Source organism: Rousettus aegyptiacus, unplaced genomic scaffold, assembly GCF_014176215.1.
Source record: "Rousettus aegyptiacus isolate mRouAeg1 unplaced genomic scaffold, mRouAeg1.p scaffold_m13_p_3, whole genome shotgun sequence".
NCBI lineage: Eukaryota > Metazoa > Chordata > Mammalia > Chiroptera > Pteropodidae > Rousettus > Rousettus aegyptiacus.
In genome coordinates, this window is record NW_023416306.1 from 47,601,144 (window position 1) to 47,889,501 (window position 288,358).

The following is a 288,358-nucleotide window of genomic DNA, read 5'->3' on the forward strand; positions in this document are numbered from 1 at the left end:
AAGGCACCATGCCATACTTTAGGGAGAGCTCTCCTGCCTGGTGACTCTGCCCCTTGGGGACAGGAAGTTTCTTGTGTGTGTCAGTGACAGTTATTTTTGTTGAACTAGAGGTGTTCTAGGTAGTCCCCGATGACATGAAATCAATGTATTCCAAGATTTAGGGCAGTCTCTTGGGCTTGCCACCTCACAGGAAAACACTGATTAAGGATTTTAATGTGATCTGGGAACACCCAAGACCAAACAATGGCATTGACCCAGTGCTGATATGTGGCTGGGTTAACTCAGCAGCATCTGGGATCTACTGAGAGCTGGGGCTCTTTGATGCCTAACCTTTGAACAGAAGGGGAAAAAAGACTTGCTGGAAAGCCTTGATTCATGCTGTGGTGGTGATAGTAAGTTCAGGATCAAATGGCCACTTCATCTTCAAAGACTCCTGAGGCCTTGCAGCACTGAAGACTAGGGTAGGAAGTGTTATTTTAACAGTCATTTGATCAAAGGCTCAAGTAACTTTTTCTAAGTGCCTTGTGCCAAGTAGATAGTGCACCTGTTTTCTCTGTGTAGACCCCCTCGAAATTGTCCTTTTAGAGAAACTCCAACTTGGTTGATCAAGGAATTGCTCTTGGACTCAGAAGTGACCATCCTTGTATAGAAGCCAGGTAGCATGTGTTCAAAGATCTGTTATCCACACCAAAGATGCATGCTCACAGAGCAGGTGTCTTTGTTTCTTCCTTCAGGTGCTCTTGAAATGACACAAGACCCACTGAAATTCTATGGTTTTCTCTGACTTCTGAGAAGCTGCAAATGAACCACAGAGATTTTGAAAACGGTCCTGAAGGGGTGTCCAGGACACCCTTTCATACTGAGGAGGTATGTCAGGGCCTTCACGGGAAGATGATTTTATTGATGTAACATTCCTCAGATAAGCTGCCCGCATTCTTTCTAGAAATCTCCTAGTAATTTTGTAATTCTTGATAATATGTCAAGAAGAGAACATCAGATAGACGCTTATGACTTTTAACATCTCTCTTTGATCACCTGCTAATCTCCTTGCTCAGCTCAGGACTGTCTGTGCACATCAAAAACAAGAAATCATAAAAACTGGCATCTGGTAATCCTGATTCCCATGCACCGGGAGACTATGCGGAATTTAAAGCAGGTTTGGAGGATCTTTTTTTCTCTTGCTTTTTCTAATTTCATTACTTTGGGAAGGTAGCTTTACTTCTTTGGCTCTTTTTCAGTTTTCTCATCTGAAAACTAAATGGGTTAGGCTAAAAGGCTCCTAAATATCCTCCCAGTTCTAAACATTCTTAGCATTTTCCCATGCATTACTCATCACCTGTCATATTTTACAATATTTGCAGTGTTCTTAAGGTAAATAAAAATTGAGATTGTTTTCAAGATTCTTCCATTTAAGAAGCACATTTATGTGCGTTATTTTATTTGATGTCCCCCTAAAATTGTATAAAGTAGGTTGGATTGGGATGACTCTCTTTCTTGCTTACAGATGGAAAATCTGAAGTTCAGAGAGGTTAAGTGACTAGTCTATGATCTGCCTCCATGAAGCAGAATGAGGACTGAAATCAAGCTATATAACTGCAAAACCCAAGCTTTTTGTTCTCTGCCCAGCAACTTTCTTGGTTGTTTTGGACATCACTAAAACTTGATTGTGAAGTGTCTGGGAAATTTAAAAGGCTGCTAAAATGTCACATACCACAATAGTGCTGTATAGTCTGTAAATCAAGCCCATATTTCACATTCCATGCCAGCTTTTTGGTTTTGTTGGAAGAGGGGAGGAAGGTGGTGAGAAAACTAAAGCTTTTTCCCTCCCTGTTAGTAACTCCTTGCAGCCCAGAAGGTTCTCCCTCTAAAAACAAAATCATCTATGAGGCAGAAGCAGTTTGCCATCAAAACACTTTTGGAAGACTTACTGGGAAAATGAACCCTGACGGTTCCGAAGACACACTCCTAGAACAGGCTGTTACACCGTTCTCCTGTATCTATCTACCTTGCATTCTTCCAGGACAAAGCCTCAACAGTTTGAGAAAAGAACGGTTTGAGCCAACACAAATAACCGTGACAAAAACCCAGGCTTCGGAAGTCACTAAGTTTCTCAATGCTATGTAGGGAAGAAGATGGGAAAGTGGTTATATACCAGGCTCAGATTAGAGTCAGCCACGGTGGGTAAGCTTGCAGAGAACTGGCCTGGTGTCAGAGTCTTGTAGTGGGGCGCAAAGTTATTTATTTATTTATTTACTATTTGTTTGTTTGTTTGTTTGTTTTTTTCCTTCCACAAGCACACTTTTTGAATGTAAAGGAGTCCAAAGTTTCACCAGTCTTGAAATCAGTGCTGAAGCAAGAATGCTAGTCTGCGAAAAAGATCTGGTGTGCTGGCTGGGCAAAGCTCTGCTGGTGAATTTATTTATCTGGTCTTCCCTTTTCTTCCTCACCTGTAAAAGGGAGGTTTTAAAGGAGCATTCGACCAGCACCTACATGGTGCTAACTGTATGCCCTCCACTGTGCCAGGACGATGGATGGTACAGAGATAGACAAGATGAAATGAAGGCATTTAATTTGTACAACTGTTGCCATGCACTTTGATTCTGTTTTAAACTACCACTATTATTGTTTTAAACAGTCTATATTAATGTAAAATTATCTACATAGTCTTTTTATTGCTTTTCATTCTAGCCTACATTTCTGTAATTCCTTTTGAGCTCATCTTTCTCCTTCCTGAAGAAACCTCTCTTCTTTCTTCCCCTGTTCCTTTCTTTCCTTTTGTAAATGTAATTCTGCAATGAATGAAATTCTCTTGGTTTTTGTTTGACTGAAAAGGTCTTTATTTTACTTTCATTTCTGAAGGCTAGTCTTTCTGATTACAAATTCCAGAGTGGCAGGATTTCTCTCTCTGAACTTTAACAATGTCATTCTTTTGTCTTTTAGCTTCTATTGTTTCTTTTGGGAAGTCTTCCATCTGTCTAATTTTTGCTCCTATGAAGGTAATGTGTCTTTTGAACTGAGAGCTTTTAAAATTTCTCCTTGCCCTTTGAGTTTGGTGGTCATATTATGATCTGTCTAGGTGTGGTTTGTCTTTGGCCTGTTTGTATTGAGTTTATAGAAATTCTTAAATCTGTGGCTTTATATTTTTCAAAAGTTTTGGAAAGTTAGCAGACGGTGTCTCTTTAAATATTGCTCTTTCCCACTCTCTCGCCTTCTCTAGGATACCAATGACAAGAGTGTATAGACCCTACCCGGGTGTTTTATTTGTCTCATGCTTTCTTCTATTTCTAGGTCTCTTTTCCAGTCTGTGATTTAGCTTTGATATTTTCTGATGATTTAACTTTCAGTTAACTAACGTTTGGTTAATCAGTTCTAATAAATATACTTACTCATATTTTGATATCAGTTATAGAATTCTCATTTGATCTTTTTAAAAGTAGATCTCCACTCTTGGTAAAATTCTTTATCTTGTTGTCTGCTTTCCTGAACATGGTCAAGCCAATGTATGATATTTCTAGCATATGATTCATTTATGGATCTGTTTCTTTTTTCTGTTTTCATCTCTTTGTCCTTTTTTGTCTCCTTAACACATTTCAGTTACTCGATAGACTCACCCTGTATGAAGAGGCTCTGCATGGGGTTATCTTCTTCCTCTGCAGGCAGCTGGACTAGGAACAGTTCACCTCAATCCAATTGGTGACTAAGAAAACCTCAGTTTACTTCTGATTTTCCATCTGCTCCTAGCGTAATGTTTTTTAAGGTTCTTAGATGAGATCCTGGGGTGTTTAATATTGCCTATCCTAAACTCTAGTTTTTGTCTCCCTTAGACTAAGAGACTCCTACAAACTCTACCCTGATTTTTAAATGGTATTAATTTGGATTTTAAGCCTTTCTTCCAATCATCAGAGACCTTGATGGGGAAAAAGCCTCCAACTGTCAGCTCACTTCTCTGCTTATCCCTTCCTTCAGAGCTAAGGACCACACGAAGTCTTGGATGCATGGGCAGCCCCAAACTTGAATTTTTTCCCCTTAGTTCCAGAATATTGCTAAAAGCCCATCTAGCTTCTCTACCTCTTAGATGTCACCCTTTTCTTGGGTTCTCAGGCTCTCAAATCAGGCCAAAAAATTGGCATATACTCTGAGGAGAAATGCACAATGTAGAATGTTGTGGGAGCATTAATGAGTTTGCCTTCTTTCTGGGATCTTGGCTCCTCGAATTTTGATTTTTTAAGTTGTTCTCTAATACCTTGAAGTAGATGGATTTTTTTAATACGACCATTTTTGGCCTACTACAAGATATTCATTGTAGTAAAATAGCATCTAAAAGCTTCTAACGGAAATAATCAAGAGTGTGTTTGTGAGAAATAAGTATTTCAGTACATTTTTCTCAAAGTTTTAGCTGGATTTTAAAGGAGATAATGAAACAAAAGTCAGGAAAGTATATATGCACATTAACAAATCCTTTTCGTTCATTCATATCTTAGAAGAAATATTTGTCATGACTTTGCCATATGCCCTCCACTGGAATAGGTGCTTTTGATGAAACAATAAATCCCTTAAACTGTATAGGCTATGGGAATGCACTAATAATATATTATGATTAAATTAAAAGACAAGAATCTGGTTGGAGCAATGGGTCTAGGTAGAGAACAATATAAAAACGAGAAACAACGTTGATAAAATGTTAGAGAGAGATAGCAAGAAATGAGATAAGATGTTAGAAATAAATAATAGAAAACTATGCTTGGGGTGGAGGTTTAGATTTGCATTCACTACATGTTGAGTTGGGCAGTATCATAGCATCACTGTGTATAAGGAAGACTATCCCAGAAATGCAATATTCGGATGGATTGAAAACCAACCATAAAACCACAGAGACCTTTGGATTATCAGATTATAGCAAAGGCACATCTAGGATCAGAACTTCCCCTAACTAGATTTGTAGGAACCTAATACTGTGGGTCATAATCTATTTTCAAATGATGCTAAAAGATCCAGGTCCCATTTGGATATCAACTGTGACCTTCCGATTTTTCTCCTCCCTTTTCTCTTTCACTCGTTATCTTATTTCTTTCCCTTTTCCAACTGTCCTCACTCTTTCCTCCTTCTTTCTTATTTCTCCTTTATTTACACTTTTTTCTTGCTTCATTTCTTTCATTACAAGCATTGTTGTTTGAATAGTTTGGAATGCTCTAAGAAAACTAATTCTGGGAAACCTCATGTCATCTCGAGATCATTACAAACCAACACAGGTGTGTAATTTGCAGCCCTCAGGATTTGACTACCTTTTGCACTCCATTGTGGTGGTTGGCTAAAAGAACAATTATTTTTGTGCTGGATATTTTCCCAAGTTTCTTTATTTTGTGTCTCTAAAGAGACAGAAAATTGGAGAATCAAGGTCGTACTGTGATCTCCTCCAAGGACTGTGACTAGAGCTGGCTTTTGAGAACACATCCTCTTGGATCTGTGTCAGCAGCTCAGTCAGCTCTGCAGAGAGAGCACCCCAGGGTCACTCTCTGTGCATTAACCTCAGTGGCTTGCTCTCTCCATCTCTCATCGGCTGTCGCTTTACCATCGAAAGTACACACAGTTCAGATAATTAAACACTTGTGAGGCATTTTACATTTTCATGAATCAATCAGCAATGAATTATTTTTGAATATGCTCATGCAATATATTCCAAGTTTCTTACGTGTATTTGCAGATGGGCAGGGGCGGGTTTATTATGAGATAAACAAGGCTAGAGCTGGCCTCTGACTTGCAGGATCCCCTTCCAAGGCCCCAGGAGAAGCCCTGGCAATTTGTAGTTTATATTATTTTTCTAATGGCAGTCTCCCCCGGGCTCAACATCCAATTTTATAAGCTTAAGAACCCACAATAACTGGATCTACCCCCTGGAGAAACTATAATATCCTTATCTAGAGATTTATAAAATGAGAAGTAGCGAGACTTTTTTTTTTTGAATTGCCAGCTGAATCTATGGCCATTTGCATCAGATATTGTCCTGCCTTTATCCTTCCTTTCGGATGTGTAACTTTGGGTTCCTAGGCAGTTTGTTCCTCATATGTAGGTTAGTTCACTTTCTATAAAGATCTGTTTCTTGAGTGTGGTGGTCATAAGAACATCCTATAGAATTCCAGCTACAGGGAGCTTAGCTGATCCAGGGGCCAGCAACTGAGCTCTGAAACCCAGCTCCATATCTGCATCAAGCCCATGCTTCCCTATGCTGCTTTCAGCCAAAAACTAAGTGCAGCAGGAATAATACCTGGGCAGAGCTAGTTTTGGGAGACATAGCACTCTTCTGATGCCCTTGGACATGAGGACTCCATGACAGTATTTCTGAACCTTCCTGAGACTTCGCAGTGGTTAAAGATAATTCTACCCACCTTCCCTTCCCTGTAACCTTCACTTGGGGTCAGACTCAAATAATGATCTCATGGATTTCCCAGCTTTCCCTGGTTTCTCCCCAACTTCTGTCCCATGGGCATTCCCTTTAATAAAATCCTTCCACATTGTTTTAGTATCTGCTTCAAAGGATGCAAACTAACATGATCAATTAATAGGAAAAATAGAATCAGCAATTAGAACCATTCATTAAGTTTTGAAAATAAAAACTCATTGTTGCTCACTTCCCTGTCTTTAACTATTGCTCCCACTTGACATTTCCTTTTCTTTTCCCCTATTCAAATCTGGTTTATCACTTGAAGACCAGCTCCATCCTTCCTTTCATGAAACCTCTGTCCTTTCTCTCATGAATTTTTATGGTCCTGGTTGTGTGAACTTACACATCATGATAATCCCTTATCAACTGGTGGTAATCAACCAGCCAATCTTTAAACCCCCAAAGGCCTAGCTCGAGCTAACTACCTCCATGTGCCCTTTTCCTGCAAAGCCTGTAGACCAGTGTTTCCCAAGGTATGTTTCAGTGACATCAAGAGATAACGTATAGTTTAGGAGAGAAATTTTCCATAGTCAAATAACTTTGGGGAAAATACTATGTACGATGGCTCTTTCTCAGATATTCAAATGCACATCAGTAAACTGAAGGCTTAGAGACAATCTATGGGAATGGCTTTAACTGTAGTCCCCACACCTATTTGACTGGGGAAATATTTTTCCATAAAATTTCTATTAACGGCCACAAGATTTATTTTTTTGCGACACAAATTGAGAATTATGGTTGGAGGTATCTCTTTTTTCTATTGAGCCACCCTCTAAACATGTTTAATAGGGATAGGAAAGGGGCAAACCAGTTGGAACATTGGCAGGTAGGGGAGCCTGTGGACCTCAGCCATGAGATCAAAAGGAAGGGGGTCAAGAACAGAGGAAGAGAGTGTGCAAGGCAGGACTTGAAAAAGTAGGCCCAAGGGTAATACGAGCTTATATCTCCTGGTTAATATTTAAAGGGATAGCAACAGATTCTTTTCTCTTCTGCACATAGTCATCACTTGTAGGGAATACCCTTCAAAGAAGAACCAAGAGTTCTGATGCACTGCTTGCTCTTCAGGCTCCCTGGGCATTCATACACTCTGCTTTCAGCTAGATTATAAAACAAGATCAGGGAAAATATCTTATCATTCTTTAATCTACCTCAGCATTTAGTGTGCCCTCATTTATTTATTCTAATGAATATTTATTTGCCCCTACTATGTGCCAGGTACTCTTCTTGGTGCTGGGGATGTAGCAATGAACAAAACCCAACAAGGTTTCTGTCCTCATGGAACTTACATTCTAATTGAGTAAACAGATAACAAACCAAATAAATAAACTGAAATATAACAATATTAATAGCAAGTGCTATGAAGAAAATAAATCAGGATAAAGGATTAGAGAATACATTACGCAGAGTAGATCCCTAATAATATTGACTGATTGGTTATGACCTTTTGATTGCTTCAGTGACTCTGCTGCCTTCAAGAAGAATGTAACAAGAGGGAAATGCAATCCTGGCTTGCACAGGGGTTACTTTCTAAAATATGAGAAAACCTCAGGGTGGGCAATACTTCAACGTCCTATGTAACCCAGTTCCTGCTTTTCATCAGCCAGCAGAGATTCAAATGTTGCATCTCAGCTGTCAGAGTGACATATTTAGCACCATTCCTCTTGGTTTGAGCATCCTGAAAATGCTTCTAGCTTTCCCACCTCCTCCTACCCATTACCCCCTTGTAATTACTGCAATGATTTCAGATTAAGATGTTAAAGTCAAAAATGTTTGCGAAAAAAATTGGCAAGCTGTCATTTCTGAATACCCAGCTGAATTGCCGAATGAATAATAATTCAAAAATGCTTACTGAAAGAATAAATAAAAGCTCATTGTTGTGCAATAAATCCTTTTCTGTAAAACACCGCTGAGGAAACTGGCTCTGGGTTTATCGCATTTCACTCCAAGTGTTTAGGCCATTTTATTTAATTCTTTTCTGTGCTTCATTCTTTTCCAGAAGCTGGTGTACAGTCCTACCCTATTGTTCTTCATGAAATATTAACGCTACAGGTGTATATGGGGTAGAGATGCCAGCTACATGGCTTTTGATAAGAACTGCCAGTGACTGGAATAAGTGATTAGTTTTGAAGGTGTCAGTCAAAGAGAAGTGTGTACTCTGGGCAGAGTTATTTCATTATCTTTTAGCCAAAAGAGAAGGCTTTTATTTATTTATTTTAAACCTGAACACCTAGATTTAAGGGTATTTATCTTGCCCATAGCAGGACTGATCTGCTTCTGTAAAAGGGGATGGATACTGAAGGTGATCTCTTTACCACACAATTCACTAAGGACATAAACGTATTTGGATCTCTCTGGAAGGCTCCGCATAGGCCCTTATGTTTGGGGCAGATCTTGAGCTATACTGTAAACCAGAGGTCATAGTTGCACCTGAGGAATTGGCAAGGCACATCTGATAATTAGGTAATTAGGAAACTGATACGTAGATTTTAATCTCATTTGATTCCCCCAAATAATCCTTGGAAGTAGGATTATTTCGCCTGTTTTAAAAATGAGGCAGTTGAAATTCAGAGAAGTAATTTCCCCCAGGTCACATAGCCAGCAAGGGGCAGATCTCAAATTCACATCTACGTCTCCCTGACTCCGTAAGTTTGGGCTTTAGCCACTCTTTTATATGATCCCCATTTCTTACCCAGGCTCAGAGAAGAAGAGACAATAGACATCTTCCTTTCTTTCCACGCCTCATCCCCTACCAATGGCTCATTACTATTTCTTATGTGAACCTTCCCAATGACTTCATTTTTTAAAATAGATGCTTGTCAAATCAAAGGTGTGCCTTCCTAACGGCAGGATTATAGAAGTTTTTTGTTTTTTTTTTTTTTTTGACAGTGTGGTGGTAGAGCAGGAACTATCATGTAAATGTAGTTCCCTGAGCTGCCTAGTCTGCTTGTTCAGATTTAGATTCAGCTTATATTTATCAAGCTTTAATAAGAACCAAACCCCATGCTGCTCATCTCTTTCCCCTACCACAATCAAGGTCTGAAGGATAAAGGCAGCCATTTGAAAGTGCAAAAATGTTTAGTTCATACTACTCTTAACAAGACCAAGTTAGGGGGAAAAGTCTTTATATTCTGTTTAGTGATTTTTACAGTGTTGAAATTCCACATTATTTAAGTCCTTGGCTGCTGTGGAAATTGCCTACTCATTCCGGTTGCCTGGTATTTACTCATTAAGCATCTTTAAAGAAAAGCAATTAATTCTTTTGCTAAAAGTAACCAGAGTTCTTTGTATATATCCAGAAAAAGCATTAAATTCAAACCTGAGACCATAATTTCAACCCAATGCAAACTCTTATTAGCCTTTGGGATTAATCAGCGTGTCTCCAGTTTGTTAATATTAATAACATTGATGACAATAACAACAATGGCTATGACAAAAAAGATGATCGTGATGCTAAAAGCTTGTTTGTATTGCACCTTCTGAGGTTGTGCCATCATTTTGAAACCACTAAAATTTTCGAAATTTTTAGAACTCTAAATGAATGATCTGAAGCAGCATAATTTCTGATCAAATAGCACCACTGCTGAAATGTGCATGCATTGCTCACTGTGCAAGACAGAGAAGCAGGAAAAATAAATGAATATAAAAAAGAACCTAATAAATTACAGAGATGACACTTTTTAATTGAGAAAAGAATTGGAAAGCCTTTCATTTGACACAGATCTGTTATCAAATCTATTTACCATATTCATCACCTCCCTTTCTTCTTTCATTTATTTCTCCTATTGTTCTATTGTTATTATTATTGGTCTCTTATTTTTCAGTCTCCTTTTCAGTGGAAGAAATAGCCCGCTAGGTAATTAATTGCATTATTAATTTGTTTTTTGTTTTCAGGGATTCTCGTTCTGACTTAACATATTACATAAAGTTCTAGGATTTAATCAAGGAATGGAAGCTGTCAGAAAAAAGAAAATCAACTCTGCGGTGGGTAAGCCGAAAATAACTGGCAGTTAGAGCTGTGCTTTAGGGATGTTTGGTCCAAGCGCTTTCAAAAGGCGACAAAATAAAAATGATGTTCTTGGACAGTTCAAAAGTCAGATCCTTATAATAACAGTAGGAAGTGTTTGATTTATTTTGTTGAACCATCAATATCTGGAGTCATTTGTACCATTGGGAGAACATTAATTGACTAAAAGAGGCTGCAGTTATTGTCCAGGCAGCATTGCGCATCCTTCTGAAATGGTTTATCCTGACCTGGGTTTTTCTTCTTGTCCCCTCCCACCTCTAGCTTTTATGAGACAGGATGGATCTAACTGCCTGCTAGAGGTCAAATGGTGCCAGAATGAAGAGTTTTACCAATTTCTGAACCTCAATGACTACCTCCTACTAGAAAATTTGAATGTGAGCACCTTAGCTAGCATCTCAGAAGCATATTTGTAAGATTTTTGCCTATAATTCAAAGCAAACAGAAGGAAAAAAAATATTCCTACTGTTTTGCAAAAATGGAAAAAGAACTGTTGATTCTAATTCCTCAACCCAGGAATGCCAATCATGACTGTCAGGAATAAGCACCCACTGAGCACATCCCAGAAACTTAATTGTTTTCTTGTTATTTAATATTTACAGTCTTCAATGTGTGCCAGGTGCTGCTGGGGTCATTTAAAGAGCCATGCCTCGAGTCCTCAGTGTACCAAATGTAATGAAAGTTTAGGAAGTCCACAAATGCTAATATGGAGAGTAAATTGATTTTTCCTTTTCTTCTTTCCCGTGCTACCCTAGAAAGATGTAAGCATTTCTGGACTTCAAGGTGAGGGCACTAGATCCATTCTTTGGGGTTCCATATCTATTGGGCCATCAACATCTACTGTGAGAAAAAAAAAAGAAGGGATATTGAGGATGAGGTATAAAGGAGGAGAGGGATATTCAAAGGAGGAAGTGTACCAAGAGAACTGGAGATTTCTTTAAAAAGTGGGCAGAATGGTAGACCTTTGATGGGCTGCTGGAGAACTTTGGAGCATCAGAAGCTACCTGGGTGCTGAATCATTGCTCTCCTCACTTCACTTCTGCAAGAACAAACACATACATGTTTGCCCCCTTGTCTGTGCCTAGGAACCATGTAACAGCATGGATCACACCTGAGATTTCATAGCAGCACTGACACTGTGCTTGGGACATCCACTGGATCCCCACCTAACGTATCCTTCGTGGATAGTACCTACTCTACCTACACCCTTGGTATAAAGCCCAAAAAAGGAGACGGGTTCTAAGTATTAGAGGTCTGTGTTGTATTTGAGGTGCATTGAGAGCGGAGAGAAGCTCTGCTTTATCTCTACTTGGGGGCTGCCGAATGTTCATCACACCCACAGAGAAGGGTCAGGAGTTAATGTTACCCTTGATAAAGCGACAACGAGGGCAATGACAAAACAAACCCTAGATGGTCAGCTTATGACTTGCTCTATCTGCCCCTTCTATTCAGAAGGGACTTAATTCTGCCTGAATAAGCAAATGACAACCACACAACCCACCATGTATCTTTTGGTCAGCTCGCCATCTTATATGGATTCACGATTTACTTCAACCATCAGTCCTCATGGCAGGAGGCCAGACGGAAGGAGTCACAAGGGCTGGTATGACAGTATGGAAACCAATAGTGAAATGTGTGTTTTGGGGGAGACTTCAAATGTGTGTTTTGGTTGAGATCCTTAGCATCTTAGAAAGTTATAGGACTAATGATTTGTTTTCTGCAGGTTAGTTTGAAAGTGAGGAGTCTATAAATGAAAAAATCAATAAAGTGCTTTTTTTAATAGAAAGATTTGCTGACCATTTGTAGGTTTTTAGGTTTTGCTGACCATTTTTAGGCTAGGTAGGGTTCATGAGATTTTTTATTTCCTCCTACATACTCTGCCTTTAATGGTACCTGGGGTATGGCCTCATCTTCAGAGGCAGATTAACCCTGAATGCAGTCTGAGACAAGATGAATTTTCAATGACTGTTTTCACCCCACTACCGTCAGCCCTCAGCCTACAGGTGACATTTGTCAATTATCCAAATAGTCACTTGCGAATGTACTTGCTAAGGTCATGGAGACAGGGAAAGCAGGGTCTGCCCTGCATGTGAACCCCCGCAAGCATCCCCAGGCAACTGGGAATGTGTGTGTGAGGGATAAATGTTTTGACTCTTTTAATTATATCAATCAGAGCAGAAACTAAGGACCCAAGGCAACAACCAGTCATAAATATCTGTTATTATATTTGCAGCTGTTTGTCATGCTTCTTCTTAATCTTTTATAAAAAAAATTATTTCAAAGAGAAAACACACAAAATTCTCAGAGAGCTTTAACGAAGAATCTTCAGAAATAGTATAATTATCCGAAAGAAACTTTCATCACAGGAACTTTAAACACAGCAGATAAACACGGTAATACCTAAGAGCTCATAGCCTCATCATTCTTTGCTTATGGAGAAGAGACAGAAGGCGCTCCCTGTTGATGCCAGCTGCTTCCATTGGAAGAGTAAAATTCTTACATGTGGTGTCAGAAGCATGAACTTAGGGGTCCCTCTAACTTCTAACCTGGGGACAGTTCACTTGGTGCTAAAGGAACCCTTTGCATTGCCACCTCTGCACGCAGGGCTCAGGACGTAAAGTCTCTCATAAGGTTACCAGGATACATGCCGATTCACTGATAATTTAAGTCATACAGCTAAATCTAATGTAAGGATTCAAGTCTGTCATTGCCAGAGTTCAAATGTTAAAGTCACATTCTAATTTTCTGTTCATTTGGAGGAAAAAAAAAAAAGGACCCTGGGATTTTCTAAAAGAGTGGAAGGAAATATTAGATATGGCTTGAGGCATTTTTATCAAATATGAGTAGGTTCAGCTGCATACAGTAGAAAATATAGAGTAGCAATTTAATAAGGTAAGGGTTTTATTTTTCTCTCAGGAAAAGAAAATCTGGTCAGGTAGGCTGGCTCTAAGTTAGAAGGGGTCTGTACCCAATTCCGTCATGTAGGAGGCCAGTTCTCCCCACACCAAGTTCTCAGACAGCAGATGGGGCCTTACAATTCAATTCCATTCTGACACTGTCTACTGAGGGATGGTGTCAGATCCCACAGGTTCAGGGTTCTGTCCTACAAGATTGCTCCCCCTTCCCCGCCCTATTTCAGAACCACTTGCAAGTCCAGGTTGTCATCTACCAGCTTTCTATGTAGCGAGGTTCCGACAACCCCTCCTTGAGTTAGATTAATTTGCTAGAGTGGCTCATGGAACTCAGAGAAACATTATTCTCACCAGACCACTGGTTTATTACAAAAAATATTAAAGGATACAAATCACCAGCCAAAGGAAGAGATGCAAAGGGCATGGTCTGGGGAAAGGGCATGAAGCTTCCACTTCCTCCCAATGTCTCGATATGTTCAACTCAGAACCCGTCCTTTTGGGTTTTTATGGCGGCTTCATTACATAGGCATGCTTGATTCAGTCATCGGACATTGGCTATGATTCAACCTCCAGCCCTTTGCCCACCCATTCCGGTCTCCTCCAGCCCCAGAATTTGAGGCTGAAAGTTCCGCCCTTTGAATCACATGGTTGTTTCCCCTGGCAACCAGCCCTCCTCTTTAGGTGACCTCACTACTTTTCAAAAGTCACTTCATTAACATAACAAAAGACATCTTTATCTCTTTCCACTTAGGAAATTCCTAGGGTTTTGGAAACAGGACAAAGAACAAATATATATATTTCTTAATATAAATCACACTATCACAACGTTAAGGTCAGAAACCCAGATTCCTTCTATGTTTATGTTTCACAGTCCTCAGGACTTGGCTTCTATCCTCAAGGTCATATTTTGTTCTCTAAATGGCCACTGCAACTGCAGCTACAGGTCAATATTTCTCAAAATGTGATCTCCAGAGCTGCTGCCTCACCTGGGAACTTGTCAGAAATGCAGATCCTTAAGCCCATCCATTCCATCTGTGTCAGAAACTCCGGGGGTGGGGTTCGGAGATTGGTTTTAACAAGCCCTCCAGGTGATCCTGATACACCTCAGATTTGAGATCCACAGATCCAGTTATCAAGGAGAAAGACTAGGTGGAGGGCACAAGGATGCCACCAGCTTAATCAGGTCCTGATCAAGAAGTTTTCCAGAAATCCCACAAAATGACTTCTGGCTATTTCTTCCTGCACCTACTAACCTCCCCCTTGGAAAGGGACCAATAGATACCAGAAGGAAAACAGTCCCAGTAAAGCACAAGGGCTGAGTACATTCTGATTATTGTTTTGAGCCAGGCATGTTGTTGGTCGAACTATTGTTTCAGTAGGTAAATGATCTGCTTTCCATTTTTAATTTTGTACTGCAGTAATATCAAACACCTGTATAGATTATCTAGACAACATTCAGCCTAGCAGAGTGCACGAGACAATTTATTAGTAACAGGAATTTTTTTTTTTTTAAAGTTTAGCAGCATTTTCTCTATTTTGAGCCCCCAGGTAGGAAAAGTGGGTAGCCAACCTGACAGGAATGTCCAAAAGTTACTTTTGTACATCTATTCACACTTAATTAAATATTGTTAACATTTTCCATATCCTTGAATGAAGTAATTGGTCGGCTCATGAGAACAAAAGATAATCAAAACAGAGTAAAACCCATTCCAACCCATCAGAATACTCTCCACCTCTTCATTCCTTCTTATCAGTCAGTATTCCACCTTAAGAGAAAAGAGCCAAATGACAAAAGGTGGCCCGTTTAATAGGGAATCAAATAAAAAATATTAACTCACCAGTTACGTCAGTCAACAGGTCAGGGTAAATTTGTTGTCATCTTTCACTTTTCCGTCTACAGCTACAGCTCTTTATAACGTAGTTCATTGTTCAAAGTTGCTTTTGTTTGAGTTCACCAGCAGAAAGACTCACAGATTCTGAGGTTTGCGTGCCAGAGGTTGATTGGGTAATGTTCTCAGGATCAACGACTGTGCCGTGTGAGACAAGCAGAATTGACTAGAAAGACATACTGGACTGTAGCACGATTGCAGTGGAGGCCTCAGCCTAGCCTACAGGGCGCTCAGAAGCTAGTCTGACCCTTGGTGTTACCCCAATCGAGGCAAGAGGGCGGAGCCTCTGTACTCGCATGCTGACCGGTCATTGGCTGCCGCTAGCTGAAGGGAGTGTAAGCTTGGGTGAGGCGGCTCCCTTAAACAGGCAATTCCTGGAGAAAGATTTGGCCTGAGCCAACACTCCCCATAGCTGGGGTGGGGTGTGGCGGCAGTGGGATGACTACATAGGTCCTGAAGGGGGATCAGAGTGTCTGGTTGGTTCAGCATAGAGTCCAATACAGAAATAATCAGAATAGTTTTGGATTTCAGTGTCAGAAAATATCTAAACATCAGAGACACTGAGTAAAATCTAAGTCCTCACCATGACCTACCTACCTTACACCACACCACTTTTTGGCATCGCTTCCCAAATTCTCATTCTTCCCACCCCTACTTTCTGCTCTTCAACCATGTCAAGCACCTCAGGGCCTTTGCACTTGCTGTTCCTCCCATCTGGACCACGCTGCTCTGTAGATAATCATACAACATGTTGCCATTTTAATCATACATCTGTTCAGATGTCACCTCTAAAGAGAGGCTGTTTTGATTCTATTTAAAGCAGTGGTCCCCAACTCTTCTGGCACCAGGGACTGGTACTCCTATGCAAATCTAATGTCTGATGATCTGAGTCGGAGCTGAGGTGGTGATGCTAGTGCTGGGGAGCGGCTGCAAATATAGATGAAGCTTCGTTCCCTTTCCCGCCGCTCACTTGCTGTGAGACCGAGTTTCTAAAAGGCCATGGACTGGTACCGATCTGTGGCCCAGGCGTTGGGGACCTATGATCTAAAGTTTTTCTGTTGCCCTAAAATTCTTTACTTTATCTCCGCAATGCATACCACTACCTGACATTATTTTATATATGTCTTTTCAGTTTGTATGTTTTTGTGTCTTCCAAATATGTAAGGAAGGAAAATCCATGAAGTCAGAGCCTGTTACTTAGTCAATCATGTGTGATACCCCTAACATAGTGCCTGGAACACTGTAGAAATACAGTAATATGTGGTGAATGAGTAAATGAATTCATTCAAATTCTTTCCGATGAATCTACTGAAGTAGAAGAAGGTATTTTTAGGCAGAAATGAAAAGAGGTTAATAATGGTCTTTAGATAATCAAAAAATTTTAATCATTGCATTGTAGCCCTCACTGACTAGATCTTTGAAGGAATTGTTACTATGATGACTTGCTATCCTGCAGCAGCTTGTGATGAATATTTATAATATTAATTTATCAGCAATAAACCATCTTCTGCATTTCTCATTTGATATATTTATGTCTTTCTTTGCTTTTACATCTTTCATCATTTTTCTCTATGCCCCAGTCACCTTAACCAGGTCTTGTAGGGAGGAACAATTGTGATCCAAACTTGGAACAAAAGCAGGGTGACATTTGAAGGTGTGTTTTTTTCTCACTTGATAATTAAAACCTTATTTTAGGTTTATGAACCACTAAGGCCAAGCAAACGACTTCAGCAGCCCTGGTAATAGTATCACAGGGCCTTCAGCTGATGCATGTTCCCACCTCCATTGTGGACTTGTTTGCTGATGCCCTGGAGGCTCTTTTCAGAACTTGGCTCATAGGGAAGAGTCCTTGGAGCTGGTGCAGCTGAGGAGCAGGGAGATGAGGACCTTGCAGGGGATGGTCTGGTTCCTATTCCTCGTCAGGTCAGCTAAGTACCTCAGTAGCATTGCCAGCCAAGGCCAGAAGGTGACAGAAGTGATTTCATGAGGGACTCTGTGGGACTCTGATTACACAGAGTGGCTACTGGGCCCACAGCACAAAGCATGCCTCCAGGATTGGGGACCCATTCATAACACTATGGCCATTTTGGCTCCCCAACAGCTGACAACTTTGGGGTCACTGGAGACAGAACACTGGCATGGACAGGGCATCTCATGATGGGCAGGAGGACCAGTAGGGGCACTAGTGAGTTTTCTTTATAGGCAGCCATCCTGGGTAAGTGGATGAGGCTGGAGAGAGAAAAAGGAAGAGGGATGTATGGCCGTCCTTGTTCCCAGTCCCCATGGACACGTGGAGATATCCCTCGAGCCTTCCAGCAAAGGGCAAAGGGCATTGAAGATCTGTTTGAGCGTCTGTTAGATTCAGATGCACTGGAATTATGGCATTAATTTACATGTGACCTCATTTGAATCTACAGCTAGGTGACATTTGTGTTAAAGAGTGGCTGGCCTAGTGTCCTTGCAATACAATTATCCGGGAAGAGCTACCTCTTTAAATGCCTCTTAAAAGGTTTAATTTGTATCAATAGAATGCATTGTTTTTTAGATACTGATTTTTTTTTTTTACTTTGTTTCTGCAAAGGGTGATTTCCATAACTTGAATGCTTGAAAAATTCAAGTTCTAACCCTGTATAATTGAGCCAATATTAAAGGAACCCAAAATTCATTTGCTTCTGAGGCACTGCCCTCAGGTGGCCTGTATTGTTAGAATTTGCACTGTCCTTATTCTACAAATGCCTGTTTCCTGAGGTCTCAGTTATAAAAAGATGCCTGACAGTCTAACTCTTTGCCCTTGCAATAATGGGCGATTTTTTTTGAGCTAAGTGCCTCAAACTTATCTCTTTTAATTATTTCTCATGTAATCTTAACTACTCAATGAAGTAGGAGATAGTATTTACTCCATTTTACATAAGAGAAAGTTGAGGTGCAGGGACCAAAGTCATCCAACTGCTGAGTAGTAGGGTAGATTCAAACTCAGCTGTGTGACTTCTAGGACTCACCCTAACCACCGCACCACATCGCCTCTGATTAAGAGCTTGGCAGTCTAGCATTCTTTATAGTCCAATACCTGGCGGTTCCTCTTTCCCATTCCATCCCTGGCTTCTAACCCTAAAGACACACAATAGCTGGTCGATGAGCTTCTGAATTGTGAGTGCTTAATAATTTACTTAAATGAATGGCCATCTCCTTTACTGAGTAGCATCAGCAAATGTTTTATGAACAAACTGAAACCGGAGGGCAGCTGTGTCTGGGGCTCGTGCTGCTTGTGCCGCTCAGCAAGCAGACCGACACAGGAGTTGAAATATTTAGAATAAATGTTTATTGTCAGAGCACCGGTGATCTGAGAAGGTAGCAGGTTAACACCTTCAAAACTGCTTTGCCTTCTCAATCCAGCTTAGGGTTTTGAAGGGAAGATCTGGTCATTGTTCTAGGGGCTATTATGGTTCCAGGGGGTCTGGTATACTTCATTTACAGAGCTGTTCCTCTGGCAACGTGGTCCTCTGGTGCATCAGAAATCCAGGAACAAAGATGGAAGTAGTCTGGAAAGAATGCTAGACTTGAAGGCTTGTGATCAGTAAATAAAAGGGCATTAATCATAAGTTTTGGTGCAAATTTCTATGGCAGGGAATGTTCTTAATCTGTCGTTAAGCTATAGGGCAAGGAAAAGTGAAGCCAGGGATGCTGTGAGGCCTCTACTACGGGGGTCCCGACTAGGCCCTTCAAAACCACTTGCAAACTTAACCAGGAGCCAGGACAGGATGCTACCTGCAGAGTACCCAGCTGGGCCCTTCAAGAATCATTTCTCACAGTCATACTCTCACCAAGGCAAGAGCCATTGAAGTCCACAGCAGGCTCCTTTTTTCCCAGTAGTCACAGCCTACCTATGTTCTGACAGGTAATTTATCTCTAGGCTTTCATGTCGGCCTTGTCTGGAGAAAAAGTGGCAAGGCATTTGAAAGAAAGTTAAGAGTTTGCAATTGCTTTTATTGAGCATTTGAAGAGCCATTGGAACTGATTTTTAAATTAAAATTGCAAAGGCTGGCCAGGGAGGTAGAGGGTGCAAGCAGCCTGGTTTGGGGAAACCTATTCCTGACTTTCAACGTGGTTCTGTCCCCTCTGAGCACATCGGGCTTTGTCCAGCTGCCCGTGTTTGGAAGTGAAAAACACCAGGACCCTCTCTCTTATTCAACCTTCCCTTTGCCAGAAATTTGGTTTCCAACACAAACCACTTGACTGCATTTCTGCTTTTTCATTAGCAAGCATCGAAATCCTTCAGAATGATGCTGCTGTGCTTTGTAAAATCCCACTAGCATCCTACAGGGGCTCTAATTCACTTCCTTATCACTACATGTAAAGTTACTTCCTTTACTTCTTTTTTCCTTCTGTGAGGACAGGGGAGTATGAGTTGCAGCTTACGTTTTTCCTTTTGCTTGTAGTGTGCTTGCTTGATTTCCCCATCATCCTACTCATGCCTTTCACTCCCACACCCAAATGTTTGCCGGGAGAATCTAGACTTACTCCACTTTTCTTCAGGTTACTTTCTCAAAGCCTTTGAAACTCTCCACCTTTGAAAATCAGGTGCGCCGTAGTGCTGGTATACATGCAGTTGGTGCTAAATAAATGTGATTGGATGGGTGGATGGTTGGATGGTAGGAGACCAAGCAAGGCGGTAGGATCCTACTCTGTGAAAGTTCAGGAAATAAATAAAAACTTAAACTCGCAAAGAGAAAACAGAAATATTTTCGTTTCTAGGGAAGAAGCAAGAATGTTCTGTGTGCATTTGATTTTTTTTTTTTTTTCCCCACAGTCTGCTTAATTCCTCACTTCCTACCAGGAGGTGACTAAGATAAACTTTGAGGTCTCAGCTGGTTCTATGACTCTGTGGTGTGAGGAAGTTCACAGCTTGGTGCGGCCCAGAGAGAGCACCCTGGCCCAGGGTGCTTGTAGTGTGCTAGTTAGGTTAAAGGAGATAAAGGAGGAGAGGAGAAACCATCCAATCCCCTAAATTCCCAGCTATGGAAAGGCTTGGCTCTTGGTACAATTACCAGGTAGGCAAGTCTGTCTCAGATGACTCCAATTTCCTCTCCCTCCACAACTTCCCTCCTTTGTCCCTCCCTTCTCTTTCCCTCCAGCAACATTCCCTCTTCCCCCGCTCCATCTCATAGGGCATCAGAGAGGGAAGGAGGAGGAAGGCAGGGCCATTGTGGCCACCGCCTTTTATCAGCCCCTGGGAGACTGCCTCTGCTCCTCATCCCTCAGAGTAGAGCAGCTCCTCCAAGCAGTCCTGCGCTGCTGTGCTCGGCTGCTCACAGCAGAGAGTGTGCTCCCGTAGCTGCTGCCTGAATTTATGCCTCAACCTGAGCATCCATTGGCTAGGCTTCCCTTTGATTTATTTAAAAATTTTCAATTACACAAATAGTACAACTTTTGGTTGTAAAATTTAAAATCTAAGCATAAACATACAGCTAAAGTCTACCCTCCCTCCCCCACTGTATCCCCTTCCCGCGGGTAACCGCCGTTACCTTTTCCTCCGCATTTAGGCTCATACAAGAAAATACAGGAGAAAAAATGGCTTGTTTTATACTTTAAAGACTTAAACATGATCCTATTATGTATAGTGTTCAGTAAATTGCTTTCTTGTCTCACTAATATTTCTTTCCTTCTTAGTATATACAAATCAACCTCATTCTTCCTAACTGCTGCATACAGAATAGCTGTGGGTACAGCAGTAGTTTTTACAACTCATTCCTTACAGTTTACAGTTTTGCCACTAGAAATGACACAGCCATGAACATCCTCATGAACTCCAGTTAGTGCCCGAGTGTGAGGTCTCTGAAGCCAGAAGCAGGAGAGAGACCTACATGGTAGGCATATATTAAATTTTAATATGCGCCAGTGCAAACTGTCTTTTAAAGGAGCTAAAGCGATTTACATTCTACCGACAAGATACTCGAGTACTATTCACTACATCCTACACAATACTTGATAATTTTACATAGTAAGATTTTCATATCTGCCATATTTTCATTATTGTTCGCTTATTTATTGGCTTATTCAAAAAGCAAGTACTAAGTCTTGGCCATTGTTACCCGCCTGGCAATAGGATCCACAGGCAGGAAGGATTTGTAAAGCTGGCAGCTCAGCTTTGCAAGCAGCAACCTGTGTGGGTGATTTTGGTGTCAGGGAAAGCTCCTGCCCTACTCAGACACCTTCTGTTGCCTGAGGCAGACACCGGACACCCGGAAATGCCTCAAATGAGGACCCCAGCTCCCAGTGCCTAGTGAGCTGTCAGGCTGTTCGTGCAAAGCTACTCATGGATGGGTCACAGTCACTGGAGTGACTCACGTATGCCAAGGGTTCCATGGATCATTCTTGACAGGGGCTGGGCTGAAGGATTTGTGGAGAGAGAACAGTGCTGAGAGGAGAGAGAGCTGCCCGTTGTATGCAAGGATAAAGATGGAGAGGTTTTGTCTGCTTCGAAGGCTCCCCTAGAGTCTGCTGGCTGCTACTCTAGGTTCGGTGGAAATTTGGTGCTGATAACAACAACAACAACAACAATAATGTTTCATTGACACTTAACATTCTATTGATTCTAACATGAGCCATTATGTTGTGAGCCACTGAGGAAAAATGCTGCCAATTATAATTGTAAGATGCTATTGATTGTCAGTCACATCCTAATTTCGTAGATGTAAAAATGTAAGAAAAAGTCCTAGTGTCTATGAAACACGGTACTATTTCCAAATGTCAAGCATCTTCTGTGTGCAAAACACTGTGAAGCTCTTTAACATGAATTACCTTATTTATTCCCCACAAAATCTTTTACAGCTGGCTCTCCAAAAAGAAAACGCTCTGGTTTGTAGCATTTCTGATTTCCATGGGTGTAAATACTTCCACCTAGCCACTTTCAACTTATCAATGTGAATGAAGTCACTGAACTCAGAGCTGAGAGGAAAGGCACAAAGTCACCTCTTGCGAGCCAGTGGGAGCCGGCCTCAGCACACCGCTGCAGAGATTCTATTCTTACTTCCATTTCACAGATGAAATGAGGTGAATTGAGGCTACAGAAGTTGGGTAATTTGCTCAGGGCCATGTTGCTGCTACTAGATAGTCAAAGGATATCACTTCACTGCCATATCCTTATGAACCCAAAGTAATAGGGATTTAAGCATTTGGGTAAAGCTGTCTGCTTCAGCTGACCTCTCATTTCCACCATGTGGGGCTGGAGCATTCCCAAGAGTGACGGAAAAAATCTAAGTGTAATCCCCACATAGCCCCTGTCATTCTCCTCAGTGAACATATTTATTCTTTGTTTAGATTCAATGCAGCAAGTATTTATTGAGCACTTACTATAAGGAAAGCACTGTCCTGAGCACTATCCACTTGGCATCCAAAGCTCACAGGAAGGCACTTGATTCCCCTCTCCCTTCTAGCTTCCTGGTGGAAGAAGGGGAATTGCTGCCTAATATATATTGGAAGTGTCAAAAGTACAGGAAATCACCTATAAAAATTGTGAAACATAAATCAGGATTGTATTTGTGTTGAGATAGAATAATAAATCATTTTTAGCTACAAGAGAAAATTAAAACCTACTTCTCTACCTTATACCCTCTTTCCTTCCCCTGAACATTTCAATTAAGCTATCCAGCAGAGGTCATCAGGATAAAGACAGAGCAGCTCTGACTTTTCTCCTTATCCATTTCCTAAAGCATACAGTGCGGCAGTTAAATTGGTTACTCTTTCAAGTCCATAAGGGTGTCGGGAAATTTGTGGTGTCACTGGAAAGATGTTTTCATTAGCTAGGTGAATATCCTCAGTGTGGAGTACTACAGGCAAACCTTGGAGATATTGTGGGTTCAGTTCCAGACCACTGAAATAAAAAGAGTATTGCAGTAAAGCGAGTTGTAATCTCTTTGCTGGTGGAGGATCTTGCCTTCAATTTGTAAAAAGTACAACATCTGTGAAGCGCAATAAAGCAAAGCACAATAAAACAAGGTAAGCCTGTGGAGAGAATCCAAACTTTGCAAGTTCACTAATGTGGAATAAAAATTTCTACATGTGCATCTGTCACTTCTTGAATCTCTAACTCTGTTTCTAAGGAGTGGATTGTATCCAGATGGGCTTTCTGTCACCTGGTTACACCAACAGCAAGCACCATATTTAATTTATTTCTTTGCAGCCATGGCCTGTCACCTTTTGCTCTGCCTGACTATTTCCCCGCGTAGCCTACAGGCAGGTGTCACATTCTCAGTGGCCTGAACCCTGTGTAAGGACACCACCAAGCAGACCAGGGCATGACTGCCTGGGCAGCTGCCAGGTGGGGAAATCTTCAATGGAAATATTCACACGCTGAAACAGCGCCAAGCAGCAGGCAGTCTTGCGAAACCAACATGGCTTTGGAGACACAGCGCCACTGCTGAGTAAGAGGCATGGTGGAATTTGTGGAAATCCAGCTGTCGCAGATAGTGGCATTTACTTGCCCAGCTCTGGAGACAGTCATCTGAGTTTGGGAATCACTAAACCCTAAATGAGAAGTTTTTTTGGCCCTAATATTTTTTGCTGATAAACCATGGTCTTGGGTCTCAGCTGTAGCTGTATATTTCTGAAGACAGACTTTTTCAATTCTAGTAGCTAAATCATATTAAATCACGTGGCCCTGTGTTTACTTCCAAACTGGAAATTCAACTTTAGTTGGGAACTAGCCCAGCAGAAGAACAAAGTCCATATAAAAGTTTTAAGGAAGAGGAACATGTTCTCTCTTGTGGCTATGGGTGGTTGGGTACATATTCAATGATTTGGCCCAGAGGGTGAATGAAAACAGAACCCCTGGGCTGCCCTTGTGGTCACTTAGAACAGAGAGCCATAAAGCCTGGGTAGGAGGAAGCCTGAGATTTGATCTTCCGAAACACTGTTATACCCACTCAATGTAACGAAGGCTGATGATCTGTTCCTTTCCTTGGTATATCTTCTCTCTGGAAAAATGAGCGAGTTTCTCTCTCAACTCTCTTCCAGCCATACAATTTTACACGTCCTTATCCCCAGCAATGTGCCAGGAGTCGTGAGTGATAGAACTACAGGACTTGATGACGATAAAACGTGAATTTTGTCCAGAGCCAATGATGAAGGAGGAGAGAGGGGAGCACACTGGATTGTAATGTAGTTTTCTCTCTGAAGGAGGTGGCAGGCTCTGGCCAGCATCCTTTTCTTCTTTCACCCATCTTCTGCTGCTCGTCCTCTCTGTAGGAGAGGAAGGAGAATAAGATGAGTGACACTGGGTGGGATCTGGAGAACTCCAGGCAACGGAATGGTCTGTGAGGCAGTGGCTTGACTGGCTAAAGCTGGTCCAAACTGGTCCTGCAGTCCTAGACCAGGCATTGGTAGACTTTGCCAGGTTAGCCTGAAGTTTCATTCTCAGGTTTCATCTACCTCCAAACTTCCAGGCCCTTTTCCCTAAATGTCTAGTGTCCACATATTGCTCTCTGGATTTCCATGTGCTATAATGGGTGCTCCATGATTTTCCGGGGAGGAAGCGTTACACACCATTTCAAAAGGGAGGAAAATACTCTGCCTATCAGTAAGTGATAAAGTTTCAATACAAACTCAGGGTGGTCTGTTCTCAGAGCCTGTGGGTTTTTTTCCTTGAAGTATATACAAAGTGGGTTTTTGTGACATAGGGAATGACTGATGCTGAAATACCCACATGGTACATCTGGGACTTTGCCTGGTAACTTATTAAGATTGTAAAGTTCATTTGTTGCAATTTCTGTAGATCTCAGATTCTCAGTTTCTGAAACAAGTGGGGTTGGACTAGATGACCCCATTCTAGCCTCTGTTAGAGTCTGTGAGGACTTAGGACAAAGCAGTCATGTCTCCAAAGATTCTGGGAACTCTGTTTCTTCTGCTATAGTCCTGAGGATTGCACCGTTGGAGTGTAACCCGGTCTGGACACTGAGCCCTATAAATGAGATTGCCTGAGACTATGTCACAGTACTTCAGCCCTTTGTCCCTGTGAACACATGCATCTTTAGAGGTCCAGGAGACCTGATCTTCGGAAGGTACAATGTCCCTTATCCATGTAAGCAATTCTGACACTTGGAAAGGTAAAAAGTCCAATTTGGGGTATATCCTGGGGAAAAAATGTATTTGAAGATGTAAGTTTATTACAAAGCTTTATAGAAGGAATGAAATTTAAGTGGTACATGTAGATGAGTTCTGAGGTACTGCTGAAATAGAAGCCTAGGGAAGAAAAAGTGATTTTACCTAATCATATGGAACAGAGGTAAAAGTAGCAGCACTTTTATTGTCAAGACAGATGACAGAAATGATGAGAAAAAGCTGAGGGCATATTATAGCAGGCTTGATGAATGTCATCCTGAAATCTAACTCAATATTCGAATGCTATAAATTGTGTTAAGAAATATAAGGCCGAGTAAACCTTTGGGACTGTTTATAACTGATTCAAAGCGACTGAGCTTAAACTGCTGCTGGTAAAACATATGGGGGTAGAATAATGGTTTTAACAATTTGTGAAAATCCTAATATATCAGAGATGAAACTTGATTTAAGTTACACAGAAAGTCTTGCCAGAGCACATGGTGGGCTCAGCTTAGCTAAAGTCTGTGGTAAAGATAGGAGCCAAAGTTGAAGGATAGACTCACTGCTCATCCATCCAATTCTAAGTCCTAAAGAGGTTCAGTCAAGTGATACAGGAAAGCATCTGCTCTGATTACTCTCACCACATTGGCAAGCTTTGTATTTTGAGAAGAACAAGGCTTAGCATGTTCATCTCACCTGTGTACCCCTTTTTATCAACGCTCTTGGTTTGAAATCATCTCATCTACCCCTCAGTTACTACTACCTCAGGTACAGAGATTTCATCCCCAATTAAGAGTAGATAAGGACATTCATGTATATTCAGCCTTCAAAAGGTTCATGGAATTATCCTGTATTTAGAAATTTAATTCTAAGGCAAAAACCCAATAAAAAGTATGTTCACCAAAGATCAGTACAAAAATAATAATATTTGAAGTCATCAAAAACTTAAAACAATTTAATTGTCAACAACAGTGGAATGGATACATATATTACGATATATTCATGTGATGAAATGCTATACAGCAATGAAGATGAATAAACTATAGGTGGGTGAGAAAAAAAGTATGATTCTTGTAAAACTAATTTTGACCGAAGAAGGTACAAGTGAAAACATACTATAAAATTCCATTTTTATAAAATCGGGCAAAACGAATCTGTTTTGCTAGTCATAGGAGAGTGCTAAACTTTAGGTAACAGAGAGGGGTGATGCTGGGGGGGGGCATGAAGAGGCTTCTGGGAAGACAGGCGTGTTCTATTTTTTCGCCTGAGGAGTATACACAAGTACGCTTTTTTTTGTGACAGTTCTTTGAACCAGATACTTATGAATTGTGTGCTTTTCTGTCTATACCTTATATTTACATTTAAAAAGTTAGAAAATAATAGCAAAGTCATCATACCTACAGGTATAAGGTGGATCCTGCCCAGGTATGGGCAGCAACAGTTTGTGGGGGGACCCATCGACATCGACTGAGTTTTCAGGACCCAGTTCAGATGTCATGTTATTTCTAAGCTGTCCCTGTTAAGACAAAATTCTCTAAATTCATCTCTCCTCTCTGCTCCTGTCCCTCTTTGCTTGTACTCCCATTTTCATATCTGTCCTAATATGGCATAGCTAGCTGTTTGCAAATAGTCTCTTCTCCCACTGAATTCAACTTCATGATGCAGAAATTGTGATGTATTTATCTGTACAGTTCATCCTTGAACAATGCAGGAGTTTGGGGTGCTGATCTCCTGCAGAGTCAAAAATCCACATGTAACTTTTCACTTTCTCCAAACTTAAGTACTAACAGCCTACTGTTGACCAAAAACCTTACTGATAACATAAACAGTTGATTAACACGTACTTTGTATGGTATATGTAATATATACTGTATCCTTATGCTATAGTAAGCTGGAAAAAAATTTTATTTCAAAAATCATAAAGAGAAAATACGTTTACAGTATTTATTGAAAATAATCCACATATAAGTGGGCCAACGTAGTGCAAATCTGTGTTGTTGAAGGTTCAACCGTATGTCCCATAGAGCACCTAAAACACTGACCAGTACATGTTCAATAACCATTTGTGGATTCAAATCGACCTCTCCATAACACAGATGCTAAAGCCATAAGTTGTCCTAATTAAATAGTTGACATTTTATTAATACGGGCACATGGCTTTAAAAGCAGAAACCATTAAGCACAGAAAATATTAGATGTGTTTGCATTGCTACCTTTATCTTGGAAAATCCATTTCTCCCACAAACGTATTTTGAACATCTGCTACGTACCAGACCCTTGGTTTAAGAAAAAGATAATATTTATCCTCAAAAAGCCCTAGTTAGGAGACCAAAGAATAAAAAAAGAAGATACCAGTGTGACTCAATTTTCCTTAGAAATAAAACAAAAAAAGAGGGACTGCAGGAAAAAAAATAGTGAAGGGAGAAAAAAGTTATTTTCCAAGAACAAAAGAATTTAGCTGAGCAGGAAAAAAACCACATTAGCTTGTTAATACACCAACTCTCTGGAGTCACAGTCTTATTGGAGACCAGGTGTGGCGGCCAAGGCAGTCTAATGTGGTAGTTCAGGGACCGGGCTGAGGCAGGACCTCCCTGTGTTTCTCAGATCCCGGCTCAGGACATGGTGCCTGCACCTCCCTCCCGGGGTGATGGGCGTTGTCCACCCTGCGCTCCGGCGGGCTTGCTTGCTCATCTGGGTGTGCTTATACCACTGATTCAGCCTGGGCCTCGGCATTTACTTTCTTGCTGGAGGCCAGCTACCTCCGCATTTGCTGGACTATCTCACTCACCATTTCCCTTCTGAGAACAAGGCTCCCACGATCTATCTACTTGTTCGAGAAGCAAATACAAAAGGGGAGGTGAGCTCAACATTATTCTTCCCTGGAGGCAAATCAATCGGGTGATTCATTAATGTGAGGGTCTCAGGACCAGTCTCATAACTAGGTATAGAGAGTGACAACTGCTGTGTTTTGATTAGAGCCACATTTGGAGCCAGATAATTCTTCGCTGTTGGGGGCTATCATGTATATTGTGGGGTAACCAGCAGCATCCTTGGCCCTTCCCCATTAGATGCCAATAGCACCCCCTCAAGATGTGACAACCACAAGTGTCTCCAGATAATGACAAATGTCCTTGTTTGGGGGTGGAGGGCAGTAAAATTTCCCCCTAGTTGAGAACCAGTGACTTAGAAGAACCATAGCCATAGGTTTCCATCCAATGAATCAATTCAATTGCCCAGCCACAACTTGATTAATAGGTATTAATTATTAATAGATATTTAATATCTATTGGTACCAATAATTTAATGTTAGTATTAATTCTTAATACGTTATTAAGAATTAGCGGCATATTGCTATGTCCTGGGGACAATGGAATGGCGAGGAAGGCTAACAGAGAGAGAGGGGAGAGGAGCGGGGCCTGTGGGGCGCGTGCAGCACACGCGGACCCCCTCAGGACGCGGCCTGGGCTGCCCGCTGAATCTGAGAAGCCCACTGACAGCAGCTACTTTAAACAAAATCATTTTAGGCTGTAAACGTAAAGGCTTAACTTTTTATGTCACCCTTTAATTAGCGAGAAGAGGGGCTGGCACGACACAGCAGTTAGGAAAGCAGATTAAGATTTAGAAAGACTCGAATTAAAAGATGTGAATTAAAGCCTCCTGCTCAATGTGTACGTTCACACAAATTATCTTCTCTGAACCTCATCTTTCTCATTGACCAAATGGGGCTCGTAACACAGACCTCATTATGCAGTTGTGAGCATTCCCTGAGTCAGCGGAGGCCTGGCTCATGCAAAGCACTCGACAATGGCCGATGTTACACATAAGGTGCTGAGATGCTCAACACTGGGCTCCTTGGTCCCACCACTGTAATAGACCCTGGGGATGGGTGGGGCGGGGGCAGGGCTAGGAGTCACCACTGTCCACATACACATTTCTCTAGTTTTCTGGAAGGATTAAGCCAGGTCTGTATCAAGGGCTTAAACATGAGACCTTTAAAAAAAAAAAATTAGAGAGACTCTTTCATGCTTTGTAAGTTGCAAAATGATATCATCTCCTGTCGACAGGCACTCTGGAAACAACCTATTTTGGTTATTTTTTCATCTATGAAGAGTGGAAAAAAGCCGTGACCCAAGAGCTACCTTCCATTTCCTTAAGCTTATTTTCTGTTCACTTCCTTTCCTGCCCCTTCATGTAACATTCTTCATCCTAAGAAGAATTCTTCTTCATCTGGAGGGTTTTTCCCTTTGAATAGTGTAGCAAATCCCTGGGAGATGAACGTGCAGAGCAAGGAACACAGGGAATGGCTGGTGAGTTGGTAAGACATATGGCAGAATTGCTTGCACCTCCCAGGGGCCAACACAGTGGGAAACATCTCACATCTCCAGCCCTTGAACTTCACTGAGAGCACTGACAGATCTCTGGCAAGTTTGATAATGTCCTTGTTTAACAGGAGGTTAGGGGTGCCTACACAAGGAGTCAATATGGTTGCCATTTGAACTAACCCTCTGGTACCCCTGAAATAAACACGATTTGATGAAAAGAAATAAGAAATTCCTAAGACTCCTTGGAATGTCACATTTATCCACAAACAATAAACTTGGAGAAGTCTTAGCTTTCAGGAGGTCTCTGATGTTCTGGAAAACTCCAGTTTCACAGGATCAAATAAGGACCCGAGAGTTGAGATTATCCATGTGTCCAGGTGATGAGAACAGAACAAAAAAGTAAAAGAATTACCAGCTGGATTTTCAAAGCGATCATGAGACATGGAGAAGCTGCCCAGGTTTTAATTATACTGGATGCGAAAGCTACGTATTTGCCAATAAGCCAGGCAAAGGAAGCTTGACACTGGCCAGGTTGAATTTCCAGCAAGGTACATGCAGATTTTGCCTTTACCCTCCAGTCTTAGAGATTGAAGCCTAGCCTATCATTATGTTTCATCAAACTATAAGGCATTTGTTCTTTTATGCAAAAACTATAAAAATATAAAATTAATATTCTTCCTTTTTTTTTTTTCCTGCCAAGAATGGCTCTGTGTCCCCAGGATGAGTCTTTTCAAAGAAGTCTTAAATACTCACTTGTTCCAAGGCAAGCTGCGCTAGTCACCCCTGGGCCTCAGCATGATCCCAGCAGCCTCTTAGAGATTAAAGGTGTATGCAGAAATAACTATCACAGATTGGTATAAAATAATTAATTTGTTAAATATTTATTGAAACCAGATACTATGCTAGATTCTTGGGTTATAGAGATATTTTTAATAATCCAGTCTTTTCTAAACAGATCATTATTATATTGTGTGAAGAGTGCATAATAAACTCTGTTATACATATAAGAAGTTTTAGTATCTAAAAAGAAGCTCTGTTAACTGAGTCTGGGAGCCAAGGAGCGTGTTGAGGAAGAAGACTGAGAAGATTTCCAGGGGAAGGCGACCAGGAGTTGAGTTTGAAAGAATGAGGAGGCATAAACGATTAAGGTGGAAACTGTATGAATCAAATGCAACTACAAACAGTTCGTGTTAAGTCGATAGCCAGAGGTCCACTGAGGTCACTAACCCTCTCACTTCACAGATGAAGAAACTGAACTCCATAAAAGCAAAGTGACATTCTAAATCAAACAGCTCCTTTATTGTACAGCTAAGACCAGACAGAATGTAGGATGTTTTCCTGAAGGGCGAAAATATGAGGCATAGTATTTCAGTTCTTTTACCTCAAAATCTACAGTGAGTGAAGCATAATCAAAAACATGCAGCCAGCTCATAACAGAAATAATCATTTCTGTGATAAGAACATACCCCTTCTTTATAAGAATGTTAAGAAAACCCAAAGGTTGGGAAAATGGACCCTGGAAGAAGGTTCATAGGAAGTTAATCTTGTATAAGCATAAGAAAGAGAAGTGTTCACCGTATTTCTTAACCCCTGAGAGCTCTGTAATGCCACTATCTATAAAAATGTAAAAACCATGTTTGCAACATATATGCATATGGGGGGGGGTGATCATTTAAAACATATTTTCTGTGGTATTTTGATCTCTTAGAATGGTTGTTGCCCCAGGCTCCAAGAGCCTCAGGGAAAGGGTGCAGACCAACTCTAATCATAAAGTTATTTTCATCTTTGAGGACCAAGACAATGGTCCTGGAAACCAAGGTTAAGGGAAGAGAAGTGAGTTTCTATATTCTTCGAGCTCCCATTAGCAAATCAGGAGCCAGGGCTGCTGGGCTAGCTCCTAAGTTTCTGTGAAACTTAAGTAGAGAAAACTCAGGACTTAATGTAAGGAGAGTCTTGGTTACATGGGATGCTCAGGGAGAAATCTGATTTCTAGGTTTGGGGGATCGGGGGGAGAAGAAAGTGGGGACAGGGAAGAGCCAAAAAGTCAAACATATTTGTTGATGATTTCTCCTTTTGGGAGTCATCTAAAGTGACTCCAATACTGAGGCTGGTGGCCTGTTTTTCATAGTGGAACCTGTGTGTTTTGTAGCTCCGGAGACACCCATTACACTGTATTCTTTGAGAGTGCTCCCCTCCCCGGAGTTGTGCAATGTTGTTGCTCTGTCCCAGGCGTGGCCTGGTGAACACTTCAGGTCTCCAAGAGAACTGGTAGAGGGAAGTGGCTAGAGAGGTGAGCCCAAGGATGAGCCTCTGAACCTTGGTGTGTTGGTCAAAGGGTCCGAAACTTGCTGCACAGCCTGGTGAAAAAACACAGAGATGCTCAGAAGAGGGCCAGGCCAGCAGCAGCCTGGGGCAGAAATAGGCAACTGCCAAGGGCATGGAATTATGGCAAAGGTCAGTCATGAGCATGGGGGACACCATTTCTTGCCATAAGGCTAGACAAGACCATCTTTAGGGGAGGCCAATTCTGAGGTTAGATTACCATGACCACCCCATCCCAGGTCTGCAGAGAGAGACAGTGCCTGGGCTAGCTGCCTCCCACGGCCTCGGTTCCCTCCTGCCTCCCCGCTGATCAGAAATACTCTCGAGCTTTCACCATCACTCAGAAACGTTCTTGAGAAAAGAGGGAGAAAAGGAGAGAAACAACTCTGTGTAAAGAGTTTATATTTAAGTGAATATTCGTCCAAAAGAGTCATTTTAATATGGAGACATTGCTGATTATTAAGCTAAGTTCTGTTCCTTTCTCTATTGCACATGACTGCTGTCTAGCAGGGTTGGAAGAGAAGCTGCTTATGAGGAAGATTAAATCGGTTAAGGAGTACAAAGAAGTTTCTTTTGTTTTTGTTTTTGCTAGTGTAGTGATGTATGTCTACATTTGCAATCCTGTTCTACCAGGTTAGTTTGTAACTCTTATCCCTTTTGATGAACAGCTCTTAAAATATTCTATTATAATTTGTCTGTTGCTCCTAAAAGTCTTCTGCTTTCCGAGTAAAGCAGAATTAGTTGCTGAGCACAGAAACTCTGAAACAGGGTTAAAGTGTGAGACTCTTGGGGCTGGAGGCAATTTGGGAGACCATCTCATGAATACAACATTTTTATTTTCAAAGAGGAAACTTCCGCCCAAGAAGCTTCCTGGAAGACTCTCTCTGGGGACTCTGAGTTGCTACAGAAGAAGTCTCACTGCCCACCTGCACATGCTAGAGGCCATGTCCCTGCTAAGCCCAGCTTTGCACCATCCCCAGCGATGTGCCAAACATTGAGTGAGCTGTCTTGAAACAGAACTACTCATTTAGCCGACGAATTTTACCCAATGACTTCAAGTTTACATTAGATGGAACAGAAAATCCACCAAGCTGAGCTCTGCCCAAATTCCTGATCCACAAAGTCATGAGACAAAAAAAAATGGTGTTTGTTGTGCAGTGACAGGCAACTAGTAAAGTAGAAAGTGCAACAGAATGTCAGGGAAGAAATATTTAATGCAGACTTTAGGGATCTCTGGGATGGGGGTGGTGGGACTTAAGGATAGGCAAGTGGAGATGGTGAGAGGCTTGGGAGGGTGTTCCCCTTGTAGGGAAGCAGTGCAGGTGGGGGCAGGTAGGGAATGTGCTGAGCTTGTCTTGGATGACTGGAGTGAGCCTGGTAGGGTAGAAATAGAAGCAGGAAGAGATTTTTGAAAAACATCACTGGTTAATGTCAGTACAATGCCTGAAATTGCAGAAGAAGGTTTTAAGGTGAAGGCCTTGCCTCTGGTTAATGCTTCAGTGTCAGAGGCTGTTAATTGCAATGTGATCAACAAATAGGTTCACCCGTCCAGGCTGAACTCTAACATGAGTTTTCTTTCTTTAGCGAGAGTATAAAAGGTGGGGCTTTCATTAAATCCATCTCAGCTATGGGTGGTTTTCTGGTCATGGATTAAACCTGAAACCTGCATTCAGAGGCTACCAGAAGGAGAATACATTGACCCTCTGGGTGGTCTTCCTACAATGTAACCACACGGCTATGTGTGCAGTTCTGAAATTCCTCTATTAAAGGTTATTCCTTTTCACCTTTCAGAATCCCCTTATTAAGGCATGACAGTTCTGTTCATTCATTTGTTCAAGAAATATTTCTTGGGAACCCGTTATGTGAGAGCCACCATTCCAGGCACTTTCCAACTCTGGGTAAGACAGACAAGTCCTGGTCCCGGGAAGCTTACATTCTAATGCGGGGAATCAATGGTAAACAAGTAAACAAACTAGATGATTGCAAGAGCTATATAAAAAGAAACCAGGGCACATAACCGAAAGTGACTGAAGCTAGGGGACAATATTTTGTAAATGGTCATGGAAGGCCTCTCTAGGGAGACAATGTTTGAATTGAGACCCAAATCTTAAGAACCAGCCATGTGACATCTGAGGGAAGGGCTCCTAGGATGAATGAAGTACAGAGACCTAGAGCTTGGAAGCCATTTAGTGTGTCCGAAGAACAGGAAGTGAGATTGGCATGGGGAGTGAAAGGGTGAGAGGCAGGGGAATAGATCAGGCGACACTGATCATGTAAAGTCTTGCGGGGCCTGGTGAGATGTTGGATTTCGTTTTAAGTTTTATGGCAAGAAAATGAAAGAGCATGACTAGGTTTACTTCTTAAACAGATTATTGGCTGATGGAATGAGTTATCAATATCAGTTATGAAGTTACCAGGATTAAGACTCGAGGTTGGCAGACATTTTCTGTACACGGCCAGAAGAGTAAATATTTTAGGCTCTAGGACAGTTTGGTCTCTGTTGCACAACTCAATTCTGCCTCATGAAAGCAGCCTTAATAAATAACACATGAATGAAATAAGTGTTGCTGTATTCCAGTAGAGCTTTATTTACAAAAACCAAAGGTGGGCTGGATTTGACCCACAGTCTGTATTATGCAGACCGCTAGATTAGATAATGGGGTGTGGAAAGGCAGATGAGCGCACCGAGCAGGGTAGTGGTGTCTGTTCAGAGGGAGCACGGAGAATGCTAATATTGAGATCCAAGACCACAGACTCTGAAACAGGGAGGGTTGGGAGGAGGTCAGCCTCAAAGCTTTCGTGTTTCTTTATGTTTCTTTTTTTTTTTATTTATTTCTTTTTTTATTTCTTTATTTATTTTTTTTTTTTTTTTTTTTAGGTGAGGCAATCCTTTGGTTGACCTCACAGATTGCAAGGCCCTTGTCAGTTTACGATCCCTTATTTTTAAAAATTTTTAAGCCTACAGCACCTGGTCTTCCTAGGGGGTCTCCCATCCAAGTACTAACCAGGCCCGACCCTGCTTAGCTTCCAAGATCAGATGGGATCCAGCTTGTTCAGGGTAGCATGGTTGTAGACAGCTTTCATGTTTCTTAATTTTCCAAGGGGCTTGTCCAGTGAGAGCACCCGTGTGCATGTGTCTGTGTGCAGGTGGTGGTATCCTGGGTGGTTGATTTCATGAGACCTGAAACTTAACAACTTGGAAAATCTTCTTTAAGAAAACGAATATAAATTATAAATACAAAATTAGGGACGGGGCCTTGAGAAAAACCTGCACAAAGTGACAGGCCCTGAAGCTTGAGCTTCATTAGCTGCAGGGTAAATCCGCCTCTGCTTGTGTATGTTTTCTCCCTGAGCTCATAGCAACAATCTGAGCCTCATTATTTTAAGTCACATTGTTTCAAAAAAGCCTCCTTTAGTGACATCTGGTGCATGACTGATACTTTGAAACACTCAGAATCCTAGAAAATGAAAGAGGCATCTTCTCTAGTGCCCTGCTATGTCTGATTTGTCCTTATAGGGTGCAGGTGCTCAGTCTCAACCCCGTCCCACAGTCCTTAATGATACAAACAGCAGCAGCTTGACATCACACTGCTGGCTTGTAAGGCTGACATTTGACTTGTGTCCTCACATCTCTGTCACCAAAAAATGATACAGGAACCGGAAAGAGGAGGTTTGGAGCCAGTGGCTGGTGAAAGGACGTCCGTTTGTGATGTCCCTTTGAATTCCTGCTCTGCCCTTTCCTTGTCATACAAATTGTCAATTAAATTTGCAAAAGGGAGAGAATGAGGGAGTAAAAATACGAAGTGCTTGACGTACATGGATTTCTTTGGAAACAGAAGTAGCTGAGTTCTGAAGCAAGAATGTGGAGGAGGATGTTGGAAGTGGGCGGGTGGTAAACAAAGCAGGTAAGGAGGTGGAAGCCATGGAAACTCGCAGAAATTGGGAGAAAGGTTTAAGCTTCTACAAGCGCTGGAATGAAAAGTTGGCTCCGACCTTAACTACTTTAATAAAACACAGAAGGGCCCCACCTGGCAGCTGTGATGGCAGCAGGAACAGCGTGTGCCCGGTGGAGTCCCTGTAGGAAGTGGCAGTAGCCAGCAGGCCCGGAATGTTGGTGGGCACCTGTGAGATAATCCCTGGAGACCCCTAGAAATATTGGGGGTTTTACCAAGGAGTTGAATTTCTGTGCAAGTAGATGTATCCTTGGAAATCAAGGAGATGTAGGTATAAAAGTAATATGAAATCACTAGAAACCACAGGACGGTGAAGCCTAGGGACATTGGGCTGTTGTGGGTGGCATATTTGTTTCTCCCATTTGATCATATAGCCACTGAGATCATGAACTTTGTCTTAATTCATTTTCATAACTCTCCTTGTTCCCCAGTTACTCATTCTATGTAACCCAGTGCCGAGCATAGCCCCAGACATATACTGTATTCATGCAGTCATTATATGTATATGTACATATACTCGGAAGTCTGTACACTGGTCCACACCATCCTTCATTCTTGACCAACTCTAGCTAGTTTCCTGGGTTTTTGGTCCCTATCTATCTGCCAGGAGAGAATTAATTAATGGTGCTATCATAGCATCATCCATGCTGACATTTAGAATTATAGAACGGCAGGGCTGGAAGGAAACTTTGAGATGGAGTCCCAAGCTTTTTTGATGACATCTGAGCTCCTTAAAAGAAAACCTGAGGCAGATTTCAATAACTCCCATTTATCTGAAATCTGAAAAAACAGCAAATGCAATTGACTGGAATTTTTCATACATTCTATGACATAGTTTTATATGTAAGAATATCTCATAGAGGGTAAAGGTCTTTATGGGATATCAAATTCTTTCACTTACATTATCTCATTGAATTGCAATATATGTATATTTTTTAGATAGCTAACAAGTTCTATTTTACAAAGGTTAAGTTACTTGCCCTGAATCATTCAGTTAGCAAATGCCAGCTGGTGTTGAAAGTGGTCTACCAGTTTTAGATTTAGTGTGTATCTACCACGTGATGAGAAGCTTACGATTCCATGAACAAGTGGGCAAACTGATTCCAAGCATCTATTTGGTAAGAAACATAGCTTCTAGGTTCTTTCAAACTCCTATTGCTTCTATAGTTCCAGAGCTATATGGTAAAATTCCAGATATAAGTTAGCACTGCTATTTCACTAAATCTCCTGGGATATGATAGGGTCTGAGCTTAGTGTTACCTTGAGTAAGGAGGATGTATTAGTTAACTGTTGCCGCTGTAACAAATTCTCACAAGCTTAGTGTTTTGAAAGTCTTATAGTTCTAAAAGTCAAAAGTCTCAAATAAGTCTTGCAGAGCTAAAATTAAGGTGTCAACAAAGCTGATTTCTCTTAGAGACTCCATGGGGTTGCTCTCTTTTTTGCTTCCAGCTCTGAAAGCTGATGGCTTTCTTGGACTTGTGGATCCACCACTCCAGTCTCTGTTTCTATCTTCACCTTGCCTTCTCTTCTGACTCTGATTCCTCCTGCATCCTTTTATAAAGACCCTTGTGATTAAATCAGGCCCACTGGATAATCCAGGATCACCTCCCTATCTCAAGATTCTTAATTTAATCACTCCACAAAGTCCCTTTTGCCATTTTACAGGTTCTGGGGGTTAGGGCGCGGCCATTATAGGGGCCATTATTTAGCTTACCAGAGAGGAGAATGTTATTGTCTTAATGTATCAGGCTAAGAGATTTTTAAAGAGAGATTTAAATTTTTTACTTGCCAAGGGATTTATCTAAGAAGAGAATGGGAAGGCTATAGTGCAAAAGACCACTTCATTCCCAGTGCAGGGGAAGAAGGTATCCAGTCTCTCTCTAGGGCATGAACCGTTGTCACAGGTGTTATCCCTCACCCCGCCCTTAGCCTCTGAGTTCAGAGTAGAGGTGGAGGTAGCTAGACTGGTATCTGTGAACAAAATTCCAGTTCTGGCCTTTTAGCCAATAAACGGAAGGAATGCCAAATGCCAGTATTTATGTGTATATTGGTCAGTCTTTGGGATCATTATTTTTGGAGGGTGGGGAAAGGCGAGAGTCTTAGCTTGAAAATCCCGGCTTTCTCTGTCCTAGGATTCAAGGTCTAAGCACATCCAGGGCCCATGGGGCTGACCCGCTAGACAACTTATTGCCTGCAGGATCAGGAGCCTGCTAGATAAGACTCATTTCTCTGGGAGGAAAAGGTAGAAGTCACATGGTCGAGGCACAAGAATTTGAATGGTATTAGGGGGTAGGGGCCATGTCTGTCACTCAGAGCATCCCCTGCACCAGCTCTATAAGCTCATGGCCAAGGATATTAAACAATGAGTACAATCCAAAAGAGGTACTTCTTTAAAATCCCCGGGAAACTTTAAGAATGCAGGAAAGCCTTCACTGTCTTGGCAGCCTGATGCCATGGGTTTGAGCAGCCACAGGAAGTGGCATAGGAGGCTTTTGTAGTACCCTCCTGGGTTCCTGGGCATTAGCTGGCAGTTAGCAGGAGAAGAGGACCACAGTAAAAGCATATTCCTAGGATTCTCCCAGGAGTAGTCAAAGGATGAAGAGATTCAAAGGTGAGCTGAAGCTCTTGAAATTTGCCAAGTTGCAATGAAACCAGAGAATACTTGTGGTGGAATGATAACTTAAAATATTAATAGCAGTCTTAATTTTTCCTGTGATTTTCTGTTACCCCACAACCCCCGGACCCTTCCTTGTTTCGAGCCCAGACTTTAAAGTTGTTCATTGCCATGGAGAATTGATGCTATGGCAAAAATAGAAAAAAAAGCTTTGAGTTTCAAAAGCCTAGCCTTGAGGATTCTTAAGGCATAAACAGTAGGTTTATACTAATACATGGTGAGTTAGGGGAAGGTATCTTACCTTGAGACTAGCTCAAATTTCTGGAATTTGGGTCAATGGGGGGTGGGGTAGAGAAAGATAGAAGGGAAGCCAGAGAGTGGGTTTATTGTGAATTGGTGGGAGGATGGGTTGTGTTTTTTCTACCTACTCTGATGGGAAACTGAAGCATGCAGTTTAAAACAAGTGAAATGCTAATAAAATGCGGGTACCATTTAAATATTGATTAGCTGTGTTCAAATGCAGAAAAAAAATCTGATTATTTGTACCCATGAAAAAAAATTTCCTGGTAACATTAGTATGTCATATGATTTCTCGATTGCAACAGAGATCAAAATACATAAAGAGAAAGTTAACAGCATAATCTCATCAGATCGGAAAGCAACTTGATTATTTTAAATTTTTTTCTTTAAGAAATATAGTATATTTTCAATTAGTCAAGATGCACTATGGGGAGGAAGAGACCTCAGGGGCTTAACACAGAGAAGTTTATTTCTCTCTCATGTTATATATCCAACACAGCTCTGGATCATACTGACTCCAAGACCCAAACCAATAGAGCGGCCATAATCTGGAAGTTTTCTGGCTGTCCTGACAAAGGGAAAGAAAGCCCCAGAAGTCTCAGATCAAGAGTTGAATGCTCTGGTTTAGGAGTGAAGGCTCATATTTACAACTCCTTAGCCAGAGCGAGTCACATGGCCTCTTCCAACACACAGAAGACAGGAAGTGACAGAAATGGGGTATTAGAAAAAGTCGATGAGCTGCACTAATGACCACCGCAGTTACCTAGGAATAGGACCATGGATACATCAATACATGACTAGGTTAGTTATTGGATATGTGAACTTTGAACTCAATCAATAAGCACGTGTTCCAAAGTCAAACAATCAAAGCAGATTTTGGTTGGAAATTAGATAGGATATAAAAGAAAGCATGACAAATGTTAACACACATGTAGCCTGCAGCACATTATTTAAAAAAAAGAATCAAAGCTAATTGTAGGATTACTAAAGTATCAAAACATTTTATTCAATGTTATATATTTCTATAGTGATACATACAAACACACACATTTATATAATTTGTTTATTTACTGCAATTTACATGAGAATTGATGCAATTACCCAGATAATTTAAAAGTAAAGGCATCCTGTGTCCTTTATTTGCGCATCTGAGATAAACAGTTTTATTGTTTGTCTTTTTTTTTTTTTAAAGACAATTTTTAGAGCAGTTTTAGGTTTACAACAAAATTAGGAGGGAGGTACAGAGATTTCCCACATGTCTTCTGGCCCTAAACGTGCTTAGCTTCCCCCATTATCAACATCACTTGCAAAGTGGCACATTTTTTTTACTAAAGCATGCCTCAGTTTCCCAGGTAAGGGTGAGAGATTACAAAAGGTATTATGGGCAATGGCAGATCATTTTGAATCTGGGTCCCTCCACTGTAACCAGAGGAACAAGTCAACCATCGCTGCATAAACTTTGGTTGAGGAGATTTACTGCATGAAATAATTTCATGATATAAAACGAAGTTTGAGGTCTTTCTTAAAGCTGATGGCTTTAATAGTCATAATTCTTAATCTGCTTATAGAATATTCTAAGGAGCACATTATGAATAAGGAAGAAAGAGAGAATAGGGAATCAACAGACCTGGGATCAAATCCCAGCTACTAAACTGATTAGTTGTGTGATCTTGGGCAAAAAGCTTAATTCTTCTATCCTTACTCTGACAACTATAAAAATGGGAATAATAAGATGTTGTTGTGGTGATTAAATGAGATAATGCATGTAAAGTGCTTAGCACACAGGGTGTTTAGCACATTGGGTGTTTAATGAGTGGTGGTAGTTGCTTTTGTCATTACTATTATTTGGCAGATTTATGAAATGGAAACAACTCTAAGGTAGAAAAATTATTTTAAGAGAAGAAAGGAATAGACCCTGGGTGGAACCTGAACCTACTAGCTATGGAGTGATTGAGATATCCAGTATCAGCATCGGGTAACACAGCAATACAATTTTCTGCAACGAAATTGCTTGTTTCAGCCAGAGGGTAGGGAAAAAATAGAATTAAGCCGTGTTTGCTCTTCTGTTGCATCCAATGCAACACATATTTGTTGAGCACAAAGAAGTAAGAGGTAGTATGACTGAGAGAGGAAAGTGTACAGAATTCAAAAACAGGTGAGGCTAGTTTGAACCTAGCCTTCCCTCTTCCCAATGTTATAAAGTGGAAGAAGATAGTTGTTCTCTCTTCCCCTCAGTAACTCACATCTGTAAGAAGGTTTTGGCAGTCAAACTGGGTACACTTCCCTGCAGTTTAACTAACACGGGACTGTTGTGTGTAACAAAAATAGTCAACACACAGTAAGTACTTACAAAGTACTTATATGTATTAATGCATTCACTGTGAAACTATAGTGGTTGCTATGACTACCTTAATTAGACAGATGAAACATTTCAGTCACAGAGAAGGTAAAGTCCCACATTTAATATGCAGCAGAGCTATGCTTTGAGACTGGGAAGTTTCCAGAAGCTGTGCTCTTAACCAATAGCCTACATTGCCTCTTGTGATAGTGAGTGCAAAGCCAAGCATCATGTACACAGGAGCTCTTCCAAAGTTATTACATCTCTTCTATATCATGGGAAATTCACTTTGCCTTTCCTGCGCAAATTCTACACATCGATCAGGATGCAGCCAAAGGCCACTTCCATTAAAAAGCTTTCTTGTATCACTCAGTCCACTCAGTTCTCTTTTCCTCTTGAACCCCTGAGATGTTAACTAAAACCCTAAGGAGATCTATTGGTCAGATCAATTTCCAATGTAAGAAGGCCCATGGTCTTAGAGTCTAAATATTCAACCATTCTAAATATTCAACGCGGAACACAAGTTTGCTATTATAAATTACCCCACCCTGTGTAGAGAGAAACAGTCTTATCCCCAACGACTGATGATAAGTTTCCAGTCTGACATGGCATCCGGAAGAAAGCTCTGTGACCTCTGAAATGAGTAAATACTCATGGTGTTTCAGGAGCCTCTTGCCTGTTCATGAAGGCTGAGTTACTTTTGCTATATACAAACTATGGTGCAATTGCACCTGTTATACATATTAAATATTTGCACATAGAGGTGATTATTTCTTTCTACAGAATGGAATCCTGAAGTAGAATTGTGGGGTCAAAAGGCATATACATTTAAAAACACAACAGATTTACCAATCTTTACTTGCTCCCTGACAGTGCTACCCAAGAGCGCCAGTTTTCTTAAATTCCCATCAGTAGTGTTATATTGCCAAGCTTTTAAATTTTTGCAAATGTGGTGGGGATAGAAAAAGATAGCTCGTTATAGTTTTAATTTGCATTTCTCTAATTGCTAGTAAGGTTGAACATCTTTTTATATGTTTATTGGATCTTTGCTTTTCTTCTATGAATTGCTTGTTTATATCTCAAGCCCATTGCTCTGTTGGGATATTTGTCTTTTTCATATCAATTTGTAGGAGCTCTTTATAGATTCTGGATATAAATTCTTTGTTTGTTATGTATGTTGCAAATACCTCTGTTTGTCACTTGCCTTTTTAACTTAGTTTATGGTGTCTTCCATCACTCAGAAGTTATGAATTTTTATGTGGTAAAATCTGTCAGCTGTTTCCTTGTCAGCTGTGGAGTTATTGGGCCTGACTTTGAGAAGGCTGGAATGTTATATCTAAAGTATCTTCAAGTCAGAGTTCTGGGTGTTGTCTTGAACTGAGATATCTATGGTCTATTTTTTTACCCTCCCTATTAATGGTGGTGTCTTTTTGCTTGGGGCGGAGTGGGGGTGGGGCGGAAACACTACACACATGAAAACTAAAACCCAAGACACAAATACTTGCTGACACCAATTCAAAAATAAAAAGAAAAGAATGGAGGTTTCTAGTCTCATAGCAGATAGTCTCATTACACACACACACACACACACACACACACACACACACGAATCCTCTGTGAATATACAAATTTTCATAAGAAAGAATGAAAGGCCAGCGTAAATGGAGTGTGTGTGTTTTTGTGGACATCTATTCCTTAAAAAGCAAATACTTAATACTTACTGTGTGCTCCATAGTAATCTATCAATAATAATTGTTTAAGAACTGTCGGTCTATGGGTAGGATATTATTTATTTATTTTTATTTTAAGACATGAAATTGTAGCTCAGTGATAATAGATAACTTTCCGAAGGTTATATAACTGGTAGGTGGCAAAGCCAGAATTGGAACCCGGGTATTCTGGCACCAAGTCTAGTGCCCTTCTCGTTATTCTGTAGACTATTGTTTAAACAGAGTCGGGATATGCGTATAATGTAGATGTGGATGCAATTTTTTGGTCTCTTTGTCTATATATGTGGTATATTTGTGTGTCTCTGTATGTGTTCGTCTATATGCATACTGTGTGGGTAGAGAAAAAGAGATTTATTTTAAGAATTTGGCTCTTGTGATTATGGAGGCTGACGAGTGTAAAATCTGCAGGGTAAGCTGGCAGGCTAGGGACCCAGGGATGCTGCAGTTCCAATGCAAAGGCAGTCTGCTGGCAGAGCCTCCTCTGAGGAGGAGGTCAAACTTTTTTCTCTTAAGTCCTTCAACTAATTAAATGAAATGCACTCACACGATGAAGGGTAATCTGCTCTACTCAAAGTCTACTGTTTAAATGTTTATCTCATCTAAAAAGAAATACCTTCACAGAGACATCTAGAATAGTGTTTGATCAAATATCTGAATACTCTGCTCTAACAAAATTAACCATTGCAGAGAGAGGTTTGGGTCTTATCAAATGCCTTTTCAGTATGTGTAGTATGATTTTCTCCGCTATCAATATAGATTATTTTATTAATAGATTTTTGAGTATTAGACTTTCCTTGCATTCCTAAGAGAACTCATACCAGTTTTCACCCATTTGATTTCCAATACTTTAAAAGATTCAACATAACAAGTGTTATGGCCTGAATATAGGGACACAGGTGTAAAGTGGTGAAGTCTTTTTGGAGAGCAATTTGAGAGGATCTATAAAAATTTATTTAAAATACATACCTTACGACCTATCAGTTCTATTTTTTTTTTGTATCCTTGAAAATATCTTTGCCTGTAAACAAAGAAGCATGAGCAAAGCTGTATATTATTGAATTGTATGTAGAGCGACAAATTGGAAATAACCAAAATGTCATTAGGAGGGAGATAAATGGACAAACAATGAAACATCTAAGAAAGACTGGCAGCAGTTGAAAAGAACATGTTCGATCTATGCATACACACCTGTCAAAGCAAGTATGTACGACACTGACAGTTTAAAATTAAAGTACATTTCAGAACAATAAGCATAAAATAACACCTCTTATATTTTTAAAAATTCCCACATGTACATTATGATATAAATGCAAATAAAATAATTTAAATTATACCTATCATAGTGATTATAATTGTTACCTCTGGAGGAGTATCATCAGAAAGAACTGCCTTATCTGTATCGTTTGCATTTTCTACAGTGAGAAAGTACTAATAAATTACTTGTATAATTTAAACTTAATATTAAAAGTTATACATTTACAAAACATACCTGCATCTCAAACATTAGAATTCAGTTTTGAACCCTGATACATCAACTGAGTATATTAATAGATACATTGGCGAGTATTTGATATAATATTTTAAATTTATATTGAAAAATTAAATACTGAATTCTTACGTTATTTTAATCTATAATGTATAACATCTAATCTCTAGATAAAAGTAAATATATTTTATACAAAGTCTGATAATGGCAATTTGATAAGACTTTTCTCCTACTTTGGATAACACAAGCAGATATGAGGCCTAATTTTAGCTCACATGAGAGTAATTTGAAAGCAAAGATATATTACTCTTTCATAAACTATTAGCTGGGTTACAAAACAATCCCCAGCATGCTGGGCGTTGCGCCTCAGTATTTCATGGTAATAACCGAGGGGAGAGAGAAAGTAATAACAATATGATTTAATAAACATGGTGTCATATAAAAAACTAACAAACAAGTGGAAATATTTCTTTATAATGTTATTTAAAAAACCAAAATGTCTTCTAGGCAATCAAAAACTGAAAATTATCTTCTTATACTTCTATTACACTGATCAATAACATATATAGCTTTCATGAGGTTTCTTGCTTTTGAGAGAAAATATGACATAAAAATAAAATAATTTCACATTTATTTTTATTCTTATGTTTGAAAAAAAAAGTGAACAATTTCCGTTGCTCGCCATTGAGGACAGCTTTCTCAAGAGAATGCTCTATTCCCAGTCAGCTAGATCCCGGGCCCATTGACAGTGACCTAGGTCCAAAAGGAAGGAGGTCTCTCTTGAGATAGAATATGATTTCCCCTATGTTTTTATGGCACTGAATGTGTGCCTTCTTCTGTTCACCCCACCTGATTCTCTTGAATGGGAATTCTCTTCTTAACCTCCTATTTTATGCCTCATCATTCAAATACCAAATTAGAGCCAGCTTTGTGGTATCCTGTGCAGGTTTAGAAGAGACTCATGCTTGTTTTTTTCCCAATTATAGTTGATATTCAATATTATTTTATTTTAGTTTCGGGTGTACAGCACAGTGGTTATACATTTTTATAATTTGCGAAGTGATCCCTCTGATTGGTCTAGTACCTACTTGGCACTACAGTTATTACAATATTATTGACTGTATTCCTGTTGCTGTCCTGAGATATTTAACAATTTTACCCTTGAACTTGTGTTTTGTAAGTGAAGACTGATGGAAATGGAGTATACACAGGTGCAGAAGAGACGCATGCAAAACATGCATGCCTCTGTTCCTTGTCGCTCCATTCACACAGAGTTTCAAGATGTCTTGTGAGCACAGAATTCTGATGGACTCACTATGTCTGAGAGTTCAAGGTGAGTACAAGGTAAGTGTGTTACCTCTACAACTAAGCGGGGGCGCTGCTAGCCTGGAGAAGCTACACTTTCTGCTCTAACAAGAACTTAACTTTCAACAGAAAGAAGGCAGCTGTGGTCCAAGAAACAAGAATGAAAAAGGAATCCCATCAGATCCTTTCTTACGCATGTTACTTCACTGGAATTAGCCAACCACTTGAGCTGGAAATGATGACAAAAGGAAAAGGAAAGATAGAGAATTCCAAGACTTCAGTTAGTTCCGTGCAGCATTTCCACTGTTCTGGTAGGAATGAAATATGTATGAGCTCCAAAATCTGAATTGTGTACTGTTAGCAATTCTGCATATTAATTAACTGCATTTAAAATTGACATTGCACAATACAAAAATGAAAGATAAAATTCATGCAAATAATTAGAATTTTTATTTTTCTTTACTCTGAATATTATTAAATAGCAAATAATAATAATAAAAAAGCCCCCACTATGACAAGTTAAGAGACTGAGAAAGAAAAGAAACAGCTTTATATTTCAGTTTTATTAATGACACACTTTTCCTGCCTTTGAGACAAAGGAAACCAGATTTTCATTTAGCACTGGACCTTGTAAATTATACAGCTAGCTCTGACTCAGATGCCTCCTTCCCATTAAATTGTCTTTGGATCCTACCACTGCCCATTCAAAATTAATTGTCCCCCTACCTTTCATGTCTAATTATTTTAAAACTTGTATTTAGCACTGTATTTTGCCCATGCTGTTTGGAATTATAGTTACTATGGACTTCCCAGTAGCTTCTGCTAGCAAGTTGTACTTTTTTCCACAAGTACAACCTGTGGATCACCGACATCAGAATCACCTGGAAGTGGTGTTTGGGGCTCTTCAGGGTGGGGGACCACTGATACAGAGGGTCTTCAGGTGTGGCCTGAGGACCAGCAGCACCAGTGTCACAGGATCTTATTAGAAATGCAAATTTGTGGCTTCCCACCGACCTCTGGGGATGGGGCCCAGCTGGAAAAACAAGAGCTCTAGTATCAGCTAGACTTGGGTTTGAATCCTGGTAGAATCATTTACTATGACTTTTGGGTAAGCTCTCACTCTTCAAAATAAGCCGAGAGCCTGTAACCAGGGAAGAAAACTTGTAATACCTGCAAATGCCCTATAAAAAGTCTCGTCTTGTTTATCAACTATACCTTTTTTGCCTTTTATGTTACTGTTGAAGAATGGGAAAAAACCAAATCTGAATGCATTGAAAGAATTCTAATTAGATATTTGTCAGGAGCCATTTTGAGGCACTGAAGAAGTCACGTAGCTGATAGCCATGAGGCAGCTGCTGAGACTGCTTAACAACGGTTCAAGGAAGCAAGATGTTAACTTAAACATTACTGACCCTGGTGGGGAGACTTGCATCATAAAGAAACCCTTTTAAGAGAGTGGAATGCTTTACAGCCCAGAAAAGGATGTTCTACCCTGAGGGAAGGATATATAGGAACTTATGTAAATGTCAGCATTCCTATGGTAATGTACTCTGTGCTTTGCTATCCTGCTCTGCTATTGTATCCGAAAACTTATATAAAGGCTGTGTTAAATAAAGACGGGGCTGCAATAGTGACTGTATGCCCTCCCGAAGCTCTTTCCTATCTTCTTCTTTTTTCTTAGGCTTCACCCCCCCCCCCCCCTTTCAGGTACTGTTCCATCTCTGCGGCGGGCTCCGGCAGATATTCATGAGATCCTGAGAGTCCTCCAGGAAAGCAGGAGACAGGATCCCAACACATGGCCCTTTTGGAATGGGGGCCTGAGTCAGGTTGCAGGGGTTGGCAGTGGTAAGTGAAACCCTTTCAGAAGTCAGCACTCAATAAACTATTAAGTGAGTTGATCCAGATCAAAGGCACTGACCTGGGGATAGTAGAAAAACCCCCTCTCAGACAGAGGTGGGGACAAAATTCATCATGTCTGAATACTGCTTGAAGCTCATTTATTAAGAGAATACAAACAATAAAATTCTTCAGCCAGCTTCTGTTTCCTGGTGACTGACAATTTCTATTTCATTGTGATACCCAGATTGGGGTGATAGCCCTAATTACAATAAAACTGAAGAACCTTGTTCAGCATTCAATTTAATCAAATGGCTGAAACCAAAATATAAGGAAGAAACAGAAACCTGAAGCCCTATATGGTCCCTGTATGATGTGTGTGTGCGTGCATGCATGTGAGAGAACAGAGGGGAGAGAGATTATGGGCTTTTATTTTTATATTATTTGTTAATTAAATAACAAAACAAAATACTGATATGGTATTTATTTAGCACAACATTGCAATACTAGTATTGATGCTGGCATTTTATGTTTTATAATGTATTCAGAATTCATGAAATAAACCAAGTATTTAATATGAACGATTAAAAAATTAAATATACTCTAAAACAAGTAAAAATCTAAATTTTAAAAAGTATGCATATTAAGCATACATTATTATTCCAAAATCATTTATTAGCAACAAAATTGATAAAATAGAGTAATCAAAAACTCTATATAAAAGGAAAACCTTAACTGACCATGGAAAGTTGAAAATTAAATATTACTCAAAATTTCATTTTACATAAAACAACTATTTTTCAATTTTTTTTTTTATTTTCTACTTAGATGCAAATTATTCCAGCTGTTGATAAATCTTTGCTACTTTATAAGAGAGACAATGGTAAAACTTGTGATAAACTGACTCTAAATATTTTTCTCTAACTTATAATCTCATTCCTGGTTTGAAGACTTTGAGGAGGTATTTAATTAATTTATTTATATTAAGTTTATTGGGGTAACATTGGTTAATACAATTATATAATTTTCAGGTGTACATTATAGTTCGACATCTATATATTCTATTTTGTGATTACCACCCAAATCCAGTTTCCTTTAACTACCATGTATTTGATCCCCTTTACCCACTTCACCCTCCCCTTACCCCCTGTATTTGACTCACTTTATCTCATCTACCTCTCCCCCTGAGGAGGTATTTTTGAAAAGCTTTTTCTTCTGCATGGCCCACAATCTTTTGTCAATGGCCAGCTATAGCTTTATTTCAAAGAGAGCATTCATTCCCAGCTTGTCTTTGACTCTTTTAGCATCATCAGGTTGTAGATGGAGTATCGATGCTGTGTTACCTGCATTGATTTCGATTCTATCGTGTTTACATTCCACTTTTTCAAAAAGCCTTTGATCTAGAGAAAGAAATATCCTTTGGAATAGAAGCTTGGCTTCATCCATTGTCATTTTCATTCTCTTCTTGAGGATCACTGAGACATAGATTAATGCAGTTTTTGTTGGATTTGAAATTTTAATGCAGAGAATCACACTCTCTGAGTATATTTCATGTTGTAAAAAAAAAATCAGATTTCAGAATTTAAAAATATAGAAAAAGAATTGCTCCAGGAAAAATACAAGTATTTCAATACTTAAAAATCTCGCGCTGCAGTTATTTACATTGATGACAAAGATAAACAATGGACTTGTTCACATGAACACATCCAACTAATTTTTAGCAAAGTTATTGTCCATTTCACAGAGTCATCTCTTGATGATATGAGCTCACCATGAAGTGTGTTTCTTCTGAGAGCAGAGAAGTTCCCATGTCTGGCTGCAAGAAAGAGTTGATTGGAGCATCAAAAAGTACATCCAAAATGTACCCATTTTGGACTCCGATGCATGCCAAGATGCTCACTGCTGTTCCCTACTCCCCATTGGCCTTTGGGGCAGCTGTGGAGTGTACTGAAGACCTCTCGTGAGTGAAACAGGATGGGCCATTCTCCCACTGACTCACTGGGAGCCCCTGAGCCAGCTGAGAAGCCGGTTCAACCCTAGCAGAATTCAAGCCAGATCGGAGCCCTCAGCGTTTGCAGTTCTGCTCACAGCATAGCTCCAGAAACCTTGACTGAATGCAGATAAGGAACCATACACATGAAATTTGGAGGTCACCTGAGGGCACAATATAGAGACTGAGAGACTGAAGTGGGATTTTGTAAGGTGCTTCCCCAAAAGCCTACCTGTTTCTCTGCTCAATAAAGTAAGTGTGAAGTTTTAAGGGAAAACCATCTAGGTTCTCTAGGCTTCTATTCCTTTATTCAATGCCCCCAAACTCTGAGGCCTGACTGCTGCCCAATCTAACTTACCCTAATTTTCAGCAAATGTCTGGCCAGCAGGGAAGGGGCCCGTATTTCCTCTGTCGTAATAGTCACATTACCCCGGGTAATTTCTGGCAGCCGAGGAGCCAGAGGAGTTGCTTTTTCAGCAGATCAAATCCAAAGCAGCTGGGGAGAGGAAGGTCAGGGCTGAGGCCTGGCGAGTCTCCATGACCCGTTTTCCCCTGGGAGACTGGTGTCCAACCAGAATTGCACACCTCCCTGAAGCCATGGCATGCTTTCCAGCGGTCGTGCCTCTGTACATGACTCTTTTCAGACTGAATTGTTAGCATCTTATGAATCTAAAACCAAAATATGAAACAAACTGAAAAAAAAAATAACCTGGTGTTCATTTGAAATGTATTTAATAAGCGCTTGTATACCTTTAGGTGTCAGGCATTCTATTAAAAGTTGTGATATAAAGACAAATACAATAAAAATCCAAGCATCCAAGAAGCTCACACTGTGGGAGTATATTTACATGACAATGAATGAAATGGGGTGGTGAGGCAAGGCTTTAAGCCCCACCAGAAATGGTGACCTGAGCTGGGGCTCGAAAGGCTAGCAGGACTTCTTTGTGTACTGAAAGGGAAAAGTCGTCAACAATGAGGAATTGACATGGACATAGGTAGGGAGCAAGAAAAGCCATGATTGTGTTTAAAAATTCTTAGGAAGGACCGTGTGGTTGGATGTATGATTTGAGCAGGGAAGAAATGACTTGAAATGAGGTTGGTAATTGGGCCTGAGACTCAGCTGCAAAGAACAATGTCTGCCTTGATTTTCATCTGGAGTTAATGGAAGAAAAACACTAAATTTCAAGCTGCTGTGTGCAGTAACAGTTTACGTTTTAGAAAGTTCACGTAGGAGGCCGTACCAAAAAAAAAAAAAAAAAGAAGAAGAAGAAGGGGAGGTACAGAAGATATTTAAGGGCATCAAAAGGAAGAAAGGAGATGGGGTGGCATGTTTAAAGGAGAACAGTATGGAGGAAGTTTTTTGTTTTTTGTTTTTTTTTAAGTTGGAGGAGACTTGAATATATTGTAGGCTGAAGGTCAGTTGCCACTGGAGATAGAAAGGTTGCCAATGCAGGAGAGAGCAGAGATAATCGATGAGGCAAGATTTTTGCCCATGCCTAGCCTAGCATGCTGAATTCCTTTGAAGTAACTATATTCGGCGTGTCGGTGTTGGTCACATCGTAAAAGAACACACTAACTCTCAGTGTCATTGTTTAACAATATAATAATACATTCAAAAGATAGCAACAGTCATTAGAGAAATGCCTTCATCTCACGGTCGATGAAATGACATAGACTAAAATAATCTACTTAGAAAAGGTAAAATGATGGGTTAGACAAATCATATCACACGGTAGTCAAGTAACCAGTAAACCAAAGTGATGTGAAGAGTGCTGAGGGAAAGCAGGGAGGAGGGGAAAGATGAAACTAAGACGAAACACAGTAAAAACAAAAACCGAAAAACCAAAAAACAAAAACAACAACTGATAGTCAGATAAGAAGATAAACAAGGACAGAAGAGTTCCTGTATTTGTGGAAGGGAGAATAAATGACTTGGGAAGTTCTAACCAGACCACAAATCCCACTGCTCCCCTGCCTGTCATGACCCTCCCTTAGGGTGAAGGCTGTGAATGAGCTGCCAACTGTAGCTCATAGTATGAGGCTAGAAGCCCCTTGAGCCTTCGGAAATGGCTTTGCAGCATCTCCGGGTCTCTTGTGTCACCTCTGCCCCAGTTAATTGGCTGTCCATCTTTTCTTTTACAAAGAGAGCTATCCATAGGAGGACTTGGGCCTGAGATCCTTGGATGATTTCCCTTCACCTTCAATCTTCTCTTGTCTTCTGAACGACTTAGTCCGCCCTGACTAAAATCGTGCTCTGCTGTGTTTCACAGGACAAGGAGTGTTCACCTTTCCCGAAGTGACAGATGGAGGCAGTGGTGGGCACAGCTATCCTTACGCTTAATCAGCCACTTCCATAAAGTGTTCAGAGCCCAGCTCAGTGCTTCTTGAAACTGAAGATACACGAGTCACCTGGGAATCCCACTGATCCAGCAGGTGTGCAGCGGGAGTTGCGATTCCGAAGTTCTAACGAGTTTCCAGGTGCTACCAATGCTGCTGGGCCATGAACCACCCACCCCTTGCATAAAATATCCGGGAACTGCTCCTTGGTCTCCTTGGAGAAAACCTGTGCAGGAGTGCGCCAGGACAGCGTCTCTGGTAACTATCAGCCAAATCTATCCGCTGTCCTTGGCTCTGTTCAACCCCGCAGTGGACCTGGCCTACGTTTTTCTGACCATCATCGAATGAGCCTGGGCTTGAGAAAATGTGTAAGTACGATTTCCTTTTTTTTCTTAATGGCACTGAAAAGGCAGGACTGGAGCTCGTGGGACTCACCCACTTAGCGGAGCAGAATAGATGAGCCCACAGAGAAATCAGATTTCCAAATGACTTTTGCTTTTGACCTGATTCATGTCTCTGCAAAGAGCTAGGGAAATGAATCACTTTCCCAATCCAGGCTGTACGCCTTGCTGTATAAACACTGCTTACAAAACAACAACAACAAAAAAACCCCCCAAAAACGAGGATTCGTGCAAGGTTCGCTTGACTAGCAACACAGACGAAGGCAAAAGTTTTCTAGAGTGTTTATATTTAGGTTCTGTTGTAGGGGAGTTCTTTTTATCACCTGAATGTGTCACTTCAATTTGATAAACAGGAGAAGAGAGACTGGCCTTAAAAAATGCTTAACACTGCGCGATGCTTCACTTTGTTCTGGCACAATGGAGTCTTACAAGAAGGAAGTTCTATTTTTGGTGCTGTCGCGTCCGTTTTGTTCAGTTCAACAAACATGCATTGAGTATGTTATATAGCACGTGTGGTGCTGCTGGGTGCTGAGTACACAGTGGTAAATGAGAAATGGTAACTGTCTTTAGGAGCACTCAGTACTGTGTGAGAGACAGACAGGCAGAGAGATAATGCCTATGCAGTATTGTTGGTGCTGTGGTTAAGGTAAATACATAGTGTCAGGAGTGCAGATGAAATCTCCTCCTCAGCCTGGAGGTGGAGGAAATGGAGGTTTTTCCGAATGGATAACATCTGGTCTGAATCTAGATGCTTGAGTAGGAATTAGGCAGATAAAGAAGTTTTAAAAAGGAGAGTCATTAATATTGTTCATTGATCGTTCCTGCTTTTTCTTTCTTTGGCACCAAGAGCCTGTCCTTATCCTCTTCAATTTAAGTGTGTTGTGGTTAAGCCAAAGAAATGTGAGTGAAAGCGACATGTGTCACTTGTAGGTAGAAGCTTTAAATGCAAGCATATGACTTACCATTTTCCCTTCTCACTGCTACAGAAACTGTGAACACATCTTAAGATGAAGCTTTTATCAGCCTAGGTTCTTGAGTGACTACAATGAGCAGAAGTAAACCTTTGTTGCTTAAAGCAACAGAGTGGTCAGTACAGCAACGTAAGTTAGTCTGCCCTGACTGACACAGAGGGGCATTGTGGGTAAGGAGTTTTATTTACAAAAGGCTCAGGGACATGTAATGTCATCCATCTGGAACGTGCAAATGGTTAATAACACCAGAACATGTAGTGCAAACCGGGGTGGGGGGGTGGGGATTGGGCCGGTGCTTGCCTACTCTGGGTCTCAGAATAACGAAAGCTTGGGTGATTGGAGTAAAAGCTTTGCCGGTTGATCCCTTGAGTTCTTTTCTAACTAAAGACTTTGATTTTTACAAAATTTAATGCAGTTTATGATTTCTTCTGGGAACACCATTCCACAAATTCCCAGACATGATTGAATTTCCTCTTCTGGAAAACTGCAGCATTTTAAAACCCATATTATAGTACTAAATATTGTGTAAAGTGTTTATTTTTGTTATCTTCGTTAGACAAAGGTTTCTTGATGGCAGGAAATATGTCTATTCTAAGAACCAGTAGAGTGTCTAGAAGTGTAATAATGAAATCACCTACCTTCTTTAAGGGGTATATCTATGCACCTCCTTAGATTCTTTTGGCCTCACCTGATTTCCAGTCCACAGGCCACATATCTTCACATAAGCCACTCCTATGGCTGAAGGACTGACTCCCTGTGAGCTCATTTGACTCTACTGCCTGAGGAAAACCAATTACAGAGCCCTTAGCTACTACTGTCACTTCCAGGCAGAAGTACAGGCTGCAAGGTTTCCCAAGTACCTGCTGAAAAGGCAAAGACAGTTTCAGTAAGTCTTTGGGCAAATTTTTACCAGTGGGGGATGTGAAGGAGCCATCAGATAAATCCTCTTTTCCTCCCTACAATGGACTTTTCCAAGAATTGCCCGTATGTGGAGGAGTCCAACATGACTGAGCAGGTGAACCTGCTGAGAGATTGGCTGAATCTCCTGACGGCTCATTGTGAACTAGCGTCCAGGTAGTAACATATCACTTTTAATTGCTTTCCATCCTCTGTGCCTTAACTATTTTCCACTCTAATTGCCCTGGGCTCCAAAAATGCATTGGCACATTATCTTTGGCTCAGACTCTGTTTTTTAAGGAACTGAGGATAAAATAGTTAATTTCAGAAGTGGTTCTAAAGAGTAGACCCTCAGAATAAGATTTAGAGTTTGCCCATTGATCAGAAGGCAATAGGGAGTGCTTTGCTGGTAATTAATAGATTATTAATAACCCTTGATATGTAATGATATCACAGGTAGTTAAGTTTTTACCTGTGGTTGATTGAGATGAGGTACATGTGGAGGGCCAGGTGATGAGAGATCAAATAACTGGTATTTCATTAGTATGATGGCAATGATAATTATGTATATATTGGAGTAACATGGTTGTTTTTGGCTTCACTGGACTGAAAAAAATTGATAGTTCCAGGGCACATAATTGTACAACTAAAGTTTCAGGGCAGAAAGTGCCAGAAATCAGGCCTGGGATTTAATTATAAAATGTAGTCTCTAGAAAGCAGAACTTCTATATGTGGACAGGCATCTTTGTGATAGAGTATTATTGAGATCTGTAATGGAGACATCTGTATGGGTGGACCTGAGAATTTTAACCCCCCAGATTCCTTTTGCCCTTCTCATTTGCCAGAGAGCAGCCCACCTTGCCTGAGTACCACGTATGATTTCACCTGAAGCAAGTGCCTTAAATGGTGCTGATTCTTGTCAGTGTTTGCCCCTATGACCTCTCACTGCTTTTAGACCAGTAAACAGGAGTCAGCACAACCCAAGTGGGAACATGTAAGCTCTGCTGTTAGAAAAACATGCAAAGGGAATTGTTCGATTTGGCTGATATATACTAACAGGATTCAGAAGAACTTATATGGGAATTGATTCTGAGCATGTTAAACTGGGGAGGGGAGGGAAGGCATGGAATATATATGCTGGATAGGGAAGAATTTGAGATTCCGTATCCTTTCAGGGATACCTGAAACTTGTTCTAATATGCTGCAGAAATGGATCCTGGAATATTGAACACAATGATCACTTATATTAAAAGTGAATTGAGATGCTTGAACTTCCTTGACATAGAACTGAGGAACAGATAAGAATACTTAGGGAAGCGGAGTGCTGTAGACTCAACCCAGCAGTAGTCTGAATCACAACTCTTAGGCCACATGTAATATATTTAAGGGAGAATTTCAACATAGCCTTTGGTCCATAGTCTACTATGCATTTAGTGAATTCTTCCTTCTTGATACACAGCAATAGAGAGAATCAAAAGCAGAATATCGTTATATGAAGAGGATAGCAATGTACGTTTACTGTCCTGCCATGAGGCTATAATGCAGACTTCATAGGCCTTGACTCTTGACGTGGCATAGTACACAACACACACTGATCCACTGTATTGATGCCATCATGCTGTATGGACTGGGTGAACTAGAAGTGGAATGTTCCCTAGCTGCCTTAATAAATATTCATGCCATAGGCTGGGAGAAAAAAAAATTAAGATCTGCTTCATTAGTGAAGTTTTCGGGGGTCCAGTAGTTAAGGATATGCCAGGACATTCCTTCTAATTTAAAAGAAATTATTGCACCTCTTACTTCCTGCCATTAAGGAAGAGGCACAATGCCTTTACATCTTTTTGGATTTTGGAGATACCAGATACTATGGCTGGGAATATTTATGCAACCAAATTACTGGTTGACTCAGAGGCTTTGAGCAGGGCCTAGGGCAAAAGAATGTTCAGTAGCAGGTCCAGGCTCTACAAGCTGCAGTTTTAGTGGTTGCTAGTGGTATCTGGTTAGATAAAAATAATGTATGAAGTCTCTAAAAAGCCAAAGTAAGAGAACTGAGAACAGATCCATGGGGATCTGTAGCAAAACCAGGACTTCTGCAGCAGAGAACTTCAGTGTTTGAAAAACAGCCTCTGGTGTTTAAATAACTCTTAGTAGTGACTGAGCACTTAACCGTGGAATACCAAGTGACTTTAAACTGTGATGCCCTTTATGAGTGGGATGTCAACAGATGCACTGAATTAAACAGTAGAGTAGAGACAATAGTAAATCATTATAAAATAGTAGTGGCTTATTGAGGATTAGGGTCAAATATTTTCCAAAACAACAAAAAAGGTAAATTACATAATTGGGTGTCCCAGACCTCTATTACCTACTGACATTGCATTGATGCATCTCCCTCATTTATACTTTTGGCCAATGATAGCTTTTCCACTAATGGGGAAAAGGACTCTGGTTGGTTCAATGATGGGTCCAAGCAATATGTTGACACTAGCTGAAAATGAACAGCTGCTACATTATAGTCTCATTTATGTGTGACTCTGAAGGATAATGGTGAAGGGAAATCCTCCCAGTGGGCAGAACTGTGAACAATATACTCATAGTTACAACATATGGAGGAAGAGGTGGCTTCAGAAATGGCCGTACACTGACTCACAAGCAATGGTGAATACATGGTTGGTCAGGGGCTTGAAAGAATAAGACTACAAATCAATGACTAGGCTATCTGAGACAGAGCTATGTGGATGGATCCATGAGAATGAATACACATTGTGTACATCTTTGGGTTTTAGTGTGCACCAAAAAACATCAACCGCAGATAAGTATCAACTTCTCTAGACCAGAATGATCCATCCTGTAGATGCCAATCAGCCTCTTGTTGGATCCCCCAGTGCCACGATAACAGGAAGCTTTGTTTTGACGCAACATGAGCTTCCCCTCATCAAGGTTTGTGTAGCTACTTCTGCTGAAGGTAGCCTACCACCAGAAGTGATCAACACAGAGCCCTCAATATGACACCATACTTGGGGAGACCATTCAGGTACCTGGTGGCAGGTTGATTATTTTGTATTTCTTTCATTCTGAAAAAGGCAATGACTTAGCTTTACTGGTACTACTATCTACTCCAGACATGGATTTTCCCTGCTTATCCTCTATGCCTCAACCATATGAGGGTTCACAGAATTCCTTATCTGTTGGCATTGTATCCTACACAATTGTCTCAGATTGATGCACACAATTTATGGCAAAGGAGTTTCAAAAATGGACTCACAATCATAGGTTCCTTGGTTTTCTCATGTACCCCATCATCCTGGACTCTCTGAATCCTCGTTACTTATGGATTTGAATGTAGAGTTATGCTATAGGACATAGGTCAACAAATGAGGATCTTTGGCCCAAATCTAACCTGCTGCCTTTTCTCTTTCTCTTCTTTATTTTGGTCAAGTTGAAAGAAACCTAGTCATGCTATATCTTTATATATTGTGTACGATTGCAATGGCGCTATAATGGCAGACTCAAGTAGTTGTGAAAGAGACCATATTGCCCATGAACTCTAAAATTTACTATTCAGTCCTTTATAAAAAATTTTTTTCTAACTTCTGTAAGACATGATCCCTTCCTTGCCAAGGGGCTGCCAAAGGGGTGGGTTATACCAAAAAAAAAAAAAAAAAAAAAAAAAAATTCCTTGTAAGGCAAACATTGACCAAGAAGATATAGGAAAAAAGAGGGAGCAGGCAGTTAAATTTCCTGTCCTTTCTCTCTGCTCTGAAACATGTTTTACCTAATGAAGAACGGTTATTAGAGCTGCTTTAAAGTTTTTCTGATAATTCCAAAATCTGGGCCATCTCAGAGTCGGTATTTATCTTTTACTGAAGAATAAGTCTGATTTTCCTTGTTGTTGGTATGTCAAATAATTTTGAATTGTACCCTGGAAATTTTGTATATTATGCTGTGAAGCTCCAGGTCTTATAACATTCTGGAGAAAACAGATTTTTCTGTGTCCAGGTAATCAATGTGACTTGCCTTCTGCGGGCAGTGGTTCCAATGCGAGTTCAATTTTCAAAGCTTTTGCTGTGCTGTGTAGCTGTGTTCCTTGTATACACCACTAAGGAAAGTCTGGGATATGAGCAGTGGCTTATATGGTAGTTTGGTTCTCAGAACTTAAGCTTTTTTGATTGTTCTGCAAATTTATAGCTTGAGGTGAACCTGGGATTTGTATCAATTTGTCTATGGAATTGGGGAGTTCCTTTTTTCCCATTCTCTCCTCTTCAGTATTTCTTCCACCCATTGTTGGTTCCCTAAGGCCTCTTTTCTTCCTCCTCTAGCTAGGAAGATGGATTTCTCTTGAAATTGTGATCACTGTCACTATTGCTCTGAGGGAGAAATGAAGAGGGAAAAAGAAAAATAACAGGAATTTTCTCCATACTCTGCACAAGAGAGACCCATTTTCTTAATTCATCCGCTCAGAAAGATGGGTTTTATCTCGGAGTTTTTGAGATGTTTATGCTGCTGTGGCAATTATGTGCCTGGCCTTGGGGCAGGTTGGTAGAGGGGAAAAAAAGAGAAAAAAATTCCAAGAATTCTGCCTATACTCTACAACATTTAAAGGGCTCCAAATGCCAATCTTATGGTCAGAAAGATGGTGCGTGTGTATGTGTGTGTGTGTGTGTGTGTGTGTGTGTGTGTGTGTGTGTATGTTTTCATTGTCTAGTCCTGCTGTGCAGTTTCCATATTTGGCTTGCCCTTAGGGCAAAGCCAGGAGGTAAAAGAAGGAAAAAATAAATAAATAAAAACATAAGACCAGGAAATACACTGTCACAAACATTAGCCATTTTTCAAATTTTCATTTCTCTCCTCAATTCACTCACCTGCTGCCATTTATTTTCCAGAGTCTTTAAAGTAGTCATTTAAACAGTTTTTTTTCTAGAGTTTTACTTCTTATTAGTCAGAAAAATAGAGCTCTCTCTATCTCGGCGAGATCTGGAAGAATCTACTTAAAGTATCAGGCCATATCTGTATCCTCTACCCCAGCCTTCTCCCTATTTTTCATGCCAGATTAATTATAGACTCCTTTGCTTTTTGGAGGAGAGACCATACAGGTCATGGAAGAATGTACAGGAAGTCTGTGGTCTCGGTCATGGGCTGAAATAGATAAAATACTGTCTTGAGGAATTCAACCTGAAAATTCCCAGTTGTCCTGGAATTTCTAACATGATTAGTGTCTAAAGGAAAAATGAGTCAGGATATGAAACAGAGGTCCACAGCAAAAATATTATTGACACAACCTTGTTAGAAGAAATAACTGATGAGAGATTTCAGAAAGGTAGCTTTGTTTGCACACACCACGGGTAGGGCTCAGATGGGGTGTGGAGGATGCAGCACCCTGAACTTGGGGTAGGAAATGCAATTAAATAAGGACAGTTCCCAATTCTTAAAAGTACCCAATAGTTGAGTGATCCTTTACAGAGGCCTAAAAGGTAGATTCCCTCCCCTCGTCTACATCATCTCCTTCTAAGGACTTAGAATCTAAAATCATGGCCTGTTTTCAGTTCTTTGCACAAAGCAGGCCATGGCAGTTGTTGATACTGATCCTCTGTAATCAGTCACCAAGCTATGAGCATGGTCATGCTCACCTTGGCCTTCTGTCTCACTAATGACTAGTGAAGTGCAAGGGAAACAAAGCATTGGGGTGAAGAGGAGAAAGAGCATGTGCCCTATAGGAGGCAGATCTGGGATGTGGCTGTCTACTGTTCAAGGAGACATCAGCTGGTCCCCTCTCTGCCTAAGCCGCTGCTACACTGTCTATCATGTGGGAATAATGGTGCCTATGCTGAAGGGTTGTGAGAGTAAAAGAAATAGTGAACACAACTGTTCCTCACTTCTGACTGCTCTCCCCCTCCAGGCTCCAAAAGAGACTGTAACAGATTATATTATATGAAAGAGATTTATATCTTCAAATATTAATTAAATTCTGCCTATAAAGTATTGCATAGTAAACACTCATAGAAGCTCCCTTATTGAACAGATAAGAATGATTAAAAATCAACATGCATTACTTACATGAAACTAGTGTTTTAAAAATTTTGAAGCACACTTTCTAAAGTAGGTTAGCATTCTGTCTCTATTTTTTATAAATTGTTGGTTTTATCTTTTTGGAGAAAAACTTTAATAACACTGTAATAAATGGCATTTTATTCTCCTACCCCAAAGTACTACTTTTACTTTGCGTTATTCAGCTTTTGAAGAAACATTATAACTTATTTTCTTCAGATCATGCAGAGACCAATATCATGCTTTGCACTTTGCACGATATTAATATTAATAAATATTGGTTAAACTAATTAGTAACCAATCTCGCTTTGAATTATGACCTCTTAGATTTAATCTTGAAAATCTATTCAACTCAAATATTAACATCAAGAAAGGAAAGGGGAGGCTGAAAAGCATAAGTTAATTAATTTTGCATGTCTGGTAAATTTTGGTCACTTGGAAATTCAAAATTTCTCAGCATAATTGCTAATTTGCATCAAGCTTTGATCACTGAGATTCCTTGCTGTGTTTTAATTCCTCTTTTTTTTCCAGCCCAGCAGCTCAAAACCAGGTCTTGCAGTTTACAATTATTGGGGAAGTTCAGTATGAGAAGGGTAGATGGCCTCTGAAACAAGTCATTAATCACTATGCCCAGGGTTCAGGTTTTTCTTTCCTTTATGGTGGCGCACTGTCAAGAAAGATGATTCTGGAATTTTGTCGAGAAGAAGGGGGCCATTGCCAGCACTGAGGCCTATCATTAAGCGTGCTATGGAGGAATCAGAAGAGAAGGGCAAGGGCACGAATGTTCACTGAATGCCTGCTCTGCATCAGTAGTTTTAGGTCTGTTATTCCACGGACAACCCAGGGTGGAGGTGGGGGGTGAGAATAATAGGTGGTATTTACTGAGGGCTTACTCTGGGCCCAATCTTTTACAGTCATTATCATAGTGAATCCTCAAAACAACCTATGAGGTGCTATTATATTGCATTTTAGAGGTAAAGCTTCAAGGGTTAAATATCTTGCCCAAAGCCATAGAGTTACTCAGACATGAAAGGAGAACTTAAAAGCACTTAATCTAACTTCAAACTTTGGACTTCGAAGTTCCTTTTTTCTTAAAATACCTTTCATTGCTAAAGTAAAGTATGCTGATGACAAAAAATACAGAAAAACTCAAATATTTAATTTTTCAACAAGTAATGCATTTGTGTACTTTGAAAAGCAAAACTTTTTTTTAAAGGTAAGCACTATTAATCTGTTGTGACTCTGGAGGGTTTTTATGTGTGTATGGATATATTTCTCCCTTTTTACACTCATGGCAGCATACACATGTTACTTCATATCTTTTTCCTTCACTTAACTACATCTTAGAGATCTTTATCAATCAAAGTATGAAGAGTTCAAGGCTTTTTAAATAGCTGTACCATTTTGTATTTTATTAATCTATAAAAGTGAATTCCGAATTTATTTAACCAGCTTTCGATTGATTGGCACTGAGGCTGTTCTCAAATTTTGCTCTTATGGACAATGCTGAAACAACTCCTCAGGTGTGTCAGGTGTCTTTACCTCTAAGTGCTAGTGTATCTGCAGGATGTATTGCTGAATCAAAAGTAAAAGAAAACTTTTGTACTTATGGTAGGTACTGCCCAATTGTCCTCCATGGGGTTGCACCAATTTGTCCCCTTATTAGAAGAGTTTAAGCATCTGTTTCCCCCACAGCCTTGCCAGCAGTTTGTTATAAAACTCTTGGAATTTTGCCAGTCAGATAGATAAAAAATGTCAAGAGTAGTTTGAATTATTTCTGTCATGGTAAATGAAGTTGAGCATCTTTTCATGTTTGAGAAACATATTTTCAGCACATTATTTATTTATAGCCTTGGTCCATTTTTCTTTTGGATATGCTTTTATATATTAGGGAGTTAGCCTTTTGGAATATGAGTTACAAATAGCTTTTCTTAGTTTCACTCTTGTCTTTTGGCTGTAAATAGGGTGTTTTTTCCATAGAAAAACTTCCATTTTTTTAGTTTACCAGTGTTTTATCACTTCTAAATTTGAGTTATAGAGATCATGACCAATCCAAGGTTATGTGTTTTTTGTCTAGAATTTTATGGTTTCAGGGTTTGCATTTAATCTTTTCGCTCTATTTGGAAACAATCCCAGTTTCAGTTGAAGTATGCATCCAAGTCTACATATTTCTAGAGAGTCCTTCAGTTATTCCAATACTATCTATTGAATCATTTCATGACTGATTTGAAATGTACTGAATTCAAGTCTCTATAGATACATCTTTTTTTGGTTTTGTTATTCTCTTCTGTCCATCTATGTATTCATATGTTATTAACATAATGTCCTAATAATTTAAGGTTTTAAATGTTTTAACATCTTCTATGACTCACTCTTTCTGTCTTCTACCCTGACCATTGTTCTTTTTCAGAGTTTTACTGGTAATTCCAATTTATGTTTCCATGTGAGCTTCAGAATGACATTATTGAGTTCTTTTTTTTTTAAACACCTTTAGGGTATTTTTATTAGAATGTGTTAAACTTATAATTTAGGTTATAGAATATTCACATCTTTGTCATAATGTGTTTCCATTTCTAAAGAGTGTTTTTTTTTTTTTTAGGTCTTTAAGAGTATTGTAAACATTTTTTTCTTATGGGACTTACATATTCTTATTAATTCCAGTCTTGGTACCTATATTCATATAATCTTTTTTACATTATATCATCTATGGGATTCTAATGAGAGCATGTGTGTGTGCGTGTGAAAGCTAATGTTTCTATTTTTATACCCTTAACATCTTTCTAAATTTTTATTGGTTATGGTAGCTTTTCAGTTGGTTTTCTTTTTTCCAAGTATATGGTCATAGCATCTGCAAATAATTTTTCATCCTCCTTTCCAATTTTTAGAATTATGATTCCTTTCTCTTTCCCAATTGTGTTGGCTAATACTCCTAGCACAACATCAAGTTCTGTTTCTTTGTTGAGCATAAAGCTTTGGGGTTACGATAGAAGTGTTTTTTCTTGTTAAAGACTTATTCATCTAACACTATTTTATTGCAAATGCACTTTTTAAAGATTAATAATGGATATTGAATTTTGTATGGTATCATTTGATACTTTTTTCCCTTTGTCAAGGTAAGAAATGTATAAACCTGTAGAGAATTTATTGATTTTTTTTTTTGAGCCAAACTGACAATTGTCGGGAAGCAAAATATCAACAGATTAGGAAAATGCTTCAGGGAATGGCAGTTTTGTGACTTACTTTATACATTAGAATCAAATGAGGAGGTGTAAGGAGGATTACATGACATTCATTGGTGATAGATTAAAGAGGCAGGAGAAAGCAAAGCAGGGAAATCTCCGGATTGGATGAAATGTAAAATGGAGGGACACATACTTCTTTGCATTGGCGGGTACAGGAGAGTTAATAATTCACATTTACAGCACATAGAGATGGTTAGGGTTGGGGCAGGGGACAAGATAACAATGAAGGATTCTGTGGTCTTGTGATCTGGCACACTGGATTGTGCTCTGAGGGGTCTGGAAGAAGATTACTGACTTTAGAAGGGTATGTTATCTTAGATGCAAACAGACAATAGACAGGCTCACTTATGGTAAAGATATACCTTTGTCAAGAAAGCTACAAGCACAGGATATGACTACCCACCATGACCTGTTTTTAGTTAGGAATTTATATGTTCAGACCATCCTATGCAGTTAATTTTGGTCTCTGAGTTTGTAGGGCCCATCTTGTTGGCCTTTCCTGAGCTGGTCAGTTTTAGTATGTGGCCTCTTTTTTTGCCTACACCTTATGTAATTTCAGACATACGAAGTTTTGTTATTGACCTATAAAAATGGATTTATGTTCTACAGACTGATCTGTGTCTTGTAGTTCTCACTATACAATAAATAGTTTGTGGGATTCTTCCCAAGCCGCCTTGTGCAGATCTAGCTCATTGTTTTAATGGCTGTGTAATACCCCCTGGTTTGGACACGTCCCGTTTATTTACTCATTCTCCTGTAATAGGCATTCCCTTTCTCCTTTGATTTTTCCTGCTATAAACAAATCCACAGTAATCATCCTTGTAAGTGTAGTTTTATGTAATATGTAGTTTTATGTAATTTTATTTTTAAGGACTCTATTCCCAGGGACGGGAGTGCCGAGTTGAAGATTGCATATAATTTCATTTTAATAGCCACTCTGCTATATTGTTCAAGCTCTCACAGCAAGAACTGGGATTCAGTGAGGGTTCTCTGGCTTCAAATCAGATTGCTGCCTAGGTCAGAGCCAGGTATAAGGCAAGCCATATGAAATTCCTGTGGCCACAGTAAGATTCCTGCTATGCTTTATCTAGTGGACAGTGTGTAAACAGAGAGAAATCTTACTCCACAAGCATTTGTCATTGTGAACCTTCGGAATTTCTGCAAACTTTGAGTTATGTGGTCTTTCTGTGTATCTGTTTTCTCATCTGGGAAATAAGAATAACAATACTTGTGTCACAGAGTTGTAAGGTTAGAATAGCATCCAAAGCCCATAGCAAGGTGTTTGGCTTTTCTTGAAATACCTACAACAGTAATTTATTTGAAGGTATCAGGCCCAAGCCAAATTTTTGCTGTATGCTTTGAAGTGGCCCAGGCTGATGGGACTTGTGAAGTAGAAAGTATAGTTGTTCCTTGACACTTGGACTCAGGTCAGGAGAGGCCTTCAGAGCTGCGACAAGGGTGAGAATTCACAAGCTAAATGGACTATGCAGCCCTCCCCTCAGGACAGCCTCTGCTGATTCACTATCGATAGAAAACCAATATGGAGGATTGAAAAGGAGAAAGAAATGGGCAAAGAAAGGGAAGGGAAGATAGGCTAAAGATTTTCTGGTTGCTGTAACAAATTACCTCAAACTTAGTGGCTTAAACTACACAAATTTATTATCTTACACTTCTGGAAGTCGGAAGTACAAAAGAAATCTCATTAGACTAAAGTAAGACGTAGACAGGGCTGGTTCCTTCTGGAGGCTGTAGAGGAAAATCTATTTCCTTGATTTTTTTTCACCTTCTAGAAGCTGCCTGCCTTCATTGGCTCATGACACCTGTCTCTATCTTCAAAGTGCCTCACTCCAACCTTTGGCTCCAATGTCATATCACTTTTTCCTTCTGTGAAATTATAAGGACTCTTAAGATTTCATTGAGTCTAATCCAGGGTAATCTCTCCATCTCAAGATTCGTTACCTTAATCGCATCTATAAAGTCCCATTGGCCATGTAAGGTAACTAAGGCGCAAGGTTTTGGGGACTGGGATGTGGGCATCTTTGGAAGGGTGCATTGCTCTGCCTACAACAGGTGTGATATATGTAATCTGTGGCATCAGTACAACCACTTTCTGCTCCTTGGAGTTTCATCCTAACACTGGAGAGCACCTGTTTTATTCACCTGTCTTCTCTCTGCTTCCCTAAGAATTTTCTTTTTGTTTGACTAAATTTTCTCATGTTCAGAGAAAAGATAGTACCCATTCTGTTGTCCATGAGATGAGCAAAACGTGCGTTAGACTTCATAGTGGTTTTTGTGTGTGTGTGTGTGTGTGTGTGTGTGGAAGAGCCTGCTCTATAAGCAGAGGGCTGAAGAAATGTGGTAGGCACTTTCTACCTGCCTCCCTTCAGGGCTGTGGCCTGGGTTGCATCTGACTGTTCCTCAGATGTTGGACTTCCTATCTCACTCAGCTCCCACTATCTGTTTATTCACTTGATTCTTTCCTTACCTTTACCTCTCTGTAAGTTTGCTAGGGCTGCTATAACAAAGTATCACAGACTGGATGGCTTAAATCACAGAAATTAATTTTTTTTCACAGTTCCAGAAGTTAGAAGTTCAAGATCAAGGTGTCAGCAGGTTTAGTTTTGATGCAAGACAGAACAAGTCCCCTTGAGTGGGGACTCAAGTCTAACAAGGGAAGAGAGAGGGTCCTTGACTATACAGAATTCAAGTGGTGTCAGAGAGCAGAAGGAAAGTTTAGTAGGGGAGAAAATAACACTTCATAGACAGAGACATGGTCTCCTCTCAAAGACAGAATGAGAGAGACCCCAGTGAATTGGGTTTATATCTGTTTTCCTTTCCGGGTGTGGGTTTGCAGCATTAAAGACATGGGGAAGTGATTGAGAGCAATCTCAGCAGGCAGTCTCAGCAGGAATCTTCCTGTAGGTTCCCTGTGGTCTGGCCACATGCTGATGCAGGTTCCAATGTCTGGCAGCAGGTAGCAGGCTCAATACACCTGCTATAATAGTCAGTTTGTATAGTTCTCATGACTCTTTCCTGTATTAGTTTCTCCTGAGACCTCTTTTCTTGGCTTATAGATATCCACCTTCTTGATATGTCCTCAAATGACCTTTTTTAAGTGCTTCCACATTACCGGTATTTTTATTTTTATGTCCTAATTTCTCCTTATGAAGACACCAATCAGATTGGACTAGGGCCCACCTAAAGGCCTTATTTTAATTTAATTACCTCTCTGATGCCAGAGAGCTCGACAGGGTGAGAGTCCAGAGAAGACTCCAATCATGGAGCTCCAGTGACCAGGTTCTTATGCTGCAAGAAAGAATTCAAGGACAGGAAAAACAGCAAGCAGGAAAGCAGAAGTTGTATTAAAGCAAAAGTACACACTTAAACGTGCAGGCAGCTCAGAAAGAGAGATTGCCCCAAGCTGTCTGAGCAGCTGGACTTTTTGTTTTCTTGGGTGAGGGGTGTGCCAAGGCTATCTAGCCTGCCTCCACACCTTTGCTTGTTTCCTATGCCCCCCGGAGGGGAGGAGGTGGCTCAAGGCCATTGATCTTATCTCCTGGCCTTGGTTTGTTCCTCATACTGGGGCCTCATGCTTGAAATCCAAAGAGATAGGGTTGAGTAAGCGACAAAAGAGAAATTGCAGAGCCACATGGGTGGGTGGGGGCGGGATGCTGGGGAGGTCTTCCTTAGCTAACTATCCTGCCTCGTTTTAAATACAGTCACATTTGAAATTACTGGGAGTTAGGCCTTCAACATATGGATTTTAGGGGGGCTATAATTCAGTTTGTAATAACCTCTATGTGCCCTGCCCCTCAACCCCCCCCCCCCCACCACCACCACTTAAACTTGGGCTATATACCATGCCAGCCCTGATCTCCTTCACCACCTCCTGCCTCCATCCCTTCTGGTTCCCTGATAACCTATGCAAAACATGATGACCTACTAAAAATCAGATTAGGTAAACCCAGAAACCCATTCATTAAGTAAGATAAGCCATTACGGGTCTAGACAAAGGGTCCCCAATCCCCGGGCCTTGGACAAGTACTGGACCATGGCCTGTTAGGAACTGTGTCGCACAGCAGGAGGTGAGCAGCAGGCCAGTAAATGAAGCTTCATCTGTATTTGTGGCCGCTCCCCAGTGCTAACATCACTGCCTCAGCTCCGCCTCAGATTGTCAGGCGCCTCAGATCATCAGGCATTAGATTCTCATAGGAGCATCAGTCCCTGATGCCAAAAAGGGTAGGAACCACTGGTCTAGAGTACTGCAGCTTGGCATTTCTTAGATTAACATTTTATTCCCATAAAGATAAGCACCACCTTCATTAAGTATGGAGCCACAAACACAAGTAGTAACCTGAGATATGAAAGATACATAATGAAATAATAGTAGAAGTTTCCATTATTTCGCTTCCCATAGGGCAGCTTCTGGTAAACTGTTCTGGGGCAGCAGGACCCATCCTGAGTTCCAGCCTTGGTTCCTGTCACTAGTAACATAGAAGAGAGGACTCTCAGAAGCTCCTTGTACTTCAAGTTGTCCATTAGTGAACAAGGTGATAACACTTTGCTGACAGCACAAAGTAAAAACTCTGGAAGTTGTTGGGTTCTGAAGTAAATGTGTAACCACAAAACTTTGGTTAAAAGCACGTTATTGTGCCTCAGATTTCATCCTGTGTCAAATGTCTCGGGAGTATTCAGCACAGAGTGTCTTATAATTATGAGGGAAAGTCCGAAAAAATGATCTTTCTCCTCAGCCCCTATTGCCAGAAGTGGCCAAATTTAAGTCCTGGGTAGTAGAAATATTTTCATTTTTATTTCCATAAAACAAAGCTTAAGGAGTGAGTGAAAAGGGAGAGAGAAATGAAACAAAGCTTTTTTTAAGTCATAAAAAATGAAACAAAGCTTCATTTGTTTAAATCATATTTTTTTAAAAACTTGGGTTTCAAGAGCATCTCTAGAAAAACAAAAACAAAGCATAGGGTCATTGATTCTTCCTCCGGCGTTTTCTGTATTGCAATAAAATGACCCCAGGTGTGCCTCCTAGAGGCAGCCACGACCTGCGGGCTGGGAGGCTCACAGGCCGGGTGGGGGTAGGGGGCGGTGCTCCCAGAACCACTCTGCGGACTTAGTGCCTTCGTCCTTGCCTTCAGCCCAAGGGCAGGTGGCTCCTGTTTCTCTCCAGGCCTTGGTGCTTATTTGCTAGGTCAAGATCACCTGGGGCACAGTGAGTGAATTTCTGGGAACACAAGATTAGAGAGTGGGGGGAGAGGAAGGAGTGCAGGAGATAAGTCTCTTGGCCCTCGCCCCTGGCACATGTCAGAAACGTCTTATAGGCCGATCTTAATTAGAACACGCTATCTTGAAGAAAGTAAATACAATTTTTCAAAAACCATAACAAAATGACTTTCTTTTCGTGGGCCTTCCCTAAACAAGTGTCTATGCATTTACTATCGAAGTGAAAAATTTCTTATTTTTCCCTTCTCAGTGTCATTCTGGCTTTTTCACATTATCTTTGTTTCCCATGGCCCTTTACCCTGCTGAAGGCTGTGTACCTGTGCATATGTGTAAGAAATGAAGAAAAATTAATGAACTAGCAAGAGGATTGGAGGGCAAGTTGGGAAAGGAGGGTGAAGAGCTAAATTTATATAACCTAGAAAAAGAGAAGGCTCTGGAGGACCACGATGAAGTTATACTTCACAGAAGCAATATAAACGAAGGGAGATTATTCATAGTCTAGAAGATGGCAGGACATAAGGGCTGGCCCTAAGCCAAGGCCAAGAAAGGGAGTCATGATGGATGATATAGCCAGAAGACCAGAGGAAGCTCCTGGTGTGAAGACTACAGCCCTGCCCTTCTAGTTCATGTCTGATGGACATGGGGGTCCAGTAATATCAGTCAGCTGAGCGGGTCCACAATGAGCTTTCCCACCCATAGCTCCGTTCTGGGCTGGGAAAGACTTCTTCTCTGCTAGGGACAGTGGGATCGGAAAGAGAGAGATTTTTTTTTTGTCTCCAATGTGAACAAATTTTCTCTGAAAGTGATTTTAAAGAACCAAACTCCTTTCCCCAAACACAGATATAATTGCAGACATAACACTCTGATGACTTGTGTTCATTTTTATATTTGCGGACGAAAAGAGAGCCACATACTAAATCTGACAAGCTCAGAGGAGACCAGCATGATGAGCCCCACAAACTCAGAGTCCAGGAATTCACTAACTTAAGATGGTCTGAACATAAAATTCCCTAACTAAAAATGTGTCCTGGAGGGTAGTCACATCCTGGGCCTGAAGCTTTTTTAACAAAGGTCAGTGTCTACCTTAAGTGAGCCTATCTATTGTCTTTATGCATCTAAGATAACATATCTTTGAAATGTCAGGATAATATTCTTTATCTGGATCCCTCAGGGCACAATCCACATGACTCAAACCACAGAACTCTCATTGTTTTGTTCCCCCAATATCACGGCTTTGTGCTATAAATGTTAATGATTAACTCTCATGTCCCCTTCAATATAAAAAAAGTGTGTGTCACTTCATTTTTTATTTTAATGCAATCGCAGAGATTCCCTGGTTTGCTTTCTCCAGTCGCTCGCCCCCCACCCAAACTGTCACAAATAGATTTTGTGTGACCCTCATTACGTCTCCTCCTTTATTCTAATGTCTAAAATGAGCTGCAAAACTGCCATTCTCTATAGCGTTTTCTAAATCTGTTGAGAGTTTGCTTCCTGGCAATTGTCATCAGTTTGGCTCCAGTAAACTCATTAAAATTCTCTACAGGTTTGGACATTTCTCACGTCAACATATTCTATCTTGCTCCATTTAATTTTTGATCAATTGCAGCTATTTTAATGCTTGTGAAGTTTTTTTTTGTCTAGCCAAAAAAGGAGGACAACCGTTTTTATTCTGACCGTGATAGCGCATACTCTGCTGTCTCATTAAAGGGGCTCGGTGCGTCTAATGCATTGAGTGATGAGTAGAAGGCAGGAAGTCAGAGTTCTACTTCTCGCTCTGCCATTATATCTGTTACTTATAGCTGCTGTGATACTGTGATTTATAAAAAATACATATTTGGTTTTCGTTCTATTTCTGGCATTCAGCTCCTAAAACCCTTGAATTTCCTAAGTAATTCCTAAATCATAAAGGTGTTTATGTTAATGAGGTGACTTTTGGATTGCACCTAAAGATGGGGTCTGGTTCCAAGAGACAGAACCATGTGATTAGCAGGTTGGAACTTTCAATACTCCCCCACCCCCTTTGGAAATAGGAGAACGGCTGCAGGCTGAATCAAGTGCCAATGGCCAATGATTTAATCAATCATGACTATAATGAAAGCTCCATAAAAACCCAGGAGGATGGGGTTTGAAGAGCTTCCAAGCTGGTGATCACATGGAGATATGCAGGGTAAATGACAAACCTGAAGAGGACATGGAAACTCCGTGTCCCCTCCCACATGCTTTGCCCTATGGATCTCTTCCATCTGGCTGTTGCTGAGTTATATCCTTTTATAATAAACTCATGATCTAGTAGATAATGTTTCTCTTAGTTCTGTGAGCTGCTCTAGCAAACTAATAGAACCCAAGGAGGAGGTCATGGAGTCTCTGACTTATAGCCATTTGATCCCAAGTACAAATAACAAGCCGGACTTAGTGATTGGCATCCTGAGTTTGAGAACTCCAGTCTAGCTGGTTGGTCAGACACACAGGTAACACCTTGGATGGTGACAGAACCGAGCTGAATTGAGTTAAATTCTAGGACACCCGGTATGTGTCCTAGAGAATTACTTGATGTTGTGTGGGGAAAATGCTCTCGGAGAATTGCTTGTCGGTGTGCCCCCCCTGCCCCCCCCCCCAAACACACACACTGGAATTGTTACCAGAAGACTTTTAGCTGCATAACAAATTACTACAAACTTAATGGTTAAAACAACTTTTATCTCACAGTTTCTATGGGACAGGAATCTGGGTGTGGCTTTGGGCTGCAGGGCATTTCTCTGTTTAATATCATAATAAAAGAAAAATTTTAAAGGTTGTTGCACCAAATCAAGGTGGTAAATTCAACTGCCCACCAGAGCCTGGTAGGTCATATTAATCTGTGAAACAGGTCACGTGATATGATATGAGGACTCTTGACAAGCTATACTTGGTCTGCTAGACCTGTAGTATTCAAAATCAAATCCCTTAAAAAGATGTATACCACAGGGAAGGCACGTCTTGTCCACATCTAGTCCTAGTCGTATTCTTTTTATCAAATTAATTGGCAGGGCCATGGTCTAAAAGAAAGTTATGTTGAGTTGAGGCAATACTTTTGGATAATAGGAATGTCGGCTGTGTATTATCACTTCTGCAATAAATACTAATTGAGTACCTGCTGTGCCTGGAGCTGCATTAGCTCTGAGGATACCCAAATGACTAAGACTCAGTTCCTCAAGGCCTCCCAGCCTATGGAGGATGCATTGACAATACAGTGTGATGTGTGCCATTGAGAGGGGCATACTGGGTAGCAAGACAACAGGAAAGAGGACGACCAGGTGTGTGAGGGGTTAGTGACTTCTGAAGGGCCAGTGGTGGGCCTCTCCCCTTCCCAGAGTCATAGTCCACCACTCCCATTTTTGCTTTTGATGTCAAACTGTTTTACAATGAGAAGATCTCATTAATCCTCCCAACACTTTGGGATTTCAAGAAGGACACAGGTCTTACTCTGCCTGATAGAGCTAGCCATGTGGGGATCCTACAATATAAAATAGAAGTACCCCCTAGAGACCACTCCAGAGTCTAACAAGATCCCTCAGTAGGGGGGTAATCCAGTCTCTGACAGCAGTTGGTTTGCCCAGCTGTGCCGGGCTCCAGAGAGGTGTTGGTTTGAAATTTTATTTTTCATGGCATTTATACACTCGTGCTTTGAGATTAACTATGTGAAGGGGCTAGTATTAAAAACAATTATAATAGCATTGTACTTTGCCTTTATGTGGTGTTATAAAATTTTCTTATTTGGCAGCAATGTAGAGGTCTGAATTTAGAAAGAATGCATTCTATTCTTTCATCAAGCCTTAAATGCCCTCAAATTCAAATTTTTTACAGGGATCACCTAAATATTATTGAAGTACCAAATCCAGAACATATAGTGCTAATATGGAATGTATTATTACTTAATTTTAGATCTGAGATTCACCCTTTTTTTCTTTCAATGCGTTATTTGAAAAATGTTCTTTTCCTTTCCTATCCTAAACTGTTCCTAACCCAGCCGTTATTTGCAAAGCTGTTGCTTTGTCATGAAATACTTGACTATTTCCAAACAAATACACAAAGTCTACATTTGCATATTGAAAGTTATGCAGGAAATCTCAATTATTTATCTTGTGTCCATCAATAAACCCAAGTGTTGCTTTTCTATCAGGGAAAGACAAAAGTTCTGAGTATTTATTCCTACCAACCCTGAAAAGCAGTTCAAAAAGCATCTGTTTATATTGGAGACCAATTAAATAATTATCAAAAGCATCAGGAAGACAGTAAGGATAAGACTCAGAGGAGCACATGAAATCTGGTAGGAAAATATAATTGCTGTTTTAAATTTTTCCCTCACTCCGCCAGGCCCGTATTAAACCATGCGCTTCCATTGACCTCTGCATATTAAACAGGAACTTGGGCAGTTCCTTTTAAATGCATCAACCTTGCTCACAAAGGAGTTTCCTGGTGTTTTGCAGGCTTAGGAGGAGATGGTCCCCCCCCCACCCCCCCAGCTAAGCTCCCAGGCCATTTGGACTTGAAAAAATGAGCACTTGGTTCAGGATGGGTGAACCCTGCATTCTGGCCACCTGTGCATCAGAGTCTTGCGCCTTTGAACTCTGCTCAGCACACCCACGTGGCCAGCCTGCTGTGGCTGCAATCTCCAGGACGCTCAGCTAGAACAGTAAATTTGGTCCTTGTTTTCCATGGATAGATTTGTATCTTCCCTTGGATTCCTTTTCATTCTGTATCTGCCCTGCTTGAAAAAGCAAACCCAGGAATATCTAAACCAGCGCCTTCTGAAAATGAACACAAACCAGCCTCATCCATCCTGTTCACCTGGCTGGGGATCTTTACAGGGGTGCCCCTGGGAGCTAGCTAGTCATTATCTTGCCGCCTCCCCATGCAGAAGTCAGTCAGTCTGCAGCCAATCCTGCTGCAAACAAGCCCCACGCATTCACCCTTGCGAGAGGAACAAATGGTCAACAAATGGCTTATTGAGAGTGGATTTGGAACTCATCATCTGTCTCAGAAAATGGGAAATCTGAGGTGGCCCAGCACAAAAGGATGCAAATGACGAAGGGTCAACAGCAGATGCTGAATAATGGAGTGGGAACAAATAGTATTCATGGGCTTCGTGTTTTTTGTCTCCCACAAATGGTGCCTCATTCTTCCCACGTCATTTTCAATTTCAGCCATTCCTGTTTTCATGTCCAAGAGAAGCATGAGAGGAGCATCTGGTTTGATTTCCGCTTGAGGTTTTCTGCCCTTGGATTGAAGTGGGCCTCTTCTTTTTCTTTGCAGAATGGTGACATGTGTCTGCAAAGCTTTGTAATAGCCGCCCCATCCCGCCCCTTGTCCCAGAGATGGTTATATTTTCATGCTGAGTGGAAGTGATTGCATTAATGTAACATTCGCAGAACAATTTAAAATCCTAAATGAAGAAAATGTGGGCTTGCCAAAGCTGTCACTGACCTTGAGCTTGAAAACAAAGTACTGGATCTATGATTTTTATTAAAATGATACCATCCTCTAAAGTCAGACTGAGGAGAAAACATTGGTAAAATACCCACACCTCTCACCTCTCCGCGTATGAGAGGGAAGCAAAGGCTACCAGGGGAGTGACACTTGTGCATTGAATTGAAACTGCAGACACAACATCAAACCAAGTCCATATAGGGACAGACTATTCTTTCACGTGAAATAATAACAAATAGCATTTAATGAAGACTGTGTTCCAAGGACTCTTGTAAGGACTTCAGAGTATTATTTGATTCTTTTAATTACTATGAGATATGTGACACTCTAATTATTCCATTCCTCACGTGAGAAAACGGAGCAGGCACAAGGAGCAGGAATAAATTGTTCAAGGACACAGAGATAAGTGTGGGGGAGCTGGCACAGGATCCCGGGAAAAATTGCTCCAATCCTAGCTCGCAACCAGAGGACCTCATCAGTTAAGACTAGGAAGAGTTGCATATTAACAGAAAACTGAAACTAAGAGCCAGTACACACATAGGTTTATTTTCTCTTTCTCTGGAAATAGCCGATCCCAGGGTTAGTGTAACAACTCCTGTCACTGGAGATCAGGTTCTTTCTCACCACCATCCTTACTTCATGCCTACCTTCGATTCTTAAGTTCGCTTCATGGCACAAAATATGTTTTTAGAACCTCAGCCATCACAATAAATTCTAGGAAGCAAATAAGAAGGGAAAAGGGCAAAAATGTACCCACCTAGCTGTCTGTTCCCCTTTTAAGGACAGGTTTCTGAACCCCCATCCACCCACTTCAGCTTGTGTCTCATTGGCTGGAGCTCTGTCCTGTGGACACCCCTGTCCATGAGAGAATAGGGGTGATATAACTTTCAAGCAGAGTCCATTGATACCTTGAGTAAAATTAAAATTTCATTTTCAAAGAATGGGAGAATGGCCTGTTGGTAAGTAGCCTTCAGGATATTCCAGTGATCCCAGTTGGGATACTTTAGATTAAGTTACAATAGCCATATAGATTTGCCATCATCCCCATTGCTGGCTTGTCTGCTTGATCCTTTGCCTATTGTAGGCACTGAGGAGTCTGTTGACAATACTTTATCCATGTCCAAAACTGAGCCCCAGACATCTACCACCTCGCAGGCCCAATAGCCTGAGCAAACTTGAGAGTAGAGGACCTTAGACATCTCTCAGAAAATGGTCAGGTCCCTGAGAGAGAATTCACCAAGAGGAAGGAAACTTCCAGTAGAGTGTGAGGTGAGCACGACTCTGAGTAAAGCTGGGCAGCTGGTACCTATCTCCTCTCTGACTCATACACTCTGTGGGTTTGTTCACCTCGGAGACAAAGAGTTCTTTGTGTATAAATTCAAGTGACTATAATACTAAACTCCATAACGTGACTTAAACAGCTCCACTGTGAAGTTCTCTCTGGGTATGACATGGGGGAAGCCATTTCTCTTTATTGTGGGTTCTCAAGTCACTGCTGGATTGTTGAGATGACTTGAGGATTAAGCATATGGCAGCCAGGGGGACCTACAGGGATATGTACCCACAGTGCAGACACAGAAGGCAGCATGATAGAGATCAGAGGAGCAGAGGGCAATGTCAAGTGATGCTCCTAGATGCTCTTCCAAGTTACTGGCAGGGGGTTCTCTTCATGTGGCTGGAAATTACATAGTGGTAGGGGTATTAGAGTTAGTAACATTCAGAATTAATTATTGATATGATGTCATTTATTCATAAACATACTGAGACCTGGGGATATTTGTGCTACACTAAGATCACATAGGTTTTGACTGAGTTTTAGTTTTTCTTCAAACACCAAATCCTGAGCCTGAAAAACACAACTCAGGTAGAATTAATTTTACTTCCCCACTTCCCTGCTCCTAAATATCCCTCCTCAATTTCATCCAAACTCAAATGGAAAACTTTTCATAGAGGAAAAAAATAAAGGGCAGAAAGGAGAGAGAGAGAGGAAGGAAGGAAAGATAAAAGGGAGAAAGAGCTGAACTCTTAAAATTGTAATCATCAGTGGAATCAGTGATAAGGGAAACAGCAATAAAGGTAATGGTGTTTATTTTTATTTTTGGGATGGGCAATTATATAACTTGTGTGGGGAAAAAAATGGGCTGTTGTCAAGTGTTAGCGCACTTCCATTTTTCGCAGCTTAGTAACATTGGAATTAGGCAGTACAGCTTTCAAATTTTCATTTTGAGACTATTATAGAGTTATGACGACGCTAAGCATTGCGGTTGAAGAGCACTACTTAGGGAGGACAAAGGCCTGATTCTTAGGTCCCACTCTAATACCTTAAGACCCATGTAATCTCCTCTGTGAAAGAGCAAAAGCCATTTCTGCCCTGTGTAGCTCACAACAGATGTTGTGAGGGTCAAATGAGAAGATAATAGTTAAAGTGCTTTATAAAATTAGAAGTTTCAGGAAGATATAAGTCATATTTATCAGAGACTTGAAGATCCAGGGTAAGAGCAATAACCCAAATTCCTTAGAGTGAGTTAGAACTCACTGATGATCATTTTCACTTAAGGATTTTGTAGATATTGATGAGCTCTACCAAAATAGGACAAAATGTGATTTCCAACAATGCCACATTCCATGAGAAACACAGCCTTGGGGATGAAGAAGGTCACCCTATGGTCTTTAGGTCTGAAAAATGGATCCCAAAATAATATCCTCTGGCCATTTTAGGATATATCTTATCAAAGACTCTCTCCTAATAGTATTGTATGGGGCATGCACACATGCATGTACACACATACATAGATTCATTTTCAAGAATGGGAAATTAAGTTATCTCAATCAAAACTTTAGATGGAAACAATTGAAATTAAAAAATCAACTTTTGTGAAACATCAAACAGCTCTAAAGAAAGTACCAGGACATGATTTAAGTAAAAATGAAACTTAAAAAATTTAGAAGAGCCTGAGCATCGAAACCACTCTTATCTTCTGGGCATTTGACAATTCTGGCCATTTCAAAAAACAGTCTTCCAAATCAAATGGGACAGAAGTTAAGGTGGCCACATCTCTTTTGGAATTCAAAGGGAGACTCTCAGGGTAAGTGTGAACCAGAAATAAACTCTACCCATCACCACCACCACCTGCCGGAGGATTGAAGAAAATAATGCCTCGATGCTACTAGAGCAGGAGAAAAAAAAAGTGTGTGCAGGGAATGACCATGAAAAGTTGTGGCCACAGCACAGATTTGCAACCCGGGTTTAGGTTTCCAGTTTGATCCCTGGAACCTCAAGTCATAAACTCGTCTTAACGTGATTGATGACTGATAGTGCTCCCAGCCAGGAGTAAAACCAAATTCTTTTTAAAAGAAGGCACATTTATTCCAGGCTTCAAGAAATCCTCATAGAAAAAAAAAAATTAAGGGAAACATTACACAGTTAAAAATAACTAAATACCAAGGAAGTAAAGATTTTACATATTGTAATTATGAAGCACTGATTATAAAGTAACTATGATTACAATGTATAAATTATAAGATAATCTTAGAAATGTGTACAAAGAACATTGAACTATAAAAAAGGGACCTGCTATGTTAGGGGAAATAAAAAAACAAATAGGCCCTCTATAAAGAATTGTTGATACAATAAACAAAAATAAAATCTCAACTTATGAGTGAGAATTAGAGAACTGAAAAATAGATGTGAAGAAATTCAGAATGCAATACAGAAAAGAAAAAATAGAAAATAAGGAAGAAAGTCAAAGGAAAATATGAAGAATAAAGTGATGAAGTTTAACCTATGTTTAATTAGGACAGAAAGGAGATAATGCAGAGACAATATTTAGACCGAATCATGGAGAATTTCCTCCAATGATGACACCATTTCACAATTTCAAAAAACCCAGCAAATCCAAGAATGATAATAAAAGAGCTCTTTACTTAAGAACATCATGGAGCAACGTCAGAAAACGAAAGACAAGGTGAAGCTGTTAAATCAGCCAGAGTTGTAAAAAGAAAAATCAGCTCCGAGTAATGCTTAATAGCAACAAGGGAAGCAAAGTCAGTGCAACACTATTTTTAATGAACAGAAAAAAAAAAAAAATGTAACCTGGAACAGAAAACAACCTTGTCAAAAATCTTTGAAGAATAAATAAGAGTAATGAAACTTTTTAGACAAATAAAATAGTTCACTATTCAAAGACTTTAATTTTTATTGAAATATAATTCACATATAATATTGGTGAGTTTAAGGTATACAATGTATTGGTTCGATACATTTATATATTTCAATATGTTTACCACTATAGCATTGGCTAACACCTCTATCATATCCCATAATTATCATTTTTATTCTTGTGGCAAGAACAATTAAGGATCTAGTCTCTGAGCAACTTTGAAGTTAATAATATCATTGACTTTATTCACTCTGCTGTGCATTAGATCTTCAAAATTTTTAAGCTACTAGTTGCAAGTTTGTACTCTTAAAATTTCTCCTATTCTCTATCCACAACCCCCAAACCCCTACCAGGCTCTGATAACCACCATTCTACTGTTTTTATGAGTTTGCCTTTTTTTAGATTCCTCATATATGAGTGAAATCACAGTAGTTATCTTTCTATAACTTATCTCACTTAGCGTAATACCCTCAAGATCCGTGCATGTTGTTGCAGATGGCGGGATTTTCTTCTTTCTCATGGCTGGATTCCATTGTGTGTGTATGTGTGTATCTCCTTCACTTATTCATCTGGTGACAGAGTCTTTAGTCATTTCCATATTTTGACTATTATGAATTATGCTATAATGAACATGGATGTGCAGATATCTCTTTGAGATACTGATTTCAATTTGTTTGGATATACATCCAATAGTGGAATTGCTACCTCATATCATAGTCCAGGTTTTAATTTTTGGAGGAACCACTACTGTTTTTTGATAATGGCTGTGCCACTTCACTATGTCCCAGCCGATATTTATCTCTTGTCTTTTTGATAAGAGCCTTCCTAACAGGTGTGAGGTAACAGCTCACTGTGGTTTTGAATTGCATTTTCCTGATGAGTGATGTCGAGCCTCTTTTCATATACCTACTGGCAATTGGTAGATATATCTTTGGAAAAATGTCTGTTCAGGTCCTTGGCCCATTTTAAATTAGATAATTTTTTTGCTATTGAATTGTATGAGTTCTTTATACATTTAAATATTAACCCCCTTATCTGATACATAGTTTGTGAATATTTCCCTCCCACTCTGTAGGCTGCCTTTTTAATTTATTGTTTTCTTTGTTGTAGAGAGGTTCTTTAGTTTAACATAGTCCCTTTTGTTTATCTTAGTTTTTGATAACTGTGTTTTTGGTGTTGTATCCAAGAAACCATTGCCCAAGCCAATGCCAAAGATATTTTCTCCTATGTTTTTTTCTAGAAGTTTTATAGTTTCAGGTCTTACATTTAAGTATGTGATTTATGTCAAGTTAATTTTTCTGACTGGTGTAAGATGGGGTAAAGTTTCATTCTTTTACGTTTGAATATACAATTTTCCCAACACCATTTACTGAAGAGACTATTCTTTCCCCATTGTGTGTTCTGGGAACCGTGTCAAAAATTAGTTGACCATATATGCATGGATTTATATCTGGGCTTTCTGTTTTGTTCCCTTGGTCTATGTGCCTGTTTTTAGGCCAGTGTCATACTGTTTTGATTACTACAGCCTTGTAATATAGCTTAAAATCAGGTGGTTTAATGTCTCCAGCTTTGTTCTTCTTTCTCCAGATTAGTTTGGGTATCTGGGATCTTTTTTGGTTTCAAAAATTTTAGGATAGTATATATATATTTTTTTATTTCTGTGAAAAATGTCATGAGGATTTTGATTGGGATTGCATTGAATCTGTAGATGACTTTTGGTAATATGGATATTGTCACAATATTCTTTCAATCCAAGAATATGAGATATTTTTTCATTTATGTCTTTTTCAAGCTGTTCCATCAATATCTGATAGTTTTCTTGGTTATATTTATTCCTAAGTGTTTTATCGATTTTAATGTTATTGTAAATAGGAGTGCTTTACTAATTTCTCTTTCAGATGCCTCATTGTTAGTGTATAGAAATGCAAATGATTTCTGTATGTTGATTCTCTATTCTGCAACTTTACTGAATTCATTTGCCACTGGTCTGGGAACAACACTTTTAGAACCACTGTGTATTTTTTTTTTTTAAATCCATACAAAAGAGCCATTGATTTCTGCAGCAGTACAAAGAACCTACAAAAGCCCTGAGGTGCAGGTCTTTCCCTTACCTTGATCTGCCTACTTTATAAGGCAGTATAATTCTGCATAGCATTCCCTATTCTCAGTTACACACAAAAGAGTAGTTTGGGCTTAGAGAGGTTAAGTAACTAGGAGACTATGACCCAGAGCCCAGATCTGTCTGATTCTGAAGTTTCTGCCTGTGTAAATGGTGTACATTGAGAAGTGAGCAGCAGAGCCCAATTTATGATCAGGCACACTTTGCTTAATGGTATGAGGCGGGCTTTAAATGTACTCAGGAGTACATTTAAAAATAGCTTACATACCAGGTTTCATTTTAAGTAATTCCCTAGGACAAGTATGATAACAATGGCATCAAAGGGCTGGTACTTGAAAAAACCCCTGAGGTGGTTCTTAATGACAGACAGTAGATCTATATACTATATATGCTAGTGTTTTGTGTAGGAGGGACCTGGCTTGAAATGGTTAAAATCTCTACAAAACCTTTGGGAATTGAGCATAAATGACCTTCAGAATGAAGAATGGACAAATCGCAGGATGTCAGGACTACATAATTTTCAAAGAGAATAACCCATTGATGTTCCTTCCTGTTATTCCCCAAAGAAAACAAAGTTAATTTTATCATCTAGGTCACTGGAGTAGTGCAGTCTAATCCTTGCTGGGAATTTGGCTTTTAAGATCTAAGATTGATAACTCTAGGACATAGTACTTCTTGGAAAGTACTGCTTCCTAGGTTGTCTGATATGTTGCTTTGGGTTTCTTTTATCTATGTTCTTGACAGGTTTCTACATCAAAGCAATTTCATACACAATTATATTACTGCTAAGTAATATAATCAATCTTGTCATTGCAAAAAAGTCTATTTAATTATTAAGTGAGAAGAAGGTAAATCAAACAACATGGAAGTGCTTGGTTATCATAGACAATGGCTAATAACTGATAATTATGTATGGAGTACAGAATTCAAGTCTATTTGATGAAACAATGTCCTGTATGCTTCTGGTTCTTATTTAGAAGGTACTGTCCAGGTATGACTTTGGTTGATACTATATGGAGTCAAAACTTTAGAAATAGAATAGATGCACTAGCTCTGGTAATGCTTGAAGTATAAATCATCCCAAAACACAATGACTAATGCAGGGGCCCCCTAAACACACTTTTCTCTCCTTTGAAGCTTCCTTGAGGTCTGGCTTATTTCAGTGAATACACTGACCAGATGTTTGACTAACAAATGCAACCAAAGCAGAAGAGTTAAATAAAGATCTTTCCTGGGACAAGACAGGTCAGAGAAAGGAAGGGAATAAAAAGACATAGAGTAAGAGAAATTAAGACTTTGGTGTAGGGTGGGATATATGAGTTTCCCAGAGCTGTCAAAACAAAATACCACAAACTTGATGTCTTAACTAATAGAAACTTATTGTCTAATGGTTCTGGGTGCTAGAAGTCTGACATTAAGGTATAGTAGGGTTGATTCCTTCTGAGGGAAAGATCTGTTACACCTCTCTCTCCTAGCTCTGATAGCCTCAGGCATTCCTTGGCTTGTAGATGGCTCCTTGTATCTTCACATTATTATCTTTGTGTTCAAATATATGTAAAGAGGTGTGGGAGATAGAACTGTAAGTAGGAGAAATGAAAATGGGAAAGTGGAACTAGATAGGGAAAGAAATTTAAAAATGAGCAAAACAAATGGGTGAAATAATAAAGACGAGAGAATGAGAAGAGTGATTTCATTATCTATTTTAGGACTTCAGGAGCTTTGACCCCTGGCCAGCTGTTGACACTCAGGTCTGTTGGTAACCCATATCCAGTCATTGTGTAAATTTGAGGTGGGCAAACCCTTGGAGTCAATGTAAGACTGCAGGTATATGGCACCTTGTGCACTGCCCGATCTAAAAAGCTGAACATTACAACTCCACCAAGATAGTACTGTGAACTCCTTTTCCTTAGTGAATTAAAGGACAAAATCTCAGTTTTAAAAGTCAGTAAATGGAAATGCTATGGAGAATTTGCTAGGGCTTAGATTATAAAATTATCGAATTCTGTAGATTTTTATTTTGCTCTTCATGTAGGACATAAGGAGACAAAACTGGATGAGATAATAAACAGTGCTATTCATCCATTAGTTTAGTTTTCAAAAATAAGATTATAAGCCAAACTGATAGTTTTTAAATATTAATAGGTCCTATTACCTCCAATATGATAGATATATAAATTGAAGAGAAATCTAAAGTTCCAAATCAACTCGTCCTGGCTCCCTAATTTTCAAATACAATGCAAAAGTGGGAGAATTCTATATAAAAACAAATATTTTAAAAATGCATTTAAAACTGTTTAAAGGGCTAAGAACCTGAGTGTAAGCCAAAGCTGACACAGTGGAGGTATGTGACTGGGGAGACTTCCTCTGCAGGTCACATACCAAACACATGTGAAAAGATGCAAAGAAGCCAGTGAGACTAATCTAGGCTTGTCAAACTTTTTTTGTGCGTTTTTCTAATTTCTTCTGTTTTTGATAAAATTACAAAAGTAATACACATTTGTTGCAAAGAAGATCAAACAGCGTATTGATGCCGCCAACAGAAGCAGCTTTTCTTCCTCTCCCATCTTTAATCCATCTTTCCACGAAATTTCCCTACTTTTAATATGTGTACTTCTAAACATTTCCCTACCATCACCAGCCTCTCCCCACCTAAGAGCCTTTCAGAGAATGGGACATTTGCTGCCTCTTCGTTCCTTAGGGTTGTTTTTTAGGCATTTCGTTTATCTTTTAATTGGATGAAAGCAAAAAAGTAATTACACTTCCAGAGCAGAAGTAGAATTTCTTACCTGAGAGCAAGGTGTTTGTTTTTGCTGACATTTAGGAAGCCTCTTTTGAAGTCTCTTCTAATACTCAGTATTATCTTGAATGTTTCACATTCATTTTACAGGAGGTACCCACATAACTCCATATGCCTTGACACTAAATGTTTAAGATACATTAAATAATTATTACTTTTTTAAAACAAAATTTTTCTGGCAGTAAATATTAATTATTTAAACATTATTAAATAGTTAATTGTTTTAAATAAATTTTAAAATTCATTATTTAAACATTCATTATTATTTAAAATAATTAGTCACCCATAATCCTACCTCCTAACAAAGGTGTGACCATTGTTAGTGACATTTTGTTATATTTTCTTCTAAATGATTCTATGTACATATATACTTTAAATCATATACATGATTTCAATTGCTGCATGGTTTTTCATATAGTAACTATTGTGAATGCTAATATTTTAATAAAACACCCAAAGTTAGCCGTACTTTAAAAAATGTCTCACTAAACATTAATATTTCTTTCATTGATTTATTTCCATCCTGATGACCTTGATTTGGTTGTTTTAGTCTCCTCATCTTGGCTTGTAGCCAAAACTCTAGAGCTTCTAGTTAGGGTTTCAGAGACCTCAATAGACTTTCCTTTCCATCTCCCAGGTACAGGCTTTGATTTTTTGCTTTTGTCTTACTCATAGTGAATTTCTTTATTTCTGCTTTTTCACAACACCAGGCAATCAAAGATGTATTTGCCTTTATAGGGGTCCTGTTAAACATCCAGTTCTAAAATAGACTCTTCCCCACTCCCTCCCCGTAAGGTTGCAGAATAACCAGCAGCCTCACTACCTTTGGTCTCTTCTCAGTTATCTATTTAGTCTCTCAATAAATCTTATCGAGCACCTGCGAAGGGTAAGCTTTCCTCTAGATGCTGGTCTACAGCAGTAACTGAGACCCCTGCTAGCCTGGTACCTTCACTTTGAAAGGCCGTACAAGTTATTCAACTGTAAGGTGCTGAAAAACAGAATCTACACTTTGTTCTATCTGGGTCTACATCAGTTCTTAGCAAAGTGCCTTTGTCCCAGTGGTAACTTAATACTGTAGCTATTTGCCAAATGAAGGAATGAAAGGAAATTCTTTCAGAATATAAATCAGTTTTGCCACAATCTTTGCAGCTTATTTATTTGAATGAAGGCAATTCGGTCCTAGTAAAAATACAAACATCTCTAGAAGGAAAAATATAAAACACCTCTAGCCATTAATAGGTTAGTGGGAATAAATTTTCCAACCAACTGACCTCTCAGTTTGAGTTGGGAGAGGAAAAGGAGAGAACACCTGCTTTGGATCCTCAAGGATTGTTTAGGACAGAAATGAAAGTAGTTTGGAGCGACCAGGGAGCAAAAGGTGATATCTATGAGGGCCCAAGGGAAGGGCAGGAAAACTCAGAGGACAAACTTAGACAATCTCACAGTTATATTCTAATCAAAATCTTTCCAAAGAGAAAGGTACCCAACACAGAAAACATTAAGATGTTTGCAAAGAGCCTCTGGCAGTAACTATGGAAGTGACAAAGAAAAAATGAGACCCCATTTGGCAGTAACTATGGAAGTGACAAAGAAAAAATGAGACCCCATTTGGACAAAGAAAAATGAGGTCTCCTCTCCTACTATCCCACTGCAGAGAAAGATCCGGACTACAGACACACATTCTCATGCAGATTTATGATCAGATTTACAGAGAGCAGCCTAGTAGGAAATTCTCTCTTATGCAACATTTAGCTGCTTAAATTCTTGGTTTTGTGAATGCCAGAATGTCAGCAAACTCAGACAAATGAACAGTGGAGGCAGTGAAAGCCGCAGCTTGGAGGTAAACTAAAATGTGACCTTTTTGTGTATAAGCCCTGAAACTGCTCCTCATTGAGATACTATTTGTGAATCATTCATGTACACCTTAATGGAAAACAGATGCAGAATCAATTTGTAAGAACTAACATTCATTAAAACTATAAATTTACTTTAGCGACAAAAATATACAATTACCCTGAATCTTTTTATAAATTTGAAGCTGAATTGCCATGAGAACTAATGTATGAAAAGAACTGGGTAGAACAAATTCCAGGTAGCATCTGGTCGATTCCCTAGGACTTACTGACTTGCCAGCTTGAAACTTAGGTGTCTTAGGTTTTATTTTCCTTTTGGAAGCTTCTGATTGTCTTTGGCCAAGTGGCTTTATCTCAGTGTCTGGAGCACAGAAGCAAATGAAATAATAGGAATAAAAGAACATCTAGAATTTTCTAAAAGCACACATTAATGCACATTTACACAAGCACTAACAAACACTTAAAAATACTTCATCTTACATTTATTAAAATATCTTAGTACAATTTAAGTAGGGTATTTAGAGAAACAGACTAACTCTTCAAGATTCAAATTTAATTAAACTCACTTCCTTACTTAAAAAAGCTTCTAGGGATTCCCATTGACTTTGGATTAAAGTTTAGATTCTTGGCATGTTATATCCTTTATAATCTATTCTTTAGCCTTTTCTCCTAGGCAACCCCCACCCACCGTGGGCCCTTGCTGCTTTTCTTTTCCTGGCATAAAGAATACATCCTCTGGAAAGTCTACCCTGAATTTCCATATTGGGCTAAGTGCCTCTCCTCTAAATATACACATCACCCTCTGCATAGTTCTATCTTATTATCCAATAGTGATCTGTCCACATGTCAGTCTTTAGAAAACTGTGTGTTCCGGAAGGTTACAGACTTTGTCTACATCATTCCTCTAGCTCTAGAATATAGTCCAACACAGTACAAGTTCAAAATAATTACTTGTTAAGTTAAAAAGAATTTCATTTATTAAACACTGTATGTAGGTGGCTAAAAGCCACTCAAGTGAAATGGAAGCTGAGATGACTCTCCCAATGCTGGACAAATTTGTATTTGGACAGGAAACATGTCAACATGATGCACACCTGTGCTAGAATAAAAGGTTGCTACAAGGTGGAAGCAGAAATGACAGGTTCTGTTTTTGTTCATTTGCTGCTTCTCTTGTGTCTTGCCCTTCCCTCTACTCCCTGCACCATTTTCCATCTGAACACACGGGCACCCACCACAGTACAGTGTTCAGCTGCCCACTAGACTAACTCTTGGCTAAAGAGTGGGAAGAATTTAGAGACTGACTGGTTTGAATGAGGAGCTGGCATAGATTAGGGAAGACAGATTCAAGTGGCTTTAAGAGCCAAGCAAAAATGCAGCTATGTGACGAGCTTTCAAACCCATATTAAAAACAAACAAACAAACAAATTGCTGAGCAACAAAAACATAACTGACTGACATATTTCACTGTCTGGTTTGCAGGTTTGAGACCTCTGGCCTAGATACTTGGTGGAATTTCCAATAGTTGTTCCAGGAATCAATGGCTTGAAGCTCAAATCACAAATGCAAAGTCTTTTAAGGATGTATTGGGCAAAAAAAAAAAAAAAAAAAAAAAAAAAAAAGGCCCCTGGCATAAACATGGTTGGAACGATGTGCCTCTCACATATAAAATAACCCCACACTGAAGATGGTGACTCCATGCACACAGACACAAAATATCTCATAGATCAAGGCCTCTATGACTACATTGTAGGTCCAACCATGCTGATTCTATTTTGTTCATTTTGTTTATTTTTGGTTCTCTATTTGTGTTATTTATGGAGCACCATCCATAAGCCAAACATGGGCTAGATATCGGGATGGAGAAATGGATAGACTTGATTATTTTTCTCAGGATTTATAGAGTAGTAGAGTAAGGCAGTCATTTATATTAAAAAGTAAAATGAAATGTTAGAGAATATGGGATTTATAGAAGAGAGAGGTTTTTCCTATGTGAGGAAGTTAGCACAAGTCTCTCCTTAAGGATAATACTTGCATAGAATCTTTACAGGCAAATAAATAGTTATTTCCTAGAGAGATAGGGGCCCAGAAAGAGAAGCTTGAACACAGTCACTTAAACATGAAAATAATTTATTTAGAAGAGCATGGGTAAAGAAGATTATCAGTAGTTCTGCAGGGCTTGAGAGATGTAAAGGAAGAAAAAGACTAGAAAAATGCAGTCCAGATCAATGAAGGCTTTAGAGATCCAACTAAGAATTTTGAACTCTGTAAGAAAAAAAAAAAGTATTTGAGGATATGGCAGGGTGATTTTTGTGAGTATTAACTTGCATTTTGCATTTATAACTACTCGGCTCATATCATTCTTCTTTCATATCATTCTTCTTTCGAGAAGGTAGCCTGGTCTTTTCTCTTGCCTTGCCTTTGGCAGAGCCCAAAGGAGAAGCTGTTGGAAAAACAACATTCTCTCTTTTCTGTTCAAAGACTCATGTCTTGGAGGCAATTATGCTCAGCATCCTGAGGGGGGGAGGGGGGCAGCGGGGGGGGGGGGGGCGGTTAGAGAGGAGCGTGACCAGAAGAGAGAGGTGGGAGAGGAAGAGAGATTCCTTCTGGTAGGTCACCAAAGAGTCAGATACACAAATCTGGGGACTTGGATGGCAAGCACTCAGATGCCTCAGAGAAGTCATACCTGGGCTGGCTGTACTGCTCTCTCCTAAGCAAGGAACTCAATAGCTCAGTTGGCCATGTATGTTTGGAAAATGATATCAGTGGCAGCCATGAGAGAATAAATATTAGAAGCTACTTGCCATTTTTTCTGGACATTGCGTAAGCTTCCCGGTTCCCTGGACTAGTCAAGGAAAAGAGAAGGACCTCCATTAAGTACTGTGATTGAATTTCCCACCAGCTGTTTTATGAGGAAAACAACATGATTAGACTTTTGTTATAGAAGGACAGTGTTGGGGAGAATTTATTTGACATCCATGAACTTTGTTACCATTGGGGAATTAGATCTTTGCATAAACTAATAATAAAAGACAAGGGAACAGAAGGAAGGTCCACAAAGGAAACAGGACATTAGTCTTCTAGAAAGATCAACCTTCCCCGGATAGAAGGAGCATAACCTAAATTCTGTGCCCAAGGAATGAGAGATCAGAGATGGTGGCTAGCATGGGGCACACTCTCAACAGCTCAGGAAATGAGAAGGCAATACGGCCTGCCCAATCCTGTTCAATCTCAAAGATAACCGTGTCCAGTAAAATATATTTTTAATGTTGTCCAAAAGGTATACACTTTTAGCTACGAGTTCATTCTGAGGATCTAATGTACAGCTTGGTGACTACAGTTAATAATACTGTATTGTGTACTCAAAAGTTGCTAAGAGAGTAGATCTTAAGTGTTCTTACCACGCATACACAAAATAAGGTGAGGGATACATATTAATTAACTTGATTGTGGTAATCATTTCACAATATATACATATATTAAATCATACTGTATACCTTAACTATATATAATTTTTGTCAATTACGCCTCTCAAAAAGCTGGAAAAAATGTTGTTTTAAATAAACTAATAAAAATAAGTTTTTATTCTTAAAAATATATAAAAAATATTTTTTAAAGTCTCACATGTGATCATAGATCTAAAAAAAAGAACCTTCAGTATCATTGGGTTCAAGCGTGTGCCTTCAGGCATAAAGTATTGCTATTCCTATTTTAGGGATAAAAAGTCTCAATTTAAAAGAGATTAAACCCAATTGTTAAAGCATTTATTCAATGAACCTGGACTGAGTCTTATATTCCAGACACATGGCCAAAAACAGTGAAGTCTAGTGATGGGAAACAAACATATAAGTAAAAATTGATTAGATAGATGATAGATAGATAGATAGATAGATAGATAGAAAGATGCTATGCACTTGTACATTTCTTTTGGAGTGTATGACCTGCAACAAGGACCCCATTTCTCTGAGAACTCTCCTCTCTCCCCTCAGTACTGCCCCCTAGCAGATGTGTTTTGCAATTTAATCCAACACCCTGGCTTTAATTGCTTATATCTGGTGTGGTCACCAGACTAAAGAAAGTACAATTAAATTCTAACTTCAGGGAATTTAAAACTGGCTTTGAGAAATAGTTTCAGTTTGAGCTTGTCTCTCAGGTCAAAGACAGTTTTAGTAAATTATATATTTCTCTGAATTTCATTTAAAAATTCTAAATTATTCACAAAGTTGTTCAGAATAACTTATCTTTTTAATATCTGCAGTGGTAGCCTTTTTTATTCCAGATATTGGTTATTTGTGCCTTATCTCTTTTTTTCTAGATTGACCTTGCCAGAGGTTTGCCACTTATACTAGCTTTGTTAATCCTTTCTAATTTACACTTGTTTGTATTTCATTAAATTCTCTTTATTATTTTTTTTCTCTACTTTCTTTGGTTTTATTTTATGATTTTTTTTTCTAACATCTTGAGATGGATGCTTTGCTCATAAATTTTTAACCTATCTTCTCTAATTCAAGGCTATAAATTTCTAAATGGTGTTGGAATTGCATCCCATGTGGTTTGAAACTATTTTGTTATAGTTAAGCTGAAAATGTTTCTAATTTCTATTATGGTTTCTACTTTGACCCCTGGGCTTGAGAACGGTATTTCTTAATTTCCAAATACATAGGAAAGCTTTTAGGTATCTTGTTGTTATTGACTTCCAGCTTTATTGCACTGTGGTCAGAGAATAGTTTCAATCCTTTGAAATTTTTAGAGATGCCCAGAATGTGGCCAACTCTGAATGTTTCATGTTTGACTGGGATAAATGTATATTCTGCAAATCTTGAATGTAATAGTCTATAATAAGTGTCTATTAAGTCAAATTTGCTAATCATGTTATTCAAATCTTATATAAACTCACTGTTTTGCTTTTTTTCTTCCTTTTTTGATTCTCTTGTACTCTGCTAGTTCCCAATAGGTGTGTGTTACTATCTCTCAATATGATTGTGGATTTGCTTAGTTCTTCTTGGTATTCTTTTGCTTCTTACTTTATATATTTTGAGGCTCTATTATTATGTTCATATACATTTTAAAGTGTTATATCTTGATATTTAAATTTTTATTACAAAGTGATTAAAGTAATTCTTTTTGCCTTAAAGTTTATATTGTCTGATATTAATCTACTTACACACTTCTGCTTTCTGCTAGTGTGATGTCTTTTCTATTTTTTAACTTTCTAGCCTTTCTGTATCTTTATATTTTAGGGGTATCTCATAAATAACATGCAGTTGGATTTTTAAAAAATAATGCAGTATGGTTATCTTCTAACTAGCACACTTGGTTCATTTATAATTAATGTAGTTATTCATATTTTGGGTTTATTACATACTATAATTATTTTGTGTTGTCTCATCTGTTTAATTTTTTTTTTCCATTCCTGTTTTCTTATGCATCAAGTAAGCATTTTTTCTTACTGCCTTTGTCCCTGTTCTTGTTTGAAAGTTATATACTCTGTTTATATCCATTTAATGGTTAACCTACAGATTACAACATACATATTTGTTTAACTTATCAAATCTGTATTTTATCAACACCTTTACATTTCCCTTGCAATACCGTTCTTAGACTTCATATTAACTACCACCATCCCCCAATGCACTGTCATTTATAGTTAATATTTGTTTAGATTTCACACATATCACTTGTCTCGTTTCTATTCCTCTCTTGCACATCAGACTTTCCATTTTAGATCATATTTTTAATGCAATGAATATCTTTTAAAATTTTCTTTAATGAAAATATGGTAATGGCACACTTTTTCAGTTCTTGTTTCTTTCAATATGGCTCTTACTTTAGAAAGATATTTTGGATTGGTATAGAATTCAGGGTGGACATTATTATTGCTAAGCACTTTAAAGATGTCACTCCAGTGTATTCTAGCTTTCACTTTTACTGTTGAGATGTCGTTGTCAGTCTTCACTCTTAGAGAGTAATATATAATTACTCTCTGCCTGTTTTCAGATTTTCCCTTTGTCTTTAGTGTCTTACACTATTTTTATTCTTTGTGTAGATTTCTTTTGTGTTTCCTGCTTGGGTTCACTGGGCCTCTTGGGAAAACAATCTGTGCACTGGGCACTGAATCAGTTACAGAAAGTTGTTATACCTTTAAATATTCGTGCTATCAGATTCTCTTTTCCTTCTCTCTATGAAATCTAATTAGAAATATATTAAAACTTATTATTTTTTTCTTCAAGTCTTTTAAGCTCACTTACATTTTCCAATTTATATTCATTTTATGCTGCATTGTGGATAATATTTTGAGACTTATTTTCCAGTTTATTAATTTACTCCAGCAAAACTAATTTGTTAAACCTGGTAAGTTTTTAAATTTTAAGTATATTTTTCATTTCTAGAATATCTGTGCTATAAAAAAATATATTCTTTATAGTTTCTTGTTCCCTATATGTATATTTAACTTTGTCTTTTATAATGTCAACATAGTAGGCATAGTCATTTATATTCTGTGTCTAATAATGCCAGTGTCTGAAATTTTTGATGGTCTTTTGCTTCAGTTGTTGCCACTCTTCATGTTTGTGAAGCATTACTTCTTCATGTGCTTAAAAATGTTTTTTTGCTTGTTGCATATTTTCTTTGGAAAAATTATTTCTGTGAATCTTTGGAAGATTGTGATAAAAGTGCATTCCTCCAGAAAGAATTTGCTTTCCTCTACCATAAAGCCATGAGTACTAGCAGTTTGAGATCCTTTAATTAAAAAAGCAAAGCAAAACAAAACAAAAAAAACAGCTAATAGTTTGTGATCTTTTTAGACTGCCTAGGTGATTTCGGCTGCAAATGCACATGTAGTAGTTTACTTGCCTGCTCTTATAGTGACCGTATAGGTGTTTGGGGTGGTCCAGCCTTATGTGAGATTATCTATTAGATTCCCTACCTTGGAAAGGTGTGGGTTCTATCTTCTAAGATATGTATGCATATCTTATGCATGTGATCCCATGAATACTTAGACTCAAGTTTATCAGATTTAATAAATGCCCTCAAGGCAGAAACAACTTTCATATTCCTCTTGTATCTCTGGGTTCCCACCATCATTTAGATTCAGTACTAATAAAATCTTTTTTTCCTCTTAGATAATTTTCAAAAGGTATTTTCTATATTTTATCATTTCCTCTAGTTCTCAACATTACAAAAGTTAGTCCAAATAAATACAAAACCAAATGTATTACTAGAAAGAAAGTTCCACTTCTACCTTTGAATAGTAACTTAGCTGTTTATTCCTTGAAAGCAATTTTTCATTTTCTTTAGAATTCTGGGACAACTGTTATTTCTTCTCAAAATTTCAGATATTTACTATTATTTATTTCTTGGACTCTTTGTTGGCAATGTTTAGTATATAATAGTTTAAGGTTAATTAATACATTATGTACCTGGTTATTTTTACGGTTTTTATCTTTGCGAAATTATATCACAGCCCAGTTTTAGCTATATCCTACAAGTTTCGATATATCTTTTTACCATCTTGACCCAGTTAATATATTTCCTAAAGTTCATTGCATTTATTTCTTTAACCTATGCAATATTTAAACATATGTTACCGGATTCCAAAACATTTGGGGATATTCAAGTTATCTTTCGTTATTGCCTTCCACTATGATAAGAAAATATATTCTGTTTTTCAATTGTTAAAATATGTCAACACTGGCTTATAGCTAGGCATAAGGTTAAATTTAGTAAATAGTCCACATGTGTTTAAAAAGAATGCATTCTGCAGTTGCCCTGTTCTGAAGAAGTAGGTTACTATGCGGTGAGCTGCCCTATGGATCGGTCCTTGTGGCAAAGAGCTGAAAAAAGTGTCTGGTCAACAGCCATAGATAGACTAAGACCCTAAATCCCACAGTTGATGAGAAGCCGAATCCTCCTAATGACCAGGTTGGAAGTAAATCATCCCGCAGGAGAATCTTCAGGTAAGATTGCCCTTTGAGAGATCTGAAGTCAGAGGATCCAACTAAGACACATCTAGATTCATGATCTACTGAAACTGAGATGATAAATGTTTATTATTGCAAGCAGCTAAATCTTGGGACAACTTGTTATGCAGCAATGGATAATTAACACAAGAGAGATATCACTGTAGAGTTGTCTATTTCTTCTTTTAATTCTGTTATTTAAAAATTTTAAATTTCACTGTGGTAAAATATATGTAACATAAATTTCCCACCTTAACCATTTTAAAGTATACAGTTTAATAATGTAAAGTAAATCTACGTGTTGTGCAATTAATCTCTAGAGCTCTTTTTCATCTTACAAAACTGAAACTCTTATACCTGTTAAACAATAACTCCTGATTTCCCCCTGCCTCTATCCCTTGGCAACCACAGTTCTACTTTCTGTTTCTCTGGATTTGACTACGTTAAGTACCTCATATAAGTGGAATCATATATATTTGTCATCTTGTGAATGACTTACTTCACTTGGCATAGTATTTTCAAGGTTCATCTATGTTGTAGCATGTGTCAGAATTTTCTTTGTTTCCTTATACATGCATATCTCATTTTGTTTTCCCATTTATCTGTTGATGGACAGTTGAGTTGCTTCCACCTTTTGGCTATTGTGAGTAATGCTACAGTGAACATGTCTTTACAAATATCTCTTTGAGACACTGCTTTCAATTCTTCTGAGTATATACCCAGAAGAGGAATTTCTAGATTTTATGGTAATTTTATCTTTAATTTTTTGAAGAACTATTATACTTTTTCCATAGTAGCTGTACTATTTTACATTCTCATCAACAATGCACAGGAGTTCAAATTTCTCTACATCTTTGCCAACACTCGTTCTTGCCTTTTTTGTTTGTTTGTTTTTGATAGCAATTCTTGTAGGTATGAGGTGAATTCTGTTACTTTTCTGTTACTTTTTTTGGCTTATATATTTTGAAATTGCATTAAAAAGTGCACAAACATTTAAATTTTTAGTAAGGCTTGATTGATCCTTTATAATTACAAACCGTTTATCTTTGATACCATTTCTTGCTATGGAATGTATTTTGTCTGATAGTAATACTACATTGGACTTATTTTCATTGGTGTTTGCATGTGTATATTTCTCTTTTCTTTTACTTTCAAACTCTGTATTTTCAATGTGCAGCAGATAATCAGGTTACGATTTTTAAAAATCTAACATGATAATTTTAGCCTTTTATAATTGGAGTATTTTGTCCACTTATATTTAATGCAGTTACTGATGTTTTGAATTTATCGTTTCTTCTTTTCAATTTGTTCATTTAGTTTTTAATTTCTGGGTTCTTCATATTATTTTCACAAGTTCTATTCAATTCCTTTCAAATTTGTTTTGTCTCTTTTTTAGTGTTCTCTTTCATTCCCCCCTCCCCCCCCCCCTTTAACTTTCTGGTTATCTCAGGAGCATATTTATTTTATAATTTCTTAAATGCTTATTGCTTCAATTTGGGGGAGGGGAGAGTACCAATTCCCCCCCTTTTTTTTTTTGTCATCGATTTTGCCTTATGGTAAGTAGGGTTTTTTTGTTTATTTTTTATTTTTTAAATCACATATATTCTAAATTCTAGGTTGAGCTTATTATCAGCTTTTTCTTCTTTTTTCCCTAAGAAAATCAATATGCACTGAGTTGGAAATATTTCTTTCAAATGAAATATTCTTCAACTAGAATTCTCTGTCAAGTGTTATTATGCTAGGACCAATTTACACATTGATTTATTTGCTTAGGATTTCCATACCACATGGACAATCTAAATTAAGTTATCACCCTTGTATATTATGCTAATTTTGTTGTTGTTGTTGTTTAAGAGGAAACATTTTGCTAACCCTAGGGTCAAGAGGAGAGACGATTTCCCGTCACTTCTCTAGGCCAGAATATAGAGCATTTCTAAATCTTCTCTCTGTGAAGGGGATAACCATTTGGGATTTTGGCTTTATACAGAGTTTCGGTGCATGTTTCGTACCCTATTTGGGCCATAAATCATGTTTCCTATCCTTACATATATGTTAAAACTCTAGTTTCTTTCCAGTAGAATCCATTTCCTAATTTAATGTCATCTTGGACTGTCCAAACATTAGCTTCTGTGGTCATCATTCTGCTGATATACCATTTTATTGGAATCTAAAAAATTTGTCATTTTTAAATTAAGCTCAGTTTTATTTGTAATAAATTTTTTTTTATCTTGCATTCATATATATTTTTATCAGGAAGGGAGATGGAGAAATCCATATTCAGTTCACAATGATGCTAGAACTGTCTCATGCCAAAGTGATCCAGATGATATCTGATGTCCCTAACATATTTGAAATTCTATTATTTTCAGTGCTAATAATGACTAACGCATAAAAATTGATATTAAATTTCTGTAGTCCTTACCTGCTACCAATTCCTTAAATACCAGAGAATTTTATTATAAGAATTTCCACCAGAGATAATTTTATGATTGTACATTAATAAAATGCTAGACTCAAGATTTTTATACTAGCCTCTTAGTTAACTTATGATAATGTGACTGAGTTTTTGTCTGTGTTCCTGTCCAAATAGTAATCTCTATGTTGGCTATCATAATCATTAAATCTTTTCACAATTATTTCATCTCTTCTTCTTCAAAACTTAAGGTAGGATTGTCATTCTCCTCCCTCTTAAATTTAGGTGTAGCAATATGATTAGCTTTGGCCAATGGTATGTGAGTAGATGACATCACTTTCTGTTGGAAACTTTGTGCTTCACCACATTCTTTTTCCCTTCTCCCATAGACTCTGATATTATTCCAGATAGTGTTGCTTCTCCAGCCTAGGTCCCAGAATGAGAACTGTGTAGACTAGAGTCTCTAGCTGACTTATAGTTGACACGTCGTCTGAGATTTTAGGTTTTTTTGCCACTGCAGCATAACTTAGCTTTTCCTGATTGATACAAGAATAAGTGGGGTAGCTTATTTTTCACTGAATTTCCCATATCTTAGCACACTGCCTGGCACAGTAAGTGTTTATAAATTGTCGAATCAGATTTTAGAATCAGAGCTCTCTAATCTCTGTGGCAACAGTGCAAAGATGGGGACTCTCATTTTCTGTGACATTTAGTCCTGAATCCTCAATACATATCACCCAACTTTTCAGCTTGAGGGAGGGAGAAACACATTTGACTTAATCATAAACAGAAATAATTTTGTTTGGTACAAAGCCCTTTGGGAAAAGAAATACAAAAATACTTTATTTTTTTCTCCAGTGGGTAACTTACTCCATTTTCTCTTAACACTAAATATTCTGTTGTGAGAAATGGTGTGAGGTAGGAGAAAAGGCAAAGTTTTTAGGTTTTTGTTTTTTACTTCTAAAGAATTGGGAAAGAAACATCTCTGATTGCAGAACTGTGTACTTGGGAAAGATTTTGGCATTCATTTAGTCTACTCCATATCCTGCAAGTAACCTATCTGAAAAAAAGTTTTATTCTTAGAGGCTCTGAGGTCATTCTTATTCTATAAAGTAAGAAGATTAGATCTACCATGAGAAAACTATATTCTCTTGGTCAGATAAGTATTTTATAGATTTCTTTTTTAAAATAGGAGAAGGCACTATATTATTTATTGTCCAAACATAGAAGCATTTGGAAATGAAGGAGGACATTATTACCAATTATACCAGGACAACTAGCATAAACTGATTTTTGCCTGGGCTAAGGGTGAACAACTTACAAATGAACAACTTACTTACTTATGAATGTGGATTTCTCAATATACATGAAGACATTAAGTCCTTTGTTCTGAGAGGAGCCAATTGATTGAGGGACCAAAAAGCCAAGGGAAGGACATTTCATTTCCAATTAGCATTTCAATAGGTACACCATTTCTGCATTAGTTGATTATCCTTAAATTTTCTTTAGATATACCTAGGGAGGTCTTCGACACTTTTGTACGAAAGCATGAAGTATTTACCTGGCCTTGAAGGTCTAGTCCTCCCTAGCAATCCCTCATCCCCAAACCCAGATTAAATATTATTTCCTTTGGAAAGGCTTCTCTAACCTCCCTAGTCTGGCAATTGGGTTCCCCAGCACGATGTAGACGCTGCTACGGTGGACTTAGTACACTATGTTCTAAGTCTCTATTTATGTCTGCCTCACCTCATAGGCTGCTCGGGAGTTAAAAAAAATAAGTTTTATTTTTTATTGTGTCTTTCTAAGAAAAACTTTTTTTCTGAGTGGAAAGCAAAAGTAGCTGTTCAGTAAATTATTAAAAGAATGAACCCAGAGAAGTATTTATTTAGAAAAAGATTATATTTACAAAGTATTGTCTTTTCCATCTCGAGCATGAAATTTAAAAACTGAACTAGTTTTTAAATTTGATTCGTAAGGGAAGAAATATAGAGTGATTCTGAGGTGGGGGCAAGGAGAAAAACAAAGCATAGTTTCTTCATTTTAATTATATTTGGCAAGGGTGCCATTTCTGGATGGAACTCACAAAGCTGTAACTGCTAGAAGCTGTGTGTTTATTACTTAAGGGAAAGCAAAGTAATATAGTAATCTTAAAGAAATTTTTAAAAGATTTTTGTGGTATAACTTCTAGGAATGAAGCTTAATGTACATCATATTCCCTAAGTGGTAATTATGGAAATCAGAGATGTGAAGAACTCATCTGGTCAACCATCCCAGCACAGCATACATTTTTATGTAGCTCCTGTCATTTCCCAGAAGTGGGCAGAGCTCTTAGCAGAGCAGAGCAAACTGCTTTGGAAATATAAGGCAGGTACTTGACTCCTAATATGAGATGGCCTTGATGAGAGATTGGGAATTGACAAATGTTAAATTAGTAGTAGAATTCTTCATATCAAGAATTAAGGCTGAAACCTGAATTATGAGGAGGCATATAAATTTATGTAAGGGGGAGAGCCCTCTCTTCTCAGTAGGAGGTACATTTGCCTTCTTAAACTGTTTTACAGGATTTGAGATGTTGATCTCACTGAGGCATGTGGTAGGACAAGGCAATTATTTTCAGTCAGAAGTAATACTGTATGAGAAATAGGATGGAGCACAGAGACTTTTGGGGTTACTTTGGGTTTTAATTCTGGGATGACATTTTGAGTAGGTTAGAAGCATTAAACATCTGCGTTTCTCCCCAGAGCTAGAGTTTTCATAGCACTAGGTAGTAGGCAGGAGACCCTGTGACATGGGAGGTGGTAACAGAAGGGGACGGTGCAGAAAGGAAGCATACATCTCTCTGAACTGAGTCTGTCTCAGCTCCCACCATCCTTACTCTATTCCTTCAGCAAGTATATCATGGACCTTCACTAAGCTGTGGCACTGTGCTAAGCAGTGCAGAACTAATGATAAAAATGACAGCTTTGGCTCTCAAGACCTCACAGTCTAGTGGGGAAGGCAACTACATAAACAAATAATTATCATTTATTGTGATAGGTATGCTCTTGAAGTGTGTATAGGAGATCGTGGGAATATGGAAGAGGAAGTTGCTAATTCTGTGTGATTATAATTATGGAGAAATTGAAGTTTGGGGAAGCCTTCGCAGATGGCTCCCCATTATAAAACTCAATCCTCTTGGTGTGGTATTCTGGAGTTTCCAATCTGTGTGTCTTAGCTTAGGCTGCTATAAAATACCATATACTGGGTAGCTTGTAAAAAGCAGACGTTTGTTTCTCATAGTTCTAGAGGCTGGGAAGTTCAGGATCATGGCATCAGCAGATTTGGTGTTTGCCAAGGGTTTGCTGGTTCATACACTGCCATCTTTTCCTGTGTCCTCACATGGCAGAAGGGCAAATAGTATCTCTGTGGTCCTTTTTAAAAGCGTATTAGTCTATTCATGAGAGCTCTGCCCTCATGACCTAATTAATCACCTTTCTAATGGCCCATCTCCTAATACTATCAGTTTGAATCTCCATTAATCCAATCCTTACCATGCATCATGCTTGACACTATCTCTCTGCTCCATCTATATGCATTATTCTCAGCTTTGTCCTCTTTGTTCCCTAGCTACAATGCTCCACTTCTCTCTACTAATCTGCATCTTTTCTGTCAAAGATCAACTTAAGTAGTACCTCCTCCATGAAGCCTTTTCTGATTATTCCAGTCTACAGTGGTATTCTCATTCTGGACTCATAATTTGGAATTCTACTCTGATACTTGATTTTATCCTACATTGTCACATCTCTTATATTGTTATATAGCTCTTCTACTGTTGATTTAATACCGTACTTTTCTCTGCAACTAAAATTAAAGGCATTAAATGGCAGAATCCATTATCTATTATTCCATGTAGACTGTAGTAAATGTTAGGACACAGCACTCAATAAATAGTTGTTGAATGAATGAATGGAAAATATAGGCATTTCAGGATGAAATTGTCTTTTTTCTTAGCATCAGATTCAATATGGTGATCCTTCCCTTCCTGTGGCTACTAATTGAGTAATGGTATTTTTTCCTGAGGGCCATCTATACAGTCATCCATCCACCAGAGAGTTTACTACAAACCACCTTAGTGCCAGAGGAACGTAAATGAATGTATCCTTAAGAACTGATAGTCTAAATAGAAAGGTCAGGATATAAAAGGTTAAGTGGAATTAAGTACTACAAGATTTATGTCTGTGAGGGTGGGTGCACAGAGGACTGAAAGTTCAATCACCAGGGTAAGTCATGAGTTCATGAAGCAGGGGCGTTTGAGCTCTTCTGGTGGACCAGGGAATGATGTGTTTGAGGTAGGGACTCCAGGGGCAAGAAGCAGTGTGAGCAAAGGGGTAAACATAGGGCTCAAGGTAGGCCAGTGCAACCACACACCCCAAAATTTTTAGATGGTTTCAGGAACCCTGAACACCAGGTGGTTGTTTTAGTTTGTCTTGCTTTGGCTCAAGATGGCCCCTTTGTGCATTCCTGACCTGATTTCACGATGACTTTGCATATTTGAATATGTCTTTATTCTACCTTTATAGATGATTTAATTAATATTTTGCCAGGGGATCAGAGTTGTTGGCGGGAAGTAATGTTCTCTCAGAATTCCGATGGCATTTCCCAACTATTTCTAGCTTTTAGTGTGGCTGAAGTTAGAAACAGCTTCCGATTCTTGAGATTTTATGTGTGTGATCTTTTTCTCCCCTATTGGTCCCAGACATTTTTAGGAACTTCTTTTTGTTCCCCAGTATCAATGATGATATACCTTGATATGTTTTTTGTTGTTATTTTTATTCGATTTTAATTTTTTAAAAAATTAATTATTAAGGCACTTAATGGGCTCTTCAGAAATAGAGATTCATGCTTTTGTTTTATTTCTTTAATAATCTCTTTTCATTATCATCCTTCTTTCTGAACTTTCTATTGAGTAGATGTCTGACCTTCTGAACCACTTCCCTAATTTTATGTCTTCTATTACCCATCAGTTTGATCATTTGTACCTTCTGAGTTTTTTTTTTTTTAACTTTTTCCTCCAATAATTTCACTGAATGTTTTCTTTCTGTTGTCATATTTTGATTTTCTATTATTTCTTGTCTTGAATTCTTTTTAACAGCATCCCATTATTTCACTGACACAAAATATTCTCTTATTTCTCTGAGGATAATAGCTACAATTTTATTGAAGTTTTTTTGTAGGTCCTTTCTTTTCCCCAAGTAGCTTTTTATATGTTTTCTGGTCTCTCTCCCATTTTAAGAGGTTTTCCTTAAATATCAGCCATCCCTGGATGTCTGTTCATGGCTGAGAATGTGTCACTAGGAAGCTGAATAAATGATCTATGTGCATGGACAGCGCTGATTGATGAGTAGGTAGCATTATAAAGTGATCAGTTAGGGATTCAGTAATTTTCCTGGTGACTGCTTGCAAATATCGGTGGGTGTTTTCCCTTAAGCTAAGATGCTGGCAATCTGAAAACTTAGCAGTAGAAGAAAGGGAGTTGGTATCTCACTATATTCTATAGAGACTTTTCATTAATTATTCTATTTCCAACATGGTATTCCACTCTTTTCTGAGCTTGATATACTTAACTCATAAGCCTCTTATGTTCATATTCTCCAGTAAATCTCTCGGTTCCTCTAAGTGTGGGCAGGGAAGGTGCCTAGGCAATACCTGCTTCTTAAGATAGATCCCTTCCCACCCCAGTGTCTTCTGAGGTGAGCCCTTCATTGCCACTCATTCCTGAGCCCTTACAGGTTTTTGCAGCTTAATCAGTTTCTTCTACACATTTTCTCATGCTGCCAGTTACTACTTATATATTAACTTTATATCTCCCAAAGGTTTTTGAAATATTATCATTTACTATCATATTCTATTCTTAGTTTATTCATAACTTATGAGTTTTCTTTCTTATTCTCTTAACTATAATTTTCGAGACTTTTCTGGCTCGAGTTGAGATAGCCCTGTGTATTTAATCTGCCATATTTAACTGACAGTCCTTTTCCTTATATTAGACCTTTGATTTCTCCTACTGACTGTCTCAGGAGGTTCCGCTCATCCTCATCCTCCATCCCATACCCAGAGCTGTGGTATATATAAGGTTGCCAGATTTAGTAAATAAAAATGTGAGATGCCCAATTAAATTTGAACTTTAGATTAATATTATATACAACATACTTAAACTAAATTATTCAATGTTTTTTTGAAATTCAAATTTATCCAGTCATCCTATATTTTGTTTGGTAACCCCCCTGGGATAGAAACTTCTCATCTTCGCTTTGGTTCTATAGAATGCAATTCTTAATGCCTAAGCACTTAGCTCACATCTCAGTGGCCCTTCCTTGTTCTCTTACCTGCACAAAAGTGAAGTGCTAGATCTTACCTGTGGTTCAAGGTCTTCTACACCCTGCTAAAACAAGCTGGGTAAGATGTCTGCTCTACATTTTGCTTATACTAAGCTAAAGAGTTTGAACTTTATCCTTAAAGCTTTGGAGAATTGCTATGCATATGTGTATATGTATGTATATTTATAGATATATATCTATATTACTATACATAGATATATATATCTATAGATATATATGTGTGTATGTCTATATATGTATATATTTTTTACCACTGAAGTGACATCAGATTTGGATTTAAATATATACAAATACATATGTATGCTGTAGCCTAGAGGGTGGCAAGACCAGGGATAGGGAGACCTTTGGCTGACTGTTGTAGTGCATAATTCAAGCAAGATAATATGGCATCCTGAACTAGGGCGGTACATGTGGAAATGGAGAAGAGAAAGTGCAAGGAATATTAAGGAGGTAGAAACTACTGGTCTGGGAAGTCGAAAGCTTTGGGCAGGAAAGGGGCTGAAAATGTTTGCTGAGTTTCTGGCTTTGTCAAATGATGGTGAGTAGAGCCTTTCACCAAAAGAACAGGTTTTGGGGAGGACATTGCTATTACTTCTTTCCTAAATGGGTGGCGTTTACGCAGTAGGAGAGGGATGCTCTTCCAGGAGTCATGAACGTGTTTGGCCTTGTCCCAAACTCCAGCAAAAAGGAACCACACGGTTGCATCCAGCTTACTGAAGTTGTTTGCAAACAGCTGCTCCTACATAGGCAGTGAGCTCAGTTGATGGAGGAAGTCTTTCCATTTCCCAAATACAAGCAAGGGAGGGCCTTCTCAGGTGATAGTCCTGTCCTGTCTATAGAATGTGACAGCTGGTGGCAATTATCACCTCAGCAATACTGGAAGTAGTCTGTCCTCATTTTGTTTCAGCCCATGAGAACAAACACAAATGACGGGAGCTGTTCTGTGCTCAACTTGAGATCAAATAACCTATCCCGAACTGAGACCTGTTGAAATCAGAGAGGACTGACTCTCTTCAGGGACCATATTCTTACTACTTCAGGAGCCTTCTCCTTCACTTTCTCTCTTAACTTACAGATCATATCATTTGCATCTAGCTCTCTTCTTGCGCTAAATCATCTGATTGGAATAATTTTGTCAGGGATAGTTTGTCAGCTGCAATCAGTCAATTCCTGAGGTGCTGAAAATAATACAGACTCTTTATTAATTTTTCAGCTCAAACCAAACCTCAGTATTGAATTGAGTTGATTGAGAGTTTAATGTTAACTTCAATGCCAGTTCTTGGCCCTGTTAGTGGTGAAAGTCAGTGAAGGCAACTGCTATCTCTATTAAACTAATGAGGCAGAGGAAAGGACAGAAGGATGGCAGGTAAGGCCAGTCCTTCATCTCTCTGGATCACTGTGTTGCCCGGGCAACTTCTACCACTCCAGTGTTTTGCCTTTCAATTTGTTTCCCTCCACCCCATGCTAATAGACTGGCCTCCCTTTATTTTCCCAGAATGTACAGAACTCAAACAGCCCTCACGGCAATTCCAGACATAGCTTCTCTATCAATTCCAATTTCTGTTTTAATTTCTTTTTGAAAAAGTGGTACAGAATTGAAAACACATTTTACGTGTGAGATGACCAGCACAAAGCATTAAATTACTACATTGCCTGGGAAAAAGAAGGTGGATATTGACAGATATATTTTTAAGAATGGGGGAGTGGGAGGGCCAAACCGAAGCTTAGATCCCCAGCTAAAAATGCTAATGAATCCAGAAGAGAAGTAGAAAAAGAATTTGCAAACCTTGCAGCACTGTGAATTCCAACAAACTTTGCTATGCCTAAGTTGACATTTATTAGAAAATTGTCAAACTTAAGTCAGAGGACAAAGAAATAATAAGAAATCAACAGAATAGACTTTTTTAGTGGCTAGTCTAGAATTTAGGACTTCAGTGGAAAGAGAGGGAACACAGCACCTTAACTTATAAAAAGAAATATCAGCTAGTGTGAACTTGCTGTTGGTTTGCTTATTAACTAGTCTACCTTTCATGAAGTGATCACGAAGATGTTCAGTCTTTCCTAATGTACACATGCATGTACATGTGCACACGTGTGTGTTCTCTCTCTCTCTCTCTCACACACACACACACACACATTCCATCATGACCTGAAGCTGATCTACTAGTTTTTAAGATTATTATTCAGTGGTTAAGCATCTGGGCTCTAGAGTAAAAAGGCCGAGAGTCACGTCTCAGATCTGTAAGTTGCCAAAGGATTTGGGAGAAATTGTCTCTGAGCCTCAGTGTACTCCTCTGAGAAGTGGGGATGATTGCAAAGGAAGACCATGAAGCACTCAGCCTAGTGCTTGGCACACTCCACCTGCTACACAAAGATCATGTCCTTTTCATTTCTATAGTTCTCTAACAGAAGTAGAACATGCACCATCTCACTTCCTTTGTTTCCTCATGGGAAATGATTCCTAAATCTTTGCCTCTTGGCTCTGGGTGTGCCAAGGAGGCTTGGTTATTTGCCAGGCTGTGAAGAGGATTACCCTTGAGAACTGTCAGAAACGCTAATGAGATCTCTTTTTAACCATGACTGTGAGCTCTCCTGGCAATTGGGGGAGAGATGAAACACCTTGCACAACAATTAGCTTTTCACAGCCATTAGCAATTTGTAGTCATTAGCACCACGCCATAGAAACACTGCAAATAACACTTGGGAAGCAAATAGCACTGAGTTCAAGCAGAGCTTCTGAGCAGCCTCAGCCCCCACCCAGCGAGTCAGGGGTGTTAGAGTGTAAGGCCTCCTGTTCCTTCCCACTCCAGCAAATGGGATGTGTAACCCAAAGTGCCTTATTTCTTCCCATCACATCTTTGAAAACGTCTGCATCAAGCCCATTATTTCAGTAAAATGTAAATCTTTCAGAAGGAAAGTTCAGAAGATCTAGTGCATAATAAAGCAATCCTGAATTCCTTCACAGACCAAGAAACCTACACTGGGCTGGAAAAAGTGGTATAAATGCAATGTTATTTGAATGAAAGCCCAGTGCAGTGCAATGATTTAGATCTAAAGCTGTTCATAGTAGCAGTGGTAAATACTGGAGCCACCTTTATCTCTAACAGTAGGGACCGATTGAATAGTGCTATACCCCTTAAGCAAAATATAACACAGTCTTTAAAAATAATATTCTTGAATTTACAGGTAAATAACATTAAAAAGTTTGCAAAACAGTATTAACATGATTTTTTTTTAAATAAATGACACACACCTTTGAAAATATCAGTGGTTGCTCTTGGGGGCTGGGAATGGGAATGAATAGCTTTAAATTTTTATTCTTTTGCTGTTTTGTATTTTTTTAAAAAAAAAATAACTATGTATGTGTAATCCTTTAGAATTAGAGAAAAAGAGAGCAGAGTGAACAAGTAGTCCCTGTATAGCTAAATGACCTTAACATAAGTACAAAGTTCGATGCTTTCTCACAGAGTACATAAATCCGGATGCAGAATGAGTCTTAACTATGTGATATTTCTGCTTGTGGTTCTACAACCACAAGTTTGGATGATGATCAATTATAGTAGGAGGTCAGCTAAGAGGGGTCAACGATCCAAGCTGGCATATTGGAACCCTATGATAGTAACTCTGAGAGGAAAGGTGTTAAATCAAATTACTCTCACCCACCGCATCTCGATTCACGAGTAACTTGAATCCCACAGATAAGTGGAGATGGTGAGCTTCATTCCCAAGCAGTTAGGCACCAGGGTTAGCGCCTCTCCAAGAAACAATGGTATAGCTGGGACAACCAGCAGAAGACCAGGGGATCCCTAAAGGATTGATGACTGGACATTGAGAAGGGGAAAAAATGTGTACGGAAGGGAACGAAAGCTTATATGTTAAGAAAGAGGGCTGGAAAAAAACCAGTTTTTAGCAATTTCTACAAAAGGTAGACCAATGGTAAAATTAATATCTATGAGTTTAGTATGTTTGTGTTTTTATAGTTCTTGTGAAATTGAAAGGTACCCTTGAGGCTGATGGACCAGAGATACGGAGCATAAGAGCTTATGGCTTTGTTCAGGAGCCGTGGTCATCTTCGAAAGAAAATGGGATCCGATTTGTATTTTCTTTATATTTACTGATTCATATAAGCAAGAAACTACTCATAAGCAAGACACCCCTCCACCTAGAAAAGTGACTCCTAAAATCTTCACCCAATTATCAACTTATTTTCCCCTTAAAATAATTGCTCTGGGTGAACCGTGAAGAGAACGTACTCTGGGTAAGGAGTGACCCTGGAGAATATGGAGTAAATGTTGAGGACCTTGGGTGATGACAGAGGAGTCACCTCTCAAAATAAACTCAGGCGAAAATACCTAAATTTGGAAATTTCAGGAAGGACAAGTTCCTAGACATGTGCCTAGGAACTTTCTTAACTCAGTGTAGCATTGGGGGTGGTATGCATACTCAGTGACATGGTAAGAGGGCTGCATATGATACCTAAATACCCCTATTTAGATTATAACATTCTGTTTTGTCACTGTAAACTTTTCAGTGATAAGGGGCTATGTGGCTATTCATCTCTACATCCCCGATGCATCACAATGTGCCTGGTAGCTAAGAGATGTTAAATAAATGTTTACTAAATGTATAAAACATACGTCCTAGATTACTAGGGCAAACCCAATTCAAGTTTTCCATCGATTATGTATGCCGATATAAGTTCAGAAATATTGATCACCAGAGAGTTAGGTCTAAATGTGGCTGATGGGAATTGCTGAGAATTCTTAGGAAACATTTCTTAGTGGTAGCCACAATACCAGTAAATTTTCATAATTCTTCTAAATTATTCTTAGACCCCAGTAAAGGTAGGAACAGACAGAAATGACAAAGTCCCTGGCAGTGTGAGAAATAAGAATTTGATAGAACCTAAAATTGGATCTTGATATTCATACTTCAGTGAATCCAGAAGTTTGTATCAGTTAAACACATTTTCCAACAGGCATTTATTGAAGTCTAAGTACAAAGATCGCATTCAATGCTAAGAATACAAAAATCAATGACAGAACCCACTGACTAAAATAGATACATTATAACACAAGTTACATATGTTTGTACCACATAAGATGTTTTTGGCTACAAGTTACAGAAAAGAAACTGGGTGAAACAATAGAAATTTTAAATTATCTCACAAATCAGGAAAGTCTAGAAGACAATGTTTCCAGATTTCTTCACCAGTTTAGTGATTTTACCAAATATCTCATGCTCTATCTTGTTACTATTTTATCCTTTGCCCTTTGGCTTGTTGCCTCGAGGTCACAAAATGGTTGCTCTAGCTCCAAGTACCATGTTCCCACACAATTGTATTCAAGTCAGGCAGGAGAGAACTTGTTTCTCTTGGTAACAGTGTCATCACAGGAATGTCCAAACCTGTAAAGAAATTTTATAAAAATTTATTTGAGTCAAACTGAGGATACACCTGGAAGCAAGATCTTAACAAACGGAGGAAAATGCTTCCTAGAATGAGTTTGCAGTTTGTTTCAAGCATCTGGAATTAAGAAGGGATGTAAGGAAGATTAAATGAAGGTGAGAGAAAACAAGGTAGAGATTAAATTACAGGACAGTTAAGGTTGTGTGCTCCCTGGAAAAGAGGACTACTCTGGCATTTCAAATATGTGTTAACCTAGAGGTGCAAGAACAAGGAACAGGAATGGCTTAAAGCAAAGAGAAACTTTTACTAAAGTTATCGGCCTGGGGTGTGACTACCCACTATGACCTGCCCCGTTAGGAATATATGATCAGATCACTCAGAAGTTACTTTCCATAGTACACCTTTTTAATCCACAAAAGGAAGCAAAACTCTTCTTAAAAGAACCCATAAACAGATTGCCCCTTTTGTCTCATTGGTCAGAACTGGGTTACGTGCCTACTCCCAAGTTAATTATGTGGAAAGGGAAATGGGATCACCATGCTTGGTGTAAACCAATTAAGCTTCATTCTCTCAGTCTAGGGGAAGAGTTCCTCTTCCTTGAGCATGTAGCCACCCCATGGAAATGGGAATCCTATACCCTAAAGGTGAAGATTTAAAAAGGGAGTAACCAAACATTTGCCACTGCATTAAGCATAGAGTGGTGCCAGTCAATGTACTTTTTTTTTTTTTTTAATTCGATGACATATCTTTAGCTCCAAATCTCTTCCTAGCATAAAGCCAACAGCCTAAAGCTACTAGAAAACCTTGGCCTTTCGCTAACACTGCCCAGGCCTTGACCTCCCTAGTGCAGGAAGTAAAATAAGCTATCAGACTCAGCTTTGGCCCTATCTTTGAGTTCTCATAAGCTTTTACAATTCCAACCAACTTCAAAAACCACTGCTTGTTGATGTGAGTGGGAGTTTGGAATGCTGGAGGGAAAGGGTGAGAGTCAGGTCAGCAGAGGAGATTTGAAGTGGATTTTCTTCCTCTAGCTCAGGGCTCTTGTCAGGACTCAACTCCAGCAGCATCTCCCAAATGAGAAGGAGGATGCACAGTGGGAAGGCCAGGATGGTCCAACTACAGGGATAGCTAAATGTTGTTTGAGAGAAAGAACAAGTATATGTTTATCCCTGAAGAGCCCAGGGTTCTACTTTCTGGATATACATAAGAGATAAATAAAGAGTGGTCTGAGTCTGGGGAATAATATTAAGAATGTAATTAGAGGAGACCTCCAAGGAAGGTGTGACTTTGGTGAACAACCAACAGGCACTGGTTTTATAAATCCACAATTAATATACTACTGCTATATATAATAAGATACGATACAATCTTGATATGCAGTATGATGCAATGTAACATTACCATATACTGTAATTAAAAAGTACCTTCCTGCATGATTACTTATGATCATATTCGCAGTGTAAATTCCATTATTACCCAGAAGTTGATAACTCAGCCAAAGCCACTGTGTTAGGTGGTAGACTCAGGACTGCGAGGCCCAGGGCCGTCTGCCTCCGGAGCGCCCACCCTGCTTTGTCGCTCTGCTGTCTGCTTCCTGTTTGCCTTTTCCCTACCAAGGTGTGAAAGAATATTGTGGTGACGAGACCAGGTGGTACCAGCAGAAAAGAAGACACTGAGAGAGTTTAAGCAAAAAATAGCTCAATTGGGCTCTGGATTGGGAACACATGTTTCTTTCACTTCTCTAACTGGCTAGAGAAGTGAAAGAAATAACACCAAAAAGTTATTTTAATCCTGCCCAAATGTTCAGATAACAAAATAGTTAATTTAAAGGTTTCTTGTTCTACAAAGTTCAGGAGAGTAAAGAACAGAGGAGGAAATGCTGTGTTGATAGGAATTACATAAACAGATGAACATCGTTCTCCAGTACAAAATTCATGCAAATTTATGTATGTATGTATTAAGATTTTATAATTCCCTTGTGTATTTCCACAATTATTCTCTACCTGTAGAGTTTATTCATTTATTCATTAACTCGAATACCGACTTTATTGTTTCCTTCATTCATTTACCTAGTCATTTGTTAGGTGTTTATTCAGTCATCTTCCATGTACTAGGTACCAAGGAGGATAATGGAGGCCTAAGAATTTTTAAAAATGATGTGTCCTGCCTTAAATGGGATGAAATTTAATATGCTCACAAGACGTAATTTTCCTTCGGATCCACTGTCAGTTCTTAGCTGTCTCTGAATGGTTGTCTGCTGGGGAAAGACCTCCTTTAGACTTCTGGCATGGTACTGCTGTGCTGTTGAGAGTTGCCTGTCCCTGATTTAGGACTGAGAGTGGCGGTCTGGCAGATGAGACACTGTGAAGTACAGAGGACATGAGATATGTCCTTTCTCCGTCTGATGGGAGCAAATCCGGGTGCAGGGACCTCCCTCCCCTCGCCCCCCTCGAGGTTCTGAGACATCAGTATCCTACAGGATTTTAAAGACATCAAAACTTCCAGGAAATGACTGACCCACCTCGGTCACTTTAAGACTTTCCTTCCACCTACATAGGGGCACTAGGCTAGGTAGGGCAGGTGCCTGGGACAGGGTTCATTTTCTAGTCCCGTTCAAGAGCTGCCTGTCACAACTGGATGCCTGAAGGCCACTTCCCTGGTCTGACCTTTTGGCTTAACTCACAGATCCTAATGAATGTCTCAGCCCCCCAGTTCATTTCTCTGTACCCTGAGAAAACAATGATGAGCACCATTCTTGAAATAGCTCTAGAATTGTCCACACCTCTCTATGGCCTCTCTTAGGGCTCCTGTTACACAAAACCCCTAGACTAATCCCCCTTTTAATCATCCTATTGTGAGGAAGTATTCCAGCCATTAAAGGCACACTTTGCTCTCCATCGGAGCCACTCTGTCCCCACGGCAGAGGGCGGCCTGGAGAGAGCTACTGCTGCAGCTGGACAGAATGCCTGAGGGCCCACAATCCTAAGCACCCATGAACAGAGGGAAGAGGACAGTCAGTTCCAGTGTGCATATTTGTAATCCTAAGTCCTATTTGATCTTACAAACTTGGAAGCCCGTAGGACCTGGAAATGCTAGCACCCAGAGGCTGTGCAGTGCAGTGGAAAGAGAACTGGCATCAGAAGTTCTGGTTGGAGTCTTGGCTCTGGCCTTCCCAGCTACGTGACTAGGAGCAGGTCTCCTTTCCCTGATGAATGTGGGTTTTCTTGTCTGTCCAATGAGAGTGAGGTCTTCCCTAATGACCTCATAGGGCTGGCCTTTGTTGGTTACTTTTCCGGCACCCGGTGTACAAACCTGCGGTGAAGCCTTACTCATGACATAGTGACAATACTAGGGCAGAATGATGATAACATTAATATTATTTTTGTGTCAAATCTAATGTTCATAATTATTGCTACCAATTGTTGAGCTCCTATTATGTACCAGACACTGTGCTAAGGACTATAGAAACATTATTTCATTGCTCAAGGTCACATGGACAGTAAATTTTACAGCTGGACTCAACCCTGACATCCCTGACTTGAGAGCCAATATCTTAACCCTGTGTGTGCCTCTTACCTTGTGACCAAACAGCTGGTTTCTTCAAGTCCTGGGTTACAGACGATGAGTGAGATGTGCTGCCCTGTCTGCTCACTTTAACACAAGCAAATTCAACCAAATCCTCTGAAACAGGCAAACACAGCAACTATGAACTGTCATATGTTAAAAGACATTTATGGAGCAGAGTTAAATACATGTGCAGAAAAACGTGTGATGCTGTTTTTACTAATATTTAATTTGCTTAGTGTCTTATGTAAAACTTTTTCTTTTCTTAGGCTTATGTAGAATGGGCATGCCTCCTAACCATCTACCCTTCTCAACCATTTCTACAAGAAATATTTTTTGAGCTCTTGCTCTATGCCAAGCACCTGAGAAGTGCTCAGCACCAATGGTGAATGAGGTGTTCCTGCTCTCAAGAATCATTCTAGTGGAGGATACTGATAGGCATACAATTAGGGCATGGAAGGCCTTTGACAGGGGCACAACAGGGTACAGCAGACAAAAAGAAAACAGGAAGTGAATGCAGTCTGAGAGCATCAGGGAGGACATCCCAGAAAAGGTGGGTGAGAGTTGAGTGAGAGTCAAACTATTGGAAGGGAGAGAGTCAGGACGCTGAAGGGAGAAGAGAAAGGGTCAAGATTTTTCAGAAAGTGGGAGTATCCTATGCGATGACTAAGAGACAAGAGAGGCAAGACCCACTCAGGGAGCCCGAAGAAGTTCATAATGGCTGGAGAATAGCCTAAAGACAGAGGAGGTAAGGGTTGAAGAGGAGGCTATTTCATGTAGGGCCATACATTTTATGCAAAGGAGTTTAGTTTAGATGGGTTGTGAGATGACAGGGTGGGGTTTAATCTGGCGAATGCAGGTCATAATTCAAACTGAGTGTTGTAAAGATGATTCTGAACGCAGCAAGGTGATTGGATTCATGAGGGGCAGGGGAGAGCAGCTAACAGAAGATAGAACTAATTGGAGAGTTTCAAGAGTAATCCAGCCAACAGATAACTCAGCCTGGGGTACTGGCAGTGGGAATGGAGAGAAGTAGATGCTATGTTTAGTGAGGTGATGTGATTTAGTGATTGAAGATGGGGTGGAGGAAAGTCTGGTGTCAGGGATGCTGAGTCTGTGCCAGCCCGCTCAGTCCCTAAGAAAAAGGGCTGATCTTTTTTGTTCCAGATTCTTACCAGTTGAAATGGAATGGCTCTGTGTCCCCAAATTTCTGAATCTATCACCTCATGCTTTTTGACATCCTTTATCTCTTTTTTTTGGCCCAATATTTACTTTTTTCTTTCAGCCTATTAACTAGGAAGCGATGTATTAGACCCAGAACTTTCAGTGACTTATCGTAATAGTTTATTTCTTGTTCATGTAAGAATCTTCTCAGGTAAGCCAATGGCTTCCCTTCACGTGCAAGCTTAGAAGCAAGCCTCCTTCTGCTATATGGCTTTGCTATCCCCTAGGGCCCCCATATTCTCAGCATCCAGCTAGTAGAAGGAGCAAGAGAGAGTGGAGAAAAGTACCCTTGCTGCTTAAAAAGCTCCTTTTCACATCCATTAGTGAGAATTTGTCATATGGCCATACCTGGCTGCATAGTTACATCCCTGTATGGGGGAGAGAGCATGAAGTTTTGCTATACAGCTAGCCATATCTGTTATACCCAGCAGACTGAGCTATCGACTCATATTTTCCCTTGTTTTTATTTAGCTTCTTTTCCTACTATATGACAGTTCCAGATCATGGGTATGATACAAACATTTTATTCCTCTGGTTTAGACACGGATGATTTTTCTCTAATGTGCCCGTGTGTGTGTGTGTGTGTGTGCGCACACACACACACACAACAGAGAAAGGATAATTCATAAGCTGTTCATCACAGGGAAACCCATGACCACTGTGCTGTCATTGAGTAAAGAGTACCTGAGAGATGGGAGGTCTGGGTTCAAGTTCTGGCTACATCAGTAACTTATAGCATGACTTAAGCAAATCACTTCACCTCTCTGGACCCCAATTTTCCCATTAGTAGAATGAATGGACTGGGCTACATCTATATTTCTCTATGTGTGTTTCGTAGAGTGTTAGCTCCATGAGATGCTCTGTGAAAAACTCTTTTATGGTCAGACAAGTTTTGGAAATACTGTGAATTTTAAATCTCTCCTTGAGGATAGTCAAGGCTCATAAGCATATTGAAGTCTCTGAGAAATCCCATACTAAGGAAACTTGTTTGGCTTTTTTTAAGTTGACATGTCTAAACCTTGAGAGGTAAAATTTACATATCCAAGTGGTAATCAATGTGATTAATGTTTTCTCACTATCAGTGGGTTGATGACCCTGAGAGACTTGGATTTAAGTTAGCAGAATGAGTTATCTCAGTAACTAAGACTCTATAAGGTGAAAAAAAGAAGCTGAGGACTGTGGTGAGGAAGCAGGTACGTTTTATGCACTGAGGAGCTGTGAGAAAGCTGATTCAACATGGCAAAATGTTCCTCTTCTGTCATGGGTGTTCCACAAACCTCCAGGGACCAACCCATAGATAGCTAAGCATTTGGATGGAAGTGAAGTTTGTTGTTGATAATGAGACTCTGCCTAGACCCCTCTTCTGTTTCACATGGACCTGTCTTCAGTAAATGAGCCACTAGTAAAATTCCTAGGTGCCTATAGTCCCCATGCATCAAAAAAGGACTTTGTCACTCTCTGGGGTGATGATGATAAAGGAAAATTTGCCTCCTGATCAAGGTAGAGCTGAAAGAGTCATTTGGAAAGTCCCTCTGAGCCAGTGCAGTGGTGGAGATCCTATCCTCACCATGTTTCTTTAATCAAGTTTCTTTAATCAAAAGAGACTGTAGTTGATGTATCCCTACCCTGTCATCTCACAGCCCATCTAAGCTCACTTGCAGGGTAGGACCAGTCCCAGAAAGCTGCCAGTTTCCCTCTCAAGCATCATCATGGCTCTTTTTCTCAGCCTGAAGGATTTTTTTTTTTTCCAGCAGAAGCTTCTTGAACAGCAGGCAGACAGCCCAGAAGTGTGGGGCAGTTAACTTCTCCAGACTGGTCCCCAGCCAAGGGGAGATGTGAGCTGGTGGATACAGGCCTCAGTCTCCCTGTATGGCTCTGGGGCAATTGTGAGGCATAGTCTACTTGTCATTTCAGAACTGCCCCAACTGCCCTCTCAACAACCCATGTTTTATGTCTCTTTTTATTGGCTTTTCTTCCTTCTACATCCCTTTCTTCACTTACTCACTTGTTCTGCCTAGAGTCACCACCCAAGCAAATGACCTGAACCCAGGTCCTTATTTCAGAGTTTGCCTTGGGGGAATCCAGAAGAAGGCAAACACTTCTTCGTGTGACACTTCTTATATTATCTCTAGAGTCCCCTCTTGCTCTAAAATTCAATGCTTATTTGGCCACTTGTACTGGTCAAGCCCTGAGCCAGTCCCTGTTACACTGGGAACAGAGAGAACAGAGAGGAGATTTACCACATTTGGTTTTAGCTCTTAGTCTAATTACTTAAGGCTAAAGATAGTCCATACTGCTCTGAACCATTTTTCCAGAGAAGCCCAGACCAGTAAGAAATTGTGAACCGGTTTTGGGGCATTTAAATAAACTCAGAATAGAAACAAACATATTTTATAGAATTAAACATTGTAATTATCTTTCGCTTTTATATATAAAACCTTTATTGAGATATAATTCATATACCATACGATTTACCAATTTAATGTATAGAATTGTGATTTTAGTATATTCACCAAGTTTTACAGCCATCACCATAATCAGTCTTACAACATTTTTATTCTAAAAGAAACCCATATCCATTCTCCCCCAAAATCCCCAGCCTTAGGCAACCACAAAACTACTTTTGTCTCTCTCTCTAGATTTGCCCAAACTGACATTTTATACAAATGGAATCATATAATATGTGGCCTTTTGTGACTGGCTTCTTTCACTTAGCATAATGTTTTCAAAGTTTATCTACTTCATTCTTTTTTTGTAGCTAAATAGTATTCCATTGTATGGATATACCGCATTCATTCGTTCATTCATCAATTATGGACATTTGGGTCATTTCCACTTTATGGCTTTTATGAACAATGCTACTATGAATATTCATGTACAAGTTATTGTGTGGACATATGATTTTATTTTTATTAAATATATACCTAAGAGTCAAATCGATGGCAACATAATAACTCTATATTTAATCTTTTTAGAAACTGCCAGACTGTTTCCAAATGGCTGTGTGATGTTACATTCCACGAGCAGTGTATGAGGGTTCCAGTTTCATCAGCACTTGTTTTTATGTATTTTTCATTATAGCTATCCTACTAGATATGAAGTGATATCTCATTGTAGTTTTGATTTCCATTTCCCCGATGCTAACGATGTCAAGCATCTTTTCATGTATTTATAGGCCATTTGTTTATCTTAGGAAAAATGTTTATTCATATCCTTTGCTCACTTTTGAAAGGGGCTGTTTTTCTTGTATTATTGAATTGAAAGAACTCTTTATCCTTTATCAGATATGTGATTTGCAAATTTTTTTCCCATTCTGTATATTGTGTTTTAACTCTGTTAAAGGTGTTCTTTGTGTCACAAAAGCTTTTATTTTTGACCAAGTCCAATTTATCTACTTTTTTGTTTCTTAAGTGGTATATCTAAGAAACTAATGCCTAATCTGAGGTCATGAAACTTTATGCCTGTGATATTTTTCTAAGTGTTTCTATTTTAAGCTCTTACATTTAGGTTATTAATCCATTTGGAGTTAATTTTTGTATAGTGTGAGATGGGGGTCCAACTTTACTCTTTTGCTTGTGAATATCCAGTTGTCTCCAAGCATCACTTATTGAAAGGCTATTCTTTCTTCCATTGAATTGTCTTGCCACCATTATTAAAAATCAGTTGACTATAATGCGAGGCTAAAATCTGGACTCTTAATGCTATTCATTTGAGCTATATGTTTATTCTTATGCCAGTATTACAGTCTTGATTATTGCAACTTTGTAGTAAGTTTTAAAATTGAAAAGTGTGAGTCCTCCAATTTTGTCCTCCTTTTTCAAGATCATTTTGGCTATTCAGGGTCCCTTAAATTTCATTGTGAATTATAGAGTCACTTTGTGAATTTAAATTTGATAGTGTGTTGAATCTATAGATGGGTTTGAGGAGTACTTCCCATTTTAACAATATCAAGGCTCCCAATGTATGAGTGCAGGATGTTTTTCATTTAATTAGGTTTTTAATTTCTTTCAGCAGTATTTTGTAGTTTTCGGAGTATAAGTGTTAGACTAATTTGGTGAAACTTATTATTAAGTATTTTATTCTTTTTGATGGTATTATAAATGGAATTATTTTCTTGATTGCATTTTTGAATTATTCATTGCTATTTTGTTGAAATACAACTAATTTTTGTATATTGATTTTATAGCCTGCAACCTGGCTGAATTCATTTACAGAACTAATAGTTTTTAGTAGATTCCTTAGGGTTTTCTGTATACATGATTATGTCATCTACAAAGAGATAATTTTACTTCTTCCTTTATAACCTAATCCTTTTGCTTAATATTATTATCTAATTGCCCTGGCTAAAACCTCTAGTATAATGTTAAATAGAAGTGGTAAGAGAAGTTATTACCGTCTTTTGATCTTGGGGAAGACGTATTTAAAATACATGTTTCATCATCACCTTTAATGGATGATGAAACATGTTATCACATAGTGGCTCGTGATGAGTGAATTGGAAATGCCAGACATGGCTTGGTTTAATGTAGAGAAAAAGATTCAAAGACTTAGGAGATTTGAATGTTAGAGTGGCTTATCCATTCCGGGAGAATCCAAATGATATACCTTCCACCAATACTGTGAGGAATAAATTTGTGAGGGGAGCTCTGTGATTGCTGTTCTCAGTAGGGCAGACCTCACAGTGGGAACTACAGTAACTGAATTTGGAAACCTAAATGTAATGGGAATAATTGGATCCTGGGATGGCAGGGGCCAAGTGGTGACACTCAACCACCAAAGGCAAGGTGGGTATGGTTATGATAATGGTCAGCAGAGTCAAAGCAGCAATCAGAATAGTCTGACTAGTGCAGAACTATAGCATTGGCTAATTAATCATGGTGTTTCTAGAAGTGAAATAGACAGGAAGGCTGCCAAATTCTTGATTTGTAAGTCAAACAAACAAAAGTTGAACCTGAGTCATTAAAAAAGAGTCATGGGCCTTCAGTCAACTCCCAGATGAGTCTATTTACAGACTCAGAACCCCTTGAATGCAGGAGAGGCTGTGACCCTTGAAGAAAGACCTCAGTACACTACCACAAATTTATACTGTTAATCTTTCTCCCAGCCATCCACAAAGGGACCTATGGCCTTTTACCAGGGTAATTGCATAATGGGGAAAATGAAATAATTGGGACTTTCAGGGACACTGTCTCTGAACTGATGCTAATTCCAGTAACCTAGTTTGTTGGCATACAATTATTTATAGTATATTCTTATAGCTTTTTCTTTTTGGTTTTTAGGGTTGATAATTATGTTTCTTCCTTCATCTCGACTTCAGTAATGTGTTTTGTCTGTATTTTAACGCAACTCTTTATTTTTGTTAAAAAAAACTCCTCTAGTTTAACTAAAAGTTTTGTTGATATTTTCAAAGAAACTTTGGTCTTGTTGGTTTTATTCTCTATTTCTCTAATTTCTGCTGTAATCTTTATTATTTCTTCTTGCTTGTTTTAGAGTTAGTGTGCTCTTTTTTTAAGTGTCTTAAAGTGGAATATTATATTATCGATTTGAAATTTTCCTTTTTTTAATATAGGCTATAAATTCCCCCTTTAAGCACTGCTTTATTTGTATCCCATAAGTTTTGCTTTCTTGTATCTTAACTTTCATTCATTTCAAAGTATTTTCTAATTTTCTTTGTGGCTCCTTCTTTGACTTATTATTTAGGGCTGTGTTGTTTAATATCAATATATTTGTAAATTCCTTAATTTTTTTTATTGGTTTCTAAATTTATATCATTGTGGAAACCATCCTTGTATGACTTAAATTCTTTTAAATTTATTGAGGCTTGTTTTATTGCCTAACATATAAAGTATATCATGAAGAATGTCCTATCTGCACTTTTAAAGAATGTATATTTTGTGATTGTTAGGTCTAATTGGTTTACAATATTGTTCAAAATTTCTATTTGCTTGTCTTCTGCCTAGTTATTCTATCTATTATTTAAACTGGAGTATTAAAGTCTGCAGTTATGGTAGAATTGTTGATTTCTTCATTTCTATAGGTTTTTGTTTCATGTATTTTAGACTATTTCTTGGATGCATATACATTTATAATTGTTATATCTTCCAAATAGATTGACCCATTTGTCATAATGTTTCTCTTTATATTTATTAACTTTTTTTGTTTTAAAGTCTATTTTGTCTGATATTAGTATAGTCATTCCAGCTTCTTTATGATTACTGTTGACAAGATATATCTTTATCCATCTTTTTACTTACTATTATTTGTATCTTTTAATCTAAATTGTCTCCTGTAGATAACCTCCTGTAGGTAACCAATAGACGGTATTGTCCGTCTATTCAGTCTGACAATCTCTGCCTTTAATTGGAATGTTTATATTTATTCACACTTAATGTTACTATTGATGTAGTTAAATTTACATCTGCCATTTTATTTTTTATTTTCTATATGTGTATTAATTTTCTAGGAATGCCATAAAAGTACAACAAAGATGTGGCTTAGAAAACAAATTTGTCGTCTCAGTCCCGGAAGTTAGAAGTTCCAAATCAAACGCTCAGCGTGGTTGTTTTTCTCTGTGAGAGAAAGACCTGTTCAGGCCTTTCTCTTTGGCTTGAAGATAGCCATCTTCTTCCTGTGTCTATTCATATCATCTTTCCTCTGTACCTATCTGTGTTCAAATTTCCTTCTTTTATAAGGATGCTAGTTATATTGGATTAGAGCCCACCTTGATGACTTCATCTTGATTATTTCATTTGCTAATCTTTTTAGGGTTCCCTTGTACATGATGAGTCCTTTATATTGGTGCTTTCAAGATTTTCTCTTTCGACATTTCAATTGTAATGTGTATGGCTGTGGGTCACTTTGGATGTATCTTACTTGGAATATGTTGAGCTTCTTGGATGTGTAGATTATTGTTTATCATCAAATTTTGGGATTTTTTCCAGCCATTTTATTGAATACATTTTCTACTCCCCTTTTCTTTCTCCTCTCAGTATGGTCATCCTATTCTGCATATGTCAGTGCTCTTAATGATGTCTCACATTTCACTGAGGCACTGTTCATTTTCCTCCATTCTTTTATCTGTCATTTGGATTGTGTATCAACCTACCTTCGAGGTCATTAATTATTTCTTTTGCCAGTTCAAATCTACTATTGAGTCCCTTTATTGGTTTTTTCATTTACTGTATTTTCAATTCAAGAATTTCCATTTAGTTCATGTATATAATTTCTATCCTTTTATAATTATTCTCTGATGACATTGTCATACCTTTCTTTTTAAAGCATGATTTTTTTTTTAGTTTTTTAAACACATTATAATGGCTTCTGTGAAATCTGCTAAGTCTGGCATCTATGTCTGCTTGCTACCTCTCATATTCCTGTGTATAAGTCACCATGTACTGGTTCTTGGAATATCTCATATTTTTTTTTGTCAAAACCTGAACATTTTTGATAATATAGCAACTCTGGATACTGACTTCTCTTCTTCCAGGATTGTTGCTATTGCTTATTTCTTTGTTTACTAATTTGGCTGAAGTATTTTAGTGAAATCTATTTTTCATGAAGTTTCAAGCCTCTGATGTCAATTATATTTCTCATTAAGGTTTGAGGACTCTAATGTCATTCTTGAAAGGGTACGGGCATTGAGCATGGGCACAATCACCCTGGCATGATTGGTTTTAGCATGGCCCTCTTTGACTATTTCCCTGATTTCTCTGTTAAACTCTTTGTTTGTGTCACACTCAGCTGTTAGTTTTCACTAATTGCTGGCTGATTATTGTTTTTGATAACATCCTAGTACATACATTATTCCACAGTCTGGTCAAATTAATTTTGGGCCACTTTAAAGGGCCCATCTTTGAGATCGTTTCCTAACTTAGGAAAGTTCATCTTAGCAGTTATCTCTTTACCTGGTTCTCTCTGGCAATCTAGCTGGCCTATAGTTTTTCTTGTTTTCATAGAGCAAGCGATGTCCCCTTAATTGCTTACCACCCAAATATCCATCATTCTTTAGAATGTTCTTAGGATTGAATTTCCCCACATTCTGTTCTAAATAAATTCACTTTGAGGAGAGAAGAGCTCCAATATCTTACATTCTTTTGGCCTGCTTATCCCTCTGGACAAAATCTCAGAGCCACTGCTTTGGATCTGGGATCAGGGACAATGATCCACCTCTCTTGGAATAACATTCTTTCTCTAGCGAGCAGGACACTAGGCAGGGGTGGTAGCCTATGATCTTCTCTCTTGCCTCTCCAATGTGGAATATCTTCTCTCTTAGCAAACTATGGTGAGGGTAATTGACCCCAGTATTATCTGCCTTCTTTGCCTGAGTTAGAACCCATGGGGCTATGAGTGGGGCTGGACAGAGGAAGGAAGCCCTTGACTTCTTGGGCACCCTTGCCTGGAAATCAGCCTCTGCGGCAGAGGGGAGGGTGAGAAATATTGGTGTCTGTTTATCCCAGGGAAATATTATAGCACTTGACTGGTAGCTTAGGGAGAGAGGAATTCTCTGGTGTGGGGTTTCTATCTTGTTGATCTAGGGGTAGAGGCAAGGGAGGGAGTAGATTATGACTCAAGTGACATAGGCTTTTACTCTTCTTAGCAAGATTTAATGAATTTTCTTGAATAAATGTTTCTTCATTTTCTGTATTCCCTTAGGCATTTTGCAGAGATTTTAAATAGTTGTTGGTTTTACCAGTTAAGTTTGTTTTGTTGGAAGGATTAGTCTGCAAAACTCCTTATACTGCCATTCTAGAAGTCTTCTCTCTCTGTTTTTTTTTTTTATTTTTATTTTTTATTTTTTTAACAAACTGATTAGGGTAAAGAAAACAAATAGTATAACTACAACAAGTTAGAACAAATCTGAAGTCTAATTTGGCTATTAGTGATAATCATTTACAAATAGATTATTTATAGCTCATTAGCTGTAACTTTACTTCATTGATGCTGTAATTTATTAATTAAAAAATGTGTTGAGTGATGAGGCTGTAGTACGGTTTGACTTTTTAGATAAATTTGAAGATTCAGATATTAACTTCCAGGGTAGCATTAAATAACCACTTTTGAGGATTAAAGGATTGGCAATTTTATGCATTTTCTATAATGCAGATATTTTAGCATCTTAAATGTCAGTGTGCTTATCTACCAAGAGTACAGATAGATTTTAATATGTTTACTCTGTACTGTATCTCATGTTTGTAGGCACAGTAAGAAATTATCTGATAGAACACATAGTCTGTGATTTAATTAATGAAGAAATATTTATAGAGTATCTACTGCCCAGAAAGTCACTGTGCTAAAAGGCAAATGTACAAGATACCTGTCTCCAAGGAGATAATCATCAAACTGGTTATACATTCTCTAAATAATTCTAAAAATAACTCTTAACTCAATACCGTGTAGTTCAATGACAGGTGAATAGTACAGAGGGATTTAGAGGAGAGTTAGGCTTTTTAGGGTTGACATCACGTGTTTTAGTTAAAACAGTGGCTTAAAACAATAGCAAAATGTTTTTTTTCTTTTTCTCTTGAATCTTCCAGTGAGAAAGGCTTGTCTCTGTTCCATGTAGTGTTAGCTGGGGGGTAGATAGTTGTTGATGGTGATTAACTAAGGAGAATTTGCTTTTTTCATGTGACTAGTAAGGTGGTTCTGGCTTGGCACTCAGCCGGGGCTGACAACCAGAGACCTTGGATTCTCTCCTGGAAAGTTCGTGAGAGAGGGCAAGGAAAATGAGAATTTTTCTCAAAGTCCTCATTTCCGCCTCTCCCCAAAAAAGGTCATTAGAATTGCCAATATTAGTATCCAAGAATATTAGTGTTTAGGGGGAAGATATAAAATTGCAAAAGCTGAGAAAAGAGAGGAATTGAAGCAGATTAACCTCTAATCCATAAAGTAAATAGTAAAATGCAAGAGAAAAATCGGTTGGTAGCCAGAGAAAGATTTCAACCAAATAAAGGTTTTCTTTCAAGTTAGGAGAGATCAAATTATCATTGGACGCAGAAGAGAAAGAGCAATGTTCAGTATGCAGCCAGCATCAGACTGGATTTCTAATAGTATTGCATTTGAATAATCTACGTGGAATTACTAAGGTATTTCTTGGACTCTCCTAGGGTTTTGATTTGTTTAGATGCTCCTGTGCTGAAAAAGAGACTATGATTTTCACAGCCTTTCATCTTTATATAACCTGAATCCAATCTTCTAAGGGAGAGCAAGTTGTTCCCTAATCCCATTTTTTCAGAGAATAGTCTACTTGGTGGATTAAGAGAAGGCTGAGTACTTCCCAGCCTCCAACAAAGCAAAACAGGGCTGAGAGGGGAAGCTAAAAGTATGACTCTGAGTGGAAATTTGCATAGAAATTGCAATAATTTTCTCTAAAGAGCTGTATGACTTTACTTATAATCACCTATAGGGTAGCCAAAGCTGTCCGATGTGGCCAAGTCCGTAAAAGACTGTGCTGATGATTTGCCTACTATTTGCCACCAAGGGGTCTTATTGCCAGGAGGGAGGGCAAGGAGGCAACTTAGGAGAGCAACAGCTGAGAGCCACTACTTCTGAGAGCAATGACTGTCACTGAGAGTACTTCTCCAGAAGGTTCCAGGGTATGGTGTTCAGCATTGATGGAAGCTGACTCAACTGGGCTTTTACTTGGCCCAGTGATGTCAATATACTACTGTGAGCCACTGAGAGGAAACTCTCCAGGGAGCTGAATTTAGATTAAAAAATAGGGAGCATTCTTTGGAGCCCAATAGCCCAATCTTCCCTCCTGGCAAGCATTGGCCTTAACATTGATGATAGAGTACATTGACATTTAGTAGACTTCAAGTGAAAAGTAGATAGTATAGTACAAAGAGTGTGAACCATGGAGACTGAGATGGGTTTGTATTTATGCTCTGGTCCTTACTAGTTTATGCCCATTGGTGATTTGTTTGTTTCCTTGTTATCAACATAAAAAAAAATCTTATCAGTATGTTAGAGGACTAAATGAGATAATTCATACAGTAGCAGCTGGTATATTTCAGAGATTCAAAATGTAATAGCCAATAGTGTAATAGCCATGTAAAACAGAAAGCCATGAAACTCCAAGGCATCCAGCCAGTCATTGAGTCCTTGAATTACATCCTGCTTCTTATATTCCTATGGAAATAGCCTAGGAGAGTATAGTTTGTGAAGGTCATTACATAAAGTACTAGAGGCAGGCTTTGTGCCTGTGAGAGCCAGCACACTGTTATGTGAAGATGGACTTGTGAACGACCCTAGAAATTTCAGTTCTTTAGAGATAGCATGCCATTCTATGTATATCTAATGATGACTCAAGGACATACCATCATCACACTGTTAAAAAGATTTTAGTCATAAAGGATTTTGTAGAAAGGCTTTCAACATAAATTTTCTTCACTACATGTATAAAAGATGCAAGCCAAATTTCTTTTTTAAAAACTTACTGCTTGATTAATTTCACCCTTCCCAAGCTCTATATTTAATAAGCTAGATGATTTGGGTATGACTTTGCAATTCAAAATCTGAGACTTCCAAAGATGCTTCTTGATTTAATGTTCCAGGTGGCTGAGAAGATATGGACATGAAGTGATTGCTTGTGGCCGGAAAGGTCATGATCCACTTCCTTCAGCAGGCTAGAGAATGCCAATCTGTACCTGAACTTTAAGCCTCAGAGTTTTCCGATTATAGGTACAAATCATGTGATAGTGGAAAATATCTCATTCTCATAGCTAATATTCAATTAAGTCAGAGCTCAAAGCTGATTGGTACTTCTGTGACTGGCATTTCAGAGAAGTATTTATTTCAGTCCTACATTTCCTTTTCTCACTTAACCTCACTATCAGAGGAATTTTAACAATTCGACTCATAGGTAAAGGGGGAGGTGATTCCTCACTTTATGTATAATCATTCATACACGTAGAGTTCTCGAAATGTGTCATTCCTTCACAACTTAAATTTTGCACATAATTCACTTACTAAGGGTAAAATAACTGACACATTTCAAGAAAATATCGCAGGAATTATGGACATGAACATTCATATAGTTTATAGAGGTGATGCTATTTTTGGTATAGCATTAAGCCATTGATCCAATATGAAACAGTTTTGAACATTATGAAGTATTACTTGCAGATAATGTTTGGTACAGATAAAAATACAATTAAAATGTTTTTCATATACGCTACACCATTAATACACTCAGGCTCAATAAAGTAGATTCACATGTTTGTTTAACAAATATTTATTAAAGAGTCTATTTGGTGCTAAGCCCTGAACTAGCTCTGCATTTTAAAAGGTCTCATTATATTTGGGTGTACAGACAACAAACTACATACATATGTAAATAAAATATTACAGAATGTTATATGTATTATAAAGGAAACAATGTGCAAGGATGGTAAATTTTATGAGGTGATCTACTTTAGTACAGACAAGAAAGGACTCCATAGTATTTAAACAAAATGACTTTTAAGCTGAGACCTGAAGAATGAGAAGCTGGCTATTTGGAGAATATCTAGAAGGGTATTTTAGGCAGAGGAAAGGCATGAACAGAATCCTTGTATGGGAAAAGAGGTTGGCATGGTGTAGAAACTCAACATGGTGTGACTGGAGAAACATGAACAAGAAGGAAAAGAGAATGATACCAAGTGTATTTTCTGCATATCTCTATTTAAAATATTAGAAAAGTGAGGCTCAGAGAACAACTATTTAGGCATGCAGAGGCAATAAATGTGAAACCTGGGCACAGAATCCTGGTCTTCTAAGTGTAAATTCAAGCCTGTTCTGATATTCTAGAGACAGGAAGATGAGGAAAAAGATGGACAAAGGATGCAAAAGTCATTTTGTGGACCTTTCAAATTTGCATTAGTGCTACATATGTGTTTATTATATTTCTTCTTATCAATTAATTTATAAGAGTATTGACAAAGTTCAAGTACAATAAAAATGAGGCAAACCAAAGTAGAGGTTAGTATTCTTTTTTAAAAAATAAAAATAAAAAGTCACTACAAGGAAGGTAAAGGTAGAACATAACATTTTAGTAATAATACTGGTTCCATTTCCTCAACTTCATTGACTCCTGGAAACTGTTGGAAATTTAGTTACTGAATGTATCATTTAATTTATAGAACACAAGCAAATTGACATACACTTAGGTGTTCTGGCTTCTGTATTCCTTGGTATTTTGTTTTGACTTTAAGTAAAATTATTTTTAATCCAAGATATAGCAGATGTTTCTGGAAATGGTTCCCACTGTAGGAGGGAAGTACAGTAGTGTTAACGCCTGACACACTGCAATCACAATTACTAAGACTCTCAGCTGGGGCCAAGTGGGATGGAATATTGGCAGTCGCAAACTTGCTAACATTTGAGAGATAGCATACAAGTGGTAATTATAAGAGCTGTGGAGTTGGCAGGTTCAACCGAATAAACCACTAATTTAGGGCATAACAGGCAACCCAAAAGGCCTCATAATACTTAAAAAGACTCCACTACTGTAGGCAGAGGCAGATTGAGCTGAAAATTAGGCTTAGGACCTGACTATGAGAGTCAAAATGCAGAGAAGGATTGATATGCAGCCCTGCCAAATCTTATATGCTGAAATCAGGGCCTTAATAGGGAAATAGGAAGGACCCTGGAACTCGGGATGGGGACATCTAGATGGAAGAATTTGAGAACCTTGAGTCTTCAGGATCCCTTGAACCTTCTGGGCCACTGTTCCTTGCCTAAGAAACATTCCAAAGACTTCCTTTGAGGCAGATGTCTTGTACGATAGAACATTCTTTCCTCAAAATTTGTCCCCACCTCCCTCACAATATCTAGGTCCACAACAGGATAAACTTTCAAAATTGCCCAACTTGTAAAATACTATCATGTAGATGAATAAAAATTATACCTATGTTTTAGTTTTATATTGCTGCCTTAACACATTAGCACAAATTTGTAAAATTAAATAATATAAATTTATTATCTTTATGTATGTCAGAAGTCTGACACAGTCTCATTGGGCTAAAATCAAAGTGTCGTCAGGGTTGCATTCCTTTATGGAAGCTCTGTGGTAGAATCCATTTCCTTGCCTTTTCTAGCTTCCAGGACACCTACATTCCTTGACTCATGGCCCCTTCCCTTCCTTCATCTTCACAGCTAGCAATGGAAGGTTGAATCCTTCTTACATCACATCACTCTGAAATTTTCCGGTGCTTCTCTTTTTCACATATGAGGATCCTTATTATTATGTTGGCCCCACCCAGATATTCTAGGATAGTCTCCTTATTTTAAGCTTAGCTGATCAGCAACCCTAATTCCGTCTGTACTTTTAATTCCTGTTCACCATAGAAAGTAGCATATTCACAGGTCCCAGGGATTGGGGTGTGAACATTTTGGGGAGGTCCTCATTCTGCCTACTATAATATGTAAGGATACTAAGAACAGTTTCTGGTACACAGTAAGTGCTCAATAAATGTTTATTATTCTGTTTTTACCCCTGGGTTTCTGCTTGCAGGTAGAAAAAAAAAATCACGACCACGTGAACCAAAGACATCCAACACCCGGTGCTCTCCCCTGCCCTCAGTAATATTCTTCTCTTTTACTTCTGTCTCTGATGTTCCCAAACTACCATTTTCCCCCAACCCCCTTTCCAGTCCCTATGTCCTATCAGCAGATGGTTTTGTTACCTACTTCAAACCCAAAACTAAAGCCATCTGGATTGAATTACATCAGCCTCTGGTGCTCCTACCTAAAAATTTATCTACCACTGCTCCTAATCTTGGATATTTCCCTGGTGTCTTGGAGGATGACAAGTCTTCCCCTTTACTTTGGGTCAACTCCTCCACCCTTACTCTTGGACTCTCATCAGCTGAAGGACATTGCTTGAATCCTTGCTTCTCTCTACTTTTTCTATGACTTTTGACTATTATTCTTTCCTGAATTGCTGTCTGTAATCTTTTGCTTTCCACAACAGGCTTCTGTGGCACTATTTTCTGCTATTTCTTCTATTGGTACCTCTCTCATCACTTCTAGGTCCCCTTCAAAATCTTCTTCTACTTGTACCTTAATCTGTGGGGTATCCCAGATCCTGTTCTTGACTCCTGCTCTTCATTTCACTGTCATTCTTTATCCATCTGATGTTCGGTGCTCACTTCATTCATCCTTCCAAGACTCTATGAGTTTCCATAGTATTGATGAGTAGTTGTATTTTAGCATTTATATCATATTAAATTTAAATTATACCTTTGCTGGTCTATCTTCCCTGTCATACTATAAACTCTATAATGATACAAATAAGATTTTAGTCATTTTCTTTTTCTACTCTCAGCTACAGAGTCTGCCACACAATTAACTCTTGATATACATTTTATGAGCTTGTTAGATCTGAAGTAGAAAAATAATGCTGAATTCTTAAAGTCCTGGACTTACTCTTTCTTGTCTACTAGATCTACCTTCTGCTGAAATTTTTGTATGTTCTATTATGTAAAAGATACTCTATAAAGTAAAAAAAAAAAATTCTAACAATTGTTACTAGTATCATTCTACTTCGTATATACGTACAACAAAACAAACCAACTTTGTTAGTCTGGTTAATGTATAATCATAAACAATTTAATTATAAAGCAACTTTTCAAATTCTGGTTCTAATTTCTGTAGCCAAAATGCTTCCATTACTCAACATATTTTCAGAACTCCATTTATGGAAATGTTCTCATATTTGTGCAGTGCTTACATGGCTCTGAATATCCACAATATGGCTTTTTATGATGGATGGCTGATTAAAAGCTCTGGAAGCCTAGAAATAAGGTCAGATTTGCATAATACTTAACTGTAGTCTCCACTAAAAAAGATCCTTTCAATGATGATAAAATTTGGTAATTTAGTTCTTATTCATCTCAGGAAATCATGGAAGAGTAGATAGCTTTTCTTACACCCTCCTCCCCCGACTCACCTCTTAGCTCTGGTGTGAAATTAATTATCTAGGTCTCCTGGGATGGCTGTTCTGTTTTACTTACAAGAGAATACATCTTATTGGTGGATGAAGTGATACACCCATATGCCAAATATAATTTTGCAAAGTTCTTTGGCATGGCAGATGTTAAACAAGAAAAGACACTTAGAATAAATGACAACATACAAGTGCAGCTTTCTTTGGAGCTTTTCAAATCTGATAATACTGGGTTAGGAAAAACAGCTCAACAGATTCAGTTTGTGTTTCAACCTACCTGTTTACTGAGTCACCCTCTTTCTGTATCAAGCCATACTGATCTATCTACATCCTTACTGGATGGCTTCAGTTATTTGGGTCACCCATGGAATAACTTTTTTTTTTTTTTTTTTACTTTGTATGGCAAGATGGAAGTTGCCCCAGCTTGCTCTGATGTTACTGGAAGCACTCAACAATTATTTGGTGAAGTAGATCCAGGTCAAACTATGTCCCCAGTGCTGGGATACAAAGATAAATAAGACACATCTGCCCTGGAGGAGTTCACAGTAGGGCAGAAAAATCAGAGAAACTAATAAAGGGGATCATAAAATATAAATAAGGTATTATTGGAACCTAGAAAAGGGTAAGATTGTTAAGTGGGATCAGGGGAGAATTCAAAAATGGTGACATCCTTCAAGACCCAGTAGGTAGAGAAGCTAGAGGAGAAGGGAGAGAGAAGGGACATTCTATGAAACATCTTTGAGATCTCAATGAGTCAGAGCACTAAGGATATTCATTAAACACTATGTGGTTTGGTTTAGATAAAGCATGAAAATCTAGGTGTGTGGGGGTGGGCAATACATTAGGTCTGGGGAAGCAGGCTGAGGTTGGATTGTGCAAAGGATCATAAATCATACAAAGGCATTTGATTTCATTTTCCCCACCAAAAATTCCTTTTTTAAAGCTCTATGTTGCCTCGAAGACTGAGTTTTCCAAAGGCAGTTTCTGGGCATGCTAGTTATACAGAATGTTAATAGGGGTTGTGCCAAAACACCTATCCAGCTTTTAGTCAAAGGTGGAAAGGTAATTGTCTGGAGCAGATTATACGGAGCCCAGTTGTGAGAAATAACACTCATGGAGAATTCCTGAAATGTGTACCATCCATCCATCTCTTAGATTAAGTTAAACCAAATTATACTGCTTGCCCAGATCCCACAGGTCTCCCTCCGCCTTGAATGGGTTTTGCTATTCTGTCTTTCAGCATGATGAGGTCAGCTTACGCTAAGAACTGTAACAGGAAATAGTTTGGTGCAATATTTGTGTATGTTTGTCTAAATAGCTGGTTTGTCTTTACCTTAAATACAGTGTGAGTGTTGTTATTGATCGTGTGTCCTTTTTTTTTTTTTTTTTATCATAAACACTACAAAGCCTAGTGGGTTCTTAGGGCATGCATTCTTGGGTAAAACTGAACCCAGGATTTTGTTTGACTTTCTACATTTATATTCCCTTTGCTACAATGCCTTCATCTACTCATTTGATCCTTTTGCAACCTCTCTCTGATCCTTTTTGGGAGGGGGTACTGAGATTAAGAGGAATAGTGAATGTACATTACTTACCACAGTGCCTGGCTTATAGTACATACCAAATAAGGACTTCTTTTCATTATTGTGGTTTTTATTCATCCTTTCTACTCCATTGCACAGTCCCCCAGGTTGACGGAAATGGAAAGTAGCATATATGACTGACAGAAATGCTTTTTTAAATTCTATTTTCATGGTCTGAAGTCTCATTAAGCACATAATTAAATGAACAAGTATGAGTGGAACAATTGCCAACTGCAAGTCTCTGGGCCTTGTGCTGTGAAAGGAGACAAGCCAGTAAGTAGTCAAAGAGATGGTAACTGAGGCTTCTTATCTAACAAGGGACATCTAATGTCATGATGGGCCTCAGGATCCTCATTTATAAAATGGGAATAATAATACGCCATGTTTAATGCAGTCATTGTAAGCATTCTGACTTGGTGTAAGTACCAGGAATAGTGCTTGGCATATAAAAAGTTCTCAGTTATTACTGCTGTCGATTATCTCCAAAATATACAGTCATCAGTGGCTCTAAAAATTCAGACAAGGAGGAAATGACTTCCAGCTGAAGTCATTAAAGAAGGCTTCCTGGAGGAGGTAGGATTTGAGTTAGACCTTGAAGGATGAAGATAATTCAACTATGCAGAGAAGAGCAGGGGCATTGGTCCTTTTGAGAACCCAATTAAAAAAAAAAAAAAAGGCAGAGAGGACGGGGAGATCCCTTCAGAAAGAGACCTCAAGAGACCAGAGGGTTGGTGAAGTCAGGATGGTTGAATTGCAAGGCTGACAAAGGTTCCTGTCCTCTTACGTCCTCACTGCACTCAGGGTCAGCGCTAAAGCCCTGCCTCATGATGGCCCCTCCCCAACCATCCCCTGAAAGAAAATGCTGTGCTGTTCTTGGAGAGACACTGAGCACTCTGAATCCTTTATCCGTCTGACAACCAATAGGAAAAACCTCAGGGAGCGGGAATTGCAGGTCGCTGCCGGAACCTCTTCCATTCCCCAACTAAATTCCTACACACAGATTCAAAAAAACACGATTCTATTTTGGGCAGTAGCGTGATTAGGGAGAAAAGTGCAGGAAATGTGAAATGAGAAGGTGGCGGCAGAATTCCCATCTGCGCAGACACTGAAAGGCCTTTATTACAGAACGTGAGAGAGAAACTCAGTGAGTTCCTGCGGTGGTAACTGGATGGACTCCAGTGTGCAGACTGTGGGAAGCGGCAGCAGATCACTGTAGCCATTTCAGAGATGAGGGTTGCCAGGCTCCATTTCCACATTTATCTGTTTGTTTAAAGGGAAGAAAATCTATTTTTAAAAATAGTCTCATAGTCTGGTATTTCTGGACCTCTTAAAATTTGGAGGGGAAAAAACCACCAGCTAAAAGATGTTAATTTAGATAATTAAACCCAATCCATGTAGCAAGAAGGGAAAAATAAATTTTAAACAGCAGTGAAATGTGAATCAATAGAGTATAGGGAAGGATTGATTGATGTGTGCAGGTCAATAAGCTTATGCCCATTGGTGACAGAAGCCTTAGAAGCAGAAGGATCAAGATACCAAGATACCAAGCAAAGAGAGAAACTCCAATTATAGTTACTTATTTGTACCCTGACTTGTTCCAAAATTATTTGAGCTTGCTGAAATTCGAGTAGAGAAGTCAAACTATCCAAATTAACACCTGCTGACAACACTGAGAAGTACATTTCTTAAAGAAGGTGCTAAACTCTGTATAGGGAGAGATTGTTACTTTTTTTTTTCTTTAATTTTCTGTCTGCTAAGAAAAAGAGCATCAGTGTTCACTTGAGTCAAACCTATACTCCCTATTTCTATCCCTGTCATAAACACCACAGAGAAACACATTTCCCAAAGAGAGCTTTTCTAAATTAAAAATTTTGTTAAAGTTTAAGATGTGGATATGTACACTAATCATAAATAGACAGCTGGATAAATTTTCACAATGTGAAAATGTTCCACGTAGCCAGCACCCAGATCAAGAAATAGAATATTCCTGGGACCTCAGATGCCTGCATCAATTACCATACATCTTTAAGGGTAAATACTCTTATGGTTTCTCGTACCACAGATGATTCTTGCCTCCTTTTGAGCTTATGTAAATGAAATTATACATCATTTACTCTTTTGGTTCTGGCTTTCACTCACAATTATATTCGTGAAATTCATTCGCACCATTCATTCTCATTGTTGCATCGGACTTATTTATTTTAAATGCCATGATTTACTTACCCATTCTATGGTTAACAGACATTTGAGTTATTTCCAGGGGGTAATGGTTATTTTGGGACTCATCAAAATAATGCTTCTTTGAACATTCTTGTACATGCCTTACATATGTTGGGATTATTCTTGGGAGTAGGAATGCTGGATACATTTCTGAGTGCTTGTAATTCACTGGAAACTATGAAAATGGGCAAGGTGCTAGAAGACCACAGAAAAATCCAATCCTGCCTTGCAAAAACCTCACAGTCCAGTCAAGGACAGAGCTGATCCAGCAGATACTCTTTGATGTTTGTAGGGTCATGTGCAAGAGCTCCTGGGACTGGACGGGGGTGGGGTAAGGGGGGACAGGGGTGGTGAGTAACGGAAGTAGAGTCAAGAAAGACTTCTCGTGAAGGGGACATTCAAATAGACTCTTGAAGGATGAAGAGGCATTGATGGACAAAGTGAAGATGGCAAGAGAACAGCATGTGGAAAAGCAGAAACAAGTGAAAAAGTGGGTCAAGTCCAGAGACTGTGTTAGGATAGCAGAGGAAGGTGGGAAATGCGTGGGGATGGTGGAAGCTGAGTAGGTAAGTTGGGGATATCATGAAGGACCTTGCTTGGCATCTAAGGAATACATGCGTTACCTTGAATGTGATGTAAAATTGCAGAAGATTCTAGGGCCGTCGAGTGACAGGGTCAGTTCATTTAGGTGGCTATGTGGAGGTGAGACTAGAGAAGGAGTGCCTAGAAGGTGGGAAGTGATTAGAGAAAATACTTTAAGGGGAGAGGGAATATGACATCTCAGCAGATAGGAAGTAGGTGATTCTTTGAAGAAAGTCTAGCTTCAGCCCAATGTCCAGGCCAAGAATCTGGACAACTTCTAATGGAATACAATGTATGTGCTGGGGGAAGGAGGCAGGAAGGTGTTTATGTGTCTGGGTGCCAGGTTTCGATGTGCAGAAACCACATACAGTAAATCATGCAGAAAGCTTTTGGGGCCAGCAGGCGACCTGCTGATATCCAGACCGGTGCAGGCAAGGAGCCCTTGGCTTGAAAGCGGAAAGGCAAAGCATATGTGAGGCGTTCAAGCCAAAAAGCAAATGCGCTACGGCATGGGTCTGGAACAGTGGTGCCAAGATCCCGTCACACCCTGTTCTCTCCAGAGGCAGAGGTAGAACGCTGAGCCGGGGTGAGCAAATTCTAATTCTGCCCAGTTCCCTGCTAAATGTGTGAGAGGATTCTAGAAAAGTCTCCAAGCCTTTGTGTTCGTAATTGAAATCATAGATTTAGTAGCAATGTTTTATGTAAAATTACCTAATGTGGCAGCCTTGCTGGAGACCAGAAACTTGGCAGTAGGTCTCAGTATGGACACCTGATACAGCAGAGAGGTGTATAAAATAAAATATGATGGATAGATGCTAATTCCGTTAAGTTCAATTTTATATTAAAATAAATTTTCTAGTTCTTCAAGGTATAAAATTGGTAATATGTTAGAAAGTATGAAAAATTCATAAAAGTAGAAAATATTTGCCTGGTGTTCCACTGGCCAAAGACCACCACCATTAAGAGAGAGTATCACATTTTCCCTTTCCGTTCTTCCTTCCATTACTGTACACATTTTTTACATAGTTGTAATCATAAGGCAATCTTCATTTTTTTTTGCCATAATTGCCATTATCCCATATTGCTTAAAAATGTTATGACCATAATTTATTAAAAAACTAAAATTTCATCGCAAAATTTATAGACAATACTATGCAAAAAAAAAAAAAAAATCCAACCATAAGTCCCAACTACTGAGATAATCACGATCAATTCTTAGTACATCTTTGACATTTTGCTTGTGTCATTATCTATAATTTTATAAAATTGTTTTGATTTGCCTGCTATTTTGCAATTTTTAAATTATTACTCATGTATTATGAATATCTTTCCTAATTGTATTCTGTTGTATAGCACATTTTATTTAAATAATTCCTATTTGGGGACACTTAAGTTGTTCCCAATTTTTTCATTATATGCTGCTCTCATTCAATTAAAAAATGTATATTTGTTATATAAATCTATTAAGCCAAAAAAATGTGAATTTTTTAATCTTTGGCTACATATTGCCAACTTTCTATCTAGAAAGTATGTACCAACTTGTACTAACAACAGCAAAGTAGTGCCCATTTTTTTACAACTTCACCAATGCCGGGTATTATAAATCTTTTTTTTTTTTTTTAAAAACAACTAATTGTCGATATAATAAAAAGGAGATTTTATTATCTCCTTTATTACTAATGAGGTTAAATATTTATGTGTTTATGGTACATTTTTATTTCTTCTGTGAGCCGCCTGTTCAAAACAATTTTTAACCTGGCATAATTCTGTCATATGGATAGGCCATCATTTATTTAAGCATTCTCTATTGAAAGGGGAAAAACAATATATATGTGAGAGGAATTCAAGCCAAAAAGCAAATGCATTGCTCATGTGTCTGGAACAATATGCCGAGATCTCACTGCCCTCCATCTCTTCTGTAGACTTCCGGGTTTTCATCAGTATACTTACAACGCTGGAATAAACAACTTTGAGTACAGGCATATTTCATTTTATTGCACTTTGCTTTCCTTGACTTCACACATACAGCAGTTTTCACAAATTGAAGGCAAGATCCTCCACCAGAAAAAAAGATTGACTTGCTTTGTCGACTTGATTTACTGCGGTGGGCTGAAACCAAATGACAATATTTTTGAGCTACGCCTTTATGAAGGCATTTTGTATTTGGAGCATGTAGGATCAATTCCTAGAATTAATGCTGTTAGTTCAAAAAGCATGGCTGTTGTAAACTGTCATCTTGTAGTTATATCCAGTATTACTTTAACATAGAATTAGCCTTCATTATGAGTTAAACAACCATTAATCTGAGAACAGACATCCATAAAGACAAAGTCGACTAACTTTTTGGTATTGGTGGGTTAAGGTGTCTTTTCGTATTTAATAGGAAGCATGTTCCACCAAATGCTCTGCAAAAGTGGCCCTTTCATAGTCTCATCAAATACAGGGGATGCTGGGGGTGTGAGGCAGGATGGTGTGTCTTCTGATTCTAATCATACTTATATTAGAGAAGATAGCCAATAGAAGAGAAATTGTGAGGTCAGAGAGGCTTGTATAACTCCTTTGTCTTGTTCTTTTGGGATCATCGTCTGGCACCATTTAGTATGAATCCCCTAAAGATTGGAAAGAAGAAACCTTTCGAAGTTATTCTTGGTTATAGGTCCAACCTCTCATTTTTTTAAGGGGTGGGGATTAATTTCACTAACACTCTCTTGAGATCAGTGTGTGTGAGTAGAGTTAGCCCCTTGTATTGGCAGGTTCCACAAACGTGGATTCAACCAACTGTGGATCAAAAATACATGATAAAACAAATTAAAAAAATAAGAGTCATGTGATCATATCAACAGATGTAGAAAAACCCTTCGATAAGATACAACATCTGTCGATGATTAAAACACTTAACAAAATCAGTATAGAAGGAAATTACCTTCACATAATAAAAGCCAAATATGACAAACCCTCAGCCAACATTATACTTAGTGGTGAAAAACTAAAAACCTTCCCTCTAAGATCAGGAACAAGGCAAGGCTGTCCACTATCACCTCTATTATTCAACATAACATTGGAGGTCCTAGCAAGTGAAATCAGACAAAAGAAAGATATAAAAGGCATACAAATAGGAAATGAAAAAGTCAAACTATCACTATTTGTGGATAACATGATTCTCTATATAGAAAACTCCAAAGACTACACAAGAACACTACTAGAAACAATAAGCAAACACACTAAAGTTTCTGGATACGAAATCAATGTTCAAAAACACACAGCATTCCTATATTCGGATAATGAAGTGTTAGAAAAAGAAGTAGAAAAAATAATTCCTTTTGCAATTGCAACAAAAAGAATAAAATACCTAGGAATAAATTTAATGAAACACGTGAAGAACCCATATAATGAAAACTACAAGACCCTATTAAAAGAAATCGAAGAAGGTACAGAGCAATGGAAAGATATTTAATGTTCTTGGATTGGAAGAATCAATATAGTTAAAATGACCATATTACCGAAAGCATTATACAGATTTAATGCAATCCCCATCAAAACCCCATCAGCATTTAAAAAAAAAAAAAAGAACAAAAAATCATCAGATTTGTATGGAAGCACAAAAGACTCTGAATTGCCAAAGCCATCCTGAGAAAAAAGAATGCAGCTGCAGGCATCACTCTGCCCGACTTCAAATTATACTACAAAGCAACAGTAATCAAAACGGCATAGTATTGGCAGCAAAACAGAAACACAGACCAGTGGAACAGAATCGAGAGTCCAGAAGTAAGCCCATATTTATATAGGCAAATCATTTTTGACAAACAAGCCAAAAACATACAAGGGAGAAAGGAAAGCCTCTTTAATAAATGGTGCTGGGAAAACTGAAAAACCTCCTGCAAAAGAATGAAACTAGACTTGTCTGTCATCACATACCAAAATTAACTCAAAATAGATTATGGACCTGAATATAAGACCTGAAACAATAAAATGCATAGAAGAAAACATAGGAACTAAACTCAAGGACCTTAGACTTAAAGAGGATTTTATGAATTTGACCTCAAAGGCAAAGGAAGTAAAAGCAAAAATGAATGAATGAGACTACATCAAACTAAAAAGCTTCTGCTTAGCAAAAGAAACCATCAAGAAGGTAAAGAGACAACCATCCAAATGGGAAAATATATTTGCAAGCAGCACCTCGGATAAGGGCCTAATATCCAAAATATACAAAGAATTCATACAATTCAAAAACAAAAATAAACGATCCAATCAAAAAATGGGCAGAGGACCTGAACAGACACTTCTCCCAAGAGAATATATGAATAGCTAACAAATATTTGAAAAGATGCTCAACATCACTAGCTATTAGGGAAATGCAAATCAAAACCACAATGAGAAATCATCTCACACCTGTTAGAATAGCTATAATTAACAGGAGAAGTAATAACAAATGTTGGAGAGGATGTGGAGAAAAAGGAACCCTCATACACTGCTGGTGGGACTGCAAAGTGGTACAGCCACTATGGAAAACAATATGGAGGTTCCTCAAAAAACAAGTTGATCTACCATATGATCCAGGAATCCCTCTACTGGGTATTTACCCCAAAGCCTTGAAAACCCATATCTGAAAAGATATTTGCACATCGATGTTCATAGCAGCATTATTCACAGTGGCCAGGACATGGAAGCAACTGATGTGTCCTACGATAGATATACAATGGAATACTCAGCCATAAGAAGAGATGAAATACTGCCATTTGCGACAACATGGAAGGACCTCAAGATAATCATGCTAAGTGAAATAAGCCAGAAAAAGTTGAAAATCACATGATCTTGCTTATATGTGGGATATAAACCTAAAAGCAACAAATGAACAGGACAAACAGAGACTCATGGACATGGACTATAGACTAGTGGTTACCAGAGGGGAGAGAGTAGAGGAGGAGCGAGGAGGTAGACAGGGTTAACAGGGTCAAATATAGTGGGATAGGGGTAGGGTGAAGTGGGTAAAAGGGATCAAATATATGGTAGCTGAAGGAAACTGAACTTTGGGTGGTGAACATAGAATATACAAATGTCAAATTATAATTTGCACTTGAAAATTATATAATTGTATTAACCAGTGTTACCCAAAAAAACTAAAAAAAAAAAAATACATGATAAAAATGTTGCATAGATGCAGATATGCACTATGTATGTAGTTAGGCTTACAAGGCTTGCATTATCACTGAACATGGACAGACTTTTTCTTGTTATTTGCTAGACAATTTAGTATAAGAACTATTTATATAGCATTAACATTAGGAATTATAATCTAGAGATGATTTAAAGTACATGGGAGGATGTGTGGTTATATATTACAAATACTATGTAATTTTATATAAGGGACATGAACGTCCACGAATTTTGGTAGCCATGGGGCATTATGGTACCAATCCCTGGTGGATACTGAGGGACAATTATAGACAAACATATATGTGTGCTTATGTACTTGGTACAAAGAATTAAAGGGGTTTAAACCTACATGATGACCAAACCATCTTTTCTAAAAATGCATATTTCTGAACGCCACCCAGAGGAGAAATATTTTGAGGGAAAACCATAATACTATATTTTACTATGCTTCTCAGGTGATTCTGATAATCAGAGATTTTTTTTCTGGTCTCTATTTTGCTGACGTCCAGTGTTATTCTAATGATTGTTTTCTTGTGTATTCTTTTTTCTCTACCTGCTCTTCAACTAGAGTTTCATCTTCAGTGTTCTCTTCATATGATGAATGTAGGAGTAGATTTATGTATAGTGTGTGGCACTCAGTGTGTTTCTTCAATCTGAGGTTTTGTGGCTTTTCTTAGTTCTGAAAAATTCACAGCTATTTTCACTTAAGCTAGTGACCCTGCCCCCATTTGCTCCTGAAATTCCCATTAGACCTAAATTGAAACTGATTTAATCCTCTGTACCACTTTCTAACCTTTCTTGAATTTTGCACCTTTTTATGTCTCTCTGCAGCACTCTAGATAATTTTCTCAGACATACCTTTCATATCATCAATTCTCTTATGCAAATCTGCTCTTAAAGTTGGCCATTGTGTTTAATTTTATTCACCACTTTTCATTTTAAATTAGATTGTTTTTCATATCTGCCTGTTATTTTTTAGTACTCATGAAGTTTTCATTTCTCCCTTTATCTCCTTAATGGTTGTAAGTACATTTAATTTATAGGTAGACTTTGATTGTTACATTATCTCAGGTTCTTGGGGTGCCATTCCTCCCACATATATCCATGGACTCTCCCACAGTGTGGACCATTTCCTTGTTTGAGATGTGGTGGTAACTCTTCAGAGAAGTCTTTCATTTGATTCTTCTGGGAATTCCAGGATCTTACGAGTCTAAAATATTTACAGTATCCACATTAACATCTCCATTTGGGAGTCCTATACCATGAAAATAGTCTAAAATTTGGATTCTATAACTATGCATGACACAGATTTTTAAATTTCCATTTATTGTGGGGAACTTTCCTATTCAGATATCTAATCAGTGAGAATTTCGCCAATAATATTTGTAGTCAGTGAGCAATGTTTTATAGTTCTCTTATATGGCGGGAGCAGCTCTTCCTCGGTTCTAGCTTTATCCATGAATTTCAGTTCTAACTCCTCACCTTTCACAAGTCCAAGGACAAGTGTCTTTTTCTAGGTCTGCATTAAAAACTCCAACCTCTAGCTGTTAGGTGCTATTGTCAAGACTGATATCCTCCGTTGTCTTGGCATCACCCCACACACTACCATTTTGGTTATGAGGCTCTTTTTCATTTTGCCATGGGGGAATTTCTTTCCTTTCTTCCTCCCTCTCTCTGCTGTGTTTACAGTTATATTTTACCCAGTATTTCTACATACCTAGAGCACATAGAAGGATGTCAATATGCTAAGTACGTGGGACTAAAAACCTGCATCAGTCGGGTGTGGAGACCACCAAAAGGTGCAATAGAGAATACATGACCTTAGGAACTGGAATGGAGGTTTGAGCTGTGACTTCACCACTTTTTAACTAAACAAGCCCTGCTAAGTCATTTGATCTAAGTTATATTTTTCTCAAGAAAATAGGAAAATATTAGTACTGATCTTCCGTATATGTTTTTCCTATTGCTCCAAATTCCCTTCTATTTAAACACAAGCCATTTTCTTCATGCTCCATAGCTGGAGAAGACTGCAAGTTTCTTGGAGGCAGGTCCTATATCTTATTTAATATTTTCCCTTACAAAACAAATAATGGATGAATGAATGTAGTAGTAGTTGGTAGAGTAATCTTGTTAATTTCCTTTCTTCATGTATTTTTCACATACCAATGCACTGCAAAAAAAAAAAAAAAAACCTCTGGTTAAAAAAAGACTTGAAATTGGAAAGAAACGAATTCCATTTAAGAAGTTTGCAAGGGTGGGGTGAGAGGTGGTTACATCTCTGTGGAGTTTCACTCCTCACAGTTTGCATCATTTTCTCTCCCTGAAGTGCGAATGAGTGAAACCATATATCGGTTTAGAGGTTCTGCTTGGATAAATATTTAAGAGCCAATAAATCTGTCAGAGTACATTTCAGGCTGAGTCAAGGTGAACAGCTTCACAGTAATTCTTCCAGAGCCTCAGGGTAACAGGAAGCACAAGCAGGAGGTTACCAGATCTTCTCATTCCATGCCTAGGAGCAGAAATATCACCTCACAGAAATGAACTTTCCTAAAATGTTGCATTTGCTATGTGGTTCAATTCCTTGTCAAACAGCAGAGCAATCAGATTTTTTTTTCTTTTCTTTTAAAGAAAGAACAACAACAAAAAACCCAGGGGCACATAGAAATAACAGGTGTTCTCAGTGAATCTTGTAGTTTGTAGAATCTAGTTGAAAATAACTATTAGTTGTGAAAAGGAATTTGGTACTATCAGTCAAAAGTTTGTGTTCCATTTCAGGTATCCACCTCTAGAAATTTATGCCATAGAGTCATACAAATGCACTAGGATGTCCATGGCACCTTAACTTTTTATTTTTTGTAGTTTAATAATGAAAAATCTGGAAGAAGTTAAAATTATCATCAATTGAGAGTTCATAGAAGGCATACAATGGAATGTTCTGTAGGTGTTAAAATTATGCAGATCTCTATATACTCATATGGAAAGGTGTCTAAGATATGTTCATTTACAGTGACTAAGAGCATAAACTTTGAAGCCAGAGTACCTGAACTCAAATGCCTGTATCTAGCTGCGTAACAACGGCAAACAGCTTTCTATTTCTGTGCCTCAGCTTGCTTAGGTATAAAATTAGGATAACAGTAATACTTGAGATTTAGGATTATTGTGAGCATCAAAATGAGTTAAAAAAGTGTCTATAACAATGTCAGACTCAGTCAAGTACTAAACTATTAATTCAGCTATTTTTATTGTTAATAACTAAAAATAGCAAGCTACTACTTATGTCTGGGAGTTACACTTGTGGAGTTTGAGGTAAAGGATATACTTTCAATTTTCATTTTATACCATTTGAGTTGGTTACAGTGAACATAATTTTATTAAAATTAAAACCATTATTCAAAAGTATACTGGATTTTAAGATAGTTCTGAAAGTTTGACATGTAACAGGAACTTTTTAAAAAATCAGTTACTGATGACTGTATATTTAATACATTAGAAACTGATTAATATGAGCAACCTCTTACATTTAATTCTTTATATCCGTAATGCATTTTATACCTAGCAAATGTTTTCATATTTATAAATTCATTTAATTCAACTGGATTATTAATGAGCTCATTTAATCTCTGTGAAGTGAATTTTCATGTTTTTTTTTCCAAATAGAGCATGAGAATGTTGGTTGTTATATTTTTTTCCTGCTCATGGCAAAGCTGGGCAGGTGACAAAATTGAAGCTTAGAGTATGAAGAGCTTGCTTAAGATCAGACAGCTTCTGAGTAATGGAAATTAAAAAAAAAAAAATCCAGTTTTCCCAAGGCAAAGCTTACCCCACCAAGCCATAATTACCCTGTAAACTGGGCCACTAGATTTATAATTCTAGCCTATGCATGAACACTATCGAGCATCTGGTATGGTAAAATTTTGTGTTTGTAGTAGGATAACAGGAGAGAATAGCCAGAAAGTCAGTTCTCAAAGTTTATAAACAAAGCTTATAATTGCCTCCAGATAAAGATGACCAGCAACTGGCAGGCAATTGACATGATAAAACATATCGTTGGCTTCTGTCCATAGCACCCTCAGGTTGATTAATGCTGATAAGCTAAGACTCTGGGGTGAGACACTAATCAAATTGGTGGAACCAATAGTATAATTAAAAACTGTTGCCATGAGATATAATTGAGATCACTATAACAATGAACAAATTTAAAAATAGGCCAAATATAGCCTGCTATCTATGTGATCTTTGGCAAGTTGTTTTTCTCTCTACTTACCTTTAAAATAAAGAAGTTGGACTAGATGGCCTCTAAAGTGCCTTTTATCCATCTATTAATCCACTCATTCAACAGGCATTGGATACTTTCTTAGTGTCAGATGATACTATGTCAAGTGAAATTGATAAGGTTATTCCTCTCAAGGAGTTTACATTCTGGTAGGGGCTAGACCAACAATAAATTAATAAATAAGAAAAATATTGAATAGTGATAAGTATTACCTACAGAACTAAAATAGGTTGATGGGGACACTCCAGGTAGGTATCCAAGAAAGTATTCTCTGAGGGAGGCGACATTTTAGATAAGAGAATATAAGAGGATGTGCCACACCTGAATAAGAAAGAAGCTCATTCTAAGCAGAGGAGGAGCTAATTGAAAGAAAGAGCTTGGTGTTGTGAAGAACCAAATGAAGGCTTAGTAGGCAAGCACTAGAGCATGTATGGTTCTGTAACAGGCTTCTGGAGGATTTCGAACACTAGCATTGTCTGATTTATGCTTCTAAAAGTTTACCATAGTTTCTATGTGCAAGAATGGAAGCAGGAATACCAGATAAGAAGTTTTCAGTAGCCCAGAAGAAATATTCTGAAGTCTTTGTCTAAAGTAAGAGCCATGGAAATGCAGAGCAGTAGACAGATTCAAAGTATTATTGGAGTAGAATTGATCGTGTTTGTAGATAAATGGCTATTGTGGGTTAAGTGAAAGGGAAGAATCAAGGGTAATTGTCAGATTTTGGGCTCGAGCAAGTGGATGATGGATGGTGGTGCCATTTTCTAAAATGGGAAGAAAGGTATGTAAGGGGTAGTTAGAGAGTGTGCAGACAGCAGTGACTGAAGAGTTCGGTATTGGTCATTCTAAGTATTAGATGTCTACTGAACATTTATGTGAAGATATCAATTAGGCAACTAGAGGCAGGAGTCCTGGGGGATACAACACAGTTAAAAATACAGTTCATATAAATATGAACTAGATAGAATCACAAGAGAAGAGGTAAGTCCAGGATCCTGATGCATCCTCCTATCATAGGTCAAGTTGAGGAGATGAACTTAACAGAAGAGAATAGAAGAGAGTAGCCAATATGATAGGAGATAGAAACAAAATCAAGAGAATGTTGTTCAAGGCAGCTGCAAGAAGCAGAGGGCAATCCAGTGTATCAAACACTACTAGGAGAACTAGTAAAATAAGACCAGAAAATCAAGTATTATCAAGTTTAAGGAACCAGCAATATCTACAATTACTATGTATCTGTAGCATTTAAGGCTGGAGAGGAGCCCTTAACAGTAAATTTGCCAAGGGATTCTAGAGAGTTAAATTGAAAGTCAATAGACAAGACTTTCTAGGGTAACTGTTCCACTATGTAGAAAATCTCAAGAACACTCAAGAGGATAAATAAGCATGTGGTTTTAGCAGAGTCACTGAAACAAGAGACTGATATACTTCAGGATAAATGTAATTATCTTAATGAGTGTGTAATTACACATTATGAGGAAACAGGAATTATATGTAAGTTGGCACCAGTCCAGAAGTCAAATTAGTCAATAGCTATCATATGACTATTAGTTGTTTTTTTTTTTTTCAACTCAACGATTCATGTTTGGGTATACAGCATAAACAGAACAATAATTATTCTGTTTGAAAGAACTGTCTTCATCTAGGAAAACAATTTGTAAAGCTAATTAGGGATAGAAAGATTGCTTTGAGGACATGGGTCAGCATGAACCAAACAGTTCTACATTAAAATGAATAAAAATGTAGTCCTGGAGTGAGAAGGCAATGCTAAATAATGTATGGCAGGGAAATAGAGTTCAAGTTACAGAAATAGCAGAAAGAGTTTTAGGAACCCACGTACCTAACATTGAATTTTAAGTAGTTTATGCCGCCATAATATAACTTCCCAAACTTTAATAAAATTTTACAAAATATCTCATCTGCCTGTAGGTACTGACATTTAAAAATCTTCCAATAAAAAGCCATCTCATCATCCAATTATTCTACAGTGCACTTTATAGTTGACAAGCCAAGTCCAAGCACACAGAGCTTTCAATCACCCTTTTTTTTTAAAAAAAAATCTATCTTTTAAAATATGAACAGAAAGCCAAGAATTACTTGACATTTCAAGAAAGCCTCTAATATAAAAGATAGAGACATCAAAACAAGAAAGGAAGAAAGGGAACTCAAAAGAGACAAGAACATTTTAATGAAACTATATTTAATGGCCTCAGAATAAGCTATCCTTAAAACAAAGTCAGGATGCTATTAAGAAAAGGAAATAAGCTGATATTATTAGAATAAGAAAGGGTACTTAGAAATTTAAATATGATAGTTAAAATTATATATACATTATAAATATATATATAGTAAATTATATACACATTACATATGTATATTTTGTAAACGATTTAGAAAATAAAGCCAAGGAAATATCTTAAAATCTTTACCAAAAAATCGGAGACAAAAGAGCCGAAACAAGGAGGCCAATCCAAGAGGCCCAACACCCTACCAATAGGATACAGAAGAAAAATATCTCAAGAGAAATATAAGAACGTTTTCTAGACCTGAAAAATAGGAACGTCCAGATTGAAAAGGCCTACTAAGCACCCTGCACAATAAATGAGAAAAGACCCACAATTGCTGTAAAATTTCAGAACACCAGGAAGATAGTAAGTTTCAAGAGGGGAAAAAACAGATCACATAAAAATAATCAAGAATAAGAATGGCAAAGAAAAATTCAGAGACACAGACAAAAGTTTAGTAGCTACCAGAGGGAGAGAGGGGAGGGAAGGTTGGTAGAAGAGTAAAGGGGTCAAGTATGTGGTGATAGAAGAAGATTTGACTTTGGGTGGTGAACACACAATGCAATATACAGATGATGTATTCTAGAATTGTATACTTTAGACCTATACAATTTTATTATCCAGCATCACCCAAAAATTTTAATTAAAAAAAAAAAAGAATAAGAATGGCAGTGAATACCATACCTGGTGCTAGTAAGATAGAATATAAACATTTTCTAACAGTTAAGATTTAAAACGTATTTACCTCTTATATACCCTTTCTTAAGAAGTCTTCTAAAGAATAGTTCCACCTAAAGCAATGAGGTAAACCAAGGAAGAGAAATCAATATCCAGAAAATAAGGAATCAACACAGGAGGGGGATGAAGGAAATTTCCTGGATAACCGTGAAAATTAGTTTGACAACCGGGTATATAGGTGTAGCAAACAAGCAATCCCAATGCAACAGGACAGGAACATACAAGAGAAAAATGTCTATTAAAACAACAACAATAAGAACAACTGATTATCTGGTAGATTTGCATGTATAGAAAGTTATAGCAGAGGCTGTACTGCTTGATCTTGGGAATGTGGATGCAGGAGGCAGGCTGCCTGGGTTCAAATTCAGGCTCTACCACGTGTGATCTTGCGCAAGTCAATTAGCCTCTCTCTGCTTCAGGTTTCCTGTCTACAATATGTGGCTCATAATGTACCTGCCTCGTGGAGTGATTATAAAAATTAAATATATCACTATGCTTAATGTGCTAAAAATAGTGCCTTGACTATTATGGGCTATTGGAGGAGTGTACATGTTATCCACTCAAGGATAAAGCATAAGAGGCCTGATTTCGCCTTTGAAACATGCTGTTTCAAAGCCAAGCCAAGCTGTGAATACCCTGATGGGAGCCCTTAGGTGTCAATGCTGGCTGACACTTTTCTCCCTCGGTGACCCAGCACTGGGGTTTGCTGCCATGCCTGGATAATCTCCTTCATTGTGCTGTGCCCCCACCCTGCCTTTTGGGCTAAAAACCCCCACGAGACTAACCCGGATAAAGGAAGTCACTCCATTAGACATTTTCCTGTCTGGGGGACAGATGTGTTTGGACTTCAGTGAAGGAACTAAAATTTCAATCACTGAGCAAGGGACAGCTGCTCCAGAAACCCAGAGGGAAATGGGGCCTTGTGTTTTGTATCGTAGCTTGGCAACACTCTTAGCTGCTGCTGACCCAGAGCAGAGGTCTGGCTTCTTTGTGATGGGCCTTGAGGCGATCCTATTTCAGGCTACAGTAGGAAGAAACTGTGTAATAAAGTCACAGGGACTCCTCGCTTGGGTCACAAAAACAACAAGACACCTCCTGACAATAAAATCCCACACAAAATATAAATGAATAGACATTTATGAGAGCTGTGGGAAGTGAGGATTAAAAAAAAAAAGTACAGGTGAATATTATTTTTAGAACATCCGAAATTTTGAATAATGGTCTTGGATTTTGTTAATGCCCAAGGATTTTGGTGCTTACGATAAGTAGGAACATTGAGTTCGGGGTTTTAGTTCCTTTAAGCATTTCTCTATAAAACCAGTTCATGCTAGCTGACCATTCTAGAACATATTTCAATTGACTTTCTCATTTTTTCCCCTCATTTAGAGGTAAAAAGAGAGGAGATTAAGGAAGGAAACAAATACTTACAAAGTGCCCATACTGTGCTGGGCTTGTTAGAAGCTTTGCCTACATAATCATAAACAATATCATAATTCTAAGTCAGGAATTATCATTATGCCAATTTTAAACAGGAAGAAACTAAAGCTCAGTTTAAAGTGTCTAAAATCACAAGGCTAATGAGCAGCAGAGCTGAGATTAAAATGAGGTCCGTCTGAATCCCAAATCTATGCTCTTTGCATTGGACCATGTTCCTTCTCACAAATCCAAACAGACCTTTGTGCTCTCTTATGCAGTAAGGTATCGCTGCCACAACAAAGTTATCACATTCTATTTATTCATGGAAGTCATATAGGACAGTCCCATAAATTCAGACTGTGAAAGTACTTGTCTCTGGTTTATCAATTAAGATCCCTCCATGATACATTTATCCCTTTCCTCAAGTATTTAAAAATCTCCATTATTCAGCGCTTCTCACTTTGGCCGGTAGAAGTTGGCAAGCACTGTTATCCTCACTTAATAACCCAAGTTACCCAGGGGATAGCCTGGATTAGAAGCTATGATACCCAAAGCCCATGGCTAAGCACTCTGAGTCTCCTGTCTAGACTTGATGAATAATTCAGAGGTCTAGTTTGTAGAATCTGAGTTAGGGTCTGGCAGATTTTATTGCTTTGGAGCTGTGGCATCCAGGACACTACTCTTGCCTCAGTTTCTTCCTCTCTCTCATTGTTTCTCCTTAGGGGAGACTCCACTCTTATTCCCCTCTTTTTTAAGAGTTAATTTTAGCCCTCTCCTTGCTTGTTTTCTTCATTCAGCCAAAAACGTATTTGAGCTCTTATTACATGTGCATGTCACCTCCCTGTTGGCATTCAGGCCTATTTCTGTCTCGTTCCCTGTTCTGCTCTGTATTACAGGCTCTCTTGACTTTTAGCTTCCTGTTCCTTACAATTTGTGAGAGGTACAGGGTAAAATTGAAGGCTGGGATAAAGAAAGAGGTCCAGATATTTCCTCCTCCCCCCCTCCTTCCTGTGGAGCGTCCAGTACTGGATTCCACTCGTCATCCTTCCAGGCAGCACCTACTTTGGTTGCAGCTCTTGTCAGACAGTGGGCTCCCCTCCTCCACTGTCTCTCCAGTCCTAGAGGAGATGGCAGCTTCTGTTACTGATCTGGGAGGAAGGGGGGAGCGAGGGGTTGCCTCAATGCTCCCTATTTGGCTTTCCAGCTTTTCCATCATCCTTTTAAACCAATTATCTGTATTAACTCCCATCTGCTAGAAAGACCAAGCAGACTGTTTTCTTGGCTCTATCCTGACTGACATGGATAGACAGCATTCTTAGTTATGAGCTACAAAGAACGACCTTGACGTTGGCAGAAAAGGTATTGGAAAGATCAAATAATCTGAGAGGACCAAAGACCCAGGTTCTGAGACCACAAGGGAAAGAGTAGTGCTCAAAAAATCTCTAAGTAAAACTCGGTGAAGTCATGCTCAATGTTTTGGGTTGTACCACTTGTGCCACCAACACTACATGCTGAAAGCTACCACTCAAGTTGTTGTCTCTGCCACCATCTGTCAACAGAATCGATTCCAGGCATTTCTTATTTCTTCCTGACATTGGTTTCTAACTTAGTGGAATAGGCATGTATGATTGACAAAACACAGATTATGTGCACACCCCAAGCTGTATGTGTATCTGACATTTTTAGTTTCTACCATGGGAGGTGGGTTCTTTATAGGCAGCAGAATACCCTAAAGGTAGAGATCTGGATGCTGAGAGGACATTTAGTTTGAGCAAACTGAGACAATGTTTCACGTGTTTGTGGTTTATTTGAGAGTTGGGGGAATAAGAAAGTCAGAAAAGTTAGATAAGGAAGGGAAAAGAGACAAAGGAGATGGTAAATTATCACTATGCGGTAACTAGAGTCCTCTGGGGGGACTCAGAGCCAGTGTAGAGCACGTGCCTTAGAGTTATCTCACCCAGGGGCTGGAGCATTTATCCACCGCAGTATCCAACCCTGAGAGCAGGTGGGGTAGGGCTTAATGCTCATGCCCAGGCTCCCTCCCTCTAGTATGAGCTCAGTGGGCACTGGCAGCCAGAGAAAACCTTCATGCAAATGTGGGAGCTGGTAGTTGAAAGTTGGGCAGGTATAAGCTGAAAAGGTAAGAGGTAAAGGATATGGCAGGGCCTTGACCATATCTGCAGGTAATAAGATGAGTGGCAAAAATCCACCAGCCCTATGGCTGAGTAAGTATTAAAGATACAATAGTAAACAAGAGAAAAGTTCTCACTAAGCTGGTGGTCATGAGATTCAGATGCTTAAACAGGCAAGTACAATGCAGTGGGACAATAGCAATAAGAGGCATCCTAAGGCAATAGAGCTAGACATCTGTCCTCTGAGACCCAGGAGTATGGGGACAGCATCCTACTCATTTATGAATCCCCACTCTTTAGAATGGTTTCCATTCAATACATGTTTTCTTGCCCAACATTGTTAATTCTTCCAATCCATAAACATGGAATATCTTTCCATGTATTTGTTTCTTTCAACGATGTCTGGATTTCAATGTATAGGTTTTTCATTTCCTTTGTTTATTTCTAGATATGTTATTCTTTTTGATGTAATTGTAAATGGGATTGTTTTCATTTCTTTTGAATAGTTCTTTGTTGGTATACAGAACTGCAACAGATTTTTCTATGTTGATTTTGTATCCTGAGACTTTATCTGCAAATAGTTTGTTTTTCCTTCCCAATTCAGATGCCTTTCTTTCTCTTGCCTAATTGCTCTGGTTAGGATTTTTAAATGCTATATTGAATGAAAGTAGACATCTTTGTCTTATTCCTCTTCTTAAAGGAAAAGCTTTCAGTTTTTCACCCCTGAGTATGATACTAACTTTGGGTTACATCTGAATCAGTGATCAAGTGAAAACTATGATGATAACTATTAATCTGATTTGCTGCATTTACTGAAATTCCATTTAAAAGCCAATGGGGCACAAACATATTTTTCTCCAGAAGCTAAAAAGCTAACGTAGAAACTAATCTCTACTTCAGTTTGTACCAAGAAAGTTCACACTGATTGTAAAAGCACTTGCAACTATTGATCGGTCTAATAATTTTTCAATTTCAGTTTACAGAAACAAATCCAAACACTTTACATGCTTCAATGAAACTTTAAAATCCATGTATTTATGTCCTCAAAACTGTAATTTATGTAAAACTTTTTGTTGTTCTCGCTATTTTTAATTATATCTACCAATCTTATTTGGACAGTATATACATATAGGCTCCTCATTAATATCACTTGAAGATTTTATTTAAGTAGCATGTTTTTTTCAATTCTAAAACCTTCTTGGGATGTACATATTGTAATTTCTGTGAAATTTCATATAGCATTTTGTCTGTTTCATCTCCCACCTCCCTTCTAATACCAAAAAGCTGCTTCATAAACTGACAATAACTATGATTTGTAGAATGATAGATATATACATGGCACTTCCCAAAATTCTATCTTTGCTTAAAATGCAAATGCTTTACAAAGCAGATTTATCTTTTTAATTAACCTTCTGTGGGCTCCGAGAAGTTCTTTCAGGTCAGGCTGGATATGAAGAAGATGAAGGATAGTGGTATTAATATTAGTTCACTCATCAATTATTCTTTAAGGCCGGTCCCTTTCCATACTGGGATAACAAATGGGCATTTAAATTCTTTTTCTTTTTTTTTATTTTTACTTTTTGAGTTTCCAGAAAATGTTGGCAATCTCTGTTCTGTTTCTATGAAAAAAACTCAATAAGGTATTATAAGTAATGGTATGGATTACTGGGAGAGTCGTACATCACACCTGGAAAGTAGATATTCTTGTGATTCCTTGCTTCAGAGAAATAATAATTTCCACCACTGAAAATTCAGTCATCATGCTGGTAGCATTTCCAAAATCAAAGGTACTAGAAAAGTGCAATGAAGCCAGGAGAAAGCCTGTGGTTCCCCTGTGGAAATCAAAGAGAATGAAATTAAGGGAATGTCTAAGAAAATTTCTAGTAGCTTTCCAAAACCTTTTCAGGTCATCAAAATAAATCAGTTTATCAAAAAATCTTAAAGAGTAGAAGAATCAAAGCAGGGCACGTTGTAAAAGTGCAACGATGAGTCAGTATTAGTAAAACCTACTAGTATAATTCATTAAATTATAAATCAAAAGAGAACAACAACTTTCTCCTCCTCATTCCATCCTTCTTCCATTTCTGAATAATTCAGTCCAAAGCCATTAGCCAAGTCCAAGAAGAAGTGGGGGTGTATTGGAAATTTGGTAAGAGAAGGGATACTCAGGGAGAGGGCACAGTAGTAGATGGAAAATTGGTTTTATGCAAGGGGTTGATCAAATAGGAAACTATCTTAAGGATAATAGAAGCCAGGTCTCTGACTCTCAGAGAAGGGAGTTACATATATGGAAAGGGAGAAAACTGGAATAAACCTATGGTATTGAATTGGAGTAAAAATATTATAGATGGTCCCAGGGATAGGGTGCATGGCATAGGGAATGCAGTTTAGCATCAGTATAATGGCTAAAGGACCAGAGGAGAGGAAAAGCAATTGAGGGGGACTGTTTTATAAACTATATCAAGTCCATTGAGAGGGACTTGGGAACAGTGACACTCGAAGAGCAGTGAGCATACCTTAGAGATCAATATCTAAATATAATTCTCCCCTAGGAGAAACCAGGCTTCCTTGAAAAATGGCTGATTCTAGAGCTTGGGAAGGCAGAGTAAAGATGAAACTGGAACGTCTTCTTGTACCAGAAGGTAAGGAAATGCTCAAAGAATGAAGGGGAACACAGAAGCAGTTTGAAGGTGCAGCCACTGGTCAATCTAGGGTAACTTCACATCAAAATAGGTAATTTTAGTATAGATCCTAACATGGCAAATCAAATATGAAAACATGGGCTCATATTGATAAAGAATGAGATATTTATATCCTTTTGAACTAACTCTACAAAATAAAATTACTTAAAAGGAAAAGAATAACTTTACAGAAAAGAAACCTGATACATAATACCATCAAGTGATCAAATTGAATGTCATCGGTAATGAGACAAATACAGTACTCCTTCTGTGATATTTCTGGCCAAGGTGCACAACCCGAGTGTAATCATGCAGAAAGATTAAACTAAAGTTGAGGAACAATCTACAGAAGAGCTGCCATGTAATTTTCAAAATTGTCAAAGTTAATAAAACCAAGAAAAGACTGAACAATTGTTCCACATTGAAGAGGTCTAGTGATATGACAAGTAAATGCAACATACAATTATTTTCTTTAATAACAACTTTGAGATACAATTCACATATCAAAAATTTCATTTTTCCAAAGAATAAAAATACATGTATTTTTAGTATAATTACTATCACTATTTAATTTTAAAACATTATTATCACCCCCCAAAATAAGCCTTGTACCCAGTAGCAGTAATTCCTCCCTTTTCTAACACCTCCCCCCAATCCCTAGGTGACACTAACCTAATTTCAGTTTATGGATTTGCCTATATATTTCAGTTTATAGAATCCTACAATAAGTAGTCTTTCATTGCTGGCTTCTTTCAATTAGCATGTTTTCAAGATTTATTTATGTTTTAACATGTATCAATACTTCATTCCTTTTTTTGGCTGAATAATATTCCATTGTATAGAGATACCACATTTCATTTATCTATACATTAGTTGATAGACATTTGAGTTGTTTCCAATTTTTGACTATTATAAATAAGACTGTTAACATTTCTGTATAATTTTTTGTTTTGAGAGCATATGATTATGTACTGGATGTTATTGGGACATGACTGGGACATTTGGCAGAAGCTGAATGGGATCTAAAGATCAGATGACAGTAATGTATCTGTCTGTCAGAGTTTATTTTCTTATTTTGGCAGTCGTATTTTGATAATCTAGTGTATATTTTCTACAAACAAAAATTACTAAAGTATTCGGGGTTGATGGGCACTACGTCAGCAACATATTCTCAAATGACTCATGAAAAAGACTACTTGTACTGTACTGAAAACTTTTCTCCAAGTTTGAAATAGTTTCAAGACTTCCAAAAACAAACAAAACACAAGAAAACATAAAAGTCTCAAACAAAATGTTAGCAAACTAAATTCAACAATGCATTAAGAGGATCATAAACAATGATCTAGCAAGATTTATTCCAGGAATGAAACGATGGTTCAGTGCTCACAAATCTATGTGATACACCACATTAACAAAATGAAGGATAAAAATATGATAGAAAAAGTTGAAAACCACATGATATCACTTATATGTGGAATATAAGTCTAAAAGCAACAAATGAACAGGATAAACAGAGACTCATGGACAATGGACTAGTGGTTACCAAAAGGTAAGGGGAAGGAAAGGGAGAAATTTAAAATCAAATAATTTTTTAAAAATATGATCATCTCAATACATGCAGTAAAAGCATTTGATAAAATTGAACAGCCACTTATGTTAATTCCCTCTAGACTCACTTTGTTGAGAATATTTATCAGAACAAAGACCACATATGCCAAGCCCATGGCTAACATATCCACCCAAAAGCTTTTCCCCTATGATCAGGAACAAAACAAGGATGCCCACTCTAATTACTTTTCATTCAACATAGCACTGGAGTTCCTAGACAGAAAAATTAAGCAAGAAAAATAAAAGATATCTAAAAGAAAGAACTAAAACTGTCAGTATTTGCGGATGACATATTGTATATAGAAAATTGTAAAGACAACCAAAAACTGATAGAATTCAGTAAACTTGCAGGATAAAAATCAAAAAATATCTGTTACATATTTATGAAAAACAATCAAAGTAAACAATCCTGTAATTAATCAAAAGTATTAAAAACCTAGGAATAAATTTAACCAAGGAGATGAAAGACTATATTCATGAAAAAAATTAAGGGAAACACAAATAAGTAGAAAGATATTCCATGCTCATAGACTGGGAGAATATTACTGAAATGACCACAATACCCAAAATGTACAGATGCAATGCCATCCCTTATCAAAATTACAATGGCATTTTTCAGATATAAAACAAACAGTTCTAAAATTAACAACTAATATTAACCATAAATATAGCCAAAGCAATCTTGAGAAAGAAGAACAAAATAGAAAATATCACACTTCTGATTTCAAACTATATTACAAAGTTATAGTAAGCAAAATTATATGAGATTGGCATGAAACAGATGCATAGATTGATAAAATAGAATAGAGAACTCAGAAATAAACCCATGCATATATGGTCAATTAATTTACAACAAAGAAGCCAAGAATACACAATGCGAAAAGAACAGTCTCATTAGTAAATGGTAGGTAAACTAGACAATCACACGCGAAAAAAAAAAACCCCATGAAACTGGCCCACTATTTTATACCATACACAAACTTAACTCAAAATGGATTAAATTTTAGATTGAAAATAAGACTTGAAATCATATAAATCTTGGAAGGAAACAAATGGTAAGCTCATTGACATCAATCTTGTCGATTATTTTTTTGGATTTGACTCCAAAAGCAAAGGCAAAAAAAGCAAAAATAAATACGTGGGAGTACCTCTAACCCTAAAGCTTCTGCACAGTAAAGTATCAACAAAATGAAAAGGAAACAATTGCATAGAATATATTTTTAAATCATGTATCTGATAAGGTGTTAATATCCAAAATTGCATGAAGAACTCATAAAACTTAATAGCAAAAATAAAACGATTTAAAAAATGAACAGGACATCTGAATAGACATTTTTCCAATGAAGACATAAACCAACAGGTACATAAAGATCTTCAGCATCACTCATTATCAGGGAAATGAGAATCAAAACCACAGTGGAATATCACCTCACACCTGCTAGAATGTCTATTATCAAAAAGACAGGAAGAGAGTGCAAGACAGGAAGAGAGTGCAACAAAATCCAGCATCCATTTATGATGAAAACTCGCAGTAAAGTGGAAATAGAAGGGACATACTTCGACATAATAATAAAGGCCACATACGACAAACCTACAGCTAACATCACGCTCAATGAGAAAAGGCTAAAAGCATTTTTTCTTAAGATCAGCAACAAGACAAAGATGCCCACTTTCACCAGTTCTGTTCAACATTGTATTGGAAGTCCTAGCTACAACAATCAGGGAAGAAAGAAAGAAGTAAAACTGCCATTATTTGTATATATAAAATACCACATCTAGAGAACCCTGAAGAGTCCACACGCACACGCAAACTATTAAAACTGATCAATAAGTTCAGTAAAGTATCAGGACACAAAATTAATATTGAGAAGTCAATTGTATTTTTATACACCAATGACAAACTTTCAGAAAGAGAAATTAAAACAATCCCATTTACAATTGTATTGAAAACAATAAAATGCCTAGAAATCAAAGTAACCAAGGAGCTAAAAGACTGGTTCTCAGAAAATTGTCATTAAAAAAAGAAACTGAAGAAGATACAAATAAATAGAAGCATATACTGTGCTCATGGGTAAGAAGAATCACCATCATTAAAATGGCCATACTACTCAACGCAATCTATAGATTCAATGCAACCCCTATCAAAATACTAATGGCATTCTTTTCAGAGACTAGAATAATCCAAAAATTTACATGGAACCATAAAAGATCCCAAATAGCCATGGCAATCTTGAGGAAGAACAAATTTGGAGGTATCATACTATCTGATATCAAAGTCGATAGTAATCAAAACAATACGGCACTAGCATAAAAAAAAAGATACATTGATTAATGGAACAGAATAGAGAGCCTAGAAATACGCATCTATATGCTCGTTTAATATATGACAAAAGAGGCAAGAATACACAATGGGGTAAAGAGAGTCTTTTCAATAAATGATGTTGGGAAAATTGGATGGATATATTAAAAAAAATAAAATGACCACCTTATTTCACCATATACAAGAAAAGACTTCTTAAAGACTTAACTGTAAGACCTGAAACCATAAAACTTCTAGGAAAACACATAGGCAGTAAGTTCTCTGATATTACAGTAATTTCTTTTTGGATATATGGATATATCTCTTCAAGCAAGGGACACAAACAAAAAATAAACAAATGGGACTACATCAAACTAAAAAGTTTTTGCACAGTAAAGGAAACCATTAACTAAACAAAAAGACAACCTACTGAATGGGAGAAGATATTCACTTACAATACATCTGATAAGGGGTTAATATACACAATCTATAAAGGATTCAAATAACAACAAAAAAACAAGCAATCCAATTAAAAAATGGGCAGAAGACCCAAACAGATATTTCTCCAGAGAGGAAATACAGATGGCTAATAGACATGAAAAGATGCTCAAGGTCACTAATCATCGGAGAAATGCAAATTAAAATCATGATGAGATATTACCTCACACCTGTCAGAATGGCTATTATCAAAAATCAAACAAGTGTTGGTGAGGCTGTGGAGAAAAGGGAACCCTCATACACTGTTAGTAAGATTGTGAATTGGTACAGCCACTACGGAAAACAGTCTAGAGGTTTCTCAAAAAATTAAAAAGAAATCTACCTTTGACTCAGAAATTTCACTTCTGGGTATTTATCCAAAGAAAACCAAAACAATAATTCATGAAGATTGATGCATCCCTATGTTCACAGCAGCACTATTCACAATAGCCAAGATATGGAAGCAATCTAAATGCCCATCAACAGATGAGTGGATAAAGAAGTTATGGTTCATATATACAATGGAATATTACTCAGTCATAAAAAATTAAATCCTACCATTTGCAATGACATGGATGGACCTAGGGGTTATTATGCTGAGAGAAATAAGTCAGAGAAAAATAAATACCATATGGTTTCACTTATATGAGGAATCTAAGGAATAAAATGAACAAACTAATCAAAAACAGACTTACAGCTATAGAGGACAATCTGATGATGGCCAGAGTGCAAGGAGGTTGTAAGGCTGAGAGAAAGCGGTGAAGGATTAAAGAAGTATAAATTAGTACTTAATGGTCACAGGGATGCAGATCATCCCCTATATTCAAAGAGAATGCAGAGCCAGAGGGGTGATAGAGTCATTGGGGGTGGGGAGGATCATTTCATAAACTGTATAAATGTCTAACCAATGTACTGTGTACTTGAAACTGATAAATTGATAAAAAGATACAAAAAAATGATAAGTAACAAGTGTTGGTGAGGATGTGGAAAAAGGGAACTCTTGTGCACTATTGGTGGGAATGTAAATTGTTGCAGCCACTGTGGAAAACAATATGGAGTTTCCTCAAAAATTAAAAATAGAACTATCATAATTCAGTAATTCCATTTCTGGATATTTATCTGAAGAAAATGAAAACACTAACATGGAAAGATATTGTACCCCCATGTTCACTGCAGCATCATTTATAGTAGCCAAGATATAGAAACAATCTCAGTGTCCATCGATGGACAGTTAAATATCATTTAAATAAAGAAAAAATCTTGTCTTTTGTAACAACATGGATAGAATTTGAGGGCACTCTGCTAAGTAAAATAAGTCAGGGAAAGAGAAATACCACATGATCTCATGTGTGAAATCTGGGAAAAAAAAACAAAAAAACAAAAAACACCACCACCAAGATCATAGATACAGAGAACTGATTTCCAGGAGTGGAGGTGGCTGAAATGGGTGAAGGTGGGAGGTGGTCACAAGGTACAAACTTCCCATGATGAAACAAATATGGGGAGGTCATGTACAGCAAGGTGACTAGAGGTCTAGAATCCATAATACTGTACTGCATATTTGAAAGTTGCTAAGAGACATAATCTTAAAAGTTCTCATCACACATAAAAATATGTATATTTTGTAACTTTGTAGGGTGACGGATGTTTACTGGACTTACTGCGATGACCATTTTGCAATGTATGTAAATGTCAAATCATTATGTTTTACACCTGAAACTAATATAACATTGTATGTCAATTATACCTCAAAAACTCATACATGTGCACACCCAGTCTACACTTGATAGATTTTAGCATTTACTGTTGATTTTAAAATTTTGAAAACATCTGAAAAATAAATATTTTCTTAACAAATATACATATATTTGGTTTGATATATATCTCAATCCAAAAGCTAGTATCATAATTATGAAACATTAAAGTATTTCTATTAAATCAGTAACAAAAACAAGATGCCCATTACCACTGCTATTATTTAGCATCATTCTAGAAATTCTAATACATAAGAAAAAATTCAAAATTAACTATAAATATTCAAACGAATATAAATGTTTAGCAACCTTTCTAGTTAAATAACACACAAATATAGCTTTCCTACAAATCAAGAGCAATCAGATAAAAGACACAATCTAGAAATATTCTAGTTATAATAAAATACAAAACTAAAAACCAAATAAACTGGGGAAAATATCTAGGATAAAACTTCTTTGCACTAAAATAACTACAAGCCACCAGACCATTAAGAAAAATAAAAATGCCCTAACAGAAAAATGAGCAACAGATATGAAAAGTTAATTCCCCAAAAGAAGAAAAAATAGCAATAGACAAATGAAAAAAATGTTCAGTCTCACTAGTTACTAAAATGCAAAATAAAACAATGAAATATCATGTTTTTGTTTTTCAAACCATCAAAGATTTTTTTTTTAATATTTACGGAGCAAGTATGTAGAGAAACTGGCACTCCTACTGTTGGTGGTAAAACGTACATATTAGTAGATCTTTCCTACTGGACAACATGACAAATATACAAATAAACTAAACTTTAAATGTCCATTTTTTTTTTTACCCAGTAATATTTCTTCTAGAAATTTACCCTAAGTAAAAATGCATATAAACTTAGGCTTATGGATGTTCGTTAACACAGGAGTCTCCAACCCCTGGGCCACGGACTGGTACCAATCTATAGTCCATTAGGAACCAGTCCACGCATCAGGAGGTGAGTGGCCAGCGAGTGAGCGAAGCTTCGTCTGTATTTGCTGCAGTGCTCCAGTACTAGCACCAGCACCTCAGCTCCACCTCAGATCATCAGGCATTAGTTTCTCATAGGAGCACCAGTCCCTGGTGCCAAAAAGGTTGGGGACCGCTGTATTAAAGTATTGATTATAATAACAAAAAAGATAAAACGACCTAAATGTCCAACAGGGGACTGTTTGAATAAACTACAAAATTTTGATATGATTAAATATTATGTAGCTAATAAAAATGCTGCATAAAAGATTTTCACAAAAGATAGTATAATGCCATTGTAAAGTGCCATAGGTATATATGCATCCCTACATTAAAGGATTGCATTAAATAGACTCTAAGACCTTGCAACTCAAAGTGAGCTCTATGGACCAGCAGCATCAATATTGCCTGGGAACTTGCAGGGATAAAAATGCAGATTGTTGCTTCCACCCCTAGAACTAATGAATCAGAACCAGCATTTTCACAAGATCCCCATGTGATTCGTATGCACATTAAAGAGTGAGAAGCAGGCATGGGATAAAAAGAATATTTAAAGTTTTTTAGTTTATTTGTCCTACTGTCCAGTAAGAAAGTTCTACTGATGTGTATGTGTTACCACCAATAGTAGGAGTGCCAGTTTCTCTCCACTTCTCAGTCCACTTAGGTTTTCAGAGTCTCCTTTTGTTACTCCTCTTCCACCTACTCTTGCATGACCTAGTAACCTTTCATTTAATAATAACTTATTAAAGGCAGAAGATCTGAGGATGATTTGTGATGTAATAGAATGAATATAATGAGCTTCCAAATTAATATAATCTGATGAATGGTTATATTCCTTATCGGTGGGAACTTGGGATTGGGGAGGAGTCTGACTGAAATCCACTGACAAATTAATGTGTGTCACATTTACTCTCCTTGGACCCAATGAATTAGATGATACCAAAAGCTCTCATCTTCTTATAAGATTCTCATTCATTAGTTCTATACTCTAGCCACCAATTTCTGGCTGCCTATCCACTCTTTCGGACTATCTGCAGAACAGAAGATGACATTCTGGCTTCTGAACAGCATATGGACATTCATTGGTCTTTTTTTCCAAGACAGTCCTATTCTTGTACAGACATAAACTTCCAGCTTTCAACAGCTGACAGTCCAAACAAAACTTCAAATAAAAAGTGGAAACAGACTCAGACTTCATGTATAAGACAAGAATGAGAGCATTTAATGACCACTGGATGGTAAGTAATAGGAAAATCAGACCTTACATCTCTGGCAGCTTCGTCTTCTTCCAGTTCCCAACTCATAGTACTTCCTGCTCTGGAACAACCAATTGCTTTCAGTACTCTCACAAACACCATACTTTCTATGTCTTTCCTGTTACCTCAGTCTGGAATGCCCTTTAGATGTGTTGCTGCCTGGATAACCTCTGCTTATCCTTTAAGACTCAGCTCAGGATGCACCTGCTCCTCCAGGCAGCTTTTCTTCAGCTCCCAGGCTGCATGGCATGTGCTCCTCTCCATTCACTAGCACCCTGCTTTAACCTTCATTGTATCACCTAAGATCAGTGCCGTCTGATAGAAACATAACAGGAGCCAAACAAATTCAAATTTTCCAGTAGCACTTTTTTTTTTTTTAAAGAAATGGATGAAATTAATTTTAATTTTGTATTTTATTTAATTCAGCATATTCAGATGATCATTTCAACAAGTAGCCAATACCACACTAAAATTATTAGATATTTTGCAGTCTTTTATCATACCAAGTCTTTATAATCTATTATGTATTTTACACATAGAGCATACCTCAGTGCAGGCTAACCACATTTCAAGAGCTCAATAACTACATGTGGCTAATGGTGACTGTACTGGACAGCCCAACTTTGAACTGAAATAATCTACTTATGGATTTGCCTTCCCTACTAGAAGGTAAGCTACTCAAGGGCTAGGTCAATGTCTTCCTTGTAATATCATTAGTATTGCATAGTGCCTGGCATATATTGAGCATTCAATAAATATTTGCCAAACTGAATTAACCTGAAGGTATTTTGAGAGAAGTTGGCATTTTAGCAGCTGCTCAAATGAAGAGCAGCTTGTGTGTACTTCTAATAATTATGATGATAGGAATAATAACTGACATTTTTATCTTGGACTATGTTCCATGCTCTTTAAATGTATTATCTCATTTAGTCCTCACAACAACCCCAAACACTCTGTACCATTATTACCTCTACTTTATGGAAAAAGAAACTTGCTCAAAAACATACAGCTACTAAGTGGAAGAGCCTGAAATAGTTATAGAAAAACAAAGTAAATGATAATTAAACACATGCACACTATAATAAACTAAAAGTTGAAAATAAACTATATTCGCAGATGTTATAGAGGTAAGCCTTTTCCTGAATCTATTTTACTACCCCAGCCAGCATCTATTCTGGGACTTTGTGATCTGTTGAATTCTGCCTTATGCAGGATACATCTCTTTCCAAGTTTTTGAACCAGCCCTTCCTGGCTTCAGATTTACTATCTTTCACACCTTCCAAGTTGCTCACATTCTGCCTGCCTTGTTGAAATGGCAATTCTTTTCACAAACCACTCCAGTGAATAAAGTCACCTTTTTCAGAGTCTAATCTTCTCCCAGAAAGAGAAGAGCATAAACATCCTGCCTCAACCGCCGCCCCCAGAGGACACCTCAGTCTTGCTCACATGGCCTGTCAGTAGGTGAGCAATCTCTGATGTTTGTTTTTGTTTAAGGGAATGAGGCTAAATTGTGCCTCAGAAAAATGATGCAGATTGCATTTTTTTTTTTTTTTTTTTTTTTTTTTTAGTATACTAACATTCTATTATCTCTAAACCCCAGGAACCAGAACCACATCTGGCAAAGAAAATAAAGCTGGAGATGTTAGGAAAGAATAGATTAGGAGAAGCCTTGAAAACAGGCAGCCGCATTTGGATTTGATACGGTGGGAAATGAGATCCCTGGAGGGTTTCTGAGCATGGGAGTGATGTGATGAAATAGTGATTAAGGAAGACAAAAGGCAAATGGAACGAACTGAAGCGAGGGGTTAGTATCGGAGAGGAGGCGGGCATCCAGGCCGGAAGTGGAGAGAACAAGAGAACAAGCAAGGGTATTAGGAAAGGGATTCACGATTTTATTTTATCCACAATTTATTGCCCACCCTGAAGTCACTTTACTGCCCAGTTACTACCAGTTTTGAATGCTCTTACTCTATTTAGGAAAAAAATAAACCCATGAGGATGTGAATATTTTCATTAAAATGATAAAATTTCATCTCTGTAATATAATGATTTATCTGTATGTATACCCTGCTGAGTAAATGAACTTTATCTTGAGCACGTAGAACAGTTTGTGGGAAGAAACGGAACACAGAAACATTTATATTATGCCCTTATTCACAGAATGAACAAGCACAATGAAAACCAAAAATTTTAAAGCAGCCTTATGTGGGTGAAGCCCATAGGACAGAGTAGAAATGGCTATCTCCAAAGGGGCAGTCCCGGCCTGAATGCACCTCTAACTCATTGCCCTAGCAGCGGTCCTCAACCTTTTTGGCATCAGGGACTGGTGTTACTATGAGAATCTAATGCCTGATGATCTGAGATGGAGCTGAGGTGGTGATGCTAACACTGGAAACAGCTACAAATAAAGATGAAGCTTTGCTCCTTTGCCCACCACTCACCTCCTGCTGTGCAACCCAGTTCCTAACAGGCCACGGACCACTACTGGTCTGAGGCCCAGGGTTGAGGACCCCTGCCCTACAGGACTCTAAAAGTACCCTATCCCAGTCAGGTTCCACAGTTGCAGAAGATATAGTTTGACTTTTAGGTGGACCAACAATATTTGTCAAAGCCCTATACCCTAAGCTGTCATGTTCTTTAATTCTGGCTGCAATTTTAAATGGTCCAGAGATTCAAAGTTATTTTTATTCAAGTTTACATCTAGAAAAAGTCTTGGAGAAATCTGAACCCAGAATTTAAGAATATTTTTAAGCTGAACACCCTTTTTGCCAATTAAATCTAATGGAAATACATGGATGCATATTAAAATCAATTCCTTGCATAAGAACTGTGGTAAAAGGCTCAGAATTCCATCTAATCATCCTCTCCCTTTTTTGTCCTCACTTCCTTCCCACCCCCAACTTATGCTCACTGAAGCAGATAGCAAAATTTTCCTGAAGACGCTAGGGCTGAGGAGAAAGCAGTTTGTAAAAATACTAAAGAGCCTAGTATCTTTGTTTTGTTTTGGCTCCTTGCAACAGATGAAAATATTGAAGTTCATAAAGCTTAAAATAGGGCTTTCATTTCCAGCCATGATACACTATATAACCTAAAAAGCCTCCTTCTAGAAACACCTAGAATGAGTTCGGGGCACTCTCGGGCTGGGACTGCCACTAGGTGATAAATGCAAATACTGATTTAAATGTATAAAAGAAATTCACAGAGACATAAACTCCTCAATCTGAAAATATGGGTATAACCTATGACCTTCCAATCCCATGTCTAAATATGTGTGCCAGGACAGTATTTTTCAAATTCTTAGTGGAAATGAATCGTTCGGTCATGGAATCACTTTAGTAAATTGCAACCAGCATTATCATCCAGACTAAACTGGATTATAACTGAATGAAAAATAAGGGTATTATTTTGAGAAACTTTTATATATGTATACACACACAAAAATGAAGCACACATATATGCTGGGTTTCTATGTAAAACGCATCTTTAACTGTGGGTGTAGGTAAAAATTTCTGAATGCTAACTTAGAAAAGCTATTGTATGTTAGCAAAGAAAATGTACAAGAACACTCATTGAAGCATTGTTTATAATAGTGAAAAATTAAAAGCAACCTAGGACTTGGCACCGTAGGTAAATGTTGCACTTGCCTCCTCCTATGACCACATCAAAATGACAGTTAAATTATAGAGCAACCATCATTGAGAACCACTAGAGGACCTGATGAACAGAAGTCCTATAACTAAGAATTGAAGAAGCCACAATGAGACTGGTGGGAGGAGCAGAGTATGGAATGGGCAGATCCCACACCTCAGCAGGCACCAGAGGCCTGCTAAGGTATATCGTGCTCTGTAGAGTCAGCCTCTGCACATCAGCTTCTTTACTTTTGTCATGGCCAGTCCTCCCAAACAATCAGCCTGAGGGTCATTCCCTCCCACTGACATGCCAATAGCAATCAAGGCTCAACTACCACAGGGAACATACAACTCACACAAGGGACACATCTGGCGCACCCGGCTAAGGTGACCAAGGGAGACTGTACCACTGGGCCCCACAAGACACCCCCTAAATAAGGCCACTTTACTGAGACCAGGAGACATAGCACTCTACCTAATACATAGAAACACTAGGAGGCAGCCAAAATGAGGAGACAAAGAAACATGTCCCAAATGAAAAAACAACAAAACTCCAGAAAAGAACTAAACGAAATGGAGATGAGCAATCTACCAGATGCAGAGGTCAAAACACTGGTTGTGAGGATGCTCAATGATCTGAGCAAAAATGTCAACAGATAGGAAACATTAAAAATGTAGCTAGAAAACATGAAAAAGAACCATTCAGAAATAAAGAATATAATAACTCAAATGAAAAATACATTAGTGGGAATAAACTATAGATTAGATGAAGCTGAAGATCAAATCTGCAATTTAGAAGATAAGGTAACAGAAAATATCCAATCAAATATCAAAGAGAAAAAAGAATCCAAAAAAAATGAGAATAGTTTAAAGGGACTCTGGGACAACATCAGGCATACCAACATTACATCATAGTGATGCCAGAAGGAGAAGAGAGAGTGAGCAAGGAATTGAAAAACTATTTGAATACATAACAACTCCCTAACCTGGTAAAGGAAATAGACATACAAGCCTAAGAAATGCAGAGTCCCAAACAAGATGAACCCAGAGGGTCATGTCAAAATCTATTATTACAATGCAAAAGGTTAAAGACCAAGAGAGAATCTTAAAAGCAGCAAGAGAAAAGCAATTAATTACCCACAAGGGAGCTCTTGTAAGACTATAGCCGATTTCTTAACAGATGCTTTGCAGGCCAGAAAGAATAGTCATGAAATATTCAAAGTGATGAAAAGTAAAGCTCTATAACCAGAATTACTCTACTCAGCGAGGCCATGATTTAGAATCAAAGGAGAGGTAAAGTTTCTCAGACCAGAAAAAGCTGAATGAGTTCAACACTAAGCCAGTATTATAAGAAATGTTAAAGAAACTACTTTAAATAGAAAAGATAAAAAATGTAAATCAAAAAATACAGGAAAAAAATGCTAACGGACAAAGGCAAATAGGAAAAGCAGTTGATCAACTAACTATAATGCTTGTACAATGGTTAAAAGGCAAGAATGGGAAGCTCACAGGTAATTACAGCAATAAATTAAGGGATAGACAAACATACACACAAGTAAAAAAATGATAAAAACATAAAGGTGAAGGGGTAGAATAAAAATTGTAGTGATTTTAGAATATGTTTGAACTTAAGCAATCATTAACTTAAAATAAACTACTATAAATATAGCTTGGTATATATGAAACACATGGTACCACAAAACAAAAATCTACGTATATACAAGAAATAAAGAGGAAGGAATCTAAACGCATCACTATAGGAAGTCAACAACATATAAAAAAAGCAAGAGAATAAGAAAAGAGAACTATAAAAACAATCATAAAACAATAAATGGCAAAGACTCATACATATCGATAATTACTTTAAATGTAAATGAACTAAATGCTCCAATCTAAATAAGGGTGGCTCAATGGATTAAAAAGAAAAAAACAAGACCTGTACATATGCTGCCTACAAGAGACCCAGTTCAGTATCAAAAGACACACATAAAACTGAAAGTAAAGGGACGGAAAAAGATATTCTGTGCTAATGAAAACAAACAAAAAAGCTGGGGTAGCAATACCTATATTAGACAGAATAGACTTTAAAACAAGGGCTGTAACAAAAGACAAAAAAGGGTCTTTCATAAAGATGAAGGGATCAATCCAACAAGAGGACACAACTCTTGTAAACATCTATTCACCAACACAGGAGCACCTATTCATATAAAGCAAATAGTGACCGACATAAAGGGTGAGATGAACAGTAACACAGTACTGGTAGAGGACTTTTACACCCATATCAATGGATAGATCATCCAGACAGAAAATCAACATGGAAACAGTGGCCTTAAGTGACACATTAGACCAGATGGACTTAATTGATATTTTTAGGACACTTTACCCCAAAGTAGAAGAATATACATTCTTTTCAAGGGCATATCAAACATTTTTCCAGGATATACCATATAGATCACATGTTAGGCCATTAAACAAGTCTCAATACATTTAAGAAGACTAATATCCTATCAAGCATCTTCTCTGATCACAGTGGTATGAAACTAGAAGTCAATTACAAGGAAAGTAAAAAACAAACACGTGGTGGCGAAATAACATGCTATTAAACAATGAATGGATTAACAATGACATTAATAAAAAAATACCTTGAGACAAATGATTAAAAACACAAAGACTCAAAATCTATGAGACATAGCCAAAGCAGTTCCAAGAAGGAAATTAGTAGCAATACAGGCCCACCTCAAGAAACAAGAAAAATCTCAAACAGTCTAAACTTACACCTAAAGGAACTAGAAAAAGAAGAACAAAGCTCAAAGTGAACAGAAGAAAGGAAATAATAGAGATTAGAATGAAAATAAACAAAATAGAGTATTAAAAAAAATTAGAAAAGCTCAGTGAAACCAAGAGCTGGCTCTTTGAAAGATAAACAAAATTGATAAACTTTTAGCCAGACTTGTGGAGAGGGATGTGGGGTGGAGAAGGGGAGGATCTAGAGAGGGGAGGGAGGGACAGAAGGAGAGGGAGAGAGAGAGAGAGAACCCAAATAAAATCAGAAATGAAAGAGGAAAAGTGACAACTGACACTACAAAAATAAAGGATTATAAGGGAATACTATGAACAGTTATATGCCAACAAATTAAACAACCTGGAAGAAATGGATAAATTCTTAGGAACATACAATCTTCCAAGGTTGAATCAGGAAGAAACAGAATGTGAATACAGACTGATAACTACTAACAAAACTAAATCAGTAATCAAAACACTCCCAATAAAGAAAAATCCTGAACCACATGGCTCCACAAATGAATGCTATCAAACATTCAAAGACTAAATAATATCTATCCTTCTCAAACTATTACAAAAAATTAAAAAGGAAGAAAGCCTCCCAAATTCATTTTAAAAGACCAACATTACATTAATACCAACACCAAAGACACTACAAAAACAGAAAATCATAGGTCAACATCTCTGATTAACACAAATGCAAAAGTCCTAAACAAATTATTAGCAAACCTTATTCGACAATATATTAAATACTGTGATTGAGTGAGGTTTATTCCCAGGATGCAAGATTGGTTCAAAATCCACAAATCAATTAACCTGATATACCACATAAATAAAATGAAGGGTAAAAAATCATATGAGCATATCAGTAGATGTGGAAAAAGTATTTGACAAAATCCAATGTTCATTCATGATAAAAGCTTTCAGCAGAGTGGAGATTGAGGGGCACCTCTCAGCATAATAAAGGCCATATATGACAAACCCACAGGTAACATCATTCTCAACAGTGAAAATTTGAAAACGTTTTCTTTAAGATTAGGAACAAGATAGGATGTCCTTGTTCACTACTTTTATTCAACATAGTATTAAGAGGCCTAGCCATATCACTTAGACAAGGAAAAAAAGGCATCTGAATTGGGAAGGAAGAAGTGTAACTGTTATTTGTAGATGACATGATACTATATATAGAGAACCCTAAAGAGGCCACAAAAAAATTATTAGAATAAATGAATTCAGTAAAGCAGTAGTATACAAATGAATATTCAGAAATCATTTGCATTTTTATATAAACTATAAGAGAAATAACAAACTATCAGAAAGAGAAATTAAGAAAACAAGCCCATTTACAATTGCATCAAAAAGAATTTAAAAAATAAATTAACTAAGGAGGTAAAAGACCTGTACTCGGAAAACTATAAGGCACTGAAGAAAGAAATTAAAGAAGTGCAAATAAATAGAAAGATATACCATGCTCATGGATATGAAGAATTGGCATTATTAAAATATCCATACTACCCAAAGCAATCTATAGATTCAATGCAATCCTATCAAAATACCAATGGCATTTTTTCAGAGAACTAGAACAAATAATCATAAAGATTATCCAAAACTACACACACCAAAAATACCCTGTATAACAAAGCAATGCGCTTCTTGTAAGAGGAGAACAAAGCTGGAGGTTTCATGCTACCTGATATCAAACTATACTATAAAACTGTCGTAATCAAAATGATACTGGCATAAAAACCGACGCATAGATCAATGGAACAGAATAAAATGCCCAGAAATAAACCCATGCCTATATGGCCAATTCATCTAAGACAAAGGAGGCAAGAATATTCAGTGGGGTAAAGACAATCTCTTTAATGAATGGTGTTGGGAAAACTGGACAGATACATGCAAAAGAATAAAACTGGATCAGTCTTATACCGCACACAGAAATAAACTCAAAATAGATTAAAGACTTAAATGTAATTCAAGAAACCATAAAACTCCTAGAAGAAAACATATGCAGTAAACTCTTTGACATCACTCAGAAATATTTTTGGGAGGACATATTGCTAAAAGTGATGTCTCCTTAGGCAAAAGAAACAAAAGAAAAAAATAAACAAACGGGGTTATATCAAATTAAAGAGTTTTTGCACAGTGAAGGAAACTATCAACATAATGAAAACCTACTGAATGGAAGAAAATATTCACCAATGATATGTCTGATAGTCACTATATTGTATACCCCAATGATATGTCTGATAGTCACTATATTGTATACCCCAAACTAATGATATAATAGTATATGTAAACTGTAATTGAAAAAAAAACTTAAAGAGAAGCAATCTAATTCAACAGGAAAATGGATATACATATAGTGGTCTGTTCATGAAACATTACACCACATAGCAGTTAAAACGAATTGATCAGAGCTATATTCTGAAATCTAATGGTAAATTTAGAAAAAGTTGCAAAATAATATGTACAGTGTGCTTCCATTTATTTAAAGGTTTAAAATATGCAAAATGACAGTATCTATTGTTGAAAGATACAGAAGAAAGCATGCAAATTTAGGACAGTGTTCATCTCTGGAGTGGGAGGAAGGGAAAGGGATTTAGGAGGAATCCACAAAGAAGGTCTGAAGGAACTTGTCAAAATTAGGATTGCCTATAACTCAATAGTATCACACAGAATTTTGTTATTATATTCTTATTTTTGTTGTTTGAAAACAATTTTATAAGTTACAAGTACTCACCTGAGACCAGATGGCTGACTGGGAGGTAGTCTGGAAGAAACCCAAGGCGGGATCCTGACTGAGTCCCAATCTAGTCGTCTTTCCACATGGCTCCCAGTTCATGAACTGTTTGCAAATAAAAGATTTGCATCATTTCAGTCCTAGTCTTAGTAATTTATTTTTACCTGAGAGATATTGTTCCCTAAAGTCCACCAAGGCAACATCTGCTCTGGCCAGAAATAGCACAAAGCACGCTTGCTTTGTCAGGCTGAACTGTTGCTTCACAGTTTGCTACTTGGCTCTGTTTTCCAACCTTGCTCACTCATTGCAACAAAATGCTGAACCACTGAAAGGTCATGAGGGAGGGAGGGAGGGAGGGAGGGAGAGAGAGAGCGGGAGAGAGATAGTTTATCTAAATATGCAAAAAGTATAATGGGAGGTGGAGGCAGAGGGTGAGAAGGGAGTCATCCTTGCATGAGGAAATAGATAAACTCACAGGAAGTGATTAAATTAAAGTCAGAACATTGCTAAGAAACCATAAAACAAACATGGAGTGTGCATTAGATGTGTATAATTTGGAATAGTAGCATTTTTTTAGCCTTTAAGCACAAATGCACAATCAAACAGCAGAGAGTTTATTACCATTTTCGTATCTATCTTATAACTAAAACAAACCCCCAAAATACTTTGGCAATGACAGGAGAACCTTAGGCAGAGAGATTTACTGAGCTATGGAAAAATTCAGGACAATGGTTTTCATCATTGGATCCTTTATACTTTTTGAGTTACATAAGAGGCTCTTCCTTTTCTTCTCTAAGCATAACTTACAGGTCAGCTTCAGCTTTTCAGGTGGGCAAGCCAAAATGCTCTGTTGTTGGAGAGAGTAACATTGACAGAAAAGGAAGATAACCATTATAATAGAGGGCCTGGGACAGATCATTCCCTGGAGTCAAACAGTAAACTGCATGCTATTTATCTTTTAGATACTTCTCACCCTGGAATGCCTACCCGTAATATGAACTAAGAACACTCATCTCTGTGACAGAATTCCTTCTGTTGTATCGAGACCAAATGTAGCAACAACGATTTATTGAGCACTTACTCTTCTAACCACTTTATCTCATTGGGTCTCAGCACCTTCTCAGGGAGGTACTCTTGCTAGAAAGGTTAAGTAAGATATATCAGGTCCTCCAGAAGAAATGGTAAAGCCAGGATTTGGACTTAACAAGTTGGTTCTAACAGGCTGGGCTTTACATGCCACACTGTGTTTGGAAGGCGGTATTTAAAATAAGTGGAGGTAGTTACTGAGATGACAGCATAAAGTTATGTTAGGACCACAGGGACTCTGCTTCAGATACAGGGGCTCTAAAAGGGAAGAATTCGCATACCAGTGAAAATTAAGGACGGTTCACTAAAAATCAAAATCCTTTTCTTAAAGCTCCTCGCACGCTAGAACATCCACTCCAGGGCTCCTGTGTGTCCTACCCTACCCTCATTTTAGAGCAAAAGTGAAGATGGACTTGAAAATTATATCAGATAAAAATCAGAAGCCTTAAGTGTGAGTTCAGTATTGCCACTAAATGAATTCATTTTCCTCATCTGTGAAATGAGAAAAAAATGAGGGTGAGGAGTCACACCAGATAGAGGCACAGAGAACTTTGTACACATTGTTGACACATGAGATTTTTTTTGTTCCATAAGTCAAAGCAGCACACTACAGCAAACATCTATGCAAGACCCATGTGGATCCCAAAGAGCCTTCCTTTGTAGTAGTATTGACCTTGGACAAGTCGTTTTTTCTCTCCTCTCCCCCCACAATCTGTAAGAGGAGGGGTATTAATCACCAAACTCTCTTCAAACTTTGAACTTTTGTAATTTCTTTTGTCCCAGATCTGGGAGAACTGAATTGGAGTTTCTAAATGGTAGTTTGGGTACTTCGGGGTCACCTTATTCTAAGCTAAACGATCATCGCATTCCTGGGATCCCACCAATCATACAGGACCCCAGAGGAAATCTAACAGCCCAGAGATATAATTACAGTGGTTCTAATTGCTCCCAAGTTCAAGTGTTAAAGAGAACTGGATTCTCTACCAAAGCAGATGGATATCTTGTTTAGCAGGCAACCTGTTCAAAGACGGGGTGGTGGCATTCTCACACTTGTGTTCTGGATAATGCCAAACACATGAGGAACTCAGCACAGGATGACCTTTGAGGGAGCTTCCAACCCTGTGACATTATGTGACTGCCTCACTGATAAGTACCACTTGAAAATGATGTCAGGTATGACCAGCTGGCAGTCTGGGAACCAGAGCCAGGGGCCCTACTGTCTTCTTGCCTCTCTGCGTTGGTCTTTCTACAGGGAGACATATCAAGTGTGACAACTGTAACGCAAGGAAGTAATTGGAGTATGGTCCCAAAGTAGCTGTGTGACAGCTGAATGCTCTGCCAGTCCCTCCAGAATACAGCCAGCCCTGTTCCAGGGGAAGCCAGCCCCTGAGGAGCCCAGGGATATGGCTGAGAATGATAGGTCTATTCTTAAAGGAAAGGGGAGAGTCGGTCATTCTGATCACAGTCAACTACATAGATGCTCCCCCGGCCACCTCATCCCCTGGGTTTTGACAGACAGAAGCAGATGATGGGAAAAGTCACTTATACAACATGTAGCCCCGTCAGCAGCCTTGAGATACATCATAATGCCCATGGCCAGAATGGTCAGCTACAATGAGATGAGCATGAGTGGACTGCTGAATCACTGAGTGGACACCTGTTAATGATTCATTCTGTGTCTCTTGCAAGCCATGCTCATTCCTGCCTGGGTCCTTTGCCCTGGCCATTCTCTCCCCAAATGCTTGGCCCTCAGATATCATAAGGCTGACTCTTTCTTGCAATTCAAATTTTATTTCAAATATCACTTTCTTAGGCCTTTCATGCATATACGCTCTCATGACTATCACATTCTATTTTGTATTTATACATATCTTCTCATTATCTGAAACAATTCTCTTCCTTTATTTTTCTTGTTTATTGTCTATTTTCCCTGTAGAATGTTAACTTAATGAGAACCGAAATCATCTGTCTTCTCTAATCTATTCCCAGCACATAAAAAAATATCCAGCATATAATAAAGGATCAATAAAAATTAGTGAAATTAATTCATTAATGAGTTGGTTAATCCTATCCAAGACAGTGTGTACTTGCATGAAGAGGGTTTCTCTGTGTTCTGCAGCAGTGATGAGATTTCAAAGCCCCTGGGTGGCTCTCATAGACGCTTTTGAATATCTCACCATTTCATAAGCCATCCCCATTCTCTCCCCCATTAAAGCTCTGAAACTCACTCTCTGATGCACAGGGAATGGCCTCTGACATCTATATATTATACTACATATTTTTTTCACTTAGGAATGAATTTGGTTGCAAGTAACAATAACAGTGACCTATCACAGTGCACTGAAATTTCAACAAGTCACCATTTTTCTCAGCTAAGAATAAATCAGAAGGTGTGCAATCCAGTGTCAGTGTGGCAGCTCAACCACAGAGGGATGGACCTTGGCTCTTTCTCCTTTTCATCTTCTGTTCCGAGCACACAACATGCACCTGGTGCTTGTCACATCATGGTCACTAGATGGCTGCTGCACTACCAGGCATCACGTCTGACTGTCAGAGAAGAAGGGAAAAGCGAAGGGAGAAAGAGCCATACCACATAAATCTGTTCCTTTTTATTGGGAAAACATAAGCTTTCCCAGAATCCATATCCGGCTACCTTTTCTCCTGCATTTGTACTGGTTCACATGGCCACCCCTACACTAATTACTGACATAGGGAAATGAGATTATTATGACTTGTTGAGACTGCAACAATTCATCCTCTGAGGCTGGAGAAAGGACTTATTTTCCTTGGGATCAAGGTATTGTCACACTCTCCTCAACAAACAGATACGTCAAAACTAAATGGACTAGAGTAGACATTTGACCTCAAATTAGAGCTGAGACTTACAAACACTGGGAGTTAAAGGCAGATAGATCCCTTGAGCTGTTAACTTTTAAACTTTAAGATTTGGTTGTGCAAATAGTTTAAATTCTATCATATGCTCAGATTTCTTCACAATATATTTTCCTTTTTCTTAAGCTAGCTCCAAGATAGATCCTATTATTTAAAACAGAAGGGTCTTTGATATTAAGGAGCATCTAATTACTGATATTCTACATGGCTGGTAAGGCTGTGCTGCATGGGTGCCGTAGGGTGTCAGACAACCCATTCACACCTCCCTAAGGAATGATCCTTTGTACCAAACACTGCTCCTCCTGAGGTAACCCAAACACTTAGACATTATGTCATCAGCCTGACAACTTCCTTCTCTTCACCTTCAGACAGTTTTGCTCAGGTCCCAATTGTTCAGAGAGGCCTGTGGGGTACTAAAGGGCAGTTGTGCAATGACACCCGCACTAACTAGCGGAGGAATGGAAGTGCTGAGATGTCACATTGTACATCTATGACAAAGGCCAAAAACGTATTGTGCCTTCTAACTATTAGCCTCTAGTATTTTTTTTTTTCTTTTTTAAGCCACCTGATTATTCAGGACACACACATACGCTGTTATCTACACTCCTCCAATTAAAAAAGATCCTAATCCATGAAAATCCTGGCCATCCCAGCCTAGTATTCCATCCTTGCTAATAGCCACAGGGAATATTTTGTGGGCGATAAGGATTGTCACTCAAGTGTTCTATAGGGATATCTCAGCAGATCTCTTGCTCTGTCATCTATGAACTTGATCTACATCCTTTTTCAATGTATATATCTCTTCAACTTATGCATACTTTTTGTTTTTCAAAATGTTTTACATGAACAAATGATTCCATGATTATGTGACTTTAGAACACCTGGTTAAAGAAAGTTACATGGCTTCTTCATGGCCAAAAAAATTGAAAATCCTTTAATATTCTAATATGCATAATGAATATCTAAGAGAGGGATTTAGTATGTGGCATCTTCCAAATTCATTTAACCACAAATATTTTACCTTGGTGTATACTGAAAGTCTGGTGATTGGAGAGAGAGATGCTTTGCAAGGCACTGCTGGGGGGAAGGGTGCAGGGGTAAATTCTATAAACTACAACCTCTTTTAAGCACCAAGAGGCATATTTTGTGACCTGGTGAAGTAGGCAATGTCCAAACTCATGTGTGCTCCTTAGTCCACTGCTCCTGAGTTCTATATCACTGCCGCTGTCCTGGGTGAAAAGCACATTGCTCTAGGAGGGAGTGCACTTGTGTTCTTGAGCTGATCATGTTATTTCTCTGATCATCGGGTTTCCTTCCCTCAAAATGAGCATGTTAGGCATCTGAGAATAAGGACAATGAGCTCATTACTGAGGAGTTCAACGAACTGTTATTTTTCTTCTGTTCCAACCTTAATCAAAGCAATTTTCATTAAGACAAGGGTGAGCAGGCCACACTGACCTCAGTGACATGATATATGAAAACTTATTTGTCTTGTTTAGATCCACCTCTTTTAAAGAACCACCTGGTATGACAAAAATATCCTGCCTACCAATGTACAAACATTTCTCTCAGCTATCTGGCACCAATTCGACTGCTTCGTAACCTTTATATGCTTTAAACAGCCCTTCACTGACAAAATGACTTTAGAAGAATTAAATGCCAAAATTGGCAATGATTTTGCCAAAGCTTTATCCATAGAATATCTGTAAGTAAACCTTGCTTCCTTGGAAGCCTTTTTTCCCCCAGGGACAGAGAGATCCAAGTCAGAGAGAAAAATAACTGGAAAAACTCATTTATCATCACAATGCAATAACGAACAGCAACTTATGGACCAAGCCTAAGACAACTTCATCTCTAACTTTAATGGTTTAACACTATCAACCATTTAATAATCAAAACTTCATTATTTATCTTTATCTTCAAGATGAACATTTTTAGGCTATATATTAATAAGGCTCCTTATTCCCCTAAGTTTGCTTCGACTTTATGTTCTCCTAAGTTAAATTACTTGAAATGTTCTGAGACATCTGAGGTTCTAACCACACACCTATATCCTATCTCTGTGAAAAAGGAAATGCTTTTCTCTGCAGCAATAGGAACAAGAATATTAAAAGGCATATGGAAAGGAAAGTAACAAGGGCATGGGCAGACCAAAATTCTGTTATGAATTTAATCATGTCCCCCCGCCCCCAAATTCATATTTTGAAGTCCTAACCCCCAGTGCCTTAGAATGAGACTATTTGGAGATAGGGTCTTTATGGAGGCAATTAAGTTAAAATGAGGTCATTAGGATGGGCCCTAATCCAATATGACTGCTATTTTTAGAGATATTTGGACACACATAGTGGGAAGATGATATAAATAGACACAGAGAGAAGACGGCCATTTATAAGCCAATGAGAGAGGCCTAGAACAGATTCTTCCCTCACAGCCCTCAGAAAGAACCAAGCCTGTCAAAACCTTGCCTTTGAACTTCTAGACTCCAAAACTGGGAGACAATAAATTTCTGATGTTTAAAGCCGCTCAGTTTGTGGTACTTTGTTATGGCAGCCCTGACAAACGAATACAGTTGTGTTCTTGGATAAGTCTTCTATTATCTCTGGGTCTCATTTCTTCATCTATAGTATTAGGCGGGTAAATGACCTTTGAAATTGCTTTTATCTTTAAAGGTTAATGATCAAAGATTAAGATACCCTCTCACAAATTCTCCTGAAATGTAAACATATACCATCTTCTGAGAAAAGTTTTCCCTCTTAACTGCAGATCAATGGATTAGAAACCATCTTTGATCATTCTGTCCGGCCCTTCTAATTTATATTTCAGTAATGAAGCAAAATAAGGAAGAAAGGAGGCCCAAATAACCTTCTATGAAAGGCCACAAACTTATAAGTTTATATCTTTTTATGAGAAATTCATCATTTAGCAAAATTGGCTTATAATAGATTCTAAGAGAAGTGCTAGGGTGGGTTCAGATGAAAAGATCAATTACAAATGTAAGCTTCATGACATGGCTCCCCATAACAGAACCTCTGTACAGTAAATAAAACTACATGCTTTGTGCTCACATGTTTCAGACAGCTATTGAACTTCTGAAGGCTACTACTCTGTCCTACTTCAACAATAAAATAGTTAATAACAATGACTTTAGGCAACATTTATTGACTTCTCATCAGCTTGTATCATCTTGGTATAAATTTCAGGTTATTACTGCATCTTCAAAGCCTGGAATATAGTATTAATGCCAGAATCCTAATGGGTGATGAGCATTTTGGCAACCAAAATTGTAGTTCTAAATGCTGTAAAACAAAACTGATGGTCTAGCTCCCTTTCTCTTTACTTCATTGAATGTATGCTCTCCTGCCAAAGGAAATACAAAGATAAGTATTCCATTCTGTGAGATGATTTTATCATTGCTAAGAAGCAGTGATAGGGAGACCTTAAACAGCAGCTAATGGTTGAGAGCGAAAGCTCTCATAAGGGTCAGCCTCTAAGACCAGGGTGAACAGAGCTGGAGAGGCAACTGGATGATATAAAGCAAAGTGCTAAACATCCCAACAAACTCATTGAGATATTTGTAAATTTTATAAGAGCAGAAACACGTCTGCTCTTGTTCATCATTTTATTTGCAGATGTCATTCCAATACAATCAACTTTCTAATTCTCCAACACCAAACTGGGTGTTCAGTAGTTCCGTGTGACATTAACTACCCAGAGTTGACACAGACCCCACAAGTTAAGGGCTTAGTTTCACGTTAGACACCAACCACAAATGGGCTCCCTAGGGGAACTGCACTTCTGCCCAAGTGACAACAAATCTGGAGGTTTCTGCAACACCAACTCAGATTTAGTAATTCACTATTGTGACCAGAGCTCAGACAAGCTCTCTACTTTCCATTACAGTTTTTATTAAAAGGATACAAGTTCGGAACAGCCAAAGGGAACAGATGGATAGCACAAGCTATGGGGGGTAGAAGGGCACAGAGCCCCCCTCCAAGCATGTCAATGTGTTCACCAACATAAAAGCTCCCTTAGACTCATTGTTTGAGTTTTTATGGCAGTTTCATTACACTGGTATGATTTATAATTCATTGGCCACTGGTGATGAAGCTTAATCTCTAGACCTTCTCTTCTCCCCAGAGGTTGGCGGTGGGGCTGATATTTCTAACCTTCTAATCACATGGTTGGTTTCTCTGGTGACCAGTACCCATCCTGAAACTAAGAGCCCTCCATCTTTAGTCACCTCATGAGAATACTAAAGACACTGCTATGACTCTTGAAATTTCAAGGTTATAGAAGCTCTGTGCCAGGAACTGGGACAAAGACCTAATATATATATATAATATATATAATATTATATATATAAAAACATATACTATATATAAAATATAAAATATATATAATATATAAAATATATATTATATATAAAATATATGTTACATATAATATATATTAAATATATAATATATTATATATATAAAAATATATACTATATATAAAATATATAGTATATATAAAATATATATTTTATATATATATAATATATATATTAGGTCTTTGTCCCAGTTCCTGGCACAGAGTTTCTATAACCTTGGAATTTATATATATATATATAAATTTATATTTAAATATATTATATATTAATTATATATTATATATATTATGTGTGTATGTATATATTATCATGCCACACCAGCACACTGTAGCACAGTGTCTGAGGACAACAGCCTCTTATCATTTGCTAATGAATGGTACAGTCCCGTGTGCCATTCTAGAGTTCTTTCTCCTTCTTTCTCTCTTCCTTTTGAAAGAAAATGAATTTTTTAAGCCAAAACTATTCATGGCTTTAAGATTCTTCCTCCTCTCTAGCTGGATAAAGGATAATCTAGAGAAGACAACCCCTAACTGGCTTCCAGAATCTCAGAGCATTTTATACCTCTGACATCACAAGCACAGGAAGATTCAAAGGAGAAACATTCACAAAGATTTTTTAGAGATGGAATTTAAACTATTGATTTACAGTCTGCTCTAGCGCCTCAGTTTCATCCCTTCGTTTCACCTGTGCAAACAACAGATTCTGCTGCTCTGAACAGGAGGAAGCTAGGATTGGACGTTTGCTGGGAATGGTGGGATATTTCTGCTTCTGCAATACATTGTACAACATGTCATCAAAAAAACTTTATATTCTGGATAGCTCCTCAATAATATGAGTCCTACTTTATTTTTTTTAAAATCTCGAGTAATCAGCATTTTACATATCATAGGGAAAACTGAATTTCTAACAAGAGAAAATTTGAAACCAGGGTTGTAGAAAATGCAGAAGATAGTAGGCCTATTCTAAATCCATTAACAGAAAAAACAAACATGAAACACAAACAGAAGTCCATTCAGGGCTAACGCACCTTGAAAATATGGTATAAAATTCCAGTTTAGAGGAGGGCTGGGGGAAGACTGTTACATTTTTCTATCTGGCAGCAGAGCGATAGCTATCAAGCTGATGAACTGTTAGGCTTCTCTATAGGACAAAAACTTCTAATAGTAACAAAAAGGAGCCAAGCTCTAAGATCAGACTCTGAACTTTCAAACTGAAGTTATCCAAGGGCTTCATCAGGTCCTGCTCACATACCGTAGGCCCACATTTCTGTGCAAGTGGGGCACCCTTAAACCTGAGCGGGACATACCGGGAGCTCCTGAATTTCCTCTGTTTGGCCAGTGCATCCTCTGTGCATGTGGCACCTCCTTTGATCAGAAGCACATATTATTTCAGGCGGTGTGCAGAAAATGCACCCAAGAGCAGATTGTGATCACTTGCAAATGTTTGCTAGAGACACCTGATCTGGGAAAGAAATGCCTAAGGCAGTTGTTCTAAGCCCAGTAGATCATTCTAAATGACCTAGGGGGAGGAGAATATGGGAACAACCAGTGGGTCATTTGAAAGAGATAGTGAGGGAGAATGAGTAGATATCTGGGCCCACCTGAGGTGTACAGAATCTTATCCAGACGTGGGGCCCAGGTGTCTTTTTAAGCTGCACATCCTCCCCCATCATACTAATTTTCGTTTTCATATTTCTAAACAAGAGTCACCTAGATTGGGTACAATGGAATGACATGGGGAGTTTTTTCAAAATATACACATGCAAGACCTTCGCTACCCTCTCCCCGACCCCCATTCCACCATTCTGACAAACATTACGCAGTAGTGACCTATGTATTTTATAAGAGCTCCTCCGGTCACTCAGATCCACCTTGCCTCCCTTTATCCTGCCTCATCCTCAGCTGAGATACTCTAAATGCTAGTTTTCTATTATACTCAGTTACTAGAAAGAAATATATTTGGGTCACATATCTGAATTCCCTGGCATACCTTAATGGAATTAATATTTAAAAATACACACTTGACTTACATCATAAATGCCTTATAGAGGTTATCCATTTGAATTTTACATCATTACATCTTCCGGAAAATCAATTTCAATCATCTGATACATTACCCAACATCTATTATATAAACCCTTTGCAAAACTCCATGTCTGACAAGAGATGGTTCCCCCCACCCCCAAGCAGAACATGTCTGTGTCTTTTTAACAGACAATGATAATGAGATAATGCAAAGCATTTGCCCTGGTGCCTCAGCTGCTAAGAAACAAGCTATTTTTAGCAATAATAGCATACTGGTGAGGATCCTTAGAAATGGTTTGTGAGAGTACTATGTAATAGAACTTTCTGTGAGGATAGAAATATTCTATATCTACACTCTCCAATTGGGTACCCAGTAGGCACGTGTGGCTAGTGAGCCTTTTAAATGTGACTAGTGTGACTGAAGAATGAATTTTAGATTTTACTTATTTTCAACTAATTTAAAGAGCTTCTCGGGGTTATATTGAACACCATGGTTGTAAGGCCACTTTTTACACTTAAACTTATAGTTGATACATACACATAAGTAAGACAGTACAAAATTTTTATAGTAGTTCCAACTGAGGTGCAAATGCTATGTTTAAATTTTAAGAGTTTCATGAGCTTTTAGTAATGTTATTTGAAAGGACTTGTGCATATCGGGGGTTGACTGTAGAAACTCGGCTGCTCTCAATAAAGAGAAGGCTCAGGTGATCTCTCCAGAGCAGCCTGATTTAACTAGATGTGCTCTCTGGCCTGGGCTGTTAGAATTGCTGAAACCTGATGGCAGAATGTCTGACCTTCCTCTGAACTGTGCTACCATACCCTGCCTGAATGACACCTCTCTTGTTCCAACCCCATCTAGGAAGGGCCAGAGGTGGCTTGAATGCCTTGTTAATTCACACCTGGAGAGTGTGTTCACTTTTAAACAAAGAACTCAATGGGTCTGCAGGGTTTCTCAACCTACTGAAATTTTGGGCTCTATGATTCTGTGTTGAGGAGGACTATCCTGTGGACTGGGGAATGTTTAACAGCATCCCTGGCTTCTACCCATTAAAAATATCCACTTGACTTAGGTCGGATGCTAGCAGCATCCCCCAACCCTCTCACTAGTGCCAATCAAATATTTCTCCAGACATTGTCAAATATCACCGGGGGTGGGGTGGGGGTGGGGGTGGGGGATCACCATAGCTGAGATCCACTGATGTGAACAGTAAGTTCTTGGACTACAGCCTCCTTGAAAAAAGAGACCTTAGCGTTCACTTTATTTTTTTAAATCTCTAATACTTGGCAGATGACTGGCGTGATAGACACTCAGTTAAGCATTGCTTGGACGAATAAAAGGCCACCCTTATTTTTTAACGTTTTAAATTTCCCTCTCAGTGTCCAGCAAAGTGTAAGACTCAATCAACAAATATTTTCTGGTTGGTTACTGTTCTTATAAGTTTTTTAAAAAGCAGGAATACTACTAATAACTATTTCTGAGGAAGCAAAATGATGGGGAAAATATATATTTTTTTCATTCCTTAATGTGCATGAAACAATTTCCTGTCCTGTGAGAGTTTTTAGACAATGTAAGTCTAAAAATATAGCCTTACCGGTTCCGATTTAAGTAACACAATTGTCTGTGTGTGAGGAAGCAGGGTTCCATCGCCTCTCGGCCTTTGTCTCTTCACCGAAGTTCACTTGGGTGCTGGGGTCAGTGGGAGCTGGTCACCTCCAGCACCAGATACGCTCCCCAGGAATCCCTGCTGCCAGCTTCCCTGCAGGAGAAAAATAGATGGCTGGGTTCAGTTCACAGTTTCTGAACCTTTAAGCTGCAATTACCAGCAGGTGATGCTTTTATCTCATTTGTCACAATCAAACCCCATAGAACAAGCCTAATTAAAGCCAAACCATTGCACCTAAAACTCAGGAGATGTTTTACCTCCAAGTACACATGGCCTAGCACTGCAGACAGAAATTAAAGGCATTCCCACCATGCACAGATTTAAAGCAACGATACATTTAGCACAGTCTGCCCTTCACTGTCTATTTACCTAAACTATTTATGGTATTTTGAGCTTCTTGGACAAAATTTCTTATTCAATGGGAACTATCACTCTCTAAATTCCGTATCGCTGGTTATACATTTAAAGAATTGCTGTATTCAAACAATTAAGATCATGAAGTCCCTATTTCTCCAGGGACAAGGTCAGAACATTTATCATAATTAAATAAGAAGAAGAAAGAGCAGCTTGTTTGCAAAAACCATCTCTTAGAGCAGTGGTTTGCTGGAGACATATTAGAATCACCTGGGAAGCTTTTTAAAGTCCAGGGGTCAGGCCACACACCAGACAAATTAAATCAGAAACTCAGGGTAGTACTCAGGCATCGCAAATTCTTTTAAGTAAATGTTTTATTTTAGAACAGTTTTAAGTGTATGGAAAAACTGCAAAGATAATACAGAGAACTTCCATATGCTTTAGGGCAGAAGACCATAGAAATGGAGCCATTCTCATCATGTTGGATCAAGGATACATATATCAACATGACTTATCACTATTAATATTGACCCTAATCATTTGGGTGAGATAGTGTTTGTCAGGTTCCCCTGGTATAAAGTTACCTTTTTCTCCCTTTTTTCATACTGCATTCTTTTTAAAGAAGTCACTGTGTTCAACCCACACTTAAGGGGATTTATATTTCACTTCTTTGAGGACATAGTATCTACACAAAATGTTTAGAATTCTTTGGTACGAGGAATTTGTTTTCCTCCATTTATTTATTTATTCAATAATTTATTCATATCAGTATGGTCTCATCTATTTCCTACTTTGGGTTTCATTCCAATACTACATTATTTTGTTGCTCAAATGCTCCAGTTTTGGTCATTGGGAGCTCTTTCGGTTGTCCCCGTGCCCCTTTGGCATACCCTCATCATTGCATTGTTGTTGTTATTTTAACACTTTCTTGCTCTTTGGTACTATAAGATGCTCTATGCTCATCTTTTATACTTTCTACCCTAGCCTTAGAATCAGCTATTTATCTGAATTCAGGTTCCTTTTGTTAGAGAATAATATTAGAACCGAAGATCTGAGTGCTACAGGGGTGTTATTGCTTCTAGGCCCTCTAAGTTGGCAGAACAAGGAAATACAAATGTGTGAATATTAACCTCTGTGTGTGTGTGTGTGTGTGTGTGTGTGTGTGTGTATTTCAATGAGTAACCATTGGTATCTATATTAAGCTAACATGAGTCCATATTGATGTCCCCAACTCTAATCCAGTTACCCGAGGATGATGCCAGCCTACTCCTCTTGCTTATCTGTAATGTCCCGCTCTAACAGTGAGAAACTTGGCTCCCACCATTGTCCATCCATTTATTTAATTGTTGAATTCCAGTATTCATGTATAGTGGTATCAGAATTATTAACTTATACTTCTATGTGAAACAACTTTATCAACTAGAGTATAATGCCTTTAGTCTTACAGACTCCATTCATTTCTAAGGTTACTTTGGCAAACATCATTTTGCTTCCACATCCTTCAGTGAAAAGTTCTATGGCTTTTGACAAATGCGTAATATCATGTATCCACGATCGCAATTATCATACAGAATAGTTTCACTTTCTTAAATAATCCCCTATGCCTCACTTATTCAACATTTTTCCCTTTCCATGAGTCACTGGAAACCACTGATCTTTCTGCCATCTCTTTAACTTTGACTTTGTTATAAAATGTTAATTATATATTATGTAGCCTTTTCAAACTGGTTTCTTTCACTTAGCAACTTGTATTTAAAAGTTGTTTAAGTCTTTTTGTGACTTGATAGTTCATTTTCTTTTATTGCTGAATAATATTTCTTTGTATAGGTATACCAGAGTTTGTTTATTCATTCACCTATTGAGGGGAATGAATAAACAAACTCTGAATGAATAAACAAAAGCTGATTTTTTTCAGCTTTGAGAATTATGAATAAAGTTGCTGTAAACACTCGCATGCAGTTTTTTTGTTTTTGTTTTTTTTTTGTTTTTTGGTATTGCTCTAAGTTCTCAAATCAGTAAATATGTAGTAGTTCAATCAGTGCATGGTATGGTAAGATTACATCTAGTTTTGTAAGAAACTGCCAGACTGTTTTCCAAAGTGTCTAGTATTTTGCTTTCATACCAGCATTAAATGAGACTTGTTTTTCCATATCCTAGTCAACAATTGATGTCAGTTTTAAATTTTTAACCATTTTAATAGGTATGTAGTTAACTCATTATTGTTGTAATTTGCAATTCCCTAATGACAAATGATATTTTTTTACATCTGTATATCTTCTTTGGTGATGTGTCTGATCAGATCTCTTGACCATTTTAAAATATGATTGTTTCTTATTGTCCAATTTTAAGAGTGCTTTGTATATTTTGGATATAAGGCCTTGACTATATATGTGTTTGCAAATATTTTCTCCCAGTCTGTATCTTGTCCTTTGATTCTCTTAACAGTGTCTTTCACAAAACAGAAGTTTTAAAATTTAATAAAGTCCAATTTGTCAATTCTTTCTTTGCTAAATTCTTCTTTTTGTTGTATATCTGAGAACATATCAAACCCAAGGTCACATAGCTTTTTTCCTATGTTTTATACTAATAAATTTAGTTCTATATATTACATGTATAACTATGATCTATTTTGAGTTCATTATTATAAAATGTCTAGATTCATTTTTTATCTTGCATATGGATTACCAATTGGTCCAGCACCATTTGTTGAAAAGCTTATCCTTTCTCCATTGAATTGCCTTTGCTCCTTTGTCAAAAATCAGCTGACTACATTTGTGTGGGTCTATTTCTGGTCTCTCTATTCTGTTCCATTAATTTATATGTCTATTCTTCCCCAACTGAACACTGTCTTGATTACTGAAGCATTATCATAGGTCTTAAAATTGGATAGCATGACTCCTCCAACTTTATTCTTTCTCAGTATTGTCTTGGGAATTGATTTTTTTTTTTTTTTGAAGCTTCCCAAATGATTCCAACATGTAGCCAATAGTAAGAACCATTGCCGTGGAGGCAGCTGCGAATAAAAGCAAGAACATGGATATTAAAGTCAGCAGTCCTTTGTTCAAATTCTTGGTCTAAAGGGTAGCCATTTGAAATCTTGGGGCTTCTGTTTCATATTCAGGAAACTGGAGATTAAAACACTTACTGGCAGGGTTTTTGTAAAAGCGACACCTTGGAAATTGGCATGAGCATGTAGCAATGGACCAGTCAAGATGAAGTCCCTTTTCTCTAATTTAAATGTTTCCTTGACTGTTTCTTAGTGTATTCTTTGATCATTCCCCCCCCCCCAATATTATGAAGGATTGACATAATTATTATGAAACATCTAATAGCTACATAAACATGCAAGATGGGTTATAATCCAGTTTTGCTACTGGAAATTAGCTGCCTAAACTAAAGAAATAAGCCTATTTGATAATGTTTCTGAGAAGAAATTTATTCATGTTGAGCTCATGGGAAGTTAACACTGGTCTATATATTAATGATTTGGGGAAGGGATGAGAATTTACTGACTGCATGGAAAAAAAATAATAAGTAGCAAATAGCAGAAAAGATAAAAAATAAGGATGAAGAAAGTGCTAGTTGGCTTTTTATTAAGGGAAACAGACAAAGATTAAAAAGGACTTTTTTTGAAGCAACGATGCATCTTTTTATGACTATAGCTTTCTACTTTTTAAATTTTGAACCCATGTTTCAATACACATTTACTTGAGTGAGATTATTAGTAAAAAGTGCAAGCAGTTTAAAGATATTTGGTATCAATGTATTCTTGCTTTCCAAAAACCCACCCTTCATTCTACAGAGTAAAAAAATACATATACAAGCAAGCAAACAAACAACAATATAACTAAAAGTCAGAAAAAGTGAAAAGAGAGAAAATAAAAGAACTGAATTTATAAAGTGTCTTTATGCTCCAAGAATACCAGGAATTACACATTTAAATTATGTAATCTTCATGACAAGTGTAATACCATTCTCACTTTATAGATGAGGACTGAAGTCTCAGCAGAGCTCAGTAACTTTTTTGTATGGATATCTTAAGACTTCTGGTACTGCCTCCTTTAGCAGTTTTGAAGTGAAAGACATCTTTAATTTCTTGCAGGACACGGACATGTGTGTTTTCACAATGGCCTCCCTAAGGCAGAGCCCTCCTCTTGCATCTCCCCAGGAGTCATTAGTGAATCCTGGAGCCCTCCATTTCTGCTTTCAAAAGATCTGCCAGCTCAGCAGCAGTGGCAATAATGAGACTGGCCACCATGTAACAGATCCTAGTGACTCACAGGAGGGGCCAGGTGTAGCTCTGCCTCTTCCTCTTGCTGCAGACATTAAACCCAAACAAATTCCTCACAATAAAACTGATGACAAAACTCAAAGAAAAGGAAATGTCAGGGGGTCAGAAGTGGTCACAGAAACCACTTTAGAACCCAATTAAAAGTTGGTATTTTCCATCTTCACTTGTGACAGGTATTTTTGTGCACATTCCCCCCTCAATTCCCTAAGGAGAGGAGATGAGACATAAACCAACAGAGTGGAAAATACTGCTCTCAGGAAAAAAAAAAAAAAAAAAAAAAAAAAAACTGTTATTGAATTAACAGTAGCAGATGCAAAACAACTTAGGAATAATTAGAGATGCTCTAAGAGAAAACAACCCTTTATCATGTAAAGCAGGAAGAAGTAGGGAAATGGTGACTTACATTTTCAAGGTTTTATTCATGACAGAAACAGATGGCTGTCTCCCCACACTTTTGCTGGAATTCCAGGAGGGAGTGTTTTGAAAGTCACTGTCTAGGGTTTGATCCTCTATTTTGCAAGTCCAGAAACTCAATTTCGTCCACTTATTTAAAGCTACTCAGGTTCTCAGGGACTTCCATGCTCATAAGATCCTAAAACACAAACCAATATGCCAAAGTGTTTTTCTTTTTTTCATTTATATTTTTGTTTGTAATTTTTAAAATTTACAATAGCAGATGGAATTTTCTATTGTTATAACACCATCAGAGAACCCTCCTGTATCAGCTATTGCTGCATAACAACCAGGCCAAAACTCAGAGACTTAAAACGATAAACATTTGTTTTTGCTCACACATCTAAGGTTGGCAGGGCAGTTCTGTGGATGTGGGTCAGGCTCAGCTCATCTCTCCTAGGCTCACTCAGGCACTTGTGGTCAGCTGGTGGTTGGTCCACAGGGGGGCTGATCTAAGACGGCCTCACAGACATATCTAGTGTTGCCTGACAATCAGCCAGTGTGATATGGGTAAATGGGCCTTGTTTCTTATTATTGAGCAAATTGGCCTGGATGTGTTCCCATGGTGGCTGTGCAAGATGCAGAGAGAGAAAGGAGTATGCAAGGCCTCTTGAGAGCTAGGCTTAGAAATGGCACACCATCATCTCCCCTACATTCTATTGGTCAAAACAAATCACAAAGCCAGCCTAGATGCACAGGGTGAAGAAATAGTTTACCGCTATTGATGGGATGAGTTGCAAAGTCACATGCAGGAGACACAAATATAAATAATTACAGCTATTCTAGTATCAGCCTTCCACATCTCCCTTTCTTAGGCTCTTGAAAACTGAATTACAGGTCACTTGATAAACATGAAATCAAATATAATTGGATAGTGCTCAGGGGTTATTTCAACCAGACTTCAAATGAACTTGATGAATTATACTCACTCTAAACCCAGAATGAACGAAAACACTAGACTGTCTCTTTTCCTCTCCTTCCCCACCCACTCCCAAGACATATCCCAAATATCCTTTTGGAGATCGTGCCTCAGAGCAGATTTTTTTCTGCAGATGCCTGCCACTAAACACTACCATTATGCATTTTTTTTCTTTTTCTTTTTTTTCCTTTGGCTGGTGTCACTCTTATGGTGACACCTGTTTCCACATAACAGATTTATTTTCTGTAGTCTCTACATTAATTACTATGTTTGGTTTTTAGTCAATAAAAATTTAATTGCTGCTAAAGTTGTTTTAGGAAAAGATAGAGGAAAACATTATCACTTCATCTCCCACACTCTCCTGAGAGAGAGAGAGGGGCAATGGCACTCCTGGAATCTGGAAGGAGAATCTCCCCCTCTCTCCCCTCCCCATTAGCTATTGCTATAATGTCCAGAAATTTCTGGCCCTGTGGCTCATAATCAAATGGGAGAGTCCAAACACCTGCGGACCACAGGTTTATTTCATACACAAGAAATTGTCCTGAATCCCGCCGGAACTGAAACCTAGTAGTTTTGCAGAAATTCAAGAAGCCCAAACCCTGTTAGAGTAAATTAGCATTTAGGGATTCAACATGGCTTTAGAATGAGTCTTTCAGTAGAAATTAGTTTTCTAGGTCGCTATTCCATTACACAGTGCCCTCCTTATGAGAGCCCAGGGGAGAAATTTCTCTCTGATCTCAGAATAGAAAATAGTTGGGCTGCTTTTTAGTATTTGGAATGGTTCTGTCATGGCTATTACTACTGATAATGTAGGTCCCATATGTGAAGGGATCTTTTTAAAGCAGTTTAGTGACAAATCCAAGACCCACTTCTAGAAAATCTATAGAACATTTTGGTGTGAAGTTTTAGATATTAACCTAACCTGACTTTGCCTTATCTTTTATAGTTTATAATCTCTCTGTTCTGCTTTCCTTATTCAATTATTTTTGTTTATTTTGTCCTATTTAATTTCAGTAGACTTAAATGTCTTTTAGAGTCTCAGAGAATAAATAAACAAACAAATGCTACTTTTTCAAGAAAGCTAGTTTAATTTTTTTAAATACATTTAAAAATTCTTCAATTTTATCTGTTTTGATAGAACCTTTTTGATTTCTAGCACTGCGGCCTGAGTTAATCATAATCTCAGTGGTTCATTATCATTGTTGGTCTAAGAAGACTCCTCTTATTTCTTTCTTCCCCTTTATCTCCCATCGTTATTCCTCACCTCTCCCAAGGCAACCTCAATGTGCTTAAATGCATGCTCCTTTGCTAGTATATATTCTTACAAAACAAAATTTTATATGGATAGATCTTAAATGTATGTAAATATTATTATTATAAACTTCAATATGTTTCTTTTTTTCATTCAGCACTATATCTTTAAGACCTAAATTATTTTGTTATGGGTACATCCAGTCTCTTATTTCTCTCTGCTGAATAGCATGATCCCAACACATTTTGACTCTTGACTCTTCAAATTGCCTCTAACTGCTCCTACCATCCTTATTTTTGAGAATGAATAAGTTGCTATTAAAAATTACACCAGGACAGCAGATGTACACTGTAATTGTGGAAGGCAACCTGAACTGCCTTATCACTTTACTCAAGTAGGACCCTTATGAACTCTGAGAATTCCTTCTGGATATGTACCCAGAAGTGGATTTGCTTGGTCAGGAATTATATACATAAACCTAATTTGTGATTTCCATCAATGTCCTTTGCAGAATTTCTAAACAAGTTTACATTCCCATCAATAGTACATGAGGGTTTCTACGGTCCCACATCTCTGCCGACACTTGCCATTATCCTAATTGTGCCAGTCTAGTACATGCAAAGTGATATCTCATTGAGCATATCTTTACATTCTGGTTAGTATTTTGTATTTTCTCTTTCTGTGAATTTTGACTCCTATCTTTGCCCATTTTCCATTGAGATATCTGTCTTATTGATTTGCAGAAAATGAAAAATTTTCTAAAGTAAGTACACATTTCTTTGTCTTCTTAAACAGTTCATAACCAGCATGCCTTTCCTTTCTTACAGAACTAGGGTCACATGATGAGGAGGAGACGTAACAATGCCGGGGTTATTAGATGCTATGGAACCCAGAGTTAAATGAGTACAAAGTAATTGTTTTGGACTGAATTGTGACCCTCCAAAATTCTTATGTTGAAGCCCTATCCCCCAATGTGACTATATTTGAAGATGTGGCCTTTAAGAAGGTAATTAAAATTGAATGAGGTTATAAATTTTGGGCCCTAATCCAATATGGCTTGTGCCCTTATAATAATTGAGACACCGAGCAAGTAGCACACGCTCCCAGAAAAGGCCAAATGAGGAGAGAGCAAGATGGCAGCCATTTGCATGTCAAAGGAGAGGGGCCTCAGGAGAAACTAAACCTGCCAACACCTTGATCAGACTTCCAACCTCCAGGACTGTGAGAAAATTAATTTCTGTTATTTAAGCCACCCGATCTGTGGCATTTTGTTATGGCAGCCCTAGCAGAGTAATATACTAATCAACATCTGGGACACATCTTTATATATAGTCATTTGCATCTTTTGCTTAAGATAAACGAAAGGTGCATAGCTGTATGATAGACTGGACAGTGTAACTTGACTGTCTTTCCAGAAAATCATTTACTGAGTAAATGTCAAAAGTAGCCATATTCCAAATTCTTTTCTCAGACCCTAGCAAATTTCTCTCTTTTTAAAAATTGCAGCTATCAGTATGATCTGTCTTAGAAACATCTTCCAAAGGATCACAACAATAGGTCATGGCTATTGTCAGACAACTTTTCCCTCTCTTTCATATAACTCACCTTGCTTATTCAAGGGTTTGAAAAAAGATTATTTCTCATTATTTGAGACTGGAATTTCAGTGGAAGTTTACTTGAAAACATAAATTCTTCACCTCCCAGGAAAGTAATATTTCTGAAGACATAATATTGGAGCAAGGATGGAAAATGTTGGGTTTCACATAACACCAATCAAACTGACAATGGTTAGAGTACTGTGTTGAGAAAAATCTGGAGGCTGCATATGTCCTCAGTAGGTAAAAACACCGTGATCAGTAGTCTGCCATCACCCTGGTGTCAGGTGGGTATGCCATGTGTGTACCGTCCCTATCTAAATAGACTATCACTTTGTTTTTAACATTTGGGTATGGAAAAAAATAAAAACATCCTGAGACAGGTATCCTTCAAAATTTCATCTTGAATATTGTGAGTCTGGAAGTTCAATATATTATATATAAGATGAAGAAAACGATTTCATGATATCCCCTTTTTCTTTTATTTTAGTTTCTGGAAAATACTTTGTTAATAGTGTCAGTCAGTGACAATGGCAGCCTTGAGTACTTTCCATGTGCCTGCCGCTGATGTGAGCACTTTATATCTATTAACTCATTTAAACTACAGAGAATCCCCATTTTATAAGCAAAGCCACTGTGGCCCAAAGAGATTAAGCAACTTTCCAAAGTCTTGAAGGCAATAAGTGAGGATTCAAACCCAGAAGTCTGACTACTCTTAAATATTACATCATTTTGATGCCTGAAAAAAAGAGAAGGTAAATACCTTTTCAAGAATTAATGCTGTTCTTCAGAATGAGCTAACAATAAAAACGGTTCCTTATCCTTAGGTAAACTTATGGTACTGATGTGAAAATTAAAAAGAAAAAATGTGGAATTAATCAGAAAAAAAAAATGTTGCTTAACCATCTTGTGTTTCTGGGTGTTCAGATTGTTTATTGTGTCATGCTCTGTAGATTGATTATGTAAATTATCTCATTTAATCCTCAAAACCAGCCTATGAAGTGGTTATCTCCATTTTACAGATAAGAAAGTGAAGACAGGAAAGTGATGTAACTTGCTCCCAAATCACATAACTGATAAATGATGGAGCCGAGATCCCAACTTGGGTGGTGTGACTCCAGATGTCAAGTCTTAAAACCACTATTTACTCTACACTCCAAATTTGCAAAGTTTTACTTTAGGTGGCACTTGAGGTTACAGGTGAAAGCTTACATTCATTTAAAGTGTTGACCTCTTTGGGCATTTGGGAGTATCAAAACATGCTGTGTGACACTTAGAGGGCTTTTTACAAAACTTAATCAGCGGTGTTATTTCTAGGAAACTGTTCAAGATAAAGACTGTTTAGAAAGCAGGTATTTCTTCCTCTGGAAGAGTCAGTAAATTCTTGCTTTATGGCTTTCTATTCTTTTTTAATAAAATTATTTTTCAATGTGATGTCTTCCTCTGACATCACCAAGTTCTGTAGAGGAAAATACACAGGGTCAAACACCTGTGCTCTTCTTAAAAACCTTTTGCTTCTGCACTTTAAAATGGACCAAAGATACTGGAGGGATCTATGATTTTTCCAACTGGGGAAAGGTTGTCATAGGTCCTGTAGAATGGTTTCAGGGACAGTGCTAATTATTTTACTACTTGTGTCTGTTATCAGCAACTGGTATATATCCAAACATTGTGATCAGTTCCTACAAATCCATAGGGAACTAACTTCAAGTTGCCATCATAAACTCCACTAGAAATTATTCACAATAGCTAATTTAACACTATGTTGCAGCGTTCTACAGAACTGATCTTATCTTGCTGAACTATTCTGTATCAGACTTTAAATCTCCAAGTCATCAAATCTTCTGGAGAACCCCCTTGTATTCCTGATGAATGTCCTGTGACTCTACAGAAGTTAATAGAACTTGGCCAAACTTGACACTAATTACCTTTTCCTTGTAGTAGCTCTGCTTCTCTCTCTCTCTCTCTCTCTCTCTCTCTCTCTCTCTCTCTCTCTCTCTCTCTCTCTCTCTCTCTCTCTCTCTGCCATTATATATATTTTTACTGTTATTACAATATTTGCTACTTATAACCTTCATGCCACTCTCATTCATATATTTTCACTTTCTCTCCTCTTTTCTATTTCCTTTCCCTGTTGCTTCTCTCATATTCCCCGGCTTTGGGCTGAACGGCAACCAAATGAGTGAGTGGTGGTTCTCAATTTGGCTCTAGAGAGTGGGTCCCCTTCCACTCCCACTTAAGAGAGAAACCCCCTGAAATTGCCTGGCAAAATTGTGTATGTGTGCACACACCTGCATGTGTGCATGCATTTTTCTTCTAGAGAGACAACTGTGGCAGATCCTATGGATTGTCTACTCCCAACCAATTTCCAATTTCCTATGCTCTTGACTTCCTTTGCTAGATGCTGAAAAGCTAAAATTTCCATTTTTTCAACTTCTATTGTTTTGACCAATGAGAAGGAAAATATCCTTTCTTTCATTAAAAAGAAAGCCTCACTAGGAGAAAACCCTTTGCCCTTCCTTCTTTTCCATTATTCCTGCCCGAAATGTACATGTAAAGCATAGATGTACAGCAACCACCTTGCAAACATGTGGCTGCAAATTTGAGGATGAAGACCTATATATAAAGTGGAAAGGAAGACGTTGGAGAGAGATTCAGTAGCTAATAGTATCCATGAACCACCTCTGCACTGTCTACTTCCAGACATATTTTACGTGTTATGAAACCCATATATACACACACAATTTTAAGAAAAGATAAAATTATAAACAGAAATTCTAAAATTTTCTTCCTGCTCCCTGATAGATTGCCTTAATATCCCCTAGGGACACACATCCTCTTTCGGAGACCTCTGCCAAATAACCAAGGCATAACTATTATTAGCCATCAGGAAAACTTTAAATAGCGATAATGAGGAAGGGCGAAAATATCCAGAAAAGTATACTGTAAGATAGGTTGATTATATGAGGTTATTTTTGTTTAACATATAAATGACTGTAAGGAAATACATAGAATGTTAAAGGTAGTAGCTTTAAACTATTGTTATGTTCAAATCTCTCTACATCAACCATGTTTTAATTTGCAATAAGAAAAAATAAAAGAAAAATATTATTTTAAATATACAGTAGTTCTAGGCAGGCCCACCGCAGCTTCCAAAATTTACTTTTTCCTTTAAGGTGCCCTTGTCATGGTGCTGAGTATCTTCCAGGCCTGCACAGACATGTGATGACAGCCAGACAGGTGTGGTGGTGAGGACTTGAGGTGATAGCTCATTTCAGGTGGCCTCTCTAAGGAGAGGAGAAGGGATGGTATGGGGAAAATAAACTCCCTGTGAGACATCACCCATGGTGACCAGACCACCCTCCCACATATCAGTGCACTTTTCCAGTGTCTCATTTCACTTATTACAAAAATTGCCCTAATTCTAAGCCCTGTCAAAGAATAATGAGCATTTAGCTCTGTAACTCCCTCTAGTCCATTTCTTCCTTTTCAGAATGAGGAAGAGTAAGCTCTGAAAAGCTAAGGGTATATCCAAGATCAAAGAAGACACATCAGCAGCAGAGAGTGGACCAGAAGCCTTTCATCATTGAAACTACCATCACTACCACCTGACTGTCCATACAGCATCCTTCCTTCATGCTGGACATTATCATCTCTGTAGTCGCTTATCCTGACAACCTGACAAAAACCTTACTTACAAGGTAGGTGTTGTCACTTCCATCTTAAAGCTGAATAAACTAAGGCTCAGACAGATTGTGTGATTTTTTCCAAGTCTAAAAAGAAACAGCACCAAGACTTGAACCCAGTTCTGTCTGGCTTCCAAAGCTAGGCTCTTTTCACCTCTCCAGGTAACTCAAGACAGTATTTGTTTGATGTTATAAATGTGCCCACAAAGCAATTTCCCACAATTCTTTTATAGGTGTCCTAAGCTACTGGAGCCTGAGGAAATCCATTTCAATGCCAGCTCCATCTGTTCCTCGGTGCAGGGAATGCTTCCTGAAAGAGCTTGTTTTCTCAGTAGCTGATGATATTTGATTTGATTAACACCCTGGGACCTATCACTAGACTTGAGATGATGCCTAATTAATCGCTTACATTAAAGAGCTGTACTTTCTGCATTCGGTTTACACTTCTAGCTTCAATCATGTTTTCACTTCAGCAATAATATTGACATGATTAGAAAATAGTCAGTTCATACTCTGATGTGGACCTGACCTATATGTGGGACTTCCCCAAGCAGATGTCCTGGATAGGTATAAAAAATAGGGCTTTTTTTTTTTTTTAAACAAAGATCTTCTGTTTGTTTTTTCAATGAAAAATTACACTTGAATCAACAAATATTCATTGAGCACTGACCTACTTTGTGTGTAAATCATTACATTTTTAAGGCCTTGTGGGGCTAAAAAGAAGTGCGCCCACTAGGAAGTCAGTCATATTAGACTTAATTCCTTTTTTCTTCCTTTTTTTTTTTTTTGTTCAGATCGGCAAAAGATATTCTACATTAGACATCTTAAATTTCAATAAGCATTTGTTAAGGTCTCCCAAGATATTGTCATGCAAAAGGAAGAAATGACTTGGATGATACTACAATTAAGTGAATTTGTGATGTTAAATGACTCCAGGATTCAAATGAATGTCAAACTGAAAAGAGATGAAGTGCCATGAGACAATCCTATGCAACATTTTTGACCAAAAACTTGGATGATGATACAGAAAAGCAATATTAAATCTTCTGATAGCAGGAAGTTGGAAAAGATAAGTCAGAATTTTGGATGACAAAGTTCTCAACAAATTGAGCAATAGGTTGAATTCTAACATCATGACATTTAGTAGAACAAATGTGACAGAGCCACCAAACCAGTACTGCACAGGGAAGATGTGGCTTTATGAAAAATACTTGAGGATCAGCAAGCAGCTAGGAGCTTAACATGAGGCAATGGTGTCAGGTGTGCCCTAAGTCACTAATGCATCTGTTTGTGCTTGTAAAATACCTAGACTTAGGGTGGTGGGAGCCCTGCTCTAATTCTTACTAGTCAGCCCACCATTAGATACTGAATTCAGTTCAGTTGTAAGTAGGTTGACCATATATGATATTGGTCAATCATTATCACCCACAAAACCTTTTCATTCTAAAAAGACTAGAAAATAGGCAGAAACTAAGACTCCTGGACAAACGGTGAAGTATATTATCCAAATATAAGGGATCTAGACAAACTGGAGGGTATTCAGAGGAGAGACTTGAGGATGCAAAGGCCTCCAAATATAGATTATAATACATTTTTGAAGAAAGAGGTGTTTAGCCTACGAAAGAGCAGCAGGAGGTTTATATGAAAGCTATTTTGAGATATTCAAAGGGCAACATGTGGAAGAGGGATAAGACCTGTGTATTATGGGTCTCGAGGTATCCAATATAGAGGAAATGTCTGCATCTCAGGGAACTCCAGGCCAAGAGGAGAGGAGTGAACAAGTGACTTATGACAATGATTGATGGACTTTTTGAAAGCCTACCTAGGTGTATCCATCAGCTCCTGTTCACGTGCCTACTTAGTTCTTCAAACAATTCCATTAAATAGAAAGAATTCCTTCATAATGCAACACAGCTGCTTTTCTTTAGAAATGTTATTATTATTTACATATTTGGTGGTTCTGCTCTTTGTTTTATCAGAGAAAATTTCCTTTATAGAAGTTAGACACACAGAGGTCTGTGATTCCCTGGGGACCCTCTATATTTTCATATATGCTTTTTTTTAGGGGACTCCTTAGAATTGAGAATTTTATTTAATATTCTCTTTTGTAAATACCAATTCCATATTCCACTAAATCCAAGACACCATCAGTTGTACTAAGCATCACTATTATCTACCATTAAGAAAGAGAAAAAAGCTGCCAATTAAACTCTACCCTAAACTTCTTCACATTTGTATTCCAACTCTCCTGGGTCATTTTTCAACTCAGAATTGGCATGTCTGTTCCCATTTTCTCACATGATATTTGTGTCTGTATCATCAAGAGCATTGATAATGCAGTATTTCTTTTAAAAAGACTTCCACTATTAACTCCAGAATTTTTTCCTAGCTAGTAACACTTGATCTGAAGGCCTTGCTGCTGTCACTTTTGTCTAACTACAAATGACAACAGTAGGCTTTGAGACAATGATTAGGATGTTATTCTTTCTTCAAATAGCCCTTAAATTGTTTGCTGACTGAAACTAAGAGATTAAAGTTATCCAATTATGCTACTATGAATAATAAAAATATTTATTCTTCATGAACAATGACAAATACACCCTTCTTGGCACTGATTGACAGATGTCTGGGATGTTAAAACATGAAATATGTATGTTTTAGAAGTTATAAAATACAGTTTCTCAACCTTCCTTTCTACCTTTTTGTCCTAGGTTATACCTAATATTTCCCAGTCTGCTTTCCTAGTGGCTGTGATAACTACCCTAGCTCTTCTTCCACTGAGAGTTTCCCCAAGTGCACTCCTGGCTTGTCCTTATTTCTACTTTATGCCCAATCTCGTCTACTTTGGAAATATTCCTAAACTTCTCATTTTAGCCAGTTTTCCACTTTACACTCATCAATTGGTAGAAAACAAAGCAAAAATGAAAAGGTCAACCAAGACTTTGCATCTCAAAAGAAGATATGCTTCCTCTCGCACTGTTCTTATTCAGAAGAACTATGTGGCACTATAATACAGAGGTAGTTTGCAGCGCCGGCTGTGAAGTAAAATAATTTGTAGAGAACTTTAAAAGGTAGATTCCGGTGGGCTATCCCAGCACCCACTGACTCAGACTCTCAGGGTAAGGAATGGAATTGGAAAGAAGCAGGCATTTGAATTTTTAAGTGATCCACAGATTAAAATGACACGTCAGCTAAGTTGTAAACCATTAGGTGCAGAAGGACACTAGGCAGTTTCCAGTTCATGCAGGCACAAATTTGAAATCAAGAGTCCTCAACTCAGTGTGCAACAAAAGATAATTCATATGGACAAAGCACAGTTCATTCAAACCACAATATTCATAACATCCTGTATGCAGCAGGATTAAACTAAGGGGTATAAAGAACGTTGTAATGACTGGGCATGGTGATGGGCCTCATGAGATCGCACATGGAAAACAGAGAGTGAGACCTCCTTTTTCCAGCCATCCTACAGTCTAAATGCTGCCTGGTCTGAGGCCATGGGATCTCGTCCTCCATTTTCCAGACATAGTTTTCCAGGCCCACTTCAGAACAAGATGATGTGGGCATAACTCTGATTCCCTGATTTGGGACTATTTTATAACCTTAACATGGAAGGTTGTACGAAAGAGGGACTATGCTCAGAAAATATGCAGATCCCCACACCAAAGGAAGTAGTTTTCATGACCGTGAGGGAGCCCTGACATTCTCCCTTAATCGCCTCCAGTTTTAGCAAAGATTCTTCTGAATTTCAGGTAAGCATTAAGATCTCCCATCTTGTCTGGGTGCAAGTAGATAATTGATGATTCTTCACTTAGCTCTTGGCTTTTTAATCGTGCTGGGAATTCAGGATGCCATTTTCACACAAAAGCCCAGATCATCTCTTACTCACCTCTTACGTCCAGAGATCCTTTGCTCATAACCAGGGAAGAGTCTGAGACTCGTTGTGTCCTGTGAATTTCTTTTCCTTCTGGCCTAAAGCAGAGACTGGAAGCAAGCACATTAGAAACACAAATCATTGCAAATCAGCGCTGATAGCCAAAATAAATATTGATGCTGTACTTTTTTTCTTGCTACTGTGTATTGAACATACACTATATGCCAGGCCCTTTATCTCCATTATCTCATTTAATCCTCTCCACGACCTATGAAATAGGCATCATTGTCCACCCCCATTTTACAGAGTAAGAAACAGGCACAGGTTAAGCAATACTTCCAAGGCCATACAACAAACAAGAGAAGGCTCTGTCTCATGCTTCATGAGAATTTTAAGTTCAATTTACTTGACAAATAGGTATTAAGGCTTTATGACATACCAGGCACCAAAATATGTTCCAGCGTAGGGTGCTAAATTCATGGTATGTGGTATGAGGACCCAATACAGAACACTTCCAGGATTCACACCCAGCAGTAAATACTAACTTAACTTGCAATACAAGGCTGACTTTGGTGAAGGGCTAGAATGAATGTGTGAAGTGCTAAAGGAACAGGAGGAGAGAAGAAATAATAATAACTGAGAAGTCGGGAAAGGTGCCTGGGAACAGGTGAAATTTGAATTAAGCCTTGGAAAACAGGAAAGACATGAATTGTTTTTACTCAAAAGACTTCTGACCACAAATGTGTTGGTTTCCCCTACCCTCACACACCAACCAATTCTCTGATGTCATCTGTGTGTCCTATATTTCAATTCAATTCTGACACTATCTGCCTGGAGTCAGAGTTAGAGCCCACAAGTTCAGGGCTCAGTCCTATAAGACTGTTCCCACTTCAGATGCCAGTTAAAAGCTGTGATTCTTTTGTTACTATTCTGGTGGCATTCTTGAGCAAAGAGGATTCATTCTAATACTCGGCTGTGCTAGGTGCACTAAACTCCCTGAGGCTGGCTCGGACTCTGTACCTCAGATACTACTCAGCCATTTCTGTTCTGGGGTTTTGCATTCTCCTTGAGCTCTTCCGGGAAGTGATGACAAGCCAAGCTGTCAGGTTTCTGTATCCATCACCTTTCCCCTCTGGTGAGCAGAGCACAGAGCCTCTTTCTTAGAGGAGAGAGAGGGCAGCAGAATCTAAGAGCTCTTGCTGCTTCCTCTCTACTCCTCACCTTTCCCCCACTACCTTCCCTTTGCTTCTCCTGACCTCCTGCCAGCATCTAAAAGCTCTTTCCTCCCTCAGATCTAGCCAGCTCCTCACCTCTCTGCCAGCACACCTGGAAAGCATTGTGTTCTACCAGAGGCTCCAACTTATCTTATAGTTTCTATGCCAAATACCCTTAGGGTCTTGACTTTCTACAACCAAAAGCCTTTTTATCCTGTTCTCTGGTGAAACTCCTTTTTTCCCTAATAAATGATTCCTGAATGGGGTTGGGGGTCGGGAGGAGGCAGAGCAACAGGAGCTCTGAAGAAAAATCAGCTAATATATTAAAAATATTATTCTGCCAGTATTCTTACCACTCCTTTAAATTTGGTTCCCCTCTTGGGCAAAGAGGGAAAACTTTACTTTGCTTCCTTCATTTTAATAACTCCTCCCTGTTTTTTGCATCTCAGAAGAATTTCAGTTCCAGGTGACCAGCTCTAGACTGGTCTAGGGGTTGAATTCCAAGGTGACCCTAATACCTACAGATAATGAATTGCACACCATGAAAACTGCCTCGGTCAGAGTTACTGGTAACTCTCTGGAAATTTTCTTAAGAAATGCAGTAGAAGGGACCCCAAGCAGCTGATCACAAAGTGTTCAATACTTTAGAGATATAACAGTTCACGGTAGTCATATGGCTGGTGTGCCTGCTGTGCAGTCTTTGAAAAATTTTAGCACAAGATCCTTAAGTTGGAGCCATGTTTTTCAGGAGGTTCATGTGCCAATTAATCACCACAGAGAAATAAATATTTCTTATGTTGCTACCTGTCCATGCACAGCTTGTCTCTTTGAGGCTTCTGTTCCTTGTCAGCCCTTGTGGCGTGCTTTTGGCATGCTTTTGGCTGGACACTGGAGTCCTTTCTTTGATTCGTATGACAGCCTTGTGTACCAATCTTGGGCACTGAAAGAGAAATAAGTTATTGGTTAAAAAAAAAATCAAAGCCAAAAATGTAGATGTTTGAAAAAATATTAACTTGATTCTTTTCTCCACCAATTGTTCACCTCAACTGAGGACCTAGGGAGTTTCACATCTAAAACAGAACTATATATTAGAAAGACTTCTCAGTTCCAGTGGATAAATACATATAGGGACTATCTCCCACCATAAACCCATACAGATAAGGGTCAGAGATGTCCCTCCCCATAAAGCAGAAAGAATTTTTCCTTGTCACAAATTAAAATACTCTCCTGTGGCCATGGCTTTATTAGTAAACTTGCTCCCAATAGTCACCTTACAAATGATGATTGGGAACAATAAATCATTTCCTTCTGCTACAGAGGCTATTCATGTTGGTTCAAAATAGAAGACTTTCTGATGGAAAGAAACTTCCCTAGGCCAGTAATAATATTTCTAGGAGAAAAGTAGAGGATGGAGGTGGTTGGAGTGGGGCGGGACCCACATTTCCAGGATCCAAAGGTGAACGTTCAGCAGCATGTGGCTTCCATATATTCTTAAACATACCCAGAAGAGATGTTCACTTCACCTTAGCTGTTCTTGTTCGAGATGGGCACTAAATTTATTGTCATGATCACTTCATAAGGTATACAAATGTCTAATCACTGTGTTGTACACCTGAAACTAATATAATGTATGTTAACTGCAATTGCAAATAATTTTTAAAAGGTTTTGTTAATTTTTATCCACACAGAGTTGAATATTATTTAATTCAACTTTTATTATTTAGTGAAAAATAATACAAATGCAAAAGATCATTCAGAGAGTATGAGTGTACCCGACACCATATTCTCTTTATTCCTCTTCTCCATCAGCGATGGAGGAAGCTTCCTTTTATTTCGAGAATGCAAAGTTTGGTCACATGGCCAATAAATGCTAATATGATATAAATACATCAATTGTCTCAAAAAATATACCACTAGTAACTTGAATGATGATCATTTTAAACGAGATCCAGAAAAAGATTTAATTTGGTGTTTTATCAATCACCTCCACTGTCTTCTTGGCACTGGGCAAAATACACAAGAAATTTCCCTCCCAACACCCGCCTCCAGAATAAAGCACATGTTTACAAAAAACATCCTTCGCCTAACTAGACATCTTCTGAGAAGTACATGCAGTATTTTAAACTCAAGTCATCATTCGTACCTGTTAAACAGTTTTCAGTTCCTCTGAAGACTTCAATAAAGCAAGGAGAATTCATATACCTCACCCAGTCGGCCTGACTTAAAGTAGTGCAAGGCTAAAACCATCCACATGTAGAGTTAAACAATAAAATTTTCCCAATACACACATGCTGTGAGAATCAATAACCTCTTCACAAACGAGCAAATTGGTTTCAAGTATTTGGTTCACTGGTTACATCCAACAGCCTGAATGAGAGGCCACCTCCTGAGTGGAAGAGAAGGGGGTAATGAATTCTTGAAAAATGTGTTCTCGTCAGAATTCCTATGCTTCTCACTGCATGGATGGTATTTGTACAACTCTTTGGAAAGAACCCTAGGTTAAATTTCAGTTGATCCTCTTTGTTGGAATTTTAACAAAAAAGCTTTTAAAGAGCATGCTGTACTATCTCATTTCATGAAAACAACTCATTGCAATGCAATTGTTTATATAAACTGATATTTTCTGGATTTTAAGCTTTTCTTAACTGTGCAGCTAGGTTAAGGTTATTCTTTCCGAAACAAAACAAAACAAAAAAACCCAAAAAACAAAAAAAAAAACTGATGTTCTCTAGAAAGGTTTAGCTGAGGTAACTGGTCCTTCTGCTGAGCTATGGGTTCTGGGAATAATTCTCAGAAAGTCTGGTCATTGAAATAGTGGAATGTTCATGTCCCTCACTCTCTGGGAAGCAGTCTGTGTAAGTACTCTCTTTTCTCCCTTCCTGCCTTCTTATTTGCTTCTTGGTGAGTGGTGAGCACCACCTACCCTTCTCTCCACCAATCACTGTCTATCCTCACCTTCATAAGGTGACTTCACTCCCCTACCCGCAGAAGGCTTCTATACTAATCCTTTTACCTTTGGAATCTCCTTGCCTTTGCTTCCCCTTGGGATGGAATGTTTATGCAGAAATTCTAGGCCAAGACATAGCTACTCCTTTAGTCTAGATCAGGGGTCCTCAACCCCTAGGCCGCAGACCGGTACTGGTCAGTGGCCTGTTAGGAACTGAGCCGCACAGCAATTGGTGAGCAGCAGGTGAGCTTGAGAAGCTTCATCTGTGTTTGCAGCCGCTCCCCAGTGCTAGCATCACCATCTCAGCTCCACCTCAGATTGTCAGGCATTAGATTCTCACAGGAGCACTGGGTCCCTGGTGCCAAAAAGGTTGGGTACCACTGATTTAGATGAAAGAAGGGTCTTCTTCCAGCAGGATAACTTATGTCTTCTGCTTAAGTGCACATACTTTCAAAAGGGACATACACAGAGGGAAAGGAAAAGGGACCTATTCTAGCCGGTCTTATCGACTGGCTTATGAGCAACTTGTTCCCCTAACGGTCCTCAAGGCTCTTCTACATTCCTGTCTGCTCTGCTCCATGCTCACCACCAAAATGGCAAAACTTAGAACTCGCCTCTCAGAACATCATTCCTTCATGGAGCTCTGGCGTTGCTAGTAAATGGCGTCCTCTTGCCCTCCATAACCCCAGAGTTCTTCTCAAGGCTCACAGAGGCTTAGTGGACTTCAAGGCTTAAAAACTACTGTTTTAAATACTTGAAAAGATGCTCAGCATCACTAGCTATTAGGGAAATGCAAATCAAAACCACAATGAGATACCATCTCACACATGTTAGAATAGTTATAATCAATGGGACAAGTAATAACAAATGTTAGAGAGGAGGTGAAGAAAAAGGAACCCTCATACATTGCTGGTGGGACTGCACATTGGTACGGCCACTATGGAAAACAGTATGGAGGTTCCTCAAAAAACTAAAAATTGATCTACCATATGATCCAGCAATCCCTCTACTGGGTATTTACCCCAAAGACTTGAAAACCCATATCCGAAAAGATATTCACACATCAGTGTTCATAGCGGCACTATTCACAATGGCCAGGACATGGAAGCAACCAAAATATGCTACGATAGATGATTGGCTAAAGAAGCTGTCATACATATATTCAATGGACTATTACTCAGCCATCAGAAGAGATGAAATACTTTCATTTGCAACAACATGGATGGACTTGGAGATAATCATGCTAAGCAAAACAAAACACAGAAAAAGTTGAAAACGATATGATATCACTTATATGTGGGATATAAACCTAAAAGCAACAAATGAACAGGACAAACAAACAGAGACTCATGGACATGGACTATAGACTAGTGGTTACCAGAAGGTAGAGGATGAGGGAGGAGGGAGTAGGTTGATAGTTAAAGGGGGTCAAATATAGGGGGACGGTGGAGGGTGAAGTGGGTAAAGGGGATCAGATATATGGAGCTGAAGGAAACTGGACTTTGGGTGGTAAACACACAATAGAATATATGGATATCGAATTATAATGCACGCCTAAAAATTATATAATTATATTAATCAATGTTACCCTAATAAACTTAATTTAAAAAATAAGATGAAAACTACTGTTTTAGAGACACTATGAGTTAAACAGGCCTTTGTGAGCTGGCCTAGGAGTCTCACTAACATTAATTATATTTTATCTGTTGACAAACTTACAACTCTACTTATAGAATGAATTTTAGCATTATTAATACTATTGATCATAAATAGCCTAGTACCTAAGAGAAACCGAGTTAAGAATAATCAAACTGTGTAAAGCCAATCTTTGAAAATGGGTATGAAAGTTGGAGACTGCTTCTTTTCGTTTTTGTTTTTGGTATGTTTGTCTGCTGTTTATTTCTTCTACCTTTCTATATATTTATTTATTCATTCAATAAATATTTCTAAATATTTCTTAATCTCCTATTAAGCATCTTCTTATAGGCTAGGACTATAGCAGGGACTCCCTGCCCTAGTAGAGTTTATGGTCTAGTAGAATAAACAGATAATCCAATTATGAAAACTAAAAGCAAAGCCACTACTATGACAAATGGTAGAAAAGATGGGTACACAGTATTCTACCAGGAATAATTGATCTACAGAGAAGCTAAGGAAAGCTGAGTAAAGGTGACAGAAAAGATTGCTCCAGGAGAAAGACATGGGCAAAAGCCTCCCAGTAGAGGGAGGCTGACAAGGCAAGAAACTGAAAGAAAGCCTATGGCAGGTATAGGAACAGGGTGAAGAGTGGGGTACAGATGAGGCTGGACAGGTGGACAGTGGCTGTATATTACAGGCCTTTCTGGGGAAGAGCAAAAGGAAGTATCTACAAGTCTAACCTGGATAGGATGACAGGATCAACAGGATCAACTGGTCATTTTTAGAAGATGACTCTAGTCACAGTGTAGAGAAACACTGTTGGCAAGAGTGGCTGCCAGTAGTCCATTTACAGAAGGCCATTGTGGAATAACAGCCACTTAGAGTGGATACAGAGAGACCCAAGTTAGGTAGGAAGACACAGGATTTAGCAAATGGTTGGATATAAGAGCTGAAGTTCAGAAAGCAAGGAGGGATGACTCTTTTTCCTTATGCATCCTGTTTTAACTCTTTATTCCTTTGCTTTATCATTGACTATTGTCTATAATTTTTAGGCACTTACTGTTTTTCTTTCATCATGCTCCTGCTTCATCCTGCAGGAAAAATTATCCATTACTAACCAAAATTAACCAAAACTAACAGTGCACAAAGTCCCTCAGCATTATTTCACTGGTTCCCCCAAAACTGTTTTTTTCATATGTAACATCCCAAATGATTTGTTTAGTATAATTTCTTAGTATAATTTCTTTAATTGAAAAGAGAAACCTGATATTTTGATATGGTGATAGATTTTTAGTTACAAATGATCAAAAGCAACACTTAAACCAATTTTAACACAATAGAGAATTTATTATAAAAACACAAGGTATCTCATGTAATCAAATGCAGAAATGCAACTAAGACTTAGAAATGGGCTAGATTTCCTCAAGAATCTCTCTCTATATTCTGTCTGTTCTTCTGTGTAATAGCTTCAGTCTTTTATCTTGGAAATCTAGCTTTTTCCAGTCTTCAACCCACAAAACAGCTCCATAACAGCATCTGTATTTATATGCTCTGGATTTAGCCCTCAAGACAGACCCTCAGTCCCTCAGGGTCTTGATTCCAAATTTCAAGGATGGGAATTTGGCCCAGCTCTGGTCAGGTGTTCCATGCTCTTCGCTCTTGGTTAACTATGGCTGGTTTGGGTGTGGAAATTCAGGGAAGAAATAGCCAATATCAATTCTGAGTTCCCAGAGGAAGAATTGCTATGGTCTTGGCAGACACCCCCTATGGAGGAGAAACACAATAGATTCTTTGCTTCAGTAAACATGTGTTAAGCACTAACTAAGCTTGTGGATACAAAAATAAGTGCAACAAATTCTACCTCCAAGGAGTGTAACCCCCACCACTGCCTGTGAACACCCTGGCCTCTATTTACGTATTTACTTACCTATAGCATATACCTAAAAACTCACGATATGCTATGTAGAACCAACATGTAAGATATTCATAATGTGGAGTCAACGTTTATCTTTCCTCTTGGACGATACCAAAACACTGACAAACAAAAAGGTAAAGAGTCAAAGTTTTATTTCTAGTTGCTGTCACATGCTAACAAATGAGCAGGATAAAATAAAAATTTATAATACAGATCACTGATATTTCTATTTACCATCATTCATCCATCTTCAAGGTAATAATACCTATCCATACCTTCATCAGCAGAAAAAAAATGCTAATTAAAGGCCTACGACATGTGAATCAAATAGCGAGGTAGACCCAGACCACAAGAGTAGAAAGCATGTCAGATTCTGAGTGAGAGACCTGGATTCTAGTCATTCAAAGTATGTAACCTCAGGGGATCATGGACTTCTCTGAATCTCACCTGTAAGTGACATACCTTACTATACATCATATATATCATCGTATACTGTACATACATCAATGTCAGTATGGAGAAGTAGCAATTAAAAGAGAATGAAGATAGACAGTAAAACACTTAGAAGGCAATGCAAATAGAAGTATTGGTTGCAAGCAAAAGTAAGGAAGTGGGAACTCACAAGAACTTCTGGGAGGCTGAGAGACTGCGCTGACAGGAGACTAGGGTGTGTATAGATGATGTGGTAAGAGATAAGGCTGAGCGCTCAGACAGGACCCCCTGCTGAGGATTTATATGCAGGAAGTGGAGGAGTGAGCAACAAAAGGAATAGATGAAAATAAACCAGGCAATATAGATCCTTCCCAGACCTACCGCTTGACTGATTACCAGATAACTATTCTATAGGCTGTAAACTTTCAATCATCTCCGATGTGTGACATGCCTCTCACTGCAGATTTAGCTGGGCTTCATCTCTCCTTTTCAAACAAAGCAGAAAAATATTACCTAGTTATGTAGAAACGTTTACCTACAAAAAGAAAGTTATTATTTCCTTCTGCTTCTTTATCTAGCAATTTCCCTTCCATCTTATTACGTCTCAAACCTTCCTTTTATGTTTCTTTCTTATGATAAGTTTAAATACAGATTAGTTGCCTCACTAGAAAGCTTTCATCTTCTCTTCAGTTTCTTGTATTTTTTTTCCTCTACCACATTTTATTTTTGCATTTTCAGATTTCACTAAATCACTACTCATTTGTATGAACATTGTTGTCCATTTAAATGCCATAGGCATTTTGATCTTATTTAAGCTATAAGCATTTTAGATAGATAGTATTATTTTTATTTTCGAGTTTCCCATTGCTGTCTCAACATGATCCAAAGTGCAGAACTTGCGATGTTAAGCTACTTTTCATTTAATTTAACCGGTAATTAAAACATCATGGAGAATAAAAATAAACAGTTTTTACTTTCAGAATTCATCTCCCTTTTATTTCAAACAGGCATTCTTAATGGTGATATATTGACCCAAGGGGGCAAAAACTGGTTCTTATGGGGCAAAAAAAAATCTTAGATATGACAGTTGTTTATGACCTTCCAAACCTCAACCCTATCTGACTAAATAGACATACAGTATACCTGTGGTATTAAAATATCATGGTGGGAGGAAGCAATTATGGGAAAAAAATATCTAAAAAGGCAGCTTAGTGAGGAAATAATAAAAAGAATAATAAAAGTTCTAAATGATTTAGAACTAACTTACATAGTACATTAGTTTATAAAAGAGTTAAGTACAGAGTACAGTCTTTCATTTCATCTCCACAAAAACCAGGTGAATTGGGTACTATTGACCTCTATTCCAGACATGTAAATGGATGATCAGAGAGTTTACTTCTTAATTGCGTGATTCGGAAGGCAACGTCCCCCCACCCTACATCCCTCAGCCAACCTATGACAGTACCTATAGCACATATGTTCCTTTGAAGCAGAGTTTCTCAACCTCAGCATTACTGATGACTGGGGCAGGTTAATTCTCTGTTGTGGAGGGCTGCTATCCACATTGGGCAGCACCCTTGGTCCCAACCCACTAGATGACAGTAGGGCCTCTCCCCAGCTGTGAAACTAAAATTGTCTCCAGATATTGTCAAATGTTCCCTGGGGAATGGGGTGGAGTAAATCATCCCAGATAGAGAATCACTGATTAAAAGCCTGTCACCTACTGTTTCTAAATTCATATATAGTGTCATAATAGCTAATAGTTATTGAACATTTACTATATACCAGGCACTTTCTATCTACTGACTTATTTTAACCTCTTGGCAACCCTATTGGGTAAATACTAGCATCATGTCCATCTAACAAATAAAGAAGCATAGTCTGGAAGGGTGTTGGTCAGCAAAATGTAAAGCTACAATATATAGATAATGGTATTACATTTATATCACAAAGAAGTACTTTGACTATTGACTTAAATATAACTATTTTGTCCATACAAAATAATCGTGATTATGATGATTATGCTCACTTTGAATTTAAACCCAAGTCTGAGCACTGAACCACCATGCTATACTGTCTGTTTCAGAACCAAAATACCCTCAGCTATTCTCCTTAAATTTACCTTACTTCCCCTCTATTATCCCATTTTACATACAGATGTCAGTTTCTTGTAGGTGCTATTTCTTAATCTATTGATTCCTTTACTCTTAATGTGCTCAAAATGAAATTCTAGTAAAAAAAATCCAATATAGAGATGTATATGTCAATAAATGAATTTTTAAAATTATAACTAATGGTCAGTATGATCCTACTGTTGTAAAAGTGTTAATATATTGAGTTTTCTTTAAAACCTCCCTCAACTGGCATGTTGCAAGAGTCCATTATGTTAACAATGGGTTTCATAATTAATGAATAAATACAATGAAATATATTAAGTTTCTTAAGAAGAATAAGGAAAACAAATGACGTGAAAATTCAGAGGAGAGACGCCAGGCCGAGTTGGTGAAAGAGAATGCCTAGTTGTTCACTAAACAATTTCCCTTTTTTCTCCTGGGTACACAAAGTTAAACATTTTTCAGCATGTCTTGCACATAGGGGTGGGAATATGATTAATTTACATCCAAGAGAATGTGGGCAAAAGGCAGGAAACAACTTCTAGACCTGACCCATAAAACCCACTAGCTGAAGGGGGAGGATTCTGAGGACCTGGGGGTAGATAGAGCCACAAGATGGAATAAGCCTGAGTCCTTGAAAAAACTTCTTGACTAGGAATGCTACATTGCACTGTTTATGAGCAAAACAACAACAACAACAACAACAACAACAACAACAACAACAACGTGTTATATAAAGTCTCTGGAATTAGGGAACTGTTTGTAATGTGTTAGCTGTCCTGACTAATAAATTTGGTTCAACCTGAAACCATCCAAGTGCTCAAACCAACCATGACACTAAAAGCTTTTTCAGATAAGCTGCTTCATAAAATCCCTAATATGGCTATCAATCTCTTTTGACCCTGGACGCAATAGTAGCGCCATTATTAGGAAAGAGTTAGGTATGTGAATAAAATACCTAAGATCACATTTGAACTAAGATGTGAAATAAGAAAATTCCCTTGAACCAAGTGTTCTTCAAAAGGCCTGTCTTCATTTTCATGTACCTTTAAATAATGCAAAGGGCGTGCTTGTTTTCACCATGGGCAGGAGATAAACATTAATATCTGGAAATATGGCAAGAACAAAAACTTGTCTGAAAAAATTTGACAGTGGTTGCCCAGCGGAACCAAGGTTTTAATCTTAGATGCTACCCTGTTCCATCCCGTGATACCCCATTCCCAATTAAAGTTTATTGAGCATTTACTATGTGACTTGCTATGCTCATTACTAGAGATATAAAGATCGAGGAGACAGTTACTATACTCAGGAAATACACTGTTCGGGAGACAAGTGCATACACAATCAATTCCATCGTGTAAAATAGATAGTTCTAGTCTATTCAAATAGGACATAGTGGGAACACTGAAAAGCAAATGTGGACTTCTACCTGGGATGATTTCACACAGAGAGTGATGCTTAAGAGTTTCAAGTCCACCCTTGATGTGGCAGCTTCTTTGATTTTTTCCAGTTATACATAAATTAACATCTTTGAGTGAATACTAGCTAATTATCCAGACATAAAATCCCCCCCCCAAAAAAGGAAACGACCTTATCAACAAGAATTTGAGCACATATATCTATTTATATGTATTTGTAGCCAATATCTGTTGTTATATAAATATTTGAAAAATATAAAAATGATACAATATTAAATTTAAAAATAAATATAAATTTACTATATTTCCCTTGTAGTCAACAAATGTCTTGGGGGACATACTTTGAAACTATGCAAATTTATTTGTTCTCAAACCTTTGCTCCCTATTTCTAGTACCCATTGGTAGGTCCTCCTCAATAATAACCTCTGTGGGTGTTGCATAGTGGTCATTTTCTATGCCATTTGTTCTTATCACATTTATTATCTGAAATTCTCCTTAAAAAAGAGCTGTCATTACATACACAGTCCATTCTCATCATTCATAGATTATGTATTTAAGAACTTGCCTACTTGGTAAAATTTATTTGTAACCCCAAAGTCAACACTCATGGCACTTTCTTGATCATTCCTGGACATGTACAGCCATGAAAATTTTGAGCCACCCAAAGCACACGTTCTCAGTTGAGGTCAAACAAGGTGGTGCTCTGCCCCATTACTGCTCTCATCCCGTAAGCAAGGATCCCCTTTTCATCTATTTAGTTCCACATTTTGTGCATTAGACAGACTTCATTCAGGTGAGTTACAGTGCTGTTGGCTGTGAGTTCAATGTTAATGCATCAATAGACCATATTTAAAAAGGTGACTTTAAGTAGAAATACAAATTAAACCAAATTATGTATTGATCAACTGGTGGAAAGGTTTTGACCATAGGTTTGCAGGAACCTAATCCATGTTTTCTCTAGGAACAATGGATCAGTGTTAGCTAATTCAGTGTTCACTCACTGAGATTTTTATAGAGCATAACTACTGCGAATAACAAGAATTGACTGTATGGATTTTACTAGTTACTTCTTTATATCACTATGAACTCATGGATATTTATATTATTTAATAAGTTATAATCTAATGCTATTATTATTATTATTATTATTACTCAAATTGTTCCATCTTTGGCCACTGAGGCAGTAACTTTATTGTAGAAAAGTCTGGTGGTCACCATCTTGACCAGGTGATCAAGACTGATATCACCAGTCATAATACATATTGATATCCCGAATGCTGTGATTCAAAGTACTGAGAAGGATGAAGATCATTCCTGCTGTTCTCGAAGACCTCAGTCCAATTGTGGGAAGATTCCAGACAGGATGAATAGAGTGACATGCAGCAAACTAATTGATCAATACTGTTTTTTTGGGGGGTGGGGTGGAGTGGGGTATTAAGGTCATAAGGAAGGACTTAGGAACTACTGCAGATTACAGGAGACCACAGAGACATAACAACTAAATGCAGTGCGAAATTCTGAATTGAATCTTGGGAACAACAACAACAGCAAAAAGACATTAGTTGAATACTTCAGACTGAAGTTCAAGCAGAGTCTTTAGTTTAGTTCATGGTATTACAGCAATGTTAATATACTGGTTATGATAATTATACTGTGACGTGCAAGATGCTAAATTGGCATATGCTGGGACAAGGACATATATAGACTCTCTGCACTATTCTTGCAATTTTTCTGTACCTCTAAAAGTAATTCAAAACCTTGACCATTTGGATGATATTTGCATACCCCTAGCTGCAGAAGTTGTGGGAGAGTGGGAGGCCACTCCATTTCAGAGGCTATGGATATGAGGAAGTGTTCAATTTTCCAGATAGTTTTTCTAAACCCAAAAACCTTTGGGGAATAGTGAAACAGGAAAATGCCTTCTACTTTAAGATACTATAGAAGATTTGGTTGTTCTTCGGCAGGAGACGTCTCTTCCAGCTATTGAACTTGGGCAAGCCAGAAACTCAGTTTCCTCATCCAGCCATAAAATGAAGGGGCTGAAGTGAATAATTTTATCTTATATCGCCTATCTGTTATAGCCTAAAATCTTATTATTCTAAATTAACTGTATTATTCAGCATTTGAAATCAGGTACTGCAAGAATACCTCATTTTTTCTGCTTTCTTAGTAATAAGCAGTTGTGCTGATATTTCACAGGAAATCCAGGAACCAAATGACAACAGTTCAAAGAAATTCTGCAGCAGTGCCCCCTGAAGCTCATTTATAAGATATACTTTACTTGTTCACAAATAAGTAAATACATCTGAAGAACTGAGAATTACTCAGCCCTTTAAAATGTATAAATCACTGAACCATCATGTGGCAAAGCAGGTTGTAAATGTACACATGTATAATAATTTCAAATAATATTTTCCCACAAAAATATTTTTAGATGGGGATGAGGTTGAATTTCTAATTACACTATGGCAGAGCATTATTTAATAAGACATAAATCACTAATAGAAGAAAATGCACATTACATACTGATAAAATATAACAGAACAATAAAATGTTTATATACGTTTGATCTACTCAATCATTAGGGAAATCATAACTTTGTCATATGTTGCTAAGTCAGGTAAGAACTTCAACTCCTGCACATTTCATGATTAATACCATGGGGAACTATTAGGAGAGTAGAATGAGAAAGCAAGCAAATGGATTTAGTATTTATGAGTGTAATGGTTATTCAGAAGGAGTTAGTGGAGGAAGAAGTTGAATGTGAATCCTTTGTGGGTTAATGAAAGGATTTTGCCTCCTCTCTTTCTTATCTGACAAATTTATTAGTTCATTTAGAACAGTAAAGTAGGAATGAGAAACAAGGATAATGATAAGACTAGAGTTCAGTTTATGGCATTTCCTATGTGTAATGATTCTTCAACCCATTTTATGGAAGGCAAAAAAGGCACTCTGTTAAGAAATTTAAATTTATGTATTTTGAGCCATTATTAATACACATTAAATTATTTTTTTCAAAGATAATTCAGGTTTTTAAAAATTGATCCTCGAATCACTAAATTAAACTTAAATAATTAAATCTAAAATTAATGGAGCAGAACAGTGACCAGAATAGCATAGTGTTAATACTATGAGCTCTGATCTGCTTGAGTGTTCATCCTTACTTATCTTGGTCAAGTAATTTTATTCTCTGGACCCTATTTCCTCATTTTTACATGATAATAATAGGTCATACTTCATAGGGTTATAATGAAAATTAAACAATATACATAAAATGTCTGGCATAGACTTAGTACAGAGTAAGCACTCTATAAATATAACATTATTATAATGTAACTTTTTAACAGAAATGTATGCAGATATAAATGTAATTAATATATGAGTGAAGAGAAAAAAGAAATACAGTAAAATATTAAGGGTAGCTTTGCTGTATGGTAGGATTATGGGTGATTACGTTTTTCTCTATTAGTGTTATTTTGCCAAACTTCCTACGATGAACAAATATTTCTTTTATAATCAAGAAATATATGTTGTTTTAAAAAACAAGGTGAACAAGAATTGTAAATTCACGCCTACATTTTTTTATGTCCTTCTTTCTTTTCAATAATACATTATCTAGTAATTTCTGACCCAGGGAAAAAAAAGTTGGATATAGACAGCTCACTTTCACTTGATTGAAGTTAGGCTGGGTTTGCAAGGAGTCTTCAAGGACAGGAATGAAAAATGAGAAAACCATTGGGGGAGGTGGAGAGCAAAGGAGGGAGATCTTCAGGTAGCTGCAGAACTTGAAGAAATAGAGACAGAAGAGGAAGAACAAAGAGGGAGGGCTCTGCCAAAACTCTCACAAACCAGAGAGACTGTCAGAGCACGAGAAATAAGAAAAGACCAGGTATTGAGTGTGGGGCATTTTGTGCACAAACCACCCATAGGAATTTTTTTAAAAAATCTATTGTCTATTTAAAAAAGAAAATACAATTAGAGTTTACTGTGGTAAAGGAAGCTTGCTGTGCCTCTGAATAACCATTCTTAATGGCTCTTTTCTAGTCATGTTCACAGGTTAATGATTATTTGCATTTCATTTTGAAATCCTGTGAAGTGACTTCTGACAGTGATAAGGATCAAAACAACCAACCGATTAGACATGGAACTTTCTATTCACACTTCCTACTCCTAATTAAACAACCAGTTTATTCTTTATGACTGCTATTCCAGGTGTTAACCATCCAATTGCAAAACTAACCCCTGATGGAAGTAACTGCCAATGACCTCACATAACCCCTAAGGTAAACTGGGAGCAAACTCCACTGCCCTTTTCTCTTGGGTTATGAACTTCCTTTAACAAAACATGATGCTACTGACCTACCACTCATCGCTGGGGTATATTTTTCATTGGGGCTAAGATATTTAAACTCACCCATAATACTACTCATTCTTTGCCAGGGGTCAATTTTCCACAGCTGACCACTGTGAAAGGTACAGTCTGTGGCCACAGGAGAAAATCAAGTTGATAGTGTAACTAGGAATTGAATCTATGACTTGGTTTCATTGACACTTATGAATTAGATGGCGGCCTATCCAGTTAGGAAAAGGTTAGAGTTAGGGTGAGATAGTTACAAAGGATGATCTGGTAGGCTATGAACAAAACCAAAAGTAATTTAATTCCACTGACTTCTATTTTTATGAATGGCTAAAGGCTATTTACTGGTAAATTACTAAGTGAATTATTAAGGGTTACTAATTGTGTTATTAATGAACTAAACATAGTATATTGCCAGAGTTTACTAAGGATTAATCTATATTCTCCTAAGATGGCTCAGTGCCAGGCAATTCTTGCCAGTGCTCAAAAGCTCCCAGTGGGCATGCTCTACATAAAAAACAGAATTCCTGCAAGTTTTTAGAAAGGACAAATAGGGAGGAGCCTCACCACTGTTGATAAGCCGGTCAGGCTTTTAGTTACTGTTAATTTCCTTTCTAATTATAAATTGCTCTTAGTTTAGCATCTTCATTACAAATTTAGTTTGCTGTGGCGTATTCAGTTATAATAACAACTACTGTTTGAGTGGCTTTTTTAGTTCATACCCTATGCTAAGATCTTTACATGCTCATTTAACTCTCTTAACACCCCTTTGAGGCAGGTAATATTATTGTTCTCATTTTATAGATGAGGAAACCGAGCCACAGAGAGGCTAGATAGCTTGCCTGAGATTATGCAGCTATAAACTGCTGAACCAGAATTTGAACTCAAGGATCTTTATTCTAGATTAGGGGTTGGCAAACTTTTTCTATGAAAGGTCAAATGGTAAATGTTTTCGGTTTTGTAGGCCATTTCATCTCTACTCAATTTTGCTATTGCAGCCCGAAAGCAGCCATAGACCCTATGTAAACAAATGGGCACAGCTGTGTTCCGACAAAACTTTATAAAAAAAGGCAGCATGCAGGTCTTGGCCTGTAGGTCATAGTTTGCGGACCTTGGCTTTTAGAGACCTCTCTCTTAACCCTTATGCCATAACGTTTACCTTCTTAGCTTCCAACAAAGCACATATGCAGATGAGAACACTAAAATATTCTGATAGTTATAATGAAAATACAAAGGCATTGCAAGTCAAGTATTAACCAACTATGCCCTTATTGATAAAGATATAAAATATGCATTTATACTGCATACTCATTGGTGATGTGAAGAAATTTTGCTTCCTCTTTTAAAAGTGCAACACATGATCAAGATGACCATAATAAGACAATCTGATTATTTAAGTTTGTATAGCAATGTTCTAGGATATAAAACCTATATACAAGGTTATCAATTTATTTTTATTTTGTTTTTGTTTGTTTGTTTATTTGTTTTTAGGCAAGGCAACCTTTGGTTGACCTCATAGATTGCAAGGACCTTATCAGTTGATAATCCCTTATTTTAAATTTTATTTATGCCTCCAGCACCTGGTAGTCCTAGGTGGTCTCCCATTCAAGTACTAACCAAGCCCAACCCTGCTTAGCTTTCGAGATCAGACGGGATTGGGCTTGTTCAGAGTGGCATGGCCGTAGACTGATTTTTAAAGTAAGCCTACAATCCACATATTTTCGGCCCTATTTCTTTATATAATTTAGATGGAACACATGACGTAGGGAGGCCAAGGGATCTTTTCAGCAACCTCAGATAGCTACAATCCAAAAATGACTGAGAGTCAGCACCCTAAATGTCTGAGCTAGGGAAGCTTCTGAACTCTAAATGGCATCGATAAGGGGTGAAAGCATTTTATTACATTCAATAATGGTCTAACACAACGGCTCTTGCTATAGACTAAATTGTGACCCCTACTCCCACACACACACACAAAATGCATATGTTGAAGCCCGGACCCTCAATGTGACTATTTGGAGATAGGGCCTTTAAGAAGGTAATTAAGGTTAAATGAGGGCAAGAGGGTGTGGCCTTAATCTGGTGGCCTAATATTCTCATAGGAGGAGGAAGAGTCACAGAGCTCTCCATCTGCACTTACACAGAGAAAAGGCCATGTGAGGACACTGTGAGGACAAGCCAGGAAGAGGGCTCCCATCGGATATCAACACTGCTGGCACCTTGATCAAAAACTTCCAGTCTTCAGAGCTGTGAGAAAATAAATATATGTTGTTCAAACCACTTAATTTGCTGTATTTTATTATGGCAGCAGGAACAGACTAATACAGTCCCTAACTTTTGAACTGAAAAAGTTATATGAACTTCCACAAAATAATAATTAGTTATATATTCACTCTCTGTTGACTGAGATTATATATAAATACACAAATAATCGGTTATAATGACTTCAGTAATGCCTATTTATTATTAATCATAACAGTATATAAATATCTTTGGGGAAAACAGTTGTATGTATATTTGGGAGATTCCTTTATTCAGTCTACAGATGCTTGGTACTAATACATTTTCATACATAATCCACTTACAATAGTAACTCTACTGATCCCCTGGCATCCTTGGTCCTCTGGGAAGAAAACATCTATTCCCAGCCCCTTTTAAGTCTAGCTAAATTTGCACTACCCTTGGCTCAGTCTCTCTCCCACAACTGCCCCCTGACTAAGGGAATGGCACACACAGAATGATATGTTTCAGTTAGATAATAAAATGATCTAATAGCATAGATCCCTAGAGCCAGGACAGATTTTAGGCCAGGGAAGAGTCATGACACCAATGGAATTGAAAACTCTTCTGCTGCTACATAACTATCACACATTGGTCTTATTTGCCAGAAATTAGAAGCTCATTGGGAAGAAACACCATCTTCAACTTAAACCTCTTTTTATATCCCTTGAGACACTTATCATCATAAGAGCTTAATTAATATTGTTAAACAGAAAAGAGTTCTAGACCAGGGGTTCACAAACATATTCGTCATCGGTATTACTTGAGGAGTTTTTAGAACTATAGTTACCCACTCCCACTCTAAGCATCTCTGAGGGGTGGGAATCTGAGGACCTGCAATTTTACTATGCACCCCCTGGCAATTTCAATGAACCTATTTTGACATCATTTATCAGATTTGCATCTGACAGTTGCATTAGAGAAGAGTATAACCAATTGTGTCAATTAATGGCCACCCCATATCCTTCCCCTTTGCCCTATAACTCTGTAGAACCCTGCCACCTTGAGCTTTCCCAAGGGACTTGCTTTCGCCAACATAATTTTAGCAAAGTTGGTGCAAATGGAGACTTAGAAAAGCATTTGCTCGCCTGCTTCCATTTCCTCTGCTTCAATCTTTGTCACTACAATGAGAATAACCCAGGATAGACTGCTGGAACAATATGAGAGGCACATTTAATAAAGCTGAGTCATCCCGGCCAAGGCTAGACTAGACTAGCCAGCTCCCTGATTACCCACCTCTGCAGATACATGAGCAAACCCACCTAAGATCAGTCAAGACCAGCCCAGATCATTGGAATCACCCATGAACTATAGACTTGGGAGAAATAATAAATTGCTATTATTTTAAGAACTGGGGTGCGTGTTCTAGAGCTCTAATACAACAATCATGGGGTAACCATAGAGACAGAGCATCTAAATTAAAGGCTGTTTATTGATGGTGTCAGAAACTTTTGTAGACTTTTTCAATTTATATTGCGTAGAATGGTATTGAAAAGAAGAAAGGGGATTTTTCAAGGTCAGGTGTCTGGGAAATGCTAAGTTAAAGTTTAGTTTAACTTCTTTCTTTGCTGCAGAATTTCAAAGCCGTTGATATGAGTCACATAAATCTTCCAAAGTAAGAACTTATAAGCAATGTTTCCCAACCTTATTTGACCACAGAACCTTCTCTATCCCCCACCCGCACACTGAGCATTACACAAAATGAATATCTCATAGAACACACATTGGACATTATTTTAGATGAATTGGTCTTCATCCTGCTTCAGTGTTGTTCCAGAGGGTACAACGGCACTTAAGGCATGTCAGTTATATGAAGAGGGATTGGGACTAAATCAATTCAAGCAAGGGCTTGTCAACTATGAGTTATTAAATGATGGACTTGCCTGCCTTGTGAAGCAGTGGCTCAAAACTTTAAGATGAAAAGCATACAAAGAGAGACGAATATAAAGTGTAGAGAATTTTTGTGATTACTTGTTACCATCACTGAAATTCTTATTCAATAACATGATGAAGAATTCACATGACTTCTTTTAGTTAAGAGTAGTGTGATGGTTAATTTTCTGTGTCAACTTGGTGAGGTTATGGTACACAGTTGTTTGGTCAAACAGTAGCCTAGATGTTGCTGAGAAGGTATTTTGTAGAAGTGATTAACATTTATAATTTGCAGACTTTAAATAAAGCAGATTATTCTCCATATCGTGGGTAGTATCATACAATCAGTTGAGGACCTTAATTGCAAAATCGAAGTTTCCCACAAAAGAGGAATTCTGTTTCAGAGAAACCCTGCGTGAGCTTCCAGCCTGTTGGCCTATGTTGCAGATTTTGTACTCGCCATCCCCCATATTCATATGAAATGATTCCTTAAATAAATCTCCCACCCCTCTTTCTTTGAAGAACTCTGAATAAAAATAGATACACTAGATATCAAGTACAAGTAGGTATCAAGCATCATTTCTATTTTATCACAATCCTAGATTAAAAATACCACTTAAAACTTCTACTTTGCCTGCTCCCTAATATATCCCTTGGGAAAATCAAAGTATTGTTTCCCAGATTTCTCCTTTGGTTCCTCTAGTGACTCTTTTGGGCACTCAACTGAGAACCAGAACTTATAATTTCATTCTAGTGATAGGTAAGAGGTGAGATTTCTAATATTCCCTTTTTAAGAAGTCCAGATTTTATGAGTCACTTTGGGTGGCATAGTAATTCTACTGCTATATAATGTTTGTGAGAAACTGACAGGCCCTTATGAACCACAGTGCCTCAAGTTGGCAGGGCCCCAGCACCTATTTATGGTCTGAAACACAAGAGAAAGGTCACAGAAGGTGGTTCTCTTTTCTGGAATCGAGTCAGATAGATGATAATACTCTGGGTCAGACTTAACATGAAGTCTGATTAACTGCATCATGTTCTCTGAAAGCCTTCCTGGGAGCCCAACTGAATTACTATACATCCTAGGATGACATCTAATACTTAGTAATATAGAAAAAAAAAAAAAGAACTGGAGAAGATCAATAAGAAAGAGGACTTTAGGAGAAATAAGTAAGGAAAAGACCAAGTGTAAGTCCATCGACTGTGAGAACGCAAGCTGGAAAAACCACCCTGCTGGGTTAGGTGCTCTGCTCTTACGTACGTCATAAGACCTCATTCCATAGCAACAGTCATCCATAACTAGTTCCTTGAGGACAAATCCCCGTGCCAATCATTCTGTATTTCTTACACCTAGGTCAAAGCTGGTACATAGCAGGCGCTTAAAAAAATATATTCACTGAGTGAATGAGCTAGTAGAATCATAAAGCACAAAACATCCATGTAGCCAGAGTATCCAGTCAGGATTATTTCTCATTCTACCATTGAATTTACCAAGCCCAGCATGATCTAGCACCTGAGAATATTTCTTTCTAAAGTAGTCCTGATTCATATGTGTGGTTTTTAAGTTCCTAAAACCTTTAGGGCTAGAGTCCTTCAAACTGCATGTCTGTTTGTATTACTTTGCTAGGGTTGTCATTAACCAAGTAACACAAAGTAATACATGCACTAGCGGCCTTTCATAGAGCCTTTTGACGTCTCATGGCTGGGGCAGTGTATTCAAGAGGCACGCACTGTCTGGGGCCCCTGATCTTGCCTTGCTTTGGTCTAAGAGGCAGCATCAAAAGGCAAGTGTGGGCACTTAGTTGCCAGGGCTTTCCTTGTCTAACACCAGCCAGGCATTCTTGTAATGGGCCGGTAATCCATCAATATGAAGACCCTGTTGCTAAAAACCCTGAAAATTTAATGTCTAATATTCTTGGATCTGTGGTTGGTCATTTGACTCTGATCCTTGAAGAAATGATTCTGACCTGGTTAACTTCCTGTCTTCTGGCTCTGGACCCAGACTATACATACTCTGTTCCTGTATGGTTACCTATTTGGCAGGAGGTGAAGAAATAAGTAATTACTGCAACTTTATGACTAATCAGCAAGTTTTGACTTGTTAACTAAGACAGAATGCCAAGAACACAGAAAACTAAACTTGGATGTTCTCCATATTGAAACTGAAGAGGCCTGATTAATAGATATGTGGGAGGGCCACAACTTAGCTTCCTGAGAAATTTCATTATCAACTGTAAAATCAAGTATAAGCTATTGTTTCTGTCCTGCCCATGAACATCAACGGCCAAGTCCTGGAGTACCATCTCCCAGCACTCACTAACATCACTGGAGTTCCTCATCATTACATGGGGTTAAAAGTGTGATATGCTGGACACTGAACTTGGAGTCCTGAGGACCAAAATTCAGATCTCAGCTCCATAGTAGCCATATTCTATAGGCAAGTGACTCAGCCTGCTTTTTCAGTTCATTTACAAAATTGGAATGCCAGCACCTAATACCTGAAAGCTTTGCTGTGCAGGTTCAAGAAGATAAGGAACATTCTGTCAATTAACCAACAAATATCTACTGAGGGCATACTAGTTGCCGCACACTGTTCTAGAGTTTGGGAATATAGCTATGATTGAGCCCTAGTGGGGCTCATATTTTAGTGGATGGGGAAGGACAAAAAATTAATGAGCCAATAAATGAGTAGGGTGAAAAGAGGCAAGTAATATGCAATGGGAGTAGGAGGCTATTTGTTTAGATAGGGTGGTCAGGGAGGGCTTCTCCAATGACAGAATATATGCACAGAGCTCAGAATGAAGTAGGGCTGAGACATCACATATCAGAAGAAAAGAACAGTCCTATCCCTCCAGAACATGTAGCAGGTGCAGAAACGCCAAGGCAGGAACATTCTTGGTGTGTTGGAAGCCTGAGCTAGAGCGACGGCTGTGGAAGTGGTGAGAAAAATCAGTAGAATCAAGATACATTTTTTAGATGGAGCCACTGGGATCTGCTAATAGATTATATATGTGGATATGAGATAAAGCATGAAGTATATAGCATTATTCAGTAAATATTGATTTGGGGATACTACAGAGAGGCATCCTCCTAAAGAACACAGATCTAAAAGAGTAAGATTATGCCCAGGCATAACTCTAAAATCAGGACATAATGGCTCATAACCAAGATCTGCAGTGTTACCTTAGCAAGACAGCCCAGTACTACCACCGGTGAGACCAGAACTCAAAGTTTTTAATATAGCTAAAGAAGGACTTTGTCAGCCACATGGGGGTTTCTCTGAAGTAAAAACCTACATAAAAAGAGAATTGTGGAGGCAGAAACTGACCGTATTTTTCCAAACATCATTGAGAGTATAGGGCACCTTAGCCAAGTAATATCAATTATTATGGTCCCTTGGCAAGGCCATCTCTATTGTAGGGACTGATATAGGAAACTGCAGCCAACTGACTTAGAATATCCTGGACTTTTGGCAAGATAAGCCTCATTGTGGAAACAGGTGCTGATTGCATGGTAAGTATGGCAGGCAGTAAAAAGGGAAATCGGGCTATTGCAATCACAAGAGTCCAGAAAGGGCTGTTAACAAGAGAGAAGGCTCTTAGACAAAGGGCAGACAAATCAGGAAATTGTTGTGCCTTGGCCCAAGTGAAAGAATTGTGGTCAAACTAAGTCCTCTCTTCTATTGAGCCCCCAGTCTGTATTACCAGCTCTAAATCAAAGGACAATAAGACTTGCCATGCATAGACATGCCTGGATAAGAAAGAATTGTGATAAACTTTTCAGCCTGAGTGCTAGGAAATGAACGACCTGATGAATGATTTTCAATGACTGACGTATCAACACTAAATTTTGTTAGCTCTTGCATAATTCAGTTTAAAAGAAAATTGTTCTTTGAAAACAGTGTCCTATGGACTGATCCAATAAAATACTTATTGTTTGTTAATGCATGAGATTTATCAGGTTTTGGGAAAACAAACCACCAATATAAATGGATATTTCACATGATTGATTACAATCCACAGACACATCGATATTTTAAGTACATTGACAAAAATAATTCTGAAATAGAGTACACTCTTCCTTCTTAGACAGAGGGCTCTGAAACTGCTTTGGCCTGTTCTTAATGAATCAGACTGATTACTATAAATCACGATGCCCTCAGGAACCACGACCCCCACAGAGTGACATGTCCCCTGAACTAATTGGTCCCTCTTAAAAATAAAATGTTATAATAGTTTTTTTTCTCTCTAATAGTCCCTATCAAGGGACTATTTCTCTTTTGGCTCTTGCTAGTATACCTGACTTTAGTAGAATGCAATGGACTGAATTTTGTCCTCCTAAAATTCATAAATTGAAACCCTAAGCCCCAAAGTGAAGGTATTTGGAAATGGGGCTTTTGGAAGGTGAATAGGTTTTCCTCTGAGGTCTTAATGGTGAGACCCTCATGATGGCATTAGTGCCCTTACAAGAAAAGACACTAGAGAGTTTGCTCTCTCTCTTTCCTCACATGCATTCACTGAGGGAGGGTCATGTGAGAAGATGGTGGGCTACAAGGCAAGTCAAAGGCCCTTACCAGGAACTGAACTGACCGGCCCCTTGATCTTGGACTCCCTAGCCTTCACAGAAGAAAGTATCTGTGGTGTTGTGTTATGGCAGCCTGGCTAACAAGGACATAGGGTGCCTACAGTTCCATTCCTGATTCACAGCTGCTAATCTGCTGTGAACTGCCTGATCATATTTAGCTTAAAAGTTTGAATGTGATCCGTGGGTGCTATTTCATTTATTTCAACTACTTGAGTGTCTTCATTATCTACTTTCAAATTCCAGGTTAAATTTTGGCATTCAGAAACTCAGTATTTACATATGCTTTCTAGGCTTCCGATAGCTTAAAACTGTTTCGTAAAATTTAAAATACAGACCGTACTTTGTTGGGTTTTTGTTGTTATTTTTTAAGGAAAGCAGGGACAATATTCAATTGTTCCTCACATCTGAGTTAAGAGAACTCTTAAATTTCTCTTTGAGAAATCATGATAGACTTTTAGCATTTTTTGGTGTGAATGGTTAAAAGATTTGGCAATGATAGAGGCAAGGTGGAGATGCGAATAGAGAAATGTGTATGCTATAATTTATTTTTTCTTTGGGGATATAGTTATGATGGTATTTTTAGACATTTGAAATTTGGGAGTATTGGGGACAAGGGAGAACTGTTGCTAAAGAAACTTCTGGAATAATAAAAGTAATTAGTAGGCAGTTTATGCCAAACATATTACTGTTGTTGGGTGACAAGCATAAAGTGCAAAAGGCTATTATTCTCCCAGTAAATAATGTGACTAGTTTCAGCACTTGTTCTGGGTAGGAAAAGCTAGAAACTTGCCTATTTCTTATGATTTTTAGCAGATGGTTTAACTGTGAGTGGCTATAGGGTGATGAACAGAATGGAGCCAAGGAATACTTGATGAGGAGACTGCCTAGAAGTTAAAATCTTAAAAATGTCAATTGCTAATAAGGCCCTAAAGAGGGGGAAAAATGTGCTTTGTAAATAATGACTTGTTAGTTCATGTATGTCTTACGCCATGTATGTATTATGAGAACTCCGGGTTGTAAGGAGAGGAAATGGAGCTTAGTAATAAAGCAAATAAAGAGATCATTTACTTATTTCAATCTCCGCCTTTGGAGCAGAGCCAAGCAGGTCATATGGGTAATATGTAAAATGAGTATAAACATTCTATGGGCCAGGGGCCAGAGTTTTAAGAGTGGCAATTGAAAAATGGAAAATAAAAAAAGCAAAAAGAAAATAATGCGATTCTCCCTCATCTGTATTTTAAGCACAAGATCTTACGTGAAAGTGCAGTTAGGTGTCTATTATCTCTACCCTAGCAAATTTTATAACCTGGACAAGTATAGTAGCTTGGATATAGTGGGGAGGTATCACATGTTTATGCAAGAAATAGCTACATCGTAAGACAGTTTACTAAGCACTTTCACCTAAATTATTGCGATAGCCTCCTAAGAGATTGCATTACTCTTCCTAATTTACAGAGAGGAAGGCAAAACTCAAGAAGTTAAATTTCCATGGATTAAGTAAAAATTGCCAGTAATAAAAATAGTCACGTGGATGTAAAGTACAGCATGGGGAATATGGTCAATAATATTGTAATAACTATGTATGGTGACGGATGGGTATTAGACTTATCAGGGTGATCATGTCATAAGGTACAGAAATATCTAATCACCATGTTGCATATCTGAAACTAATATAATATTGTATGTCAACTGTAATTAAAAAATAAATTAATTTTAAATAAGTAGTTAAATTCTTTACCCAAAAACAAACAGCCAAAAAGGATCAAAGAAGAGTTTCAAACTCAGAACAGACACGAACTCAATGATCTTCCCACTGACTATATCAAGATAACATACACTAAACAGAGAGGCATGTCAACACTCTAGCACTGGGCTTGCCCACAGCTTGGCAAGACAATAAAAATCAGCTACGGAGTATCACTCCACATCTAAGCAATTGCTTTCACATTATGCCTTCTATCTCCTAACTTATTTCAGATTCCTCAGTCCACCCAAAGCACAGGGACATCCCTGCTTACAAAGAGAATCTCATCATGCACTTATGAACCTGATTCGCTGGAAAAACATGTATCTGCTCAAGAGCTTTATGACTATTATTCATTGCTCAGCTTTCAACTGGCTGTCTGTTGGTAGCACCTGAAATGACAGAGCTTTTTGGCAGTGAATGACAATGTAATTTCTAGTGATACTCAAGTTTAGGACCAGTAACCAAATACATAACGTGAGATTGAAAACGCCATCACATCAAATAGTTTTAAATGTTTTTCAAAGTTTAAATATTTTTCAAAGTGTGCCTGAGAATCGCCACATTACTCATAAAAGCCAGTAGTTTGAATGGAAAATAATTTCAAAAGCTGCTTTTACTTGAAGATTTTGAACAAAAATTTTGTTTTCCAGAAATTTCTTACTTCAATTCTTTGATCCTGTCTTCCACCTGGAGTGTTTTTCTATTATATGACTTACCTCACTTCCACCTAAAGGTTATTAGAATTCCAGAGGTTTTTCCCTTCTTTGAGTTGCTTTGGCCTTCTACTGCAAACCATTAAGTCAGACTCTTAACATGTGGTCATCTGTAATTTCCTCATATGCAGATGTCTTTTATTCCTTGTCAAGATTATACCTTCCTTGAAGATAATAACTGTGTATCATATACTTCATACCATAATAAAACCCTATAGACAAAATAAGTAACTGTACTAGGTCTTTAAAACAGTGGGAATTATGATAGGGTGGAATTGGAGGGAACTGAGTAATAAAAGGGTTGAGAAGCCAAATGGGGTAAGACAACCCATGAGTTAGCAACAACAGGGTATTTCTACTCCCCTTAGGAATAGGGAAGACAATGGGAAGAGCTGTTACCACAGCCCAGAAGCCAGTAAGAGCTGGAACCATGGAGGAGACATAGCTACCATCAGAGACATCCAAGGAAGTAAAAGGATTGATGAGAATGCCCTGATTTCTCTTACCAGTTCTTGCCCCTCAATTTTTTTTTTTTTTGACAGTTCCTTCTTTTGGTCGCACCTACTTGGAAGCCAAAGAGTGAAAGAGCCTGAATGTATGATACAAATCAGAGAAGAAAAGCAGCAAGGGTTGAATCTGAGAACACACAAGTAGTTTATAGAAACAGCGATCAATAAATTCTTACTGATAAATATAGAAATCAATTAATACATATACAATCATTGTATATTACCATTTAACTTTCTTTTTAAAAATGATTAGTATAAAGTTCTGCAGGATGAGATACTGTTTAAGAAATACATAGAATAGGCTATTGCTTTAGTAATGGTAGACCAGGAGATTTAGACCAATCCTCCAGCTAAGGCTAACTAAGGTGTGTACACACACACACTCATGATGTACATGTACTACATATACATATACTGCTTGACATACTGGAGAGCTAACAGGATAGTAAAGGTTAGTGTTTGGGTTTTTCCTCTGGAGTAGTTTACCAATTCAGGAAGAGGCAGTCAAAATGCTAAGCAGCGCTTTTGACAATCTCTTGGGGATAGAGTGACAAATGTAGTCTTGGGTTTAGGAAAGAGCCTGGGTCACTCTAACAGAGTGGACCAGAGGCAGCTGGCTCTTATAGTAACTTCAGTTCAGCTTTGAATAATCTTCATCCCTAAATTAGATTAAGGTGAGTCCAGATGCAACATCTGCCAGGCATGTAGTAGAACACATACATCTTCCCTGCAAAAAAAAAAAAAAAATTATCCTAGACATCAAATTATGTCTACAAATGATTTATCAATACAATTTCTGAAACACAATAAAACATTAGCAAGAAGATGAGAAAGAGAAAAAACAGAACCAACAGAAAATGGAAATAAACCCACAGTAGATCCAGATACTAGACTTATCAGACATGAACCTTGAAACTACTGCGGTTGCTAAATGTTGATAATTGTTAAAACTGGGTGATGTACTTAAGGGAATTCATACACTTTTTCTTCTTTTTCAGTATATATTATGAATTTTTCATAATAAAAAGGAAAGTCTATAAATAAATCTGAAGAGAATCTTAGTTGGCTCTTTTGTTACCACCATGTCAGGAATACACTGAATACATGGCCAAGGGTAACACTGCATCAGCTCTGTGACATTCATCAAGGTTCATATGTCATGAATAGCAATGAAATATCCAGACCATAAAAACAAAACTAGGCTTACTCTTTCCAGGAAATAAAAGAATGAATTGTGAATTCAGCACAGAATAGAAATTATTTTTAAAGGATATATCAGATTGAAAAATAACTAAGTAGAAATTCTAGAATTGAAAAAATACAGTAACCAAATAAAGACCTCAATGGATCAGTTGAGAACAGCTGATACACAGCTGAAGAGAGACTTAATAAACTAGAACTAGTGAATAAGAAAAAACAGAGATTGAAGCATAAGACAAAAAGTTGAAAAATATTTTTAAAAGAGGTAAAAGAGAAGAGAAAATAGCAAAAAGATCAAGCACACTTCTGAAATCCTAGAGGGAAAGGAGAGAAAAAATGAGACCAAAGTAACATTTCAAGGAATAGTGGCTGAGAATTTTCCAAAATGATGAAAAAGAAATTGTGGGTTCAAGATGTCCTATGAACTCTAAGTAGGATAAATAAATCCTCACCTAGGCAAATGATAGTAAAACTGCTGAAAACAAAATACAAAGAGAAAAGTTTTAAATGTAGTTAGAGTTTTTAAAAATTTGCTTTCAAAGAAGCAATGAGATCAATATCCATCTTCTCAAAACATAAGAATGAAAGTCAAATTGAATGATTTCTTCAAAATGGTTGCCTTTTTGTGGGGAGGAAGGAAGGATCAGGAGGAGAAATAAGGACTTCTGGGTTGCTATCAATATTTTATTTCTTAACCTGGGTGTGCTTACAGGGATTTTTACTTCATGGAAAACCAACAAGCTATCTATTTATATGTCTTGTACACTTTTCTGCATGTAACATTTCACAGTACAAGCAGACTCATGGACATGGACAATAGACTAGTGGTTACCAGAGGAGGAGGGAGAGGGGAGACAGATGGGGTAAAAGGGGTCAAATATGTGATGACAGAAAGAAATCTAACTGTGGGAAGTGAATACACAATGTAATATATATATGTCTTACTGTTAAATGTACAGCTGAAACTTACTGGATTTTGTTAATCAACATCACTATAGTAAAAATAAAAAAGAAAAGAAACCACAAAATAATAGATTGTGGTAGAAAAATTCTAATTATTAAATAATCATATAACAGTAAGTGCCATAGTGCACTAGCTCTATTTGAAAGCAAATTTTATCATATAATAAAATTTTAGGCTACAGAAGGAAAAGCCTGAATATTTGAGGAAAAAAGTTTTATGAGTCCCAGGTATATAACTAAAATAGCCTAACCTCATCTTTCTTATTTGCGATGATATAATGAACAAATAAATGTGCTAATCACAAATATCTATATCAATAATATGTTAAGAATGCTTCTAAAGTGTTTAGTTGAAATCTCTGAAAGACATTTTCCTCTAAGCCCTTAACTATACACCATCTAGTGCTCTTAGTTGTCAAAATTTAAATCACAAAATTTAACAAAGGGGCAAGACTAGTCTTTTAAATTATCCCATCATTAATTGTTCAATCTTTGATGACCAACTTTTATCTATAATAAAATATTTAGGCTATCAAAATTATAGAAATAGAATGGATTGATGCCATTCGTTCTGTGGCAAAGCTGCATCCATGCTGCTCATCACATTCCCCAGGGCTGCCATGAAATCAAGAAGGGAAGCTAATTGCACATAGTAAGAGTTTTACTTGATGAGTACCTGACCATTACAGCAATTTCCACTTCCATAAGCATCCCAGCTGACGCTTATAGAGTATCATAACTAGAAGAGTGGAGACTAATTGGAGCAATTAATTAAAAACACACAATTAGCTTCTATGGCAGAGATGATTTTTTAAATTCTTATCCTCATTGCTTGAGGCCTGTGAGAATTTTATTGAGTCTGACTACACTGGGAGTTATCTGTGCCGATCTTTAACTAGGAGAGACCAGGAAAAGAGGAGTAGGCCTCGCAGCTCAACTAGGTGATGGATTCTGGCCAGTTTCCGCCATGGCAAGCCAAAAACAACGCAAGAACCAGGAGCTGAATGAGAACACTGGGTGGGGTCTAAATGAGAGCCAGTGACACTGAGAGAGTTCATTCTCTTGCCAGTTCCTCTGTCTGTAAAGAAATAAGGTAACTATTACTTGGTTTACCATGGAGAAGAAGTGTTAATGACTATAGAGTCAGCAGGGAAGAACACTGCCCCTCTATAGTCATATATCACTGACACTCAGCCTGTCATTGTGGTATTTCAAGATTTGGCAGCTGATTTCTAGAATGAAGTCTGATTTTTTTTTTTTCCTTTTTGGTTCTACTTCTGAATAAAGAGGAATCAGAGCCTCTCTAGAAAGACATGAAGAGTTGGAAAGGGACATATTTTCCTTCAGCCACATCCTGATCTCACAGAGAACTGACCCCACTCTCACCTGGAAACATGCAAAGAACATACCAATAAGCCTAGGGTACAGGGCAGACCACAAAAATCCCTTCTAGATGTCAAGCTGAAGCTTGCACCCAGTTATTTGTCCACAAAGGAAGCTAAAAGTGATTAAGTAAATTAAAAGTAAAGATTTTTCTTAATAAGAGCCTTTTTTGGAAAAGGTTACTACATGATCTCATGTGTCAGTCTGCAAAGAATCTGCATGGGTTTTCCTCTGCAACTTTTTCCTGGGCACTCTGCTAGGAAATAACGATGTACATAGATTTGCTTCTTCCTATGATCAATCTCTGTTCCAATTAGATGGAGCTAAAATCATGGTGAAAGGCTAAGTACAGTATGCTCCAGTGAGCAAGTATTATGACTTAGGCTCCAAAGAAGCTCTTTTTCATAGCTGTTTTCATGGTCCAGTACATGTTACATCTGAAAAAATAGATGAACTCAGTAATTCTTGGTTACAAATAAACTAGGTCTTTGTTTCACCATTTTAGTTCAAGCCTATAACTGTAAATACTATTTTTAAAATTATATTTCTGCAGACTTAAGAAGACTGAAGTGTATTGCAAAATACTGACCAGTCCTAGAAATTCCTACACTTAATAGAAACAAATAGCGAACAGCTAGAAAGCAATGCAAAATCTTTCTAAAATTCTCTTCGCTAAAAATTCGAAATAGGTAAAACTTGTGATGACTATATAGAAGAAAGAGGTTAAATTTACCTTTATTTTCCCACTTGGTTCAATACTTAGTTATTCTAGCAGTGACTGAATGTTTGATATATTTCTCTAACCTCAAACATTTTTGCATTTCCTTGGCCATCCCTTAGTTGAATGCACGGTTATCATATCTACTTGTGTTCGGTAAATATGTACATCACATAGCTGATCGAAAATTTGTGATGCTTCAGTGATTAATGCAAAACGTCGAAATATTTTAATTGCTTTATGTACCTAAGGCTTTGTGCTCACTCTAAGAAAACCAACTACAGCACTGGCATAACATTTGGCAGCACAGAATAAATAGATGTATCCTCGAATTACATTTATTATCAATCATTAAGGGTGAGGGAAATTGTGTCAAAATTGTAGTAGGATAGATGGTATTCAGAGCAGGAGGTACTGATATTCCACTTTAGATTTTATCCTTTCCACCCTACCAGAATTTTAAAAGACTGAAATCCACAAGAAGCAATAGCAAATAGGAAGCAAACAATTTTCATTATGTGTGTTTGTGGGCTCAAAATCAAAGGTGAAAGCTTGGAGAAGTTGGTATAAACAATAGCTTTCCATTTTTTTCTATTTTAATTAAGCCTAAAAAGCTTTAGACTGAAGCTAGTTGACCTACCAATACAGGTAGGAACATAATCAGAGACAGTCGGCAAGAAGCAGTGACCTCCCCCAGTTAGCCCAGTAACTGTCCCAAATCCGACCACTGCCCAAGGAGAAGAGAATGAAAGGGACATAAGATAGCAAGGCCTTTTCCCATTAAGAAATGGTTTTGGCCTTTATAATTCAGCTCTAACATGGAAGAAATATGAAACAGCAAACTAGAATCAATGGCCAAATGTGATACTACTATTTAGGTGAGTTAGGAATGCTTTCAGCTAATACAAACAAAAAACCTATCTAACACTGACTCAACTAAAAGCATATTTTCCTCCTGAAAGAAGTCTGGATGCTGGCAATGATTAGTGCAGGTTTACCAGCTCAAAGATAGGAGAGCCCACGTCTCTGCTATTCTCTTGATCTTTCTCTCAGGTCAGCTACCTCATGGTTACGAGATGGCCATTGATATCCAGGCATCACATTAGAATTCAAGGCCAGAAGGAAGTGGATGGGGTTCCAGTATCACTGTACCCTTTATTCAGAAAATAAAACTCTTCCCCAAAGCTGTCGGCAGAATTTTGTTTACATGTAATTGGACAAATTGTGTTATGTGGCCACTCTTGGTTGCAAGAGTATGGGAAAACAAGTATTTGGATTGTGAGAAAGGGAGTTCTTAGGGAAGAACAAGGATAGGGAGGGCAGGATGGAATAACAGCCTTTAAGCAGATGACATAAATACCTGGCATCAGATTTTGAAGAAAGAGCATTATAAGTGAGAAGGAAATATTTCCTATTTCTCACACGCAGGAAAATATTTCACCAAAAAGCAGAATATTTCACATCCACTTACCCTAACAAGGTGAGCATAAAGAGTTTACCTAGACCAATGCACCCAAAAGCAGGACTCAGAACATGTCCAGAGCTTCATCAAACCCAGCACACCGAACTATTTACAGTCTTCTTTAGTATTTTTGTCTAGAAAACAACAAATAAAATGAGGAAATGATGTTATGTTAGAATACAGAAAAAAATCTTACATTGATGGTGCATGGCCTGGTGCTGAAAATGACAAAATAGATGAAATACTTGATAAATTTGAATTTAATTTTAATTAAATTAAGACAATTTAAGTTTAAACTTACTACTTCTAAAAGAAGATAATCCAAACTTACTACTGAAAGAGCCTCAGCGATGTTTAGAGATGAAAGGGGAAAAAGTAGAAGAGGCCCTCCAAAACGTTTCTGGAAAATAATATAATAAAGTAAGAAGGGAGTATGAGGTTTCTATTTTGGTGATGAAGTGGCATTATTATTATTATTATTATTATTATTATTATTATTATTATTTTATTTTTATTTTTATCCAAGTATGTGAAAATCCTCTTGGGGCAAAATGTTTTTGCCAGGATGATACTTTCACAGCATGTTTTTCAAGCTAATGAGGCAAATATATAGTACTTAGATTCTAATATACTTTGATATCAAAGGGCTTTGAATAGAATATTTTTCATTTACTCAGTTAGAAAAGTGGTTCTGAACCCCTTCTATCAACTAGACTCATTCTGGAGCTTTTAAACTTACAAATGCCTTGGGCCCTCAACTCCCCAGAAATGGATTTAATTGGTTGGGGCAGAGCACAGGCAGAGGTTTGTTTGTTTGTTTGTTTAAAACTCCTGTATTGATTCTAAAGTGAAGCCAGAGTTGAGAAAAATTAGATCAAAAAATAATGCTCAATGACTTGAAAGTACAGTGAACTCAGAGCATACATAAACAATAATGAGTGAAAATTAGATATCATCTACCTAAAATACAATTTGGCCATATGTGAGATGACTAAATAAATCGATTCCTTTTCAAAAAAAAATATTGTAAAGAAATGGGTGAGAATTAAAGATTAATATACTGAAATTTATATTCCCAGCAACATTAGTTATTATTGACAATATCCAACAATAAATATGATTAAATAGCCTGACACATTTGTGTTAAAACATTTTTGAAAAAAAAAAAACTTCATAAATGTGAATTCACTAATGAGATGTATGTAAAGGTAGGATAAAGCGTATATGTTATGGTATAATCCAAATTAAGTGAAAAATACATACAACATAGAAGAAAGGATATTGAAGTATTAACAGCAAAGTATTAGTCTTGTGATGTGCTTACATTAGTAACATTCATTTCTTTATACTTTTCTGTATTTTTTCAAATGAGCTATGTGCAGTTAATTTTAAACACAGAAAAAAAAAAAACTTTTTCCAAAGCCATTGGTTGTAATATTTGTGGGACCCTCATTCAGTTAGAAAACCTACTCTGATAAATGCCATATTAACTGAGTATAGTGGCTTCTAATATGAAGAAAAAAAAATATTTTTCATCATTAAATGATCAGATCAATTGGAGAAGTACTCAAAATACTTAAAAAAGAAAAAGCTCCCATAGCTCCTTTATGAAACTAGCTCTTCTATTTCATGAAAAGTATAATCTTCAAAAGTATAATTTTAAAGGAATACAATTATATACGATCAGCATGTATAATGAGATTAGCTCATTTTTTTTATATCGTTGTTGCCAAAGATATTAACCTCTTAGGAGAAGTTTAACCAGAAGTTTTTCTTAACACGTTAAATATACCAGATAATGTGTGATATTATCAACAACATAGGAGAGTTGTGGATGTTCATGTATAAAGGTGTTCCCGTAGATCTACTCTTTTTATCATCCTTCTGAATATTTCTCTTTGTCCCCAGACCCCTTTCCCTCCAAAAAGAGAAGACATTCCATCGCCCCTCTAAACTGGAATATTTACAATATTTACACTTGCAATATTTAGTTTTGTTTCATGAACGCTCATGGCTGAGCCAAGCTCACTATAACATTGGTTTCCAATTTTACATTCCCCAGAGAAACGGCTGGCTTAAGTTCATGGTTATTGAGTTAATTGGTGTTTTGATGACTTGGGGTAATGATTTGTATAACTCCCTAATTTAAACCATTTCAGAAAATGTGCACAAGCTCCACTAGGTGCGGACAAGAGTCCAGTCTGAGTCACAACACTACAGAGAACGATGGCTGCCATGTGTGCTGAGAAGGCAGACTGAGAGCCTGGTCTTGCTGCTAGTGTTCTAGGGTGATGACCGCTTGCTATTAGCTTATCAGCCAAGGGTGAGGAAAAGGGCTCTTTCTCGACAGTTTGGGAAAGCCAGACTTGAGCTACTGTTCAAACCATGACACTTGACTATGCTAGAGAAAGGGAGTGTGTAGTTACCACAGGGCAGAGGAATATTATAGTTTATACGGATTAGGTTCAGCCTAATAGTGCTTTGAAGAAGCCAAACTAAGAGCTGTAGTGATTAGAGTATCTACATTTGTTAAGGACAAAGGCAATGCACTGTATGTAGACTGCATCCCAAGCAGCCCCAACTAAGGAGCTGAATCTAAAAGAACTCAGTAAAATCTATAAAACAGGCAGTTTGCCTTTGGGTCTTTCTCCCCTGTGCTTTACACTGGTGTTGCTCCCAGGACCCACCTCAGGTCTCGTCTTTGCTTTCAAACAATTGTCAGTTGATTCTTACTAACTGTAAATCAGCAGGGTGGGCTGACTGGAAACACCCCAAGTGGAGACCCATCTTGAGTCTATTTTTTCAGAGAGACAGAAGAGGTTGGTGTGGAGAAGTCCATAAAAAAGAACCTGCTTGCTGCCTTACAGGACTAGCAGCTCCCCTCCTCCCAGTCCCCCAAAAGCAGCTTCTGGGAAGGGGGCCTAAAGTAGCTCCATTTCTCTGTCGTCATCTTGGGTGAGCTAGAGGGCGGGAGAATGCTGTGCTAGAATTAAAGGAACCTTAGAGATCACTTAAGATTCATCTAAATTTAAATGAACAAATCAAGATAGCATGTCTTCTCTGAAGAGTCACCAATTACTCATCTAAACTTTATAATTTACCTCCCATCCCCATCTCAACTCTGCCAACACCCCAGAAATTCAGCAGGGACTCCAAGACTCTGATCCTTGAGGTAATATTAATAATCATGTTATAAAAAAACAATTGTTGAATATTTATTATGTTCCAGGCAAAGTGTTAAAACTTGAAATGAACTTGGGTGTATCATCCTCGTCACTGTCATCGTCGTTGTCGTTGTTGTCATCATCATCATCATCACCAATTTCTAGATTCCACCAGCAAGATAGAAAATGTTATCCCAGGTGACAAAACAAGAATGGGTGGAGTCAAGAGCAAAGCCAGGCATCTATGACAGAGCTGTGATTTGAACCACTCACTATAGAAGAAGGTGGAGGAACAGGACAGGAGGCAGAGGAAGAACAGGAATTGTGAGTCAGCCACACCTGAGTGCTGATTCTGTGCCCTAACTTTGCTGAGCACCTTTCACACACTACATCAGCTCATCACAACATCCTAAGATAGGCTTGTTTCCTCAACTCTTACTTCACACATGAGAAAACTGAGGTTCAAAGGAGTTACATGATTTGTCTATGGTCTCCCAAGTGGTAAATGATGGATTCTAGCATTAGAATTCACTCGGCCAGATGCGTGGGTATCAAGGGACTCAATATTCTTGCTGCTGCCAGAAATAGGCACACACTGAGAGGCTTTGAATCTTGAGGGTGTTCTAATTTATAGGAGAAAAAGGAAAGTTTTATTTTGTATTGTTTGATGTTTTATTATATTTGGTTATGTTGTTTGGTTTGTTTTCCCTAAAAACCATCAAAAGGGACAAATCAGGGGGTCCTCAAACACTATAACTCAACGTTGAATAGAGATGGCATACATATAGAAAAAGTGGATCAATTATTCTTCCTCATGGACCACAAGTTTAATCACTAGGGGGAGTGGGAATTATAAGACCAATTAACAGTAAAAATGGTATATGTAAAAATAAAGGCAGAGTTGTTCTTTAATATTATATTTTTATGGACTTTAAATAGATTTTTTTTTTCTCCAGAGCAAATACAATCTACAGCACAAGTCCTGAATCTCAGGCACCTATTGGAATCTATTACCCATCATATTATTCCTCTGGTATTTGTTGAAAATGAGAAGGGATAATGAAAAATTTGGCAGGCTTTATACAAGGCTGATCAATAATTTTCATTTCCCATTTATGTACCACTACAATTCACCAGCTGAGCGGACAAGTTAAATGGATACATAATGAGCAAGAAAGCCAAAAAGACCTGTAAGTCAAAGCAAGCAGAGAAGGAAAAAATTAATGGAAAGAAGCTAAAGGAAGAAGGATGAGAAGAAGCACAGCGACAAGAAGCTCATAAAGAAGCTTGTGAATTGACCATTTCACATACGATGAACGTAGCGAAGTGTGTGAGAAGGTACCCCACATGTGCCCAGCATTAGCCCAGCATTGTTAGCCTTGGTCTCCATGTCACTGTCAACAATTCCTGGAACTCTAGAAAGAAGAGGCTTCTGTCTTTGATTCAATACTGAGAAGAGACCTAGAAGAGAACCTTGAAACTATGACCAATTCCCAGGCCCACTCGCTCCCTCTAAGATGCTGGTAGGCTAGAGGCTGCTCATAGAGTTGGTGTTTATAACTCAGGCTCCAGGCTTCCCAACACCACTAATTTTTGTTTCCTGGGTCCCTACTTACCCCCAAGGACTTGAGAGTTGGCAGTAATGGAATAAAGCTCTGCAGACCTAGGGGCAACGTCAAAGTTTAGCCAGGTAGATTACCATCCTCTTCCTAATTCCTAGCATGTTCTGTTGGGTTAGGAGGAAGAAACTATCAGAGCCCATTGCTGAGTTTCTTCAACTAAATTAAGAAGAGTTTGGGAATGGTGTTAGATTTAAGAACATAAATACCAACCAGGGAATCAGAAAACAGCCATGAGGCCAGGGTTAAAAATGTGAACTTAGAATCCATAAGAAACCAAGAGGAAAATAAAGAATGTGGTTAAGAATGCTAAATATCCAAATTAGGTTTCCTAGAAAAGAAAGAATTAGGAGCAGTCACTAAGGACCTAGCTGGTTTTACAGATGGAAGACCAGGGAGACAGAACTCCAACAAGAACAACTCCTATGGCTTGAAAGGACCTGGCTGAATCTGCTAAAGTCTCCTGCACTTGACTCTTCCCCACAAAATGACCCCATAGGCCACTCAATCAGCTTATTGTCCCATATAATTTGAGTAAGAGTAGATGTTCATTAAATCTCCTTCTAGAATAGCCACAGCCCCCATCTAGCACATAGGCTCCACTGACATGTAATAAAGTAATGGCCCAAAGCAAGAGGACAGCCTTCTGTGGGGGACCAGTTGACATGGTCACTCAGACAAAGGAAAGTCATCAGATGAGTCTCTGGCTTAATGGACACACATTGAATGGGGGTTACCTCTAGGAAGGGAAAAGAAAAATATGGGACCTGGGCATTAAAAGACTTTACCTGTAATATTTTATTTTATTTTAAAATATCAAATTTGAATTTTAAAATGTTAATTATAAATTTTACATAGTGGAAATAGGTCTTTTGTTATATTACTGTCTGTTTTTCTGGATTTTTTAATGTTTCAAAATAAAAAGAAGAAACCAAAACATGCTGAGAGAAGGAGAGGGAGGACAAGGTGTGTTAGAAGAGAGGAGCAGGACTGGAAAGGGAAATGAGAGGAAAGGGAGTTGCTCCATGGGGGCAAAAAGGGAAAAGGAGGAAACTCACATTGGAAGGTTCCATGAGGCTGTCAGTGAACCCAGTGGTAAAATGATACCAATGGCCAGATCTATAGAGGTATTCACAGTAGTACCCAAACTAAAGGAAGAATAAAGAACTAGAAGCTGTGAACAGAGATGGAAATTCTTAGAACCCAGGGAAAGGCCAGAGAAGTCCTTCTAGGAACAGTACTACCCAAGGCCCCTAAGGAAAGAAGAGCATTATAGTCAACAGGTGAATTCCATTGATGTTTCCAGAATTCCAGAGGCTTGATAACCATCTGAACCTCTGATCAGACACTTTGAATTCATTCGTATAGTCTAACATGACAGTGTTTCTCTGGCTTTAAAATAGAAGCCAACGAGAAAAGAGAATTCACTTTACAGTGAAATTTTGAATCAATTTGTCAAGAAATTGACCTTTCATATGATGGAGACCTACACTGTATTTACATATTTGAAATAAATGTGTGGGCTGTAAACATACCACCTGATGATTGCCTACATGTACTAGAAGCAAAAAAATAAAATAAAATATAAAATAAAATAAAAATAATCCATTTTCTTTTGATATAAAAAAGCTGGAATTTTTATTTTCATAAGACTTTAGCTTCTCTTAGTAAAACTAGCAACTTTAAAATTTTCAATGTTGGAGAAAAGATAAAATTCCAAACATGTAATGTTACCTTTCATTAACTGAATACTCAGTAATGGAGGAGGATTTATAACTGCAGGCAAAGCACATCCTCTCATTAATCCCAGCCGCTTAATTAAATCAATCGAAAGGTTCTAATTTCATTGTGTCTTTTCAGATACTTACACTCATTTATTGGGAAAGGAAGATTTTAGATGGTTAAAGTCACATTTGGTTGAATTTGCTCAGAAGAAATAGGTGTTTTCTTTCTTTCTTTCTTTCTTTCTTTCTTTCTTTCTTTCTTTCTTTCTTTCTTTCTTTCTTTCTTTCTTTCTTTCTTTTTTTTTTATACAAAAGGGATTGTCTGAGACAACATACTGACAGATTCCCTCCCCTGAGTTTTTAACCTGTCAGAGAACAAAGCAATCTTACACATGGGTACCAATTTCTCTAAGCCACATGTGATTAGAAAGAAAAAAGGTTAGCCCCTTCATTTGATAATCATACTTCAGTCCCTGGAGAAAATGAAATTTTATCACAGCATCTGGCCAGCAGAAAGCTACAACTTAAGAAAATGTACTTACCCATCCCTTCCTGAAATAGAAGGTAATTCAAAGTAACAAAGAAGAAAAGGACACATCTCGAAGCAATGCAATAAGAGGAGAAAAAAGTCTGTACAAGGTCAACAAAGGAATATCAGAACCTAGAGGTTATTCAAGATATGACTTCAAAGAATTTATGCTTATATTTAAGCATCAGAAATGTTTTATTTTGGGAAGAAACAAACACAAAATTGAACCAAGTGAATAGTCAATTATTGAGAAGTATTTGCATTTGGAGACTAGTTTGAATGTAAACCCCAGTATCTCCCTCTATAATCAATAGATGACTTTTTGTCCCCCTCCCTCGAAAAAGAAAAATTCTTAACCAAGAAACAGGGAGTGCAGGAATAGCTACTTTAAAAGAGAAAAACTCAACAAATAGTACCAGTATACTATCATATTATTTGACCCATCTAATGTTCTATTTTTACCTCTTTTTATCAAAGGGCAGATCTTATTCATGCTTATAGTTTTAAAAATATTACAGGATATACACTTACTTCATCTTGAGACACACATGAAATTGAAACCCCAATCCCTCACTTAGTGGGGAGCCCCAAGAGGTTAGGAATCCTCTAGTGGCTGATATTCTCACAGTCATTTCTCCTTCGGATTCTCAGTTTCTATTACATTCCTCCCCACACTCAGGTTTCACCCCACACAACTCCTCTAGTCTCTTTACTGATTAACAATCCATTTAAACAGACATTTTTTCTTATTTTTTCCCAAAACGTTGTGTATTCGTGGCATGTGGGTATGTAACACACATTATGGAAGTTCTGAAGCCATGGTGGGAATTCTATCACAGTACCCATACATAAATAACATAAAATAAATTAGCGTATTTTATGCTACTTGAAAAAATTATATAAAATTGTCTGCAAATTCTGAATGTGTTCATATTATTCATGAGGGGGAAAGGAAATATACAACGATGTTAATAGCAGTTAAAGTAATAAAACTACTCATTTTTATTTCCTTTCCCCCCAATTTTCTGTACCTCTTTGATGCATTTGCCCCTCTGCATGGAAAAGTAGGTGGCTTTCCCTTCCAGCCTTTATACCTTTGGGTTTCATTTTTAAATTTATAAAGAAATTTCTGTCATCTCTGCCCCAGCTTATGGAACTGTTCTGATGGCTCTACACTTTCTCATCTGCAAAGAACTGTGTTCCAGGTACTTATCAGAGGTGACCTCTAACTCTTTGCTGCTCAATATTTTGCAAAAGATCAGTTGAAAATGAATAGTATAAATGAAGAATTGTCTGAAGGTTCTTTCTCTACCTTTATAGAATTATACTTTGGCAAAATGGCAGCAATGAGGGATGAGCTGTAAAACAGTCCCATAAAATTCAGTGGCAGTCATTGTTGGGCATTTGAAGAAATTGATCATACTCTTTACGAGTATCCATGGGAAAACTTATTTCTGTTCTCAATGTAAGGAACAATTTAGCTCTTGCTAAGAAACTTCATTTAAAAAAATCATTTAACCAAATGAAATTTTCTTCTTTGCCCTGGTCATGGGGAAGTCTAGAACCAAATTTTTGTCTTACAGACACACATTTCCTTTGCCCAATTTTGCCTTATTCTTCTTTCCCCTTAGTCCTCATTAGATTTTTTATTCTTTTTTTAATTGTCTTAAAACCTTTATGAAACAAGATAGTTAAAATTAAAAAGCACCTGCCTTAATGTTATAAAGGAAAACAAATTTGAAAATGCGCCCATGGACTGATGGAAATATATGATCATAATTTCCTTTCACTCTTCAGTGAAAAAGACAGCCAGAATCTTCTTTGGCAAAATGACACTGATAAAGAAAAAGAATACTTCTCCAACCTTCAGTATTTCCTCTAAGAAACCTGGGATGTTTTCCATATGGATCTTTTTAAGAAGTTCTGAGATAGGAAAACGTTTTCATTAAACACATTCAAACAATTTTTCTCTGTGGTTTGTCACAGGAAAATATGTGTGCATGAGAGTGCCTGGTTGCTTGTTCTGCATCAGCATAAGCACACATTAGCATCCGCTCTTTAGGAAAAGAGTATAGGTAAGGAAGAATCACATGAATTTCTATTCCAAGTCCCTTCCACACAGAATAGCAGTGATAGGTGCTAGCTCTGTTTAGCTGGGGAGAGTTCAACATGAGATGGCAAACATGTAATTCCATGGCGGCCTTTGCATATAGCTTCAGTTATATAAAGATTATACAACTGTGCCATTGTCATAATTCTTCAGTTAACCTCAGAGGTCCCTTGGGACTCAGTACGAAGTATTATGAGGGAATACCCTTAAGTATTAAGGATCAGAGGGAAGCTATTTATTTTCAGGTTTAAAATATCTCACATAATAGAATCAAGAGCTGGCTTGTCTTCCCCCTAAATTACTTTCTAGAAAAACTTTCAACCCCCCCCCTTTTTTTTTTTTTTTTGCTGAAATGGAGCTGTACCTTGTCACAGGGTTGCTCTAAGTAGCTTCGGTTGTGACTAATGCCCTTCACCACAAAAATAAATCCTCAGAAGATGACTGTGTTACCAAAAGCAAGAACAGTTAAATGGAATGCGATCTTATTATGAGCCTGGAACCCTGCAAAACTCTTGATGAAAGATCTCATTACCCCTCACCACCAACCTTCAAGGTTAAATCTATCCCCATTTTCATGTTGAGGTTCAAACCACTGAGTAACTTGCCCAGGGTCACACAGCTACCAGGTGACAGAAACAGGGTTCAGACCTAGATCTGTCCAACTCTCAGATATAAGCTCCTGCACATAACTTGCTTGGGACTCTACTTGCCCAGAAGAGCAAAAAACCTAAATTCTCTTTCCAGGGTCTGCCCACCTCAGATCTAAGAACTCCCGCAGTATTTCCTCATGGACAAAGGTTTGTTAGTCTTTGCTCCCAGTTAGCCCCTATAGCCAGGACTCAGATGTGCTTCTTTGATCTCAGAAGACCATAAGAGCTTCCAACAGAAGACATTTGCTTTAGAAAAAAAGGCGGCCTAGAAATCTGGTGTTATAGACTGAATGTTTGTGTCCCCCAACTCTCTCCACCCCCAAATTAATATATTGAGGCCCTGGAGGTGAGATCTTGGGACATAATTAGGTTGAGATGAGGTCATGAGGGTGGGGGTTCCATGATGGCATTAGTGTCCTTATAAGAAGTGGAAGAGAGACCAGAGTGCTCTTCTCTCTCTACCATGTGAGGACACAGCAAGAAGGCAGCCATCTGCAAGCCAGGAAGAGAGCCCTTACCAGGTATCAAATCAGGTAGCATCTCGATCTAGGAATTCCCAGCTTTCAGAATTGTGAGAAATAAATTCCTGGTGTTTAAGCCATTCAGTTTATGATATTTCATGATGGCAGCTCTGGTGTCCCATGAAATTCAAAAAGATCTTTTATTGGTTATCACTGCCTTCACTAGAAGGCATGGTTACTTCCAGCTGTGTCCAGAGCAGTGTGTGTGAGCCTGGGCCTTTACTCTAGAGCTTCTCCATGAGGATGGCGCCACCTCCAGAGGGTGTTTCGGAACTAGAAAGCACATTTTAGTTGTCATATGACTGTAGGTATGTTGCTGGCTTTTAGAGGGCAGGGCCAAGGGCCACTCAGCCTTAAGGGTTTTCTCCAGTTTATAATGATCTGAGCCTGGACCCTGATTCTGTTTTATATATAAGCACAAAATATTTTTGCATAATTTTAACATCCACCAGATTTTCTAGGAATGCAGCGAATGCATTCAGTAAAGGAAAGGTTGCTATTATTTTGTTTGGACATCACTAATTGTGGCTCGCTCTTTCAGAAAATCATATCACTAGCAGCTACACCACTTGTGATATGAGTCTCCAGCCCACTATACCTATATCAGTTGGCCTATGTGGCCATGTCTTTACAGAGATTCTACATGAGCAACGTCTGACTGCTGCATTATGTCTTCTGGTGTGGTTGGGCCATATTGCTTTATTATAAATTGTTTTCCATTTCTTTTTCTTATACTTAGGGCATTTTTTTTGTTATATTATTACAGGTTATATATGTATGCATGTGATATTATCTATGATTTTCATTTCAGGGTATTTTGACGTGTTTGTGAAGGGGGCAATACATAGTATTAAAAACCACTCTACTCTCCCACTAAACAGAGTGCAAACTTCTATCTGAGCAACATGGATCCTCAGGTTAAAAGAAGGACGTACCCTACTCAGTGTTATCTCAGCTGAGGGTGCCTCATGCAAAAAATGACATGGGCTCCCAACTGCTATCTCTTTAAATTCATCTACCAAACCATTGGCTCAGGGCTGACTCCTTTACTTTTTTGGAGCAAGTCAACATCCAGCACCACTGCTCACATCTAGCACATCCTTCCATCCTGAGAGCTTTTATAGAAGCCTTTTTGTACTCTTGTGGTAGTGGACTGCCCAGCCCACCCTGAAGGTAGGTCTATAATCTGAAATTATAAGAAGAGAGAGATAAAATTTTGGTCCTTTCCTTCACAGGAAGGTCAGTAAAGTACTTATGCAAAGTTACTTACCCCTAACTTCTCATTGCCCTATAATTTTAAATTCAGACTATCAACTCACTGTCATAGCAAAAATCTCACTGGATACTCCATGAAAACCACTGACAATCACTTATATGTACATTCTCTCTTTGGAGCAGATGAAATGCTGTAAGAGATAGGTAGGGCAAGAACTATTTCCTTACCTAGATGAAGAAAATGAGGCTCAGAAAGTAGGCACATTCTCAAGGACATAGAGCTCACGAGTAACAGCCTAGACTCAACTCCTAGTTTTGGAATCCAAATACCAGCACAGGTCATAACACGTTAAAGTGATAAAAATGGAAAATGTTGCAAAGCCATCCAAGAGTCAAACAAGTCCCTTCTACAATGTCCCTTTGAAAAATGTATTTTCTTCTCAAATGAGGTCACCAGAGTCACCCTCTAGACAAGCAGAGAGGATATTACTTACAATTTGGACAATATTTTATCATCAACAAAAACCTTCTAACACACACTCTCACATGCAATCTCCTACCTGTTTTCACTCAGCTACTTAGTAATGGGATGTGTCCAGGCAATTTAAAATTATCTTTAGGGGCTGCAAACTTCCTATTGGAATTATCAAACACCGCTGCTTATTATTCCAGGTGTTCTTAAGCTCAAAGGTCCTACAGGGTCTGGGGAGGAGCAGGAAGTTTCAAGAGTGCCACTTTTTAGTGTGAGTTCCTCATCACCACAGGAGTGTCGCTTTCCTCTTTGAAATCCCATGTTGCTTTGACAAGGGCTATTCTTCCTTTCCATTATCAAACATGAGCACCTCACCATATCTCCTCAGAGGGCACACCTGAACACTGGGAGAGCATGCCAGGTTCTGGTGGACTAGCTCTCCTGGATGCTTCTCAGAACTACATGTAGATCTGCAAGCTGCATCCAGCTCTGTGAGTGAGAAAGGCTGTGGGCTTCCAGGACCTGGAAACCAGTGCTTGTTACCACCACCTGGAGCATCTTCAGACTGTGTGCATGGGAAAGACGTGCACCCTGTCAGAGATTATACCTTAAGAACAGTGCTTGTTCTGCACAATCTATATCAATGAACGAGTAGCACAGACCACATTCAGTGGTTAAAATTATACACAGTGGAATCCCACCATTAACTTCTTTCCATGAAGCAACTTTAGTACAAGATAGATATCTCTTGTATCCAGACCCAGACTCTACGCTCTCAAGTTACACAAGGATTCCAGTAGAAAGTATCACATCTATGAGAGGGCCATGCTACATGCTCCAAAAGACAGAACTTTATGAAGGCTTCAAAAATTGGGGGTCTGAGCTCTGATTTTGATAGGAATTTCAGTAGGTTACAAAAGGTACAATCAGTGCAGGCTTAAGACAGATTATCCTCATTAATCACTTAAAGAGCCCTTTAAATATGTGCATGCTGGAGCCTTCCAGTGAGGGGTCCAGGCTTGTGATCCTCAAAATTACAGGAATGTCAATACATTTGAAGAGCTTGAACAGAGCCTTAGAAGGCTAAAAATATCAACAGGAAAGCAGATGAATACTAACATTTTGTGATCCCCAACCTTACTGGATATGGCAACATGTATATAATGGTAAAAATATCATAGATACTCCCCTCCCACATGATACTAGCAACCAAGAGCAAAGGTAAGCTCTGAGAAAACACATGATGTAGCAGGGGGTTCTAGGTAGAAAAAAGGCAAACTTATAGAGATGAGTGGGGGCAGGAAGCTCTAAGTGTCCATACTAAGGTTGTTAGCTTTTGGAAGGAAAGACACTGGGAAGTTTCTCAGCAAGACTAGTGTGTACAACAGGGAAAGCTGAGAGGATGAATTTGGCAGTCCAGTTATAAATAAGTGCCACAAACCATGGTAGTCTCTTATTCAATGCAAATAAATCAAAGGCTCCCACCATACCTCTAAGAAGATATTTAAAAATGTTAACAAGAAGTATTTGGGGAGAAAAACACAAAGAGCCCTCAAAAAATGCAGATAACCAAATGGGAAGGCACTGTAAATATGCTGTTGTGGTTGTAAACTCAATACGTACACTGTCAAGTCTAGAAGCAAGTATTTATAGCAGAACAAGATTTAAATGGCCAGTAACATTCCCATCTACTTAATCGACTTTGTTTTTTAAGAAAATAAAGATTCTAATGGAACAGTTAGTCTATCTGACAGGACATCAGACCTGTTAGTAGAAATAAATGAACTGAAGCCAGTTAATATCAGAGACAGAGGAAATGGGAAGAGAATTTGACCTGATGATGACTAGTTCCTGTTTTCACCTTCAATTTCCAAATAATCCTTGTTGTAATACTTCTGATAATTTCTCCAGTGACTCTTCCCCTGAAGTGGACTTGATTTGAGGAAATGATATTAGATCTACAAGGTACAGTTCCATTTCTCTTCATATCCTGTGAATTTTCTTTTATAAGCAGAACCTCCTGAGATTTCTTAAGAGAGCCAGGAAAAAGGCAGGGTCGGGATTAGGGGTGGAATAAAGAAAAGGAAAATAAGCAAATTTATCGGATGTGATTAAGATGTCCTTGCAAAGACAGAAAAAGAAATGATAACTACTGCTTTTTTTCCCCTTCAAGTTATTAACAAAATTTCTAACTATTGCACTGCCATAAGGTCCTAATCAAAATGACAGAGGGAAATAGGATGTTTTCATTTCTCTCTTCAAAGGATCTTCTCTGAGACTCCAAGTTTTACCTAAGATGAACCAATTTGGTATTGTCATAGTAACATAAATACTACTTGGTGTCCCTTGTTTTGTTCTATCATCTTATTTTTGCCTTATTCCAAAAAAAGATGCGAGATGGAGGCCAGCTCTAAGCATGGCCATTTGGGGAGAAAGAATAAGAAACTAAAAATTTACAGTGTCCCTTTTTAAAACACAAGACAGGATTCATCAAGAGACCTCACTTAGACTTTCTAACCACATTTCATATTAACATCCATCTTTCCATATGGAAGATTTAGAACTCAAACAATCCAAGGACGTTGGCTTAAACTCAATAGAGACAGGGATCTGTGCTTGAGCTCCTCCAAACTGCTGTAGCGGGATTACTTTCCTGGGAGTCAGTCCACAGTCTCCACCCAGAGAGTAAAGATGTCATGTTTGCAGAGTGCTTAGAACCTCAACAGAAAGGCAGTATGCAAATTCAAGACACTCTTCTCACACTAACTAAGACATAGCTATCATTCTTTTGTTTGTTTCACATTTAGAAAACTACCCCTCTCACCAAGTAAGTGCTACGGAACCACTATAAAGGGAAATCTTCCATGACCTTCAGAGATTTTCTGTTAAGCGTTTTGAACATTCTTTGTGCCAGCTGGCCCTCTCTCACTCACCCCTTTGTTTTTTCTTTGAGTTATTGGCAAAGGAGAGGAAGAAGAGAAATGAAGGAATGTAAAGAAAACTAAACAACAATTCATCTTCCCTGGAGTCACTTATCCCCAGAAGGGTGCCATTCTGGACTTCACCAAGAGAACTTGATTAGAAAGATCTGTTCATACGTTCCAATTCGATTTCACAAAACATGGCAGGCCATACAAGTATTTAAATCATCATTTTCATCCCTAAAGTGCATATTTTTTTGTAGCAGGAGAAAGTAAATTTTGATTTCAAAGAAGGGTACTGGTGAAACTGGGGTGTTATGAATAAGGAGGTGAAAGGCAAGCATTAGATTCAATAGAAGTCTTAAGTATCCCCCATTTCTCCAACTCCCTCATCCTGATCCCAATCCTTCCCCACCTCTCTATCTCTATCTACATGTGACCTCTGATCTGTGCTTCCAAAGGGCCTTCCATTATCTTCTTCCCAAAGCAAATCCAAGTCAATTTAGAACCAAAGTCTGATTTGGGTCATTAAACGTCAATTGTCCTTCAATTTGGGTCAATAACCATGAACCACCTTCGACTCTAAAAGGAAACCTCTCTCAAAAGGTGAAGCTCTTGATTTTCCTCACATGCAAGAATTGCCCATCCAGAAAAATAATCGGACCTAGAAAACTGCTGTGATAAGCACATTTTCTGAGAGAGTTCAATTTATCCTGGGGTGGAAGTAATAATCCTTAAGATCTCAAAACAGAATTCTAATTTCTGCCAGGTGTTAAGTCTGTTCCCACCATGGTTTAACAAAACCACAACCTGCACTTCATTACCCTATCAGATAGATGGTCAGCTGAAATCACTATTACTTTATATTCAAAAACATACTTTCTCTCCCACACAACTTATTCAAGGGCTCCCTTAAGATTTCAGTGGAAGACCCAGCTCCTGCTAAAAGTGTTTCTCTAATTACAATGGAATCCCCTTAACTCTTTGATCTGTCTATCCATTTATTCCAGACTTCTGACTCTAGAAATCATTAAGTGGTCTTTCCTCTTTTAGATGGCAAACTCTGTCATGCCTCATAATTGAGTGGGCACTCGATAAATGAATGCTATAGTACTCTGAGAAATAATACACTTCCTATTGGCAGCAAATCCAAAAGAAAACTTCCTTAGAAGAAAGGACTGTCAATTACCACTTAACGAGCCTGAATTTTGGCTCCCATAGAAAAAGCAAACAAAGCAATAAAAACACCCTCCCAAAAGCAGCCACATTATTATCTGTTGCCACCCTCCAGTCACCTGGTATGCAGCTGGTCCAACAGAAGGCATTCAACAAGTCCTTGGTGGTAGATTGATTTGTAAAAGCATAGGATTGGTGATATGTAATCCATCGCTGATAGGTAGACACCAGCTGGGTTCCTAGTAGTCTGGCTGTGAAGAGCTTCTGACCTCCCATAGCCCTTGGATCTCTTACTATTGAGAAATCTAGCTGGACGTGAGATGCCAAGCCAGAAGCAGGATTCACAGAGAAAGGAAGAGTAGGCCACTGTGTGGAATACTAGCAGAGGATTTGTTCTTGCTTCTTCTGTAGCAGCCACCACAACCTTCCAATCTCCCTAAGGGTGAAGTCATTTAAACTTTACCGGGCAGTTTTCCTTCTATACTGCTCTGCCCAGAGCTTCAGGTTCGACACTGAGTGAGTCACAGTTAGAACATGAATCACCTGGAAAGCTTAAAAATGCTCATATCCAAGCCCTGTTTTCAGACATTGTTATTGAATTGGTCAGAGTAAAACTCCAGTGTTGATAATCTTAAAAGCACTCCTGGAAATTTTAATCTGCAGGCAGGGTACAGAATCACTGCCTTCCATTGTTCCAATCCTGGGCCCATACCTGCAACCCCTTTGCCTGTCTTTTATATGGTAGTTACTGATAGCAGCAGCAGCAGCAGCAGCAGCAATAATAATGCCATTATTATTAATAATAGTAGCTAACAATTCTTGAGCATTTATTATATGCCATTGTTCTAACTGCTTTATTTGTGTGAACACCTTGAATTCTCATAAGAAGTGCATGCATTTATGACCATTTTTCAGGTCATAAAAACTAAGGCATAGAGAGAAGTTAGATAATTGGCCTAAATTTCCACTGCTACTAAGTGAACCAGGCTTTGAATTCAGGAAGACTGGCTCTAGCACCTTCTCTCTTAACCATTAACCTACACTGTCTCTCTGCATTTATTCAGTGCAAAAAGGTTTGCAGGCATCACATGGGTGCCCTCTGGATCCTGTAAAATTATAATCACCTTTGCAGATAGTCACATTTTTAAATGTCCATATCTCATTCCATTGTCCGGCAATCTGTTTTAACCTGTGATGGCATACTGACCACTTGTGGGATAAAAATCCAAATAATATTCAAATGCCTCCCTCAGCTGCACTCCCACCTCATGCTGCTCTATGCTCCAACGATTCTGAATTACTCGTACCTCCTTTGATGCACCATAGAACCCTAAAAAGCAGGCTTGAGAATTGGGACTCTTCTCCATACTCTAGATACGGTTGCTATCGGCAGTGGAATCCCTCATAAATGTGTTTCTAAAACGAGTTAGAGATACTAAGGCAAAACCTTCCCAAAGCGCCAGGTTAGAAAAAGCATATCCATTCAGCAAATCGGCCACTCAGGAGTATGAGCAGTAGCATGATACGAATTTAAGCCTCACATATAAGAAGACAACATCACATACGCCAAGTATCCACTGCCACAAAACTTGTAAAAGTTTCAAAATGGAACTATCATGTGAAATGGTACATACCTAAAACCTTGCTGCATTTCTCATAACAGGCAGATTAAAATTCTTATGTCCTAAAGAGCATCTATACTGGGCTAGCCAAGTAGGGGCCATAAAACCTCCATTTCCATTGAAACTCCTGTTATAAGTTTTAAATGCTATAGCACTACATTTCAAAATCACAACAATTAAATTTGGGACCAGAATCTTAGAAATTAACTATCGGAGTTTCTGAAAAGCAAAGAAGAGTTCCAGCACTTTATTCCTTCATTGAAAAGCAAGCAAAACAAAACCTAATGCTGCAAAATAAAGGACACCAATGAGTTCACAACGCAGCTGGAATGTGGATGCCCTACACTGGTCTATTCAATTTATATGTAAAATACTTGTTTGCTTTACATCTCCCAGGTCTGTAAATCTACCCACTGCTTCTGATACTGCATTCACATCTATCTTCAACTGAACAAAACCCAGTTTGTGCTTTCTTTGTTCAGAGAGAGAACATCTTTCTTTTGGGAGATCCAAGTTCCAAATAATGTTGCCTTACCCTGTTCCAGATAAAAAGCTAACACATTACAGAATCATATGACTTCTCATAAGTCTAGCCCAGGCTGTCTCAACCATGGCACCATTGACATTTGGGACCAGATAGATCATTCTTTGTTGTGAGGTGGCTGTCCTGTGCACTGCAGGATGTTCATTCTGCAGTAGCTCTACCCCCTAAATGTCAGTAGAACCTCTCCCCAAGGCATGGCAACTAAATATGTCCTGAAACATTGCCAAATATTCATGGGGCAGGGTGGAGGAGGGAAATTGCTTCCAACTGAGAACCATTGGTCTAGCTTCATGCCCATTTTGGAGTTTCACACTAGCCATAAACTCTTTACCACATCTGGCCACATTTTTACTTTATGAATTTATTCAAAAACAGCCTACAAAAGTCTTTGGCCTTGTAATTTCAAAAATGTGTTATTAGACTGTAAACCTCGATAGGGATTCATTTGTAAGTCCTCATTGAGCATTTGCTTTGGTGTTGATGTGGGGGTGAAGAGCTGACTAGGCCAAGATGCACAAGAAATTCGTTGTTTAAGACAGTCCGTACTAATAATACCTGCATCCCTCTTCCAAATACCCTCTAGGAAGGGATAGGCATGTTACTTGCACTGGATGGGCATATGCGAAAATTTTCCCAGTGCTTTACAGTATGCGTATCACATTCCTCAAGAGGGCACCTCTATCAGTTAGTTACTTGTTAGTTAGCAGGAAACTCAGTCCAAACTGGCGTAAGCCACAAAGGGAATTTATTGAACCAGGTAAGCGAGAAGTCCTACAGAATGGCAGCTTTCAGGCGAAGATGACCTGGGCTGAGGCTCAAGGTCAAGTTTGGTGGTGTTTCTCTGATTCTCTCAGCCTCCTCTTCTCCGTGAGTCAGTCAGTTTCAAATTGGCTTCTTTCTTGGTGGCACAATGGCTACAGCAGATCTGGCTTAACGTTCATACACCACATTGCTTAGAAGACAGTGCTATTCTAATCAAGCAAAAGTGTCTTCATTGTAACTGGACCAACTTGTGTAATGTTCTAAAGGCTGAGACATACAATCAATGTGGTCAAGAGAAGGCCATATGCTGACTGGTTGCAGCCCCTGAATTAATCACAGTGATAGAGTGGGGAATCTATGTCAATGGGGGTAGAACAGTGTTTCTCAAAGTGTGTTCCTTGACCGATGGCCTTAGTATCACCTAGGAACTTGTTAGAAATACAAATTCTTAGGCCCCACCCCAGAAATGGTGAATCAAAAATTCTTGGTGTGGGGTCCAGCAAGCCAGCCTTGTGATTCTTATGAAAGCTAAAGTTTGTGACCCACTGGTCTAGACCATCAGGCCCTGCCCACAGAGTCTGGGGTGGGGTAAATCCATTCATTTCACAGAGTTATCACACAATTAGAAAACGATGCAATGGAGACCTGGGAAGTTACCATCAAATACTTCAGAAAGGGACAGTTCATTTCACTTCATACTTCCTACAGTAAAGGTATGGCACAGAAGACAATATAGTAAGTGCTTCAAACCAGCAAATTGGTTTGAAGATTACTTCTGCTGCTTTATTTATTAGTTTACATGCTTAAAGAAATGTCCCACATTAATCTTAGCATTTTCTCTGAAGAAAATGAACAAATATTTGAGAGAATAAAAAATAAAAATAAAAACATTTCTTGGCAGTTAAAACTGCATTGAGGAATTCTCTGAGAGAGTTCCTTAATCATGGCTAACCCTAAGCATTGACTGGAGTGAGGTTACACACGTGGCTCCTTGGGCACTGCCCTAGACCTACCCAATGGGGTCTTTGTGGAAGAACTTGAGAATCTGCTCCTTTAGTAGACATTTCCAGGGATTCTTATGGATGGTGCATGTTTGGAAAACACTGTCCTAAGAGATATATCCCAAGGACTGGGGAGAAAAACTCATGAAGAAATTAAATGAACATTTTAGACTGCAAATAACAGCTTCTTCCCCTCCTTCCTTTATGTATCCCCTGGCTACTAGGGTCTCTAACTGACCTTCCTCTAGTCTTATCCTACACTGCCTCCCAAATAAGATGCTCTTCATACTACTGCCAGAGTGAACTTTCGAAAACACACTGGAGGTCCTGCCTCTGATCAAAATCAATCACACTAGTGGTTTCCTACAGGGGGAAGGCTAGGAGATGTGTTCACAGAAAAGCAGCTAGATGGATGTGTGTTACCGTCAATATTCTCTTTTTTGGAGGTGGTAGTGGGCTCATGGATACTTTAAAAAAAATTATTTATAAAAGTAAATAACAAATAAGGAAATAAAGAGAGCCAATAGCTGAACCAATTATAATAATGTCAATATAAATCTGAGACTTGAAGATAAAATTAAATTTATTTTTGAAAGGAAATAAATATGTTAATATCACTGGGTACCAAAAGTATGCTTTTAAAAAATTATTTTATTTTTTCTGTATCTTATAATTACTCCATAGTAAATTGCATAACTTAACTTTTTAAAAATAAAAAAAATTATCACAAGTCCTCACCATGGCCTATAGGATGAAGTTTAACGTATTAGCATGACTTACAAGTCTCCACATAATCCAGTCCTTGCTTGTCTTCTTCTGTCTTACTTTTCACCATTTTCCACTGACCACCATCTTTGAATCATCCTGAATCTCTTATATTCCCCTGAATACTTGATGCTCTCTTGCCTTTGTTCACTCTGCTTACCATGGTCTTCCTTCCCCCTTTACCTCATGTATCAGTCAGGTTAATGTTGGGTTATCCTGAAGTAACAAAAGCTTAGTAGGTTTATTTCTCACTCACTCTGTGTTAGGGATCAGGAAGTTTTGTTTTTGTTTTTGTTTTTTTCCTCTGGAGACCCAGATGGTAAATACATTAGGCTTTGTGAGCAACATACGGTTTCTGTTGCATAGATTTCTTTTCTTTTTTTTTTTTTGAAATAACTTTTTAAAAAATATGTAAAACATTCTAATTGATAGACTATACAAAACTAGGCACTGGCTATTTGCTGACTTCTACACTATGTGACCATTGCCAGAAACATGTAAACATCAGAGAACTACTCACCTAGTCACTTGGAGACCAGGCTAATGGAGCAGCCACCTCTTAAACATTTTGTGTCATCATGCAGACAGAAAGAGAGGGTCCCATGCAAGCAATTAAATGCTCCAGTCTGCAAGTGGCACCCTGTAACTTCTGCTCACAAATAATTGGCCAAAATTAGTCTTTTGCTCCCATCCTACCATAAGGAGGCCAAGAAGTACAACCCTTCCCTATGTCCAGCAGTAAGGAGAATTAGAATTGCTTAGTAAAAATGACTATAGTCAGCTCAGGCACAACTGCTCTAGAAAGCCTTTTTTTTTTTTTTTTTTTTTTTTTTTTGATACTCTTGTCCCCCCTGCCAGATTAGCTACTCTTCCGCTGTAACCTTATAGTACCTCGAGCATCCCTTGTGCTATGCATTGGGTACTGTAATTGTCATTTCTCTGCCTCCCCACCAGATCCTGAGTAAGCTTCCTCAAGTAAGTATCTTTATATGCCCATTGCCTAGCACAGTGCCTGCTACCGAGGGGTACTCAAGGAGTGTTCCTTCAGCAAATAAATGAATGTGGTAGATTGTGGGAGGAATGGGATTGCCTATGCATTTACCTACAGTCTTCTGAATCTAGCAGGGTCAACCTCTCTAAGCCCAGTTTGTTTAACCACACCAGTCTCCACTCATGATAAATTTATCTTTTTTTTGTCATTTAGTAATTTTCCTTATTAATCAAATTAATTCCTCCTTATAAACCTTTTCTTCTAAAAATTAATACTTTGCAGAGAGCTGATCCTTGAGGCCACAGAACACTTTGATATTGTGTGGGTTGATCTTGCTTTTACTTTACAGGTCAGAAATGGGCACAGTGATTTCCTCAAGTTACACAGCCAATCAGAGTAGGAGTCAAAAGTTATGCTTTCTTTTAATTCAACTAAAAAGCTACAGAATTGAACACAGAGCCACAGCTAAGTTCACCAATAGTTTATTTATAACCCTTGAAGAGATAGAAAGTATAATACATGTTTGTCAAAGATAAGTCCTGTTGTACTATCAGTGTTCAGCTTGTAACGTACATTTATCTGTGAGTAAAATATTTAAAACAAGCCACATGACCATTACACCTGTTCATATTAAGGCCATTCATCTGCTCTAGCACCTTTTCTCTTCTGTAAAGTGACACAGCTCATTATCAGATGGTTTTTCAGAACCCCTAGAATAGTGAAGATGCTATGTACCTAAGGTTTTACTATCACACCTTAATACCTCTTAGGTGAACAACATCCACATGCATCTTCACTACAAAATGGCATAAAACAAATTTCAAATCAGTTTCACAAGCAACATGCCTGTGGCCACTACAGTTTGTATCAAGCATTCAACCACAGGGTGGGCAAAATAGCATTCAAACTGAGCTGCTGTGCAAGATTCCACCGATACACAGATATAAGCCCCTTCATGTTTATCAGTCACAATCTGAATATTCTCTGGCCCCACCAAAGCGTAGCCCGACTTGGAATTTTTCCTCTCAACTTCCTCTCCTGGATACTGTAACTTCCTAATATATATCCCATCTGATGACTAGCCTTGACAGACACCCAGAAGAACCAGGACAAGGAGAATATAACCAAGTAGTGCCCATCACTTTTCATATCACCACTGGAATTACATCAGAATATGGTCCTATTGAAATCAGTGGAGTTTGAGCTTTCGTGATAAAAACAACTTTTTAAAAATATATAAACCCTTTATTTAAGAAAGTGAAATAGCTCGATGTGCCCTCCACGTCTTGCTAGATGCTCATTAGACCACAGCAGACAATGCACCTCAACCAGCAGAAAGTGTGTAATAAAATTGAAGTAAACAAAACCAAATTTGGGGCTCAATAATGCTAGGCACAAAACAAGGATCAATCCTAGGAGTCCTACCTTTGCTTCCTTTTTCTTTCCTGAAGCCGAGTAATTGAGTATTACAAACTATATCCAGAAGAATAAACCTACGGGTTCCCCCTCCTCCAAACAAGAAAAGGTTAAGCTTTTAATTACAGGCCCTTAAACTATCATTTTGTGCCATTAGCAATTAACTCTAATCTTTGATGAGAGAATGCAGAGCTGTGCTAGCAATTTCCTTCTCCTCATCCTAAAGTAGGTTATTTTAGTACCGTTCTATTACAGGGGACAAGCCACAACCGCCCGCACTCACACACATTCTCACTTAAAGACACATTTAATTTTTAGCAAAAAATGGCATTTCAGCTCGCGATTGAGACAGGCATCCCAAACCCCACATCAGTGCAGACCAAACATTTAGACCCCCTTCTCTTCAGCGCACTTTCAGGTGGAAAGAGGAGGCCCGAGGAAGACGTTACCTACCAGCCTCACAGTACCAGCCTCTCTTTGGGGCGCAGGAGAGGGTGGTAAAGCTGTTGCCCCTGGAAGCTGCAATACCCCCCGCCCCCAACCCCGGGCTGCAAGCCCCGTTAGTGAGAAGGCAGTGGCAATAGCAGCAATAGTTGCATCAGCGCTAACTGCTGCTGCCGCTGCCGCTGCATTTACTGTTGGAGGCTGCCGAGAGGGTACAGTAATGACTGTAGGGAGCGCCCAGCTGCTGCGGCGGCAGGTTCCCTGGATCAGGAAATTAGGGCAGGCGCCGAGGATTGGAGGCGAAGGCTGAGCGCGAGCCAACCAGCTGGCGCCCCGGGCCCCCGTGAGCCCCTGGCGGACGCGCGGAGCAGCTGGGCCCCAGCGGCAGTCCGGGTGGCAGCGGCGGCCACGGCCACTCACGCCCGCACGCTCACACTCGCACAGACACTCACACACCCTTGGCGCAGGCACCTGGCTGCCGCGAGCTTACATGAGGGGCGCGTCGATGAGACAGGAGGGCTGAAGCCTCCCCCCCCCCCCCGCCCCTGACCACTCCCCCTCCTGCCCCCTCCTAGCTCCTCACCCCGCGCTCCAGCAGTCGCCAGTGTGGGTGCTCCGGAGCCGGCTTCTCTGTCTTCTGCCTTCTCCTCTGCTCTTGGCTCCCTACCCCCTCCCCTCCTCTCCTGTACCCTCCCCTCTTCTGCCCTCTCCTCTGCAGCGCCTGCATTATTTTCTTCTCGCAGGCTTGCCTTGCACAGCTGCTGCAGCCTGGGGAGGTAGGTAGGTGGGGAGGTGGGTGGGCTGGCTGGTGGGGAGGAGATTGTGCAAGTTGTAGGAGAGGGGGTGCCTTCTTCTTCCCCGCTCCCTTTCCCCCCTTCTAACTCCTTCCCCTCCTCCTCCCCCTCCTCCCTCCCTGCCCCCACCTCCTTCCTCCTTTCCGAAAGGCTGGTAACTTGTTGTGCGGAGCGAACGGCGGCGGCACCATCCAGGCGGGCACCATGGGCACGTCCGCGCTCTGGGCGCTCTGGCTGTTTCTTGCACTGTGCTGGACGCCCCGGGAGAGCGACGCCACTCGAGCCGGTAAGTGAGGACGCGCCCCTCCCTGGGCTGCCCAGACCCAGCCGGGGTGCCAGGGTTCCCCGAAGCGCGGGTCTCCTTTTGCCCACCCCCCTCCTAGGAGGCGCCTCTCCGCTCTGCTCGCCTTCTTTTCCTCCCCACCCTGGCTGTGCCTCTGAGCTGTCAGCGCTGCGGCTACGGAGAGCCGGGTTTGGGGGACGATGGGGTGTGGGGTATCCTTAAAGCCTTGCCTGAACTAGTCTTCATCCCCTTACAATCCCACCCCCAGACCCGCGGCTTTGCCTCGTTTTTTATTCCGCTTGGCAGGGGCTGGGAATGTGGGCTCCCAAGCCATTGAACAATGGTTCTGTCTCTTCTGGCAGGCGGAGTGTTAGGAAGGAGGCAGAGGGCCGGGCGGAGACGTGCGCGGCAGCCGCTGGTGCGCTTCTTGGACTTCTGGGAGGGCGCGAGCCGGCGGTGGGTGCGGGTGGGCGTCTCTGGGGACGCGGGCGCCGGGTGCCGGCCGGGGCAGTGAGTCCCCAGCGGCGGTGAGGGGGCGCATGTTTAGCGGGCTGCAGGTGGTAGTCTCCACGGACCCTGGAAAAGTGCGCAGCCTGCGCACCCGGACTGCGACTCCCCCCGGCACCCGGCTGTCTCTCTGGAGTATGGGTTAGAGGACGAGTGAGGCTTGAAATAAGACTCCTCTCTAGATGTGTATCCACTCTCCCCTTTACACCCCTCCTGCCGTGTTTGCAAACCCCTCGGGTCTCTCGTACAGCTGAACCGGGAAGGGGGGTGAAACGAAGACTTAATCAGGTTTTGATACTCGCTCCTGCGAGATTTCCTCGAGAGGAATTGAGCCCTAATCTGGTGACTGTAATTAGCTTTCATTTTAAACAATAGATCAAAGAGAGTAGCGCAAGAGCTGGTGTGGCTGTGGCTTGTTAGGGACTGTGGAGTCCCCAAGGTCTGCCGCACTGGGCCTGGCAGCCCTATCCTCAGCTACTTTCCCACTTCTGTCCTCACAACTTTCCTGGGCAGGCGGCGGGAAGCCTTTCTAAGAGGATTTGGTTAGGATGATAGCAGCTTCCTGAAGTGATCTTGATTTGACACCAAGGGGTTTGCTCTAGGAAATTGGGACAAAAAGCTGCCCTGTCCTAAGTACCCATTCCAGAGTCCCTAGCTTATGTCGCCCGGTGACTTAGGAGGCCCGCCTGCCTGCAGTCACGTGTCTTCTGAAGTGAGAGCGAACTTTAAAGTGTGTGGTCAAGCAGTCTCTCAGGCAGTATTTGGTGATTTCAAGTCTCTGAATGGCCCCTGCCCTTTGCTTCCATTTGTCCTGAGCGTGTGAAGCTGAGGCGGACTTGACTGCCCTCTGCGATTGGCTGGCCACCCGGTCACGTTTAGGTAGGTGGATCACATGGTTCCACGGACTCACAATTTAGCTGTCTAAGAAGTGTTGTCTTTAAGGGAACGTTAAAGGCCAGACAGGCTCAGGCTGACTTGTCTCTAAAATGCTTTCCCCTGCCCGGGCTCCTTGGAAACTGCTAGTGGATCATGAAGATGGGCTCTAATGTGTAACAAACCTGAGAGCCTGGTTTGTTGGAGTTTTCAGACTCCAACATTAATCATTAATGGATGAACAGTACTAACTTATTAAACGATTTCTCAGAATAGTGCCATGATTAGCATTATACTTTTCATACCATTTCAAAAGACTAAAATATATCAGAACTTACTGATAACTGTCCAGAAAGGTAGGAGAAAAGATTCATTTTTGCTGTATGTTCTCTTTGCTGCATGTAATTCTCTTAATTTAACATATAATAACTTTCCATAGGAGGTTAACTTTATCCTATAGATGCTAGGACTGCACCTAAACTGTTGAATTAGTTAAAGGCATGTGTTCACCTTGTATTAGGTAGGTGAGGATCTCTTTTGTTCCCCTAGGTCACTTAATGACATTGTGACATGCCATGAACAGTGGAAAATAGAAGCCCATGCAAGATTTAAATTCTTCGAAGGGCAGATCCTTCTGAATGGTGCATCCTTCTGAACTATAGGGAATTTGAGGTTAGCTGAGGCAGGTATTGACCTTAAGCCACCCCAGACAGGCTCCTGTCTGAAGTTCAAAGTCCAGGGCATGTAGGCTGACTTTCTGGCCCTGGTCTACACTTACCCTTCTCCTCACCCAGCTACACACACTAATGCACATGCACTCATGGTGCTGATCTAAAATACTCTAGGATAGGGAAGGTGTGCTTAAAGACCCTGGCAAGGAACTTAAGGCAGGCTAACAAGAGAAGTTAAAATTCAGCAGTGTAAAACACCTGATTGCAAAATCCCTAGAAAATATTTTCTTCCAGCCTAGTTAGTCAAGATTAGGCTCTGCAGTACCATATATTTGTTAAGGCCAAAGCCTCGAAAGACAAAGGTTTTGTGATACCTATTCTGATATGGCTAGCAACTAGCAAAAGAGTAAATAGAACTCTTACAGTGGGTGCTGGGTTGATGAAATTGGCAGTACCAATAGACTTGGAGGGATAGGAGACTGGAGGGCAAGGAGACAACAAACTTGGCTCATCTTGTAGTACCAAGGGAAGGTGCAGCATTGATCTAGGCCAAAAAATGAGAACGTGAGGCTTTTAAAGGAGCATCACCAGGCAAGCTCTTATTGACACTGACAGCTTCCTGAAGTCTGGAGCAGCTTTGTTCCTCAGATTGCACCATTGCCCACTTCATGTGACATTTAGCTATGCATCCCTTCTGTGTCATTTTGACTGTTTTATTGCTTGAATCTCCAGATACCTAAAGCATGTCTAAAGGCTAAGTTCAGTAGAGCTGCCAAATGTGAAGACTTTAGTATAGCAAAACTGTATATTTTAATTATGGCAGCCTCCATACTCAAAAGAAGTGAAGGCCTGATTGAAGTACTTCTGCCATTTATAAAATTGGATAATCCTAAACTCGATTTCACTTAAGTAATTTTGTTATAATTTTAGAAAAGGAGAAAAGTAGTTACAAGCCCCTTTTGTTCCAGGAGGAGTATCAAACTGATAAGACTTAACAAGAATTCCTAGAGTAGAACATGGCTGTAAGATCAAGGGAACAGATAGCTTCCAGCCATGTGGCTTCAGGTTTTGATTCAAAGAGCAGAAGACTCAGAGCACAGCATAGTTGTATAGATAACTCATTAAATATCTAGACTGTTTTCTACTCACAGAATGTGAACAAAGCTGCCCTTTTCAGTAGAGGGAATGATGATCAAATCTAGGCAGTCACCTGTGTGACCTCAAGTCATAATTTATTCTGAGTGCTGACCTTTCTTTGAAAAGCCACTTTCACTTACTAGCCTATATAAAATTAGATGCTTCAGAGGTCTATGGTAAGCTCTGTAATGATGCTAAGATAAATGTACCTGCCTTAGGAGAGCTTCTGGGGTGGGCTAATATAGCTGCTTTTGAGATGATTAGTTGATAGCCTCAAAATTGCTTAGGATATTCCCTTCTACTTTAAGTTAATCTCAAAAGAGTACTTAGACCACAGCACAGGGACTACTTTCAAGACAAAGAGTCCAAGGATACCTTCTGCAAAGGTGATAGATGAGATATACCTGCTGAGCATAAGTGGTCCAGGGACAATTTTTTTTGCCCAGCTAGAGTTTTTGGCTAGGAAATCTGAAGACTGATAGCTTTTCAGAGGATTTCAAGGCAGAGTATGATGTAACTCTAGGAAAATCTGGCTTTACAAGTGAAAATTGTCTCAATTTCACTCTGTACATTTTTCAGTTTGAATTAGCATCATTTTTCTAAACTCTTCTGTTGGCTTGCAATAAAAACTCTAGACATCGTGAATACTACCTAGTTAGATATGCTAGACACATTGCAGGTGATGGGCCAATCAAAAATGGCAGGTGATACCTTAAAGTTAGCATATTTTTCCCTTCATGTGACGTTTTCTAGGAAAGCTTGGGCCCATTGGCTGTTTTGGATTCTAAGCAAGAGAATGGATGCTATATGCTGAGAGAGTAAGAAGTATAGAAATTCTGCTTAAAAAAATAAAGGCTTCATATTTGCTTAGAGATCCTTTACCCACTTTGTACCTTAGAGATGCTACATGGGTGAGTGGAACAGCTGGGAGGGTATTCATGGCCTTGTATTTAAGAGATAACTTTGGGGGCAAAAACTACAAGATGGGACCACCAACTAGAATGGTCGATCTTACCTCCAGCTTGGGTCATCTTGGTCAGCCCTGCTGGCTGAAAGCCTTTGAGTGTCTAGATGTGGTGTTGGCAGTGGGGAGGGGTAGGGCTTGCGATTTGCCAAGCAAGGGAAGTGGTAAAACTTTGGCGATAGACAACTTTTTCAAGTTACTTATATGTTCATGTGTTCTAACTTAATACTTCCCTTAAATAAAATATTTGCAAGTGACTTCATGTGTTATAACTTAATACTTTCCCCAAATACTATGAGTTAATTGGGTTCCTAAGTTTACAGACTGCCTCTAATCTTTGGTTTTCCTAAGAAGCCTTCCCAACATCTGAGTTATTAACAAATCTTTAGATTCACTAAGTAGGTGGTGCCGACCTTCTTTACATCTGCTTGAACACACTTTATCTCCATCTGCTGAGTACCTACCATATGGCACAGTGACCAGAGAGTTGGTCCCTTCCTTCCTGTCATTTAATCTAGAAAGGAAGTCAACCCAGGAATTCAGTGATCCAAAGACAAAGTGAAATAGAAGCACTAGATAGGAATGAGCAGATCTAATGTTTAAGACCTAATCATAAAATAGGCTGATAGCTGCTGAAGATTGCTGGAGTTCCCACATGCTACTTGGGTTACAGCTTACAAATTTTCCCCCCAAATGCCAAGAACTTAGACTCTAATGCAACAAAGCCAGAAGCTATTCTATCTCTGCAGGTGCTCTTACAAAGGTGACATGGTTCAAGCACCAGGGATTGCAGCGAACATTGCCAAAGAACCTAAAACACGTCAGAAGTAAAATCTGGGTCTCATACATCAAATTTCTAACTTTACCCGTTAGCCAATGCTAACTTTCCCCATGTGTCAGAACCTCTCTCCTCACATGGAAATGAGGCCAACATACACTGACACACTCATTCTGACATAAGAGTGGAAAAATACAGTTTTAAATGATAAAATGTTACAAAGATAAGGTGAAAGTAGTAGCCTCATAGGCATAGGGAATGGTGGCCTTGGAATACTTAGTCTTTCAAAGTATTCTAGCTGGTGAAACAATTGGTCACACTTGGTTTCAGGTTCAGAAAAGCTGGGAAGAATGCTTTGAAAAAACTATAGAAGACTAGCTTTATTAGTGAACTAACAAATCACCTTATGAATCCAGGAACATTCACTACTGCCCAAAGAATCTTTAGATGTCAAGTATCATGTCCCAAGGTATGAAGATCAATTCTAGACCTTACATTAAGGGATCTCCATTCATACAGATGGAAACAGGCAGATAAGGGCATCTCAGTACATGATAGCTGTGTAACAGACATAGGAGACTCTAGGAAAACAGCCAGACCACACCTAACTGGTCAAGAAAGGAGTTGAGGGTCTCATTCAAGGAGTGACATGTGAGCCCACTCCTGATAGATGAGCGGATAGGGGTAAATAACATGAGCAAAGCAAAGCAACAGTGAGGGTTGCAGGTCTGGGGAAGTGAGCAAGGCCTCTCTGTATAGCCTGACCTGATAGCAGGTGGTGAATAACAGGGAAAAGTCAGAGGAAGTAGTAGGGAACTAGAGTCAATTCCAGAGCCAGTGGGAAGCCTGGAATTGATATCATCCTTGGCACTTTGGGCCATTTTAGGTTGTTTGAATCACCATCTTGATTTGGATGTGAAATGTGGCAACCTAGAGACAGAGGAACAGAAGACAAATTTAGGTCGAGAGAGATGAGGACTTGGCCACAGCCAGGGCTTGATGGCAAAATGTCAGGGGAGAAGAATCTGGGTTCATTATTGGACTACTGATTTAGAGTGATGGGCCAATCAAAGATGGAACACATGAGAGAGGAAGACAGATTTTAGAAGTTCTTTACCATCCCTTCTGGTTAAGGCATCTAGATAGACTTTACCTATCTAATGGGCACAAAGGCTTTATGTCAGGTTGTCACTATAATGTCTATTATAAGACTGGCATTTACTACCAACGTCCATCCATTGATGGGCATGATGGCTTATGTGGGTGAGTACGGTATATTCCAATCCTGAAAATGAAATAGCCACCTTCCTTGTAGGTAGACTCTTAGCCTCCTAACCTCCCTTCAGTGGTTTCAATGTGTGGTCAAGGACCAGCAGTGTCAGCTTTGTCTGGGAACTCATTAGAAGTACAAACCTGGGCCCTACCTTAGACCCCCTGGATCAGAATATCTGGGGCGTGGGGCCCAGCATTGAGTTTTAACAAGCCCTCCAGGGGATTCTGAGGCAAACTAGAGTTTGAGAATCACTGATTTAATAGTTTCTCACCCAGAAAAACTAATAACTTCCAAAGACTATCAGGGGGGCCTTTGCTCTGAGTTGACCGATATGCCTTAGACAAGAAAATCAAGCACAGTATTCCTCCTAGAAAAAGACCTGCTGAGGATACTCTAGCAGCATTTTAGAAAATTAAAATGGAGAAGGGAAGGAGGGCTCTATCTCAACAATAAAACTGTATTAGGAGAGTGTCATCTTGACAAGGAAAACTACCTAATTCTGGATTAAGCTACTGTCCAAGTTACAAATCAACAGAATATTCTAGAAGGAAGTAGTCCTGAGTCAGGCATTCTAGTTTGTATGCAGGTTCAATAGCACAGTATCTGGAGGCAGACTACCCAGGTTCAAATTTTAGTTCTGCCCAGAGCGATCTTAGGCAAGTACTGTACTTCCCTTCTCCGGACAGGTTTCCTGATCTATCAAAGGGGATTGGTAGCGCTGACCGTGTTGGACTGAGAACTAAATGAACCGAGAGACAGAAGTCTTGGAGCAGTGCTTGGCTAATAAAAATATCCTCAAGATGATTCTTAAGATGATCTCAATCTGATATAAATGGAAAAAACTCTGACAATGGATCTATAAGATATACTTTTTCAGTGAATAAGGATTAACCTAAGTATTTAATGATTTTTTGTTGGTTGCCACGTCATTCTTACAGTGCTTCAGAGGCTGATGTTAAGGCCAGAAGACAACCTTTGTACTTGATATTTCAGTGGCCCTCTCACTCAGTACAGTTTTTCTTACTAACCTTCTCCCCTGTAGGAAAACTTTGCTGACTCGGAAATCTGCTTGTCCTAAAACAAGTTTTGCCTATGAATAGAAAGATTGGCATCAAAGTGGTAAGCAGTTGAAGTGAGCTGGACTAAAAATAAATGCCCTTGGTGGCCTCAGAGTGCCAAAACAAATGGACTGAAGAAATTCCAGGAGCTGATAACACCCACATGCTCAAGCAGTGAGGAGTGGTGTGAGATATTTGAATACTTGGCCCTGCTAGTCCCAGCAGGGTGGCAGTGGGAGCCTGTCTAAGCAGGTCGAAATTCATATCTGAACCCGATGCCCAGAAACATTTCGTATTCTGGGCATTCCTGTTGGATGCTCCTCCTGAAAAGGTGCGGCTGGGATCCCTACTGGGAAATTTGTAGCCCACAGTGAAGGCATGATATTTTACTGTAAGGTCTGTGCAGTTGTTATGGAAGCTTACATATTGTTCTTCCATGTTAACCCTTGCAGGGGCAATTAGACAACGGCAGGCTGACTTCTATTTGCATTTAAAAAACTCCTGAGTTTCTTGGACCCAGTGACCTGCCAACATGTCTGGGTAGCAACGTTAACTATTTAGGTAAGCAAGGCTCCTGGGACATGGGCGCCTTGAAGTAAGTTTGCATAGTCTGAATCCATCTGCTAAGGGACAGTGTAAGTGAGTGATCCTTGGACACTTCTGGGCATTCATTTATTACAGTTTTAAATAGCCACGTGTGTAACTAGGTATAAGTGACTTACCACTGCCTGACCCAAAGGGGCAGGATATTTTAAGTATTAGAGCTAGAAGGAAACCTAGATCTAGTCCAACAGTTTAATTTCTTAAAGCAATAGAACCCTTTTCAAATTCTTACACAAACTTTTATAGTCAAAAGGAAACCTCCCAGCTCCAAATAGGTGGAACACCCAGGTTCCCACTGTCATGGCATTTCCCCCCATTTCACCTATCCCTTTGTCCCTAAGGTATCCTTGTGAACCCTATGGAACCCACTAAAAATCACATTTACTCCAACTTTTCACCTTTCTGAGCAGACGGACTCTGGAATATAGAGTGCCTCTACTTCTAAGGTTATTTTTTGAGACATCATTGGCTTTGGCCAAGCCTACGAATAAAAAGAACCTTGGATGTAGATGGTTTCCAGCTCAACCTGTTCCCTTTATTAAAGTATAATACTAAACTTGAGACTTAACTGTCATGGCTGGAAATAGAGTACAGGTCCACAATCCTGTAATCCCCAGAGCTTTGGAAACCAAAAGCTTCTTAACTCGTGTGGTGCTTTAGAGTCTCTCGAGCTCTGTCTATACGGCAGCCTTCCCAGTCGGACGTCAAAGGTGTAGACGTAGAATCTTTCTGAAACTTGGTCAGAAACCCCACAATGTTGTAGTCAGACGGCTGAGGTCTCACAACTCTGCATGCTACAGGGATTTAACAGAACTAGAAAGCACTTTCTGCCCAGTAATAATCTGCAGGAAAGTGCTGAGGAAACGAAGAGACCTGGCCATTAAGTGTAAGGTCTTCATCCACCTCATTCTAAAGCGTTCTTTATAATGACCCCGCCCCCATCTCACTCCTTTTTTAAAACCAGCAGGGACATTTAGGAGCATACAGTACTCTTAACCTCAACTGTTCCCCCTTCCTAATGGAGGGTCGTGTGTGTGTCATGGAGAGGCAGAAGCTTGGGTGAAGTGGAAATATCTGAGATGAGTGTAGAAACTAAACTCCTTTTTTTGTCTTAGGTTATTGGAATAAACACAAAGAACATACTTCTGTCTGTCTTGAGCCTGCTCAATATTGACTCTAGAAGCATCATTGCTTGGATTTTAATATCACTTGTTGTTGATAGCTTGCATGTTACAACTACATTCAGAGACCATCTTTAAGGCAATACTGGACCGACTAATCATCAGCCTTAGGATATTTTGTGCTCATATTTTATTCCAGGCCAGCTTGAGTATCTATAAAATCTGTAGCTTCAAAATTCATATTTTAAGGAGCTCTTCTAGGTTCCTAACCCTGAAGTGGAAAACCATCATTAGACACTTTTACGTCCCTGTCCAAGTTTGATTATGTGGTTACAAAGGACAGTGTAGATATCAACATCAATGTTTTTGTCTCATTTTGACTGAAAAACCTTTAAAAAAATTCAGAGCTTTTCAGTCTGTACAGTATCCTGACTATTCTTTCCAAGTATATTTATATCTGTACTCTGACTACAAATTGTTCTTTTCCTACTTCTCAAATAAAGTAGATTCTTATCACTCCCATAGCCCTCAAAGGTAGTGGGGATATAGAACTACAACCAATGGCCCCTGAACAGGGACCCCAGCACTGAGTACAGTGAGACTTTATTGAGATTACAGTGATGATGGGGAGAAGGCAAAAGGGAGCAAGGCATTTCATATTTGGTCTAGCAGTATAAAAACTAGCAGATGGCACTCCCTGACAATAACCTCCACCTTCTCTTTGTTTTGTCTTCTAAATCTCTAGTATCTTATACCCAATAAAATATTTGTGGAATGAATTAACAGTATGAAATGTGGGTAGGAAATGCCATCGAATCATACTGCTTTGTGTCTGTGTCCTAGCTTAACTAAACTCTTGGGAGCAGAGTGATACATACAGGTTTTAAATGAATGCATTCATTTAATACCTAAGAAGGTAACCACACCAGTAATGGTAAACTTGGCTTAGACCAAATTTTAATATGCCTGGGAATTAGCCATAAAGCATAGAATGCTCCCAGGCAGTAGAGAGTAGCTGGTAGTAGGAAGGCCAACAAGAGTATTGTGTACATAACAACAAAAGTTCCAGTCTGTGCTTGCCACTGTAGCATCTGTTCTTATGCCAGCATGTCACAGCTGCAGATGCTGAAAGGTGGCAGGAAATCAGAAGGCTCTGTGCTTGGAAGGCTGCCCTAAGTAATCTGCATGAACTATATGGCCCCACTGGGTTGCTCAAATGTTTGCAGTATATTTGCACTGAGTAACCAAATCTTTGCCTTTTAACTCAAAGAAATCACATCCTCCAGAACAGATCTGCTCATGATAGGAAACACCTGAATGTTAGCTGGCCTGTGTCAGGCAAATAAGTAAGTAAGTAAGTGTGCTAGTTACAAGAATTAGTTTATATCATTATGTGAATTAAATATCTATACATTGAGCATAGGAAAACTGAGATTCAGAATCCAAGTCTGTGGCTCTACCTTACTTTGCTTTTCTCCCATCACTAAATTAAAAATGATCTACATTTGCCCCTTAACTCAGGGTCCCCAACTCTTCGGCTGTGACTGGTTCTGGTCCATGGCCTTAGGAACCGGGGCCACCCAGGAGATGAGTGGCAGGTGAGCAAGCGAAGCTTCATCTGTATTTGCAGCCGCTCCCCAGCGCTAACATCACTGCCTCAGCTCCACCTCTGATCATTAGGCATTCGATTCTCCTAGGAGCACCAGTCCTTGGTGCCAAAAAGCTTGGGGACTGTTGCCTTAACTGTACCTTCTTGATACTTTTAATCTTATATTGGAGCCATTTTGCAAATATGCCTTTTCCCAATCAGACCTCAAGTTCTAAGATGGGGAACCGTGTGTTAAACCCTTGCATCTCCCCTTTCCTTGCCACCCCTTCTAAATCTCCTTTACCTGGCTTGTAATAGGAGCGTCATTCATGAGTAACAGTATGGAATGTGAACTAGAAATGCCATTAATGAATTAAGATTTGGCTGTGTGTTTGTAGCCACACACATGATTTAAATAAGAGAAATGAGTCTAGAGGCAGATGAAAATGCCCCCATGGTCTCTGGGCAATATAGGTTCTTTCTATCTTGGTCTGGTTACATTGGCCCAAGATCACTATTCCAGCCACCGTGCCCCATCTTCAGAAACCAGAAAGGAATAAAGGAAAGGAAAATGGATCCCCTGGCTCTTTGAGGATATTTTCTAGAAATTATATATACCATTCCTGCTTACATTCCATTAGCCAGAACTTGGTCTTATGGCTCTGCCTCACTGCGAGAGAGGCTGAGAAATCTCGTCTTATCTATATGGTGTGTGCCCAGTTAAGAACTCAGTGTCAGTCACTGTGTCAAGACCCATCCAGCTCTGCCCTCTAGAATGTTGTAGCCTGCTGAGTCTGCAGCCATCTTCAGAGGACATGGGCTTTGGGTAACTAACATCTCTAACTTACTACCCAGGTATCCCAGGCTTAGCTAAGTGTCCTCTCCTGATTTTAGGAAGAAATGCCCAGTGTGAATCTTCCCAATTCCAGTGTACGAATGGCCACTGCATCCCGATGTTGTGGAAATGTGATGGGGATGAAGACTGTGCTGATGGCAGTGATGAAAACAACTGTGGTGAGTAAAGAGTTTGATGATTTTACTTGTCAATGTATGTTATTGAAAAGTAATATTATCTTAGTTTCTACAAATGTATCAAGATTCTGAAAACAAGATCCATTTCTAAGATTTGTTTTGAACCAGAGTCTAAAGATTCTGTACTTCCTGGTCCAGAGAAATATAATGGAATGTTTGACATGGGGCTATCAACATGAGTACAGAACGTCGAGGATAAAGTGGAGTTTCTTTCAAATGACAGGACCTGGTTTACCTTAGATCAGGCAAACATTTGGTATAGGAAGCTAGGAGAAGGGAGAGGAGGACCAGAAGTGGAGACAGAAGATTGCTTTGAAAAGACTTTCTTTTTTAAATTCTCAAATGGCTCTGATCCCCAAAAAGAAAGCAAGAAAGCTATGGACAATATGAAATCCCCTAATATTTCAGGGGGTTAACTTAACTCCTGCCAGCACAGATCAAAGATCAAATATGAATTCTTTTTCAATTATTTGCCTACAATAGATACTAATTCTAAGGCATTAGGCAGGGTAGAAGACATCTCTTGCAAGAGAATGGGGACATACCATCGTACCCGTTGATCGATGTTTATCCAAAGGTCATTGTGAGAAATGCCTGTGTATGCAATCTGTGTAACCTTGTGTCACACCAGAACAGCTGAGAACTACATGTCAAGATGACATTTAGTTACTTTGACTACATGCTGAAGTTTGCTTTATGGTCCTTTTATTCTGTTGTAAAAATCCTGAAACAATGTTGCGTGTGAATGTTGGTGATAATATTGTCATTTGCCTTTTAAAAGATGTTATCTAAAGATGTTCACTGGACAAACAAGAAACAGAGAAGGAAAACAGAAGCTTACTGTAGATTTCATCAACTGCTCATCTCTGTGCCATTACCTACTCCTTCATGCACCCTTACTGAAACATTATAGTGTAAACATTGTGGCAGACTGTCCTGTGCTTGAGCTCTCAGAATACTGTGGATGTTTTCATGCCAATATGTGGATTAATAGCTCATTTGGAAGCACAAGAAGTCTACTCTATAGACTCAGGGAAGAAACTTCTCTCCAGTCTCAGGACCAAGCATAGTTCTCCTATGCAACGCTTTCCCATCATTTGCATTCTAACACTAACATTTTTATCTACTCTACAAGACATTGAGTTCCATGCTATTTCTGGGTTACCTAGGTAATATAATTTCCTCACTAAAGATCCCACTAGTAGGACCTCGCTCTTGTCAACTGTTCTCTTGGTGTAAGTAGAAATTCTAAACTTATACATTTGGCAAAACCCATTGCTTTTTCTTAGAAAGTAATTATTCTCTTCATATTTGCGATGTCTTCTTTTACCATCTGACTGATTAAGTGAAAGCTAACCTGGGCCATCTTAGGGGTCACCACTGGCTTTTCCTAAAATAGTGTCTGCATGAATAACTTCTAGCCACATGGCAGAAGGGTTGGAAGAGGTAAAGAGGGAGATGTGTATACAATCAAGATCACAGAAGGTGGGAAAAGTTAAATATATTCTTGGCCAGAATTTGTCTCTGCCCCCCACCTATAAATGTAGAGAAGGAAAGTGGGAGCATTACTCAGGGGGGCACTGAATGCTTATTTTGAGATGTTATTCCATGGAAGAGAAAAGCTACACAATAACTTAAAACTTATAAAGCTACTTTCTACTTTTTCTGTCTAACCTCTTGATATTGAACTTGGTTACACTTTCAGCAGGGCTCTTTCAAGCATGTTAACTTGCATATTTTGTCAGCTTCAGCTTGGATCCCACAAGCCACGTGTTTCTGTTGGTTTCAGTAGCGTATTCTGTGTTAGGCTGAGCTGATTAATCAGTATCTGATACTCTAAATCTATAACGGGTAGTTCTCTTCCCCTGTGGTACATCTAAATTTCTATCCATCTCTCAAGGCCCAGTTCATATAGCTTTTCGTTACCCTTCCAGTCTATGCTCAGAATGGAGAGAACTCTAGCAATTTTTCTCTCCCTATTTATCTTTTGCTCACTTTGTAGTAAAAGCCAATCCTTTCTAGCCCTGTAATAGTTTATACTTCTTAAAATCATGTAGTCTCTTCACAACCATTATCTACCCTCTCTTTTGCAAATTCTGAGTATCACAGGTAGAATTACAGCAACTGGCTCTACAGATCCTCTGTCATCTTCCTACATGCTCAGGAGAACAGGGGCCTTCAATATCACTTAAACGTTCACACTGGGGTTTGAGTGATTTTAGGAACAGGTGTGACTGTAAGAGCTAATGTGACCTTTATTGTTTCTTTGGCTACCTAATTCAAGATTATCCTTATCAGATCATCATAATTCCTCATCTTGCGTTCTAGAAATTGACTATAATCACTATCTCCTGCTTTATAAGACCAGAGGCTAAACCAGAGTGGCCCACGAGTAAGAGACTCTCTAAACTCTGAGAGTTGTACCTAGCTTAAACCCCTGACTCGAAGCAATCTCTTTCAAATTATCAGCAAATTTCCAGCTTTTAACTGATTTACCATTACAGAATATGTTAGAGAAAAATGTATTAAACCATAAATTCAGACAGAAAGTATAGACACATGGGCAAGGAAGAGTGTAGTCTGAGAAAAATGAGCCTAGAACATCCTATGTGGTTACTTTTCAAGACTCTTTTTACTTTCTGACTTCCTCATGAGAGAGTGACCAAGCTTCCTGGTTTGCTTAGGAAAGTCCTGGTTTATGCTTATGCTTATCCTCCTGGTATAATTAACCATCTCTCCTTTCTACTGAGATTACCCCAATTTGGACAACCAATTGCATGTACACCCTAATTGTAGGAGAAAAGGCTTGCCCTAGTAAGAGTTAGTAGCAGAACTGATACCTTTTTATAGACTGTTTTAATTCCAGTCAGTATGGGTTCTGGTAGCTTCCTTAGCAACTTCGGTGACTTTGAGCTGGTTGATGTTAGTCTATTCTGGATTCTAAACTTGACCTGTCTTACACTTGGACTTTAGCTTTCTCTATTTCTTAGTGAGTGGGTTCCTTTGCCCCAATAGACCTGTAGGGGTGACTATTCAAAAATGGGGTTTGGCCTTCTTCTAGCCCTACACTAAACCCATGTGTTGTTAAGACATGCCCCTAGAACAATTATAGTATGATCCAAATCATAGGATGGCATGTTTGGCTATTAAACTCATGAAGGACTTGAAGGTATTGGAAGAAAAGCATGAAGAAAATAAAACTATTACTGAATCTCAGCATTGCAAAAAGGGTTGTAAGGTAGCCTCGAGTTGTAAGGTAATGGAACGTCTTTGTCTTCAGTATCCTTCAATTCTCTCAAATGAGCACCTTTCTCCTCTGGGATCGGCGAAGATTTTTCTAAGGTTCTCCTGGATATTGGCAGTTGGCGCTTTGGGAGTAAAACATATCGAAACACAGTTTTTCCCTCAGTGGGAATATAGGATTCTTGGGTAAGCAACTTCAACTTTAACCCTGCAAATAAACTTTTGTAGTGAAGAAGACGTGTGCTGCGTCTGACTTTGTGTGCAACAATGGCCAGTGTGTTCCCAGCCGATGGCAGTGTGATGGGGATCCTGACTGTGAAGATGGTTCTGATGAAAGCCCAGAACAGTGCTGTGAGTGTGACTTGCTTTGGACTTGAACTTTTCCAAGCTGTTCTGTGTCTCATAGCTCTGAGTATTGTTTAATTCAATACTTGATGTTAGCTTTGCTTTGACTCTCTTACAGTGTAGGTCAATTGACTCCAAAGTCAGTCAGGTCATTAGCAGTTGATTGATGTCCTTTAAATAATATTCTCTCTAGTCTAACAAGACTGACGTTCTCTTGGGTAGCTTCACTATTGAATATTTAAGACTGAAGCCAGCAGGTTTCATTAAGAACTCCTTGGCTAGGTGCACAGATTTCAAATGTTTGATAATGATGACTCTGAGCAGATGGTACTCTAGTCCTGGAAGCTAAGTCAAGACATTAGGGTCCCCCATGGGCCAAGTATAAGCTTTTAAATGCACAGCTTCTCATGTTATGAAAAAAAAATCTATTACTGAAGAGGTAAAATGGCTAGAAGTTGGGTGATGTAGTGATTTTGAACAAACATGTAACCTAAAGTTGTTAAAACAAGGAGCTTATAGCTTGTTCTTAAATAAAAGAAACTTCATAGCTATGTAAATACATATCCGTGTCTTTACGGTATGTTCAGGAAAAAGGTCTACAACATCACAGAGGAGGATGATTTGGGATTATGTGAATGTCAGGGTAAAGAAAATCTCAGAGTTCATTTTGAGGCAGTAAAGACCTGTTGAAGCACTAAAGGTGGAGGACTAACAGGAACAAAGTTTTGGTCTGGAAAATGGTTACCAAAAAAAAAAGTCAGGCACGAAGGAAAATAACTGTGTGATATCAAATTTCTAGGCAAGAAATGAGGGGATTGCTAAGAATATTGGTCCAGGCAGGTGAGCTACCACAGGTCAAGTCAGGTTCCATAAAGATCGCACCCCAAGTTTTAGTGGAGGATGACCCAGAAAAGTCAAGAAGTCGGGATGTCCCTACTTTGCAAGATGTAAATCTAAGGGAGTTGGTGAAGGTTACCTGGCCTTTAATGAAGTCAGGATTAGATATCTGGGTGTGCTACTTGACATCCAACAGATAAATAATGGTCAAGGAGCAGGCCAGCCAATAAACCTAACTATGCCAAGTGAAACAAAAGCCAGGACTGGGCATGCCACGGAACCTTGAAGAAATAACACAGTCAGGGCTCTCAGGTACTGCCAGGTGGCATAGGTTGGTATGACTTCTAAGCAATGGAGCTGGCGCAGGATGTACCCAAGCTTTAACTAGTAAGTCGAATCTCACCAGTATGCCAGGCCACTGAGTTATAGGTTTTACCACCACCAAGAAGCACAAGAGCAACTTTGCACTGATGAGTTTGGAGGCTCTTTTGAGACTGTATATCATCAACAGATATGAGAACATGCCGCATAAATTCAATCAGCTGTGGCGCCCATTCTACTCAGTGTATCCCAGTGTCCTGGAGATGTGATGGTGAAAATGATTGTGACAGTGGAGAAGATGAAGAAAACTGTGGTAAGAAGATCAGTGTTGAGTGGCTTATCCCAAAGGCCCTTTTGCTCAAAGAAGGGTGGGCAGGGGAAGCTAACTTAAGCATGAAGATGCAGTTACGTTGACTCGCTTTTCAGTGACTTTACTATCTGCTCAACTACTTGTCCTTCATAATTGCCCTAAAATTCTGAAAGAAGTTCATGGTAATTGACCACTACTAGCTTTGGTGTTTCTTGTAGACAAATAAAGATAAGAAGGTAAGTCATTCAAGGCACTTAAATTTAGAAATAGTTCAGTGAAGCACCAATCACATGGGCTTTTACTTCTGTTAGGACAATAACTAATGGGCCTTCCTTACTTCGGCTTAATAAAACTAGAAGGGCACCAGGGCCAGCAAACACATTCCTAGGTCTAAACTGGATCTGTTTATTGTAATAAATTAATTGAGTATCATATAAGCATTTCTTAGCCCCCAAACTAGATTGTTTTAACCCTTGTAAAAGTTAAACTGGCACAGCAGTGTTAATTAACAACTTGCTAGCAGATACTTAAGACAACCCTACCCAATTCTTGGTACCTTTGTCTCCTGTCACAGGTTCTACTTGTAAAAGCCAACTGCTTCCTATCATGCTTCGGTTCCTGGAAAATGTGTAATAAATGCTACGTTAAAATTGAGGCCCTGGGAAATGTTGAACAAACATTGCTTTGCTCTTTCATTGCTATCATGTTTTTTTATAGGGACTCTAAAAATATAGCTTCCAAGTCTGACAAGTGTGGGCCACCTGATGCAGTCATGTACAAGTGGGCTGAGGGCACTTGCAGTTGAAACAACAGTCTTGTGTGTAGAAGTCACCTTCTGAGGGCAATACTACTGCACCTAGTCCAATGAGTTTTGGTGTTTAATTCTAGAATTGAGCTTTATATATTAGTAAGCCCTAGAGCTGCCAAGTGTTTCCTTCTTAAATCTAGACTTTGCTTCCCAAGAGAGTCAATGGTCTCTACCCTAATTACCACCTAATTGTGACCTTAATTCATTTGGCCAGAATTTTTTTAAGTTAATCAATTTGTTTAATTGAAGAAATGATCATTTTTTTTTTCTCCATATACCTCCCCCTACCTCCCTACCCTCTGGTAACCACTAGTCTATAGTCCATGTCCATGAGTCTCTGTTTGTCCTGCTCATTTGTTGTTTTTAGGTTTATATCCCACATATAAGTGATATCATGTGATTTTCAACTTTTTCTGTCTGGCTTATTTTGATTAGCATATCTCAAGGTCCATCCATATTGTTGCATATGGCAGTATTTCATCTCTTCTTATGGCTGAGTAATATTCCATCATATCTATGTACCATAGCTTCTTTAGCCAATCATTTATCATAGGACACTTTGGTTGCTTCCATGTCCTGGCCATTGTGAATAGTGCTTCTATGAACATCGGTGTGCAAATATCTTTTCGGATATGAGTTTTCAAGTCTTTGGGGTAAATACCCAGTAGAGGGATTGCTGGATCATATGGTAGACCAATTTTTAGTTTTTTGAGGAAACTCCCTACTGTTTTCCATAGTGGCTGTACCAATTTGCAGTCCCACCAGCAGTGTATGAGGGTTCCGTTTTCTCTGCATCCTCTCCAACATTTGTTATTACTTGTCCTGTTGATTTATAGCTATTCTAACAGGTGTGAGAGATGGTAGCTCATTATGGTTTTGATTTGCATTTCCCTAATAGCTAGCGATGTTGAGGATCTTTTCATATATTTGTTGGCCATTCCTATGTCCTCTAGGGAGAAGTGTCTGTTCAGGTCCTCTGTCCATTTTTTGACTGGATCTCTTTTTTTCTTTTTTTCTTTTTTTTTTTTTAGTTACTGAGTTTTATGAGTTCTTTGTATATTTTGGATATTAAGCCCTTATCAGAGGTTTTGCTTGCAAATATATTTTCCCATTCAAATGGCTGTCTCTTTATTTTGTTGACAGTTTCTTTTGCTGAGCAGATGCTTTTCAGTTTGATGTAGTCCCATTCATTTACTTTTGCTTTTACTTCCCTTGCCTTTAGGTCAAATTCATAAAATCCTCTTTAAGTCCAAGGTCCTTAAGTTTAGTTTCTATGTTTTCTTCTGTGCATTTTATTGTTTCAGTTCTTATAGTCAGGTCCTTAATCCATTTTGAGTTAATTTTGGTGTGTGGTGATGGAAGATAGTCTAGTTTCATTCTTTTGCAGGTGGCTTTCCAGTTTTCCCATCACCTTTTATTGAAGAAGGCTTTCCTTTCTCCACTGTATGTTTTTGGCTTTTTTTGTCAAAAATTATTGCCCGTATAAGTATAGGTTTACTTCTGGACCCTCAGTTCTGTTCCACTGGTCTGTGTGTCTGTTTTGCTGCCAATACCATGCTGTTTTGATTACTGTAGCTTTGTAGTATAATTTGAAGTTGGACAGAGTGATGCCTCTGGCCTCATTCTTTTTTTCTCAGGATGGCTTTGGCAATTCAGGATCTTTTGTGCTTCCATATAAATCTGATGATTTTTTTGTTCCATTTCTTGAAAAAATGCATTTGGCCAGAATTTGAGTCAAAGTACAAACTGCCTACTCTGACTAGCTTATAATCATTAGCATACCTGGCTGCTAAATTGTGATTGTAGCCCTGGAAGTGATTTTCTAAAACATTTACATTTTTAAGACCTATTATTCCTGATCCTTATTTGAAGGATCAACAGAGATGGAACTGTGTATGGTGGTGTAATATAATGGCTTCTTTTTGGTAAAAGTGTCATAATGCTTATTATATGTTTGCCTGAATACCTGATGCATGATAGTCTCAGTTAATGATGTGGTCTGGCCTGATAGGCAGCGTATCCATTTAAAGATAACTCCGTTTCTGCCTTCCAGAATGAAACTCCTTGTTATAGTGTAAGTTACTGATCACTATCCCTATAAGAGTCAGTTGTGGTTCTCATCTCGAATTAATTCCTAGTCTTCCACTCCCTTCTTAGTCCTTTATGTTCTTATTCCATCTTTTACGTAGTGAGACTATTTCTTAGTATTCTAGGAACTTGGATATAATTCTACTTTAGCTTTTAAGTTAAGCTAGAAAGCTAGGATTCAGGATCAAAGATCTGCAGGTTAAATTTTGGAACAAGAGTCATGAAAGGACCAGTCCTGATACCCTTTCAGTGGGGCATCCTCTCTCTCAATAGGCAACATAACGTGTAGCTCTGACGAGTTCACTTGCTCCAGTGGCCGCTGTATCTCCAGGAATTTTGTATGCAATGGCCAGGATGACTGTAATGATGGCAGTGATGAGCTCGACTGTGCCCCGCCATCTTGTGGCGCCCATGAGTTCCAGTGCAGCTCCTCCTCCTGCATCCCCATCAGCTGGAAGTGCGACGATGATGCAGACTGCTCAGACCAGTCCGATGAGTCTCTAGAACAGTGTGGCCGCCAGCCAGTGATGCACTTCAAGTGCCCAGCCAGTGAGATCCAGTGTGGCTCCGGCGAGTGCATCCACAGGAAATGGCGATGTGATGGGGATCCTGACTGCAAGGATGGCAGCGATGAGATCAACTGTCGTAAGTAACTTTCTTATTAGTAAGGCATATTCGGTTATCCATGTATTAACTGTAGACAATTTGGCTGGCTTCATTTCCCGGTGTTCCCTCCCTCTGTAGCTTCTCGAACTTGCCAACCTGACCAATTTGAGTGCGAGGATGGTAGCTGTATCCATGGCAGCAGGCAGTGTAATGGAATCCGAGACTGTGTCGATGGTTCTGACGAAGTCAACTGCAAAAATGGTATGGGTCTCTCCTTGTGGTTTAGTCAAGGGGCTCCTCTGATCATACCTACTAATGGAATCTCTCGTCTGTGTTTCTCTTTGTAGTCAATCAGTGCTTGGGCCCTGGAAAATTTCTATGCAGAAGTGGAGAATGCATAGATGCCAGTAAAGTATGTAACCAGGAGCAGGACTGCAAGGACTGGAGTGATGAACCCCTGAAAGAATGTCGTAAGTGAAGGGCTTGCTTGAGGAAGAGTCAGGAAGGATAATTAGGCCCAGCATAACTATGCTGTCTGGACCCTGCATAATGTCTGGTTAAACTACTTTTAATGAACGAAGTTCAATTGTTGGACTTAAGAGTGAATTTTTATGGCTTAAAAGCCCAAGCATTGACAAACTAGATCATAATTTACTTCCTTAAAGATAACTGATTAGTAATAGAGAAACTTGACCAAATACTGCTTAACCAACTGGTAACTAAGTGACTAAGAAGACTGGGTCTATTATTTCTTCCAGTATGCTCTTAAGATGCATATCTATAAGACTTATTTTTAGCTCTTGGAAAATCATAGGTTTGGCCAGACTAACTAGATAAGTTATTGCAGATAGACTAGAATTTAAATGTTAATAGGACAGATATAAATTTGGAATAAGCTGTCAAGTAACTCTACTTCATTTTTATTTCAGACGTAAATGAATGTTTGGTTAATAATGGTGGATGTTCCCATATCTGCAAAGACCTAGTTATAGGCTATGAATGTGACTGTGCGGCTGGGTTTGAACTGATAGATAGGAAAACCTGTGGAGGTGAGTCCAAGAAGAGAACCTAAGTCCTGGGGGTGATGGGAAAGGACGGTACACCTCTGTAGGTTGTCTACGAACAGCAAAACTAATTGTAATTTCCCTCCTAGATATTGATGAATGCCAAAATCCGGGAATCTGTAGTCAAATTTGTATCAACTTAAAAGGCGGTTACAAGTGTGAATGTAGTCGTGGCTATCAAATGGATCTTGCTACTGGCGTGTGCAAGGCAGTAGGTAAATGGACTTGTACTAGTGTTGCTCTGGTACCTTTAAGTGTTTATGAAAGGTATAGCCAGTGACAATAGTCAAACTAAATATGAAATTAAAAAAGTACTTGAGAGTAATGCTATTAAACTCATAGTGCAATGTCATAGATTAAGGAGCAGATGATTTCCCCAGATTCCTACCTTGGTTAATTCCTTTTGTATATGATACCATGAATATCTACCAGGTTTGCTTACTTTCTGCTTCCAAAACTTGAGTACAATTCATATAAGTAACTTATTCATCAGCTGCCCTATTGTTGAATGCCGTGATCCCAGAACTTCTTAAACTGTGGGAAGCACTTGCAGGTCCCACTGGCACGGACTCTGGCAAAAGTCATCCTGAGGTGTTCAGCAGTCCCCTCACTTTTTAAGTGCTCCTCTGTTGGGAGGAAGCAACTTAGAAAGACCTTGCCTTCTTACAGCAAAACTAAATAACTCGACTTCTGTCTTGCAGGCAAAGAGCCAAGTCTGATCTTCACTAATCGAAGAGACATCAGGAAGATTGGCTTAGAGAGGAAAGAATATATCCAACTAGTTGAACAGCTAAGAAACACTGTGGCTCTAGATTCCGACATTGCTGCTCAGAAAGTATTCTGGGCTGATCTAAGCCAAAAGGCCATCTTCAGGTAACTTTAGTTCCACTCTTTGTGTCTTGGCCTAAAAGCCATTGTCACTTGGCCTTTGGGAAGGTTTAGAAGAATTTTTCTTGTCTCTAGCTCCAGTCTAGCACCTAGTTTGCTGAGAATAGGAGATCTAAACAATGATTCTTTAACTTTTAATTACTATTAGTTCCTCATTGGAAACTTAATAGTAGCCTATGAAGTAAAAAATGGCTACAGCCATAAGATTATAACAGATGACATCTTAATTTCTCCTATTTTCTCCCCTTTCTCTAGAGTTATTTAAGAACTGTTTATAGTTGCTACAAATAGAAATGGTAGTGAAGTTTTTTCTTAATGGGAACTATAGAAACTCAGATGAGGGCTACTGAAACAAATAGCTTCACTTAAAAGTGCATTGTTCTTCTATATAGAATACATACCCACAACTAGATAATCTCCAGTATTGTTAATTTAGTTAAATAATTTAAGTGGAGAGCTCTGGTGTTACTAGAGTTCTTTCTGAACAAAGTTGACCATTTTGTAAGCAGAAAGTCCATTTTAAAGGCTCTGATGGTGTCAAACTCTTAAATTTCTTGTGACCTATTCTGTTTCAGTGCCTCAATTGATGATGACAAGGTTGGTAGACATGTTAAAATGATCGACAATGTCTATAATCCTGCAGCCATTGCTGTTGATTGGGTGTACAAGACCATCTACTGGACTGATGCGGCTTCTAAGACTATTTCAGTAGCTACCCTAGACGGAAGCAAGAGGAAGTTCCTGTTTAACTCTGACTTGCGAGAGCCTGCCTCCATAGCAGTGGACCCATTGTCTGGGTTTGTATTGTGTTTTTCATCACTTAGCCTTTTAGACGCTGTCTGTGTAGGCCAGGTGCTTTCCTCATGCCTGAAGTAGAACCAAAATACCAAACTTATCAGCTGCCCACAACAAAGAATTGCCCAGCTCAATATGTCAGTGGTGCCATGATTGAGCAACCCAGGTAGGGCCTCATCTAGATGACAGGCTCTCCCACGGTTGCTCAATCATGGCACCATTAAGGAAACAACGGTGATTTGATATACGCCAATGGTGTAACTGAACGCTTATGGTCCCTGCACTTCTACAAAAGTGACTTTTAATTTTTGCCTGAATGCTTTGTCATGTTAGTTCTGGGTGATCAAACCTAAATATTTGCATGAGTTGTGAGGACTTTGGTAACCACATTACCTCAAGGCTTTCATCTAAAGTGCAAGTTGTTTGAAAGTCCGGTTGACATCAACAGACCTCTCTAGAAACATTTCACTGAGAGGTTTCCTAAATTGCCACTAAATAACATTAAAAAGCAGCTTAGGAAGCTAAAGCTGCAATAATCACGATTGACCCCCATGCAGCCTCACTAGCACATGACCAGCTAGCTACTCTTGCTCTAAAACTTGTTATTCATCTTCACTCCTCTAAAAGAATAGACCTCTTATAAATGAAATATATAACGTGTGATTTGGGGCTGAAATTTAAATGTTAGACTTATATGGATTAATACCATTAATGAGCTTATAGATTCTTAGCATTTTTTGTTTAACCAACACATAGTTCAGACTGTGAAGTGTTACTGTTTGTCTTCATCAATCCCCAATTTTCTGTTCACACTTTGAATGTTTGTCTTAAGTCACAACTTTATTCATTCTAAACTGCTGAGGCTTATTTCTGATTTAATTCTTTCCCAGCTTTGTTTACTGGTCAGACTGGGGTGAACCAGCTAAAATAGAAAAAGCGGGAATGAACGGATTTGATAGACGGCCACTGGTGACTACGGAGATCCAATGGCCTAACGGAATTACACTTGGTATGTATGTTTATGTTCTTTCTTTTTTTTGCCCACAAATTCAATTGTCTTCACATAGTTTTAACTTATCTCCATAGTTAATTCTGGACAATAGCAGAAAACTTTCACAGTTTCTTCTACAGCAGGAGTTTTGGATGTGGATAACTGAGTTATACAAGTGGAATGGTGAATTTAAATTACATACTCCATAATTACTGTCCATTTCAGCCTAATATGTGACACAAACTCAGTGATTCTTGGGTCTTGGGAACTCTAACCATAAATATTCCTGGCATTGGTGCCTTAACATGTTCCAAATTGCAGACTTGTAACAGTTTTCTTCTGGCTCATCAGGAGAGAATAACAAAGTGCAGGTTCTCTTAAAACTTTCATCATGTGAGTGACGTTTCTTCAGTCAATTACATTAAGAATCTCCTATGCCCCTATTAATCCCTCCAAATGATTGTGCGTGCAGATTCTGCAGGCTGCTTCACATTTGTGGGATCCCATTTAGAACCCCTGCTGGAAAAGGAACCATGAAAGTACAATACCAGATTCCTTAGATATATTAAATAGAAACCAGAGCAATGCTGACTTATTATATAATGAAATTCTTTTCCTGCCTAGACCTTGTAAAGAGTCGTCTCTATTGGCTTGATTCTAAGTTGCACATGTTATCCAGTGTGGACTTGAATGGCCAAGATCGTAGGATAGTGCTAAAGTCTCTGGAGTTCCTAGCTCATCCTCTTGCACTAACAATATTTGAGGTAAGATGCATGCCTCACATCTAAGTGTATATCTTTGAGTTACTGTAGCACCTTGGGGAGAGAGAACAGGTATGGGGGAAGGGCAAAGGAACATGACCTGAGAAACTGCTTTCACTTAAAACCTGGGACAAGTTAGATACTGATTCCTTGCCTCACTTTAAGAAATCTGAACTTGCTTGTCTTACAGTTTTACATCCAGTGTCCCAGATAGCCTTAAGTAGACTTAGTCCATTATAATCGCCCATAAATAATAATGACCTTAGATAGTGACTTGTGTTAATCGAATGAGTACGTGCTAATTTGGTGGTTCTGTTTTAGGACCGTGTCTACTGGATAGATGGAGAAAATGAAGCAGTCTATGGTGCCAATAAATTCACTGGGTCGGAGCTGGCCACTCTAGTTAACAACCTTAATGATGCCCAAGACATCATTGTCTATCATGAGCTTGTACAGCCATCAGGTAACGTGGGGAGGCATAGCCCGTCATGGCTACTTTCAGGGCAGCAGGATGACACTGTACCTACTGGGTATCAGTAGCTCTTTAGCCACTCAACTTTCTCTAAAATGGAACTTTTCCCTCCTTTACCCTCCCTCAAACACTTTAAACCTGGTATTTGGTGTATTCTATTTATGATTTCCTAGTGAAAGAGCTTCAGAAGTTCAGTTCTCATCTTCTCTCCCAACACTTCGTGTTCGATCTTTTATTTCAGTCTTTTCCATATCCCCTTGGCCTTGCCAAAACTGCTGCACTAGCCTCTAGAGTAGCCACAAACTTCCCTTCCTCCACCCTCCTACCCCTCATGATACATCTTATATAGGATCCTCAAACACGTCTGGTCATATTGCCTCCTGCTCAAAATACTGGTTCTATCTAAATGAAACCCTTAACATCAAACTAAAAAGGTTTTGCACAGTGAAAGAAACCATTGACAAAACTAAGAGACAATCTATTGAATGGGAGAAGAAATTTGCAAATGATACATACAATAAGGGGTGAATCTCCAAAATATATAAAGAACTCATACAACTTAACAGCAAAAAGACAAACATGCCATTTAAAAAATGGGCAGTGGACCTGAATAGACATTTCTCCCAAGATGATACACAGAGAGCCAACAGACACATGAAAAGATGCTCAACATCACTAATCATCAGGGAAATGCAAATCAAAACCACAGTGAAATGATCACCTCTCACCTATCAGAATGGCCATCATCAATAAATCAACAAATAACAAGTATCAGTGGGGGTATAGAGAAAAGAGAACCCTTCTGCACTGTTGGTGGGATTGTAAATTAGTGCAGCCTAATAGAAAACAGTATGGAGAGTCCTCAAAATTTAAAAGTAGAGCTGCTGTACAATATAGAAATTCTACTTCTAGGTATTTATCTAAAGGAAAAAAATGACAGTAATTCAAACAGATATGTGCAACTCTATGTTCTTTGCAGCATTACTAGTAGTAGCTAAGCTGTGGAAGTAACCTAGATGTCCATCAATAGATTAATGGATAAAGAAGATATATACATATAAATAAATAGGACATTATATATAATTATGTACATATCATATAAATGAGATATTATATACATAAATGATATATATATATAAATATTATTCAGCAATACAAAAGAATGAAATCTTTCCATTTTAACAACATGGATGGATCTAGAGGGTATTATGATGAGTGAAATAAGTTAGAGAAAGACAAATACCATATGATTTCACTTATATGTGGAATCTAAAAAACCAAAACAAAATAAGGGAATAATCAAAACAGAAACAGACCAATAGATGTAGAAAACAAGTTGAGGGTTGCCAGAAAGGAGTGGTGGAGGATGAGAATAATTTTTTTTAAGTTTATTACATGACAACTATAGTTTCAGGCCCTGGAGACATAAGATTGAAAAAGACTGAGCTTTAGAATCCATAGGACAGGATGCTCACACTTAGTTTCTTGAAGGACCTTGAAATGTATTCATTAAAAAAAAAAAAGACGAGAACATAGGAGTAATTTTCATGGCTTTGGGTTAAACAATAGTTTCTAATATATGACACCAAAAGCACAAGTGGCAGAAGAAATAAATTGAACTTCACCAGAATTTTACAACTTTTTTTGATTCAAAATGTATGATCAAAAAAGTGAAAAAAACACCCCAAAATGGGAGAAAATATTTGCATATCATAAAGCTGATGAGTCTATTATCCAGAATATATAAAGGACTCTAACTACTCAAAAACAAAAAAGCAAATATTCCAATTAAAAATGGTTAAATGAGTTGAATAAACATTTCTCCAAGGAAGCTGTACATATCCAATAAGTACATGAAAACATGCTCAAAACATTTGGTCATTAGGGAAATACAATGACTAAGCCACAATGAGATACACTTCATAAATTTTAAAGACACATTGCTAAAGGAAAGAAGACCGTTTGAAAAGACCACATACTATGTAACAACATTTATATGACACTCTGGAAAAGAGAAAACTATAGAGATATGAAATAGATTGGAGGCTACAAAGGTTTGAGAGAGGAAGTTTGAACAGGTGAAGGGAAACTGGAGAGAGGGAATGGTATCTGTGTATAAATAAATAAGTAAAACCTTTAATTTTCCCTAGAGCTGTTTCATTCCACTTTGTGGGAACAAGGCAAGACAAAACCAGGAGACCATGCTTATCTCCTTCCTCTGAGCCTTCATTATAAGCTCTGGATGAATAACGACCACTCCTGGTCATTCACCTCATTTCTCCACCTGCTCCCTCGCCACCCATCTGTTTAAGGCATAACTTTTATTCTACTTCCAAGAAATTTCTTTGGATCTGTGGTGTTCTTAGAGCATGCTACCTGTGTCCTTATATTTATTCTTCATTGGTATTGGTTTAACTTGAAGGTTTGACAGAATAAACAATTTTAAGCTCCTTGGGGACAAAGACTCATGTTTTCAGACTCTAAAACAGGGTTTGCTTGTTTTTTAGCTTACCTTTATTTTTTTAAAATTCTTTAATGCTACCACATATTTGACCCCCTTTACCCTATCTACCTCCTTCCTGCCTCCAACCCTCTGGTAACCACTAGTCTATTGTTAATGTCCATGAGTCCGTTTGTCCTGTTCTAAAACAGGATTTTATGTATATAGCAGACACTGGTATATCTATTCTAAAGGACTTTTGTTTCTGACCAGGTAAAAATTGGTGTGAAGAAGACATAGAGAATGGAGGATGTGAATACTTGTGCCTGCCAGCACCACAGATTAACGATCACTCTCCAAAATACACTTGTTCCTGTCCCAATGGGTACAATCTAAAGGAAAATGGTCGTGAGTGCCAAAGTAAGGCTTTTTATTTTTAATCTTCAAGCAAGACATACAACTGGCAACAGAATAAGACACTAGCTATAAAAATTAGCCTAGATTTTAGAATTTTAACTAACTCTGAGATTTGAGAACATACCTGCTATGGTTGCATGTCAGTTGTTCATGTCATTACTTCAGAATTGACTTTTAACTCATTTCAACACGAGATGAGTTAACAGATGACACTTTAGTCAGTGTCAATGTGCCTCATACTGATTTGTACCAACTAGTCCCATAACAGCACTGAGCTAGCCAACTTGCAGATAATTAAACAGTCTTAGCATTTTCCTCCAACAAGATAGGCTTGTAATTATGCTTTAAAAGGGCCATGGTTCCAGGAAACCTCATGGCCCCAGTGGATGACATTATCTTAAACTCATGCTTAAATCAAACTTGCATTTTAGCCTTCTGTTCTTACCTTTTGATTAAGTGGCAAGTTAAATTCACATGTTGTGAGCAAGGAACTCATATTGTGAGGTTTTTATTAGCTTAATACTGAATCCCCGCAGGGACCAGCTCAAACTACTGAGAAAGCGGTTGCATGATAACTTAGCAATAAGATTGGTATGCCTGGTGATCTGTTTTTGAGAGTATTTCTTATAACTTTTGGAGCCTAGGACATTGCTTAGAGGGGGTCATTAAGTGTGGCTGTGCATCTTTTTGGATTCTCAATTTTCAAATGCTGAATCTCCTTCCCAAAGTCTCATATATCTCTGGTCTTGCCTGAAGTCTGCTGTTTCTCCCAGTCTTGACACATTCACCATGCAGCTTAGTTCTGCAGTGGTTTGTCTATTTTCCATGGTGTTAAAATAACCTATCGCATGGCTTGTCTGGACTGAACAGCCAGCTTCTCTGGAACCTTGGCATTAACCAGGTCCTTGGTTTTTATAATTCAGGTACTGCAACTACTGTGACTTACAGGGAGACAAAAGATACCAAGACAACAGAAATTTCATCAACTAGTGGACTAGTTCCTGGAGGTATTGGGTTCAGTACTGCAAACTGTTAATCTCAACTAACAGCCACACTCTTTGTATCTATTGCTTAAATAATTAATGCAGCCCTTTAACTACTAGTTCTGCCCCTACTGGTAACCTACATTTCAGCTCCAGCGACTTAGAACCTGAAAACCTTAGCCTGACCTGACTTATCGAGGTTTCTGTTAGAGAAATGGTAGTGAAATGGCCATTACAGCGTGACTCTAAAATACTCGTAGACCAGGCATCCTGCTATATGACTGTAGCAGATCCTGAACATCAATGGTAAATACAAGGGCTTGAGGCTCTCCACTAGATGGGTACACAGAATCCCAAGTCAAAATTGAGATCCTTCTAAACTAATTCCTTTTATTCCCCTGTAGGGATCAATGTCACCACAGCAATATCAGAGGTCAGCATTCCTCCAAAAGGGACTTCTGCTGCCTGGGCCATCCTTCCCCTCTGTAAGTAGATTTCCTATATATCTAGCTCCAGTGAACTTGTTAGATACCAGATGAGCTGTTACAGTTTATCTTGAGATGCCCCTCCCATGGCCCCTTGTGCTGTCATAGTGCTTGTGACCTTGAATTATATTTGCTTCCTCCCCAACACGACACTGAGCTGAGAGTCCATATATTTCTCTTCAGTGGTATCCTTCACACAGTGACTGGCAGTGATAAATGTTCAACTACTACATGAAAGGTGGTTGTTGCTTTCTGCTTCAGAGCTGTTAGTGTGGCTTATCCTCTTTCACAATAAGTCCCTTTAAGTACAGAGCACTGTTCTATTCCTCTTTGAAATATATATAATGCTTTATAGAGAGGAGAGATACAAAGCTTAAGTGCCTTCCTGAGGAGATATAAGACTTATAGAGAATAAATTAAAAATAGTTAATTTTCAAACCTGGAGAGAACCTCTAAAGCTGCTCTTGGGCATGTGAATTCTAAGGCACTATGATATAATGGCCTCCTCAACCTAAATTACTGGATTCCAGGCTTAGCAAATACCCAAGGGGGACCATCTGAAGAGCTCTCCAGAAGCTTCTGCAGTTTTAATTCAGTCAACCTGGGGAGGGGCCAGAACTCTACACTGCCCAGATGGATATGTGGGGCTCAGCGCCAGCCTAGAGAATAACATTTAACCCCACTGGTCTTAACTCATTTCCAGCTCCTTATCCCAGCTTCATAAAACTTACATGAATGCCAATAATCATGGACTCATGAATATGATCTCTTTTCTGTGTTTTGAGACTAAACCTTGCTTAGTTACCTTCAAACTTTTTTCAGTGCTCTTAGCAATGGCAACAGTAGGTGGCTACTTGATGTGGCGGAACTGGCAACACAAGAACATGAAAAGCATGAACTTTGACAACCCTGTGTACTTGAAGACCACCGAAGAGGACCTGTCAATAGACATTGGTAGACACAGTGCTTCTGTTGGACACACATACCCAGCAGTAAGTCATATTTGTGTCTTTATACACCATGGCTTGCAGTAAGAGTGTGTGAAAAGGAGACCACTAATTCAAGCTATGGCTGCTTGAGCTAGGAAGAGCCATTAGGATCATGGAGCCACCAAATACTTTGTCTGCTACCTGGAGATTAGACAGTCTAGCCTGTTAAAATACAAGTCATCAGGTGATAAGCATCCACCCCGTACAGAAAGAATGACAAGTAAGTCAATTTAAGGTCATCGCTATTTGAGGTAATTTTGGTTACAGAAATTATATGTAAATATTTGAATGAACCAAGTAGCTCTTTTTCGAACTGTTAAATCAGTTTCCTATTGGATGCTTAAAAGTAAATTAGCATATCTTTTATAGGGGAATTGGCTTAACGTCAGTGTATTGAGCAAGATTCTTTGGTCCAAATGTACCAAATGCTTGAAAGTGTCCTATCCCACCTAGTATAGACACTTTTTCTATCAGCAGTAAGGTTGGTCACTTGTTCTTCAGTTGAAACCCAACTGGAATATTTGGCCTTCACTTAAGGAACAGTCTGAACCAAACACGTGCTGAGCAGTCCCTCCCAAGCACTCTGGCGAAACAAAGAATGGTGGCCCATCTATGACACACATGAGACTTCACATTTTTCTCTAGAAGTTAAGATCATTAAGTAGAACAGGCAGGATTGCTACACACTGTTTCCTCTTCCTTCCAAGCAAATATAAGTTAAAATGCCTTAGTGACACAACTAATGTGACTTCATGAAGAATCTGTTTTGGAACTGACTATACCCCTTCTATGCATCTTTGATCTCTGAATGACTGACTTGATAGCAAGGTCCAGTTTAGAGCTGAGTTGCTCCAGTGAGTAACCGCCAAGCTCACTCCATACTTTTTCTTTTCCACAGATATCAGTGGTAAGCACAGATGATGATCTAGCTTGACTTCTGAGACAAATCTCGACCTTTGAGTCTAAACCAATAATATCTTTTGGAATGGTAACCGAGCCAGGAGCTGAAGTCTCTTCCTCCAGCCTGGAAGAACATCAAGATATCTTTGCGTGGATCAAGCTTGTAAACTTGACCATTTTTATATGACTTTCATAAATATTCCTGTCCACATTCTACTTCAGCTTTGGATGTGGTTACCAAGTATCTGTAACCCTTAAATTTCTAGACAGTATTGCCACCTCTGGCCAAATATGCACTTTCCCTAGAAAGCCATATTCCAGCAATTAAACTTGTGCTATAGTGTATACCACCTGTATATACATTGTATAGGCCATCTGTAAATATCCCAGAGAACAATCACTATTCTTAAGCACTTTGAAAATATTTCTATGTAAATTATTGTAAACTTTTTCAATGGTTGGGACAATGGCAATAGGATAAAACGGGTTACTAAGATGAAATTGCCAAAAAATTTGTAAACTAATTTTGTACGTATGAATGAAATCTTTGACCTCAATGGAGGTTTGCAAAGACTGAGTGTTCAAACTACTGTACTTTTTTCAAGTGCTAAAAATTAAACCAAGCAGCTTAATCATGGTTTGTGCCTATTCCTCTATGAAAAACTATAAACAGCTTAAGTAGTATGTTCTAACTAAATATGGATCTTGATGTTGTATAACTAAGGCTATAATTTGGCTTATAACCGAGCATTAAAAGGACAAGGTACCACTTCATATTTGGTCCCCAAATATTTATTTTGTAAAAGAAGCTAGGTTACCCTGTACCTAGAATTCTTCTTGCTTAGAGGAGAGTTTCTTCTCTTGTTAATTTATTTTCCTGATCTAGAAACATATGTTGAGATTTCTATTAATTTGGCGTCTTCATATTGAAGTCTCAGTTTTTCATGTTCTATCATTATATGTAGTTCGAGGACAAGTGCCTTCTAAGGCATGGAAAGGCCTTTCTTTTACAAGTCTGGATAGTACCATGAAGAGAGCTGGGGAAGATAACAAGTAGTTTCATTCTTGAATAATCTAAAGCAGTGGTTCTCAGTGGAGTAAAGGTTAACATCTGCATTACTTGGGAACTTGTTAAAAATGCAAATTCTCAGGCCCCAACCCAGACCTGCTGAATCAGAGACTCTGGGAGTAGGGCCCAAGAATGTATGTTCTCACGAGCCATTCAAATGATTCTGATGTGAACTTGAGTTTGAAAACCACCGTCCTAATGTGACTTCATGAAGAATCTATAATATCTCCTAATTCTTCAGTCTGGCTGGCATAGGATGGATTTATTCTATGGACTATTTTTGAAACATTTAGTATGAAGAGCAGATAAGGAAGTTGGGTAGAAGAGAAAGTAGCACAGGGCTTTAGTAAATTTTCCATCAGATTAGCCATGACTTCCTTTCTCTAAAAGCTCAGAATGCCAGCATGCAAGGGAGGATACAAGGCTTGAAGCCCTAGGAAGATGCTCTAAGTCCGAATTGAGGTGGGGAGTCAACTGCAGAGGTGCAGTGGTTTCTCTGGGAGATGAAATGACCAATACAGTAGCAAAAGGATGAAGAGAAAATGTTTTGAGTAGCTAAATGGATCAGTGGATGACTCCTATTCCACTTGCCTATGGAATATAAATAAGACAATTGACATCTTGCCTGAGGCCTTAGACAAAGAGATCACTAGTCCTAAATGAAGCAGTTGCTTCTGTCATCTTGTTTAATAGACACTCTTTTGATTTTGCTCAAATGGATGAAAGTAAAGACAGGTGTCAACATTTTTTTATAGGAGGTATAGA

The 288,358-nt window shown here is 38.5% G+C and overlaps 1 protein-coding gene, 2 long non-coding RNA genes and 2 pseudogenes across 15 annotated transcripts; 2 read left to right on the forward strand and 3 right to left on the reverse strand.

Annotated features, from left to right (window-relative positions):
* Positions 1 to 34,956: 34,956 nt before the first annotated feature.
* Positions 34,957 to 35,075, reverse strand: LOC118600966 (annotated as a pseudogene).
* Positions 35,076 to 53,826: 18,751 nt separating this feature from the next.
* On the forward strand, positions 53,827 to 199,011 carry LOC118614953. 2 transcript variants are annotated; one of them, XR_004956183.1, is made up of 3 exons: positions 53,827 to 54,335; positions 150,870 to 151,030; positions 192,920 to 199,011. It is a non-coding gene; the product is annotated as an uncharacterized LOC118614953 (long non-coding RNA). The 2 variants fall into 2 exon arrangements; XR_004956184.1 differs by lacking the exon at positions 53,827 to 54,335 and adding an exon at positions 109,206 to 111,536.
* LOC118614952 lies at positions 137,545 to 230,856 on the reverse strand. Of its 9 annotated transcripts, none has more exons than XR_004956181.1 (9): positions 200,344 to 201,360; positions 199,005 to 199,818; positions 197,002 to 197,096; positions 185,611 to 185,799; positions 180,491 to 180,655; positions 168,522 to 168,626; positions 150,834 to 151,025; positions 150,005 to 150,149; positions 137,545 to 139,646 (listed from the first exon to the last, which is right to left on the reverse strand). It is a non-coding gene; the product is annotated as an uncharacterized LOC118614952 (long non-coding RNA). The 9 variants fall into 9 exon arrangements; XR_004956179.1 differs by lacking the exons at positions 137,545 to 139,646; positions 200,344 to 201,360 and adding exons at positions 230,463 to 230,587; positions 230,785 to 230,856 and having other exon boundaries at positions 144,600 to 150,149; positions 199,005 to 199,140; XR_004956176.1 differs by lacking the exons at positions 137,545 to 139,646; positions 200,344 to 201,360 and adding exons at positions 203,846 to 204,549; positions 215,163 to 215,209 and having other exon boundaries at positions 144,600 to 150,149; positions 199,005 to 199,140.
* LOC118601493 lies at positions 214,591 to 214,709 on the reverse strand (annotated as a pseudogene).
* Positions 230,857 to 254,554: 23,698 nt separating the features above from the next.
* On the forward strand, positions 254,555 to 287,161 carry VLDLR (very low density lipoprotein receptor). Of its 4 annotated transcripts, XM_036238208.1 has the most exons (20): positions 254,555 to 254,875; positions 255,044 to 255,179; positions 266,644 to 266,763; positions 270,253 to 270,375; positions 271,718 to 271,840; positions 275,007 to 275,378; positions 275,478 to 275,600; positions 275,687 to 275,809; positions 276,269 to 276,388; positions 276,493 to 276,618; positions 277,105 to 277,276; positions 277,867 to 278,088; positions 278,977 to 279,095; positions 279,702 to 279,841; positions 280,160 to 280,301; positions 283,024 to 283,170; positions 284,091 to 284,174; positions 284,555 to 284,635; positions 285,458 to 285,627; positions 286,523 to 287,161. In XM_036238208.1, exons 2-20 carry the CDS (start codon positions 255,098 to 255,100, stop codon positions 286,556 to 286,558), a joined length of 2,625 nt encoding a protein of 874 aa, XP_036094101.1. In that variant the 5' UTR covers positions 254,555 to 254,875; positions 255,044 to 255,097; the 3' UTR covers positions 286,559 to 287,161. The 4 variants fall into 4 exon arrangements, with proteins under 4 accessions (XP_036094101.1, XP_036094102.1, XP_036094103.1 ...); XM_036238209.1 differs by lacking the exon at positions 284,091 to 284,174; XM_036238210.1 differs by lacking the exon at positions 271,718 to 271,840.
* Positions 287,162 to 288,358: the final 1,197 nt, after the last annotated feature.

Bases quoted from the DNA above. Each gene is read 5' to 3' on its own strand.
- VLDLR (XM_036238208.1), top strand. From the start codon at position 255,098: ATGGGCACGTCCGCGCTCTGGGCGCTCTGGCTGTTTCTTGCACTGTGC. The intron at 275,379-275,477 runs GTAAGTAACTTT...CTCCCTCTGTAG, and splicing joins CAGCGATGAGATCAACTGTC to CTTCTCGAACTTGCCAACCT. The intron at 284,175-284,554 runs GTATTGGGTTCA...ATTCCCCTGTAG, and splicing joins TAGTGGACTAGTTCCTGGAG to GGATCAATGTCACCACAGCA.